Source organism: Artibeus jamaicensis, unplaced genomic scaffold, assembly GCF_021234435.1.
Source record: "Artibeus jamaicensis isolate MK-2021 breed Jamaican fruit bat unplaced genomic scaffold, CSHL_Jam_final contig_452, whole genome shotgun sequence".
NCBI lineage: Eukaryota > Metazoa > Chordata > Mammalia > Chiroptera > Phyllostomidae > Artibeus > Artibeus jamaicensis.
Window position 1 is genome coordinate 16,409,658 of NW_026521837.1, and position 288,358 is coordinate 16,698,015.

General features: G+C 38.5%; 4 protein-coding genes and 1 non-coding gene across 10 annotated transcripts; 2 read left to right on the forward strand and 3 right to left on the reverse strand.

Moving 5' to 3' along the window:
- Nucleotides 1–87,537: 87,537 nt before the first annotated feature.
- DAPP1 (dual adaptor of phosphotyrosine and 3-phosphoinositides 1) lies at nucleotides 87,538–139,968 on the forward strand. Its single transcript, XM_037151928.2, has 9 exons — nucleotides 87,538–87,794; nucleotides 102,093–102,215; nucleotides 106,544–106,677; nucleotides 118,491–118,621; nucleotides 132,576–132,623; nucleotides 133,968–134,030; nucleotides 134,667–134,752; nucleotides 136,876–136,963; nucleotides 138,298–139,968. Exons 1-9 carry the CDS (start codon nucleotides 87,694–87,696, stop codon nucleotides 138,364–138,366), a joined length of 843 nt encoding a protein of 280 aa, XP_037007823.2. The 5' UTR covers nucleotides 87,538–87,693; the 3' UTR covers nucleotides 138,367–139,968.
- Nucleotides 109,268–109,407, forward strand: LOC119054100 (small nucleolar RNA SNORA42/SNORA80 family). The gene has a single exon (XR_005083447.2). It is a non-coding gene; the product is annotated as a small nucleolar RNA SNORA42/SNORA80 family (small nucleolar RNA).
- A 10,928-nt stretch (nucleotides 139,969–150,896) lies between the features above and the next one.
- On the reverse strand, nucleotides 150,897–170,568 carry LAMTOR3 (late endosomal/lysosomal adaptor, MAPK and MTOR activator 3). 2 transcript variants are annotated; one of them, XM_037151925.2, is made up of 7 exons: nucleotides 170,373–170,568; nucleotides 170,034–170,079; nucleotides 167,104–167,138; nucleotides 158,170–158,228; nucleotides 154,385–154,518; nucleotides 153,270–153,333; nucleotides 150,897–151,733 (listed from the first exon to the last, which is right to left on the reverse strand). In XM_037151925.2, exons 2-7 carry the CDS (start codon nucleotides 170,040–170,042, stop codon nucleotides 151,660–151,662), a joined length of 375 nt encoding a protein of 124 aa, XP_037007820.1. In that variant the 5' UTR covers nucleotides 170,043–170,079; nucleotides 170,373–170,568; the 3' UTR covers nucleotides 150,897–151,659. The 2 variants fall into 2 exon arrangements, with proteins under 2 accessions (XP_037007820.1, XP_037007819.1); XM_037151924.2 differs by having other exon boundaries at nucleotides 170,365–170,567.
- A 12,242-nt stretch (nucleotides 170,569–182,810) lies between these two features.
- On the reverse strand, nucleotides 182,811–238,767 carry DNAJB14 (DnaJ heat shock protein family (Hsp40) member B14). Of its 5 annotated transcripts, XM_037151919.2 has the most exons (9): nucleotides 238,216–238,751; nucleotides 215,808–215,979; nucleotides 207,923–208,068; nucleotides 193,997–194,182; nucleotides 192,359–192,453; nucleotides 191,515–191,624; nucleotides 190,509–190,681; nucleotides 187,586–187,713; nucleotides 182,811–186,671 (listed from the first exon to the last, which is right to left on the reverse strand). In XM_037151919.2, the coding sequence occupies exons 1-8, from the start codon at nucleotides 238,346–238,348 to the stop codon at nucleotides 187,589–187,591; spliced, it is 1,140 nt and encodes a 379-aa protein (XP_037007814.2). In that variant the 5' UTR covers nucleotides 238,349–238,751; the 3' UTR covers nucleotides 182,811–186,671; nucleotides 187,586–187,588. The 5 variants fall into 5 exon arrangements, with proteins under 5 accessions (XP_037007814.2, XP_037007813.2, XP_037007816.1 ...); XM_037151918.2 differs by having other exon boundaries at nucleotides 182,811–187,713; nucleotides 238,216–238,750; XM_037151921.2 differs by lacking the exon at nucleotides 215,808–215,979 and having other exon boundaries at nucleotides 182,811–187,713; nucleotides 238,216–238,319.
- Nucleotides 238,768–239,872: 1,105 nt separating this feature from the next.
- Nucleotides 239,873–242,121, reverse strand: LOC119054095 (histone H2A.Z). The gene is made up of 5 exons (XM_037151933.2): nucleotides 241,993–242,121; nucleotides 241,464–241,541; nucleotides 241,070–241,183; nucleotides 240,586–240,715; nucleotides 239,873–240,311 (listed from the first exon to the last, which is right to left on the reverse strand). Exons 1-5 carry the CDS (start codon nucleotides 241,993–241,995, stop codon nucleotides 240,250–240,252), a joined length of 387 nt encoding a protein of 128 aa, XP_037007828.1. The 5' UTR covers nucleotides 241,996–242,121; the 3' UTR covers nucleotides 239,873–240,249.
- Nucleotides 242,122–288,358: the final 46,237 nt, after the last annotated feature.

Below are 288,358 nucleotides of genomic sequence, written 5' to 3' on the forward strand. Positions count from 1 at the left end.
TCCACCTAGAATGACGAGTGCTTGAAAACTGCTGAGAAGCAAACATCTGATGCTTCTCACTGGTCTCTGACCTCTTTGGCCCTTCTTCCCTGAGAGCCATTGTCTCAGGCCAGATGTGTTTTACCCATATTGAAATATGGATATTTTCTTCTTATAGCATTTGAAATCACATCCTGTGTACTGTTCTGCAACTTGTTTTCGGCGACTTACTTTTTAAGTTATACCATAGTGTACAACTCTATGTATTTACTAAAGATTATTTAGCTAGCTAGCTCACATTTTACTTTGGGAATATGGGCATAATGGGGGAAAACATTGAAACAATGCAGATGGATATAATACTTTTTTAAAACCTGATGAAAATCTCTGGGAGATACAAGAGATACTCTGAGGGGTGGATAGGGGCTGGCACCTGAGGATTCGCAGTTTGAGAGCAGAAATAGGCCTGCTGGCGATGGGCCTTGCTTTCTTCTGTGAAATTCAGCACTGACCTCAGGCTTAGTGAGAATTTGTTAATTCCCCTGGATGCAGTCTGTAGAACAGAGCTTGAGTAATATCAGGAAATTTCCTCCAACATTGTCACTATCCCTAACCAATCTCTGCTAGTTTATATATAGTACCTCAACTGAGGTACTAATTAAGTAGGAATCAAATTTTCAAAAGCTGGTCTTTCAGATGAAAGTCAAGTCATTATAAGTCTTTAGTCGCTTGATAAACATTTTTCCTTTCACCCAGGACTGTGCTTAGTTCTTTGGGGGGGAAGCTAAGTGAGCTCAATGGAGTCTCCCAAACTGAAAGTACCAAGTAGAGGACAGTTCTCAAGAGGATAGAGTTGTGATCCTCAGCTGACATCAGTGGGGAGGGGTTTATTCATAAAGTCCTTCAAGAAGGGTATTGGCTTTGGGGTCTGACCATGCGCTTGGGTTCAAATCCATGGCCTACTATAGACTAGCCATCTCACCTAGACATGACTTAACCCTCCAAGCCTCTACTTCCTCATGTGTAAGATGAAATATATTAGTCCCTTTACTATAGGGTTACTAGGAGAAGTAAATAAAGTAATATGTGTACTCAGAGCCAGGTCCCTAAGTGACCCTATGGGTCAGGCACTGTGCTGCATTTCCAAAGGCTGGACACATGTGGAGCACATGGCAGGCAGTCATTACAGATGGATGAAAACTATTCATGATTTTTTGGGGGGAAAAGTTTCTCTGATTTCCTCTATTTTCAATACTAGTCAGGGTATAAAACAATTTGTAGAGGTTGGTTTACTTTGTTTAAATTAATATAAAATTATAAATATGTTCTTATGACAGGTAAATAACTATGGAAAATATTTCATACTTGTATGAACTATTTAATAACAGTTCTATAAGGATGATACTGTTATTATCCTCAAAGCTTTTAATGGTAAAACACTTGCCTGTGGCCCAGGAATAACTATAGTAATATTCTCCAACTAGGACTATTTACTCTCTCTCTCCCTCTCTCTCTCTCTCTCTCTCTTTAAATTTTCTGCAATGAACATGGGCTAATTTTACAACAAATAATAATTAATTTAAAAATATATGTAAATATTTAAAATAACAAAACATTTTCTTTATGTAGCATTGTCAAATACCAGTAAGATAAATTTTTATACTGTGTAATTTCAATTGCTTTCTAAAAGAAAGAATATAATGGAAAGAAATTGCTATAAATATTTAAGTGAGTCTATGTTCTCTGTATGCAGGCAGTTTTGCATTTCCAAAATATCTTTCAATTACCTTGTATTTGCCTTTATTATTGAGCAATTTTCCCAAGTTGCCTACTGCAGAGCAGTTAGCATTGAGACACTTTAATTTCAGACCAAATCTTCAGAGTATCTGAGGCAGTTTCAACTCTTGGCCCAAGTGGCAGGTGAAAGAGATTTTTAAAATTGTTCTCTATAAAAAAAAATTTTGTTTCAAATCTTTACTTTTCAAGAATGGAAAAATCTTGTTCTCATTACATTTCACTCCCCCTTCTTTCCGAGCCCACCTCCACCTTCATCTACTTCCTGTGGAGTCAGCCACAGTGTTCCGCCGCACCTCGACATACCAGGGGAAAAGCCACGTGTGTTAGTATTTTGGAATATTATTCTTCCTCACATCAGTAGCACTGAAACCATCAGACTCCAAACCAAAGTAACCTGGATTCCCCCGCCTGAGCGGTCAACTCTCTGGCCTTTGCGAGATGGGACTAAGTTATAAAACTTCCACCTCCTGTGACTTAGCCAGGCCCTCATGACCTCTCTTTCATCAGGTTGAGGATTTATTGTCAAATGGAGATAGAATCCTCTTTACCTAGAAAGGGTGGTCACATCAGGTCATCCTGGAGGGAACAAAAAGAGTTCATTGGAGCCTAAGCTGGCAGCTGCTTTTGCCTACTAAGTAGCCCTTCTACTCTAGAGCAGATGGCATTGGCAGTGCCACATAAGTCACCCTGCACACACAAACATATTTAAAAGCTGGCTTTGACTTTCCACATCATTGATATGCGTGTGTGCATTATAACTTCACTAGCATTTTTATATAATATTTACTTTGCAGGCTGGTCTGTCAGTGTATTTTCAATATATACTTCACCCAGTGTTGGTGGTATGCCAGGGACAGCCACAGCAGAGAGTCAGCCTCAAATTCAGTTTATCTCATGAGGCGGGAGAGCTTCAGGTACAAAGGCACTTCCTAGGTAGCCAAGACCGGGCAGATGTTCACAGGTAGGGAGGCAGTAACTCCTCATGGTGGCTACAGAGTGACAGGGGTTTTCTGAACCTGGAGTTGAGGCAGCCAAGAATCCAAATGCAAAAAAAAAATTATGAGTTTGGAAACTCAGTGCCTGGTGACAACCTGTTTCCATTACCAATGTCATGATCATTAACTTTGCAATTACATTTATTTGAACATCTACACGTAAGGAACTATGCCAAGTACTTTGTTTCTGATCCTTACAACTCCCCTGAAAGGTATTGTATCTCCATGTTACAAATGAGAAAATGAGCCCCAGAGAGGCTGAAAAACTTTCTCAGGACTCCCACCCAGCTAAGGAAAGTCTTTTCTTCTCAGCTCAGAAATTCATGAACTACTCCCCATTACCTAAGATTGCCATTCATATCTATGTTTCACAGAGCCATGGGGGCGCCACAGAGCAGCCTCAGTAGCCCTTGGAATATCAGTCAGGTGGCAAGTTCCAGGATTCCTCCCAGCAGCAGATATTTTGATGAAGTTTCTCTGATTTCCTCTATTTTCAACACCAGTCAGCCATGTAAGGTTTAATTTGATTTCTTTAAGGGTTTACTCTGATACCGGGGGGAAAAATAAGAGAAAGAAAGGAAAAGATTGAAATAGGAAGGGAAGAAGGGAGGGAAAACATTAAAAACAATTGGCCTAAAGAAGAAAAACTGAACTTCATAAATCTGGCATTGCTGAACCTTCGGAAACGTGTCTTAAACAGGCGTAAAAACTAAGTAAAATATCATAAAAGATAGAAAGAAAAAAGTAAAACCATCATTATTCTCAGATGACATGATTGTTAATGCAGAAAATCCCAAGGAATCTAAAAGTACTACTAAGACTAATAAGTGAATTTATAAAGGTCATACAATATGAAATCAATACACCAAAATTTGTTATTTTTATGTATTGCAGAAAACAATTAGGAAATAAATTTTAAATCATAAATGTTTCAGAATAAACATAACATAAGACATACAACATTTCACTTACATTGAAAACTACAAACATTACTGAAAGAAATTTAAAAGTCATAAGTAAATAGAAAGATATAGAATGTATATGGATCAGCAGACACAATATTTTTATAATGTCAATTTTCCCAAACTCATCTATATGTTAAATATAATTCTAATCAAACACTAACTTTTTTAGAAATTGACTCCAATATGAATCCAGCATTATTTCACAAAAAAATGTGAACTCATAAGTTTTAAGGTGATTTTAAGACATTATAAAGCTACAGTACTCAACATAATGTGGAATTCTTATAAGTATAAACAAATAAATTGATAGAAGAGACACATAAATATAGTCAATTGATTTTCTGCAAAAGTGTCAAAACAATTCAATAGGTAAAGAAAAGTGTTTTAAGCAAATAGAGCTGGGAAAATTAGAATAAATATATGGAAAAAATGAACTCAATCTCTCCCCCATACCTTGCATAAAAATTAATTTAAGGTGGATTATAGAGCTCAATGCAAAGACTCAAATTATAAAGCTTCTAGAAGAAAGCATAGAAGAATCTTTTTGGCAACTTGGAAGGCAAAGATTTTTTAGAGGTGATACAAAAAGCACTAGTTATATAAGACATGTTGAGCAGTTGATTAAGTTGATGTTATGAGTTATCTCTACTTGAAGTTTATTCTTTTGTATTTGTATTCAATAAACATTTTGTGGAAAGGTATCTTGTTGCTATGTAAACATCCCATTTTTCATCAAACTTGCCTCCATTAAAGTTACTTGCCTGAATTATTACTATATGTCTGCTAATGAATGATATTTTAATTTCATCATTGATTAGGTGTCATGTTATTATAGACAACACTGGAAGAATTTTTCTCTTCTCTTAATTTATTTATTCGTTTATTTATTTATGTTAGTATGGACTTACGGATTTCAATTTAAATCAGTAGGCTGTAATTCATTACTATTATTATTTATTGGATGCTTAAATTGTTTCATATTTGGCCAAGAGGAGACCCTTCAAGCCAGCTTCTTTGTCTTTTTCACATGCTTTTATCATTTATTGAGTTCTTCCTTACTTCCCAATGGGATTAACGTAGTTCCCCTGAGCCAGTACTGGAATCAGTTATTTCTCCAATAATCCTATTTTTTTTAAATGGCGAGTGGTATTTATAAACTAAGATGTGCATACTGGGTGTGCTTGTTGCTATTGGAGAAATAAATATACAAGGGTCTGTCTGGAAAAAGTCCAGCCATTGTTAATGTAACAAGAATGGTTTGCACGACATCAATGTAACTTGGCAGCTTGGGAGAATGGACTGGAATGCGCATGTGTGAACAATGACAGCTTCACTGTACTAGTCTGTGGGGGCAGTAGATGCTGCTGAGTGAACATGTGTACTGTGCGGCCATCACATTCAAAATGACTGAGTGAGTAGAGCAACAAGTCTGCATCAAATTTTGCATTAAGCTTGAACATCCTCTGCAGAAACTATTTAGATGATTCAGAATGTCGCAGCTATGGGCAACTGGTGATTGACAGCTTTATCACCACAACATACCTATTCATGCATCACCTCTTGTGCAGAGTTTTTTTGTGAAACATCAGATCACCCAAGTGACTCAGCCCCCCTGCAGCCCAGATTTTGGTGCTCTGCAACTTCTGGCTTTTCCCAAAACTAAAATCACCTTTGAAAGGGAAGACGTTTCAGACCATTGATGAGATTTAGGAAAATGCAATGGATAGGGCAGCTGGTGGCAATTCCAACACAGGATTTTGCAGAGTGTTTTGAACAGTGGGAGAGATACTGGGAGAACTTTGTGAAGTTCTCCCAAGGTGCCTACTCTGAGGGGAACTGAGGCATCATTGTCCTAGTGTTTCTTGTATCTTGTATCTTCTTCAGTAAATGTCTATTTTTCCTAGTAAATAGCTGCATACTTTCTGGACAGACCTTGTACGCATGCATAGAGAGAGAGAGAGAGATGCACATACCCACATGCACACATATACACATCCTTATTTTTACTGTCTTCATTTCATATTGCAAACTACTAGGCTTATTTTAGCTGTCTCCCTTTCCATAGTTGTAACTTCTTTCTCCAATTTTGAAAAATCTGGCTCCGGTTACCCTTGAAATACTTATCTATATGGTCAGTCCTCATATGAAATCAATCTTCTGATCTTGCCTGGCTGTCACACAACTAGGTAACCAGGTGTGCCTTTCTCAGGAGAAACCCCAACACATTTCTGAGAGGCTACCACCTTCTCAAGACAGACATTCTTATCTCAGGCTTCTGTTTCTGCCAACTTTGGGGATGCATTAGTGTGGAAGGAAGGGATGGATGGAAGGGGACCAGAAGGGTGGGAGGAAGGGAGGGAAGGAGGAAAAGTTCTTGTATTTAGTGTAGTTGAATTTATCAGTATTTTCCTTCATGGTTTGGATTTCTTTTATCTAAGAAATTCTTCCCTGTTTCAACTTTATAAAAATATTATAATATATATCATTCTAAAAATGTTATCATTTTTCTTCCTCATTTAACTCTTTAGTCTACTTGGTGTTGACTTTTGTGGTATAGAGTAGGCATTTACTATCCTTTCTTCTTTTCTTCTCTTTTTTAAAAAATATTTTATTTATTTGTTTTTAGTGAGGGAGGGAAGGAGGAAGGGAGGAGAGGAGAGAAACATCAATGATGTGCAAGAGAAACATCTATGGGTTTTCTTTTGCATTGACTCTCACAAACCTCCAACAGGGTACCTGGCCTGCAACCCAGGCACGTGCCCTGACTGGGAATCAAACCAATGACCTTTCCATTTGCAGGCCAGCGCTCAATCCACTGGATCACAACAGCCAGGGCTCTCTTCTTTTTCTTCTTCTTATTTTATGACATGGAAAAGAGTTTTCCCAATACTACCTATTGAAATATATTGCTTCCTCAAGAAACATAATTTTTTAAATTGTAAAGAGAAAATAATAAGTTTAAAAAAGAACAGAAGAAAGAGAATTTAAACTATGTGCCATGCCTCAGCTTTAACAGAACATATACCTTTCTCTTCAATTACAATCATTTTGGTTTATATCACGTTTTTGAAGAAAATTCAAATGCTAAACCAAGATAGGCAGTAAACTGAAAGGATTATCACTACTATTTTCTTTAGTAAAACTAAAGGATTATTCTGATCATATTGCCAATCAGCTATAATATATTGTAGGAAAAATAAATGTCATATAACATGTCATTGAAAGGCATACCCTAGCCCTTCGTATGCCACACATTTTCTTTGATTAATATTATGCCCATAAACGCTCATGGTTGTCCTTTGACATGACAGTGTCATGACTGACAGTGATGGACACAGAATTCTTTCTGACTGGCCAGCTGGCTATGCTGATTTATGAATCCTCTAATTTTTCTTAAGAAAATAATATAACAATACAGAATGTTCTTTGGTTAAAACAACTCCAAACACAAAAGAAATTGTGGAAATAAGTTTTCCAATGAAATACATCTAAGAAGTATATAGAGTGCTTATGGGTGAATTAAAACCCTGTAGACTGAATCAGGCACAACGCCTGTCTAACTGATGCCTACAGTGTGTGCCAGAGGTCTGGCCTATTCTGGTGTAACTTCTTACTTTTCCTGAATCGTGATGTGATGACTTTAATTGCTCAAATTACCTGAGCTACATAAATATTACGTGTAGTCAATAATTTTTAAAACTCCTTATGGAGGCCCACTCTACTCATGTGTTTTGTGGAACAAGAAGGTCACTTTCAAAATTGAGACTGTGGGCTCTTTCCAATATTAACCTTAGGAGTAACTGACACTTCAGAATCATCCATTACTAATTCTTTTTTCCCCTTGACAGAGACCATATCTGTTGCATTTATAGTCAGTAAAAAATAGTTTTGCTGTTGTAAAACAAATGGGAGGTATGGGGTTCCAGAAAATGGCATCTTAGAGTTTCCTAATGGATGAGTCACTGAGTGGAGCTTGTACAGAGTTAGTAAGCTGCTTACATGAGTCTGGTTACTCACTAAGGGCCTCTCCATTCTGCAGATGAGCTAATACTTTAAGGTCTCTTTCAGAGAGGAACTCAGTGGGAGACCCAAATGAAAATGGATACTTTCCAAAAGAAAAGACCGAGATTCTCTTTCTCATAGTTAGAAGTAATGGATAGAGATTAGAAATGGGGAGAGATGGGATCTGTCATCAAAGACAAATAAATGATGATAGGATTAAACTCTGATGCTAAGTTGAAATAGTAGGTAAGGAAGCTAAGCTTATTTTGAGGTTGAAATGAACCTTAGTATCTAGGTAGCTAGTGAACATGTGTCAAGTAAATCATACAAGTTGGACAGAAATGGATAAGGGCTTAAGGCTGAACATGCAGGGCCCCAATGTCAGAGAGCCCTCCAGGAATGGAGTTAATGAAATGGTGACGGCTCAAAATAGAAAGACTGAGGACACACAGACACATTGAGAAATGGCTTTCTCCCTAGGGGCCAGTGAGGGGGGCAGAACTCAGGACACAGTGACTGAGCAGCCTGGAGCCCAGATTTGGAGATGATATTTAGAATCTATTTTGGGTGAGCCTGTTACCGTATTTTTTAACAGTGCTCATTCAACTCTCCTTAGTTTACTCCAGAAAACACAGAGTAGGATCACAAACAAGGAACCAAGGTGGGTTGTTCTGTTAAGATGCAGGTGATTAGGTTGAGTCAGATTAGGTGAAGAAATATGTGCTTTTTGTGCCAGCCAATTCTATGCCGGAGTCAAAGACTAACCCTGCCTCAGGCGAACTAAGAGATGAAGTAATTTTCTTAACTTGGTGACAATGAGGATAGGGTGACTATCCTGTACTCCATAGGGCCTGACTCTGTGGTTGTTGAGACTGTTTTCCTATATTTTCTGCTTCTGTTTCTAAAACTGTGATTGTCTCCATTTTAACACAAAAACTCCCGTATCCTGAGACAGCCCTCAGTTCCAGGCAAAGCATATGTATGTATTTATGTATGTGTGTGTGTACACACACATATACACACATGTATCTATACATACATATATGTGTGTATATATGTATATATCCTTTCAATAGTCTTAATTAGCTGAGTTAACAAGAAAAGCATTGATGGTTATTAAGATCTAATTATGTTAAATATTCTTCATCCCTTGACAAGTAAACCTGCTGATTCAACACAAGGTAAAATGATGCCCTCATTTTTAATAAGCAAAGTAGGGAAAATGACATTTGTATAATATCATTTGCACACTCGTGCAGTAGAATGCTGTCCTGGGGGCTAGGCAGGCTGCATGTGCTGCCCACAGCCCGTGACCTTGGGTGGGCTGCAGAAGAGCACAGAGGGAGCGTGCACTTTCTGAAGGCCATTTACAGTCCTGGTTTTGACAACTTGTTCTCTAGAACCTTGGGAAAGTTACCTAATTTTTGAGTCCAAATTTTCTCACTTGTAAAATAAAGATTCTAATAATCTAGCTTTTAGTATAGTTACATGAAATATATGAAATAATGTATGTGAAATTATTATCCTACTGCTGGTATATAATATGCTTCATTAAATTTATACACTCTGACAATATATTTTTCTTGCTGAACCTTCTGTTATGGATTGAATTGGGCCTGTTACCCCCCTGCTCCCCACAAATATGGTGAAGTGCCATCCCTCAGTGCCTTAGGATGGGTATTTGAAGACGAGGCCTTTAAAGAGGTGATTAAGTTAAAATGAGGTCATCAGAGTGGCACTTTATTTAGTGTGAGTGGTGTTCTATAAAAAGAGGAAAGTAACACACACAAGTACAGAGGGAAGATGACGTGAGGATCCAGGGACCAGATGGCCGTCTACCAGTCAAGGAGAGAGGCCTTGGAAGACAACCACCTTGCCAACATCCTCATTCCAGAGTCCGAGTCTCCACAATCTTGGGAAAATTTCTGTTGTTTAAGCCATTAGTCTGTGGCACATTTTTATAACACCCTAAGCAATCTAGTATTCCATCTTAAGATGATAAGATCCTCATTTAAGAAAATAAATTGTGATAGAGTAGTAATATATTACCAACTGCTAATTAGTTAATGTTTGATTTAATCTACATCTGATTCTCATACATAAATAAGAAAATATCATGCAAAATGTCTCTATTCAAGAGATCTGCTCTGTAGCAACAAAATGCTTAAATGGTTCAGATTAGTGGGTTTCTAAAGATGTGACTGAAATTACATTTTTGAGCTATATAAATCCTAAAATCACCTACTCGAAACAGATTCATATTTTTTCATGAACACTTGTTTTTTAAAGTCAACAAATACAAAAACAAGTGTTTCAGAGAGCTGTCTACACACACCGTGAGGAAATGCTGGCATAGCCAGCCAAGCAGTAAAGTGCCTCTTAGAGAAAACAGCTCTTGTCAAGGATTCCCTCTTGCCCACCCATCGTCCTCAGTTCTGGGTCCATACCCCAGCTGCTGGGACGATTGGGGATCTCCTGGTGCTGATGAGGTCCAGGGCTTCAATGTCCACACAGTGGGGTCCTCCATCCAGGGAACCACTGCAGAGGGCCAGGGAGGCCATGTCCTGAATCTGTCATGCCTGCGATAGGGTAGCTTGTAGTAAAAGCACCCAGTGAAGCGAGGGCCATCGAAAGAAAAGGACTTCATAGTGTAATGAGTTGACGTTGTAGCCTTGACCTTTTGACTGGAATCACGGAAATGTCCTGCCCTCCTTAACAGATACAGAGTCTCTGCCAGCGCCTGGCTGCTTTCGAAAGAGACCGAGGTTTCTCCATTTCCTATATTCCCAGAGTGAACCGACTCTCACTCAGGTACCAATTATCAGCCTGCTTAGGTGTAATTTCCTTCCAAAAGACAGGAGAGGTATAAAATAAAATAATAAAATAAAATAGCAATCTTGTCAGGCTAAGTTACAACCACAACGGAAACAAAATAACACCTCAGCAAATAGGCTGTAAGCCAATGGAAACACCCTCTCTCCAGAAAAAGTCGTGATAACTTTGGATGCCTCTCATGTGAAACAGAGAGCTTTGAAAGACAAAAACTTAAGACATCCTGGCTTACAGAGCTTTTAAAAACCCAGGGAAAAAAACCTCAGCAACACGGAGGATCTAGAAAGAAACAAAATGCTATTTAACTAGTGTCTACACTGTGGCAAAACCTTGCATCAATGTTACCACTTTAGGAACCAATGTAGTCAGTCATATACCCCGCCCCCGCTTGTAACATCTCCTAGAACATCAACCTCCGTGGGATCTCTGAGCTCCACTCTCTTCTGCTCCCCTGAGGTCAGCCAGGGAAAGGGATGAGAGTGGAATTGGAGGGGGCAAGAATTGCTTCTCGGGCTGTCAAAGAAGCAGCTGTTTCCTCCTGGAAGGGCCTGAATTTTAGCCTGAAAATTTTCAACACAATGCTTTTTACCTCCTTTTGAAGCATGTCTTAATTTTAGGACTTGAGCATATCTTGTCCTAATATTTTCGGACCTTGTTCAACAAATGATGTATAATTCACAGTGTTACATGCTGAAACTGTAGCAGTCACAACTGGTTTTCTATCCAAGTCTGAATCCCTGACCCCCACCACTATCACTACCTTATTAATTTTGTTCACGATAACAATGTGCTAAGCTACAAATCTCAACTTCCTAGACTCTCTCAGTGTTGGAAGTGGCAAAGAGACACCCCTGGGGACAACGAAATACAAAACAAGGGCTTTTCAGAAATCTTTCTTATGAGCGTAAGCCATTCTTGAAACGGTGCTCTGTTACAGCTGGATGAATCTCTGACAATACAGCAAAAGGCAAACCCAGGTACCATTGAAATTCAGCAGTGATCTGCCAGAGGAATGACGGGGCTTAAATGTCCTGAACTTTTTATTTCCATACCAACCTGAAATTTTCTCAGTGGGTGGATGAATGAGAAGAACGGAGGAAACACACCTTCCCTTGTATAAGGAAGATTACAGACCCAGGTTATCACCGTTAGGCCTCAGATACAGTGGGTCTGGGTTGTAAGGTAGCACGCACGCTAATGAATCCCTTCGGAGTGTGTAGAGGGGTAAAAAAGCAAAGCTGTAGAAGAAGTGAAGGATCCACTCCCACAGGCTATCAAAGTCCTCCTGGGCATCCATCTGGCCATTCCCAGGGAGGCAGATGATCATGATAGGAAGGCACAGAAGGCTTTTTCTGTTCTGTAAATTCAGGTTTCCTTACAGCCACTGCCATTTTATGCCCTTGAAGAGAAGTCAGTCCAGGACAAGAATTTCGTTACTACCAAACAAATTGTGACAAAAAGCCAAAGCAAATAGCAGAAAGCCAAAGCCAATGTTTGGTTTGGTGAGAAGGGGTGATGCTAAATGAGTCGAAATGGAGACGTTACTGCATTTCCTGCCCCTCTTTCAGAGTCACCTCAGTCCTCAGATCATCTTTGGTAGTAATCATTCGCCCCTATTGGCCTTGGGTAAATACATATAGTAAGACAGTCAAAATGCAACGCCTTTGAGAAGCTGGGCTCCCGCACAGGCAGCAGCCTCATCTCGAGAACAAAGAGGTAATAAAGGGACCTCCGGCTGGCCTGATGGGTGTTCTGGGACTCAAACAGCTGCTTCCGGACGTATCATTCCCACCTTTCTCAGCCTTTCAGCGGAAATATTTACTGCCTCACTCATAGAATAGAAACTCTTTCCAATTAAGCAAGTTGGTATAAAGTCACGAAGGCAGAGAGCTGGCGAAGTTTCTTCCTGGATCCCACCTCAAATGTCAGCCTGCGTCCAGCTGAGTCCATGGTGGTTCTGTGAACAAGTTTCCTTTAGTCACAGACATAGACAGGATGGGTGCCTAGCATGGGTCCTTCTCATTTATTTGTATTATCATTTCTGGTGCTAGGTTCTTTAGTTTCTCCAACCCATAACCGTAAGTACTTCCCAGGCAGCCATAAGTGTGTGTGTGTGTGTGTGTGTGTGTGTGTGTGCATCCACATGCCTGCATATGTTTGCAAAGAAGGGAAATTTAGAGGGATGAAAGAGCATCCTCCCCCCGTAGACTAAGATATTTGCAATTACTTAAGACATTTAAAGTAAATATATTTGCAGTACTGTGTGAGTGGCTCAAATACAAGAAATGTGGAATAGAAGGAATTGGACTAAATCAAAAAGTGAGTCTTAGAAAAGGGACTTGCTATTGAGTTTGAAGAACAGGTTTTTTCTCCCCCTATCACCTGCCTGCAAGGTCCCAGCCAACTCATCCTGCCAAGGCCAGTGACTCAGCAAAGCATGCATCCAGCAGCCACCGAGTGACACACTCAGAGCACTTCCTGTGGGTTTCTCCACCCTATGAGCACACATGGTGACCAACGAGGCATTATATCTTTGCTCTTGCTGTTTCCATGTTGAAATGCATGCCTGTCACTGTGCATTTTCTGCGTTCCTTCAGTATTATAAAGTCATGCAGTAAAGGGCTGCTAGAAAAGCCTCCTGCAGTCTTCAGTCTCAAGCCTGCAATTTTCTTATCTGACTTGGCATTTAGAACAGCTGGATGGCTCCAACCCCTGCCAAATACTCCTTGGATCCACACACTTGGGATGTGTTGCTTTGTGATTTGATTAAGTGAAAGCACACACTTTTCGCTTCATTGACTTTCTCTGTGCCCAGGACTGAAATCAATCCGATCAGTAAAATCCTGCTGATAAACCCAAGGGCTTACTTCTGTTACTGAGAAAAGCTCAAACTCAGCTCCCTGGAGACCCCTGGGAGAATTTACCCTTTACCTGGACACCACGAATTCCTTCCCTTTTGAAAAGCATGGAATTACCATTAGATGGAGCTCAATAAAAGAAAGAATAGAGAATGGGCCTTTTCTGGATTAGAAAGAGGTTTCTCCTGGAAAGTCTATTGGAACTTTAAAGGGGCAAGTTTATGTGATTTTACAGAGTAAGCCTCCATATAGATGCAGCAGACATCCTGCTGACATTCCTATTATCCGTGCAAACCCCTAAGCATGAACATCAGAGAGGAACCTGGCAAGTGTGAAATATAGGAAGGCCCTAGGAAATGATACCAAAATCAAATAGAATAATCTAATATATAGCATGTTAGAATTTAGAGTACACAAAGTGAATGCAGATTCCCTCATAATTTTTGAAGTAAGATCTATCTTGTTTCCATTTCTCTGTTCCTGAATTATCCCCACCACCAGATTTTTTGCTGTTCATACATAGAGGAAGAGATGAATGGCCTGGGAAGAAAAGGGCAAGTTACTGTTTATGGTCCAAAGAAAGTGTCCGGTCTGGCTTTGGGTGATGAGGGTGTGATGGCCAAGCCAACTGCTACAGCCAGACAAGATTATTGTCTTGTTTGCTTATGGGTAAGGTCAAATGAGAACATGCATGGCCCTGTATAATGGGTGGAAATGTATGTGTCATGGGAAAAATGCAACTTTTCTGAGAGTCATGGGGAAGAAAAAATTGAAATTCTTTTTGTTAACACCAGCAATAGTATCATTTAATTGTATAAAAATATAACCATTTAAGCTCCATTGAGTAACACTAGGAATCTAGTGTCACTAGGAGAATATTTCATTAAGAACTTCTGCATGCCGAGGTCTATATATTACCATACATCTCAAAACATCAAGGAAAAGAAAAGAAAAATAAATCATTTATCTGTATTAATTTATACCCACATTAAACCACAGTGTGAGATTTGTATGCTATAAGCAATGAAAAGACTATGGATTTAAAAAGTAAATTCAGTTCCAGTAAATGATCTGCACCAATCAAATTTTGAAAAAATTGATTTTCCCTCTCTTTTCTAATTGTACCTGTACAATTCTTCCATCAATGCAGCGATTGCAATTTGTCTTTTCCTCTCTACCCCATGTACATTATTTGACACAGAAGAAATGTGCCTCCAAAACATGTTTGTAAATCAAAATATGTTTTAATTTCATTGAGAGAGTCTTTGTTACAGTATTAGGAATAATTTCAAAAACAAAACATCTTTTAGAGAGTAAATTTTTAAACCACAGGAAATCTTTTTTTATATAAGTAGGATTTCATATGCAAAGTGTGCATAATGCAAAATACCCCACACAAAGTAGTAAATTGTGGTACTAACTACACACATGCTGGGTGTTCTCAGTTTGGCCAATTAGCTCATGCTTTCCAGAAAGTTGTCCCAAGGGTACTCAGAGAGTCTGAAGACCTGAGCTCCTCTACTAGATTTCAGCTGATGACCTCACACACCTTTGGCTTGTGTCCTAATTTCCATTCTGAAAATGACTGTTCACCTAGTCTTGAGTCTCTTTATTTCCAAAACAAAGGCAGTAAGGTATCAAGAAACAATGGACTTCTTACTGAGTCTCCAGGAATAAGGGGAAAAATCTTGAGGGGTAAGAGGGCAAGAGGCAATAAAAGGTAGAGGACAACATCACATAATTAAACAGTATTGTGACATCAATCTGTGACTCATCAGTGAGTGCATAGGTGGAATATTAATTTAAATTTCTTTTTGTTTTTTTAAAGTATATTTTATTGATTATGCTATTACAGTTGTCCCAGTATTTTTCTCTCCTTTATCCCCCTCCTCCCTGCCCCACCCCCCCAACTGCCAGCATACTGCCCCCACAGTTCATGTCCATGGGTTGTACATATAAGTTCTTTCGCTTCTCCATTTCCTACACTATTCTTAACCTTCCCCTGTCTATTCTGTTCCTACCTATTATGCTTCAAATTCCCTGTACCTTTTCTCCCCATTTTTCTTCTCCCCCTCCCCACTGATAACCCTTCATGTGGTCTCCATTTCTGTGATTCTCTTCCTGCTCTACTTGTTTGCTTAGTTTTTGTTTTTTAGGTTTAGTTGTTCATAGTTGTAAGTTTGTTGTAATTTTACTGTTCACAGTTTCGATCTTCTATTTCTTAGATAAGTCCTTTTAACATTTCATATAATAAGGGCTTGGTGATAATAAAGCCCTTTAACTTTACCTTATCTGGGAAGCACTTTATCTGCCCTTCCATTCTAAATGAAAGCTTTGCCGGATAGAGTAATATAGGACACAAGTCCTTGCCTTTTTTCCCCCATGATTTTGAATACTCTTTCCAGCCCCTTCTTACCTGCAAGGTTTCTTTTGAGAAATCAGCTGATAGCCTGATGGGAACTCCTTTGTAGGTAATTTTTCTCCTGCTGCTTTTAAGATTCTCTCCTTATCTTTGATCTTGGGTAATGTAATTATCATGTGCCTTGGTGTGTTGCTCCTTGGGTCCAACTTCTTTGGGACCCTCTGAGCTTCCTGGACTTCCTGGAAGTCCATCTCCTTTGCCAGATTGGGGAAGTTTTCCTTCATTATTTATTCAAATATATTTTCAATATCTTGCTCTTCCTCTTCTCCTACTGCCACCCCTATGATTCAAATGCTGGAACATTTAAAGTTGTCCCAGAGGTTCCTAAACTTCTCCTCATTATTTTGCATACTTGTTTCTTCATTTTGTTCTGATTGGGTGCTTATTTCTTCCTTTTGTTCCAAATCACTGATGTGAGTCTCAGTTTCCTTCCCTTCACTATTGGTTCTACTGTTGGTTTAGTTTTATTTCACTTTGTGTAGCCTTCATTTCTCCTTCATTTTGTGACCAAGCTCAATCAATTATGTGAGCATCCTGATTACCAGTGTTTTGAACTCTGCATCAGATAGGTTGTGTATCTTCTTGCTGCTTAGCTCTTTTTCTGGAGTTTTATTCTCTTCTTTCATTTGGGGCATATTTCTTTGTCTTGGTGCACCTGTTAAGTGGTAAGGGGAGAAGCCTTAGGTATTTGCCAGGACAGGGCAACTCTCTTTGCTGCATTGTGGTACTGTCTGTGAGAGAGGTGTCAGAGAGGGAATGATGCCACTTGCTCCACTCCTGTGTCACTTTCCGCCACTTCCCTTGCTTCCCACAAGCAAGCAGATTGTGCCCTTTCAGGTGTTGATTTGCAGGGTGGGTTTGTGTACATTTTAGGACCCTGTGGGTCTCTCCAATGAATTGTTCTGTGAGGCTGGGAGTTTCTCCCTCCACCACAACCCCACAAAGGGGGGTTTTACAGTGGTCTGTCTCACTCCCCCAATGTTCTTCCTGGTTTTTCTGCACATGAATGTGGGATCTCCCACATGTTCTGCTGTTCCACTTCCTTGCCTGTCCTCTCTGCTCCTCCTACCATCTGGATGAATGTTTCTTTAACTCCTTTGCTGTTGGACTTCTGTGCAAATGTTTTGTTCTGGCAGTTCTGGTCATTCTTTGTTTTTAAATTGGTTGTTATCCTTCTTTTGATTGTGCTAGGGAGCAGAGCATTTCTGCCTGTGCCTCCATCTTGGCCAGAACTCCCTAATTTAAATTTCTATTCCTGCATTTATCCCCTTTAGAAAAGAAAAAAAACTGTAGATTCCCCAGTGACTGATTGGAAGAGAGGGAAAGAAAAGGATCAAGGAGGATGTTGTGTTCTTGACTTTGATCACTGGTGGGTGATAGTGTTGTTTACTGAGATGAGGGTGGATACTTCTACAATAAGTTCATTGCCAGGTTGATGGATGCAGAACACATCTGTCTGTATTTTGTGAAAGACAGTGTTATAATGAAGGCCAACACTATATTTATTTTTATATTTATATGATATGTTATAGTTCTCAAAGTATTTTCAAAAAATTTCCAAAAAATTTTCACAATTTCCTTCAATACTCATGGCATCCCAATAAAATATATAGATTAATTATTATTAACCATGTTTTAGAGATAATGAAACTGAGGCCCCAAGTGCTGAAGTGATTTTCCAAAGGTCACAGGGGAAATAGGTAGCAGGGTGGGGCTTGAACTTTGGTTTTCTGACTCTAAATCATTAGACCACTAAGTTTAGTACTTACTTTTTCTAATTTCATGAGCATTGGTTATGATACAGTTTTGTGATTAGAGTATATAATCCCTGAAGAAGAAGATGGTGGTATATATTTAGTACCAGTGTATTCAACCCTAGTATTATTGACCTTTTGGGCTGGGGGTTATCCTGTGCATTGTGGGGTGTTTAGTAGCACTCCTGGCCTCTACCCACCAAGTGCCAGTAGTATGCCCCAAGTTATGACAGATAAATATGCTTTCAGTCTTTTCCAATTATCCCCTGAAAAACAAAACTGACTCTGGTTGAAAATCACTGATTTAGTTACTTCATCATCTTGGGAACATAGAAACTCAATAAATTCTTGGTGATTAATTGAAAACTAATATATGTTCTAAAGTGATTCAAATAGAAACTCATCAAAAGATGAATTTAAGTTTGAGTATGAGGTCTAGGACTTTGCCTTTTTAGTGTTTGAAATGGTGTATAACAGACTGAGGAGACTGGGATTATGGCTGTCCTCATGCTGATCAGCAAGATGGTTTTATAAGGATCATTTAGGGACAAGAAAAGGGACACTGTTTCTTTCAAAAATAGATATGTGCACAGTTTTGTGTCTCCTTCCACACCGAAACAGTGAATCTTGCATAAAGGACACAGTCAAGTCCATTTTACTTCTTTAGAAGCTCCAGCCACTGGATAGAGCTCATTATAGGCTGTACGTAGAAGAAGCCCAGGAACTGAGCACCTGGGGACTGCAGTCTATTTCTATCTCTGCTACTAACCTAGTAGTAAGACCTTTGGCAGCTCACTGCACCTTTCTGGCCTCAGCGTCCTCATTCATAAAACAAGGAGGTTGCAATACACATATTATTTCTTAAGTATCTTCCAACTTGAACATTTATTTATGATTCTATGATACCGATGCTCAATCCTCCATTCAAAAGCCTTGAGACTGCACATATTACAAACATCATACTTTTTACATTCTTTCTAAAGTAATAAAGTACATAAACTATTTTTTACAACACTTCCAATGGGGCTGAGCCAACACCCCCAAATCAAACACATTAATATTTCTGCAGTAAGATGTGTGGCTGTTCACACTCAGCAAAGTAAATAAAGTTAATCAACAGCCTTGCATCAGTTCTGGTTAGATTTTGTGGCCATTTGAGTTTGCTACACAACAAATAAACAAAAATGCTTCTGGTTTTCAGACTACTTTAAACTGCATAGTTGTGGATATGCAATGTGTATGTGCACTCGATTCAGTTATTGGTAATTCATTTATAAATCTTGTTACAAATAAGTAAGGTTTGCTAAATAAGCCTAGGGTGTATTTTTTAACTCTTCGGAGATGGTGTCATTAAAAATATAAAAAGTCTTTCATAATATTTATTCTCTTAGTTTCCAAATTTCAAGGCTAACACAATAAACTGTGTCTCAGACCTTGACTTATATTCTAATATTTCACCTTTATGCAAAAAATTATGATTCCAAGTAATGCATGTGTATGTGGTGGGGGGAATACAAATGAAAATAAAAATTAAATGAATTATTTATCTTAATATAAAAACATATCATACATTTCAGGGAATAGTAACTTATTTAAAACTTATCAAAATAAATATAACACAAAACAATTTAACAAATAAAGTATTATTTTTATTTTCTTTTACATTACTTAGGGTCATGTTGACCTGTAGTTTGATTAAATAAAAAGGGGGGCAAATTCAGTAAATATCATTTATAGAGCAGTGCTACCCCACAGCTGTGGTCATTCCTGACTAGCATAGGCATCAAGTTCTTGGGCTGGACTTGAGTCCTACTCCTGCAGATCTCAGTTTCCCAAGTTGCTATTAATAGTGCTGCCAACCACAGCACTTTTCTTCACTCCCTCAGTACTTTCTGTCATGCATTAATAATACTCCTCAACAGAAAAATGCCATTAAGCTAAATATGCTAAAACCAAATAGAAAATGCATGCTCACCACACTGAAAAGAAATCTAAGGGAACTAGTGAGCCAGCAGTTAAAGTCAGGAGCTAAGGTCAAAATACAATTGTTTTACAGTGTGTGAGCCCCAAAGTATATTTAAAGCCATAGAGGAATCAAGAAAGAAGGGGTTGGGAGAGGGATGGAATGAGGAAAGAAAAGACCTCAGAGGGGAAAGTTTGTGAAATGGTATAAGTCATGGAAATTTTTTATGTAACATCCAGCAGTTCAGTTGTCCATTTTGTCTCATTTCAATGATAATGAAGAACAAGAAGAAAATAATAATGTCAGTCGCTGTGCTAGGTATTGTGAAACAATGATGTAAAAAACATTTGAAACCGATAGATGAGAAATATAATCAGACAATAAACAAGTAAGGAAATAAATGCAATTGCAGACAATGAAACATGCTGTGAAGGAAAGCAACCATGTCATCAAATGACAAGTAGTTTGTGTAGAAAACTTCTAATGAGACTGTCAGTGAAGCCCTTTCTAGGAGGTGAGAGTTAGACTGCCACCTGAAGGAGGAGAATGAGTCAGCCATGGGAAACACTCCCAGAGCCAAAGCCAGAGTCAGGAAGGGGCTTGGAAGTCCTCCGGTAGAGATAGGACACGGGTCCTTGCCTTTCACCTTGTGTAAGGAATGACTCAGGAATGACATGAGAGAAGAGGCAGGATCCAGGGACAAGGGCTGTTGAATCCTAGTAAGAAGGTTGTACTTTATGGCAAGGATGATGAGAAGCCCCCAAGGCCTTAAGCAAAAGAGCAATAATCTGTTTTATATTTTAAACCAAACATGACAACGGCCTGTGGAGAATGGATTGGGAAAGGGTGCATGCGAAAGTGAGAACACTAGTTAGAAGGCTGATGTTGATGAAGCTATTGCAAGAATTTTAAGAATGCCTTGACACACTAAGACTAAGGGCTAGTTAATGAGAGGTTAGGATATTACCTTTTCATGGCATCTTTGAAGTGTATGATGTTCCTAAGTTTTACACATATCTGTTTATAGTTCAACCTATAACATCTACATGATTTAAAAAGTGTGTCTGTTTCCTGGTTTGGACACCTTTTTTTATAACCCAAATATAGACCAAACATCCAAGAAGACCAAAGCATTCATGCTGACATCAGATGAACAAGTCCTCTTCAACTTGACCACATCCTGTAGGATATTAGAGACTTAAATTATATTTCCTTTCAACCGTTGTCTTCCTAGGTTGAAAATATCTGTCTCACGTAATGCCCCTTGATTGTTGTACCTAATTTAGGTCCTCCTACTGCTCTTTGTTCCATGTTGACCAGTGGATTTTTTTGTCATGTAGAATTAGCACTACACCTGAAGACCCAAACATAAATACTGTGTTTTACTTTGTTTCTTTTAGAGCAACATCATTTTTTTGGACATCTGTTTTATGTTTAAATGGATGAGCAATTTGTTTTAACTAAAAATTATAAATTAAAGGGATTTGGACCCTGTTGTTGTTGTGTTCTTGTGTGTGTGTGCGTGTGTGTGTGTGTGCTGCCTTTCATTAACATATCGTCAAACTTTTAGCCAGGTTTTCAAATATCTGTATCAACTTTTGTCATTCTGTTAAGACTGCTTTCATGGTAGGCTGAGTAGTCTCAATGGTCTCACTGGTGAAGGAGGTCAGATAACATTTCATTAGTTACCTGTTTCTGTATAACAAATTTCCCAATGATAACAATAATAAATATATATTATCTCACAGTTTCTATAGTACAGAAAATCGGGAGCATCTTAGCAGGTTTGTTCCAGCTCAGGATCTCTTATGAAGTTGTAATTAAATGTCTGTTAGGGCCACGGTCATCTCAAAGCCTGAATAGAGCTAAAAGGTCAGCTTCCAAGATGGCTTGTTCCCATGCTCACAAATCAAAGCTGGCTCTTGGCAGGAGGCCTCAGTTCCTTCACTGGGATGACTTAATGTCCTCATGACATGGCAGCTGACTCGCCCCAGAACCAGGAATCCAAGCAAGAATGAGGTAAAGCCACAACCTTGGAACTTATATTCCATCATTTCTGCAACATCCTATTGGTTACACAGTTCAGCTCTATTCCGTGTATACCCAGGTGTGAATACCAGGGTGTACCAGGAGGACACATTCAGAGCCATCACGGAGGCTTCCTTTTCCAGGATGGGAATTGGAACAGGGAGGGACAGATTGGGAAGGAGAAGACCATGGAAACAGACACACACCATGACAAGGAGACCAACTGTTTTTCCTCTGGGGAAGTCCCACTGGCCAGATGCAGTAAATAAAAACCTAGCAAAAAATGCCACCGTTGGAAGGTGGGCCAAGCAAAGTTTACAAGGGTGTATGTAGCTCAAGCATCAGAACACAGCATTGACTCATATGAGAGCAGGAGGTATTCTGATTCAGTTACTCAGACAGCATCTGGAAAAATGTTTGTTTGTTTTTAATATATGTATTATTTAATTACATTAATTGCAATTGCATTTAATTACATTATTTAATTGCATTTTTTCTTACCATTTATTCCGCCATAAGCTCTTTCACTGACACCTTCCCCTGACTCTGACCCAAGACCCCTCTCATCACCACACTGTTGTCCATGGCCATGAATTCTTTCTCTTCTTTTTTCCCTTCTTGCCTTGATCCCACCACCCTCTCCTAAGTCCCCCAGAGGAAAGACAATCTGCTCTCTAACTATGAGTCTGCCTGTATTTTCCTTCTTAGTTCAGTTCGATCATAGATTCCACACATGAGTAAATCATATGGTAATTGTCTATCTCTGACTGGCTTACTTCACTTAACATAATGTTCTCCAGGTCCATCCATGCTGTTACAAAGGGTGAAATTTTCTTCTTTTTTATGGATAAGTAGTACGCCCTTGTGTAAATGTACCATAGCTGTTTTATTCACTTATCTACTTGATGGACACTTGGGCTGCATCGAAATCCTGACAATTGTAAATAATGCTACAGTGAACATATGGGTACATATATTCTTCCAAACTAATGTTTTAGGTTTCTTCATATAAATTGTCAGAAGTGTAATTGGTGGGTCATAAGGCAAATCTATTTTTAAAGTTTTGAGGCATCTCCATACTGCTTTCCACAGTGACAGCACCAGTCTGCATTCCCACCAAGAGTACAGAGGGTTTTCCTTTCTCCACATCCTTGCCAATATGTATTGTTTGTTAATTTATTTATGATAGCCATTCTGACAAGTGTGAAAAGATATCTCACTGAGGTTTTAATTTGCATTTTTCTGATGATTAATGATATTGAGCATCTTTTCATATGTTTATTGGCCATCTGTATGTCCTCTTTGGAAAAGTATCCAGGTCCTTTGCCCATTTTTTAATTGGACTTTTTGGGGAGGTTTTGGTGTTGAGCTTTCAAAGTTCTTTATAAATTTGCATATTAACCCCTTATCAGATGTATTGGCAAATACATTCTCTCATTCAGCAGGTTGTCTTTTCATTTTGTGATGCTTTTTCTCCTGTGTAAAAACTTTTTAGTTTGATGTAGTCCCATTTGTTTATATTTTCATTTGTTTCCCTTGCCCAACAAGCTATATCAGAAAAAATGTTGCTACAAAAAACATTCAAGGTTTTACTGCCTGTTCTTTTCCAGAATGTTTATAGTTTCAGGTATAACATTTAAATCTTTAATCCATTTTGAGTTTATTTTTGTGTGTGGCATAAGAAAGTAGTCTATTTTTATTTTTGTATGTATCTGTCCAATTTTCCCAACATCATTTATTGAATAGACTATCTTTAGCCACCTGTATGTTTTTGCCTCCTTTTTCAAATATTAATTGATTATAAAAATATAGATTTCTGGGATATTTCTTCTATTCTATTGACCTTTGTGTCTGGTTTTATGCCAGTACCATGCTGTTTTGATTACTATGGCCTTATAGTATAGTTAGATATTAGGTACCATGATTCCTCCAACTTTATTCTTTCTCAAGAATGCTGTTGCTATTTGAGGTCTTTTTTGCTTCCATATAAAATATTGGTATATTTGTTTTAGTTCTATGAAATATGCCATTGAAATCATGATAGTAATTGCATTGAATCTATAGATTGCTTTGGATAGTATGAACATTTTAATGATGTTAACTCTTCCTATCCATGAACACAGTATACGCTTCCACTTACTTGCATCTTCTTTAATGTCTTACATTTGTCCAAGTACAGATCTTTTACATTTTTGGTTAAATTTATCTCTAGGTACTTTACTCTTTTTGAAGCAATTGTGAATGGGATTGTTTTCTTAATTTCTATTTCTGATAGTTCATAATTGGCATATAAAAATGCAACTGATTTTTGGATATTAATTTTTTATCCTGCTAATTTACTGAATTCACATATCAGTTCTAGCAGTTTTTAGTGAAATTTTTAGGGTGCTCTTTATGCAGCACCATGTCATCTTGCAACAATAACAATTTTACTTCTTTTCCAATTTGGATGCCTTTTATTTCCTTCTTTTCTGATTGGTGCAGCTAAGACATTCACCACTATTTTGAATAAGCATGATGAGAGCAAACATCCTGGTCTTGTTTTTAATCTTAAGGTGAGTGCTTGTAGTTTTTGCCATTGAGTATGATGTTGGTTGTTGGTTTGTCATATATATCCTTCATTACATTGAGGTGTGTTCCCTCTATTCCCGCTTTGCCATGCATTTTTAACATAAATGAGTGCTAGATTTTATCACATGCTTTTTCCTTCATCTATTGATATGATCATGTGGTTTTTATCCTTTATTGTACATGGTCTGTCATGTTTATTGATTTGTGGATATTGTACCAACATTGCATCCCCAGAATAAATCCCACTTGATCATGGTGTACGATCTTTTTGAAGTATTGCTGTATTCAGTTTGCTAATATTTCATTGAGGATTTTAACTTTTATGTTCATCAGATATATTGGCTTATAATTTTCTTTTTTTTATAATATCTTTATCTGGTTTTGAATTAGAAAATGCTGGCCTCATAAAATGATTTCTGGAATCTTCCTCTGTCTTAAATTTTTGGAATAGTTTGAGAAAGAGAAGTGTTAGGTCTTCACTGAATGTTTGGCAAAATTCACATGTGCAGCCATCCAGTCCAGGGCATTTGCTTCTTAGGAGTTTGTATGTTTGTTTGTTACTATTTCACTAGTTTGCTTCAATTTCACTAGTTGTAGTTTGTCTATTTAGATTCCCAATCCTTCCTGATTTAGTTTTAGAAGATTGTATGTTTCTAGGAATTTACCCATTTTGTCTAGATAGTACAATTTACTGGCATATAATTGCTTGTAATGTTTTCTTACAATCCTTTGTATTTCTTTGGTGTCAGTTGTTACTTCTCTTTTATTTCTGATTCTGTTTATTTGGGTCCTCTTTTTTTCTTGATGAGTCTGGTAAAGATTTGTCTATCTTTATCTTTTTAAAGAACAAGATCTTGAATCCATTTATATTTTGTTTATTTCTGCTTTATTATTTCCTTCCTTATACTCACTTTGGGCTTGTTTTTGTTGTTCCTTTGCAAGCTCCTTTAAGTGTAAAGTTAGATTGTGTAAGGTTTTTCTTGTCTCTTGAAGTAGGCCTGTGAACCTATGGATTACCCAATTAAGACTGCTTTTCTTGTGTCCCACAGATTTTGCATTGCTGCATTCTAATTTTTATTTGCTTCAAAGTATTTTTAGTTTCTCTCTTGATCTCGTTAGTAACCAATTCATTATTAGTACCATGGTATTCAGCCCCCATGTCTTTACATGGTTTTCAGTTTTTTTCTCTCATAGATGATTTCTAGTTTTATACTATTATGATCAAAGAAGATGCTTGATATAATTTTAATATTCTTAAATTCAGTGGGACTTGTTTAGTGTCCTAACATGTGGTCTTTCTATCCTAGAAAATATTCCATGTGCCCTTGAAAAGAATGTATAGTCTGCTACTTTAGAGTGAAATGTTCTGAAGATTTCAATTAAATCCATTTGATATAGTGTGTCATTTAAGGCTGTCATCTTGCTAATTTTCTGTTTTGGAGATCTATCCATTTATGTCACTGAGGTGTTAAAATCCTCTAATATGACTCTATTTCTGTTGATCTCTCCCTTTAAGTCAACAAGATTTGCTTTACATATTTTGGTGCTCCTATGTTGGGTGCATACATGGTTACTAGGGTTATATCTTCTTGTTCAATGTTCATTTTTTCATTATGTAGTGTCCTTCATCTCTTACTATCGGCTTGGTTTTAAAGTCTATTTTGTTAAATATAAGTATTGATATCCCAACTTTTTTTCTTTTCCATTTCTAAGAAATATGTTTTTCTAACCCTTTACTTTTAGTCTGTGTGTATCTTGTGTTCTGAGGTGGGTCTCTTATAGACAGCATGTATATGAATCTTATTTCCTTATCCATTCAGCTACCCTGCATTTAAGCCATTTCTATTTAAAGTGAATATTGATAGTACATATTTATTGCCATTTTTAACTATATTCCTCTTTTTTTCCTTCTCCTTCTTCAAGTAAACCCTTTAACATTTGTTATAATACTGGTTTGGTAGTAATAAACTTTTTTAGCTTTACTGGTCTAGGAAGCTCTTTATTTCTCCTTCAATTTTAAATGATATCATTGCTGGGTAAAGTGGCCTTGGTTGTAGTTCCTTGCTTTTCATCTTTTTGAATATTTTATGCCAATCTCTTTTGGGCTGAATTTTTCTGTTGAGGAATCAGATGACAGTCTTATGGCAGCTCCCTTGTAGTTAACTAACTGCCTTTCTCTTGTGGCTTTTAAGACTCTCTCCTTGTCTTTAAGCTTTGCTGTTTAATTATGATGTGTTTTGATGTGGGCCTCTTTGGGTACATCTTGTTTGGGGCTGTCTGTGCTGTTTGGATCTGTGACTCTTTTTTCTTCACCAAGTTAGTGAAGCTTTTGGTCATTATTTCCTCAAATAGCTTCTTGATCCCTTGCTCTATCTCTTTTTCTTCTGCTATCCTTATGATGCAGATGTTTTCATATTTCATTTTGTTCCAAAGTTAACTTTAACTATCCTCATTTATTTTTTTGCTGCTGCCCTTCTCTGATGTTTTTTCCTATTCTGTCTTCCTAATTGCTTATTTGATCCTGTGCTTCATTTAATCTACTCTTTACTCCTTCCAGCGTATTATTTATTTCAGATATTGAATTGTTTATTTCTGACTGGTTCTTCTTGTTTTAGGTGTTAAGAAGATTTGCAAAAACTCTGGTGCATGCTTATGTCAGATACTGCCTGTGACTGGCCCTGGGCAAACTGTTAGGAGCTATCAGTGATCCACAGCTTGTGCTCTCTCTACCAGGCCTGGGTGCATGTAGAAAGGACCAAGCTATGCACTAACACCAGCTTTTAGCAGCTCTGGTCCTGGGGCACATCAGCAAAAGTCTCAAAGCACCTAGAGAACCATGTTAGCCTGCAGGCTGCCTGTTAGGCTTAGTCACTGAAAGAGCCTCTGGATTTACTCACCAGCAGTGTTTAAGCTTCACAAGGTGTGGTGGGAGGGATTCCTGTGAGGTAGGGCTATTACTTAACTCCAGGTTGATGCTGCATGGAGGAGAGTGCTCTGCCAGAGAAAGATGGCTTCTACAGTATGGTGGATGACTGAGCACAGGGACCCTAGCAGCTGACTCTTCAGTTCTCTCCCCAGAGCCACCTACCCCAGACTCTCCTCATGTGGCTCCAGTCCACTCTCCGCTACCTGCACTGGAGTCCGGGGTAAGTGGCTACAAACAAAATTTTGTGTGTTGACCATTTAAGAGGATGGCTTCATCTCTAGCCATCTCTCCCTGGCAGACAGAATTTTCACAGGTGGATATTTTGTGGGTGCCTTTTTTGGTTCTGGTGCTCTAGGCTGGGAAGCCTGGCTTGGAGTCAGGCACCACACTTTGGTTCAGACACCACACTTCTCATGGGAACCCCTCCTCCCAAAGCTATGATACGCCTTTGGAAATCAGCTGCTGCCTGTAGAGAGGCCCAACCGGCCCTTTAATACCTCTACACTTTCTACTAGTCTCAATTTGGCTTCTTCTGTAAGTCCTTGGTTATAAGGCTTCTCTCCAGCTAGTCTTCAGTTGATTATTCAGGCTGATTTTTCTATAATTTAATTGTAATTCCAGTTTGATCCTGGGAGGAGGTTAGTGAAGCTTCCACCTGATCCACCACCACCTTGAATCCTCCTTATTATTCACCTATTTAGTAAATGTTTACTGAGCAACTACAGTGCACTCAACACTAAAGATACAGTAGAAAGGGACTGCCTGTCATCATGAAGCTCAGAATCTAGGAGGGATTGTGTGTAAATAAAAAGTTAATGATGGTATAATGTGATGAGTTTTGACAGGAAAAGTGTGGGATGGTAGGGATTTCATAAGAGGAATATTTGACCAAGAATTGAAAGGTCAATGGAGGCTCAAGGAGGAAGTGATATTGGAACCAAGTTTAAAAAGGAATTGGTAGGGGAAAGACAGGGAGACAGAGAGTATTCTTGACTAACAGAATAGCACATGGAACAAGAATAACCCTGGAGCAAGATAAAACACGTTCCCCCATAGCAACTAAAAGAGTGTCTAGAGATAAGCATGCAACACTGAGGATAGCAAAAAGTAAGACTGGAGTGGCAATCCAGTAGCAGGACCTAAGATAAGATTAAGGAGCAGGACCACAATCTCAGAAGGGAGGGGAAACTCATGGCCCAGCCCCGGAGCCCCAGAGATTCTTGGGAGTTTTCACTATAGGAATTGTGAGGCTGAAACAGTTATCTGGTGGGAGAATGTACCGACTCAGGCAGTATCAAATATGGAAGGTCTCTTATGATTGTTCACATCAGAAGTAGTCACCCTCATGAAAGTGCTGGGACAAGGAGGACTGGGAGAGTATCAGGGAGGCAGGATGGCACATGAACTGAAAGGATGAGGCTATAGATACACACAGGAGTCCTCAAAAAAGAATGTCAAGAAAATAATGTAGAAATGAATATAGAGCAGATAAAGTGTAAGAGTTAAACCCACAAACTTTGACCTCTGCTGAGCCATCAGTGTCTTGCTAGAAGAAGAGTAGCTCCTTAGAAAGCTATCTGAGACCAGACAAGATGAGTAAGGGAAAACTAAAACCCAGCAATACCGGGTATTCAGCATACCCACTTTGCATTGACACTTAAGTAGTAGACACAATGACAATGCCCCAACCTCTGCACAGCTATAGGAAAGACAAGGATGATGGCAACTGCTGCCTCTATAATTCTGAGCCATTTCATCTGTAGGAATGCAAGGTAGACAATTTTGCCCAATTTTTATGAATGAGGAAGTTGGAGCCCCAAAAGTTTACATGGCTAGTGAAAAAGTCATGACTCAAACCCAGGTCTTCATATGTAGGAGAATTGTTTGTGGGTTTTTGGTTTTTGTTTGTTTGTTTGTTTTTACCCTACTACACTGCCTTTCTATACAATAAAAGGAAAGGCTACAAAAAATAACATCTAGCTAGATATTGGAGTAGGACTCAAAAAAAGAGACAGAAAGAAAATAATACACCAATTATGCACACAAGGAATAATAAGCTAGTGACATCCAAGTCTAAATGCTTAGGTACCCTCATTTGGGTAATTTGTGTGACACATTTATAAACTATACATATTGAAACTTCCAGTCAAGATGGCAGCATAGGTAAATATGGCTCAGAATATGGTAAATATGGCTCTTTGCACAACCACATCAAAATTACAACTAAAATATAGAACAACCATCACTCAGAACCATCAGAAAATGAGTTGAGTGGAAGTCTGACAACTACAGAATTAAAGAAACCACATCCATTGAGACAGGTGGAAGGGTGCAGACATGGAATGGGCTGGTCTGTCACCCATGTATGACAGATAAGGATTCGGGAGGGATATTTCAGGATTAAGGAGTCCCAACACCACAGTATGCCACCTAGCCCAGGGTTCCAATGCCAGAAACATAAGTCCTCATAACTTCTGGCTGCAAAATTCATGGGGATTGAGTTGGTAGGACAAACTAGTGGATCCCGAAGCAGTCCCTCTTAAAGAACCCACACATGGACTCTCCTACTCAGACTCACTCCCTCTGGGCCCCAGCACCAGGGTGGCAATTGAAGGGCACCCGTGGCATACTGGGAGAGGCTGAGGTGTCTGACACTGGAGTAAGCAGAGGCCATTGTCCCTTTTCTGAGCCTTCTCCACACAGAGCCATGGAGTCAGCAGGTCTTTGACATATTTGAGACTTCATCAACCTGGCCCACACTATTTGATCTGCCTTGGAGATCCCGAGAGACTCTACCCCACCCACTTTATGGGCCTGTCCAACCTGCTTTCCCATACAAATAGCTAGTCTTGGCTGCTGCTTCAAACTTCCTAATCCTATCAAACAAGGAACAGCTGGCTTCAGTGAGCTTCAGGCCCAGCACTAGCAGCAGCCAGGTTAGTTTCACAACTTGGCTTCACCTGGGAAGCCTACATTTTGCTCCAAGCCCAGCAAAAGTAGCAGCCATCTTAGATTGCTTTATAACTCAGGAAGGGTGACCCCAGGCAAAACACATGTTTTGACCTTGGCCTGAAGAACCTAGGATACCCCAGGGCTAATGCACCCAGTGGACAGCTACAGACCACTTTGGAGCACCTCCATCCTGCTCTGGCACAATTCATCCTCCAAGGTGGGCAGAGGTTGGCCGTCAGTGGTCACAGCCAATCCTTGCAGCTGACAGGCCTGGGTAAATCCCTCCCATTGATCTGCCAACAGCAGCGAAAACTCAACTACAAGAGGAGGGTGTACTCTGTTCACACAAAGGGTGCACCTTGAATACCCAGCTTGGGTGATAGAAGAGGCTATGTCACTGGACCTTACCAGGACACCTACTATTTTAGGGCACACTACAAAGACACAGAGCCAATGCAGGTGTACCTAATATATAGAAACAAAAACAGGGAGACTGCCAAAACGAGGAAACAAAGAAACATGGCCCAAATGAAAGAACAGATCAAAGCTCCAGAAAAAGAGCTAAACAGAATGGAGATAAGCAATCTATCAGATGCAGAGGTCAAAACACTGGTTATAAGGATACTGAAGGAATTTAGTGAGGACCTTAGCAGCATGAAAAAGATTCAGTCGGAAACAAAGGATACACTAACTGAAATAAATAACAATTTGCAGGGAAAAAACAGTAGAGTGGATGAAGCTGAGAATCAAATCAATGATTTGGACATAAGGAAGGAAACAACAACCAATCAGAACAACAAGGAGAAAAAAGAATCCAAAAAATGAGGGTAGTGTAAGCAGCCTCTGGGACAACATCAAGAGATCCAACATTCATATCATGGGGTGCCAGAAGGAGAAGAGCAAGAGCAAGATATTGGAGATCTATTTGAAAAAAGAACGAGAGAAAACTTGCCTAATTTGGCAAAGGAAATAAACATGTAAGTCCGGGAAGCACAGAGAGCCCCAATCAAGTTGGAGCCAAAGAGGACCATACCAAGACACATCATAATTAAATTGCCAAAAGTTAAAGAAAAAGAGAGAATTTTACAGGCAGCAAGAGAAAAGAGAGAATTGCCTACAAAGAAGTTCTGTTAAGACTGTCAGCTGATTTCTCAAAAGAAACTTTGAAGGCAGGAAGGGTCTAGCAAGAAATATTTAAAGTGATAAAAAGCGAGGACCTACAACCAAGATGACTCTGTTCAGCAAAGCCATCGCTTAGAACTGAAGGGCAGATAAAGTGCTTCCCAGACAAGGTAAAGCTAAAGGAGTTTACCAAGCCATTATTACATGAAATGTTAAAGGAACTTATTGAAGAAAAAGAAAATAAAAATTATGAACATTGAAATGACAACAAACTCATAGTTATCAATAACAGAATCTAAAAAATAAAAACAAAAACAATAACAAACTAAGCAACCAACCAGTACAGGAACAGAATCATAGGTATTGGGATCATTTGGAGGGTTATCAACTGGTAGGGGAAAGGGAAGAAAGGGGGGAAGGCTGTAGAGACCAAGAAGCATAATTGGTAGGAACAAAATAGACAGGGGGTATTAAGAATAGCATAGAAAAGGGAGAAGCCAAAAAACTTACACGCATGACCCAGGGACATGAACAAGGGGGGACTTGCTGGAGGGAAGGGGGTACTAAGTGGAGGGGCACAAAGGGAAAAAAATGGAATCACTGTAACAGCATAATCAATAAAATATACTTGATAAAAGAGAAAAAGACCTATACATCTACAACCTATACATCTAAAATGACTTTCGGTTGTACAGATAAGCAGAAGGAAACTTTGTGCAGTTATGGAAGTTAACAGAGTAACATGCTATATATGGGTTATTAAATGGTTGTAAGAAGATGCTATAAAGAGTATTTTTATATCTGCTTTTCAGACTATGCAGGAGAATCATACTCAGTATTATGTGTTGAACACCTACTCTGTACTAAGAATTTTAGAGATTATCTCATGTAGCTCTGAAAAAATCCCAGAGAGGTAGAAATTGGCTCCCATATTATCCAAAAAATAACTGAGAGTTAGAGTAAGTTGTTCATTGGGGCAGGACTTGTAAGTGATCAAGAGTCTGTCTGACTCCAGTCCACATGTTCTTGCTCCTAAACAAGAGGCTCACCTGATTCTTTAATGCTGAGTCTGTTAAATCTACCTCTGTTAATTGACATTTCTCTCAAATCTGCTTCTCTTCATCTGTTTTCTCTCTGTAACCACCTAGCAATCGTCTCAATCAGCCAGGCTTGCTGCCTTTCTTCTGTTCATCATCATTCCCTCCCGTTCAATCTGTCTAAAGGTCCTGGCAGTTCTCATTCTCTCTTTGTTTTCAACATCATTCCTCTATCTCTGCCAGACAGGAACCACCTACTAGAGTGTCTCACTACTTCTAGATTTCTAGGCTGAAATAACCTCCAACATGTCTCCTGATGGTCCTGCCCATAAATATTTGCACCTTTGAGTAATCTTCTCCCCTTGCAAGTAGACTGGGTTTGGCAACTCACTTTGAATGAATACACTTTAAGGCACAATGAATAGAATACTGCATATGGGATGGGCTATTACTTCTGAGATTAGGTTACAAGAGGACTGGTTTCCATCTTGGTTGCCCTTTCTTATCTCTCACCTGCTGGTTCTGATGGAAGCCAACTGCCACGTTATGAGCTGCCCTAGAGAAAGGCTTACCTTCTGAGGAAGTGAGGGAAGTCTCTGACTAATGGCCACGAAGGAATGAGGTTAACAAGTTAATAGCCCATGAAGAGCTGAATCCTGTCAATACCTACACCGACATTTCTGACATACAGAAACTGTGCATTAATAAATGCTTGTTGTTTTAAACTACTACACTTTGGGATTATTTATTATGTAGCAATAGATAATTAATAAACTTTTTAATGGTTATTTCCAAATCCAGGAATAGCATTGTTATTTTTCTGTTGCCAATTAAACATCTAGAAATGTACTTCTGATTATGTCATTCCTATATTCAAAAACTTTCAATGACTTCTAATTTGCCTTTAGAAAATATCTAAGCTTCTCAGCTTGGCAATGATGATACTTTATCCCTGAGTTCCAGAATACAGTGAATAAGTAATTAAGGATTATTTCATAGGTGAAGGCAATAATGTGTACGAGTGAGTCCAATCTGTCCCTTATAGGCTAAATAAGATTGGCTGTAACCACCATGACACATTTCATGGAAAATACACTGCTCCATACATTTCCATGAATTCCTGGTGGGTTTGTGTTCTTATAATCACCTCTGGGTTTCGTGGGGGGTTGTGCTTTTGCTAAATTAATCCAGCGTATGGATTCTCTCTCCGTGCCACACAAGTTACTCCTTCTTCCACATCATGTCAACCTAGATGTGGAACGCAGTGTTGTTCCTTAGCACACACATATACACTTTATACAAGTCTGTGTGAAACAGATTTACTAAATGTTGAAGAGTTGTCTCACACCTCAGTGAAATTGAAAGTTGGAATCACTATTGAAATATTTTTGGAAGGTGGAAAACAAAAGTACAAATTAAGTTTGGTTTATATTTGCATAAACATGCAAAAGATACATAGAAACTAAAAAGAAGTTATTTGGGATTGGAAGAGGGGTGACTGGGACAAAAGTTGAACTGTGAGTTTCACTCTATTCCTCTAGGTTATTTTTATTTAAAAAGCATGTATTTTTTTCAGAAAATTAAAAATTAAATTTAAGAATCACTTAGACCCTCTAAATTGGGAATCTCTCAGTAGCTGTGCCATCCTGCTGGATTCGGTATCCTCTGCTCCCCTCGCATTTCTCCCGAGTCCTTTCCTGCTCTAGCCTACATTTTTCTCACTCCCAATTCAATTAAACTGTGTTTGGTCCCTACTCTCCAATTCTGCTCACTTTCTAATTAGGGCAACAGGGATAAGGCAGAAGAGCTACCTCTATCTGTCTCATGTTGGCCTTCTGTCCCTCTCTGGCCTCCTGGGTATAACAGATGCAAAAGAAAGGCTTTACACAGTTATAGCTGAGAACCATCTCCTGGGAAAGTTCAGTTAACTTTCATTAGCTGCTAACTATCTTTTGCAGGTTGTTTTTAAATTAGTTTCTGTAGTTTAGTGGCTTTTTGTCTTTCCGTGCGTGAAGAAGACTTCTTGCTCTTGTGAGTAGTTTAAGGAAGTCATCACCATAATGATCCATGTGGGGGCAAGAGCTAAACTCAAGACTGAGGGGTTTTTAGGATAATAGATTTTGTATTTGCATGTGTGTGTCATTTCTGGTTAGGAATGTAACATAATGAAGTAGAATGTTGGTCAATAAAATGCTCCAACAAGAGCCTTTACAAAATGATTTACAAGAGAAGACAGGTATGTCTGTTGTATCTGTAAGGAAATTCTGATACTTGGCTGTCACCATAAAGACCAGGGAGGTAAACTGAGAAACTCCTTCTCTGTTTCTCTCAGATTACACTATATCTAGAAAGATAAGTGTCAGACCTTTTGTTCCAGGTGAAGTTTCTTTGATTCATAGCAGAACTTAATCTTTCTGTTAATCATAGACATATTGCCAAGGATTAAGAAGAATATGTAGTCAGATGTTTTGCTGAATTTGTAAAAAGACACCTCAGTTCTGAGTTCAGCCTTACTGGAAAGCAATCCAAAAATATGTATGTATTCAAAGTTTTAACACGTGCCTGTTTTTTAACCAATAAATTGCACTTCTAGGAATTTAACCTAAAAAAGACACTTACAAATTTGTTCCAAATATGTACCTCTAAGAATATTTATGTGGGAACTATGTGTAACAGGGAGAAAACAGAAATAACCTAAGTGCTGAGCAACAGAGAATTGGTTATTCAACTAAGGCCCCATCATGTGCTTCAGTACTATTCAATTCTTTAGAGTAATGTTTTAGGGAAAGTATCTATTGAAATAAAAATGTGTTCACTGTACATATTTACCTTAAAAATAATATGTAAGTTATACCACATTTTAAAAAAACTTAAAAGCAAAAATGTGCTGAATATTCACTAAGGGCTAACATTTACACACATCTTTGTATTTCATTCTAAAACAGTTCTATGAAGTATTACTATTACCTTCATTTTACAAATGATGAATATTTCCAAGGTCATATGTGTAGTAAATGTCAGGACCATAGAAAAGATTGAGAGAAAGAGAAATTGGGAAATGGAGATAGATGTCCCAGGTAAGGAAATTACAGTAAAAAAGTTCTGCTATTATAACAGCTAAAAAGCTGTGATCTCTGGTTTTTGGGATTGTATTGTTATTTTCTTCTTGTTGTGTGTATATTGTACTATTTTCTATAATGAGCCTGAGTTGGTTTCATACTTAGAATTGCTTAGTCTCTCAAATACCTTTTCTTCTTATTAATATTTTTCAAGATAGCCTCAGATATTGAATATATGGGATAGAACTCTGGATCCCATAACCTCGAGATTGGGAGAATGGTGGGGAAGACGTGAATCCATGCAGAGCTCTCTAGATTTTGCCAATCTCTGCTGCAGAGAGGCTGGTCTTAGCTGATCCTTGGACTGGTGATTTCACTGCCAGTGACCACATGGTGTTTGGTCATTAGGATCCCCATTCTCCAAATTCTCCTTTTCCCACCTCAGGCTTTACAGACCAATGATGCTCTAAGAACCGCTGTACTGCTGTAAGTCAGCACCTGGGCACATCTGCACTCCATGAATACTCTGTGCAAACTGAGGTGTAGACTTTTTTATTGTGCTAAGAATAGATCACATGAGATCTCATGTTAATTTTTAAGTGTACATATTATTAACTACAAACACAATGTCATGCAGCAGATTTCTAGAACTTATTCATCTCACATAGCTGAAACTTCACACTCATTGAATAGGAATGGCCCATTTTCTCCTCTTCCTAAACCCTGGCAACCACCATTCTGCATTCTATTTCTATTAAGATTGACTATTTTAGATAAGAGGTATGATCTTTTAAGCTCATGCCTGTTGATACCTCACCACCATCTCTTCGAATCTTATTAGAAGTGCTCACAAGTCTGGCTTCTCTTAGAGCTTCACAGTCATTCTTTGGCACACGTGGGCAAGTAGAGTCCCTCTGGATGGTTCTTCCCTGTCACCATCTGAAGTCTCCCTTCTCCCCCATGGTCCATCCCCATTAGAGGGAGAAAGACTTTCCTCCCTTATTCTTTCTGTCAGATCAGTACTTTCCTTAAACCAGTCTTTAAGAGTAAGTGCCACAGTCCTGGTCCTTAATAAGCTAAAGGTGAGGATAAAGGGATATTATAATTTTCTCTCTCCAAAATGCCTTGCTTTGAAAACTATCATTGCAAAATCATATTGTGCAGAAGAGGAATATTAACCCTTTATTTCTTATATTCTTGCCACCAACAATTCAAAACCCTCCCTAGTGAATCAGTCAGAGGAATCAAAAGCAATCCTTTGGAAGGCATAGGGAAGGTCAGTTCAAGACAAATTCAAAAATGCATACTCTGGTTTCTCTTCAGATCTCATAAATCTTTTGCCTTTTACAAAAATGTAACATTTATATTTTCTTAGTACATTACTATAGAAAAGATTAAAATTTGGCATAAAGATTGTGTAATCAGGGAACAGGAAAAATTGTAAGGGCTCTCACAGTTACAGAAAAGATCTAAATTAGCAAGGGCTTGAGAAAAATGATGAGAGATATTTTGTTTTTCTATAAAGCTCGGGGAAAATATTCTGAGAACATTCTCTGAGAATGCTAGGCAGTGGTGTCCTGTAAATGTAAGTTGGAACAGAATGGCAAATATGGAAATGGCCACACAAAAGTACTAACGGAACAGGCAAGTACTTTGAAAGACGAGTCGGCGAAGCCATCTCAGAAGAGGACCTAAAAGACATGCCATGGGCGAACCACATGTGACCACTTGCAGCAAAAGTTGTCAGGTAGAAGGAGCCCATGCTTTGGGGCCAAGCAGAACACAAATCAAATGCAGCATTGCTAGTTACAGACTATATGACAACTGGAAGTGACCAAACACCTCTCTCACAATCAGTTTGTTTTCCCCTAAAAGATGGAGGTGATAATACCTAACTCAATGAGTTACACAGAATGAAACGTCAGATAGTGAGTAAATTACAGTATATAAATAACATTTGTAAGTTCCTCACAGTAGTTCGTGGCTTTTAAAAGATGTTCAGTAAACAGTGGTTAAACAAAGCATGTTGTCATCTTCATCTTCCTCATCACTACGAAAGGCAGAATGAGTTTGAAAAACAATTAGATAAGAGCTCATGGTCCAGGCCTTGAGGAAGCCATTAGAGATCCTCACAAGAATGTGAAGTTAGAGAGAGGAAAAAAAAAGATGGGGAAGGGACAGCAGACACTGAGTGAAGGCGAAAGGAAGCTGGGGATGTATATGGGTTCCTCACAAATCTGGAACCAGGTGGGGTGGCAAACTCGGACTCCATGCAACTGAGTTTAGGGAAGTCAGCCTGCTTCCTGTGATGAATCACACAACTCGGAAACAGGAGGGAAAGAGGGGAAGTAGAAGGGGGAGTTGTACCCTGATCTTGATAAAAGCTGTGAAATTTTGTACACACCCTTCGCACACAAAGCTTCCATATCCAAGGCACAAAGCCCTTTCTGAACGCAGGATACGTGGCAACCTGGGTGTTCACATGTAGCTTTGGCACACAGCATCATTTGCCCCTTTGTCCTTATTTCCCCTCTCTGTGGGCAAGAAAAATTAAACTATAGCAGACCACCCCACTTTCACGTTTTGCCTTCTGCAGTTTCAGTTACCCACGGGCAACAGCAGTCTGGAAATATTGAATGCAAATTTCCAGAAGTAAGCAATTCATCAATAGTGTGCCATTCTGAGTAATGTGATGAAATCCCATGCCATCTGCTCCTTGTTGCCGGGGACATGAATCGTTGCTTTGCCCAGTGTATCTGCACTGCATACGCTCCTCACCCACTAGGCACTTACTAGCCTTCTCAGTTATCAGCTTGACTGTCAAGGTATCACGGTGCTGTTGTTTAACTAACTCTTGTTTTACTTATAATGACCCCCAAAGGGCTAGACTAGTGTTGGTGGCAATTGAGAAGCACTAGAGTGCTTCATTTAAGTGAAAAGTTGAATATCACACAATAAGATATTTTGAGAGTAAGCAACCACATACATATAACTTTATTATGGTATATGGTTACAATTGTATTCTATTTTATTATTGGTTATTGTTGTTAATCTCTTAGTGTGTCTAATTTATAAATTAAACTTTATTATAGGTGCATATAGAAAAAACATAGTATATATAGGGTTTGGTACTGTTTAGAGTTTCAGACATCCATGGGGGTCTGGGTATGTGTCTCTAGGGAATAAGGGAGGGCCACTCTATCAAAAACTCTTTACTAATTGTTATGCCTGGTGATGTGCTAGGGACAAGGCTCCTGACACATATGGATAAGGAAGATGGCTTAATGCTTGGGATTAACATTTTAAGAAAAGGGGAGGATGCTACAGTGAAGCTTTCTCAGTGAGAGCCTTTGGGCACAGCACCCAGGAGAGGTGTTCAATGCGTGCTCCCTGCTCAAGGCTTCTATTTTTATTGCTGTTGTTGTTTTACTAAAGTCCCTCGAGTCTGTGGAGTTGTCGCCGGGTTCCAGCCCACGATGTGGCAGGCTCTGGCTCCCAGGATGAATGTGCTGCTGAATTGCCACCTTCCTCTTGGGGCTCTCTGCTCTCTGAGAGCCACGTGACTATGTGACCAATGAGCACAGGCTGTCTGCTGGCTGGTGTGTTGTCTGCATCTCCTCCAGGCAGGAGCTTTATTTGGAAACATTCTATCGTGGCACAAATCAAAGTTTGTTTACCTCCCCACCGTGCCAACAGCCTGATATATAAGCATGTTCCCATACCACATATAGCTTCACAGCTGGGTTGCTATAATTATGATGGAGAATTATTTTTTATCTAAGCTACTGTTTGTCTGCAATCTTCTCAGTAGGAGTGGGGTGCTGACATATGTCATTTTCATCTGTACAGATCTGTTTGTAAAAAGGAGATTCAGGAAAAGCAATTTTGTGCATTCAGATAACTTAGAAATGAAAGTTTGCATAATTCATACTATAAAAACTCTTTTGTCACAATAGAACTCCATAAATCCTTTATATGAATCATTATCTGTGATATAAACATTGTGGCTAAAAGTACTAGTTTTGGCTTATTCTGCTCTTTAATATTTAAAGCAATTTTTAAATTAAATTAACACTTTATGCCCCCAAACAGATGAAAATGCTACTTGGGCTCAAATTCTCAAAAGACTTCTGAACCTCAAACACAACTATGAAACACAAAGTCAGTTAGTTTCATAGATTAGTGATCATTACTTGCTAAGAACCTGCTGGTTTTGTTCCATTCTATTCAGTTTAGTTCAATTAAAAAATAATTCACCAAGCCAGGCAGCAGGGGCCAAGTGGCCTCAGACCCTCAAAAGTGTCTCAGGGGCTACAGCGGAAGCTGGTAGCTGGGTAATGTCAGCCCAACACCTAGGTGCTCTGGCCGGCCGTGGCTGTGGTTGCACTGGAAACACAGAGAGGACACGTTTTACCAGTTGGCAGTTTGGAGACATTTGGAGGAAATGTCCACCGGCATTAAGAAGGGTCAAACGTATAGAAATTGGTAAGGCCAATGAGAAGATGGACGGACATCTGTGCTGTAGCAAAGGATTTACCCCGTGTGAAGTGTGAGTGAGGGAATGGCAGTAGGGGAGGCCAGTGACATTTAGGTCAGCCAGACATTACTGTATTAACCACTTTGACCTAAGAAAACAAATGGTTTTACAGTGAGGGTCAGTTACAAACAACATTATATTATGTAATTCCAAGTTGGAGAATTTGTTCTTTATCTTGTACAGGGTAAGAAACTAAGTAAGAATTTAAACTAGATGAGTTTCTAGCTCTGAGCATATAGATGGAACATTCTCGCAGGTGAACAGTGGCCAATCCCAGTTTATCCCTCATCTCCAGTTTCTCTCTCACATTTTCTCTCATCTGGTATTAGCCCAGACGAGAGCTACTGGAGGCCCACGGTAGGACAGGGGTACTAATCCAGGAGGAAAGACTGAATCCACTGGTGTGGTGATTGTGGTGGGGAGGGGGGAGGTGCAGGTGGAAGGGGGTAGAAGGGGGTAGAAGGAAAATAAATGGTAATGGAAAAAATACAATTCAAATAAAAAGATAAAATCTGTCTGACCCTGTGAGTGATTGTCAGTGGAGATGAGAAGAGAAAGTCTCATCTCTAGTTTGTGCCACTAGAGGGAATTTGGAGTTATTGTAGTAACTCAAATGAAAAAAAAGAGAACAGAAGCAGTTTGGGAGGTAAAAGTAATGAGTTGCATTTTGGATAGATTGGCTATGACGCACCTATAGAACATTCCAGCAGAGATGGTTACCCAGAAAGAAACTGAATATAGGAATCTCATTCAGGGAGGATCCTGAACTTGAAATGAAGATCTAGAAATCATCAAATCATCAGGGCAGTGGCAGGGAGGGGGCGCGAGGAGTTGGAGGAGAGAATGAGGGAGGGGCTGGTGCTCCAAAGCTTAAGAGTAGTTGATATAACTTAGAAGCATACAATTTTCAAGGAGTCCTTAGATATCTAGTATTTTCTTTACATGCTTTTTAACTGAAGAAAATAATTTTTAACTTTAAAAATAATGGTATTTTGGAGTCCCAAATATAAAAATGAGTTGCTCTGGCTGAAACGAAGGTAAGAGCTGCAGAACTTGACTTGCTCAGGCTCTCTACTCCTTTTTCTTACCTGAAGGCAACCCCAGACATCTCTGAAGAACCATTGGGAAGTGAGTAGTTCTATACCAGCTGTCAGAAAACTATAGCTGGTGAGCCAAATCTGGCCCACCACCTGTTTTTGTAAATAAAGTTTTATTGGAACACAGCTACACATATTCCTTTTCCTGTTGTCTGTCTACGTTCATGCTATAGCAGCAGAGTTGCATTGTGACAGGGACTGTGTAGACCATGAAATGTAGGTTTAATATGTTTACTCTCTAGTTTAAGAAGAAGTTGGCCAACCACTGATCTAGACTAAACCTTTTACTTCACAAATGAGAAAGTTTAGGTACAGAGTAGTTAAATAACATCAGGGAAACCACTCAGGCTAGACAGAACCCCAGTCTTGGGATGTAGCTCTCACTGAGCTTCTTTTCCAAAGGAGAATTGGCAATCAGTTTGCCAAAGAAGGAGCTGGACATGTTGCCCACCCACAATCATTCCCATAAGACCAGCTAACTAATAGCTCTGAATGAATGTACTTTTACTGTGAAAAAAATAAAGATTTTAGTACTTTGTTGTTGCTCTTATCTCTGAAATAAAACTTTATCCTATATTATTAATTATTTTATTATTAGTAGTCTTCCTTAATTCAACAACCAACTTTATGTTAGCTTGTGCAGTACTGTGTATCCTCTTTCCTATAGTGAGTAATGTGGGTTGAAAAATCAGTTCTCTGAAGTAGAGTCACTATCATGGTTCACGGATGTGTCACATCTGCTATTCCAGGTCATGTGGTACACACTCTCATCATACCATTCAGCCCGCAGCTCTCACCTCTTCCCTTATTGGGCTCCCTTCACACATTGCTCCTATTAGTAAACACTGGGTAAGAACTAGGGTCAGAAATGGTCAGGGGAAGATGAGTACAAAGCCTGCATGGCTGGAGAGCGGAACGTGAGCAGTGAGGGGCAGGGAAGGACGCAAAGGGACCTGCCATTCCAACAGGTGCACGCGCCACAGCCCTGTGTCTGCCCCTCCATTCAATCCAACTTTTCCACATTTGGGCAGAGAAAAGAAGCACAAGGCAAGAGGCACACATTGCACAGTGCTAAATGTAGTTCATGCAGCACCAACTGGGAAGGGAGAAATTTCCCAGGGCTCATCAGAAGGATTCTAATGTAGTGAACTCGAGATGTGGAGTGGAAGAGACACAAATCTGGTCCTGGTCCATCGGCCAACAAAGCAATTAATAAAAACACATACACCCCATTTTCTTCAATCCATATCCTTTTCTTTTCCTAGAGCAATAAAGTGTATAAAGACACATGAATGACAAACAATTTGTCACATTTCTCTTGAGGGTGGTAAGGGTGTTTTTAATCAGTCACAAACGAAAAGGAAAAGGTTATTTTTATAGGTAGATAAGAGCTAAGTTGTTTTAAATAGTCAGAATAAAATTCCATAGTGTTTAGTTATGGCTTTTCAGATCATGTAAAGCAAGGAAGAGAAGTGTGAAAGGAAAGCATTGAATAAAGAATATCTTTATAAAAATGGAGTACTTAATTTTTTTCTTTTTAAAATTATGTTATTGTTGTTCAATTACAGTTGTCTGCATTTATCCCCCACCACTGCCCCCCCACCATTCCTACCATTCTCCCCTGATTCCAACCCCATAATTTTGTCCTTGCGTCCTTTATAGTTGCTCCTGAAAATCCTCTCCCCCATCATCTCCTCCCAACTCTCCTTTAGTTACTGTCAGTTTGTCCTTAATTTCAATGACGCTGGTTATATTTTGCTTGATTGTTTGTTTTGTTGATTAGGTTCCACTTAAAGGTGAGATCATCTGGTATCTGTCCCTCACACCCGGCTTATTTCACTCAGCATAATGCTCTCCAGTTCTATTCATGCAGTACCCAAAAGTAGGAGCTCCTTCTTTCTTTCTGCTGCATAGTATTCCATTGTTAATCTTGTAAAAAAAGAAATGTACTAACCCACTTAACATACCCATCTCCACTGGTTTTGTAAATCATTAGTTTCATTTCATATCATTAGCCATGTTAATGTTAACTATAATGAAGGAAAGCATGTGTAAGATTAAATTCAGACCTTGAGGGTTGGTGTTTTAGTATCATGCATTGATTTATCAAGCATTTATATAGTTGCATATATAGGCCAGGAACTGTTTTAAGAGCCTCATAAATATTAACTCTTTTTTGAGTAGTTATGTAGTACATCTGAGAAAGAATACAACACTAAATTATGAAAGTTGGTACAGGAGAAAAAAAGCAAAACATTATTAGAAGCAAGACTTAGGTGGTAAAATGCAAGCAATATGTTTGACAACTGGTACTTTCTTTTACTCTATCTTGCTCCTACAGAATTTCTCCTGAACATTTCATTGCTTTACTTTTTCCTGTGAAAAAAGAATCCCATTCCTAATGGCTCTGCTGGCAAGGGCACCTCATCTTCGCCAAAGGATGCACAAATTAATTATTGATTTTACTCGCTGCTGGGATTTAAAAGAAAAAATTCACTAACATTTATAAAATGCCTTTTTTTATTGTTCAAATACAGTTGTCTCCGCTTTCCCCCCACCACACCAACCCTCACCTTCTACCCTCAATCCTACCTCCCTTTGGCTTTGTCCATGTGTCCTTTATACATGTTCCTTGATGACCCTTCTGCTTCTTTCCCTTGTTACCTCCCTCCTACCTCCTCTCTGGTTACTGTCAGTTTGTTCTTTATTTTAATGTCTGTGGTTATATTTTGCTTGCTTATTTGTTTTGTTGATTAGGTCTCACTTATAGCTGAAGTCATATGGTATTTGTCTTTCACCTCCTGGCTTATCTCACTTAGCATAATGCTCTCCAGTTCTATCCAGACTGTTGTGAAGGGTAGGAGCTCCTTTCTTTCTGCTGTGTATTATTCCATTGTGTAATCATACCACAGTTTTTTTTGTGTCCACTCACTTACTGATGGACACTTAGGTTGCTTCTAGCACTTGGCTATTGTAAATTGTGCTGCTATGAACATTGGGGTGCACAGGTTCTTGTGAATTGGTGTTTCAGGGTTCTTAGGGTATAACCCTGGCAGTGGAATTGCCAGGTTAAAAGGCAGGTCCACTTTTAGTTTTTTGAGGAAATTCCATACTGTTTTCCACAGTCACTGCATCAGTTTGCATTCCCACCAAGAGTGCACTAGGGTTTCTTTTTCTCCACATCCTCTCCAGCACTTGTTGTTTATTGATTTGTTTATGATGGCCATTCTGATCAGTGCAAAGTGGTATCTCAAAGTGTTTTTAATTTGCCTGTCTCTGATGGCTAATGATGCTCAGCAGCCTTTCAGATGTCTCCGGGCCCTCTGTATGTCCTTGGAGAAATGTCCATTCAAGTCCTTTGCCCACTTTTTAACTGGATTGTTTATCTTCCTGGAGTGGAGTCATGTGAGTTCTTTACATATTTTGGAGATCAAACCTCTGTCCAAGGTATCATTGGCAAGAATATTTTCCCATACAGTTGGCTCCCTTTTCATTTTGTCAATGCTTTCTTTAGCTGCGCAATGCTTTTAAAGTTATTCTATGCATACCATTTCATAGATTTCTATTAAAATTGGTATTTAAATATGTACATTTTAATACCCCAAGTTCTATTTCATTACAATATTTATACATTTCCCAATTACCAAAAATTTTCCATAGCTATATGATAGCCATTTCCTATAACTGTAATATCCTCAAGTTTTCATTCTTTTCCTTTTATATATTAGAATCTTCTCTTTTCAAGAATGTGAGCTATCCTTCCATTGGTTCTGCTTCTGGGTCTTTTATGTCTCCGACATGTATTTCTGCCAGATCGGTAACTTCATCCACACAAATGTGATTCTGTGTGTTTCCTTTTTTTCTTTAAGTTGCCCATACCTAACCAATTTTTATTCAAAGAACTCAGAGATCCAGTATTGTTGTCCTTCTCCAGTCTCCTCTGTCTTTTGGTAAGTGCGCTATTGGCCCCAAATACCTCACTGCTTATAGCCCATGGTGGGCTGAGCTCTCTCCATGTACCACTGCTGTCTGAGCCTGTCTGTTGCCTGAGCTCATGCCTCATCCTCACATGCTTTCCTATCTAAAACTCTCCTTTATACCATATAAAACAGGTGTGTGGATCTCCAGTCACCCATTCCCCTGACAGATGCTGTGTTTGTTGAGTTTCTAGTTTGTGCCAGGGGCAGGTGTGTTACCATTACCTCACCAATGATGAACTAAACAGACAACACCCCAGTTCTCATAGAACAACAAGGAAGTAGACAAATGTTGCTCAATTGTGCTAAGGAAAGAAAAAACAAAGGTCTCTGAGGAGAGTGAAAGAGCAGACTACTTAGAATAGTTGAGAAAGGGTTCTTTAGTAAAGTGTGATTATTGCTGTGATATTACATATTTTTTATGATATATTTCCCCAATTTTTCTTTTTGGAGACTTTTGCCCTTACCTTTCAGCCACCTCCAAGCATCCCTTTATGGAGGTGATTTTCTCTGTTAGCATAACACCCAGATTAACACACCCTTCCTTGTACCTTTATTCAGAACTAGAAAAACTTGCTTTTGTTGTGGTCATCCCTAGCCTCAGAAATAAAAGAGCTCTAGCTCCTGGCATCCTGTACATGGGCCATGAGCCATCAACTATGCTTCGGTACAGGATCAAAATAAGGTCCCCTCAATACGTGGCTATCCGCACCACCCAGCCACACTTGGCCACTGGGAGAGAGATTTGGCATCAGGGGCCATATGACCAATTTTATCTTGAGGACTTTTTAAATCCAGTCTCTACCTATCCCAAGATAGTTTTTCCACATTTTATTTTTTATTTCTCATTTTTCTCTTGCCTTCATCTATTCTGAGTGGTACATCAAGGTTCTCTAAACTGCCCTCCACTCTTACATCATTAATGGATTCATTAATGATGAATCTTGGGACCAATCTCTCCATTGGTCTTGCCTCATATAGCTGTACTAGCTTACACTTATATGGCACTCATGATGCTCCAGGCACTGTTCTAAATATTTAACATATATTAAGCTAACTAATTTACTATACATGACCATCTAATGAGATAGCTACTTTCATTATAACCACTTTAAGGATGGAAAAGAGGAAACTGAGGCATAGATGGGTTTAGTAACTCACCTCAGACCATGCAGTTAGTAAAAGATAGAGCTGAAATTCAAACACCAGAATGTATACTCTTAAGTATTTTGTTATATTGCCACTTTTATATTTTTACATCTTCTTTTCAAACAGTTTTCTTTATTTACAATTTTTATCTCTCATTCCCTCTACTTAAATTACCATTTTTTGAGAAACTACTTTCTTCTTTTAGCATAGCAGGACAAGAAAGGAAAGTATAGCATCTCTCAATCTTTATTCTTCCAAGCACATAAATGCCAAGAATTTTATTGGTGGTTACTCTTATCTTTTCTTTGTTTCTTCTTTTTTTTTTTTTTTGAAGAATATACCTGTTTTCTTTTCTCTATATCGTACTGGGATCTTGGCTCCAACTTCTGTTGGAGAATCTGTTATTCTTATGTTCTTTAATCATTCTCTTCACAAATTTCTCTAAACTGGAGTAAATTCAAATGCCTACCTAGGACCCAAGCAGATAACAAAATGGAGAGAGAAAACCATGAGTCAGAAATATAATGGTGTGAGCTAAATGGCAGGCAACTGGTCCTAGACTTCAAGGTCCCAAAGATAGACCTCACTGAGAGGCTGTGTCCATGCACAAATGAGGGTTAAGAAACCCAGGATGGAGGGGTGACTGAGACTGGCTGTCTGAGGGCTCAGGGGCTGGGGAGCCCCAGCACATTTTTGTGAGGGAACACCAAGTCACGTTCTAGGTCTTCAGATGTTTCCAGATATGGCAGAAAGTTTTATTTTAAAATTACAGGTTTCCCTATTTCGATGAGGACCACTAATTCAGCTCTTCCCTCTGCAGCCTTCAGTGCAGCACTGCTGCTCTAAGTGACCTCATGGTCCACCCAGGTCACTTTACTTCCCCTCTTCCCTTGTAATTTCATGGAATTTCTTTTCCTGATGTTCTGTGATGACTTTTTAGACAAATATTTCATTTCTACCTTTACCTTAAAGGTGATATTTTCATACTACCTTTATCACACAGGAAGAAGACTGTGATCTGCAAGCTAAGGAGAGAAGCTTCCAACAGACTCTTTCATCACAGCCTTCGGAAGGAACCAACCATGCTGCCACCTTAGTTTCAGACTTCTAACCTCTGGAACTGTGAGAAATTAAATTCCTGCCCTTCAGGGCACCCATTCTGTGGTACACGGTTCCAGCAGCCTGAGCGACCCTGACAACACCTGAGTCAAATCATACACATTCTCTGTTAGAACCCCCCCAAAGCCAAAGTCCTTTCACGAACTCTCAGCGATCTGCCCTCCCCTGCTCTTATCTCTGTGCTGTCCTGCAGCTCTGCCCTCACTCCCTCCAGCTCTAGCCCCACCAGCCTGCCGGCTGTCCCGCCACTACCAGACACTGGCTCCTGCCTCTGGGTGCTTGCCCTGCCGGGCCTTCTGCCAGGAACCATCTTCCCAGGACACTCACCTGGTTCTCTCTCCTCCCTTCCTTCAGGCCTTTGCTCAGGCACAGCTGTTTCAGTGAGGACTTTCCTGGTCATTTTATCTAAAATGATAATGCCCACAACCTACTTTCTATCCGCCCCCCTTGATTGCATGTTTATTCTCCTTAGCCCACAGTACTATCTAATGTAGGATATAGTTTATTTATTGCTTCTATTATCCTGGCAGAATATAAATCCCACTGAGGACAAGGATTTTTGACTTTTATTTACTCCTTTAGCTACAGTGCCTGACACACAATTGATGCTCAATAAATAGTTCTTGAATGAATAAATAAATTGCTGAATGGAGAAATTCTTATATCAGTTAGAACTCTTTCTTCTTCCTCAATGAAAAACCTTGGCAATATTAAATTTACACAAGCTTACAACATGTTGTAATATAAAAACTTTTCTGGTTGTTTTTCTGGTGTTGTTAATTTATCACACCATATTTAATCATGACATAATATTAAAGCCCCTAATTAGTTTCAGAGGAGAGTTGGAAGCCTTTTTTCTTCATAATTGCCAATGACTCTTTTAATCCTCCTTTTCCCTGGTGAAATAAATCTAATAAATCTTAAATAAATCTAATTTCTGTGTGGTCCAGAGCTCCCCTCACACCCACTCACAAGGATTCTCCTCTGTCATTTCATACCCTTATTTTTATAGTATGTGAATTGCTGAAACCATATTGCTTGGATTTATCTGTACAGAATTCATAATTTAAAGTCTCAGAGCCTTGCTGTAACAAATGTACCATGTCTGCTTTCCTAAGAAAGCTATAGATTCATGCTTCCTATATGAAAAAGAAATTCCAAATAATACTAAAACTACTGTAGCTTTAATAGGATGCTAAAGATAAATAGTAATAAATTATTAATTTCCAAACGTTAAATCATTTTCTAGACTTGAAAAGAAGGAATGAGAACTAGAAACCCGGTGTTTTTAGAAATATGGCCTGGAAAAGTCTCAGAATGATGTTTACTACCCAGTGCACCACAGTTTCCAGTGTCTTCTGTCTCAACATGTAAGCCTTAAGCTAATCCTGTTCTTTTGCAAAGGACTTCCCTGACTGCTGCCTTCCTCCTCACCATGTGACTTGCAAGATTAAAAACCATGCCTTCCCTAATTTCCCTTCCACTCTGTGAATATTATTCATGCTGGGCAAGGGATGACTCACAAATTGTTTAAGCTGTGATCAGGGTAAGATTCCTTGTTGGAATATTTTTGGTCTTTAGGGAAATATGTTTTCAAGCAGCCGTTCACTCTGCTTTTTTAGCAGGTTACTGAAGGAGTGTCCCAGCAGTTGAGGCTTCAGTTACATTGTATTCTTCAACTTGATCTCAATGGCTTCCAAGAAGCATTTGTCAAACGAGGCCACAGTGGGAAGCAAAAGAGATGCATAATTTCAGCCTTAAAACTGCTTGCATTCTGGCAAGAAAGATTAAATTAACATCTTTCAAACAGGCAGAGGCCAAAAATGCAAAATGGGTGATCAAAAGTGCTGGAGGGATTCAGAGAAAGGGGAGAAATGTGGTCTGAATATGCAGGTAAGGCCTCAAGGAGAGAGGGCAGTGTCCTACCTGAAACTCAAGGGTGAGCAAGATGAGGGCTGATAGGGTAAAGAGGAGGACATGGCAGTCAAGAGAAACAGCAGGGGCAAAAGCATGGGCATCTTTCCTGAGGAATTCTAAATGGAGGGTAAAAATCTTCAGCCTCCATCCTTTCCTCCCTTCTGCAAAAATGCACGGTGGCCTGGCCCCAGGAGGTTCTGAACGCACCCCCAGACTGAAGCCCATGTGTATCAGGTGAGAAAACATGTGGAAGTTTATCCCTGGAATAGTAATGAGCAGTCTCTTACTCTCTCCACCATAGTTTGAGGAAAATGAATAAGCAAATGTCAGATTCAAATAGATGCCTCAAGAAGGATAATTTTAGTTGACTGTTTGGGACTGGAAGCCTGTCTGGGCACGTACAAGTACACAGCTATCAGTTACCTTCAGTTACTGAGGAGGAGCAGGTGTCTAAACAAAGCCGCTGCTAGCCAAACCAATTTCAAATGACACTGTGCTCCTCCACAGCCACAGGGATTAGTGAGCATGCAGCAGGCCCAAGATCACCTTCTTTACAGATGGCTTTTGAGGACACCTGTACTTAATTAACTGTCATGGGCAATGGCTACATCTGAGCCTGACATTTTGTCCCCAAAGTATCATGAAGTTATGATACTATAATATTGTCGAAGCTTAGAACCTGGAGAGAGTGCCCCCCTACTCTCTGTCCCAGGTTCAGTGACTTCTGGTCCCCCTGAGCTCCCATTTAACTCTAAGTTAGGCACAGTTGCAACATGCACAAAGCTCACTGCCAAATGTTTGGGGGAAGAAGAGAAACACAAAGTTGAATAAGGCATTTTATGCCTTCGAATAGTATAAAATTGTCTCTGCTACCTAAATAGCATTGAGAAAAACTGAGGCTATAAAAGATACAGAATATGCCCAGGGGAGGCTGTGCGTAGGGTGATTAAGTTTGAGAAAAGGTTTCTGTGATGACCTTGAGAGGTAACTCTGTCATGTTCTGAAGAACAGACACAATTAGGATTGGGAAGAGAAATGTTCCATGATGACAGAAGAGCATAGGCAAAGACGCATAATAATATGAAAATGCATGATGTGTGTGGAAAATAACCAGGGTCCCCATGTGGCTAGAGGGGAGATGATGAAAAATATGTTTTAAAGGGTAGGTTGAAGCTAGATGATGGGGAAGTTGAATGCCAGGCTAAGAAGGTATAATTTTTCTCTGTATACAGATAATAGTTACTCAACGTTTTGAGCAGAAGAATATAGCATGACCACATGAATGTATTAGTACGTGGAGGGTGGCAGAATAAGCCACCCCAAAATATGCCACTTTGGCCTATCAATTATTTTGAGCAGAAAGGAATTGAGAAGCAGCAGATAGAAGAAAAACACGTTGCCTTCCCCTGTTTGCCTTAAAACAAAGACATAATTTGTAAAGGCATCTCCCTTCCCCTTTCTACCCGAAAGGACAGAAGTGAGTCACTGAAGTTCGATCGCCTTCTTGGGTCAGAGATGCTACCAAAGGAGTCTGCATAACAAATCCCATCTTTTTCTAAAACTAACCCTTAGGTATCATTTGTTTCTTTATTGATTTGCCTTCCCACCGTTTGCTCCCCGGAAGCTCAGTCCCTTTCCTCTGTCTTGTCACTTCTCTAAAAGTTTATTGTTTTTTTCTAAGATGCACTGAAAGCCCAAGTTCTAATCAACCCTCTGAGCTGCTCACTGCTGAATACGCACTCCCATATTGATGCACAATACGCTGGTCAGTAAACTTCTGCTTGTTTTTCTCTCGTTAGTCTGTCTTCTGTCAGCCCAATATACAGGATCCCAGACAAAAACCTAAGATGGGAAGGAGGAACATAATTATTACCCCCTCTCTATATGTTGCCAGAAATGTGACTGATGGGCTGGAGATTTTTTAAGGCCACTTAGGACCAGCCAAGCACCACATTCCTAGAGGAAGATGATGGAGGCCTGGCCTGGTCAGAGAGAGTGAAAAGGGAGGGCCAAAAAGAGATAAGTTTCAAATTGAGCCAAGATATAGTGATGAGCAGATGGCTCCACAATTTCCGTTTTGAGTTAGTGCTTGTCTGCCATCTTCCACCACATTGTCCACGAGCCTCTGTTTTGGGGAATAGGATGTCAACCCATTTCTAGATGTTCTACATCTTCACAGACCACAGTGAGCCGTTCATAGATTAAAACTGGCAAAGGATCTGAATTCACATCCAGTAAGTGGAGGACAGAGATGCTTTCAAATGAGGAAGAGGAAACAGCGAGAGACCGTTCATGAAGGAAGGACTGTGGGGGCACATTTGCTGCTCAGCTGCTGGTGGCCATCAGTGTGGGAGGGCGGACGGCAGCCAGGAAGGCTCTCTCATGGCATTTGACAGAGGTGATGGCTGCTGTTTTGGGTGTTTGCAAACGTTTGTTTGTGTTCACTCGTTTGTTTGGAAAGTTATCTATTGGGAAAACATAAGCTTGAGTTCCTGTGAATCTTCCAAACTGAAGACAAGAAGACGGAAAATATTCCCAGAAATCAAACTCCTTCTAGAAAACCTCACTGGAGTGTCAAGGCAAACATTACAGGAAGCCTAGTTACAGAGCTAAGAAGGCCATTGTTGTTTGTCTTTTTACGGGGAGACCAGGCCTTCAGTCTGATGACACAGGATGAAGTTCATTTGCTCTAATTTCATTTACTAAGGCTGGCATTTGCATAAGCAATTAATTGCTTTTGGCCCTACTGTCATGGGTTATGTCTCCTTTGAATCCAATCCAGAACTTCCTCTTTCCCAAAGATTCTGAGGTCAGGAACTTCACTTGTGATTTTGGGGGCCAGCTAGTGGCCTCTCGGGCTGAACCCGAGACCACTTCTCCCCAGGGCAGCCTGCGTTCCTTGCCTCAAGAACAGGAAGGCAGCCTGTTCAAGAGTAACTGGAAGTAAAAGAGTCAAATGGAAAATGTGAAATGTTTCAAATTCTCCGCAAAGAAAAGCTAATGTCCTTGTGTGCTTCCTGAATAATTATTAAAATTTACACTTGTTGAAAAGTTTAAAAAGATTCAGATTGTTGGGATTAATATCTTGAAGTGATCTTGCTTAGCATCTAGATAATCATCTGGAACAATTTCAGTAATTGCTTTTACTGCTTCTAAAACACTTTTGTAAAACATGGTTTTTAAAAATACATTTTTGAATGGCAAAAACAGAACTATAAAGCAACTTGGGTACCACAGGCATGGTGGTTTTGATAAGTTCATTCATGGTTATGCTTAAGCCATATGCTGAACCAACTGACATTTTATATGTTACCTGAAAAGGAGTAGTCCCAGCCTAGGATTCTGAGCAATTATGAGCATGCGTGTACACACAAGTGGGTGTACATGTTTGTGTGTGCTTGTGGTTTGCCTCTACTTAACAGCAGAAAAATTGCATAAATTTGCCATGTGGGAGGCAATCTTTAACCAACAAGAGATCTTGATTCCTGTATTATATCCTCACCTTACAGGGTAAGGAAGATGAAAACATCATCTAAAAGAACAAATATGCTTAGGAAATCCACTATGCCTCTGATTTTTAGGTGGTTTCCACAAAGCTGACATGGGGTTGTGTGTGTGTATGTGTGTGTGTGTGTGGCTATTACTCTTACAAAATAAATAAACAAACCCATAACAAAGAAGATGTTTTAATAGGACTGTTTTGCCCCTGTGTTTGGTCCTAAAACTAAATATTTTCAAGATAAAAAACTTCTAAACCAAGGAGAAATAGACAAAAGCATTCTTTGTAAAAACGCCTTCTTGCCACTAATGAGAATGCTTTCAGGTAATTTTAGCTCACCGTGACGCAAGTTCTCACGGTGCAGGGTCAGTGCAGCATTAGGAGTGGACCATATAGACCCTTTCTCAGGGCCTTGGACATCACCTCGAATTAACTTCTCCGTGTCTAGGCCTCCTTCTTCTTGTCCCCAACCAGTGGCCCCTCAGGCCGAACCTTGTCCAAATCCAACAGCTCCACCGGGTCCTGCAATCGGTGGAAAAACACCACCTGCACATGCTATCTCCCACCCCGCCACACACACCGGTGAGACCCTGGTGACACGCAGGACTCCAGATGCCCACAGTCCTCCCGGTAATTAACTGTTTCTCATGGCCCGTGTCCACGAATCACTCCACCCTATAAATGGCATGCCGATGGTTGACTTGCCCTCCGAAACTCCTTAACAGGGCAAAGGCAGAGAAGGCAGAGCCAAGTTCGGAAAGGGGGCCTCCGAAGAAATGGGTCACCCCACATGTGAAGTCAGGAAATGAAAATATGGCCTCCGTCTCAACTGCACGGGAGAATTTTTTTAGTCAGCTAAATATAGTGGCCCAAACTGGAAGACAGCCAAGCGCAGGGGCCAGCTCCAGGGGCCGACACAAGAGCACTCGAGGATCCCTGATTGCCACAGGCAGAGTATATAGTCTGTGAAATCTCTCCTAAAAATAAACGTTTGATGAGTCTCACTCCAGGTGCTGATTGCCTTGTCATTTTAAAACTCAGGATGAAAAGAGGTGGTGGTGAGAAGGAAGAAGAGGTGCTTATTCTTGGGGAATCGGATGTACACTCCATGAGTTGCTGGGGGCTGACTTTGAAAGTGGGCTTTCTCTCTACTGCTTAAAATTTCCAACAGACACCCATGTAATTTGTTCTTTACAGTATTCGCTTTTTTTTGGTAAAAGTCTGAGAAATGTATTTGGCAACCTGTAATTCCTCGCTGCCCCAGTCTCTAGCCTGGAGGTGCCAGCCACACACGGGGTCAAGGGTCAAGCCCAACATAAAGGCCAGCAAGGTCCCTTCTCTGCTCCCCATGGGGCCCACCGCCCTTGGGTGCAGTGAGGGAGGTGTGATAAGACCCAGTGGGTATGAGCAAGGGCTTTGGAACCAGAGAGCCCCACAGTGTGAATCAGGATCTCATTCTTTACTGCCATTTCCATATGCAAGCTTTGGATCATGTTTCCACCTCAGCAGTAATAATGCCAAACCCTCTTTTATCTGTGTGATCAGCTGAGGGGTTATCAACGGGCCTAGCATGTGATACCATCCAAACACCCTAGGGGAGCTGACTTGACTACTTAATAACTATCATGAACAATTTAGGTAACTGCAGTTGCTTTGACTGTACCTTGGCAGCTTTTATAAAACATGACTTGGTATTGGGTGTAGAGTACTGGGTACAGTAGTCAGTTTTACCAGTGGCAGTGGTTCCATGGGATATTTCACAGAGAATAATTTTGTGGCTACCAGAAATGTAGAGGGAAGACTCTGTTCTTCACTGGCATTTCTAACGTCCCTTGATTTTTCAATGTGATTCCTGACTTAAAGTCACTAGAGTGCAGTAAGGTGGTATTCCATCACCAGAGCCCAGCTACGACAAGTGGACTCCTGTTCATACGTTTTCCATTACTGGTCTACCATTCTTTCATAGTGTGCATGTTCCCTTTCCTCAAAAGTACATCAGCACCTCTCATTTGCTGCTCCCCCAGTCTAGTAACTCTCTAGTATTTGGTGAACTCATAGTCAATTAACTGTCAGGCACATGTGGAACCTTTTACTGCTGGAGATTTCTCCAGAGACACAACCTACCTGCCGAGTTCCCCAGCTCATCAGAGCCACTCTCTTCACCCAAACTCCTGCATTTAAATAGAGCCCTCAACAAATAGCTGTTCTTTTTGCCATCAGTTTGCCCTGTTTTGTTTGACTGCTTTTGTTCTAATCCAAATCTGCTCATTTGTGTTTTTTTCCTACAAACTCTCTTTTTGTTTTTAGTGGTTTTTATCTGAGACTTTTGGCTTTCTGCAGCTGGGCAGGTAGACTTGTGTGGCTTGAATTTTGTTTATGTGCTTTTAAAATTCTAATTATAACTCTTTGGGGAGCTGCTCTGCAAAAGAAGAGCTGGATGGGTGGACTGACACGCTGGCAGGGATTAAATACACATGTCACTTTGAGGCTGGGTGCAGCTGCCACAGTTAATAATGCCACTGCAAACTCCCTGCGAGAGAGTTTGCTGTGGTACTTGGTTATGTTTTCCTGGGTGCTTAGAAGACCTGGTTAATGGAAAGAGAATTCAGTGCTGCCTCTCCAGGCTGATTTAGGGGTACTGAGAGATCCCCTGAAATAATCCCCCTACCTCATTCTCTGCCAACAGCCCGAATCTGTCTGGCTGAAAAGTCAAGGGTGTAGTCCAACAAGCCCCGCTCGAGTTGTGGTGAGCAGCTTTTGTATAGAAGGGACAGTCACTGAGAAGTGAGGGGCAGCAGTAAGGAGACAATGTGAAGTGGTGCTCCTGCCTGAGAAGAAGCTTTGGCATAGGAAATCTATTTACATACCCTGTTTATAAAAGATCTTCTTGTTTAAGGATACCTGCTAAGGAACCTTGGGATTGCCACTCCCCTCCCCTCTCCCCACCCCACTCCGGCATAGAGCCTACAGTCTCCTATGCCCCTGCAGCCTTTGGGGCTAAGAATTGTCTTTTCCCCTGAGTAACTATTGTTTATCATTGTTGGCAGATGTAGGGGCTGGGGGAAGGTGAGGAGAACATCAGGTGGCTTATACCTGTGCTCCTCAAGGTGCAGCCAGGACCAGCAGCAGCATCGCCTGGGCCCCAGCCCGGACCTACTGAATGGCAGCCCAGCATATTCTCACAAGTTCCCCAGAGGATGTGTGTGAACACTAAAGTGTAAGAGGCACTGAATCACAACTTCGTGTAGGTTGATATATTTTGGGTGCGTGTGTTTGAAAGGCAATGCATTGCTTTGGGATGCGGCAAGAAGGTATGTGGACACCAGAGAATGTTCCCCATTTTATGCCTTGGCAGATTTACTTGAATGTCCTCAAGGCCCATCAGCTTGTCAGTTCCTGTGTATGTAGGATCAACACCCTCCACCTGCCAGTGGCCAAGTCTCAGTCATTCTCCATTCTTATGTCTGTCTAGAGGTTCCCAGCCAAGAGGGAGGTAGTTCACTTACACTCAGGTCACTGCAGCTCTGGCCTCTTCTGCTCCAGCTGTTGCCCTGCTTGAGGGCAGCCTCTGACTTAGGTCTCTGAAGCTTGAAAGATGCTATAGACATGGTCTTCAACTGCCCACAGAGAAAGGGGACACATTCCAGACCTCCAAGGCCCAGACCAGCTGCACGAGAATCCTGTCACCTGAAGGTCTTTGCCATCTGCTCAGTGGTCTCTAATACTCACTGATCCTTCAGATGAGACCATTTCCCTTTAAGTGGCCACCACATTTCTGGAGAGAGAGCCAGGGATTGAGAAGGTTGGGAGAAGGAAGGGGCCCACACAAGGTGGCTGGAATCAGTGGCCAGCAGAGAAACATGGAGATGTTGAAAAAATTCAGCATAAACAGTCTACTATTCAAAGTGAAATTTTTTTGTTTGGGTTTTTTTTTTAATGTGTTGTGCTATAGTACAAGCTTCCTCCATTTCTCCGAGCAAGTCTTTAGTGAAGTCTGCTGTCTCCCACCTTTTGGCAAGACAGCCGAGGTCAGAGGGACTATGTGTAGCCTGAAGTCAGGTGGTGTGGCGAGAGGTGCTATCACCTCATCTTAGAAGGCACACCAGCTGGCTAAGTGACCTAGATTTCAGCAGACGGAAGAAGTTGGGGAGAACAGTGTCTGTGAGAGTGTAAGCCCCAGAATTCATAGAAGTCTTGGGGAAATCACTGGATTTGCCAGAGAATATGGGATGAGGCAGCCCGAAGTGATTTTTTAAAGTAAAGGAATGTGCGCCCCAGAAGGCTGAAGGGACTTGGATCACCTAGGAAATGATGATACCACTGAGTCCAATTGTGCCCTTCCCACCAGGACACAAGGACACTGAAGACTAAGAGAGGTGGGCTGGGCTGAGGTTAAGAACAGCCACTGCCATCAGACTGTTCTTGCCCTGAGGGCCCCATTGTCATCCCCTCAAGTCCAGCTTCCATCCCTCTCTCCCCTCTGCCCCTGTCAGCTGCGTGTGTCTGAACCCTAAATCTGGATAAAGTTGAAGTTCCCTCCGAAGGGCCCCAGGGCCTCCGAATCATCAGAGATGTTTAGCAGCCTAAGAGAGCTTTGTCTGCTGAGTGCACTTGGAGGATCTCCAGGGGAAGCCACTAAGTCATGACACCAGCATAGCTGTGACAAAGAGACACAGGGGCAAGAGGACTGGAGTTCACTTAGCTGTAGCCACACAAGCATGAGAAGGTCCTGGCCTTTCTCAATCCTCAGAGCTTTTCTTTCTCCCCCTACCCAGCCCACTGCCTGCCAGACACACACAGTTAATTGAAGGGAGTGACTGAACCTTATTTTACGCAGGAGTGTTGACTGGTGCAAACCTGCGTAGCTGGTCAGCAGACGCTTGGTTTTCTTGACTCAGACTCATAGCACTCATCGTTTACTCCAAAGTCTGAAAACCCATCACCATCTTGGCCTGCATTTTCTTTCACTGTCTCCGATGGCCCTCAACCTTTGGAAGCATGAGAATCACCTGGAGTGACTGCCGGGCCAGCCTGGCTGCGATTTTGAGGCTGGGGTCTGCAGACCATGCTACAGGGAAAACCGCGTGCCAGGACTTGGCCTTCGGTTTCCCATTGTGCTCACTCCACGCTCCCCCTCCCTGTGTCTTTTTGCTTCTGCGTGGCCTACAGCTCCTTAAATTCCTTTCAGGGGTAGTTTATCCTTTTTGCCTCTGGTATATTATTGTTTAGACAGTCACCTATTTCACCAGCTTAGCCAGGACCCTCTTTTTTTCAGTTTCCCTGATCCCTTCACATTTTGTTCCCTAAAACCCTCTTCTAATTCTTCATAATTCTGCCCATCTTCCTGATTCCTCTCTTCACTTAACATTCTGGAAGAAAAAAAATCACCTTTGTAATGGCCCCTTTTACACAGACCAAAAAAAACACCAAAAAACAAAAACATAAAACGAACAAACCAACACACACTTACTTTTAAGGAGAACTTCTCTTTACTATCATTAAAATATTCTTTTTAAGATTTTATTTATTTAGCTTTAGAGGGGAAGGGAAGGAGAGAGGGGGAGAAACATCAATGTACGGTTGCCTTTCATGCATCCCCTGCTGGGAACTGGCCTGCAGGGAACCAGCCTGCAACCCAGGCATGTGGCCTGACTGGGAATCGAACCGCAACTGTCTGGTTCGCAGGCCCGCGCTCAAACCACTGAGCTACACTTCAAAGTTGTCGCTGCAGCTGGACCGAGTTCTTTAACTGTTCTCAAACTGTGTTTATCATGAGACCAGCAGCGCTGAAGAAATTGTTTTCACTGTTCCCAGTTGCCATGACAATGAAGGACTCTACTGTTGTAGTTAATAATCAGTATATTCCTTACTTCAAATGAAAAATGAAATGCTTTGGAGGTTTACATGTACTAAATGGAGAGGGAATGGGCATGCTTAAAACATTTTGTAATTGCAGGAACAAAAAATCATTTTTTAGGTATAAAGCTGAAGTTTTACACCCAACTCATTTTTTACTCATTCAAAATTCTTTTTTTGCTAAAAGTCCTAAAGATTTGAAGAGAAAGGAAAAAGGAATTAAAAACTGAAGTTTTTAAAACTCCTCAAGTCCTGGCTGGTGTAGCTCAGTGGATTGAGCGCGGGCCTGCGAACCACTCTATCCTGGTTCAATTCCCAGTCAGGGCACATGCCTGGGTTGCAGGCCAGTTCCCAGCAGGGGACTCACAGAGGCAACCGCACATTGATATTTCTCTCCCTCTCTCCTTCCCTTCCTCTCTAAAGATAAGTAAATAAAATCTTTATAAAAAATAAATAAAATGTTGAATGTTAAAAACAACAACAAAAAAATCCTGGAGGCATGTCATTAATGATGTATAAATCACCCCAATATTTTGGTTTTTAATGTACCTTTCATAAACGTGGTGTTTAGTTACATTGTTTAAATTTGGTTCCATTAGTAGAGCGCTATACTTACAGATCGAAGAAAAAAAGCAATGGATCTAATTTTAAGTCCATGTAAAACAGTTGGGGCCGCTAAACCAATGCGGTATGACTGCCACCTAGTGGCAGCGTATCCTCATCACAGAAGTCTCGCCTAGTGGACGTGGAGGAGGAGACGGTGCGGCAGCCACTGGACTGTAGGGCTAATCTGCACACTGAAACCATCGCGGACTCAAGTGTTTTCTATCAGGTCGACTCACAGCTTCTAGGCTAATTTACAAAATATATGTGTTGATGTAATTTCAAAGAGAGTTATATATGGACGTATTAAACTACAGTTTTCACTCTTACGAAGTTGATCTTTATTTCACAGAGGCTCCAAATGGACAAATCATCTATATGCAAGGTTCAAATTTCCTATTAATTCATTTGTTCAGAAAATACTTTGTGATTTTATCTCTTTTGTTTGTTTCTTTTTCTTTAATTTATCAGGGTGAAACTGATTAATAAAATTATATAGGTTTTAGCTCTACAGTCATCTGTATATTGTATTCTGTGTTCACATCTTCAAGTCTCCTTCCATCGCTTTTTATCTTCTCATACCCTCTTCTACCTCCTGGCACCCCTATTTCCCTCTGGTAATCACCATACTGTTGTCTCTGTCTATGAGGGTTTTTTTTCTTTTTGCTTAATTCCTTCATGTTTCTTATCCAGCCCTCCAACACCCCACCCTCAGACTGAAATTAGTCTGTTCTGTATCCACGAGTCTACTTCTATTTCGTTGGTTAGTTTATTTTGTTCATTAGATTCACCTATTAGTGAAATCCTATGGTACTGTTCTTACTCTATCTGGCTAATTGAAGTTAATATAACACATTCTAGTTTCACCCATGCTGTCCCAAAAGGTGAGAATGGCCAAGTAGTATTCATTTCTTTGGGTAAAAGTACCACAGCTTTTATTTTTATTTTTTCTTTTTTTAATATATCTTATTAATTATGCCATTATAGTTATTCTATTTCCCCCTTCATTCCCCTCCACCCTGCACACCCCCTCCCCCACCATTCCCCCCTTTAGTTTACGACCACGTGTCTCAAGTTCTTTAGATCCTATATTTCCCATACTATTCTTGCCCTCCCCATCTATTTTCTATCTACTGTCTATGCTACTTATTTTCTGTACCTTCTCCCCCCTTCTCCTTCTCCCACTCCCCTGTTGCTAACCCTCCATGTGATCTTCATTTCTATGGTTCTGCTCCTGATCTAGCTGTCCTCTCAGTTTGCTTTTGTTTTAGGTGTGGTTCTTAATAACTGAGTTTGCTGTCCTTTCACTGTTCATCTTTTTTATCTTCTTTTTCTTAGGTAAGTCCCTTTAACATTTCATATAATAAGGGCTTGGTGATGATGAACTTCTTGAATTTGATCTTATCTGAGAAGCACTTTATCTGCCCTTCCATTCTAAATGAAAGCTTTGCTGGATAGATCAATCTTGGATGTAGGTCTTTGGATTTCATGACCTAGAATACTTCTTTCCAGCCCCTTCTTGCCTATAAGGTCTCTTTTGAGAAATCAGCTGACAGTCTGATGGGGACTCCTTTGTAGGTGACTGTCCCCTTAGCTCTTGCTGCTTCTAGGATTCTCTCCTTCATTTTAATCTTGGCTAATGTAATCATGATGTGCCTTAGTGTGTTCCTTCTTGAATCCAACTTCTTTGGGACTCTGTGAGCTTCCTGGATTTCCTGGAAGTCTATTGCCTTTGCCAGATTGGGGAAATTCTCCTTTATTATTTGTTCAAGTAAGTTTTCCACTCATGGCTGTTCCTCTTCCCTTTCTGGTACCTCTATAATTCAGGTGTTGGAACGTTTAAAGATGTCCTGAAGGTTCCTAAGCCTCTCCTCCTTTCTTTAAATTCTTGTTTCTTCATCCTTTTCTGTTTGATTATTTTTTTCCCCTTTCTGGTCCACTCCTTTGATTCGAGTCCCAGTTTCCTTTCCATTACGATTGGTTTCCTGTGTATTTCCATTCATTTCAATTAGTTTAGCCTTCATGTGTTCCTCTAATTTGTGGCTAAAATCAACCAGTTCTGTGAGCATCCTAATCACCAGTGTTTCGAACTGTGCATCTGAAAGTTTGGCTATTTGTTCATCACTTAGATTTATTGGCTCTGGGGCTCTGAGTTGTTCTTGAGCCATGTTTTGATCTGTTCACGCCCATTAATTATGAGGAGCGGAGCCTTAGTTGTTCACCAGAGCAGGGCCACCCAGGTTGCTGGTTGGTGATGCTGTATGTGGGGGCAGAGTCAGAGAGGGACAATGGTGGTTCCCTCTGCCGCTTCCTGCCGCTGGGGCCTGCGTGGTCCGTCTCACTGCTAGCTCCTTCACGGGTTTATCTGCACGCTAATATGTGACTGTGATCAGCCCTCAGTGGGTCCGCCTGTTTCTCCATACCTGGGATCCGTCCACAGCTGCTGGCACACCTGGGTCGCAAGCCTGGTTTGGTCCGCTGGATCTTTCCTGCCTGACCTTGCTCTGCTGCTGGCTCTGCCCCTCTTACCAGTTTGGCTGAAGGGTTCATTGTTGTCAGACATCCATGTAGTTCAATTTTCTGTGGTTTGGCTGTGTTTTTGTTGCTAAAACTTTGTTGTTTTTAAACTTAGTTGTTCGAGAAGACGCAGTGCTTCCACCTATGCCTCCATCTTGGTGGAAGTCCTCACCACAGCTTTTATATCCACTCATCTACTGATGTGCACTTGGACTGCTTCCAAACCTGGGCTATTGTAAATAATGCTGCAATTAACATAAGCACCTATCCTTTCAAATTAGTGTTTTGGGTTTCTTTGGATATAGGAGTGAAATTGCTGGGTCATAAGTCAGTTCCATTTTTAATTTTTTGAGGTATCTTCATACTGCTTTCCATAGTGGCTACACCAGTCTGCATTTCCACCTAGAATGTTCAAAGGTTGCCCTTTCTCCACATCCTTGGCAACGCTTGTTCTTTATTGATTTATTGATGATGGCCATTCTGACAGGTATGAGGTGATATCTCATTGTGGCTTTAATTTACATTTCACTAATGACTAGTGACATTGAGCATCTTTTTATATGTCTATTGGCCATATGTATATCCTCTTTGGATAAATGTCTTTTCAGGTCCTCTGCCCATTTTTAAAATTGACTTGTTTATTTTTCTGGTGTTTAGTGTGTAAGTTCTTTATAAATTTGGAACATTAACCCCTTAACAGATGTATCATTGGTGAGTATGTTTTCCCATTCATAGGTTATATTTTCTTTTTGTTGATGGTTTTTCTTGCTGTGCAAAAACTTTTTAGTTTGATATAGTCTCACTTGATTTTTGTTGTTGTTGTTTTGTTTCCCTTGCCTGGGGATGGATATATATATATATTTTGTGAGATATATATTATATATATAATATATATATTATATATCTCACAGAAAATACTGCAACAAGAAATACCAGAGTTTATTTCCTATGATTTATTCTAGAATTTTTGTGGTTTTGAGTCTAACATTCAAGTATTTAATTCATTTTGAGTTTATTCTTGTGTATGGTATAAAAAGATGGTCTAGTTTCACTTTTTCACACAGATCTATGTGATTTTCCCAACATCATTTATTGAATAGACTATCTTTACCCCATTGTATGTTCTTGCCTCTTTTGTCAAATATTAATCAACTATAAAATTGTGGGTTTATTTCTGGGCTTTCTATTCTGTTCCATTGTTCCATGTCTTGTTTTATGCCAGTACCATGCTCTTTTGATTACTATGACCTTCCAGTATTGTTTGATATAAGGTTGCATGATTCCTTCAATTTTGTTCGTATTTCTTAAGATTGCTGTGGCTATTCAGTATCCTTTGTGGTTTCATATAAATTTTTGGAATATTTGTTCTAGTCCTCTGAAATATACCATTGGTATCTCGATAGGAATAGTAATGAATTCATAGATTACTTTGGATGTTATGAACATTTTAATGATGTTAACTCTTCCTGTTCATGAACGTGGCATATACTTCCACTGATTTGTATCTTCTTCAGCCTTTCTTCAGTGTATTATAGTTTTCTGAGTACAGGTTTTTACCTCCTTTGTTACATTTATTCCTAGGTATTTTATTTGTTTTTATGCATTTGTAAATGGAATTGCCTTCTTAGTTTCCCTTTCTGATAGTTCATTATTGGTGTATAAAAGTGCAACTGATTTCTGGATTGCTTTTTGTATCTGCTTCCTCATTGAATTCACTTATCAGTTCTATTTTTGTTGTTGTTATTGTTATTTGGGTGGAATCTTTAAGGTTCTCTCTATATAGTATCATGTCATCTGCAAATAATGGCTTTTTTACTTATTCCTTTTCCATTTGGATGCCTTTTATTTCTTCTTCTTGTCTGATTGTTGTGGCTAGGACTTTCAGTACTATGTTGAATAAGAGAAGTGAAAGCTTACATCCCTGTCTTGTTCCCAATCTTAAGGGAAATGCTTGTAGTTTTTACCCATTGATGGCAGTGGGTTTGTCATATATGACATTTATTATGTTTAAGTATCTTCCCTCTATTCCCAATTGCTGAGTGTTTTTATCATAAATGGGTGCTAGATTTTATCAAATGCTTTTTCTGTATTTATCGATATGATCATGTGATTTTTATCCTTCATTTTTTTATGTGACAAATCACATTTATTGATGTGTGGATATTGTACCAACCTTGCATCCCTGAAATAAATTTCACTTGATCATGTGATCTTTTCAATGTATTGCTGGATCTGGTTTGCTAATATTTTGTTGAGGATTTCTGCCTCTATGTTCATCTGGGATATTAGCCTATAATTTTTTGGTAGTGTCTTTACTGATTTTGGGATTAGAATAATGCTGGTCTCATAAAATAAGCTTAGAAGTCTTTCTTCCTTTTGAATTTTTTGGAATAGTTTAGGAAGGATAGGTGTTAGTTCTTCTTTGAATGTTTGATAATATTCACCTGGGAAGCTGTCTGGTCCAGGAGGTTTGTTTGCTGGGAGGTTTGGTTTTTTTTTTACTGCTTTAATTTCATTAGTTGTAATATATCCATTCAGATTTTCTGATTCTTCCTGATTCAGTTTTAGAAGACTGTATGTTTCTAGGAACTTATCCATTTCATCCAGGTTGTCCAGTTTGTTGGCATATTTTCTTACAATTCTTTTTATTTCTTTGGTGTTCTTTGTTACTTCACCACTTTCCTTTCTGTTTTATTTATTTGGATCCTCTCTCTTTTTTCCCTGACACATCTGGTTAAAGTTTTGTTAATCTGCTAATGTTTTCAAAGAACTAGCTCTTGATTTTATTGAACGTTTGCATTTTTTAGAGTCTATTTCATTAATTTCTGCTTTGATCTTTATTATTTCCTTTTATATATACTTTGGCCCTGTTTGTTGTTCTTTTTGTAGTTTCTTTAAGTGTGAAGTTAGATTGTTTATTTGAGATTTTCTTGTTTCTTGAGGTAGGCTTGTAATGCTTTGAACGTCCACCTCCAGACTGCTCGCTCTGTGTCCCACAGAGTTTGGGTTGCTTGTCCTCATTTCCATTTGTTTCAAGGTATCTTTTGATTTCTTCCTTGATCTCATGGTTCACCATTCATTATTTACTTACATGTTACTTAGCCTCCATGTTTTTGTGTGTTTTTCAGTTTTTTCTTGTGACTGATTTCTAGTTTGAATCAAACTTCTAGTTTGATTATGGTCTGAAAAGACACTTGATATGATTTCAATCTTCTTAAATTTTTGGAGCCTTGTTCAGTTTGTGAATTTAAAAGAGCATTAAAGTGCTGATTTTTGTATCACTGGAATTAGTAACACAAAGCAATGGGCTAAGTCAGATCTCAGCTCCACCACTGACTACATGCAGGACCTTAGGCAAGTACTTTATTATTATCCAACCCATTTGCCTAGCCCGTTAAACAGAGGGGTTGAAATTTCTGTCTACATACTGCTCATGAAAAGTGTGAAAGCCTTTCCAGTTTCATAATATCCACCCTAAAGTAGACCAAGATGTGTTGAAACTTTAGCTGCACTGCTTTCTTCACTCAGCCGGCTTCACTCTGGCCCCATCCCCAGCCCAATTATGGGGATTTCAAGGGTGACCCATTTTCATAGCCTGATTCTACCCTGGCACCTCCTGGGAAGCTAGAATATCTGAGAAATATATTAGCTGGCTCATTAATCAAATCATTTTTGCACTTTGTCATTTGCACATATTGGTTAGTACAACAATCTTTTCAAATGAAGTCAGACTGAAAATACAAGAGGGATTTGAATAAGGCCCACATGATCCAAAAACAAGAAACCACACTTTCTCTTTGTTGAATTAGCGGCTACTATTGGAAACTTAAAAACAAGCTGGTATGTTTGAGTTTTCATTTCAGTCTGTGCTTTTGTTATTCAGAAATTAGTGCCAAGACAATTAAGTATGACCTTCCCATGCAGATGGTGCCTCTCTTCACCAGTGCAATTGTACCTGTCACACTAACCCTCAAACACAGATGTTTGTGTGTTTTAAGATACAGTGACTTAAAATGGCAAAGTGAGTGCTTAAGTAAAGGCTTTGCCGAAGGGACAATAATATCACTTAGTCTGTTTGGATTACTTCATAGGAAAGCTATACTGCAACTCTGGAAAATTAGGGGACATGTCAAACAAAGCACTCTTCTTAAACAACAAGTACATGTGCTTTCTTAAAATGATTGGGATAATGTGCCAACACTGCTCTATCTGAAGGGGCTGTGATAAGAGGTGGTTTGTTAAATGCAAGTAGTCCCGAGGTTCAATGCAAAACATAATGTGCACAATGCGTGGGTAGGTAGTTTCCACAACACTGCATGATGGTTTCCAAAAGGTCACAACATCTCAAAGTTAAAAGGAATCCTCAAAATGATTTTCTCCAAATATAAGAATACTATTATCAGCAGCTATAAAGGTGAGTGAAGGAGGGTTGGGAGCAACTGAACCCCAAGAATAACCAAGAAGAATTGAGAAACAATAATAAACTCCATAAAAATGAGAAGTCAGTCTGCTTTTATTATCACCAGACACCAGCAATTCAGAGCAATGTCAACACTGCTACTCTTCCAGAGGGCCAGACCACCCTCACTCACCTACCCCTAACCACCCACCTCATTCACAACCCGCTTCCTCCACTATCTGGCTTCTAGTTTAATATTACATTACTAAGAGCATACTCCATTCTGGCTCTTAACAGGTTCTTTGTTTCATAATTATCAGAGTGATGATTTATAACTTAGAAGATATAGAAACAGATTGTAGAGATCCAAGATGGCAGAGGGGTGAGTGGAAGTCATACCAACCTCCTCCCAGGGCCTATCTGGAATTACAGCTAAATTGTAGAGAAGTCATCTATAACAAACAACTGAATAATATCAAGAGAGAAGACTTACAACCATGGACAGACAGAATAAACAGCTTCAACACGATGTGACTAGTGGGGAATGTGGAGGAGACTCAAGAGGGCTGGTTGGGCACCCACAGGCAGCAGCTGAAGCGCCGGAGGGCTATTTAAGTGACTGGCTGGATCCCCCTGAGAAGTATGGGGTCTAAACCCTAAGCAGGGATCCCCAGCCTAGAGACCAGAGCCCCAAAAGTCACAGGTAACATCCAGCTGCAAAAAGTGTCACGGTTTCTCTCTTCCAGAGACAAATGGCTAGAGACACAAAGAGCCATTTATAAAGCCAATGCATAAATTTTCATTTGTAGCCACTTATCCTGTGCTCCAGCAGAGTGGACTGAAGACATCTGGGGAGAGGCTGGGGATGGAGGTTATAGGGAGAGAACTGAGAAAGTAACCTTAAGGATACCAGTGCTGGGTCATCCCCCATGTAGCTGTAACCATCTTGCTCAGGCAGACTACTCTCCACCAAGTGGCAGCAGCCTAAGGGAAGCAATAGCCCTGCCTCCAGGAGGGATTCGGTCCCACCCCATTGTGCTTAAGCCTGATGGCTGAGGGCAGAGTGACCAGATTAACAACTGAAGGAGTCAGCCAAAGACAGTATGTAAAGCTGGCTGCCTAAGGCCAGACAGGATCAGTATCTGACATCACCAGAGGCAGATCCAGCAAGTAAAAACAGTGGTAAATACTAGATGCTACTGAGACAAAATCCACCATGGTCTTTTCCTTAATATGTGATATTTTCTTTCCTGCATAGCCTTTTAACATTCATTTCTTGTCCTTCAAGCTTGTATGTATTAAATCCCTAGATTTTTTTAATTTAATTATTGTTCAAGTACAGTTTTCTGTCTTTTACTCCTATCCCAGCCCACCCTCCAGTGCTCCCCACCTCCCTCCCATTTCCACCCCTCTTAGTTGTTGTCCAGGTGTCCTTTATACTAGTTCCTGTAAATCCTTCCCCTTTTCCCACTGAAATTCCCTTCCCTTCCCCTCTGGTCACTGTCCCCGTGTTCTCTCTTTCAGTGTCTTTGGTTATATTTTGCTTGCTTGTTTGTTTTGCTGTTTAGCTTCCTGTTAAAGGTGAGATCATATGGTATTTGTCTTTCAACGCCTGGCTTATTTCACTTAACGCTTTCCAGTTTCATCCATGCTGTTGCAAAGGGTAGGAGCTCCTTTTTTCTTTCTGCTGCATAGAATTCCACTGTGTATATGTAAAGATCTTTTAGAATGTTAAAAACAACCTAAAATTAGATTGTGACAATAGTTATATATCTCTGTAAATAATTGAATTGTACATTAAGGAAATGAACATTACAGTATGTAAATTACAACTCAATACACCTCTTAAATGCACAGTTAGCGCATCACAGGCACTGAAGAATCAAAACAGACACTGGTACTAGAACGGGGCCCTGAGGCTCTTTCCTTTAATGGAGCATGGAAAGGTCTCAGGTGTCTGGGGGACATGGGTGTCCAAGACGACAGGAAGATGCCTATGGGTTTGGACAGTGTCTATTCACAAACTTGTATGGAAATATCTTACTATTTTAACAAACAAGCTGAGCCTTTTGAAACAATAAGTCAGAGTGAGGAAATAGGAATGACAGGCCTGGGGCAGAAGGAGAAGCATTTCAGATGTGTGGTGGTTAGGGAAATCTTTCTGAGAAGGTGACCTTTGAACAGAACACTCAGTGGAGCATTTTCTCTGACCACAATGCTATGAAATTAGAAATCAGTCATGACAACACCAAAAAACACATAAAGACATGGAAGCTAAAAAAATCTTATTAAACAATGAATGGGTAAATAACAAGATCAAGGAAGAAATCAAAAGATAACTTGAAACAAATTAAAATGAGAACACAACAATCTGAAATCTGTAGGACACTGGAAAGCAATTCTAAGAGGGAAAGTGAAAGTATTACAAGTGTATAAAAAAACTGGAAATTTTTCAAATAAACAATTTAACTTTATACTTAAAGGAACTTGAAAAAGAAGAACAAACAAAGCCTAAAGTGAGTAGAAGGAAGAAAATAATAAAGATTAGAGCAGAAATAAATGAAATAGAGTCAAAAAGCAGTACAAAACATCAATGAATCCAAGAGCTAGTTCTCTGAAAGTATAAACAATATTGACAAACTTTTAAACACACTCATCAAGAAAAAAAGAGAAAAGACCCAAATAAATAAAATCAGAAACAAAAGAGAAAAACTAACAAATGATACCAAAGAAATACAAAGGACTGTAAGAAAATATTATGAATAACTATATGTCAACAAACTGGACAACCTGGGTGAAATGAATAAATTCCTAGAAACATACAATCTTCCAAAACTAAATCAGGAGGAATCAGAGAATCTGAATAGACAGATTATACTTAGTAAAACTGAATTAGTCACTTAAAAAACTCCAAAAAAACAAAAACATCATATCCAATGGTTTTACAGCAAAACTTTACCAAACATTCTGGGAAAAACTAATACCTCTCTTTCTCAAACCATTTCATAAACTTCAAGAGGAGGGAAGTCTGCCAAACTGACTTTACAAGGCCAGGATTCTCTTAATACCAAAACCAGTTAAAGACACTGCAAAGAAAGAAAATTATAAGCCAATATACCTGATGAACATAGAACTAAAATCCTCAACAAAATATTAGCAAACTGAATACAGCAATACATCAAAAAGATCATACATCATGATCAAGTGTGGTTTATTCAAGAAAATGATACAACATTCACAAATCAATGAATATGATACAACACAGAAACAAAATGAGGGCTAAAAATAGATCTTATGTGATCTTATCAATAGAGGCAGAAAAAGCATTTGATAAAATCTAGCACCCATTTATGATAAAAACTCAGCAAAGTGGGGATGGAGAGAACAAACTTAAACATAATAAAAACCATATATGACAAACCAACTGCCAGCATCATACTTAATAGGGAAAACTACAAATGATCCCCTTAAAATCAACACAAGAGGGGGATGTCTGCTTTCCTCTCTTTTATTCAACATGCAAGGAGTACTGGAAGTCCTACACATAGCAATTTGACAAGAAGAAATAAAAGGTAGCCAAACTAGAAAGAAAAAAGTGAAACTCTCTTTATTTGCAGATGGCATATTACACAGAGAACCCCAAATATTCCACCAAGAAGCAAGTAGAACTGATGAATGAATTCAGCAAAGTAGCAGAATACAAAATTAATATCCAGAAATCAGTGGTATTTTTATATGTCAATAATGAACTAACAGAAAGGGAAATTAAGAAAATAATCCCATTCACAATTGCTACAAAAAGAATAAAACACCTAGGAATAACCTATAATAAAACCTAACCAAGGATGTAAAAGACCTGTACTTAGAAAATTATAAGACACTGTAGAAAGAAATTGAAGAAGATACAAATAAATGGAAGCACATACCATGTTCATGGATAGGAAGAATTATTATCAATAAAATGTTCAAGCTACCCAAAGTAATCTACAGATTCAATGTAATTCTTATCAAGATTCCAATGTCATATTTCACAGAACTAAAACAAATATTCCAAAAATTTACATGGAAATATAGAATGCCCCACATAACAACAGTGATCTTGAGAAAGAAGAACAAAGTTGGAAGAATCATGCTACCTAATATCAAACTCTACTATAAGGCCATAATAATCAAAACAGCATGGTACTGTCATTAAAAAAATATGTCAGTGGAACAGAACAGAGAGCCAAGAAATAAACCCACAACTGTATAGCCAATTAATACTCAATGGAAGATGTAAGCACATACCATGGGCTGAAGATAGCTTATGCAATAAATGGTGTTGAGAAAATTGGACAGATATGTTAAAAAAAATGGAACTAGACCACCTTCTTACATCACAGGCAAGGGAAACAAATAAAACATAAAAAAATGTGACTACATCAAACCAAAATATTTTGCACAGTAAATGAAACCATCAACAACAACAAAACTACCCATGGAATGGGAGGACATATTTGTTGATACATCTGATAAGGGGTTAATATAAAAAGATTTGTAAAGAACTCACAAAAACCAACACCAAAAGCCCCCAACCAATTCTATTAAAAAATGGGCAAAGGACCTGAATAGACGCTTCTCCGAAGAGGACATACAGACGGTTAATAAACATGAAGACATGCTCAACATTACTAATAATCAGTGAAATGCAAATTGGAACTCCAGTGAGATATCACCTCACACCTGTCAGAATGGTTATCATCAATAAATCAACAAACAAACACTGGTGAGGATGTGGAGAAAAGGTAACCCTCTTGCATGGTTGATGGGTATGCAAACTGGTGCAACTACAATGGAAAGCAGGATGGAGATACCTCGAAACATTAAAAATGGACCTGCCTTTTGACCTAGAAATTCACCTTCTGGGAATGTACCCAAAGAAATGCAGAACACTAATTTGAAAGAACATAAGAACCCCTGTTTGTTGCAGCATTATTTGCAATTGCCAGCATATGGAAACAACCTAAGTGTCCATCAATAATGAGTGGGTAAAACAACTATGAGACATTTACACAATGGGATACTACTCAGCCATAAAATTAAGAAAGTTTTACTCTTTGTGACAACATGAATGGACCTGGAGAATATTATGCTAAGTAAAATAAGCCAGCCAGGGAAAGATAAATACCATATGATTTCACTCATGTGTGGAATCTAATGAACAAACTGAACTAACAAGCAAAATAAAGACTCATAGATGAAAGCAGGATAACAACTAATGGTGGGGGGGCAGTTAGGGCTGAAGGGGTCAAGGAAAAAGGACTCATGGACAAGGACAACAGTGTGGTGATTGCAGGGGAGGGAGATAAGTGTGTTAAATGGTAATGGAAAAACATAATAAAAAAACCAAAATGCAAAATTTTGGAAGGAAAAAAACAAACATCCAATGAAGTGTAAGAAGGAACCAGGTGAGATCTGGATGTAGAGACAGCCAGGAAGAGAGAAAAGCAATTACAAAGGCCTGAGGAAAAAGTGAGTCAAGTTCAAGGAGGAGCAAGAATGAGGAAGGAGCAAGGAGGAAGGAAGAGCTAATTTGGACAGTGCTAGCATGTATTTGGTTTTTATAATCTAAGGAGATAACCTGTCACTAGTTCAATAACAAAGCAACTGAACATACTGATACAAAATGAAATAGAGTCCACAGAAGCCATGAACTTGATCCTTGACTTTCCATTCTCATGGCCCTGATGAAGTGTGTGAGCTTTGCTCCACTGTGAAATCACAGTGGATGAAGGACACATATGGCCCTCAGGAAAGGTTGAGGGAATGGAGCTTTTTCTGAGATTTCCTGGGAAATCTCACAGTGAGATTTCTAGGGAACCTCAGTGAAAAACAAGAATTTTCCCCTACTACAGAGAATTCTTGATTTTCCACCTTTCTCGAAAGGGCTTAGTAAACTACACAGCTGCATTTCTGTAAAACCTTTAAATACTTGAAGATGATATATGAAGGAATTAAACCGAGTGGTTGGTTTAGTGAATGGAACAAATATTTCAAATTAAATAAAGAAAAATGAGAATGGAGTTCAAGATTGAATACTGAAAATTAAAAATGTGAAAACAGTAGGGGAGAAAGAAGAAAGATTGGAAAGATTTCTGCTGGATGTACGCTTCTGGCAGATATCCGATTTGTCTGGAGACGGAATTGGTAAGCTAGAGTACCTGGACCCTGGGAGCCAAGACTAGAGAAAGCCATGGTCAGTTGTTACTTAGCTTTTCTTCTAGAGGAGATCTGGGGTCTGGGACATTGGGACATGCTCACTGCAGTCTTTTAGCTGCTCCAAAGCTAGCATTTTGTCATAATTATTTGATAAAAAGGAATAGAGGTGTGAATAAAAAAGGGGGGTTCTAAAAAAAGTAATCTCAGGGTGATCAGATTATAGATTCCTAACTGAGCAGGTCGTGGTGAGTAGTCAGGCGTCAGGCATATAACTTTTTAGCAAAACATTTGTCTTTGCCTTTAGCAAACCCTGCCAATTGTTTCTGTGTGTCTAGGTTAACATACACTTGAAATAAGCCAAAACCGCATTCAAGAAAGCACATAAACTATCCTGTAATCCAGTCCTCACTACACTATCTCCAACCTTCCTTAGATCTAATCCTCAATTTCAAAGGCATAAAAAAAAAAGCTGCAAAATAGTTAATTTTTGAAGCATTTGAGATCTTGCTCCCCAGAATATGTTTCAGTTTGGCTGAAACAAACTCTTACAAAACTTCTCTACAGTTTTGCATGTTTGTTATGTCAACAGAGGGAACATAACTTTTATATTCAAGCCCTCCTGTGGCAGCTATGGGAGCCCACCCATGGCTCTCTCTTCAGAAAGAACCTACTGTTAAGACCATGACAACAAGGGTACTAAAGATGGACTATTCATGCCCTATGTAAACTTCTCTAGTGGGCAATCTTTGTTCCGGGGCTGTCTGTTCCCCTGAGGGAGAATTTCTTAGAACTGAGGCTCTCTGTACTCAACTCCCCTTCTTCTTCCTCTTTCTCTCCCTTCACATGGGTTAATGTATACTGAACTGAGTGGTGTCCCTCCAAAATTCATGTCCACCTAGAACTTCAAAATGTGGTTTTACTAGCAAACAGATTCTTTACAGACATAAGTAGTTAAGATAAGGTCGTGCTGGGCTAAGGGTGGTCCTGAATTCCAATAACTAGTGTCCTCACAAGAAGACCATTAGAAGATGTGGTGGGAAGGCAGGGTGAAGAGGCAAAGATTGAAGAGATGCATCTATAAGCCAAGGAACACTAAAGGCTCACCAGCAACCACCAGAAGCTAGAGGAGGAGCATGGAACAGATTCTCTGGCAGAGCTTCCAGAAGAAACCAATGCTGCCAACACCTAGATTTCGACTTATGACCTCCCAAACTGAGGAAGAATACATTTCTATTTATAGATACCCAGTGTATGGTACTTTCTTATGGCAGCTCTCAAACCTAGCACACAGCTCCACATTGTTGTCTGAAGCTCTCCTGGTCTTCTCCTCTTCTCCCCTCATCCATTCTTTACAGGCATCTCCACCTAAGACATTTCTTGCACTTCTAGTTCCATCTTGGCATCTGCTACTGGAAATTCAAACTGACACAATGGGCCCCCCCAAAAAAAAGTTCTCCCAATTGTCATATTTTTTCTCAAAGTCTTCAGAAAGGCTCTTTACCATCTACTGAAGAATCGTCAAGCTGCTACTATCCCCCGGGTACTGTGCTGAGTGGAAGGGGTATAAAAATGAATGAGACATGAGCTTTCCTCTTATGGGAACAGTTGCGTGTCAAGGCTCAGCAGAAAATGAACAGGGTGTGACCAGTCTTGAACCATAGAGCTCATATGGGGAGAACCGAAATGCCTTCTCACCACCCCATGGACATCCATCTGCCTAGCTGAGATATCTATTTGGCCATCATTGTCATTTTTCAATGACCAAATTTACCTTTATAAAATATTTCCTGAGCCTCTGGAAGCTCACACCATAGCTCTACCAGGCTTAATGTTTCAGAATTTTAAATCACCCAAGAAATGAATGTACTGGGCAAGTAAAATCCAAAGTGTTTATATCTTCCCTTTAAACTTCTGTGGAAACTCCTTCTATCTCTGTTTCCACTTTCCCACTCCCCTGAAGGAGGAAGAGGCTGGAGTGAATTTTACACCTTGAACTTGATGAATTATAGCCATATCTAGACAGCCTTATTCAACAAGGAAGGTAGGAGACTTATATGGACAAGAGAAGAAAATAAAATAGGGTCCCAATTAGTTTGAGAAAACCAGTTGCCTTAGCCTTTGCTACTGTATTAAGTGATCACATAACTGTGGCAGAGAACATAGAGGTAGTTGCTCAAAGTAAAATTCCAATATTTTTCAAAGCAATTTTCTTTTAAAAGCAAATGTTTATTTATTTATTTTTTTAAGATTCCTTTTGTAGAGATCATTTACTTTTTAAAAAAAATTTTTTTAAATTTATCTTTAGAGGGGAAGGGAAGGAGAGAGCGAGAGAAACATCAATGTATGGTTGCGTTTCATGTGTCCCCTGCTGGGAACTGGCCTTCAGGGAACTGGCCTGCAACCCAGGAATGTGCCCTGACTGGGAATCGAACCGCGATTGTCTGGTTTGCAGGCCCGCGCTCAATCCACTGAGCTACACCAGCCAGGGCTAAAAGCAAATTTTTTAAAAGGGAGCTCTCAGCTTGCCACACAATTGTGAGGAGAGATGAAAGCCCTCCTTTTGGAGAGCTGAACTTCAGCTAAAAAGCAATATCCATTCTTTCTTTGTCTGCTGTTCCTCCGTTCCGATTTAACATGAAATAGTAATTTTTTTATTTTTCATGGGTAAGAAGAACAGACAGTGAGAAACAGAGATGTGCTTCATCAACCCCAAGCTATTGTAACCTCAGTCCATGGTAATTCCAAGCCTTGGTTTCCCTTTCAAGAATGTATCCTTTATTTCCCACCCATGTAAATGATGGAAAAGAACAAAGAGTACTTGTTCAACAGTCAGTCAGTAACACAGGAAGCCCGTAGAACTATTCCTGCTGTGGAGGGCATCAGTAGAATTGCCATTGCTGGATGACTGGTTGAAAACCAGACATGGTGATATATGAGATTTCTGTGGAGATAAATAAATTAGAAAAAGATCAAAAAGAATCTTCAACAAAATGGAATAATTTCTATTAAAAAGTTCTCCTTAGGAGAGAAGATGGTAGAAGCTGAGTCTACTTAGTCTTGTCCCCAACTTGGATACTTGGATGATTTTTTTTTTGAAAAATAGACTGATCATTCAATATAATCTCAGCTGATATGAAGTTTGGAAGCCAAGGAGTACAGAAGACACTTCACGGCAGGCAGTAAGGAGATCTTACAGGTTGAAAGAGAAATACCCGAGGAGTGGTGCCTGCAGACACAGAGAACCCAGTCAGAAATCACAGCTCTGAGGCTCCTTCCCCTCCCAGGGCAGAGAACCCCCCAGACTCAAGATGGGAGTGACTTGGATACACAAAGTTGGGGAGACCCAGACTACACACACACACACACACAGAACAGCACACCTATTGCTGCAATGGCAAACACCAACCAGGAGAATGCTAGAGAGAGAGAGGGATTCCATCTGCACCTGGATCAGGTGGAGACAGTCCATGGCCAGCCATGACTGTGAGAGACTTTTGGATTTTTGAAGGAGTGGTGTGTGAGGAAAACCGGACAACTCAGTGCTGCAGTGGGAGTGCTCAGAGTGACTGTTTAAAAGTGGACCTGAGGCATGCTAGGCAGAGACCCTGTGTGCAGCTGCCCTGACAGCAAGGGGAAAGAATTGAGGGTGTGGTTTGCTCTCAATGAGTGCAGCTGGCAGAAAGATCAGAAAGGTGCACACCCAGGGGATTTCTCAGCCGCAGCCCAGCACAGCTGGCAGGCCAGAGGCTGCAGAGAGTGGGAAGCCAGGAACTGTGTCTGCTGTGAAGGCAGTGGGCTGGGAACTAGTCAGGCAGGAGTTGAGCACATGAGATTATTTACAGCCAGACAGAGCCCCCTTCCCAAGAGGACGCACCCAGCCCCTGCCTCCTGCAGGTTTGCAAGCCACCACCAACAGGGAAGCTCTGCAAAACAGGCAGGACAGGCTCAAAAACCCACTGTGGGTGCATATCCACAAAAGAAAGACAGAAAGAAAAACAGCTAACTGGCCCATTTTGAACTTCTCTCAGAGAGACAAAATACACTGAACTAATTTCTAGGGCCCTATTCCACTGAGGCCAGTAAACTAGGCAGATCGGAAATTGGTGCAGCAAGGAAAAATCAGGGCTCTGCTCAGCCTCAGCTCGCACACAGAGGTGCCATTAGCACCAAGCAAAAAACAGTTGACCCTCTTACACAGATTGGCCCCTCTCTTAAAACAGAGCTAATTCAGCAGAAACTACACATTATTGAAAATAAGCTGGGACAGACCAATACAGGTGGTGTGGGGGAAAAGAAAACCAACCCACAACTTTCCCAGAAGAATGAATAATGCCTCCCAAGGGAGACCCAGGTGTCCCACTCTCTGTATCACAATAGAAGCCCCCTCTAGAGGCAGGTTAAGGTAATAGAGGAAGTGCTGCCAGAAGTTGGATGACCCAGCCTGGGACCTTGACCTGATAAAAAGCCAGAGGTGGATCCATAAATAGAAGACAGAAGGAAAACAAAACATCCAGCTCTGCTGAGAAGAATCCCACCTCATTCTTCTTCAGAATTTCTGTTATTTTTTCTTTCACATAGCCTTTAAATATTTCTTTTTTGTCAGTTGTATTCCAACTAATTCACTATCCTTCATCTGTTATTTTTATCTTTTTATTTATATTCTTATATTATTTTTATTTAAAATCTCATATTGTACCCTTCCCTTGTTTTACTTCATTTTGCCTCCTTCCTGCCCTTTCTTATTTTTGCTGTAAATTTTATTTTCCCCTATTCTTACTCTTACTCTTACTCTTACTCTTGTTCCTATTCTTACTCTTACTATTTTTCCTCCCTCTATTCTCTCAAAATCATTCTTTCTTCCTTTAGTCGGTTCACATTATTTTCCCCCTTCTTATAATATTCTTATTTTCTTTCCACCTTTATAAATTGTGGCTTATTTGGCATGGATATTATGGTTATTGCTAATAGTGCTTCCTCAACTATTCCTATTTGTTTACTATTTTTTATTTCAAATATCATAGGTTATCAAACATCATGAGATTATCTACAGCCAGACAGATTCCATTCCCCTGTCTTATTCCATTTTGCCTTCTTCCTGCTCATGCTTATTTGAGTTAGGAATTTTTTTCCCCATGATTCTATTCCTGACTCTTATTATCTTGCCTCCTTCTATCCTCTCAAAATCATTTTTCCTTACTGTAGACATTACATATTCTCTTTTTTCTTGTGTACTATTGTTTGTCTCTTTCTACTTTCATTAATTTTTCTCATCTGTCATTGTTATTGATCCTGTTGTACTTTTACTGCAATTTGGTTCTCTTTGGTTAACTACTTTTTAAATTTTATTTCAAACTTTATATTACACTATTCCCTTTTCTTGCTCCATTTTGCCATGACCATTCCCTGTTTTACTTACATTTCAAATTGTATTTTCTCCCTTTCTTTGCCTTGTTTCTATTCCCTACTCTTATTATTTCTCCTTCCTCTTCCCACTCAAAACCATTTTTCTCTCCTTTAGTCATATCATATTCCATTTTTCCTACCTCATAATATTTTTAAAGATTTTATTTATTTATCTTTAGAGGGGAAGGGAAGGAGAGAGGGAGAGAAACATCAATGTATGGTTGCCTTTCATGTGTCCCCTGCTGGGAACTGGCCTGCAACCCCAGTATGTGCCCTGACTGGGAATCGAACCGCGATTGTCTAGTTCGCAGGCCCGCGCTCAATCCACTGAGCTACACCAGCCAGGGCCCTACCTTATAATATTTTTAATCTCTCTCTACCTTTATTCATATTTTCTCAATTGCTGTTGACATTGCTCACGTGGAAAGAATATTTTTGCTGGCATGAATTTGGTTTCTGCATAGTATTGCTTTGTTAACCAGCACCCGTACAACAGCATACAAGACTAGGTGGGGGTTATGACTCTCAGTCAGCCAGCTAGAGGGGAGAATCCACCAACGAATGAGCCATCAAAAATCAAAGCCCGAGTACAACAAGAGAGCCCAAATAAACCAAATGAAAAGCAACCCTAGAGCATACAGATCAGGAGATCAAAGAGACTGCACCACTGGGTCCCGCAGAACTCTTACTGCAGAATCCTACACCACAAAGAGTGGCAGGCAAAGCAGAGCCACTTGGGATGCAGAAACAAACAAAAAGAGTCTCCTAAAATGTGGAGACAAAGAAATAACCCCCATCAAAAGGAAAGGAGGAATCCCTGGAGAAAGAGTTGAATGAAATTGAGGCAACCAATCTGTCAGACATAGAATTCAAAATAATGTTTATAAGGATGCTGAAGGAACTCAGTGAGAACTACAAGGAACTTTATGGGAGCTATAAGAAACTTACTGGGAACTATACCAGCATAAAAAAGGATAGAGAAACTATAAATAAGAACAAGGAGGAAATGAAGAATAAAATATCTGAAATGAAAAATACACTAGAAGGAATTAAAAGCAGGCTGTATGAAGCAGAGGACCAAATCACCTAGCTAGAAGACAAGATAGGAATACCCAATCAGAACAACAAAACAAAAAAAGACTAAAAAAAAAAAAAAAAACAAGGATAATTTAAGGGAGCTTCAGGATAATATGAAACACAACAATATTCACATCATAGGAATATCAGAATGAGAGAAAAGGAGCAAGGGATAGAAAATCTGTTTGAAAAAAAATAATGGCAGAAAATTTCCCTAACTAGGTAGGGGAAAAAGTAATACAAGTTCAGGAATCACAGAGGGTCCCAATTAAGATGACATAGAAAACACTACAATCTCCACCAAAAAAACTACTCAACCTAGTAAGTGAATTGGGCAAAACAGCGGGATACAAAGTCACTATTCAGAAATTGATGGCATTTTTGTACACCAACAATGAAATATCAGAAACAGAAACTAGGGGAAAAATTATATTTGCTATAGCAACAAGAAAAATAAAGTACCTAGGGAGGAATTTAACCAAAGAAGTAAAAGACCTGTACTTGGAAAACCACAGAACACTAAAGAAAGATACAAATAATTGGAAGCATATGCAGTGTTCATGAATTGGAGGAATTACCATCATTAAAATATCCATACTATCCAAAGCAATCTATAGATTCAACACAATCCCTATTAAATTACCAATGTAATGTTTCACAGATCTAGAACAAATATTTCAAAATTTTATATGGAACCATAAATGACCATGAATAGCCTCAGTAATCTTGAGAAAGAAGAACAAAGTAGGAGGGATTACAAAATCAGTCTGGTACTGGCATAAGAACAGACACATAGACCAATGGAACAAAATAAAGAGTCCAGAAATAAACCTATGTCTCTATGGTCAATTAATATTTGACAAAGGAAGCATGAACATACAATGGAGTAAAAATAGCCTCTTCAACCAATGGTGTTGGGAGAACTAAACTGGTATGTGCAAAAATAAATAAATAAATAAAACTAGACTGCCAACTTACACCATGCACTGGAATAAACTCAAAATGGATAAAAGACTTGACTGTAACTCATGACACCATAAAAGTCCTAGAGGAATATGTAGTCAGGGAATTTTCATATATCCCATGGGGCAATATTTTGGTTATTATATATCCTAGGGCAAAGAAAAGAAAAGAATAAACAAATGGGACTGCATCAAATTAAAAAGTTTCTGCACAGCCAAATAAACCATCATCATAATGAAAAGGGAACAGACCACGTGGGAGAACATATCTGCCAATGATACATTGGGAATGGGAACAATCTCCCAAATGTATAAAGAACTCATATGACTCAACACCAGAAAGATAAACAGTCCAATTAAAAAATGGGCAAATAACCTGAACAGAACTTCTCCAAGGACCTACAGAGGGACCATGGACATATGAAAAGATGCTCTACATCACTAGCCATCAGAGATACACAGTTAAAACCTTATGAAATTACACCTCACAGTGGTCTGATGGCCATCATTAAAAAAATCAACAAACAACAAATTGTGGCAAGGATGAGAAGAAAAGGGAACCCTAGTGCACCATTGGTGAAAATTCAGATTAGTGCAACCACTATTGAAAATGGTATGGAATTTCCTCAAAAAATTAAAAATGGAAATGCCTTTGACCTGGAAAATCCACTGCTGGGAATATACCCTAAGAATCCCGAATCACCTATTCAAAGAACATATGCACCTTTATGTTCACAGCAGTGCTATCTATATACAATAGGCAAGTGCAAAGTGCCCATCAGTAAATGAGTATATCAAAAACTATGGTACACAGCAGGAAAAAAGAAGGTACTTCTTCTACATTTTTGATGACTTGGATGAAATTGAGAGTATTATGCTAAGTGAAAAAAGCCAGGTAGTGAAAGACAAATACCACACGATCTCACCTGTAAGAGGAATCTAATGAACAAAATAAACTAACGAACAAAATAGAACCACAGGCATGAAAACATGAAACAAACTGACAGTGACCATAGGGGAGTGTGGAGGGTGATAAGGGTGGAAAGAAGCAGAAGGGACTAGACAAAGAACATGTATGAATGACCCACAAACATGAATGACAGTGTGGGACTTGACTGTGGGAGTAAGGGTGGTGGGATGGGTGGAAGAAGGCCAAGGGGGAAAGATTGGGACAACTGTAATAGAACAATAATTTTAAAAATTATTTTAAACAATTCTTAGAGGAGTCCCACATGTTAGCTCCTTCTTCTAACAAAGAAATTCCAATCTGGACAATACAGCTCCCTTCAAATTCCCTACATGAGAAAATTGATGATTTGAGTGTGATTGCCATCCCAAAAAAGCCTAACATTTTTGATAAATAATGTATTTTCCAACAAAGAATAAGATGTTCCAAAATTGTGAAAACAAGGTGAATTGCTTTTGTCTATTTTTGTGTCCAGTGTGAGTATGGAAGGAATTAGGTGCTATGAACCAGCACCATTGAAGAGTTATTAAAATAAATAAGTAAAGTGTGTGTGTTTTTAAAAACATACCTTGTACTTTTTGAAAAGATGTTTAGAAGCAAAAGTTATGACTTATTTAATAAAAGAATTATAAAATCCAAAGAATTTGATGTAAAATATTTAACTGTTACTGAACGGACTTGTGGAAGAGAGACAATATATTATTACTGAATGGACCCCCCTTCTCCTGGGGACCCCTTCTACTAGGTTCACCCTGCCCATCATCAGGGCATTATAGCTCTCAATGTCAGAGATTGGTGAAAAGGAAAGGAATTATTTATTCAAAAGTTACACAGACTTAAGAGAATGGCTTAAATTAAAACCCCAAGTCCCTTAAAACACCCACAAACACACACAGTCCTTCCTTCCCCAGCTTTTCCCAGTCCAGGTTACTGTATCTCAGGAAAAGAAATAGAAGTCCATGGTTCAGGTAACCCCTGGTTCTTCCCAGTAATCTGTGCTGGGCTGTCAGGCCTCTCACAGTTCCCAGCACCATCAGCTATGTTACCAGGATCTCTGGTCCTTAATCCAAACCCACGTGGCACCTTCCCCTGGACCACTAGCAAAAGTCCTTTCACTCCTTTCCTTCCCAATGCATCTCTCCTGCATTCTTCCAAACTGCTAGAAGAGAGCTCTGCATTGCTGCAACATCTTGCTTTCTACCTTCCTAAGCTACGTGGCAAAGAGAGCCCCAAAGCCGCATGGTTCCCTCTGAGTGGCTGCTGTGCCTGGGTTTAAAACCCAGTGCCAATCTCCCTCTGCACCCCCATTTCTGACTCCTCCCATAATCAGGTACCTGCCAGCATTCCCATATTTTTCAAGCTTTTCTGGGCTGCCATAGTGAGTATGGGCAGGCATGGCCCCATGGAGTGAAGCTAATCATCTCCAAGCTATCACACAGGCACTGCAACCAGGGGGATTTGCGTCCCAGTTACATTCTGGATGGAAGTCTCCCATCTCCCTGACTCAAGGCAAAGCCATAATCACTTAACATACCCATGAAACCAGTCAAAAGTTATAGATATATTAAATGACTGCTCTAGAGGTTATTCGAAAAACTGCTGATATGTAAATTAACTCAATGGTCCTGCTCCAGGTGTTCCATCCCCTAGTTCAGACTTGTGCAGATGAGGACATCCTATATTTTTCATATTTTTTGGACACCCTGAGTTCTGGATCCCATTACAAATCCCTCTTTGTGGGGAGCAGGGCCAGCTGCACCCTATTACATTACCACAGTGATTTTCCACTTGTGTACTGCAAGAATTTTAAAAATATGCAATACCTGACTATTTATTCATGGGCACTGAACTTTTTTCCTGTAGATTATTAAATAAAAAATGACAACAGCCAAATTTTGAGAGAGATGACAGCAGCAAGGTAGGTGGGACCAAAGCCCACTTCCCCCTGAGCACAGGTGGAATACCCAGTTGATCTGAGGAACAGAGTGAACAACCAATAAAATTCCAGCTTATATAAAGGTCAGAGGGCAAAAATTGTAGAGGACATTAAAAACAGATGATAAAGAAACTGCGTTGGGATGGTAAGGTCCCTGGGAACAGCTCAGGGAACAGGGCCGCTGCAGCCCAGTCCCAGCATATGACACAGTACTCTTGGACAAGAGCCAAGTCAACAGCTCCCTCTCTGCCAAACAGGGAGCTTAGAGCAGCACCAGGATGGACCTGCAATGCTTAAAGTTGCTGTGGGATATAAAGACAAAGTGGGAGACGCACAGGAGCAGTGTTCACTCGCTGGGACTGTAGGTACCAGTTAGGTCATTACCAGAGAAATTGGGGAGCTGAGAAACACCTGGAGAAGGGAGAAGAGTTGGGCCATGATGAACCCTGACCCAGATAGTCACTGGTCTGGTTGGAGAGTGAGGCTGTGTGAGAAGCCTGGCGCTTGTTGAGAGTGGCGGGCTTAAACATGGGGATTTCATTTTAAAGAAGGCTCTTGGTTGCTGTTTGGGAACTCTTGCACAGCAGCCACCACCCACCCACCTCCTCGCACAGCCTCCTTCGTTGTACCTGAGCCGCTGCTGAGGCCAGCCTTTGCAACATTGCATGGCGGGCTCACTAAGAGGAAACAGGAGCCGCCTCACAGAGGAGAGCAGCAGGGCTCAGGGAGTTAGCAGTCCCCGGAGAGACTTAACTCAGTGGGGGAGTTGAACTACCCTGAAGAGACTTTTGAGAGTACTCAGCACCTAGTACAGCAAAGAGAGAGCAGGTGATATGTGAGTTGCCCCAATTAGTGCACCTCAAGGAAAGCGCAGCTGGTGGATTAAAGATGCCAGCCTGGTGCAGATGGACAGTGGGGCCCTTGGGCTGGAGCCAGGGCAACTATGAATATTGCCATCCAAACCTGGCCCCCATCCTCACAAGACCCTAGGAAGGGAGAAAAGCAGAGCCTAACCCGCCTCAGCCTGTGGCATCCAGGAAGACCAGCAGAACTTGATTGGCGGGTTTAAAGTCAGCAGGAGGCTTTAAAGTAGGTAAAAGACCTGTACTCAGAAAACTACACAACACTGAAGAAAGAAATTAAGGATGACACAAACAAATGGAAGGTTGTACCAAGTTCGTGGATTGGAAGAATTAACATCATAAAAATGTCCATACTACCCAAAACAATTTATAGATTCAATGTAATCCCTATTAAATACCAATGGCATATTTCACAGATATAGAACAAACATTTCAAAAATTTGTATAGAACCATAGAAGACCCCAAATAATTGCAGCAATTTTGAGAAAGAAGAATAAAGTAGGAGGGATCACAATACCTGATATCAAACTGTATTACAAAGCCGCTGTGATCAAAACAGCCTGGTACTGGCATAAGGACAGATTCATAGACCAATGGAAGTAAATAGAAAACCCAGAAATAACCCACGTCTCTATGGTCAATTAATTTTTGATAAAGGGGGAAGAAGTATAAAATGAAGTAAAAATAGCCTCTTCAACAAATGGTGTTGGGAGAACTGGACAGCTATGTGCAAAAAAATGAAACTTGAGCACTGACTTACACCATACACCAAAATAAATTCAAGGTGGATAAAAGACTTAAATATAAGCCGTGATACCATTAAAGTCCTAGAGGAGAACATTGGCAGGAAAATCTCAGATATTTCATGCAGCAACATTTTTACTGATATGTTCCCTAGAGCAAGGAATATAAAGGAAAGAATAAACAAATGGGATCTCATCAAAATAAAAAGCTTCTGTGTGGCTGAAGAAAACAGTATTAAAATAAAAAGAGAATCAACTGTATGGGAAAACATATTTGCCAATGATACCTCAGACAAAGGTTTAATCTCCAAAATATACAAAGAACTTACACAACTCCACTCTAAGAAGACAACCAACCCAATTAAAAAATGGGAAAAGGACTTGAATAGACACTTGTCCAAGGAGGACATACAGAGGATCCAGAGACACGTGAAAAGATGCTCAATATTGCTAGCTATCAGAGAGATGCAAATTAAAACCACAATGAGATACCAGTTTCCACTGGTCAGAATGGCCATCATAAACAAAGCAACAAACAACAAATGTTGGAGAGGTTGTGGGGAAAAGGGGACCCTAGTTCACTGTTGGTGGGATTGCAGACTGGTACAACCATTATGGAAAACAGTATGGACTTTTCTCAGAAAACTAAAAATGGACCTGCCTTTTGATCCAGCAATTCCACTGCTGGGATTATATCCTAAGAACCCTAAAACACCAATCTTAAAGAACCTATGCACCACAATGTTCATAGCAGCACAATTTACAATAGCCAAGAGTTGGAAGCAACCTAGGTGCCCATCAGTAAATGAATGGATCAAAAAAATTATGGTACGTATACACAATGGAATTCTATGCAGCAGAGAGAAAGAAGGAGCTCCTACCCTTTGCAACAGCATGGATGGAACTGGAAAGCATTATGCTGAGTGAAATAGGCCAGGCATTGAAGGACAAATACCATATGATCTCACCTTTAACAGGAAGCTAAACAACAAAACAAACAAACAAGCAAAATAAAAACAAAGACACTGAAATAGAGAACAGGGGGACAGCGACCAGAGGGGAGAGGAGAGGGAATTTAGGGGAAAAAAGGAGAGGGATTTGGAGGAACAAGTATAAAGGACACAGGGACAATAACTAAGGGGGTGGAAATGGGAGGGAGGTGGGGAGCACGGGGCAGGGTGGGCTGGGATGGGAGTAATAGACAGAAAACTGTACTTGAAAAATAATTAAATAAAATAATAAAAATTTAAAAAAACAAAGGGGGGTGGATCAGGGGTGGGAGGTGGGGATGTCTGGGGTGGGGGAGAGTGGGGGGGAACGGAGACTGCTGTACTTGAACAACAATAAAAAATATATTTAAAAATTTTTTAAATGACAACGGCCAACACAACAATTGGTATTTAGTGTGAATGATTCAAAATTATACTCATTTTTGTCACATTGGTGAAAAACGTAATGTATTTTTGGTGTGTGCAGAATTCTAGTAATTAGTTCATATGTGCTGTGAGATAAAAGAGGTTGAAAACTGCTGTATTTCCAGATAGTTTTATGAATATCTGGTAACTTTGTTGAAGCCGCTCCTAATGCTGCGGCACTGGTTCTGCTACAACGCTGACCTCATACTTAGTGGAACAGAAGGTTAAAGGGGAAGGGAGGGATCTGGGAGAAAATGGAATAAGTGACAAAATGAAAGAATGTCACCTTTCAGTTTGGAGAAAACAACAGATAAAATAGCAAAATGAGAAAAGGAGAGTGGCAGGAAGATTGAGAAAAGGAAAAAGGGTCACCTTAGTAAACTCTGCCACTTTACTGAAAAGAAAAGCTAAAACATAGAAAAAAAACAGAATTTGCTAAAACAGGAACAAAATAGATACAAAACCACTAAACAAAGGGCTATAGTAAGTGAACAGGAAATTTGCCACCAGCTGGTCCCCTATCTCTGCGCAGGCACATTCGGCACCTTCCTGGCCAGGACTGGACACTGTTGCAAATGGATCTTGCATTTCTCTGAAAACAAACGGTAGCTGAAAGAATTTTAAATGCTTGCATTCAATCAGTGTGTGTTATTAGAGCCTAGTCTCCTCCAGGCTGTCTCTAGAAACTCAGGAATTTCACTCTGGCAATCAGAAGAAGCCAGGGTTTCACAAATGGCAGACATGTGCAGAAATAATAGTGAAGGACCTTAAGGAAGGGTAGAATGATGCTAGGTGCAGGCCAGCCTCTACTTTAGGAACAGCTCTGTCTTGGTACCCTATAAAAGTAGTCTCCTCAAACTTTAATGTGTAGGGAGTCACTTTGGGAATCTGGTTCTAAGGCAGATGCTGGTTCAGAAGGGTTGAAATGAACCCGAAATTCTCTGTTCTCATAAGCTCCAAGTGATGCCAATGGTGATGGTCCTTGAATGACACAGGGAGAAGCAAGTTATTGAGCACTTTGGTGAACCTTGAGTCAGGGAGAGAGAGAGAGAATATGAATGGGACCAGCCAGGTGGCTTAGCTGGTTGGAGTGTCAGCCTGTACACCAAAAGGTTGTGGGTTCAATCCCCTGTCGGGGTACATACCTAGGTTGTGGGTCCCATCCCTGGTCAGGGCACATACAGGAGGCAACTGATCGATGTTTTTATCTCACACTGATGTTTCTTTTTCTCCTTTCCTCTCTCTAAAATCAATAAACATATCCTTGGGTGGGGATTAAGAAAATAAAAAAAGAAAGGAGAAAAGAAAAGAAAAGACAAAACCAGAAACACATTCAGAGAGAAGGCAGGAAGCAATGCATGTTTTTTTTTTTTAATCCATTTATTGCTGGGTTTTTTCCAGTTCCCCAGAATTCAGAGTTACTGCAGTTTCCCGTTAGGACTTTCAGGCAGATGAAATTCTCCACCCATGAATGTGGGCACAAATTGATACCAGCTATTAAGCTCAGCAAAGGTAGTGTGATAAGGGGGGCGGCATTCTAACACCCCTAGTATTTGGCACCCACCTGGCCCCCTCCAACTTTTTCTACCTTGTTCTCAACTTACCTTTTTTCCACCAAGGAAATAATCGTCTCTGAATCATGCCTCAGAAACTTGGATAAGTGAAGCAGAAATATTGAGAAAGTGTTAAAAACCAGACTTCAGGATTGATTTGACTCTGATTTGTTTTACCGCTGTATTGATGCTCCTGAAATAGAAGCTTCCTCCGTGTCCTGTGTGTTTGTATGTGAGACAGAAGGTGTGGTGAATGAGTGTATGCACCCCCTCTACAAACTAAAGAAGACCAAGGAGGAGTTGTGGTCTGGCCTCACGAGAGGAGTGTGAACTCATGGTCCAGTCTTAATTGGAGTGCTGTCATATTTATCTCATTGGACAGAAACCAGGTTGCGTGATGCAGAGTGTGTCCTCAGAGGTAGCTAGCTAAGTTTGCATACTTCCTGACTGACAGAACACTCCTGCCAGTGCCTCGGGCCAGGGCGGTAAGTGTAAATGTCGGTGGGAGGAGTAACCAAGTTTCACTTCCTTGAAGGTTGGAGACTCACAGCTGGCTTCTCTCAGCGGAGAGTGTGAGGAGCAGCAGAGCCCATTGCTTCTTCCCTCGGCACCTGCAGGGGCTTCACAGACGTGAGAAGCGCGAATGGGCAGAGCAGAGTCTGTAGAAGGGAAGATGAGCACCCAGGATCCTTCAGACCTGTGGAGCAGATCCGATGGAGAAGCTGAGCTGCTGCAGGAGTTGGGGTAAGAGAGAAGATCCAGTTTTCAAAGCGCTTCTTGAGCGAGCATTAACTCCCCGCTCCCCAACGCTCACTTTGATTAATGATTACCTTTAGCACTCTGCCGCCCCCATTTGCCATCCCTTCCACTTGACTCATTTGTGTCTGTTAGGTGTCTTCCTGCTTGGAGCTAACTGCATTGTACAAGCACATATTATTTTCTCAGATGTGAAAGTAGGTAGAGGCGGGCTGTGGGACAAAATTCAAATGCTAGACAGACTCTGAGAGTAGGGACAGAATTGAAATGTGTAAGTTGATGTTACTTGGTTTCCTTCATATTGATCTGGTTTATAAATAAATGTGCTGCTAAATTTTTTAGCTCTATTAAGCTGTTGCTGGTAAAATAAACAGAAAGCCTACCCTACTGTACAGGAGAGGGACTTTTTCAGAAGAGAAAGGAGGAAGTGTCTGCAGCAGTGTCCACATGCCTTTCTTTTTCCTGACACTGCTTTTGTGAACTCGTTTATGTAGGTACATCTGCAGGGGCAACTTGGAGCCTCTTAAATACTAGCAAGTCAGAAAGAGGAGACAGTTTCTGCCTCAAACAGGTAATGAATTTGTGTAGGCGGAGTCATCATAGTCCTGTCTCTAAGAAGGGACCAGATGAGACAACCCATCAGGATATTTAATCAGAGGAAAAAAATAGTACATAAGAGAGGAGTAGAGGATTTCCTAGAGATGCTGAAGCTTTGCCCTAAAACACCAAGAACAGCCTGGTGAGGCTGGTTTTGACACCTGTGCTTCACCAGAGGCAAGACCTGCACCTCCTCTCTTAGTAAACAGCTCAGATCTTCACAACAACCCAACGACATAGGAACTGTTATCATCCCCATCTTACAAAGGAAGAAAATGAGCACCAAAAGTGTTGAATAACTCATCAATGTCACACATCAATTAAATGGCAGAGCTGGGATTCCAGTCTGCCAAAGCCTGTTCCTCCAGAGAAACTGTGAGGCAGGGAAAAAATCTCTGCACTAACGTGTCAGGGATTGTGTCTTTTGTGTTGTATTGGTGTAAAAGTTCTCAATAAGTCCTATCCGTATATTTTAAATTTGAGGTTTCAAAATCAAACTCTACCTTCAGAAGGTAAATCAGATGTAACAGCTAGAATTTTCTATAAAGAAAACTCTTTTATTGGAAATTCAGAGTTCCAGGACATCACCAACCTAGATTTCCCCAAAGAGAAAAGGTAAAATGCCCCTGAGCACCAAAAGCAGGTGTCACAGATCTGGGCACTAAAGCTGGGTGCTTGGGCTCTCAGAGCCTTATTAAATTGTTAAACCGTAATTCTTTAGTACATGCTTCCTTATCTATATTCCCACCCATGGTCAGTAGGAAGCCTCCAAAGAGAAAGGAGCCAAAGATATTCAACTCTGGCCCTTTAATTCAATAATTCTGGAGCCTAAACTGTGCTTTAGCACCTTGGCACTCATTTAGATGACAAGATGAGCTATATGATGTCCCTTCTCCCCACCTTAACATCCATGGCAGGAAGCAAGTACAGGTGAAACCCACAAAGAAACAAATCTGTGTCTTCTCTCCATGTGCAAAGAATACACAGTCAATACAATCCAGAAACACCCCAAAATGTGCATTTATGTCCAGACTTCTTTATTTCAGAAGGCCTGGTAATTTATTAAGCACCTGAGGATGGTTTCTGAAACAACAAGCAAGCTACAATTATCTGGAGAGATTGCTCCATACTTGTGGTTCTAAACCTTGGTGGCACACTGGAATCACCCTAGAAGTTTTAAGAAAACTTCCTCCCAGGCCACAGACCAGACTGATGACATCAGTGTTGTGGGAGTGTTTCTTATTAAACTTTCCAAGTGATTCCAGAGTGAGACCAAGGTTGAGGGATCACTACATAGAATTTAAGTTCCTCAGAAGTGCTGAGTCATGTGGCTTCACCTTTCATTTATGGGGTATGTACCTGAATCTTAAAGCCATTAATACATGCTGACATTTTGTTCGTAAATTTGGGGGCATTTTGTTGAATAATTTTGTCGAGGTATATTTTAGAGATCATAAAACTCACTCATTTCAAGAGTATACAATTCAATAATTTTTAGTAACTTTAAAGAGTGGTACAACCATCACCACAATTCGACTTCAGAACATTTTGACCCCCACCCCAATAAGACTCAGAAGAGCCCGGTTGATTTAAATATACTCAATGGCATGCTGATAAGCCATATAGACAAAGGCAGACCCTGATCTCCAGAGTCTGCCTGTCTTCCTGGTACAAATGCTCCTACCTTGGACGATACCAAACCACCAAAGATTTCACAGCCAGCTTGCAAAATTCCTGAAAATGTACTAATTGACCTGAGTCAGTACTTGCCTCTCCCGGACATCACTGATACACCTTTTACAGGAAATAATTCCTGAGAAACCTTGAAAATAACCTCTTGCCTCTGGCAGAATTCTGAATATAAAAGAAGGTTTTTTCCCCAACCATTAAGTCACTGATTAGGTATGACTTATGCCAAAACTTCTGGTTAATTCAGATTTTAAAAGCTCCTGGGAAGCAAAAAATGGCTAGAGTACTTGATAGATTAAAATAGCTAGTTTTAAAATTATCTTTAATAGGTCATTTGATTAAGTAGGTAGATTTTTACATTTGCATTTCTGATCCACATAGACATAATATGATGATTAAATTAGACAGATTACGTCTTTGTCTCTGGTCCCTGGTTTTCTTCAGACTCTGGAATATGGAGGCTCTGTAAATGAAACCCTGCACTGCAGCAAATCCATCAGTTGCCTGCCTCGGACACACATGACTCGCTCAGAGCACAGGCTCAGTCCTTCCACAGCACTTACATCAAGTAATTCAGATGGATTTCTGCCTCATGTATAGTGTCAGTCAAAAAACATTCATTTTCTTTCATCTTAAAGGTGTTATTTCCTCTTGCAAGAGGAAATAAAACAATCTGTGGTTGTCACTCAGCCTCGCTGGTACCTTGGTGGTGTGGGATTCGGGGAGGAGTGGGTAGTGGCGGAAGAAAGAGCAGGAGGGTGAAGAATGGCCCTTGAGAAGCTAGAGGTGAGCTGGGAATGGTCAGGCTGTATGCTGCTTTCAAAATGAAGCAATGGGGGAATGAAACCAATAATGAATATTAGAGTCATCACCTAAGTAACAAACTGGTGTAGAATTGCTAGTCAGTTAATAATCTAAAATTCCAGAAATTCTTTGACTGCCATAAAGTTTCCTATGAGATAATGTAGGAAAGTTTCCTAAAGGTATAAAGGCTTACCCCTTTATAAATTGCATAACTACAGACACAAAAGGAATACTGAGAAATGCAGATATTTTAGGGTATTTTAAAATTAGATATTTGGATTATCTAGTCACACATATTCCCTCAAATGATAAATATAATAACTATCCCCCTTTTCATATAATTTCCCAAATCTTAAATTTTATAAGAAGTGTCAGTGTTTGGCTGACCAGTGTCAAGAAACTAGACTCTAAGCTATGGATATTTAAGTAAATAAGTCAAAAAACCTCTCATTTCTCTACCCCTTATCTTCTGCATATAAGAGAAGGTTAGAATAGATCAGGGATCAGTAAAATTTTTTAATAAAGAGCCAGGTAATAAATACTTTAGGCTTTGAAGGCCTTATGATCTCCACCAGAACGTCTCGCATCTGCCATTGTGGTGAGAGAATAGCCTGGATAACGGAAGCCATGACCATGATGCTGTTCAAACAAAAAGTTACTTTTGGACACTGAAATGTGAATTTTATATAATTTTCACAAGTCACAAAATCTTCTTTTTTTCCTCTCCCAACCATTTAAAAACATAAAACCATTCTTGGCTTTCAGTCCGTACAAAACACATGCTCTGGCAGGAACTGGCCCTCAGGCAATGGTTTGCTAACCCGAGGAATAAATAACCCAAATGAGTTCTTATTATTAGGTAGACATTTTGCACACACCAGCTCCGGTCTTTAATAGGTACTGGTATTCCAACTTTACATGCAAAGAGACCCATTAGCAGAAAAATCAGGCTGCCTGAGTCCAGCAAATCTGGGTCCCCAGCCCATGTGTAGTCCACCAAGCCAGCATCCGTCATGTCATGATAGTTATTCTTCACTGAGCCCCTACTCCTTGCCTGTACCATGCCATTCACATTCATGGTGTCATTTAGCTTTCACAGTAACACTTTCAATGATACTCCTATGAAATGCACCTTGTGTGTTTCATAGATGCACAAGGTGACATCAAATAAGTGCAGTGAACTGTCCAGGTCACTGACCTCCTAGGTGGGACTGCTGAGTGACATGCCTAGGAGATTACCCCAAAGCTGATGCTCTTTCTACTGATCCAAGAAGGCGAACGTTGTCATTGTGGCAGTCAGGACTTACTGGATGCTCGCTATGTGCCAGGCACTATTGTAAGACCTTTGCCTGCATGACTTTTAAATTCACACATCACTCTATATAGATACCACCGCTAATGTCATTCCCATTCACAAATGACAAAAGTGAAGGACAGAGCATTGATCACATGTCAAGTTTACATGCTCAGAAACCTTCAAATTCAGTTTTGCTCCAGAGTCCATGTGCCTGTCAACCAATGCAACTTCCTAATTTACATCAGACTTCTTTCTTATTACACTAGCACTATATGCAAGTGCTAGTGTGAACTGAGAGAAATAAAAAAGTTCTGTGAGTACTACAACCAATACATTTTATTACTAAAAGACATTAATTATTCTTTCACATGATTCACATTATACATATACATGAGCATGACAAAACCAAGTTAATGTCCTAAACAATAAAATCTTTATTGAATTTTGTATAGATTTCATTTTGAGGTCTAGACAAATTGACAAAGCTAAGAAGAATAGAAAAGTTAAAGCTTTATAGAAACCTGTTTACAAATCTGTGATACCAAATAGAGCAATAACACTCGTTCCTCTTCTGTGCACAATTCTGTAATCCTGGAGTCTAAAAAGGGAAGGTGAGTCTCTTATGGTGGTAGGAGAATATGTAACTAGTGTACAGTTTTCTCTCTCTTTGAGTCAAGTGAATTTCCTCTTCAGTTGTTGTGTTTTCTGTTCCTCTATGGCTGATGGTGTCTTCCTTCTACTTACATGTGGAGAGCTGTCCACCCAGGTTCTCCCCACTGACTGGGGTCACTTTGCTTCATTCATTCACTTTTATGTTCATTCATAGATCCGCCTGTTGTTCAAATTAAGGAAAAAATGGCTGTCCCCTTCAGGAGTGTACAGTACAGAGGACAGCGAAGGCCCCTGTGCATAGTTAGAGGATTCAGGGTGAGAGGACTGAGGGCCATAACAGCATCTGCATAGAGCATAGCTCATATGGCAGGAAGGAAGGAGATCTCTGGAGAAGATGGTCTTGGAACTGACAGGATTTTTGTCAGCTGAAGACAGAAAAAGAAGACATTTGCTGAACAGGAAATGGCATGAGTAAAGTGGTGAAAGCGGCTAAAGTTGTGACTATTCAGAAAATTAAAAGAGCCTTCTTGGACTCCACCTTCCCAGTCTCTGGCATCCAGCAGTTAGTCAGCAGTCAGTCTGGTTTTGGTCTTTACCTCTCAGAGTTCCTTCCTGTGGCCACATTCTATGAGAAAACTTCCATCTGGCTTTCTTCTTCTGGTTTTCTAGTGTCTTTATGATACCTTTCACTATAAAAAAATTATTGATTTGGGAGATAGAAAAGGAAGAGACAAACATCAATTTGCTGTTCAGTGACAATGCTGTCTAAGGACAATTACACTGAAGCAACCTTTTAAAGGCACAGGCTGCGAGAGCACCCAGAGTAAGTGCAGAGTCGAGCTACTCAGAGATGAGTCCTCCTGACAGAATCTCTGGCTCTGGGTTTCTGTGCAGCCATTCTAGTCCTTCTCAAGTTCTTATTTTTTCTAGTCAGTTTTCAAGCTTTGGGTTCCCGTCCAAATCATACATTCCCTGGCCCCAACCACTGGGTGAGCAGTGACATTTTATAGCCATTCCTGCACCATGCAGGCTGACCAGGGGACTGGACAGGAGGACCTCTGCTGGAACGAAATGCAATTTGCCACCCTCCGTCCAGTCTCTCCAAGTCTGACAGCACGAGTATGTTTACCCACGTTTGAGTCAGGCCCTGTAGGTCTCTCTTTATGTGTCTATGTCCTTTCTGTTTGGCCCCTGGCCTGTCTTGCAGACCACCTCAGACTCTGTCTGAGTCATATTTGCTTGTCAGTCACTGTCCTGTATGCTTCTGACTACCTGTGGGAGCTGGTGTGCCTTTCTCTAGCTCCACATTTTAGTCTCTATCTTTCTGTCTACAGCTCTTAACTTGTGTCTCTGACTCTTTGTGTCACTCTATCTCTGAATCTCTGAGTCCCTGTCTTTCTCTCTGTGTTTTCATCCTTCAGAACTTCTTGCCTCATTCCTCAGACTCATTCAAGAACAGGTTTATCCTGGTCTCCAAGTCCCACAGAATTCTTGTCTTCCTCTCAGTCCTCTTTCCCTTTAACTGAGCCTCGACTTCCACCAAAACAACTTGGGGCCCGCCTTCAGTTCATTGTTTGACCAGATCCTCACACGTCTACCTCTGTCATCACTCAGGTATGCTTTTGAAAGCCTGGGGCAACTGGCCTCACAATTTAGCTCAGCTATTAGCACATGTGAATTTAGAATGGCAACATGGAAAGCCACAGACAAGCTGGGTCCATCCCAGAAACCTCCTTATTGGAAAGATTGCAGTGAGTCTTTTTCTTTTTTCAGTCTCTCCTATGTCACACTTTGCCTACCTGAGGCCTCATTAGAACTTTTGGAATCCTAGGCAAAGCCTTTGCTTGATTCTCTGTACCTTGACAGGGCCCATAGCTATGATCAATGGAAAGATAAGCCCAAATTTGTGAATATGGGGGTTAATGTTCATATATATAGACAATATCATCTTGCCCTAAATATTTCACAGCCTGACTATAATGCGAATTGCAGCATGGATAGTTCTTGAACCAAATAAGACATTTCCAAATAAGACATTTCCAAAACCATGATTTCTGATGGTGTAGAGGCTAAAAGCTTTATTTTTCACAAAATCAAGGGACCTAGCAATAACTCAATAAACAAATGAACATGAAGGAAATCAGCAACTAAGCAATCCCATGGACTAACTCAAGAGCTAAGGACATGCTAACCCAAGTCAAGACTGCTCACAGTGGATTCCCTAATAGATTCACCTCATGGTCAATCCCTACTCTGTTCAGAAAGATTCTGAGGCCAAATATTGGCTTAGCAAGAAAGAAGACAGATTGACGAGCCTTATCTATGGCCTTAGAAACAAGGAGTAGCATCATATGCTATGCATTTGTCATCTTTGGCCTAGAGAGTTCACAAAGTGTGCCAGTGTCACTCGAAAGTGAGAATAATTTTGCAAATGAAGAAAAATTCTCTGGACAACAGAGCTTTTGTTGACTGTCCAACTCCAGGACCTTTCACCTGCTTTCACAATCAAGGGTCGAATCTGCTGTTGTGGGTTGAAATGTATATTCTTATATTTTAAAATGTATGTCTTATTATACTTCTAATGGGGCAGAATGTAGGTTCTATGTTACTTCTCTTTGCCAGGAAGGAGAAAATATGCCATTAAATATATGAATAATCCGTAGACATGGGTTACTGAGGAATTTTATCACCAGCAAATACATAATAATCTAATGGATTATTTAACATGCACAGCCCATGTGTTAAAGTGAAAGGTCACTGTCTGTGGCCGCTGTTCTTCTAGCTTCCTTTTGCATTCCTCCTCAGTGTCGACCTTCTGTCCCAGCTTGTGACCCTCCTCCTCCATGGAGACCTCCCTGATCATCCTACCTTCTGGGAAGCCCCCTTCTGTCTTATCTACTGTCCATCTCACTAAAGTGCCAGCTATTTGTGATTTCCCAACAACACGGCCTGCGAATCCTTCTCATTCCCCCACACTGGTACTGCAGAGCCACTTAGTGTTGTGCTTTGACCTCTTTTTCTTCCTCTTCAGATGCCACAGTCTATGAAGGCAAACCATCAGAGTTGTAGAAATGAATTAAAGTTTTTTAGGACCAAGAGTTTTTCACCTCTGTGATTTTCAAAGTATAAACTGCATATCAATCACAGGAGGCTGTTGCTAGATAGAGATTATAACTCAGCAGGTGTAGGGGGTCTGATAATGTGAGTTTCTAACAATCTCAGGGCACTAAGTAGCAAGGCTTTGCAGTGTTTTCAAACCCCAGGTGCAACCCATTAGTGTTCCCAAAGTCAGTTTAGGGAATCACAATCAATATCTATTAAAAAGAAATAGAAGAGAAAAAATAGTAAATAGCATATAGAATAGTGTTTTCTCCTATAAATTTTTTTGGCTTTTTGTGTATGTATGTAATATATGTCTGTGTGTGTGAGTGTGTATATAGAGAGAGAGATACAAAATGTGTTTTATATCATAGGCCAGTTCAAAAAGTTTGAAAGCCTCTGCTTTAAAGAACAGTGCAAAATGAGATAAAAACTTCTTTCAGCAAAGTAAGGCAGCAAAACCCAATGGGATAAGAATTTATAGAGGCTCCAAAATGCTGGGGCCATTCCCCAGAAGGTTCTAACATGAAGGGGCCCTGGAGAGAAAGAAGAGGCTGAACATGGGAACCAGTTTTCTGGATCTAGCTTGTCTTTTTCTCTGTGGTTGGGTTTGTTTCCTGTACCTTGCTGAGAGGCAGCTATGAAAATTCTTTAGTGGATGGGTGTTTCCTAATTTGTTACTGTATCACGGAAAAGGATAATACCACTGTTTCCTTCAAGGTCAACTGCTGGTTTTGATAATCTCAAAAACACAGCACAAATACTCTTTTAAGGCCTGAGAAGCCTCCGCTCTGTTGCCTCTATCAGCCTGCGAGACACAGGAATGGCAGCGTGTGGGCCTGGGGGAAAAGTAGACTATATGACATTGCTTTGAGTGTGTTGTTAGAAACAGCAGTTCCTTGTGCTTTTTAACTTCTTCGGGGAAAATGAAACCAACATTTTTTTGTAAGTTTTAGGAAAACAAACTTTATTCCTAACTATTCCCAGCACCTATCACAATGTCTGGCATATTCATAACATGCTGTATAATGAGTAAATCTTGTGTTCTGTTCTCTTCTACAAAAGTTAAGGAAGCATATAAAAAATGTATAAAAGAAGACTTCCAACATATGAAAATAAGAGGGTTTTCTTTCCAGGCATTATTATTAGTCACCTTGACAGACGAGAGGAAACTGAGGTTGCTACTCGAGAGGGGTCACACTGCTAATCAGAAGTCATTGATGTGGATAGACTAGCTGGGAAAATGACTAGCAACAAAGGCATTGTCTATTTTCCCCAAAATTCTCACTGTCACTGCATGGATGTTCCAGATGTATGTGGCTGCCTATTAGCATTCATTTTCGCTTAGCATTTTCCAGGAATAAAAATGTTTCTTCTAGCACTTACCTTCGAAAGACGTCACCCTTCAAATGTAGCTGGAGGAAGCGTGACAGCGCAGCAGAGAAAAATGACCTACTTGGGAGATTTAATCAATAGGACGTTTAGTGTGAATCAGCAGCGTGATGCAATTGTCAAGAAACTAACGCAATCTTGGGTTTCTGTAAGGCAGACAGCAGCTAGAATAAGGGAGACTTGTGAGGCTTTGTTTTGCATGTCAGACCTTAGCATTAAGTTGATTATAAGAATTTGGAAAGTAGTCAAAGGAGGTAAGTTTCTGGTCAGTAAGGTCCCTGGGTGCTAAAGGGATTGACAGACTGTCATAAAAGAAGTTGAAGGTGATGGAAAGGGAAGAGGATACATTCTAAATGCTTTAAATTAGTGTTTAACACAATGCTACTTTTTATTACAAAATATTTTATTACAAACTCATAAGCATGCAATTCTGTAACAAAACATTATCACACTCAAGCACACCATATGATATTTTAGATGAAATGTGCAAATTAAAACTGTAAATTATTATACCTATTTTATCACTCTACCAACCACATTCAAGCAGGTGTTACTTCTGCCAGACCCTGTATTTGTTTAAGTTGTCATTTTTTTTAAGTTTAACACCAAAAAGTAGCTCTTGGGCCATCTGTTGAATGCAGGGGGTAGCAATTCCTGGAAATAATCATGGAAGCACTGAAGTACAGAGTGAGCTTACTTAGGAAATAGTGAGCTTCCCTGCATTGGTAATATGTAGGCAAAGGTTGGATGACAGTCATGTTAGGGTTTAGATTTTATTCACACACTATTCAAAATTTTAAAAGAATTTTAATCAATCTGATGGTTGCAACAGGAGATTATATCTGACTTCTGTTTATTAGGGTAAACATTTAAATTGCTTAATTAAAAAATAAAAGTCCTATACGGCTTTTATAATCACCAGAGATGAGTTGACTGTGAAGACAATGAAGTTGCAACCTCAGGGAGCCTGCTTGGCGTGGACACTGGCCGTGTGGTTAATAAGCAGTGTCACACCGAAGCGTATTTAATGTTAGTCCCTGTGTATAACATTTCAAATGCCCTGGAATCTGACAACTTATATTTGAGAGAAATTTAATGGGAGTTCCCAAATTTGCCAACAATCTGAAAAACTTTATTACAAATATAGCTGAAAATAACTTTTCTACACTACCAACAATTTTAAAAATTATTCTAGGTGAGAGACTGAATTACTGTTCCAGTCTCTCTCTAAAGTATTAGATTTTAAAATTGTTACTATATGAAGAAATAATCAATGATAATACAGCCAAAAAAGGGGGAGTATGGACATAAGTTAAACAATAAATAAAAATTAGTTATTTTTCTCAGATTTGTGATGTTTGTGATATTCATCAGCTTTTTAAATTTGAGTTTTTTGTGGTTTCTTATTCTAAATAATTATTTTCTTATTTTTTGTAGCTTTATATTAAATATCTTAATGAGATGTCCAAATTTTACAAGTTTAAGTTTCTTAAAATCTGACTCTTCCCTCTAAAAATCATAACAGCGAAATAAAAGAAAACCTTTTAAACACAGTTCCAGTTACAGGAAATTTAGGTCCATGCAATTAGGACTCTGTGTAATGAACTGTTGGATGTGCAGTTTAAGCCATAAAAGCTCCATCAGTAAAGCCTGCGTAATAGTGACCAAGGACCTGTGGGTATCCAGTGGCGAGCACAGCGCAGCATCAGTCTCCTCCCAGCTTCATCTCGCCACTCATGACCACTGCCCTTTGACACTCATCCTGAATCAGACACGCCACCGTGCAGGGCTCTGATCCTGTGCACAGCTAGCATTCCGTTGCCTCTAGGCCTTGGCTCTGGTTATTCCCTTCCACCCCCACCCCACCCTCCGTCCAAGTGCTGGGCCAATTCCAACATTTAATAAACAGTAGATGAATAAATTAAAAATAAAACATATTATTAACAGGGTTATCTTTGGAGGTTGGATTATGGAAAAAATAACTGTCTTATTTTCAATTTTTAATTACCCAGTAAATATATGAATCTATTTTTTATTAGAACAAGCTATAAGAAAAAATTGATCAAGCTAAAGTCTACTTTAACAATACCCTCAATCTTGTTCCTTTTGTTAAGGAAACCATACTTATGACTTTGGTGTATACTTTTATTTTGTGCACTTGCCTGTCATTATATGTACACATATATGTGTTGGATAGTTTAGGGAGAGAATGGGTGATTTTATACAACTAGTGGTGTCATTCTGTACTTACCACTAATTCCTCTAATTTAGTACTATGTTTTGAGAGCAATCAACTTACAATGTGCGTGTACAACACCCCCAGTGTTTCTCAGTGCGGGGTGTAACTGGTGTTCTGAGCAGGAAAATTCTTGTTTGCTCAGAACTCATCATTCTTAGTAAGATGTGAAGCATTCCTGGCAGCCCACCTGACCAAGGGCTGACAGCACCCAACCCCCTACCCTCATCATTTGACAACCAAAAATGTGCTCACATATTTTCAAACACTTTTGGTTAACTTTTTACATAATGTCATCCATGAGCACTCAACCCTGTCATATCACTATTACTGGGTATTTACAATGGCTCCAAATGTTTACTCTCACAAAGATGTCTGCAACAAACACCTGTGTTCATCTTTCCTCTGCTCACATGTGAGTTCTGCTAGGCAGACACAAGAAGTGGAGTCTCTAGTTACCTGTGCATGTCCTGTTACACTGGACAACCATGGACAATAATATCCATCTCCCCCAAATTCTCTAATAGCTAATAATATCTAACTCTTCAATTTTACTCAATCTAATTGATAAAGAAAATGGCACATTTTTATTTTAATGTGCATATCTCTGTTTGGTACTGAAATTTTATTTAAAAACATAATTCCTCTTCTGTGAAAAACTTTTACTTTGTCTTCTCTGTGTGTATATATTTTAATTTTCACTACATAAACTTTATAATAAAAAAATTATACACACTAAAAAATAACCTGCGTGTCCTTGAAGGCCTTAACTTTGATATTGGCTCATTGGGGAATGGTCTTAATTTTTCTTCCTGAAACCTCTGTTGGGTGCTTCACTCTGTAGTATACAGTTTGCAAAGTATTTGTCTCATCCTTCTGACTAGATTTAATGGTTTCTTGAAGTTCAGACCTGGGCTTTTCCATTTTTGTTCTCTTGACCTGCCCGGTACAGTGCCTTGCACGATGCTTTGCACAGATTTAAAGCTTAATAAATAAAGACTTACAAAGTTGCCAGTCAGGGCACATTGCCTAAGTTGCAGGCCAGTTCCCAGCAGGGGACACACAAGAGGCAACCATACATTGATGTTTCTCTCCCCTCTAAAGATAAATAAAATCTTCAAAAAAAGTAATACTAGTAATTACCTACTCTTTTTGCTCTAAAGTGACTTTTTAAAAATCAGTGCTTACCCTGTACATAAAGATGTATGTACCAATTTGGTACCAAGAATTAACTGATCAGACACAACCATATTATGCAACATGACCAATAAGATGCAACTCCTATATATTCATGGTTCAAGTCAGGACATTCACACCAGTTGGCTATTGTTGTGTTGGCTATTGTCATTTTTCTATCTGATGATCTAAAGAAAAAGAGGTTAGCGCCCCTGACTAAGTAGTAAGAAATTGCATGTTTTAAAAACTCGGGTGACTCACCAGTGTGCTTCTTGCAGCACACCGGCTGAAAATCACTGCTGTGGATGTATAGGACATCTCTTAGGAGGAACCCCAAGAAAATGGTTAGCACTGGTGTCCCTAGGGAAAGGAACAAGGGAACTGAGGATTAAGGATGAAAAGAAAGCTTTTTTGTTTTCACTATGTCTTCTTTTGGAGAGCATTTGGAATTGTTTTCTTCTCTCATGGATATCTGTTACCTTTTCTAAACCCCTTTTTTTCCCTAACCCATAGATCTATTTGAATATCCTCAGGAACCTCCTCAGCTCTACAGATATTTGTCAGTTTGAAACAGTATTCAGTGTGACTTGCATCTCGTATAAAACATCTGAATTCCTCATGACAATGGACTCTAGTATTAAATACCTCAGTGGTTTCCACACTGCAAAAGGTGGTGCCACACTTGCAAGAGAGATTGTGAAAGAGAGAACAAATGAAAGAAAGAAAATTGGCCAAAGCCAATTCTTAGTTATTTTTGACTTGGACTTTTAAAGATTTCCTGTTTACAAAGTAATTTTATATGCTTGTCTGCTAGGGCTGCCAGGACAAAAATATCACAAAATGGGCGGCTTAAACAGAAGAAATTTCTTGTCTCACAGTTCTGGAGGATAGAAGCCTGAAATCAAGGTGTCAATGGGTTTGGTTCCTTCTGAGGGTTGTGAGAGAGGGTCTGTTAGAACCTGTTAGAGGGTTGTCTTCACATTTACGTGGCACTCTCTCTATTTGCAAGTCTATCTCCAAATGTCCCCTTTTTACAAGAGGACACCAGTACCTATTGATTAGGGCCCATGCTAATGGCCTCATAACTTCCTGAAGACCTTATCTCCAAATAAGGTCACATTCTGAGGTTCCAGGGCTTAGGTCTTCAACCTATGAATTTTCAGAACACAATTCAACCCATAACACTGTTGGTAGCCAACTCTCTCTGCTCTTCCCTTTAGTCAAGCCCAGTGATTTCCTTGTGCTGTTGTGTCGGCTGAGAGCTTGGTCTCTGGGCCACCTATATGGGGAGGATTGCCGAGGTGATGTTTGAGAGGAAAAGTCAGTAAAAGAAGAGTCGCCCTGCAGTTTGCCCTGAGTGAAAGCACTGTTCTCTCCTTCCTAGGTGGTATCACGGCAACCTAACGCGCCACGCGGCCGAGGCTCTCCTCCTCTCAAATGGATGTGATGGTAGCTACCTTCTGAGGGACAGCAATGAAAGGACCGGGCTGTACTCTCTCTCCGTAAGGTAGGATGCATAGTCACTCTATGAATTCAACATGGTCCCATTTCTTAACTTAGAGGGCCACTGACTTTATTATCACAATCAAATAGTCAGATAACAAAATCTTCTTGGCTCCTGGTAGACCAGCCAGTCTAAGAATTGCAAGCTCTGAGCAGTGAGACTGTAAAACACATTCTTGCTCCTTCCATTAGCCAGTAAAAAATGTAAGAGCTGAAGGAGAGTTTATGAACTGTTTAATCCAAACCTCTGGCTTGACTGATGAAGAAACTGAAACCTGAAGTAGTAAACTGCCTTGCACCTAATCAACCAGTGATACAAAGAGCACCAGAATGCACATCCCTGAATACAGGCCCTGAGTGTCCTTGCTTCCTCTGGAAACTGAGAGTGATTTGTGTCTGTGCAACTCTCACTACCACAACTTCAGGCAGGCGTTAATGCAACTTTTACTTTTTCTTTTCTGTGAATGGACTGACCTTCTTTCTCAAGGTTTCATTTCCGCTGAAGGTTAACAAAGTTAATCTAGACCCTCCTAGGTATCAAAAACAGTAACTGTCCAGTCCTACCAGGGTCTCTCTCCTCCCTTTCCCTGCGTGGCTTTCCTATCAGAGAAGTTGGCCTTGCCATGAGATAAGCAGTGGGAGTCGATGGTTCTCAATCAGCATCTGTCACTTTCCCTTCTGTTGGCAAGTAGCAAGTCTTTGTGGGTTTGTGGGCATTTGCCCCAGCTTAGACTAGGCATGCAAGGACTCCATTAAACTGCCTTCAGCCACCTGCCCATTAACCTCAAAGTATTACTATTTTATTACTGCTCTGGTGGTACCGCCACATAGCCTTGAAAGAAAGCAATAGGTTCCCTCCCTGTTGGAGTCCCTCACGTTGATCACTGATCCCTCATTAAAAGGTTTTCTCTTTTTTTTTGCTGCTCCACATGGTCCAGGCCTCCTTGTCACTATCTCAGTGGCAACCTCTACATGCCTCTCTCTGAATCCTCATTTCTATCCAGCTCAGCAATATATTTTTAAATCTCCTCTCCCTCTGATAGGGGGAAAAATGGCTATAAACAGATTTCCTTAAATAATTAATGGCAGGCTGCTATGAGTGCAAAAGCCAAGAATTCATGTATTTTCTTATCTTCTATTTGGACTTGGGGCCTTCCATATTTCTGTACTACAAAAATGTAGTATAGAAAATGTAGAATAAGAAATTATCCTACATCTTAGTGGTTTAATACAACATAAACTTATTATCTCACAGTTTCTGCCTATCAGAAGTCCAAGCATGATATGGTTAGATTCTGTGCTCAGTCTCTTACCAGGGTGAAATATAGGCGTTGGCGAAGGCTGTGGCTCCTCTGGGGCTCAGTCTCCTCTTCCTTCACTCTCTCCTTTCTTCTTCATTTATGTCCTTGCTGCTGTAGGACTGAGCTCACCATTTTCCATATAGCTGTAAACCAGGGACCACTCTCCGCTCCTAGAGGCCACTCGCAGTTCCTTGCCAAGTGACCCCATAGGCAGTTCACATGGACGTTTGCTATTTCCTAGACCATAAGAGCATACATCTCTGATTTCCTCTTCTGTGACCAGTCAAAGAAAACTGTTTTTACCAAAACTCTTACATGATTAGTTCAGGCCCACCCAATCTCCTTATTTTAAGGTCAGCTGATTTGGGACCTTAATTATCAGAAAAAAATGCCTCCACAGCAGCATTTACATTGGTGCTGTATTGGGTAAGTGGGGAAAAGTGTGTGTACTCCGGGCACTGAGAACTTTGGGGCTGTGCTTGGGTGCTGCCCGCCTTCCATTCCCTGGCTCACTGGAAGTCTTCAGGCTACTTGAAGGGAAGTGGGAAAATAGGTGGGAAGGTGGTGGGGTAAATAAGAGGGTCACAGAAAAAAAGCATTAACATTTTTATATTACTCAGCTGTATTTTCTTTACAAATTTTCTAAACATTTTGGGGAAAACTATTAGTAAAAAATAGAATTCTGTTTAGGTGGAAGCATGAACTGTGCTTTCTGGATCAACAACAAATGTTAAAATTCATCAAGTGATTATACTATGGATCCTTTACTCTATGTGTCTCCCCAAAATCTCAAACAAACCTGTGGAATTATGGGATCAAAGCATGTTAACTTCTCACCTATATGTTTCATCTGAACAAATGGATTATTATCTCCTTACAAATAGATGGCATATATATTACATCTATATAAAACTTTAACTATAAACAATTCATTTCCATGATAAGTACTTGTAAATGCTTTCAAACACACACACACATAGCAGATGTGACAGGAATCATAGATCAGCTCAGGATAATAAATAAATATTTAAGAGTATCCACTTTGTGCCAACCATTTTGACAAGTCTTATAGAAGATTCAAAGAATTTGCCCTTAGGAACTATAGTCTTACATGAGTAATAAGATATTTCCATATACCTCACTATGAGGTAGAGTGCAGTAAATAACGTGAAAGACAGCAAAATAAGTGCTTGGATTTTTAGAAGAGCAAAAGTAACTCAAGCTAGATGAATCTTGCAATATTTGTCAGAGTAGGTGGTATTTGAATAGATGCTTTGTCAGAAACCAAGGGGAAAAAGTTGCAAGTGAAGGGAACTATATGAGCTAAGGGGCAAAGTGAAAAGTCCTAGGAGAAATGTAGGTCCAGCTGGACTAGAGCAGCAGTTCTCAAGGCGTGGTCCCCAGATCAGTAACATCACCTGAGAATGTGGTAGGAATGTAATTCTCAGGCCCCACCCTGGACGTACTGAATCAGGAATTCAGGCAGTAGGGCCCCAAAATCAAGGTTTTAACAAGCCCTCCAAGTGATTCTGAGTTTTTATCAATTTGAGAGACAGAGAGAGACATCAATTTGTTGTTCTACTTATTTATTCATTCATTAGATAATTCTCGTATGTGCTCTGACCAGGGATCAAACCCAAAACCTTAGCATAGTCAGGATAATGCTCTAACGAACTGAGCTACTCTGCCAGAGCTGATTCTGGTTTCTGATACATGTGACAGCTAGAGCCTGCCTGCACAGAGAGGAGAGTAGTGGGATTCAAATAAAATATACATAGTGTGTCCAGAAGGTATCCAGCCATGTAGTATGAAAAATAAAGGCATTTATTAAACAAGATACAAGATACAAGAAACACTGTACATAGAACAATGATGCATCAGTCCCCTTCAAAGTAAGTGACTTGGAGCCTCACACATTTCTCCCAATTGCCATCAGCTGCCCCATCATACTTTCCTGAATCTTACTGATGGTCTGAAATTTCTTCCCTTTCAAAGGTGCTTTTAGTTTTGGGAAAAGCCAGAACTCACATGGTGCCAAACCTGGGCTGTAGGGGGTCTTAGTCAATGGGGTGATTTGATATTTCCCAAAAAACACTACATGAGGCACGATGAATGAGTGAGTGTGTTGCGATGATGAAGCTGCCAATCACCAGTTGCCCATAGCTATAGCCTTCTGAATCATTTGAATAACTTTTGCAGAAGAACATTTAAGCTTAACACAAAATCTGATGCAGATTCACTGCTCTACTCATTCAGTCATTTTGAATACGATGGCAACACAGTACATGTTCTCGCTCAATGGTGTCTACCACCCCCATTTACTAGTACAGTGAAGTTGTCATTGTTCATGCATACACATTCCAGTCCACTCTCTTTGGCTGCCAAGTTACATCGATGTTGCACAACCCATTCTCATTGTATTAACAATGGCTGGACTTTTTCTAGGCAGATCTCATATATATTATATATAATTTATAATTTGTTTAGTACTCTGCCTTATTCCAAAAATGAAGTGGAAAGTTAAATGTAGGAAATTTGATATTTTAGTCAGTAGGCAGTGAAACTGGCATGGGAGGAAAAGGGCTGGACTCAGATAACTAATTCAGTGACAGATGTAAAATTCAGACTGACTGCCAAACAAGTAAGGAAGTTAGGCCAAGGACAGAGGAGAATGTGGGGAAGATGTGACCTGTCATTTCCATCATCTCTTTTCCCTGCCCTTCTTAAACTCATGCTCCTTGGGGAGGTTAATGTGCAAGGACTCTTTCGACAAGTGACAGAATGCACAGGTACCATTGTCTCTTATCTTCTACTGGAGTGAAAAATTGTTAAGAGCACAGTTTGCCAAAACAAACAAACAACAACAAAAAACTGTGCTGCAATCACTGAAATGCCAATGATTTCAATGATTGTGTCATAATTCTGTTTTTAGGGGGGTTTAATGGTTATACAAATACCTAAGGTTACTACTTTCCTTCAAAAATGATACTAATTTGTTAAATAACATTAAGCATTTCTTTTTCCCTTTCAGAGCCAAAGACTCCGTCAAACACTTTCATGTTGAATACACTGGATATTCATTTAAATTTGGCTTTAATGAATTTCCATCTTTGAAGGATTTTGTCAAGCATTTTGCAAATCAGCCTTTGATTGGAAGTGAGACAGGTAAGCTCTGAACAGAGACACTTGATGTATAAGACATTGCTTCAGGATGGAGGAGCAACAGGTGGATCTCAATTAAACACTTGCCACTTCTATTGAATTAGGTGCATATGACATGCAATTGGATATATGTTTAGAAACTTCTTTCCAATAACTGCCTCATGTGCTACATTAATAAATTATATATGTATAAATTTATATTTACATGTATTTAAGTATTATTTTTAGGAGGAAACAAAGTGCTTTGCACAAAGTAGAAACTTTTTGTCAGAATGTTATTTAAAGGATTTGATTAGAAATGCACAATTTCTTTAAATTGACCTGTTCAATTTATAATAGTATATACAGTAAACAAAAAAAGAACACAGTAAGAACAACTTTTTGATTCCTTATAATTTTAGGTATGGGTAGCTTGCATATTGAGGAGGCCCATAACAGATAATTCTGTTCTTAAAAAATAAAATTCATATTTAAATTCCCACAAAGATAATTGAATATTGAAAATATTGACTAGCAATTGCTCTTCTGAGCAGTTCCTACATTTCATCATAACACTCTGGTTCTCTTGTCTTGGTTTCTCATACATTTTTAAATTGGATTTACATATGGCTTAAAAAAAGTTAAATTTACCTATTTTAGTTGTTAGAGTCAAACCATAATCTGCAAATTAAAAAAACAAACAAAAAACACTATTTTAGTATTTGAATCATCAAATTTTTTTGTCCATACTATTTAAATAAAGTAAAAGATTGTCCCTATATTTGTGATATAAAGTCACAATTTTATATGTAATGGTAACTAAATAGTAACTCTCAGTTAATCAAGAGTTGGGCAAGTCCAAGAACCTGTGGCACAGAGGAACTCAAGACTTAGTAACTCACCTGGTTACTGTGAATTCATACCTGCTGTTTTCTTGGTAAACATGGCCATGGGGGTTTTTGTTAACTGCATTGTGGTGGGAAGAGATGCCATTATGGCTTTTTCTTTTGTGCTATTTTTGTGGTCTGGATAGACCCTACTATAAATCACACAGTGCAGAGTATAGATGAAAAGCACAGTGGAAACCATGAAATATTTGCCTTACTTAATATTGACCACACAAGGCCTATCACAGAATATTCCAAACTACAAAATTAAAGCCGTAATATTTTTCTGATGGAAATCTCTCCATCAGCCCTGAAAATTACTTCACCACTTAGCCAGAAGTAGTTCTCAAAAGCAAATGGTGGGTAGGGTTGTATTTATTTCCACTGCTACTGCGGCTTTGGCAAGCATTTCAGTTTCTCAAATCCCTTCACTTCAGACTTATTTCCTGCTTGTGCCCAATCTACACTCAATTTTGTTCAAATCTTGGTCATTGGCAATGAAGAGATTTTTTAAACCAAAGACTTGTTCTGTCTACCTCTATTTTTGTGCTTCTGCATGTCCCTCAGCGCATGGCACTTTGGGTGAATGAATGAATGGGTGGATGACTATGAATGGGAAATCTTTGAAGCCTTCAAAGCCATTATAATTGGTACTTCCAGCCTATTCTTCTTTCTCCATGCAAAGTCAGCTCCCTTCTTTTAAATTCTTCTCCTAGACCCTATTTTCAACCCCTTTGATCATTCTCTGTACTCTTTCCCGGACTTTCTTGAAGTTAGGAAAAAGATTTCCATTTTGCCTACCAACATATTTCAAAACATTTTAAGATTAAAGTGAATGCAGAGATTTTTAGTTGAACCTTTCTGGCACTTATCCAATCACCAGTTAAGGGTATCACCTCTAACTGCCCTAAAGTAAAGGTTTTCTGACATTGAATTTGGGACACTGTTAAACTTCCCAGTAAATAAATTAATCTAGCTAAAGAAGGTTTATGATTACTGCATTAGGGATTATAAGAATTTGTAATCCAGACTCCTACAGTATTCTCCAAAGCTAAAGCTTGCTCTACCATTATCATTACCATCTCCTCTGTTCTATTCATTATCTAGTAAGGAATTTGCTGCTATTTAAATCCCTGCTACAGGATTGTGGTGCTGATGGACATACACTTGACTTACTGGGATCTAGCTCTTGAGTTAGATTCTATGAAATATGTCTTGACTTACTGGTATCTAGCTCTTGAGTTAGATTCTATGAAATATTTCGTATTCTATGAAATATGTCTTTTATCCACTCCATCCAGATGAAGGCAAAGCTACTAAGGCTGGAAACAAGGGGCAAAAACCAATGACAAATAGGTGTTTCAATTTTGCCCCTCTGGGAAAAATAGACTTCAGGAAATTAGATAAGGCACTGAAGTCATGATGACTCGAGCCTAGAAGTTCCTCAGAAGCCACAGAGCCATCACCGTGACCTATGAAGAATGGTGAATGGAAACTGGGATGCCACCTCCTGACATAGGTGTCTTCTTGTTCATTAAGAGTTGGCTTCTGTCCTGGCCAGGTGGCTCAGTTGGTTGGAGCATCATCCCATACACCTAAAAGTTGCTGGTTTGATCCCAGTTTGGGGTACATATGGGAGGCAACTGATCAATGTTTCTCTTTCTCTCAAATCAATTCTTTAAAAAAAATTTTCAAGTGAGAATTTTTAAAAAGTATTGGCTTCTGGAGCATGGTAATGGATTTATGGCAGGCCCTTGTCTATGGTGAGCCTCTCATAGTGTACCCATGCCAGAGTAAATTGCAACCTTGAACCATTGCCCAGCCTTTTTACCTGTGGGCTGTGAGCACTGAAGGGGGTTGTACAATGTTAAGAAAAGAAAAGAAGAAGAATAAAGAATTGGCTTCTGGTGTTGGCTCCCTTTGATCAACAGACCTCCAGGTTGATGATTCCTTGAGCACCATTAGAAAAAGTGCAAATTCCTCTTCAAGTTTTTGTTGTATAAAAGATCACCAAGGGAAGGAAGCATTTGCCTGCACAATGGAGGATCTCACTTCCAGATCCTCAGAAAGGGAAGGACTACACTTAGGTATTTCAAGCCTTTCCTCTCAGCCCAGACCCCATTCAGGCCAGCCTCACATTGCAGAGTCTGGAGAGTGAGTTTATTTAAGAGAGACTTTCTCCCACTCATCCACTGGAAGGGATGGAATCACATCTGAGGACAATGGAGAAGATCTTCAAATAGCCAACGACCTTACACTTTTGCCTTGCACTTATATTTATGTCTTCAGTAGAGTGAAACCAAGAACACTTGGTTCTGGGTCACAAGAAAATATTTGTGCTCAGGATAGGTGACAGTATTAATCTAAAGTGATGAATACTATTTCAAAATATCTTTCTTTCCATTCTATTTCTACTCTCTATTCTTTAAACTCTAGGAATTTCTGTCTCCTACTCCAAAGAATGAATTTCCTAAACAAGATCTAATCCTCCTGACAATCTTAAGATTCTATTGTTACAATTTTCCCTTTCCTTTGCTATAATCTGCATTTAAATCTCTCTAATGTCCACTAACATTTCTGTTCACTCTAATTTCTCCTTATTAATACCCCCAAACACTTTAAAACTATTTCCAGTATTCAAAACCCAATCATATACCCTCTTGCTTTACCCTTTTGTCTTTGAACATATTTATCACTCACTTTTAAAATCTTTGCTGTAGTATGTATCCTCTGTGAGAAGAAGGATTTTTGTCAGTTTTGTTCCATAGTACGTCCCAACACATAAAAGAGTTAAATTACCCACACATTTCATGTGTGGTATCCATCCCATTACCGACGCCTGCACTGCATCTTAAGTGGCAACACCACAACCAGCAGACCCCTGATGATTAACATTAACTTCCAAAGTTTATACAGAGAATAATTTGAAGTGATGTCATGTGTGAATGTATGCCAATAATGGTTAAATTCAGAATTTTCCTTTCATTTGTAATAACAAGATGTTACATAAAACATCTTTTCATATTATACATAGCTTCAAAATTCAACTCAAATAGGCTTGAAAATTTGAGACTTTTTATATATTTTTAGTCCCTTATTAATTTTTATTGTATATTCTTGTAATTGGCCATTTCCTATATATTCTTGAAAATATAGATAACTGTGTGGGCAACTTTGCCTGTTCCCCCATCCGCCATGGATGAAAGTAACTCTACCAAGACATGATCTGCCTGGGGAGGAGAGGTGGCCAATCTCTCAGAGGAGAAAGGCCAAGAGCCCCTTCCTCAATGGCTTTTATTGTGTTGTAATACACAGGCATATAGGGGGCAAGGATCAAACAGTAGATAACATTTCAAAGAAATCTGAGGGCTTAGTCTGAGTCAGTGTCTGTCAGGAAAGGGGGGTGCAGAAACTTTGGGAGACATACTCATTTCCTTCTCGGACCCTTAACATATGAATGAAAGCACTCTTAGCAAAGGAGGCTTCATAGGACTTTTAGGAATTCTTTCTTATGCTCAATCACCCCGGATCCTGCTCTAGCAGCCAAGAGGCTGCGCCACCTCCCCCAACACAGGTTTTCACGCTTAAGCGGATTACAGCCAGGAAGCACTTCTCCCAGAGGAGGAGAATGGGACCCTGGCTATGTCAGAATAGCTGGGGGTGAGGGTCCATCACTCCCTCTTGTTGCAGCTCCCAGAGTCCTTCCATGATGGCCTCTCAAGTGATCATGTCTGGCTTAGGTTGCCCCCCCTCTGAGGGGTCTTACCTGTCATTGACTATGCAACCGTGCATTGGGGGCTGGGGGATGAAGCAGAAGCAGCGTTTGCCACCAGAGACAAGCTTTGTCTCCTTAGTGGTTCCCATTCCAGAGGTTGCTCACTCAGCCTTAGCCATGGGGGGCAGTTACAATTCCTGAAACCAGTCAGAGCAGTTCCCAACAGACAACAATTCTCCTTGTGTTAAGTTCTAAATATTATTACAGCAAAAATTACCTTTCCAATTACCTTTTGTTTCTATTGCAATACTTATGTATGTAAAATTGTCATATATGATTCATGGTAGGAATCGCTGTGTTATGACTTTAATCACCTAACAGCATGCAAAACTATCGTATTAGTCAAGGGCGTTGTTTGTGCTTACCCTTTATAGTAATTGGTTCTTGGTTTTGAAGATCCTATCTGGTTCTTTCTCAAATGTCAAATTTCCACTTCTCTTTTTGTTTTGTTGTGGGGATTCCCAACCTCTTGATAACTTCTACAGTTGTCATTATTTTATTTTTTGACACCAGCCATTTACCCAGGTACTATTTTTAAATAATTAAGTTAAAATTATCTTTAATTTGAGAATTGGGTGACATTTCTGAAAATAATTGCTGACAAGTTGAAATTTTGCCAAACTATTACCAGGAATCACTTCTTTTAGTTTGTGTTTGCCAAAAATATGTATTTTCTCAGTTTGTAATGTGGTGTGTTTGAAAAAGGAAAAAGCAAGCCAGGAAGAGAGTGAAACCAACATTTGTGGAGTATTTACTAAGTTCTAGGCATTCCATTAGATGTTGTGACAAATATCAAATCATTCAATCTTCCAAACCACCCACAATAATGTGTGAAGTAGTGCCATTTTCAAATGAGGAAATCAAAATTCAGAAATTGTAAGTTATTGTATTTCCCCAAGTTTGCACAGCTGGTAAACATCAGAGCCGAGGTTGGAATGCAGACTAACCTACCTAGTTCTAAGTGTACACACATTCCATTCCCATTGCTCCCTCCTACACTGCTTTCAGTGACACTGGATTATGTCTAGTATTGCCACAGCACAGCATGGCTTTAAATGGGTTTGGATGGGAAGAATCTCTACCACAGCATATAATAGGATGTTTATAGGATATGGCTGGGCTGCAATACACATTTCAGTCCTATCCCTCTGTCTCTAAAGTCTATAATAATATTTTTTGGTTTGTGATGTAAATCCATTATTCTAAAGAGTGCAAATCAACTCGAACATCTATCTTTCTATTTATTGCCATTTGAGAAATTACACATATACTAGAGGAAATCTTAAAACATTAAAAGACTGAGTAGAAAACATCCCCCAAATACTTTGGCCCATCTCACTCCTGTCTCTCCAGAAAGGATATAAAACAACCTATAAGAAGGCAAAATAAAATTTAAACTTTGATGGAGAAAGATAAAGATGGGATGCAAGGATGAAATGACATCAGGAAAAAAGCATTTTAAATGAAAATTGTACATCTGTGGGAAACAGGACACCCATTTATTTACAAAGCACTCTAACATTTCTTCCCCTCAATGAGGCCTGTGTGTCTAACTAAGTTTACAGATGTTAGAATGGGCAGGGATCTCAGAGGGCATTTAATTTCTTCTGTACAAATGAAAAAACTGAGCCCTGGTGAGAAATGTTGAGGCAAAAACTCACATCCTTTTTTTTCCTGAAGCCTTCTCTTAAAGAATCCATTTCTTTGAATTTTGACTTAGACATATGCTCTCTTGTCCACATCAGATAAAGTACAACTCACACACCATAGACAGTATTCCTGGTGGTGACCGCACCAAGGCTGAGAACAATGCAGAGTATAATGAGGACACGTGAATTCCCAGTTCAGCTACATCTCTGTTGTTTACCAACCTGTGTTCTTCTGCAAGTTATGTAACCTCTCTGAACTTCAGTTTCATCATGTTATAAAATTGAGCTGATGACATAATAGTTCATACCTTAAAAGTTCATGACTTGCTGTGAAGATTGAATGAAATTACCCATGAAAAACATTTATGCATAGCATGGCATAAATACTCAGTCATCATTATTGTTATAATGAAGTCCTTTGGGGGTAATTCATTTCATATTATACACAAGAGCTATACATTCTTTGGTACGTAATGAAGAGTTAGTTTAGGGACAGCTGAATTTATATTTATCAAATGTTTATAATATTTTTCAAATCTTAAGTCCCTTCCTTTATAAATGAGTGTGGTTTAACTAGCACCATTTCATGATGAGTTAAAGTCCACTTACGCAGCAGGTTGCAAAGAAGAAAGGAGGGAAATCTTGAATATTTCTAAACCCACCCCCTGACTCCACCAGAAAGCCACTTCCCACTGGCAGGAAGAGACAGAGGAGCCCATCATGCATAAGCCAGTTGCAAAGCTTGTTTTCTGAGCCTGAGGTCAATAGTGAAACCTGAGTGATCTTATGTTAATATAATTCATCAAATAGACATTGAGCACCAACTATAAACTAGGTACTGTTAGCCACTGACAATTTGGTGATGAGTCAGATATCATCCTTGCCCTCAAACACCTGACAGTCCAGCTGGAGATCCTGATGATTAAAGCACTAGATTTAGTATGTAAAAGAAATATCCTAAAATTTTCCTTTCAGGGGTGATGTGTGCTCTTGCACTATACTATATGTCAGATATCACACTGATACCTGGAGCCTGAGACTGTTCCAACTCTTCTTCCTGCTGGAATACAAGATGAGTTCTTCCAATGCAGCCTCATAGTATTATATACAGAGTAGGTATCCTGTAAGTTACAGTTTAGTCAAAGCAAATTGAAATGCCTACCTCAGTCCCGCTCTCATCACCTCAAAAATGGACCTCCACTGAGCATTTCTGAAACCAAGCTTCAGTCAAAGGCAGGAAACAGCAGTCTCCTTCATGTAGCACAGAACTGATGTGAAGCTAGCAGCCAGATTTCCAAGACCTGTGGTTGCTAATTCTCCTCTCTCTTCTTCTTCCACCAGCCCTGCCTCCAGTTGACTTTTATCTCAATCTTCCAACCAAGTCCTGGAGTTAATCTGTTTGGGATATCATTAACCCTGAGTTCTTCTCCTATAGAACCAAGGCACTATCTCGAACCTTGAGTGGAAATTATAGTGAGTCTATAGTGGCTTAATCATATAAGTTTCTTTCGATTAAAAATCACAGAAACCAATCCTAACAAGCTGACTTAAAAAAAATTAGAAGAAGGACACAGGGAGAGAAACAGAATTTTTTGGAAGGATATTAGTATTTCCTCCAAGAATATAAGGACAAGCTGAACAACAATAAGGAACCAGCCCAGTGATTACGACAGCTCAGAAAGCTTTCAGAAAATTGAAATGCCTGCCTTGGTCCTGCTCTGATCACTTCAAAAATGTACCTCCACCGTGTGTTTCTGAAACCAGGTTTTATGTTAAAGGCAGGAAATAACAGTTTCTTTCATGTATGTATATACTTGAGAAACTGAAGTTAATGGACCTTCTTGCTACAGAAGTAACAAAACAGATCCCCAGAAGTGAGTCCAGTGAGTGCAGTCCAGATGAGGTGTTTACGGGAGAACCAGGGTCTGGGATCTACTTCTGTATTGGGATGTGATAGTCTCTTTAGAAGGGGAAATCATTGTAAGCCTAACAGCCATACTAAGAAGTCTGTATATTGGCCCAGCCTTGTGCAAAATGGTCAACTCAGGAGACCTGTCTTATAGGACACCAAATTTTTATCAGGGGAAGTTACCATTTTTTAAGTAGTGTATCATTTTCTTCATGCCATCATTCAATCTAGCCTCATTCATGGTTTTACTAGTTAAAATTAATTTATAGTCAATTCTACTTTCCTGGTTGACTCAATATCATTTCCTTCAGTTTAGCCTTTATTGGTTAAACTTGAGAAGAGGAATTCAACATAGAATTTGGGTCTCGCACTTGAAGTTGTCCAGTCTGTGCCCTGCGTCAAGATGGTTGTGGACCTTGGAGGCTGGTCCATCCCAGTCTCTTTTCTACCTTACACGTGAATTACTGTGACATTCATTCATTCATTCATTCATTCACTCACTCACTCACCAAGACTTCATTATGTCAGAAACTCTATCAAGAGGAGGGTATACAAAGATAAATTTGGAACCATACCTGCTCTGAGGAGCTCATAAGGTTTGAAAATGTGTCTGTTGTAAAGGCAATAGCTTTATAATACCAAGTGGTTACTGCACTGCAGTTTCCAGGAGCAACTCTAGCCCAGAGATCCTTACACAGCAGTGCAACTGCTCCTATAGCTATGCTCTTCCAAGGCTGATACTGTGGTGGGCAGGATAACAGCACTCCCCAAAGACACCCACATCTCTACCTGGATCTGTGAATAAGTTATGTTAAATGGTAAGAGGGAATTAAGCTTGCAGATTAATTAACCCTACTAATCAGCGGCCATTGAGATAGGGAGATGATTCTGAATTGTCCAGCATCCTTATAAGTGAAAGACAAAGGCAGAATAGGGACAACCAGAGACATGGCCACATGAGAAGACTTGGCCTGCTATTGTTGGCTTAGAAGGTAGAGAAATGTGGCCGCTAGTCAAGGAATGTGGGCAGCCTCTGGAAGCTGGAAAGGCAAAGGAATGGATTGTCCTCTAGATCTTCCAGAAGGAAGTCAGCTCTGTCAATTCTGTGATTCTAGATTAGTGAGACTCATTTCAGATTTCCAACCTCTAGAGTTGTAAGATAATAAACTTCAGTTATCTTAAGTCACCACACTTGTGGTGATTTGTTATAGCAGCAATAAGAAAATAGAATCAATGGGAATATGCCTGGGATATGTATGCCTGGTTACATGCAGAAAGAAGATGGACTAGATGCATTTTTCTAGAGCATCATTTAAAAAAAGAATTTTCATATGGAGCAGGATAAAAATTTAGCATCAACTCTGAAGATAAAGTACAAGATTTCACATTCCTCCTAACTTGTGAGCTGCTTTGACCCCTGTGCTCCAGTTCCCCGTACTCCACTGTCATACAGAGGTGTTTAAGAGGCACTGATATGTCTTACCTCTGCAGTCAGTGACTACCAGGCGACTGTCATTGTTATTCTTAGCAGAATGTTGCACATCGGTCCTTTTAATTTTAACATTCTAAAATTCATGTTCCCAAAGATGAGGACATTGGACTTTCTTTTAAGGTTTTAAAAACACTGTAAATCAAAGTATAAGAGCTAACATTTTTATAATCCTTTCACAATTACTACGTCTTTATTGGTGCTTAAAATAATCTTGTGAAGAAAGGGTTAATTATTCTCACTTGCCAGAGGAGGAAACAAATGCTAGAATGGTTGTACAAGGTCAACAGACACTGAGTGGCAGTGTTGGCTCTTTCCATGTCACCAGGGTGACTGACGGCAGGTGCATTGCTGGAGGGTTTGGTAGGCCAAACTCGTAGGGGCCAAACCCGTAGGGGCCAACCTGAAACCCATCAGGTATCAGTCATGTTATAACTGTGTTCAAACAGCCCAGAGCCTGCACAACAACGGCTGCTCTTCATTTAGGTGTCGTTGCTTTCATTATGACTGTCAAACTGTAACCAGACCCAAGTCCTGGTATGACTAGCTCTGTTCTGATGAAAGGATCACATTGACAAAAGAGGCACAGAGTGTGCGAGAGCAGGGCTGGGACTTCTGATTAACTGCAAAAGGCCATTTTCATTGTGATCCCCATGCTACCACGATGAACTTGATGCAAAAAGAGGAGGAGACATGAGTCTCCCGTTCTTCACTGGAGCCAGAATTAGAAACGATCCTTTGGCCTTTCCCATTGCTCCTTCTCATTCTCAGCAGTGCATTGTCTGGGTCCACATCTTAGAAGCCCCAGTTGTGTTTGTGTAGTGAGTGCATTTGTGTGTATTCAAGCACCACAGAAATGTTTAATTTTGTTTGCAGGTTTATCATTATTAATAAGGGTTTTATAACTACACAGGAGGTATTTCATCATGGCCTTTCTCTTACTCCACTTTAAGGTCTCTACTTTCAATAATACCTCAAATCATCTTTTCAAAGGAGTCTTTCAGACCATCATATAAATATTATCCTTGCCCAACACTATGCTTTTTGGTCTCTATTCCTTTACCTTGCTCTATTAGTTTGTACAAAAACAGTTTTCTCACATGGTATATTACTTTTTTCATATTTTTTCTGTCTCCCCTGAGAGAAAGCAGATGCTATATCTCCTTTGTTTGCTGTTGTATGTAGACAAGTGCCTGGCACATAGTAGAGCTCAGCAAACATTTGTGAATGAATTGCTGAATTCTTTAATCTCCCTCAGTGTCTAGTGTAATCCTGCCATATGAGAGACCCCAGTAAAATAAAAAGGAAGCCCTACCTAAGGGAAAAAAACTCTAAATTTACTTATCTGTAGTCAAAGTTTCTAGTTTCCGATTGACTGGTTGGGGGAAGGGAAGGGTCAGAAGGGAGAACCTTTGGACTTCTGGGCGGAAGTACAGAGTCAGAACCGTTCTCAGCCTCTGAATGATGTAAACAATCCCCCCAAACCTGGTCCCTCCTTCAGATAGAAATGAGGATTCACGGTGCGTTTTCTTAAGGCACACAGAGGCTTTGGTTAGCCTAAGTGGTAGGAGATAGTAGAGAGAAGCTGTGAGTCCAATTTTTTGAGATCCACTGACTTGGTACAAGTTTGTTCTGAAACTAGGAAGAAGTAAGAGCAGTGAAATAAATCCTCCTATATCCCAGTGCATGTGTTGAGTTTGTTTTTATGGGTTTTGCAAAGTCTACTTGGAAGATTTTCAGTCATTACTTAAGGTATAGATCAATGTCGCCTCTTCTAGAGGGACCGGTTCTTCAGGGCCTCTGGGAGCCACCAGTGTGCTCTGTTCATGTGGCTGACATTGGTCTCTTACCCTGTTCATTTCAATGACTATCTGTTAAGTAATAGCCATTGATAGTCCTCTCTGAGCACTAGGAGGCCAGAAATAATCTCGCAATGCTTCATATCTCCAGTGAGCTGCTTGAGTGCTCGGTACATAGCTGATACTTGAAAAATGTTGAGAAAATAGACAAGTGAATGAATGAAGAACCAAGGGACTATAGTCCAAACACAATTATCCAGTTGTTAACATTTGCACCTTCTTTCTGGGGAAATTATTTGATTATGGTTTCTCTCTTTTCCTTCATTCAGGCACTCTGATTGTTCTGAAACACCCCTACCCAAGAGAAGTGGAAGAACCTTCCATTTATGAGTCCGTCCGGGTTCACACAGCAATGCAGACGGGAAGAACAGAAAACGACCTGGTGCCCACTGCACCTTCTGTAAGTGGCCATGAATCCAAGCCAGCTCTCTCACTGTCTAAGAGCAAAAGTGCAACAGAATAATATAATTTTCAAAGTATGTTTGTTTACATAAAAATTCTAACTTGGGATATGAAACCCGGAAAGGAACATAAGGTTTGGAGCCTATGACTCAGCTCATCCGGTTCAGCATAAATCATGTTTTTTAAAAAAAATATTCAATGCAATTAGTGAGGAGATCTTACACACTTAGAAAATGACACAAATTTCTATCCTTACTTAGCCAAACTAGTTCATACTAGAATGGATGAGAGCTGTTTAAGTTCACATAGTTAGCTGAACTAACTATTATTCTTCAACAGATTTCTAAAATGAAGAAAAAATATGTTCTTTTACCTTTGAAGTGTAATGGAAGAAAAATATTTTTGAGAAATATTTTACTGTAAACCCTTGGGATGTTATTTTCCTAGCCTTTTTTTCCCTGTATTGAATGAAGGGCACAGACAGAAAACATGTGCACATCTCCGCAACACGTGCCATTGCACAGGTGCTGTGTGCCCAGGTCGCTCATTGTTATTTTGAGAGTCCGCTTCTTTCTGTTCTGTGAGCTGTGAGCTGCAGAGAGTCTTCGCTACTCCTCTGCCCTGCATTATGCTCAGAGCTCACCTATTCTTTTTCTCTTTGTTTGCTGAACATTCCTGGTATAAAACATCTGGATTTGTGTAGTTGACAAAGAAGACAACACTGTGATGAAATATCAAGAACTAATTCTAGACAGTAACCATCACACTTGAAAAATGATCACCTGGAGATAGTTATATTAAAACATTAAATTATACTAAAATATGTGTGACCTTTCTGTCGCAGCAGTACTTTTTGTACTCTGCCACCAGAGACATCTTTCTTAAAACATAGATTCACTGCATGACCTTCCTACTTAACACCCATGGTCCTCTCATCACCCTGAACCCTGCTTACCCCTCTGGCCTCGCCACATGCTATTCTCACACTCATGCTGTGGAACATGCCCCCCTTAGCAACATTCATTTCTGGTTGTGCTCCTCCTCCCCATCCAACATCTGAAGTGCCACCAACACCACACTGCCCTCTCATTTTTCAAGTCTTCCATCAGAGATCAGTATCTTTCAGGAAGAGACTTCCTAGCTCCTGCTGGTTTCCTGTAAAATGCCTCTCTTCTGTGCTCCAAAGCACCCTCTGTTGCCTTTATTCTGAACTCATCATACTGGAAGCTAATTACCTGCACATGTGCCTGCCCTTCTCAGCAGCCTGACACTTCTGAGGAAAGGAATCATAGCTCATCTTTGTAGCTTTATAGCCTAGCCAGGTTCATAACATATATTACCTTCCTGTCACTTCTTGCAAATACTCAAAAATTAAAATATTGGACATTGGTTGAGAAAGATATTTTAGCTTTGTTAGAGTTGGAAGAAGCATCAGATCTCACAACTGAAGAAATTTAGGGAAACAGAAATTGTCACCAGACCAAGAACCAATCAAGACCTACCTCCTAATCTTTGTTTTCCAGTTGATGCACTCATTCCTAATTTTTCTCTCTTCTTTATCCATCCTTACGCCACCACCAATCACTTCAACATGTCTTTCATTTGTACCCTCAGTTTAACTTCACTATCTCCTCTTTTACCCTTTTCCTAAAGATCTCCATTTAAAATCAATCATATCATACCCTGCTGTGTATGTGTGTGTGTCCTTTATCAACACTAAAATGCAAGGGGGAAGAGTTGGTATGAGCATGAGATGCAGTATACTTAGGTAAAACTAGACCACTCTAGCCCTGACTGGTGTGGCTCAGTGGATTGGGTTCTGGCCTGTGAACCAAAAGGTTTGATATCCAGTCAGGGCACATGCCTGGGTTCTGGGCCAGGTCCCTAGTAGGGGGTCCTTTAGAGTCAACTGATTGATGTATCTCTCACATATCAATTTATCTCTCACACATCGATATTTCTTCCTTCCTCCCTTCCTCTCTCTCTAAAAATAAATAAATAAAGTCTTAAAAAATATGTTAAAAAAAATAAAGAAGTGGACCGCTATAGACCAAATCCTGGAAGCCTTATTATTAAATATCTTTGCTCACTCCACGTATCAGATGATTTACCTGCCCAAATATCTAAATATGATCACACATAAAAGGTTCTGTATAATGGAGCCTTCTAAACAGTTGTGAGTGAATGGTTGAGAATGACTGCATTCACACTATCTAATAAAAGTCCATGAAGTTTGCTGTGCACTAATATAGACAGAAAACTATAAAGGGTCCCTAAGGGAAGTGAAATGTCTCTTATTATTCCTCCCTAAGAAACAATTGATCACTAAACCAGCCAACTGGGGAAACAGCTCTAATCACATCAGATGCCCTTGTCCCTTACTGAACATAAGCGTCCTCAGCCTTCGTTGTTACCCTAAAGGCCAACATGATGCTGTACCTCCATCTTCGATGAGACAGCTCTGAGGCTTTCCAGACTTCTCTTTTTTTTCCTAAGGATGCCAGTCTTGTACAAGCTCTGGCATTGGAGGAAGAAAATTAAGTTCTATTTACAGAAAAAGGAACTTGCTTAAAGTGAAAATGAAAACAGATGTCCTATTGCCCAGAAATGTAAATGCTTATGTAACACTCTTTAATAACCTTTGGCAACTGCATTTGGAGAAATTACTCTTTATATATTTTATAAACAACATAAGATTTGGTTCCTGAGACAGGATGAAATTGAACTAATTTAGTTATTTAAATTTTTTAAATTGAATTTATTGGGGGAAATATTGTTAATAAATATGGATTTCGATGTACAATTCTATTACACATCATCTGTGTATTGCACTGTGTTCACCATCCAAAGTCAAGTGTCCTTCTCTCACCACTTATTCTTCCTTTACACTCTTCCACCTTCCTTGACACATCCCCTTCCCTCTAACAATCACCATGCTGTTGTCTATGAGGTTTTTTTCTTTGCTTAATCCCTTCACCTTTTTCACCCAGCCCTAAAACCTTTCCCTTTTGACAGCTGTCAGTCTGTTCAATATCTATGAGTCTGTTTCTGTTTTGTTAGTTCATTAGATTCCACAAATAAGTGAAATCACATGGCATTTATCTTTCTCTGACTGGCTGAGTTTACTTAGCATAATGCTCTCCAGATCCATCCATGCTGTCACAAAAGATAAGATTTTCGTTTTTTTTTATGGCCAAGTAGTATTCCATTGTGTAAATGTACCACAGCTTTTTAATCCACTCATCCACAGATGGACACTTAGGCTGCTTCCAAATCTTGGCTATTGTAAATAATGCTGTGAACATAGGGGTTCATATATTCTTTCAAATTAGTTCTTTTGGTTATTATGAATATATTCTCAGAAATGGAATTGCTGCATCATAATGCAGTTCCATTTTTAATTTTTTGAGGTAATTCCACACTGTTTTCCACAGTGGCTGCATTCCCACCAGCAGTGCAAGAGAGTTCCCTTTCTTTACATTTTGCTAACACTTGTTTGTTGATTTATCGATGATAGCCATTATAACAGGTGTGAAGTGATATCTCATTGCAGTTTAAATTTGCATCTCTATAATGGCTAGTGATGTTGAACATCTTTTCTTTCATATGTCTGTTGGTCATCTGTATGTTCTCTTCAGAGAAGTGTATTCAGGTCCTTTGCCATTTTTAAATTGGCTTGTTTGTTTTTCTGGTGTTGAGTTATACAAGTTCTTTATAAATTTCTAATATTAACCCCTTATCAAATGTATCATTGGCAAGTATGTTCTCCCATTCAGTGGGTTCTCTTTTCATTTTGTTGATGGTTTCCTTTGCTCTGCAAAAACTTGTTAATTTGTTTATTTTTTTTCTTTTGTTTCCCTTGCCTGGGGAGATGTATAACACACATAAAAAATGCTACAAGAAATACCTGAGATTTCACCTCTTATGATTTATTCTAGAATTTTTATGGTTTTTGAGTCTAACATTTAAGTCTTTAATTCATTTTGAGTTTATTCGTGTGTATGGTATAAAAACGTGGTCTACTTTCCCTTTTTTCACATATTTGTGCAACTTTCCCAACACCATTTATTAATAGACTATCTTCACCCCATTGTATGTTCTAATCTCCTTTGTCAAATATTAACTGACCATAAAGGCATAAGTTCATTTCTAAACTCTCTATTCTCTTCCATCGATCTATATGTCTATTTTTATGCCAGTTCCATGCTGGTTTGATTACTATGGCCTTGTGGTATAGTTTGATATCAGCTAGTGTGATTCTTCCAACTTTGTTCTTCTTTCTTAAGATTACTGTGATTATTTGGTGTCTTTTGTAGTTCCATATAAAATTTTGGAACATTTGTTCTAGTTCTGTGAAATATGCCAGTGGTATCTTGGTAGGGGTTGTGTTGAATCTATAGATTAGTTTGGATACTGTGGACATTTTGATGATGTTAATTCTTCCTATCCATGAAGACAGTATATGCGTCCACTTACTTGTATCTTTTTCCATTTCTTTTCAGTATCTGAGTGTAGATCCTTTACATCTTTGGTTAAATTTAATTCTTGGTATTTTATTTTTTGAAGCAATTTTGATTATCTATTTTTAATTTTCTTCTCTGCTAGTTCATTATTGGTGCATAAAAATGCAACTGAATTCTGGTTATTTATTTTGTATCCTATTTATGCTGTGAGTTCACTTCCAAATTGTAGTAGGTATTGTCTTTTTCTTCCTTTTTAATGTTATTACTGCCTTTAATTTCAATGAAATGTTGAAGTGTGTAGTACCCTATTCTTAAAAATGATACTGCTTCTGTCTGCATTAGTGATTTAACTCATAGTTCTGTGAACTTTTGTTCTTCGTCTCCAGTAGAGTAAACTCCTCGAGTATTTCCTTCAAAGGACGGTCTTCTGGAACTAAATTTCCTCAGCTTCTGTATGTCTGGAAAAGTCTTTATTTCTTCTTTACATCTAAAAATTAATTTTGCTGGATATAATTATTCCTATCACATAATTTTTGTTTTTCAGAAGTTTCACTATTTGATTCCACTTTCTCCTAGCTCGTAGGGTTTCTGCTGAGAAATCCAATGATAATCTAATGGGATTTCTTTTATCAGTTACTATGTTCTTTTCCCTGGCTGCCTTGAGAATTCTTTCTTCCTTGTTAATTTTTGACAGTTTTGATACAGTGTGCCTTGGCAAACACCTTTTTTGGGTAGAGATAATTAGGTGCTCTGTTTGCTCTTTGGACTTGAGGATCTAGCTCTTCCTGTAGGTTTGGGATGTTCTTTTCAACTATTTGTTTGAATAGAATCTCTTTCCTTCTCCCTCTCTTCTTCTTCTGGTATGCCTATTATTCTTATATTACTCCTTCTTACAGAGTCAGCTAGTTCTCGTAGAAGTTTTTCATTGTTTTATGTTTAAGTCTCTTTCTTCTTTCATTGTGTCACTTCTAGATTTCTATCTTTGATATCACTAATTCTTTCTTCCATTTGGTCAGCTCTGTTCCCTGTACTTGGTAGTTCATTATCTCTCTTATTGAGTTCTTCATCTCCAGAATTGCTATTTGGTTTTTTTTTTTTTAAGTTTCAGTCTTTTTGGTAAAGTACTTGTTTTGTTCATTGAAATTATTTCTGAGTTTATTAAACTGACTACCTGTGTTTTCTTGTAACTCATTGAGTTCTTTTCAGAATTGCAGTCTTGAATTCTCTGTCATTTAAATCACATATCCCCATTTCTTTACTTATTTTCTGGAGATTTTTTTCATTTTCTTTCTGAGATGCCTTGTTACCTTGATGGATTATTTTTCTGTTTAGGCACATATGTGTGAGTGGCACTTCTCTAGTAGATTGATAAGAAGTCTTTCTATGGTTTTCCAATAGGTGGAGCTGTGGGCCGGAAGATGTCCTGTGTTACCTGGGAAAGTGGGCATCCCCTCCGTGTTCAGGTCACCTCAGTCTCTGGGCATCAACCTCCCAGGGGAAACGTGGTGGACAATGGGCTTCCAAACCCGTAAAATCATAGTGCTGAGCCCTGCAGCCAGATGCTGCCACAGTGCAGCCTCAATGGGTGGGGGTGGGGTGAGCTGGGGGAGGCTGACCAGTGTCTCTGTTACTTTGTTCTCTCAGTAATGGTGACTGACAGACCTCAGCAACCTCCTTTCCTTATCTCCCCCAACCCTGGGATTAGTCACAGAGTGTGCCTGTGGCTCAGAGAACAAATGTTTCTGTTTTACCAGTTTTCAGGATTGTAGATAATGGGCTCTGCAACCCAGCATTCACTGCTACAGCTGCTTCTGGGGCCTGCTGCTAGCTCTGGGAAGGGAAGGGAAGGCAGCCGGGCTCTGTGACTTTGTTCTGTGTCTGGAATGCTGATTTCCAGACAACTGTGGCCACATCTCTGTGCTTCCTTCCTGCACAGGTCACTGGGCTCAGCAGCAGCATACTGATTACTCCTGCAGGAATGCTCTTTGTATTCCTCTGTTTATCTGATCTTAGCGAGTGCCAGCGGCCAACTGATTCCTCCCTTCTCTGGGCTGAGCCCTGCAGTAAGCTCTAGGCTGTGAGCTCCAGGCTGCACATCTCCAGTATCATCTCAGCTCTTCTCCCTTCCCACCTCCCTGCTTCACTCCCACTTGCTCACCTTCAGATGTGTCAGATGTGTGTTGAGCAGGGAATCATCTTTTGAATTATAGCTGTTCAAATGGTTGAAACTTCAAGGGGAGAGAGCAAGGGGACCTCTCACGCTGTCATTCCTCCGACATCCTCTAAACTTTTGTTTAAGTGCCTACAATACACCCAGTTTTAAGCCCTGGTGATTTGGCAAAGTACATTAGACAAAGGGCTCTCCCCTCACTGAGCCCACATTTCAGGGGAGGGATCACAGGCACTAACCAATGTAACAATATAAAACCAATAGTAATACATCATAAAAAAGGGAAAGCAGGATGAAGGGAGAAGAGAGATGCAGGGGAGGCTTCTTTGAGGAGGGGACATATGAACAGAGGCTTTTCTGAAGGAAAGGGAAGACTCATGACAACAAGTGAGAGAGTTGCAGGTGGAGAGAACAGCACAAAAGCCCTATGGTGGGAACCACATTGGGATGTTTTAAAGTTTAGCAGGAAGATGAGAACGACGGGTGTGGAGCGAGCTGCAGGGAAGGTGGCAGGAGATGAACTTGTTGAGGTAGTGAGGGGTCAGATTATGAAAGGCAGTGGCACTCTCAAGAGGAAGTTCTGTTCAGGTAAGTGTTTGGAGATTTTTTTAGAATGTTTTAGTTGTCACCGTGCTTTGGGGCACTACTAGCATTAGCGAGTGTCAAGAACTGTGAGGAATCCAAGACTACCCTACCTGCAAGCTAACAAATTAGCCTGCCGCAGCTTCGCGTGCTGGTGCACGGCGCCACGCTTCTGGTTGTCTGCCCGTTCCTCCGGAGGAAGACACCTTCTATCTTCGAGGGCTGTTTGCTATAAAAATATGCTTTAAAATTTGGTCTAGGAAAAACAGCTGTTACTGCCTTGCTCATAAGATGTACAGAAACAGGAGAGGCCCCTGGAGAACTGTTTCCCCGTGATGAGCAGCGGTCGTGGAGGCCACACACGCTTCCACGCGTAGGGAAGACGCGTCTGCCCACAACGCCAGTGCTTCCTCTTTACGCAACACAAAAAAGTCATTCAGGACCGTATAGCGTTTATTTTTGTCCTAAGCACTCATGAGAAACTTTAATATTTTTGAGTAACATAATTTGTTTTTAAGTTTGGGGGGAAAGGGACATTATTATTACTAAGTGCAAAATGGAGCGGGGGCAAAGGTAGAGGCAAGGAGACCAGGGGGAGACTATGAACAGCAGACCGGGTAAAAGGTGGTGGTCGTTGAAACCGGGGAGAGGGGATAAGAATGGGTACTAAGAACAGGAGGAAGGGATCACGGGTCAGTTTTAGAATGTGTGTTGAATGTAGCAGAGACAAGACTTACTGTTGGGTTGAATGCACTCTGTGAAAGAAGGAGCAACAGGGTCAACGCTTCACTTACCGAGATGGCCAAGGCTTCAGGAGGAATGGGTTTGGGGGTACGGGAACGAGGAGCTCTGTTTTGAACCTGGGAAACGTGAGATACAAATTAGTTGTGTTGATAGAGGTTACGTGAGATAATATATTTTAAGTACCTGACACAGAGTAAGTCCTATCTAAAATTAGCTTCTTTAGCTTTCCTTTTGTGGTATTTGACATTTTTAACAACTTCCTTCTAAAATTTTATCTCCTTTTGCTTCTGTGACATTTTCCTCTCTTCTGTTGTCTCTTTAACACAGTTTATACTTCCTTTTCATGGACACTCCCCTCGTATGTTTGCCATTTTTTAGGATGCTGTCATTGAATCTCTCTCAGTTAACACTTCAGTGTCTATCTTTCTGGCCTTTCTCTTGAATAAAGATGATATATTATATATATATATATGTATATATATATATATATATATATCATGCCTATTATATATAATGAGCTCTTTTTTAAATACACTTTATTTATTTTTTAAAGATTTTATTTATTTATCTTTAGAGGGGAAGGGAAGGAGAGAGGGAGAGAAACATCAATGTAAGGTTGCCATTCATGCATCCCCTGCTGGGAAGTGGCCTGCAGGGAACTGGCCTGCAACCCAGGCATGTGCCCTGACTGGGAATCAAACCTCAATTGTCTGGTTCGCAGGCCCGCGCTCAATCCACTGAGCTACACCAGCCAGGGCTATAATGAGCTCTTTATCGTAAATAAAGTTACAATGTGCTTGTGAATATCTTCCATATCACTACATAGTTTTCTAAAATGTCATTAAAACAAATTCCTAAATATTCTGATATTTAGATATACCATAATTTATTAAGTTAATCCTCTATTATGTTTTGTATTCTATTTTTGGTGGTTGTTCAAAGTTTGTTAAAATATACAAGCTATTTATTGTTTTAAATAATTTCAAACTGACAAGGAAAAATTGCAAGAATAGTACAAAGATTACACCATACACAAGAATAAACTCCAATGGATTGAAGATTTAAATATTTGACTTGAAACCATAAAAATCCTAGAAGAAAATATAGGCAGTAAAACCTCAGACATTTCTCATAGCAATATTTTTTCTGATATATTGTCTCAAGCAAAGGAAACAAAAGAAAAAAACAAATGAATGGGACTACATGCTGAAAACTTTTTGTACAGCAAAGGCAACCATCAACAAAATGAAAAAGAAATCCCACTGAATGAAAGAACATTCACCTGTGGTATATCTGATGGAGTTAATATTCAAAATTTATAAAGAACTCAATACCAAAAAAACAAATAAGCCAATTAAAAATGGGCATAGGCCTTGACTGTTGTGGCTCAGTGGATTTAATGCCGACCTGTATACCAAAGAGTCACTGGTTTGATTTTTAGTTAGGGCACATGCCTGTGTTGCAGGCCAGGTTCCCAGTGGGGGGCGCACAAGAGGCAACCATACATTGATGTTTCTCTCCTCATTCTCCCTCCCTTCTCCTCTCTCTAAAAATAAATTTAAAGAATATTTTAAAAAACTGGGCAAGGGACTTGAATAGACGCTTCTCTAAAGAGGACATACAGATGACCAATAGATATAGGAAAAGCTATTCAATGTTACTAATCACCTGAGAAATACAAATTAAAACTGCCATGAGATATCACCTCACACTTGTCAGAATGACTATCATCAATATATTAACTGGCATCAACAAACAACTAGCGTTGGCAAGATGTGGAGAAAAGGGAGCACTCATGCACTGCGGGAATGCAGATTGGTGCAGCCACCATGGAAGGCAGTATGGAGTTACCTCAAAAAATATAAATGAAACTGCCTTATGACACAGCAATTCCACTTCTGGGAATATATTCGAAGAAGTCTAAAACACTAATCTGAAAGAATATATGAATCCCTATGTTCATTGCAGCATTATTTACAGTAGCCAAGATTTAGAAGAAGCCCAAATGCCCATCAGTAGATGAGTGGATAAAAAAGCCGTGGTGCATTTACACAATGGAATACTGCTTGGCCATAAAAAACCAAGGAAATCTTACCTTTTCTGACAGCATGGATGGAACTGGAGAGCATTATGCTAAGTGACATAAGCCAGTCAGAAAAAGACAAATACTGTATGATTTCACTCATATGAGGAATCTAATGAAAAACAAACAAACAATGTAGAAACAGACTCATAAATAAAGAGAACAGACTGACAGCTGTCCGAGGGGAGGAGGGTTGGGTGGGCAGGTGAAAAAGGTGAAGGGATGAAGCAAAGAAAGAAAAGAAACTCATTGACACAGAACAGTATAGTGATCAGCAGAGGGAAAGGGGAGTAGGGGAGGAAGAGGAGGGTAAATAGGGGATAAATGGTGATGGAAGGAGACTTCACTTGGAGTGGTAGACACACAATACAATATACAGATGATATATCATAGAATTATATGCCTGAAACCTATGTAATTCTATTAACCAATGTCACCCCAATAAATTCAGTAAAAAAATTCTAAAGAATAGAACAAGGAATGTGTTTGCCCCTGAGCCATTTGGTACTAAATTAGCCACATGGTACCTTATTGACCCAGTACTTCAATATGTATTTCCTACACACAGGCACAATGGTCTACCTGACCACATGGAGCCATTCCAATTAGGAAACTAACAATGCATGCCGCCCCTTCCGCAGATCTCATTCAGAATTCACCAGTTTTCCCAATAAGTTTCTGTAGAACAAAAGGGTTCAGTCCACAATAACAAGTGGTATTTATTTTTCCCCACCTCTTGAGTATTCTTCACTCTGGAACACTTCCTCCGTTTTTCCTTGATTTCATGACTTTAACACTTCTGAAAATTAAAGGCCGGTTACTTTGGGAGCTGTTACCCAACTTTGATTTGTCTGATGTTGCCTTAAAACCAGATTCAGGTTTTGCAGTTTTGGCAGAAATGCCACAGAGGTGGTACTTGCCCTTCTCAGTGCGTCCTCTCAGGAGAAACGTACTTTCGATCTGTCTCAGTAAAGAGTGTTTGATTGCTTGATTTTGTGGTGTCTGCCAGGTTTCTTCACTCTAAAATCACTTTGTTCCCTTCTTTGTTATTAATGTTCTGGGTGAAAGTTGAGACTAAGTAAATATCCTGTCCCTCATTAAACTTTTATCCATCAGTTTCAGCATCCATTGATATTTCTTGACTATTTAATTATTGCTATATTGTTACCAAATGGAGCTTCCATGATTCTATTTTTTATTTTACATTTATCAGCTGTCATTCTACTATAAGAAACAGCATTTTATTTTCTGAAGTTCTGCACTTATTTATTTTTATATCATTGGGCTATAATCATGATTACTATTATTTATTTTGACACTTTAAATTTTCCCAGGTTAGCCATTAAGAACTCATTCAAGGTGACTTCCATGTTATTATAACCTCATAGTTCTTTGAGAATTTTTTTTACTTCCTCGTATAGCAAAATGTTCTAGGATTATCTTATACATTCCTTGCATCCATTTCTAGAATCAGCTACTTCTCTAAGAAATTCTGTTCTTTATTTTCTGGAGCGTGTGGTACTTTAGAAGCCGAGATCTGCATGCTATATGTTTATGGTTATTAGGATGTCTCTGTCTCAGCCCACTCTGAGAGCAGAGCTAGTAAAAGTATGTATGCATATACATATGTGCACACACCTGTATTGATATCTATATTCAATTCTACTTCTACCTACATTTGTCTATCTACCTCTGTCTATATCTCTATATCAATACCTCTCTATCCATCATCTATGTATGGGGTCATGTCACTACCTCCAATCCTAATCCAAAACCAAAAGGCTCATTCTAGTATTTTCACTTCTCATATTTGTAACTCCCTTCTCCCACAGTGAAGAATGTGGATTTTGTTATCTTCAGTACACTTACTTATATGTGATCAATCAAATGCAAGCAATCTCCTATTGCCCAGGGACAACTGCCTGGCCACTGCTACTCTTATTCCCACTGCCGATGCCCACCTACCCTGACTTGGCTCTATCACTGTGCCCTGTCTGCTACTTCCATTTCTTCAGTCAGAAGCATCCCCCCGCCCCCGCACCTTCCAGGCTTCAATACCTCACTCCAAGCCACTGCAGCCACCGTTGTCAACACAAATGCTCTGTGTACCCTGCTGTGTTCACCCTGTACTAACGTGGAATGCCCTGCACACACTCACACTGATGCCCACCTTGCTTCACCTCACCCAGTGACTTTTGACTAAATTTAAGGCAGGCAGGCATCCAAGCAGATAGAAAGGATGATAGAAAGACTAATCCTTTCTTTTTAAACATTTAAGGGGTTTCCAATTTGAGACTCTTATAAATAGCTTTCCTGTTATAGATCATAATTTTTTTAAAAAGATAAATCTGCTATATAATTATTTCCCTCCTTACTTCCTGAGACCATGAATAAAATTAATATGCTCGGCTCTTCCCTCCCAGCCTTCCAGCTATCTACCAAAATCTTAGAAAAAGATTAGACTTATAGTATATTTCTATATACTATAGAAGGTAAGGAGGTAAGATGGAGTGAGCAGCATCATTCATTGGCTTGATTTCAACCAGCAATTCTATCAGGGTCTTCTATGTAGCAATTTACCCATAATTATTTTGCCTCAGCAAACTTTAACCTGCAACAACCCAAAGTCTTAGTCTTTGCCATTTCCATAATAACTAAACAAAATTCAGTCACTTTGATTTATTTTAATGTGAAAATAAGTCGAGTGATTACACTAAATTAAACCCCCCAATATTGTTTATGATCATTTCAATGAACACTTGAGAAGTTCGTCCTTACTTTAATGCCATAAGAATTGTAAAAGAAGTGGTTATATATTATTTCTTACTTTACTCTTTTTACTATGATGGTTATTGTTCCTCTTTTTATTTGGTGGGGAGAATTTACCTCAGGGAAAAAATACTCTGGAAACTCCCATAAAAAGAACCTTGACGTCAACTAAGTTATTTCCCAATTTTTATTCACTTTTTCCTTATTAAGATAAGATATATTATACCATATCACAACAAAATATCCACCAGGAGTTCAATTTCTGTAGAAATCTATAAAGTTATAAATTTCTTTATCTTATGGTCCTTATTTTATGCAAATTTCTATTAACACAGCGCCCTACCATTTGTTCCATTTTCTAGTTGCTAGGGAAGTGTCTTGTTACCTTTGCATTGATGATGTGTGAGTTAAAAGAAATGATTCATTCTCACTTCCAATTCCTTTTGGATAAATCAAGTATAAGTAAATCTGCATTCCTGTAACTCTGTCCCATGGAATATAGGTCTCAGCTGATGGCATATGAAAAACTAAAGAGGGGCTTGGTGGAGGATTATGCGATAAAAATCAATATTGGAATGGCATTGCTAATGTGCCCTCTTAAAAATTCACAAAGCACATTCGCATAATGCAGACAGACTCTGGGAAACACGGAAGTAATAAATCCCTTTACTTGCTCAGTCCAGACTTTCCCAAATTTGCTGACCTGGTATCAACGTGTGTGTGTGTGTGTGTGTGTGTGTGTGTGTGTGTGTGTGTGTGGGTTTATGTGCCTAATACCACAGTGACAATCCAAGCAGGTGAGTTTTATGTGCCACACTTTGCCTAACACTAACTTTTATAAGTGGCAATATGTGGCTTATTGTTTGCAAATAGGAAATTGCAAAATTTGCAAAATTTTGCAAATTGCAAGAAGGGGAGAATCTCAGTTGCCGCCATTTGCTACAGAATTAGACGAGACCATCCAGTCTGACAGTCTCTAAACACAGGAAGGATTTTTCCAGTGCCTAGGTGAAACATAAACGCTGATTATTTCAAGACCAATGGCAAATTTGTGTTTTATTTAAAGTCAGGACAGAAGCAGAAAGACAAAGATCATGTTGTGATAGTTCTGGGCTTCACCTGGTGCTTCTTTCTGTTTCAGCTGGGCACCAAAGAAGGCTACCTCACCAAACAAGGGGGCCTGGTCAAGGTAAGGAGGCATGTGTTGGCTACTGCTCATCACAAAGGGAGGAAACTTTCATGCACACTCAGTTCTCACTTTGACACTTACTTAAACATACCTGCCTGCCTGTTTCGACCCAGGTATAACATTTACCTGTTTCTGGAGTTCATTTTTATGGCTGTTAGTTAAAATTCTGGGAATTTACTTGCCTATTCTTTAGCAAAGTCAAATGCATTGGAGTAGCCTACAGTTAATACCCCCCCAAAAATACAACCTTTTTTAATGGCATAATGGAGGGTGAAAGTAGCAAGTTAACTCTAGGATATTCCTTTAAAATTTTTTTTAACAAAGAAGTTAAATTTTATAAAATGTTACCTAAAAGTAAGCAAAAAAAAAAAAATCACTGGCATTAACGTAACTATGTTAAAAAATTTCCAAAGAAAACACAATTTAGAACTTTACTAGTCTAGAAGTCCAACTGTCCCTCAATTTGTGTGATGGTGTTTTTAAAGTTGCTCTGTTTCATTTATTTGTGCCAAGAAGACCTTCATGAAGTATCTCTATTTTAAGAGTCAGGTCACTTAATACCTCTCAAAGGTACTTTCCTGCTTGAGCTGGACCTGTAGGTTTAGTTATTTGTGTCCCTCCTAGATGGGGTGCTCCCTAAGGACACAAAGTATTTGTATCCAGAGCAGATTTGCTTTTAAATCCATTGCTGCTACTTTTAACCAGGCACGCTGGCATTCAGGGTAAGGAGTAAAGGATGGTGGAGAACCACAGTTTTTGTCATCAATGTTGTGGAATTCTTAGGTAAGGTTTAGAGTTTCACATTGTTAGCAGTTCCTGTCCTCACATTTTTACAAAATAAGGACAGTATTTGGCATTATAGAGGGAAGAGAGGTGGAGGTGGGAAAAGGGTGGGAAATGGGGAGATCTGTAATAGGGTCAACAATAAAAATGAAGAAAAGGTATTTGGCATTGTATGAGGATTGGCTATAACATACAGAAACATCCAAGGGTAGTATGTAGCCCACATCAACCACTCAAAAAATGATACCTATCTTTATTACAGAGTTCGTTAAATGGCAACTTCAGGGTTTGTCATAAAACACCTTGAATACTTTTGATTGGCTCTTTCTTTTTATATGTTTAAATATGCAGACGATATCCCTGCCTTTACTATTAGCTTAATGCACAAAATCACTTTTATTTTTGTAGATATTTTGAAACTTTTTTCCAAAAATGACACCTATGACAAGAATACTTTATTGTATCTAATGTTTTAGATATTTTTAAAACAAAAGGGAACGATCTCATTCAAGTATTGAATTTCTGTTTTCAAAACCTACGCATTCTGATTATTTTCCTCAGACCTGGAAAACAAGATGGTTCACTCTGCACAGGAATGAACTGAAATACTTCAAAGACCAGATGGTGAGAAACATGATAATACATTTTTCCTTTAAAAAACAGCTCTCTAGATGAAAGGAACATCTGCCTTTAAAATCCTAAAATTTTCCTTGTGAGCACCTGAAACACCTGCTAAATGAGTGGAGGTGTGAGTTCTTGATTCCTGATGTGACCCAAGTTCTTTTGCAAAGGCGAGATGTGTGTCCCAGAAACTGCTCTCTGGGACAAGCTAAACTGCATTAACTTTTGCAGCAATTTCCTCCTTTGTTAAAAGCATGTCCATTTCCCATGTCCCTTTTATTAAGCCAATTTAAATTTATTTTGTTTCCTCTAACTTTCCCTAGACAAAGTTTCTGAGAAAGTTGAAGTTTAAAGACATAAGAGAAAAATGACGCCCTTCCATGTGTTAAAATCAATCTCCATCAAATTAAAATAGATAAATCCATGTCTTCTTAGTGCCCAGTTTCATGAAAAACCGACTTCCAAACCAAGGATGCCTTACTTCCCTTAGTAGATTTTCTATTATCTGTCCCCAGGGAGAAAAGAAAATGGACAGTTGGACATAGTAGAAGATTCATTAGGGGAATAAATGATGGACAGAAATGATGTAGATTTGGGTGTTTTTTTATAATGACAGGCTGTTGTCTTTTTTTTTTTAAGTCCCCAGAACCAATTCGGATCCTGGACTTAACAGAATGTTCAGCTGTACAATTTGATTACTCACAAGAAAGGGTAAACTGTTTTTGGTAAGTTGTTTCATAAAGAAAATATTTGTAAAAGTCTTCTTGCCACTTATTTTAGTCGAGGAACAAAACCTGTGTGGCTTCATGTGCACAGTTGCTTTGGTCTGAGTGATGTGAATTCAGCCATCACACCGGGCGCTCATGGTGGGATCACACATCTGCTGGTGCGATTGATTAGCTGTACACTGACCACGTATGATACGCTTAAGAGGACCCCATTCACATCTTAAACAGTTTTATTCCTTTGGAGTTTTCCCCTCCATGAAAACTTTGTTGACTCCGGTGACGGGGGATTTGTATTGTTATGACAGTTTCTGGAAAATGGTGCCAAGTGTTTTGCTCTAACATACTCAGCATAGCGTGACAATTTTCTAACTGGGAAAAGTAAAGTATCCTGAGGAAGAGGTGTCTTATTTGCCACCAATTTTTATTTTAAAGTTTTCAAGCATATGAAGAAGGTTGATAGACACAGATCCATAAACCCCTCACCCAGATGCATCCGTTGTTAACATTTTCCATATGTGCTTTCTCTCTGTTCACGTTCTTTTTCCTGAATCAACGGACAGTGAGGTGCACACTTCATGGCACTCGACCCTTGAACACATCAATATGCATCTCCCCAGAGTAAAAATGTCACTTAGGGAACTGCAATACTATTATCACACCTAGGAAAATTAACATTAATTCTATAGTATTAACCAAGAGTGGATATCTTTTAAAATTTGCATAAAGAAACTATATGAGCTAGCAGGGGTTTATCGTGTTCATATAACAAAATGTAGGAAGACAGGCAGCTGTCCTGACAACGTCAGGTCCTGTGTCTCTACAGGCTTGCTGGTCTTTTTCTCCTGCTCGCTGCTGTGGGGTTTATGTAAGTCATGACTAAGTCATGACAGAAGGTGTAGGGAGGGCATCAGCCACGTCGGCCCATTTTTATCAGGAAAACAGACATTCTCCCAGAAAGACTCTGATCAGATGTCGCCTCTCATCTCATTGGCCTGGACTGGGCCCTGTGGCCATGGCCAGAAGCAGAGGAAGATAAAAAGGGAACTAACATGATTATAATTGGCTTCAACTAATTGTAGTATATCACCTGGAGTACTGTTGGTAAAAAGAAAGGAAAATGTAGTCTGTATTAATAGTCAGTCAATGATATCTCCCACGGGGATTGCCAAACAGTGACAATTCCAGAAGCCAGTTTTGTACAGTGTGTGCACAGCAGCACTCCCTACCCCCTCCCTGCACACACGCACACTGTCCACTCAGCCTCGACGGGACCTCACATCAAGGTGTTCCTTCTGTTCCTGGGGGCTGACCTCTCATCGACTCGACATGCATTACTGGTACAAACAAAATACGCCGCAAGGATTTGGGATATAGAAACCTTTCTGAATTTCAGCTCAGGGCTTTTTTATTAATCATAAAAGGGAAAAAGATTTTTGGCATATTGCATCTCACTGGTAAGGACAGAAAGCACGGGCAAGATGTAAGCTGCCTTTTCAGTCAAATGATTTTGTCTCTCCAGCCAAAGAGACAATCAAATGAGCTACTGTGTTCCTAGAACAAGTCTTTGGTACTAGTAGGAAAGTTCATCTTCCCTCCAGCAGAGACTGACTAACTCATGGCCAGAGCGGGAGGAATGACTAACTGGCTACGGAGTTTCCTCGTCTGTGTCTCCTGCCCTCCACATCTAACTCTGCCGACATCCACAGCGGGCAGTGTTGTCCTCACTGAAGCAAGCTCCCAAGCTCCTTCATCAAGCTTTCTTTTTTGTCTTGCTTATTCTTTGAAATGTGGCACAGATTTTGAGTCATTTTACAGATAAGCTGAATAAATATGAAAGTGTTGTATTCAGTCTAAGACAAAAGGATATGGGGGTGTCCTGGACATTTGTTTCTCTTCTTTAAATTCTAATTAGAAAATACAAATCTGGCCCACAATGATAGTATGAATATTCAGCATCCTTGACATTTGGCAGAAATAGCTCTGTATACACCAGTTCTCAGATTGCCTCCCCAGGCCTTTTGTCTATTCTTGTTTTCTTGGAATACTGTAATTAGTGTTCAACTAATGTATATTCAGCTAACCGCCTGGAGCATCTTACCCTCTTTCTTTTGTTTTATCAGCTTAGTATTTCCATTCAGGACATTTTATCTCTGTGCAAAGACAGGAGTGGAAGCTGATGAGTGGATCAAGATACTACGTTGGAAATTGGTGAGTTATACAAGTTTTCTGGGTGGATGCCTAGTACTCAGAAGTAGCATGGTGATGATTTGAGACATATTTCTGTTGAAAGAGTCAGGGTATCCCCGAGAATCACTGGGATGTGTACTTGCAGGCTTGTGGAGTAGTTCATTCTCCTGGGACATGGAAGGGCTGTAGAAAGGGGTAGAGAAAGGATGGATCTGCACCGAGGTCTCTGCTCCAGACCCTTAGCCTTGCACCTGGGTGTCTATCAGCCTTCCTTTAAGTGTGCAAGCTTGTCCAATTTTGCCTGGAGGAGGACAAGTGGGACTGGAAGGTCAGAGAGAGGAAAGCTGACATATTTCTACAGTAGAAAGCCCTTTTAAATTGCCAGAGAAGAAAGCTTGCCACAGGAACTTAGCTTAATTTCCAATGTAAGCATTATTTTTTACAGGTCAAGGACAAAAGTTAATTTATTTTGTCTGCTTCCTATGTACCTCCCAGGGGGAACATGGAGTGCTGATAAAAATTTATCAGTCTCATATATTTTTCGTATGTGTTTGTAAGTCAATGAACTGTTTGCCCAGAACTTGTCCTTAAAGCTTTCTAAAATGTCCTGTAGACATATTATCTTGAAACCCATAAGGATTTTAAACACACATAATTTTTCCTAATTAATTTGTTATGAAATTAGCTGATATATTGAATCTTGTTGAATCTTCTTTTCTATATACTGGGACTTTTGCTTTGGTTATCTTTTCAGTTTGAAATCCAAATAAATATACCACTCATTTTAAGATAGCTCCAGTATATTTGATATTCAGTGAAAAATTTTTTGCCATATGAAAACTCTGCTGATAAATGAGTCATTTTTATTCTTCCTATTTTATAAACATGCAAGCAATATAATCATTATAGAAAAATTAAGATTAAAAATACATCAAATGCACATACTTTCAGACTTTTCCCTCTGCCAATAAATAATTTAAAAGAAAATTTTATTATTCTTAAGTGTTCTTTACCTGTTCACTCACTCCGCCTAATAATATATTATGAACATCTTTCCTTATCAATAAATTTAGTTCTATGTCTTCTTTTGATTCATTTAATAGTATTGCATTTTATGAATTAGTGAATTAGGCCAAATTCCAATTTGCACAAGTTTTAGCAATCACTTTACTATATTTCTCTAGAAAAAATACAAAAAAAAGTTAAAACTTAGGAAGGGGGCACATGATTATTAACTTATTGTTGCATGGTTTTCTTACTAATCAGCATGTCTTATTTAATATTTGTTATGGCCAGAGGTAATTATCTTAAAATTGCTTAATAATACATACACACATATGTGTGTTTTATTACAGTCTCAAATAAGAAAACAGCTGGACCAAAGGGAAGGCACAATCAGATCCCGGTCCTTCATCTTTAAATAGACTTCTCCGGACTGATGCCCTGGCCGGAGCAGGGTGGCGTGCTCTCTGACGCTGTGACCCATAGCAGGCTGCAGCTGACTGCGGATTTTTCTCTAAAAACAAATCAGAAGCAGATGCTGATTTGGATCTTTCCAAACACACCACATTTGCTGATGCATGGGGAACTGCTGCCCTTCAGGATGTTCTCGTCTCCTGCAGAACACTGAGTAGTCACCCTTCGGATGGAGACCGATGCAGCCGCCACACTCAGTGTGCTCATTCCTAGAACTCACAGTAGAAGATAAAGGGTTTGTATTTTCCCTCATCGTCGTCCCCAGCCTTATGGACATTATTTGTCCAGAGTCCAGCTCTGTGTCCTCATCAGCTTCTCTGACATCCACGTTGAGCTATTAACGAGGCACGAAACAGCTATGTACTTTGAGGCTTTCTGCCTCTTTTGAAAGTATATTGAGATAGCAAATGTCAAAGACTGGGTTGGGGAAGGAACAGAGTTATTCTGCTTTTTTTCCCCTTTATACAAAAACAAAACAATTTTTAAAACTATAATGGAAAATATTTGCAGTATTTATTTTCTCTTTGTAAAAGGCTCGGAAATCTGGTAGGTTCTTCCTTCCCTTCAAATGGTAAACCTGTGAAAAGTAAATGCCATAGGGTTGACTAGGTAGGATGATAAAGGAAGGTATAATCTAAAAAAAGAAACATCTTTTAATCATTTGAAGAAACATGTTTTAAAGAAGGAGAAAACATAAATTGAGGAAGGATAATAAAATATAGATGATGTAGTTTAATGATAATATTATACATATTATTATAACAATGATAGAGCATGTATAAGCACTAAGTTATTTTCACCCAACATTTCTCCAAACGGACTGAAAGAGCCAAGTCAACAAGAGTGTGTTACAACAACCCCTCCCCCAGAGTAAACTGTAGGTATAGCCCAAGAGAAGTAAGAATCACCTGGCACTGAGATGGCTGAGCACCTTGCACCTTATTCAAGAGCAACTTCTGTTGTCCACTGAGGGAGCAATACCCAATCCTCATGCAGAGTATAAGGGTGTGTTTGTTACTCGGCATTTTCAAAGTAGAATAAGGGGATTGAAATAGGAGAAGACACTGTCATCCAGAGCTCATGAGTAGATTCTATTATCTTTATTAATACTTCTTTGTTTTAGATAGAAGTTTGAAGGGAGAGAAAGTGGAGGAGGAACACCAAAATATAAAGATTATGGTGCAAAACTGTGACGCGACACTGCTCTTGCAATCCAAAGAAATACCTTGTTAAATACGTTTTTCTGTTAATTTAAATATCTAGGTTTCGGAAATTACATTAAATTTTTGTATATTTCAGAAAGATGCTTACTGTATTTTGCTATGTTTTTAATCATGTGAGGTAAAGCAAATGTCAAGTTCAAATGTATGAAGTTCTCAAAGTAAGGAGATACCAATGAATCCTTATTGAAATGCACTGTTTTGTGTTTTGTTTTCTTAGACCAAGAGAGTTACTTTGTGTAGGCAATACTGTTCTTACCTTTTGTAAAATATGTCATGTTTATTTATAGTTTTGGGTTACATTTATTAAAAAGAGCATGATTTTCTGTTCCTGAAGTGTTTGCTATTAAAATATATTTTTCCTATCTGTAATTTAAAAGAAATTTAACTTCCTGACATCACAAACAGTAATGAAGAATCCGCATCAGTTAGACTATGAGCTACGAAGGATTCAGAGTTGAAGAAGTAGCCTGGGTCCCAGAGGATTTTATTTGAATATAGAAAAGATAATTAATACATGGTAATGTATAGACGGTAAATACCGCAGGCGAGGCACATAAAGTGATATGCTGGAGAGTGTGCCACAGTGGTGATAAAGCCATTTTCTTGAGGGTTAGACAAGAAAAAGGCGAACTAACTTATATCTACTATGTCATTAGTACTATGCTAGATCTTGACCTGCTGTAAGCAGCCCTGAGAAATGGTCATGATGTCACTCCCTGAGAGGAGGCCCACAGCTCTTTCTGCAAGTGCAAGGTGAGGGAGAATGTTTCATGCCAAGGGCAGATCTGAGTGGGGTTGTCGGGGAGAAGAGCCAGTGGTGTACCTGCTAACAGGTATGTGCTTATCATAAAGGCAGTACTTCTTAGGACACAGCCCAAGTACAGTAGTTGCAGTAGTTCCCCCCCCCCTACTGTGGGGAATAGGACCCTAGACCCCCATGGATGTCTGAAACTGCAGATAGTACCAACCCTGTAAATACTGTTGTTTTTCTCTATACATATATACCTATGGTAAAGATTAATTTCCAAATTAGGCATAGCAAAAATTAACAATAACTAGTAAGAAAATAGAACAATTATAATGATATACTGTAACAAAAATTATATATCTCTCTCTCAAAATATCTGGCTTTTCCATTTAATATTTTCAGACCATGGTTGAATACTACTGTGTTCTCACAATTCCCCGGAGGAATAGCTTCCCCCACAGAAGCGCCGTTCCCGCTGGATTAGGAGAATCACCCCCGTGGGGGGATGGCTAGTCCTGCTTCTGAACCCTGCCCCTCTAGTCCAGAGCCACTGGACATCAGAACACGCAGCAGGCTAGAGCTGTTCCCTTCCCACCCACGCGGCATGTGAGTGAGTGGGCTCCTAAATCCTCGCCTGGGCAAGGACAGTATTCAGTAGACTTCAGGGCTCGAGTCTACTCAGCTCACAGCGGATTCAGGCTGTCGGAGCATGTCAATCAGAGTTTCTTAAATCACCTGTGGTGAGGGATCAGCTTTTCTTTTTCTTTTTAATTTCAGGCAGAAATTTTGTAAAATCCAATAAAAATAAATTATTAGAAAAGTATAGTAAAAGCATAAATATCCAATCCCATTTTTTATTATCAGATTCTACAATCAAAAATCACTATGTCAAATTGCTGTAAGATTTCATAGCTTGTGATTTCTGTACTCACCACCTACTGGCAACAGCCCAGTTTGCAGACCACATTTGAAGGAGCCCTCGACCAGTGGGCTGGCAGGTAAAAGGAACCAAAAGCCTTCTTGAAAAAGGATTCACCTGCAGGCAGAGAGGGTTGAGGTGTGCATGCATGTTTTATTCATGAGTTATGGGTACCTGTAATACAGTGATTCTGAGCACATTCTTGTCTATTGCTCTGATGCTCCACAAAACCTAAAGAAGTTTTTTCACTAGAGTCTCAAGGGACAGACACTGATAATTGTGTCACATCTATAGCTGCGAAGATGGTACTCTTAGCCTTCAGCAGCCTCTAGGCACCCCTGTCAGTAGCTGCACCGATGGCCGGGGTTGGGGTACATGTAGAGCTCTTCTGGAGAATAGAAAAAGAGCAAATGAAATTGGCCGGTGCCATGTGGCATCTGCAAAAATTGGTTTCAAGAGTACATGTAAAAGCTTTATGGGGAAATATCTGGAAGGCCTTTGAGAAGTGCTGGATTTTCCACAGAAGCAGCAAGAATAGAACCAGAGAAGTGGTCCAGTGACCTCTAGGACCTGTGGCCATTGCCCCAGTTTCTGAAAGCAATGTTGGTATAGACATATGCAGTCACTGGCAAAATAGCCACATTGGTTTTCTGACCACTGGCCTGAGGGCTGTTATGGTAAGAAAGGACAAGTGTAAACCACTGGAACTGCCCCTTCCTAAGAAGATAGTAAACAGAAAGCAATGGTGAGATTTCAGAGGTTTTAGTGCCTCCGTCAGACTGAAAGGATCAAGGTGCGTGTTTCCTTCCACATCCTCAATCGGTCCACTTATTTGGCCTGTGCAGAAAATAAATGACTCCTGGAAAATGACAGTGGATCCTCACGGACTTAACCAGGGATGACTCCAGTTGCCGCTACTGGCCCAGATGTGATTCCATTGCTTGAACCAATTAACACACCCCCTAAGACCTGGTATACAGCTATGGATCTGGCAAGTGTTTTGTTTGTTTTTTTTTTTTTTTTAATACTTATTAGTAAAGAGCACCAGAAACAGTTTATCTGTAATGGCCAGCAATATACCTTACACTCTCCTCCCTCAGATGTACATCAGTTCTCCATCCCTGCGGTATAATTTAGTCCACAGACACCTTGACCACCCTTCTCTACACAAGACATTCTCACACTGGTCCACTGCGCTGATGATATACTGATTGGACATAGTTGGCAAGAAGTAGCAACTACTTTAGACTTATTTGTAAGACATCTGTGTGCCTGAGAGTGGGAAATAACTCCAGCAAAAAATTAAGGCCTCCTACCTCACTGAAACTCCGGGGGTCCGGTGGTGTGGGATGGATCCTGGTATCTTTTGTAAGGTAAAGGTTAACTTGATGCACCTGACTTCTCCCACGACTCAAAAAGAGGCACAGTACCTCGTGGGCCTCTTTGGAATTGGAGATAATATAGTTCTTATTTGCTTATGGAATTCGTTAGTCTTATTCCATTCCCCATTATCCTGGAGCAGTGGGCCTGACAGGATGGGGTAATGGCCTTTTGAGGACTCAGGTGTCATCGCACTACCTGGACAGCAGGCAGCACCTTGCAGGGTGGGAACGTGCCCGGAAGCTTTACGTGCCCTAAGTCAGCATGCAACACATGGTGCCTCTTCCTCCCATAGGTCCAAGAATCAATGGATGAAAATGTACATGGCACCACCCCTGTTAACCCTAGTGACCTTTTGGGCTGTCCCCACATTCTTAGTTTGTGCTGGTGTAGAGGTTTTGTTACAAAAGGACAAATTCCTCCTTGAGCGGACACAGAAATTCCATTAATCTGGACATTAAGGCTGCTACTTGGTTACTTTGGGCTCCTCCTGCCTCTGAATCAACAAGCAAAGGGAATTACTGTCCTGGCTGGGGTGATTTATCCTGACTGCCAAGGGGAATGCTACTGCAGAGTGGAGGTAAGGAAGGGCACGCCTAAAGCACAGATCTCCTAGGGAATCTTTGTAGCTCCAAGCCCTGTAACTAAAGTCAATGGAAAGCTACAAAATTCAATCAGGGAGGACACCTAATGGCTCAAATTCTTCAGAAATGGAGGTTTGCATTACCCTACCAGGCAAACAGCCACGACCAGCTGCTGAGGGCAGAGGGAATATGGAATTAGTAATGGAAGGTACTTATAAAACCCAGCTACAACCGCACACCCAGACGGGAAACAAGGACTGTGATTATTACTTTTCCTCATTTTATGTTTGTATGTACATGTATCAAATGTATATTTTATAATATATATTTATAATGTATATAACACACATACATATATTAAGCAATGTCTGTTTTCTTTCCTCTCACCTACATAAGATATATTGAAACCACCTAACTGTCCATCATAATATTTATGCTAAAGTATATATATCATTACTCAAGCCTACACCCTCTTCCAGGGAAAGGAATAATATATTCTCAGTTGTACACTGAATAGTTGTATCACGTTAGACAGAGGTATGACTTGGATATTTTCATTATTTGGAGTTAAATGGAATTTACAGCTGCCAAGCTGCTGAGGATAAACAGTGAAGGCTGTGGGTCACTTGGCTAGGCTACCCATTTGCTCAGTAGAACAGGAATCTAGATGCTGCTATAAAGGTATTTCGTAGATGTGCTTGACATCTACAGTCCACCGAATTTAAATAAAAGAGATTATCTTCTATAACGTGGGTCACCTCCTCCAATCAGCTGAAAGGCCAGTTTTGCTCAGAGCAAAACTGAGCTTTCCAAGGGGAAGAATTTCTGACAAGACTGCAGGCTGAGCTCCTGCCTAAAATTTCCCAGGCTTCTGGCCTGCCTTACCGATTTTGGACTTGCCACTTCCCACAGTCATCTAAACCAGGTCCTGGAAATAAATCTCACACATAACATCCCACGGTTGTTTCTTTGACAGACCCTGACTGACACAGTGTTATAGACCGCTCTGCCTAGTTTTAGAAATTGTATCTCTACCCCTTGTAGCTAAGGGCAAGAGACGACCTCTGGAATGCCAGCCACAGGAGACAAAGCCTGTCTCTGGTAGCAAACACTGACTCAGTTTCTCTCCCTGCCCCCAGAGCTTGGTTGGAAGTCAATGACGGGTAAGACCCCCTCACAGTGGGGGGCAACCTAAGACAGACTAGATCACCTGGGAGGCCTTAATGGAAGGACTCAGGGGGCTGCAACAAAAAGCAATAGACTCTTGCCCCCCCACTGGACTTTGACATAGCCCAAGTCCCCATGTTCTCTGGGAGAAGCGCTTCCTGGCTCTGATCCCCTTAAGCCTGAATACCTGATGGGGAGAGGTGCAGCTCTTTGCCTGGCCAGAGCATGCCCTGGGGAAAAATTTGGCACCGCAAAGACTTGCTGATAAACCTGTGAAATCTGCTCTGCTAAGAGTGCTTTCATTCATATGATAAGGGTCCAAGAGGAAATGAGTATGTCTCCCAAAGTTTCTGCAACTCTCTTCCTGACAGACACTGACTCATAGTAAGCCCTCAGATCTCTTTGAAATGTTATCTACTGTTTGATCCTTGCCGCCCTGTACTCCTGTGTATTACAACCCAATAAAAGGCTATGGAAGAGGGTGCTCGGGGCCTTTTTCTCCTCGGAGAAACTGGCCACTGCTGGCCTCTTTCTCCCCAGAGAAACTGGCCATAGCCCACTCCTCCTCCCCAAACAGATCTCATCTTGTCTCCGCCATATTTATTCTCTCACGTGTGTCCATGGCACCGGGGGGACCTCGAGAAAGTAGTCGCCCCCACAACACAGCATTCTGCCCCTAACACCTTATCACCATTTTATTTTCATGTTTGTGGTTCAATAAGATATTTTATTATTTTTGAATGGTTAACAATTTTTAATTCAATAAAGCTTACAGTGAAAGGCTCAGGTCTGGGATATCGGCACCCAGGTACCTAGTCTGCTCCTTGGGGGTTACCACTATGACCAGGTTGTGTATCTGATACAGGGTGCAGCCAAGGGGGGGGCCAAAAAAAGATTTGGAATGGTGTCCAGAATTCAAAGTGTATTAAGAATATTGGAGAGACATATAAGATGTCCTCACCGCCCCCAGGGGGAAGAAACGAGTGGAGCCAGGCCATTGAGAGCTGTTTTGCATAGCAATGGTCTTGCAGCTAACCTCTGGAATGATTCTTTAACATATCTTTAACCTTTAACTGGTTTCATAGATATGTTAAATAGCAGCGGCCAAGTTTGGAGCCAGGGAGAAGGGAGTAGCTGGGACTGAGGATGGAACTGGGGGACTCAGGATGGAAACTAGGGTCTGCTCTCCGGAGTGAGAAGGGCTTGGACTCAAGATGGAACTAGGGCCTGCGCCCCTGAGTGGAAGCGCCTGTGTGGGAGCTTGGAAAAGACTGGCTCCGGGACAGAATGGAGATCCCTGCAGCCAGGTGGAGAGAGAGCCACGCGGTTTCAGCAGAGTGAGGACCCCCTCTTGGTGAGGTGAAAGAGGGAGCCACGTGGTTTTGGCAGAGTGCGGACCCCCCTCTTTCCCAGGTGAAAGGGAAAAACCACGCAGCTTTGCCAGAATGGAGATCCCTGCAGCCAGGTGAAGAAGAAAGCCACATGCTTTTGTTGGTGGAGTGCAGACTCCTGCAGCTTTGTAAGAGCCGGGCTTTGGGGTGCCCCCCTTTGGCTACGGGGCCTGAAAAGCAACAGAGACTTTGACTGGAACTGGGTACAAAGGACTCTTGCCAGTGGACCATGAGAGGGTACCACAGTACTTTGGATTAACTCGAGATCCTGCACAGTGACACAGCTGACGGTGCCAGCAGCCTGAAACACAGACGTGTGCTCTTTTCCTGATTTACGGTACCCGGAGTTGGGACAGTGGGAGAAGGGAGCGCTGTGTGGGTGTAGGTGTACAACCCGAAGGACTTTGATATTTTAGTGGAGGCATTAGGCCTGAATAGCATTAAATAAACATTTTGTTTCCTTTTCACAAATCTCTGGCTTTAAGAGATGTCTTTCCAATTGGCGGCGGACAGAAGAGCCCAGTAGATATTAGTATTTTGTTTTTGGGAGGGGCCCCTGTTGTATAGCAGTTTTGGGCATCCTTAAGTGGGCCAAATATTGTATTGCCCCTCCCTCAGACCTCTTGTTCGGTAACATATCTACAGAGATGCCCTATCACATAGGAGCGAATATAAACACACGCATCTTCCCTTCCTGTAGCATGCCACGGGCAGTTTCACACCGTGCTGTTTTCCAACCGACATTGGGTCTTAGATCATTCCATCCCAGTTCTGACACAGAGAGATCGGATCAGATCACGTTGGAGGAAGGAGGGACCATAGGAGGAGGTTGCCCGAGGCAATGGTAAACAGACTGGGTAGAGATTAGTTTAGAAGCTGATGCCTCTAGAGTGCATGGAATTATGGGCCAGAAGATTCAAAATAAAAAGAGGGCAGAGACTGGCTCTCCAGGTCTTTTTTCTGGAGGATACCTGGATGATTGTGCAGCAGCTGCCTGTGTTTCCCAAAGGACGGTATGGTAGATGGAAAAGAACTCGGGGCACAGCCTGGGGCTGGGCTGGACTGGCGGGGGAGGGGGGGTGGGGAGTGGCAGGCTTATTCTTTTCTGAGTGTTTAGGAGGAGATGGGCTCTGAGGCAGAAGCCTGCCATCCTCCCAAAATTGTGTAGCTTTGGTATCTTACGTTGTTTTAGTTTGTAAACTAACCCTATAGAAATAAGATAATTAAACACTAACAAGAACAATAGGGGAACTCAGGAGTTGAAGATTTTAGCCTTAATTGATAGGCTTAGGCAATTAAAGCTGTAACTAAAGTTAATGAGTTTAGCCTTAATTAATAGGCTTAAGTGACTAATGCAAGTGGAAAGCTGTTATTCCCAAACTGTGTAGCCTTTGAATAAAGACTCCTTTCCTCTGTCATCAAAACTTTGCCTCTGGAATTTGCCTAGAGGGTGGTGGCAGGCAGCAGGGCCCCGCTTGCTGTTCAGGAACAGCGACTCTGGTGGGAATCAGGCAGCCTGTGGCTGGTGGACCCCGAGAGTGGGACTGGGGTTTCCCAGTCTCCGGGAGTTTTTCTGCACATCTGCTCAATGCACTGGCCACCTGAACAGGCCTGGCTGGTGAAAAGGAAATGGGTCTAGGAAAAGGTTGTGAAACAAGGTCTAGTTGAGGGCTGCTCTGGGGAAGCCATTGTGTGGGAACCAGGATTTGTGAAATTGGTTGGCAGATTTGCTTGTGAGTACTCTTTAGAATAATGGAGTTGAATACCTCTTTTGTTTATATGTTCTCAGGTTTCTTGGATTTTTCTTGTTATAGCTTTTTGCCTCTATGTCTGGGCCAATAAGGGCGGTTTTATGTTGGCTCCTGGAGGGAACCCACAGGGCAGGATTTTGGCAGACTGGAGCACGTACTGCTGTTTGTTACCCAGTGTCCAGGGAGGTATTGATTTGTTATTGCAACACTGTGTGGCCTACCTAAGTTTTGGCTTGTGAGCAAAGGTGGCCCCTGCGTGGCTCCCTAGGTTATTGTTCCGCCATGAATTTGAAACAGTATTGCCAACAGTTAGAGAGAATGAAATTCCTTTTGTCAATGCATTTATGTCATTGAATAAAAAGATTTTGCCAGGAACAGAGAATCGCTTGACAGTACAGAGAAGGGAAGAGTACCCAAAACCTCTTCCCTATAGTAAGACTCAGGGAGAAAAGGAGACTGAGGAGGTAAACCTCGTCCAGGTTCTGAACCCAGGGAACCCTGAGTTCATGGCAGGAGGAGCTTTTGCACCACCGCCGCCTTCTCGAGCTGCCCCTGTAGTAGAGACCACAGAGCCAAGCGCTCCACCCTCGTATGGTGAGGGATGGGTCTCCCCCTCAAAGACCCATCAGAGCACCCAGTTTGGCAAGGGAGCTTCCCTGTCTAGAGCAAGCCAGCTTCCTTTGAGGCAGTGTCCTACAGGTGGAGTATATTGGGGGAGACCAGCCTGCTGGCTATTGTTGGGCCCATGCTTCATTCTCCACTTCAAACTTACTGAATTGGAAAAATTCCAACCCTTCATATAGGGATGATCTTCAGAGAATCACAGATCTTATTGCCTCCATTTTTGCCACTCATCATCCAAACTGGGCAGATGTATCAGCTCGCCTCAGTATCTTGGCTGTGGATGACAGATGGCTGGTTATTAATAGGGCTAATGAAGAGGTCTCCACCAGGAGAATCCCAGTGGGACCTCCAACCCAGCCGTGGCAATTCCCTGGACATCCTGACTGGTACCCAAATGGTGGGAGCCTAGCCTTCCTGGAACATTACAGAAAGTGCATATTGGAAGGGCTTAAGGAGGGGCCCAAGTAAGAGTCTAAATATGATACAAGCCCTTCAGCAAAAGCCCAGTGAGGATCCTTCTGAATTTTCAGAGAGGCCGTATCAGGTCTCTAGGAAGCACACTGATGCTGACCCACAGGCAGCAGAGATTGTGCGGATGGTGAACATGATCGTTACCGGGCAAAGTACCCTGGATATCAGAAACAAACTCCAGCATTTAGATGAGACCTTGGGAATGAATCCCTCTCAGCTGGTGGACAGAGCATTGAAAGCAAGGAAGATAAAACAGGCCACGGTGTTCGTAGAAGCAGGGAAGGGAGGCCAAAGGGGGACGCAGGATCCCTCTTGCTGTTCGCTGACAGTACCTATTGTCTTCTTTATTCTTTTTTTCCATTGGACAAATGTAGCCATTATTTAACTAATCCTCTATAATTAGGGTGACCACGTCATTTCTTACGTAAAATGGGACACTTGAGAGTTGAAAGCACTCATAGTTATACTCTGAAATGTTTAAACTGGTACTGTTAAAAAAAAAAAAACACCAGAACACATGGTCACCCTATCTGATAGGTATCTAGGTTTCCAATTTTTTTGGTGTTAACCGAATTGAAGTGAATAGACCTGAAAATATCTAATTTTGCACATGGTCGTATGCATCAGTAGGATAAATATCTACAAGTGGAATTGCTGGCTATAATGGTTAATTTGGTGTCCACTTGACTGGTCGTGAGGTACCCAGTTTAAGTATTTTGCGTCTCTTGGTGCTGCTTCCCTGTAGAATGCTAGTATTTCAAAGTTTGGTAGAGAAAGCCCAATTGTCCCTCATAAAGGGGCATAACAATGTTCACTTTCATCGGCAGAGCATAAAAAATGCACGCTCTACTGGTTATCAAATAATCCTCTCCCTATTGATTTACGTAATTTTTGTCTTAAGTCCTCATATGTACGTACTAAAACCTGTTCTTGGATTAGTTCGTTCTGTTCATCTGTCTAGCTGTGTACTTAGTTTCATACTACCTTTTCAAAAACTTTTTGTTTTTGACATAGGGTTAGGACTAGGGCTAGATGCAGGGCTAGCAATAAAATGAGAGTCCAGGATAACACTGGGGCTATGGTTACAAATGTTTAGGGCTGGGGCAGGTCTAGGTCTAGGGTCAGGTTTAGCATTCGCTTCTTCAAAACTTAAGGGATTTTCACCTTATTTTTCCAGATGAACTACAGAATTTATTATACCCCCTCAAAGAGACATTTTAATAGGAGTAGTATTTGCCATGCAAAGGTTAAGTACCTCCATTTAATAATTTTCTTTCCTGAAACTTTTAGATATATAATTATTACCTGCAATTAAAATTTTGGTCGACTCATTTACAAAAGACTTTGTTCTATGAAGCACTGCCCTAGAAGAAAATTTCAGGGCACTACTAAATAATAATCCAGACAATGGGAGCTCTCATTTGAATGGGTGCACGTTTCATTAGGTTGTACGATGCCTTACAGATAAAACCTATCTCTTCTGCCTACTCCTTTGTAAAGGCTGTTGTTCTTGCCCAATTTAAATGCCCCCTATTCTCTCAAAATGAAGCAAAACCTAATTCTAAAAAAATAAATCGATCGATGCCCTTATTCTGTCTCTACAGCAGTCTTTATCATAGCATTTCATATACCTGTCTCATTTACTGAACTTTAAATTCTTTAAAGGTGGGTACCACAATTTAGTCTCCTTTTTGTATAGGAGGAAAAGAGGGAGTGAGGGAAAGCAGCAAGCAGGCGCAGTGCCTGGCCCACTGCCCCCTCCACAGCTACAGGGACCACATTTACACACATTGCATGGAAAATGCACCCCCGGAGCATGGAAGCGGGATGTGAACTGTGCTCCCTAGACTTCTCCAATGCGGCAGTGCTGGTGAATGGCACACAGGTGCTCAGTGCACGCATACTGAACTGTATGTACCAGAACAAACTCTGACTGTCAAAGAATCCAGGAGGAAATTAACCATCTCGAATGATGGACTGCATTCCTGAATATAAAGGGCATATTCTATTAGTGTGATACCAATTTCATAGAGATTAAATTAGGCTCATGGATATTTAGTCTCCAAACTGACAGTTTATGCGAGGTAAAACCATCTCCCGGGCAATATCCACAAGAAACTCACTACTTATTTGTGTGGTTGAAAAGAATGAATGTAGTAATTATATTCTTTAAGCTTTTGAAAGTCTCGTGGGGAAAAAAACTATACAATGCTCAAACTATACTTTTAAAAATACTATTTTATTTATACTTATGTACTGAAAAAAATTGTTCTAGTATCATGTTTACATACATATCAATATTGGAAACAGTTCAATAATGAATTACACTTAAATTTTATAAAGAACACACAAACATTAAAACACTGATTGGTTATAGAAAGCAGAGAGGGGGAAACCATCAGCTATCATTTTCATTAAATAGCAGCACCCTCTGGAGACAATCAAATCAATTAGTAATATTCATCTATACTGCAAAATAATATATACAAAGGAAAGTTAGTGATTGTACTGATTTTATTACTTTACTATGCCATTTTATCTCCCCCATACTCAATGCAAAGAAATAAAACAATATGAAAAAAATATGTCTTCATTATTATTCACAATAAAAAGGATCTGCTTCATTCTGCAGGCCTGGCAGAATGTGTAAGAGGGAGCACTGCGTGGTTCAAGTGGATCAGAGTAACGTTTTGATTCTGAGCCACTGAACAGAATCGCATGCAGATTTGGTGACTGGACTAACTCCACGGGAGCTGCGATAGACTGAACCCTTTCTGTGGTACCCCCAGGTCTCAGTAAATACGATCTATACAAGAAAAGATAGCAATTGATCTGTCTCTGTAGACTCTTTCTTTAGTGTAAGGTAGAAAAGGGGCCCTTTGTTGAGTACATGGATACAAACATTGTTGTGGTCTCAAGATGCTAAGTTGATATTGTTTGTGTCTGTTATACTGAAGATAAGGTAGACATTAAAACCATCAGATTAAGAAACTTCTACAACTTGTCTCAATTCTTCAAATAATGGAGCCAGTTCCTTTTCTAGGCTGACAATTAGTCCTAAAACAAAGAGATTAAGAAAATTAGAACATTAGAAAAAAGTGTTCCTACAATGTTTTTGACTTAAATTTGCTTTTGTTGTAAATTAGTTACTAAAAAATAAATGAGACATAGTTTATTCTGTCTAAAACATTCTAAGTAACCAAAACACTTATATTCATTATGAAGTTTACATATAATTCCATGTTTAAAGGAAATTTAATGATGAATCTGAAGACAACCTAGTCTAGAAATTAGTAGATCTAGCTTCTTAGTTTACCAGAGTGAAAGGCTATATATTTTAGACACTACTTGTTCTATGTTCAAATAAATATCTTCCTCTATCTCAAAGAATATTAAAAGCATTGGAATTATCAAGGAAATGTTTTAAGCACTAAAATATAATTCTGTATATAATCATAATGTGCACAGAATATAATTTATGTACAGAATACAATTCTGTACATAAATTATCATAATTATAACAATTAATGCCTTAGTATGTGATGGTGACTTATCACAACCGAGGTTCAATGTACTTAAAATTGACACCACTAATATCCTATATAAGGGTGGGCAAAAGTAGGTTTATAGCTGTAAGTTCACAAAACACACAGTTTATTCTTTTATTTTAATATTTATTTGTATTATAATTGTAAAGCTACTTTTGTACACCTCTGTGTAAATTATCAAGAGTTTTCACATATATATTTTATAGCTTCAAAAGATTTAGAAAAGGAAAAGACCTATTAGATCATCAAATCTAAACTCTTCATTTTAAAGATCGGAAATCTAGCAACTGGCTTTAGCGACACAGATAGAAATAGAACTTGCTCAAACAGCTTGGAAATAAAAAAAACAGAAAATGAATGTGTAACAGTTCTAAATAGCAGTCAAATCTGAAGGAGACAGAACTTTTAAAAAATCCCACTTCAGGAAAGGGAGTAAAAAAATGCAATTGAACTGAATAGTATTACTTTACACATAAATACCTAGTGAAGGCCACTGGACATGATGAGATCTTACTACCCTCTACAGAAAGAACAGCTTCCTAGTGTTTGTTCTCAGTTCTTCGACCCTCAAGAAGAACGTGGTTTTTTCATCCTGTCTTGCTCTTCATATTCACTCTTCACATTCATATTCCTCAACTAGTTCCAGATTTAAAAAATTCTCATAGATTGGTCTACATAAAATTTAACTCATCCTTGACCATTATATTCTGTTTTCTTTGGTTCTCTACTCCCTTTTTGTTTTAAGCTGTTTTAATGTGAGCAAAATGTGCCCTTCAAGAAGATAACATTTTATTTTCTGTGTTAAAGGATTACTTACACACATTGACTCATCTAAACTACAAAGTAACCTCACAAGATCGTGAAAGCAGATTATTAGTTTCATTACACAGACATGGAAAACAGAGCAAGGACTAGACTGTCGACCTAAACTACAAATTCAGTTTTTTTTATTTTTACCCTAAAACTACTACTCCTGTCATATCAGACTGCTCAGATATAGCACTATAAGAAATTAAAAGCTCTACTTAGGGTAATTAGAACATACCTGTATTGGCATTGCTGCTGGCTATGAAACTCACCACCAAAGGTAAACGATTAAATTGAACCACCTAAAAAGAAAAATAAGATCTAAATAATATGTTGTATTATGAAAAGGTAGTATAATTCAGTGAACTATCTTAATCTTTCAAAAAACTTGTAAATGGTAAATGTGCAAGATACCAGCACAACATCATGGCACTACATCATCATCATGAAATATGAAAGCTGAAAAGAAATATTTCCACAAAACAAAGTTGATTATTTCTTAGAGACATTACCATTTAGCCTGGAAAGTTTTAAGGTGGGACTGTGTCTTCATCTTTTTATCTCTAGTAGACCAGCAGACTATCAATTACATAGTAAGAGCTCGATAAAAATTTAATCATTTAATGGCTAAAGGAAGTATTTCTCAGTCATTCAAGTAGTTGTATCCTCATGATATTTTTGCTTCTTATGTACCACTATAATTTAAACAAATTTAAATTAACTTCAAATCAACTATCAACTTAGCTTCAATCTAATCCTTATCAGTAAAGTTAAAGGTGAGATGGGTTTCGCCCCATACACATTAACAAATATAACTTTTAAAATGAAAGACGTTACTTGTATATTATCAGTAGTACATAAGTCATACTTTGGTAAGCATCACTAAAACACAAGTGATTAATTTATTCTAAAGAAAATGCAGCTGGACACTTATATATATATATAATATTTATATTATTTACCAAATGAAAGAATTAGGTGAAATAACACATTGAAAAAACTTATCATTTGACTTTCAAGAGACATTTTTTCCTATCACTACAAACCAGTCACTTGAGATACCAGTTGTTAAGCTGAGGGCACCATCTACTGGAGGTAATAGTGACCTGACTTCCCCTTTCCAGGGTAACATGTACTTTATTACCTTTTTTACTGCTTTCCCACAATAACTAATTCCTGGTGTAAAATGTGAAGAAAATCACTATAGTTTAACATAACCAATTTGACTGCCAAAATTTTAAAATTCTACCCCCTTCAAAACTCAAATTTAGAATGATAACACAAGCTATGTTATATAGAAAACATAACAGTAATAGCTGAAATGAGCAAACCAATCAAAAGTTATGAACTTACCTGGTAGGTATTATAATAACAGATGATACTTTTATTTTTTGAAAGGCCAAGTTTGCTCCCCTGGTCTGTTGCAAGGGCAAAAGTAGATAAGAAACCGGGTCTCAGAGCATGCTCTGGAGCATTATCATTGGCCACTGGAAACAAATGAATTCAGTAAAAGTTAAGCAGTGGACGTGGTAAAAATAAGACTTACAAAAAATTTTAAACATGTATCTATAAAAATATCAAGCATAGGGTTCTGCTTCCAGTATTTAAAATCATATCACTGACTGGTGGATCTCATCAATTTAGGCGTGAAAAACTGCTCAGAAGTTGAGTGATCACAACTAAGGGAAGAAATGATGATTCTCACAATGTTTTTTTAATTTTTAAAAATACACTAAATGTTTATATTTCCTGAATATTTACCTGTCTTAAAACAGATTAATCAGTACATTTAATAAATTGTCAGCCAACCTAAGTAAAAAAAGCTCAGAAACCTTTGCTCTCATAAAACCCACAGTTGTATCACGTATAGATATTACTAATCTTGCAGCTGGCCAGCTATTTTCCTTCACACATTAATGTCATGGAGTTAGCTGTGCAAGCTTAAGGCATTAACACGGAGATCCTCAGATAGAACATTAAAGCTGGAAAATCTCTAAGATTATTTTGTTGAAAGTTTTCATTACAGAACTCAAAAGCCAAGTGACTTGCCCATAGCCACCTGTTTTATGGTGGGACAGAAAGCACACCACATGTCAGGAGATGGTGGGTTCTGATATTTTTGTCACTGACTCACAACGCCATTTTGGAATGACAATGTACTCTTTGCAACTGATTTCTAAATTTCCTTTCAACTCCAAATTTAAAATTACCTGACATATATGATAACCTCAGGTAGAAAATAAACCGGCAACAAAATGTACAGAACGATTAAAGCCATTACGGTGTCCCAGTAAACATCCAATCTGGTGATACCAGACAGAAGTATTAGTAATGGTCTTACTATATGACTTTGATATCATATACACTTAAAAAAAAAGGCTGAAATCAGGTAAAAAAATTTTTTTTCAGCCCTCGCTGGTGTGGCTCAGTGAATTGAGTGCTGGCCTGTGAATCGAAGGATCACTTATTCAATTCCCAGTCAGGGCACATGCCTGGGCTGTGGGCCAGGTCCTTAGGTCCTTAGTGGCGCGGGGGGGGGGAACATGAGGCAACCACACATTGATATTTCTCTCCCTTTCCCTCCCTAAAATAAAATCTTTAAAATCTTTTCCAGTTATCAAGCTTTTCTTTTTTGTATGTTATCTTTTAAATTCTTTTTAAAAAGTATATTTTATTGATTATGCTATTACAGTTATCCCTTTGTTTCCCTTGTATTTTCCCTTTTGACCCCTCTGCTCGGTACCCCCTTCCCTCCAGCAGTTCATGTCCATGGGTTGTACACGTAAGTTCTTTGGCCTCTCTATGTCCTATACTGTTCTTAACTTTCCCCTGTCTATTTTATACCTACCATTTATGCTTATTTCCCTGTACATTTTCCCCCTTTCTACCCCTTCCCCCTCTCAGCTGGTAATCCTCCATTTCTGTAATTCTGTTCCTGTTCTAGTTGTTTGCTTAGTTTGTTTTTGTTTGGATTCAGTTGTTGATAGCTGTTCCTTTGTTGTCATTTTACTGTTCATACATTTGATCTTTTTCTTAAATAAGTCCCTTTAACATTTCATGTAATAAGAATTTGGTGATGATCAACTCCTTTAACTTGAAAAGGAAGTGTTTCTCCTTTTCTCTGGCTCTGTGAACCACTTTATCTGCCCTTCCATTCTAAATGATAGCTTTGCTGGATAGAGTAATCTTGATTATAGGTCTTTGCTTTTCATCATTTTGAATACTTCTTGCCAGTCCCTTCTTGCCTGGAAGGTTTCTTTTGAGAAATCAGCTGATAGTCTTATGGGAACTCCTTTGTAGGTAACTCTCTCCTCTTGCTGCTTCTAAGATTCCCTCTTTATCTTAAACCTTTGACATTTTAATTAAGATGTGTCTTGGCATGGTCCTCTTTAGGTCCAACTTGTTTGGGACTCTCTGCGCTTCCTTGTATATCCATCTCCTTAACCAAATTAGGGAAGTTTTCTTCCATTATTTTTTCAAATAAATTTTCAATTTCCTGTTATTCCTCTTCTTCTGGCATCCTATGGTTTGGATGTTGGCCCTTTTGGAGACGCCCCAGAATCGTCTTAGTCTCTCCTCATTTTTTTAAGTTCTTGTTTCTCCATTTTGTACTGGTTGATTCTTTCTTTCTTATGTTCCAAATTGTTGACTTGAACCCCAACCTCCTTCCTTTCACTGTTGGTTCCGTGTGGATTTTCCTTTACTTCACTTAGTGTAGCCTTTATTTCTTCTCTTATGTGTTTGCCGTAATCAATGAGTTCTTTGAGCATCCTTATCATCAGTGTTTTGAACTCTGCATCTGATAGGTTGGCCATCTCCATTTCACTTAATTCTTTTTCTGGAGAGTTTCGATCTGTTCTTTCATTTGGGCCATATTTCTTTGTCTCCTCAATCTGGCAGCCTCCCTGTGTTGGTTTCTGTGTTAGGTGTAGCTGCTTTGACTCCCTGTAAAAGGTACACTTCATGTTGTAAGGGTCAGAGCCTTAGAAATTCTCCACGGCAGGGCAACCTGCTTTGCCACTTTGTGGTACTGTATGTGGAGAGGGTTTGGAGAGGAAATAATGCTGCTTGCTAGGCTCTCGCCCTATTTCCAGTCACTTGTTCACTTCCAGTATTCAACTGGCACCCCTCTAGCTGTTGCCCTGGTGGTGGTTCCCAGAGTGGGTGGATTTGCATATGCTCTGGGACCATGGAAGCCCTTTGAAGAGACTCTCCTGAGACCAGCAGTTTCTTCCACCATCCCAACCCCCACTGGTTTTTACAGCCAGAAATTTGAGGCTTTATTTTCCCATTGCTGAAACCCTGGGCTGTGTGGTCTGGGCTGGGGCTGGGATCACTCACTTCTGAGGTGTCCCTCCAGTTTTTATCAGCCACACATAAATGTGGGATCATCCATTGTTCTAGCTGCCACCACATCCTCTCAACCCCAGTTCCCTGTCTCCACCCCTCCTACCCCTATAGGTGAATATTTCCTCCTTAAAACCTCAGTTGTTGGACTTCTATACAGTTTGATTTTCTGGCAGGTCTGGCTGATTTTTAATTTGAAGTTAGTTGTGACCCATCTTATGGCTGGCTCTACAAGAGGCAAAGTGACTTCTTTGTCTGGAAGTCAGCAGATCTTCATTAGGTGAAAACTTCTTGTTAGGTTCTAGCTAACTAAAGTAATTATTTTTAAGATCTTATATCCAGTAAAGTAGTAAAAAATCAAGAAAGATTAAATAAAACAATCAATATGTATTGATTCAAATGTATGAATGTTTATCCTAAAACTACTGAAGTACTAATAATATACATGGTGGGGGAGTCTTGTGCATAATATATCTAGGTTGCACACATTCCCAGCTTTATCACTTAGATTTACTAATGGTTTTATATTATATCATAAAATATCTTTAATGGGAAACTGGGCCTGTGACAAATCCATGCTCTGAATAGGAATAAGATACATTTAACATATAATATGTTGTAAGTTTCAACACAGTCTTCAACATACAAAGGCAAACATTTCCCCCAAATTAAAACTATCTCCTGAATTTATTAAAACGGGTTTCATATGCTTGCTTCTGCACTACTCAAATATCAGTGCATTTTCATTCTAAAGCAAACATGACACTATCATGTTAAGTACTCAGTTTTACCTTTAATAACAGGCACTCCGTCTCTGTCTGACACAACAATAGCATGGAGCCCCTCAACACTAGAAAGGAAAAAAGGTAAAATACTGTAACACGTTTCACTTTCTGAAAATATGTACATCAATGTCATAACGGTAATTTTCATGTATATATTTCTGGGAAAAAATTGAAATTATTGACAGCAGAAGCTCCAATGTGTGCCAAAACTTTTCCAGAAACTGAACGAATGTATATTATTAACATGTTTATAATCTTTACTATTTTATGTGGCTTATTGATAAAGATCTAAACATAGCTAGTTCTCCATTAAAACTGGTAATTATTCTACAGTTTACAAAACTATGACAAGTTATCAGCAATGGTAACAATGAAAAAGACTTTCTCTTTCATTCATTCTAGTAACAAATGCCCACTATTTGTGGCACTGAATATTTGTAATACCATGCTAAGCAAAAACAAACACACTGCCTTCACAAAACATGAAATTATAATGGGGCTGGGAGGCTGACTTAGACAGGTGGGTCAGGGAAGGCCTCCTGAGGAAGTAATAGCTCAGCTTAAATATATGGGTCTGATTAATAGAAGGGCGAAAAGATCTCTAAGCTGAAGTAACTGGATGAGAAGAATGAAGGTCCTGCAGCAATCCCTTCAGCCATGACTATGTAAGGAGCACTAAGCAGAATGGTCAAGACTGCATTTCTGAAATAGAGACCTGGGTTCCATCTAGGTTCTCCTGCTTACTATTTATGCTACCGTGGGCCAGTTTTAAAACCTCTCTAAGCCTCAGTTAACAATCTAAAAATGAAGATAAGTGTATTTTTTGGATATTGTGAAATTTAGTAAAATCATACATGTAGTTGGTAGTTTACATTTAAAATATTAGTTATTAATAAAAGGGTATCATCTGTGCTCCCTGAAATGATACAATTTATCACTGCAATTTAGGTATTAAATTATTAGTGAGAATTCCTAGAACACAAAAGGATAGTGTTAAAAATTATAATGAGGAAACAAACTTGCAATACTTATACAAAACCTAGAGCCTTGTACTATCTTATAACACATGGCGATTACAATTCAGAAATATGCTCAGTGTTCCTACTATATAGCCCAGAATTATCCACTCCTTATGGTGTTAACCTTAATATTTTAACTTAGGATAAAGAATATTCATATTAATTTAGGATACTGAAATTAGATTTTTAAAAATCCCAATGCCAAAAATGTTTAAGTCAAAGAAGTGTTATTGCCATTTGAGGAGAAAATGTTACAAACAAAGCCATTTATCTACTTCACATTAAAAATAAAAATGAAACAATGTATATAAATATTTACTAGTATTTTCTATTATCATTCAATGCTAAAATGAGTGGTAGATTAAAACATTCCCTATGTAATTAATACATAAAACAAATATATTCTTCTAAGTTAAAAACTAGGTTATATAAAAATATATCCAGCAGATACTTGGACAACCATACAGTACTTTGAGCAGTTCTCAACAGCACCATCTCTCAAAATATTCCAACAGAAAAAGATTGGAAACCTAACTATCCATCAAGAAGAACAAGTTAGATTTCCAGCCAAGATGGAGGCGTAGGTAGACACACTGTGCCTCCTCGTACAACCAAAATTAAAGACAACAAAAATTTAGAAACAAAAAAACAACAAGAACTGACAGAAATTGAACTGTACGGAAGTCCAACAACCATTCATCCAGACTGGTAAGAGGGGTGGAGTCAGCAGCCAGCAGAGGGGTTGCAGCAAGAAAAAGTGGTGGCTGGCGGACCAACCTGGGGGCACAGGTGGTGCTTGGTAGATCCCGGGCTTGGGGTGGCAACGGGCAGACCCAATGAGTAGCGCAAGGTGGCTGCTGGCTGACTGTGGGCACACATTCACGTGCAGATAAACCAGACGAAAATGGGCAGCGAGATAGACCATGCAACCCAGGGCCCCATCTCTAGGAAATAAGGCCTAAAAGCACCGACTGAAAACACTTGTGGGGGTTGAGGTGCCAGGAGAGACTCCTATCCTCACAGGAGAGTTTGTTGGAGAGACACACAGGGTCCTAGAATGTACACAAGCCCACCCACCCGGGAACCAATACCAGAAGGGCCCAATTTTCTTGTGAGAAGCAGCAGAAGGAACTGAAATCCGAGAGAGCAGAGCAAGCACCGTTGTTCCCTCTCTGACCCTGCCCCCACATACAGCGTCACACCCCAGCAAATGGGTTGACCTGCCCTGGTGAACACCTAAGGCTCCGCCCCTCACTACATAAACGGCATGACCAGACCAAAAAAAAATGGCTCAAAGCCCCAGAGCCAATATATCTAAGCAACCAAGAGATAGCCAACCTATCAGATGCACAGTTCAAAGCACTGGTGATCAGGATGCTCACAGAACTGGTTAATTTTGGTCGCAAATTAAATGAAAAAATGAAGGCTACGATAAGTGAAATGAAGGAAAATGCACAGGGAACCAATACTGATGGGAAGAAAACTGGGACTCCAATCAATGGAGTGGAGCAGAAGGAAGGAAGAAACAACCAAACAGAAAAGAATGAAGAAACAAGAATTCAAAAAAATGAGGAGAGGCTTAGGAACCTCCAGGACATCTTTGAACATTCCAACATCCGAATTATAGGGGTGCCAGAAGGGGACGAGGAAGAGCAACAAGTGGAAAAATCATCTGAACAAATAATAAAGGAGAACTTCCCCAATCTGGCAAAGGAAATAGACTTCCAGGAAGTCCAGGAAGCTCAGAGAGTCCCAAAGAACTTGGACCCAAGGAGGAACACACCAAGGCACATCACAATTACATTAGCCGAGATTAAACATAAAGAGAGATTCCTAGAAGCAGCAAGAGATAAGGGGACAGTCACCTACAAAGGAGTTCCCATCAGCCTGTCAGCTGATTTCTCAAAAGAGACCTTACAGGCAAGAAGGGGCTAGAAAGAAGTATTCCAAGTCATGAAAGGCAGGGACCTACATCCAAGATTGATCTATCCAGCAAAACCTTCATTTAGAATAGAAGGGCAGATAAAGCGCTTCTCAGATAAGGTCAAGTTTAAGGAGTTCATCATCACAAAGCCCTATATGAAATATATGAAATGTTAAAGGGATTTATCTAAGAAAAAGAAGATAAAAAAACAAGAACAGTAAAAAGACAGCGAACTCATAGATATTAACAATCATGTCTAAAACAAAAGCAAACTAAGCAAACAACTAGAACAGGAACAGATCCACAGAAATGGAGATCGCATGGAGGGTTAGCAACAGGGGAGTGGGAGGAGGAGAGAGAGGGGAAAAGGTACAGAGAATAAGTAGCATAGTTGGTAGCTGGAAAATAGGGGGAGGGCAAGAATAGTACGAGAAATACAGAATCTAAAGTACTTGTGACATATGGACATAAACTAAAGGGGGGGGTAATGATGGGGGAGGGTGTTCAGGATGGAGAGGAATGAAGGGGGAATGGGACAACTGTAATGGCATAATCAATCAAATATATTAAAAAAACAAGTTAAGTTATGACACACACATGCAATGGAATACTCTGCAGACATAAAAAACAAAGAAGCAGCTCTTTAAGTACTGGGAAGGACTGACCTCAGTTATAGATGTTATGTGAAAAAACAGACGGTTTTGAATAGTGTGTACAAGAAGCAACTTATTAATATAACAACACATGTAGGTATATGTGTGTGTATGATCTAATAGATTAAATGTGTCACCTCAAAAATTTGTATGTTAAAACCCTAATCCCAATGTGATGGTATTGGGGGGGTGGGGCCTTTGGGATGTATTAGGCCACAAGGGTGGGGCCCTCATGAATGCTCTTAGTGTCCTCCTAAGAGACTAGAACGCTAGCTAGCTTCCTTCCCTTTGTGACAATATGAGAAGCCTGCAGGCTGCAACTCAGAAGAGGGCCTTCACCGGAACTCAACCATGTTGATACCGATTTCAGACTTCCAGCCTCCAGGAGTAGGAGAAATAAATTTTGGTCATTTGTAAGAAATATTCAATCTATAGCACCTTGTTATAGCAGTCTAAACTGGGACCTCTGTGTATACGTGTAAATATGTGTTTATACATGTTTGCCTGTATGTAACAGTGGGTGCCTAGGAGAGGGGCATTCTTACTGAAGGGCAGTGATAAGAAACTTCTCATTCTATGTCCTTTGATTAACTTTTGAATACTAAACTTTATGAATGTATTGCCTACTCAAAAATAAGCAAATTAAAAAATGGGTAAGAGAGTACTACAAAAACATTCAAAAAACCTGTGTCACCTTAGGTAGCTTCTTTTTTTCTTTATGTGTTAATTTAAATGCCAACTAATGCACCAAAAGAGGAGACAAATAAAAAGATGTTCTTTTTAATAGACTTCAAATTCACAGAGATAAATGTAAAACAAAGTAGAAAAATTACTCACATACTTAGAGTAACCACTCAAAGAAATCAGGCTACAAATATAAAAGGCATTTCAATTATACACATAGACAACAAAGAACAACATGAATAGATTTTTACTAATAACCGAAAATACCTATGATACACTGATAGGCACCCTACTATGCTTTTAGGATGGATTACATTTTATGAAATATTCTGCAGAAATCTAAACCTTACACTTACTAAACATTTTTTATTCAAAAAAAAGCAAATGTTACATTAGTAATGAAAGACATCATACTTAGTTTTATTCATATAATGATGAAACATCTGCTTATTTTAAAATACAAGGTTGTGACTATTTAAGCCTGAGACTGCTTGTGTCACAACTAGATTTCAAAGTATAAATCCAAGAACTGTATTTAACAGAGAATTTTTAAAAAGCAACAAACCCATATTCGATTAATATCTGTAGGTGTCTGACTTGGGCTCGTGAGAGGAACAGCAGTACATTTAAAAGCCTGGACCCACAGCTCCGAAGCCAGGCTGCCTGCATCCAACCCCTTAACTTTTACGAACATCTAGCCACAAATCAAAGTGTGTATTCTAATATTTTACGTGTAGGTGTTCAATATTACTATTTTTCCTTCTTCTGGCTCTTGGGATGCAATATGCCTAACTTTCAAGAAGAAATGGTCAAATATAAATCACAATGGCCTCAGTCATCATGGAAAAAAACCCACCACCTGGTGCTAACCCTTTTTCTTCCACTACAAAACAATTTTCATTATGTTTTTATGAATATCAACTATGCTTCCTTTTCTGTATTTTTTCATCAGTGTGACACTGCCCCCGTTCCCCCATATCATCATCACCAATTTTATCAACCTTTCGATATGGTAAGTCTCTAAGAAGCCAAATACAAATAAATACAGAAAGCCCTCATTTTTTAAAGTCCCAATGTGGAAACATTTTAATTATCAGTTTAGTTAAATGACACCATTCGCTTTCAACACCATGAGTCAAATTTCAGTAAGTATGGTATATTAACAGAATTAACTGCATGAAGTACAAACTTCGCTAATGCTTTAGTTCATAAATCACTATGTAAATAACTGCAAATAACAGATACTTGTGATCAATAACCAGTCACATTGCCTTTTTCAAAGTGTGTTGGTGATTGGCCACTGAGCAACTGTTGTGCAGAAAACAAAGCATGTACTTTAATCTCATCCAATGATATTAAAAAATAACAGCAGTAAGTCCAATAAAGATGAAATAAAGCAAAGAAATTAAAAGTGATAATGGTGGAAATGAAACCAGAATAGAAAGTAAGTGGAGTTAAAAAAAGAAATAGCTGGCTGAGAGAAGGATGAGATTATCTTTGTTCTGCACAGAATGTGCAGCCAGAGGAACTTAGTAAAGTGGACTTATTGACATAAATGAGAAAGTGGTTGGGATGAAAAGGATAAAAATGTCCCAGCGGAAGTGACACTGGCAAAAAAACCCTTCACATTAAAGAATTCTCCATGAGATATTTCACAACAGTGAAAGCACAAAGGATACAATGTTGAAAGCTGATCCAAACTTGGGAGTATGGCTATTTGCTGTGGCACAGAAAAGCTGCCTGTCCCTTATCTTAAGGATGTAGCATCCATAAGTTTTTTTTACAAAGAAATAAATATACTCCAAATTCTCGATGTTTATACTATGCAAAGCTAGGACTGTCTGTATTGCTAGTCATTAGGTTGAGAACAGAATCAGCAGCCAGTACCGAGAAAGTAATAATTAATTTAAGTATTGCATTAACATAAAATCAGTGGTAACAAACAACTATTTAACACATCCAAGAGTGTCTTCTTCCTGAGTATGTAAGAAAAATATACATGAAACCAGAAAATGATATCATTAATTTTTAGTGGTCTATAATTGGAGTAAAGCACCAGTAAATAGGCAGGTCACACCAAACAATTCAAGAAAAAAACCCCAACAAGGGTTTTCTTCCCCTACTTATGGAAATAAAAGGACCTCTAAAACCTTTTTAACTGCAAACAGATTTGGAGGATAGAAAATTTATTTTAATTAAAAAAAAAATTGCCCTGGCTGGTGTAGCTCAGTGGATTGAGCATGGACCTGCGAACCAGAGGATTGCAGTTCGATTCCCAGTCAGGGCACATGCCTGGGTTGCAGGCCAGTTCCCAGCAGGGGACCCACAAGACGCAGCCATACATTGATATTCTCCCCCTCTCTCCTTCCCTTCCCCTCTAAAGATAAATAAAAAAAAATTTTTTTAATTAAAAAATAACATATCCTGCTATATTATCTCAAGGGTTATTCGGTTATTCTGGAATATGAGAATGAATGTCTCAGGTTATATTCTTCTCTCTCACGTCCTTAACTTTAAGGTATCATTTTACATAAAACTAAATGCAAATTTTAAATGAACTAAAGTGATAAAGTCATTTCAATCAGTAAAATTTCTAAAATGAAATTTCCTGTCCTCAACACAAGAGCCTAGTTTTGAAATGGCACTCTAGGAAGACAAACTACCCAATTAATAAGTGGGTAAAGGACCTGAACAGACACTTCTTCAAGGAGGACATACAGATGGTCCAGAGATATATACAAGGATTTGCAGCATTGCTAGCCATCAGAGATATGCAAATCAAAACTATAATGAGATCCACTTCACACCGGTCAGAATGGCCACCATAAACAAATCAACAAACAAGTGCTGGAGAGGATGCGGAGAAAAGGCAACCCTAGTGCACTGTTGGTGGGAATGCAGACTGGTGCTGCCACAGTGGAAAACAGCATAAAATTTCCTCAAAAAACTAATAATGGAACTGCCTTTTAACCAAGCAATACCACTGCTGAGATTATATCCTAAGAACCCTGAAACAGCAACCCAAAAGAACTTATGCACCCCAATGTTAATGGCAGCACAATTTACAATAGCCAAGTAATGGAAGCAACCTACGTGGCCATCAGTAAATGAGTGGATCAAAAAAAAAAAAACCAGTGGTACATTTACAAAATGGAATACTGTATGTGTAACAGGGTGCAGCCAAGAGGGGGGGCCCAAATAGGGATTTGGAATGGGGTCCAGAACTCAAAATGTCCAGGAAATATTCGAAAGATATGTAAGATGTCCTCACCCCTTCCCCCCAGAGGTGTGAGTTGGGGTACAGGAGTGCTGGCACGTGTAGCCGATTGTGGGAGGAGTTGGAAATGGGGCTGCAGAGGACGACTGGTGTGCGGATTTAAACTGAGATGCGGCAGCCATGAAGAGGAGAGCCATGCGGTTTTGGCAGAGTGGAGACCCCCCTGCAGCTTAGCCAAGGAGAACCAGGTGGCTTGATCCTGGCCAACGACACAGCTGATGGTGTTGGGAGCCTGAATCGACTTCTTTTCCTGAGATATGGTTCCCCAGTTTAGGGCAGAGGGAGAAGGAAGCACTGTGTGCACTGTGGGTATCCAAAAGGACTTCGATATTTTAATGAAGACATCAGGTCACTAACTTTAAGTCTGTATAGCTTTAGATAAACATTTCCTTTCCTTTTCACAAATCTCTGGCATCAAGAGATGTCTTTCCTCTGATGGCGGACAGTGTGAACCTAGTGGGGATCCTTTTGGTAATAGTATAGCATACCCACTTTGGCCCTGTTCTGTAATAATACTACGCAGCAGAAAGAAAGGAGCTCCTACTCTTTGCAACAGCATAGATGGAACTGGAGAGTATTATGCTGAGTGAAATAGGCCAGGTGGTGAAAGATAAATACCATATGAGCTCACCTTTAAGTGGAACCTAATCAACAAAACAAACAAGGGAGCAAAATATAACCAGAGACACTGAAATAAAGAATAAACTGAAAGTAACCAGAGGGGAGTGGGGAGAGGGAAAATAGGGGAAGTGCCATCAGAACATGTATAAAGGACACACCGACAAAGGTAAAAGGAGTAGGTTCTAGGGTGGGAGGTGGGGATAGGTGGGGCAGGTATCATGGTTGGGTGAAAATGGATTCAACTGTAATTGAACAACAATGAAAATATAAAATGGTACATCACGTGGACTGTGTGCAGGCTAAAGAAAGCCTTGTTGAGTATTCAAGCATAAGGTGCTACCTAGGTATAGCATTTTGGATTATGTGTAGACTTGACAGTTAGCTATTAAAAGCAATATTAAAAGTAAAGACAAGTTCTTAGTTCTTTCCCCTTAAAATTACTCTAATGACTTCAAACTATAATCCAGTAAACTGCTATGACAGTATATTTGAAAGAGCTCTAATGTGGCAAGAAATGAGTTTTAGCCCTCCAGTAACCATGAGCAGTTTACCCTTTAAGTGTTTTAACCTCTCAATGCCCTGTTATTTAGCTGCAATTCAAAGGACATCATTTATGCTACCTAGGGATATACTAGGTAATTACAATGCAAAACAATAGCATAACAGACACACAATATTAGTATAAAATAATAAGAAACTAACACTATATAAAAATAACAGGTTATGCAGAATTTCTTTAATGACAAATTAATAATTTTTTACCTTGGTAACTTTTTATACAGGAATCGCTTTAGGTCCTGAAAGAGGAGAGTAAAGAAATCATATAACATGTCTTGCACTAGTTCCCTAGATTCTGTCCCATTCACATTCCAGGTACCCTAAGTTAACATTCATGACCTTTCTTGCTTATGTTTTCTTTCTCTTTCTGATTTTGACACATTAGTTGTGTAACTTGAAGCAAGTTAACTCTTTTCTCTAAACCTCAGTTTCAGTATTTGTTGGGTAGGAACAATAGCAGAACCTATGTCATAAAATAGTTTTAGAAGTTTACTAAAAAAGTGATTAACTATCTGGAAATGGAAAACACAAATATATATTAACTATAAAATTAGGTCAAACTTTTCATATTATTTTATATCCTGTTGCTACTGGAGTCTTCATTTGAGAATATATTATGAACATCTTTCCACATCTCTATATAAACTTTGTTACATCACGTTAACAATCTTGGGTAAGTTGAATTCTCTAAAATTCAATTACTCACATGACTAAATATATGACAATGTATGTCAAGTGTTTAACATGGAACATAAGACGAAATATAAGACTATTTTACTTGTCTTATTACACACTCTCATCTGGGGAATTTCACTGACAATCAGATATCAATTATGAGCTCTGCATGGATAAATCAGGTATCTGTTGTTTTAAACCTTTAAACCCTACAATTCTCCAAACCTGAATGTTCATTTGTTACCACCAGTTTATCTTTGCTCTCATTTTAAACATACACACAAAAAAATCTCAACTCATCACAGTTCATATAAAATCCAAATTTCCTCATTTCGTTCCTACTAATGGTACTTACCAACACCATTATTCAGGTTTGAAACTAAAAGTAATATTTAACCCTAACCTCAAATTTGTCACTTTTAAATTACTTGTGAAGTCAAATGTTTTTATACTGATCTTCTTTTCAACTCACATAAGTTTACTTTCATTTTATTACTTACGACTTGCATTAACATCCCAATTGTTATGCCAATCTCATGTTTCTATCCCATTCAGTTCTACAGTGAGAAGAGTCATATTTTCCACTCTAAAGCCATAATGGCAGTGGTTCTCAACTTTGGCTATGGATAACATATGATGAGCATTCAACACACACACACACACTGATGCCCGGATTGGAGGTGCTCCCCAGATGATTCCCTGTGCAACCAAGGTTGAGAACCAATGTTTGAATGGTTCTTAACTATCTATTTATACAACTAAGTATGTATAAATTCTTTGGACGTTTGAGACTAAAATATGGCCTATGGCTAAGTTATAGCCCTGCTTTTTAACACCTCCTTATACACATCCTTAGCTCCCACTAAACTGGACTATTCACAATTCTTCCATATATACCTCTCCCTTACTTATCTCTGTAACTGCTTAGGCTATTCCTCCTTTTAATAATATTCTTTCTCTCTTACTTCTTAAAAAATTGCTACTCTTCATTTAGAGCTAATCAACCACCAAATCCTCCAATCAAGTTTTCCTGACAGACATAAATTAGAGGTAATCCCTCTCCCCTTTGAGTTTTCACACAAATCTATGATTACTTGCATACTATTTTTTTAAACTGTAAAGCCCTGAAGGAGAGGAATTATACCTTAACCATTATTTCAGCTACAACCCTTATTACCAAAACCTTTGCAAAGCAGATGCTCAATAGATACTTAGTAATTTGATTATGCTTGACTAATAGGGTTTCAGAAATACAAGGTCCAGCACAAATAACACCCCCTTTTTATTATAAAGTCTTTCATTACAAAATCGTAAGCATGTAATTCTGTGACACAGCATCGCACTCAAGCATACCATATGACATTTCAGGTGAAATGTTCAAATTAAAAATATAAATTATCCCCTAGCTGGTGTGGCTCAGTGGATTGAGTGTCAGCCTGCGAACCAGAGGGTTGCAGGATCGATTACTAGTCAGGGCACATGCCTGGCCAGGTGCCCAGTAGGGTAGGTGTGAGGCAACTACACATTAATGTTTCTCTCTCTCTCGTTCCCTTCCCTTCTCTCTAAATATAAATACATTCTTTTAAAAGCCTATAAATTATTACACCCATAATTACCCTACCAACCACACTCAGGCAGGCATTACTTCTGCCAGACCCTGTATAATGGAAGACACCCAAAAATTGAGTTGCTTAATGTTGAAATGCATAATCTTGCAACCTAAAAAAAAGCATATTCATATTAATGCTGAATGACTATTTAATGCAATGGTCAAACTGTCAAACTGCCTGAGTTGGTATCTTGACTCCACAAGTAGTAGCTGTGTAATTTGAAGCAAGTTACTTGATCAACCTGTGCCTCATCATTCTCATTCATAACACAGGGATGATAGTGCCTACCTCCTAAAATGAGTAAGTGTTCAATATTTAGAACACTCAGCATATATATATATATATATGTAAAGTAACAGGACTCAAAATATAAACAATAGTATGAGTACTAATTTCTTGCTGTTTCTAGTAACTATCACAATTAAGCTGACTAAACTTTGAATTTGACTTTTACTGATGTGCTAGAGACATCGGCTGGAAACAACTAAAATTGCTACAAAAACCTAGAAATACAACCATGACCACTTGCTGAAAAAAAGGATTCCAAACATTCCAAACAGAAAACTACTTTAGAAATTCAAAATGGTAAATGTTCAGAGCCTCCCTTATGCACGCAGGATTTGGGGAGTGGAAACGGCACCTTGGTGTCCTCCATCCTCATTCCAAGCCCCACTCGGGACCCAAGCAAACCTGTTCATGGGTCTCTCACTCCACAGCCTAGAGAAAATAATTAAGGGGCAGGGGTGCAAAAGGAGACAAATTTCTACACGGGAAGCGCTACTTCTCCCCGCCCAGTAGCCTCCAAACTCTCCACCCTCTCCTTACTCTTGTGCTGGGGTGTTAACTCACATCCGCCATGATGAACCCTTTTCTCACGTACGTTCAAAAGCCCCACCTGAAAAAGAAATTGCTGGTGACTCTCCCGTCAAGGCTACCTCACCCTTCCCACCCTCACCCCAATAAGCAAGGTGAGCCAGCACCAGGGTCTGGCAAGAATCCGAGCCTCTGGGACTCGCGGACACCGGAGGGAGTTGGAGTTCCCAGATACCGATATAGATGGCCGGTTGCCTTAGCCGACTCCACATCCATCCCGAGCCCCCAGGATGTAAGTCCAAACAACATGGGTAGGGGCGCCCGGTGCTCTTTCAGCTTAACGCCCGCGCCACCTGCAGGACCAGACCTGAACACCGGGCAAGGTGGCTCCAACTGCCTGGCTTTCTGGGTTGCCTGGTTCTCCGTTGCGCAGGGTTCGTGGCTGTCGGCTGTCACTTCGGGGACAGCTTCAAAAACAACTCCCTCAGAACACCGCCATCACATGATTACTGCCCTCCTCCGTGCTCCAGGAAGCACTCTAAGTGCCTTGGCCGCGGGTTGACACAGGATTTCCGGGGTGGTGCCGTCGACCCGGAGACCAAGCAGCAAGCGCGTCTAGCCCCGCCCCGCCCCTCTTGGGCCTCACTGGGCTGCGGCCACTGGCGCCTACTCCTGCGCCTGCGCAGATGCCGGGACGTGGGACAATTGCGACGGCGGCAGTTGGCGAGAGTATTCGTGTGAGATCGCTACCTCTAACCCCACATAGAAGAAAGCATAACAAAGGTCATTGCAGTGCGGGGAATATATGATTTTCATTAGTTTTTAGGGGACAGGTATCTTAAAACCTTTTTTTTCCCACTGAGAAAATTTGAGGGGATTGTGTTGCAAGCTGAACAGCAAGCCCCAGATTGCCTTTTATTAGAAATCCGAAAATCAGTCCCCAGTTTTCTAGTCTTGGGCTTTCTCCTGGTTTGCTAGCCACAGCTCCTTACTCATGGTCTTATGTAGATTGAATTGAGGAGCCATGGGCTGTCTGGAGGTCTCACCGTTTTATTTGCACCTCAGCATATGCAGATGTTGGACAGCCTTTCGCTGGCTCTTGAATTCAAAGACCAGGCACGCGAGGAGTGCCCATATTACTTTTTTGTTTGGTGCTTTGATTGTTTGTGCGTTTAACAAAAATCTACAGTAGATAGCAGCAAAAAGAGGTCTATGGGAATGTATTTACGATTGAGCTCCAACTCCAATCCCTGGTAAGAGTACAAAAAGAATTAACCCTAGCCCAAGATGTGCAGAAAAGAATTGGATACTAATTTCCTGGTTATTCCTGAGATGAAATGGTAAACTACAAAGCTCCCAGATGTTACAAATGACTCTTAATTATTACAAGTGAATTTAACAATTCCATAGCGACTGTCATTGAAAATCACTTCCTTTTCCTTATTTAAACCTTTTGGATTTCTTAACATCTGAGACATAGCTACATTTATTTTTATGTCCTCACTCTAGTTGCTTAACTCTTAATTGATGCTTGTCTTTGGTTTCTCAGCTATGTTTTCCTCTTTCTACACTATCCTAAGAGTGTGAGTGTTAAATGTGCACCGTTTATCTGAATTTAGGTTCATATTTACAGCTGCTTGTTGATGGATATTTCTACATACACGTCTTACTGTCAGCTCGAACTCAAAAACTTGAAAAGGTTTCCAATAAATCTGTTTCTCCTTATCTATCGCTGTATTGGTTTTGTGATTCTATCAGTTAGGTATCATGTTTGCACTCTTCCTTGTGTCCTCTTCCCTAACAATGTTTATATCTATATATTTTTTCAATTCTTCCTTCAAACCATTGTTCTATTCAGCAAGACTATATCAGCGGCCACTTAATAATGACCAGATAAGCCCTCCTAAAACAATGCACATCACTGCTGCTCAAAAATTTTAGTGATATACCTTTTTCAGACGATGGTAAAGTCGCCAGTCTGGCATTAACATATCCTTCTATTTTACTTCTGAACTCATTGTAACATGAATCCTATACAGATTACCTCACTGTTCCAGCAACATGACTTTTATTTTTTTTTTCCACTGGTTCTGGAGGTTCTTTTCATCTGGAATGATTTCTTCTCTTGTAGGGGAGGAAAAACTTCCTTCTATGCACTTGGGTTTTGTGTCTGGGCCTAAGAATTAATCCGACATCGATAGCAGGAGGAAAATCACACAAAGTTATGTATTTTTACATGTAAATGGGAATTCCCAGAAAGAAAATGAAGATTCAAAGAAGCCATTAAGTGCAAAAGTTTATATACCTTTTTACGCACAAAAAATGACAAGTTGTGGGGATGTGAATAAGACAAAGGGGCTTAGGCTAGGAGCAGTAGTTGTGGGACAGTGAATTAAATATACGAGGCAAAATAATGGGAAATAAGGGTTATTTTAGTAGGTTTGTACAGGTCCATTTCAGCATCAATCCCCAGTATACAGTGTTGGGAATGTTCTCTTCCTAGCAGGAGGAAGGAACCTTTCTCATTGGGAATTGTTCAAACCTGATTTTAAGTAGAAACCGGAGGTCAGAGAGCCCTCACTGCATTGTCTGTTTCGTAGTGCTTTAGGTTCAAAATAGTCAATATGCCAAAATGGTGTATTTTGGGGTGGCATATTCTGAACACCTTAACTCTCTACCTTAGTTATTTAAATCTTGTTTCCCTGTAACACCTCCTCATCCATAACATTCTCTCTGTTTAATGTTTTTCTATATCAGTTGACATACAATAGTAAGTGTACAACATAGTGATTAGATACACTACTTATGAAGTGGTCAGCCCAATAAGACCAATACCCATCTAACATGATACAGAGTTATTACAACATCATTGACTATATTCCTTATGCCATATTTTACTTCCCCACAACTGTTTTTATAACTGTCAATTTGCACTTAATTCCTTCTCTTTTTTAACTAATCACCCCACCCCCCTCCCATCTGGCAACCTCCAATTTGTTCTTTGCATCTGTGTGTGCTCATTTATTGTTTTTTTTAATATTACACATATAAGTGAAGTCATATAGCATTTGTCTTTCTCTTACTGACTTCACTGAGCATAATATTCTCTAGGTCCATCCACACTGTTACAAATGACAAGATTTCATTCTTTTTTATGGCTGAGTAATACTCCATTATACATATGAACTACATTTTAATCTGTTCATCTGTTGATGGATTACTTAGAGGCATATGCCTTTTCGAATTAATATTTTGGATTTCTTCAGGTAAATTGCTGGCTCCTATGGTAGTTCTGCTGTTGTTTTTTTCCAGAACCTCCATACTGTTTTCTGTAATGGCTGCACCAATTTACAATTCCATCAACAGTGCATGAGGGTTCCCTTTTCTCCATATCCTGGCCAGCACTCGTTTGTTGATTTATTGATGATAGCCACTCTGACGGGTGTGAAGTGATGTCTCATTGTTGTTTTGATTTGCATTTTCCTGATGATTTTGAACATTTTTCCATATGTCTATTGGCTATATGTATGTTCTCTTTGGAGAAATGTCTATTCAGGTCCTCTGACCATTTTTAATGGAATTCTTTCTTTCTTTGATATTAAGTTGCATGTGTTCTTTATATATTTGGGATATTAATCCCTTATTGGAGGTATCGTTGACATGAATATTTTCTCTTTTTCAATAGTTGTCTTTTTGTTTCATTGATGGCACTCTTCACTGTGCAAAAACTCTTTAGTTTGATTTGTCCCATTTGTTTTTCTTTTGTTCCCCTTGCCCAAGGAGACATATGAAATTTATATATACATATATATGTGTATATACATATATATAACTACAAACAATGTTAGTTTACTGCTTATTGTTTTCTTCTATGAGTTTTATGGTTTAGGACCTTACATTTATGTTTTTAATTCACTTTGAATTTATTGTATATGTAAGGAAGCAATAGTTTTATTTTTGCATGTGTCTGTCCAGTTTTTCCAACACCACTTATTGAAAGTCTGGCTTTAACCTATTGCATATTATTGCTTCCTTTGTCTTATATTAATTGACTACATAGGCCTGGGTTTATTTATAGATTGTGTATTCTATTTGAAAAATATCTATGTCTGTTCTTATGTGAGTACCATGCTGTTTTTTTACTGTAACCTTACAGAATAGTTTGATATCAGGTAGCATGACACCTCCAACTATGTTATTCTCATGTCTGCTTTGGCTATTTGGAGTCTTTTGTTGGTTCCATTTACATTTTAGGATTATAAAATGTGAAAAAATGTCATTGGTGTTTTGGTAGGGATTACATTGAATCTATAGATTAATTACTTTGGGTAGTATAAACGTTAAGTTATATGCTTCTATTCATTTGCATCTTCTTTATTTCTTTATTGCCTTATAGTTTTCCAAGTACAGGTTTTTTACCCGTTGGTTAAATTTATTCCTTAGAATTTTATTATTTTTGATACAATTATAAATGGGATTGTTTTCTTAGTTTCCCTTTCTGATAATGTGTTATTAGTGTATAAAAATATAACCTATTTTTAAAAATTACTGATTTTTAGAGAGAGAGGGGAAGGGAGAGAGAGACAGAGAAAGAGAGAAACATTGATTTGTTGTTCCACTTATTTATACATTCATTGGTTGTTTCTTGTATGTGCTCTGACCAGGCGTTGAACCTACAATCTTGGTGTATTGGGGTGATGCTCTAACCAACTCAGCTACCTGGCCAGGGTACAACCAATTTCTGAATGTCAAATTTGTACTATGCTTCTTTCCTAAATTTACTCACTATAATAATCATTATTTTTGATTTTGGAGGATTATTTAGGCTTCTTTTTGTATAGTATCATGTCTTCTGCAAAGAATGACAGTTTTACTTCTTCCTTTGCAACTTGGGTGCCTTTTATTTCCTTTTCTTGTCTGATTGCTGTGGCCAGGACTTGCAATACTGTGTTGAATTTAAGTGGTAACAGTTGACATCTTCGTCTTCTTGATCTTAAAAAAAAAACTTTCAGGTTTTCACCATTGAGTATGATAGCTGTGGGTTTGTCATATATGCCCTTTGTTATATTGAGGTATATTCCCTCTATCCCCACTTTGCTGAGAATTTTTATCATAATTGAATGTTGTATGTTGTAAAATGCTTTTCTACATTTATCGATATGATCATATGATTTTTATCCTTCATTTTGTTTATGTGGTGTATCAGTTTAATTGATTTCCTGATATTGATCCAGACTTGCATCTCAGGAATAAGATCATGACATATGATCTTTTAAATGTGTTGTTGAATTTGGTTTGCTAATATTTTGTTAAGGACTTTTACACCTGTGTTCATCAGGAATATTGGCCTATAACAATTTTGTAGTGTTTTTGGTTTAAGTATTAGGGAAATTCTGACCCTGTAAGATGAGTTTGGGAGGCATCCTTCCACTGTAATATTTTGGAATACTTTGAGAAGGATAGATATAATTTTTTTGAATATTTGGTAAAATTTACCCATGAAGCCATTCGGTTTAGGGCTTTTGTATGCTGAGTTTTTTGATTACTGATTTGATTTTCTTGGTAGTTATCTTTCTGTTCAGATTTTGTTTCTTCTTGATTTAATCTTGAAGATTGTATGTTTCTAGGAATTTATCTATTTCTTTTAGTTTGTCCAATTTGTTGGTACATAATTATTCATTGTATTTCCTTATACTCTTTTGTCAGTTCTCACTTCTCTTTCATGTCTGATTTTATTTATTTGGCCCTTCTCTCTTTTTTTCTTGATGAGTAAAGGTTTATCAGTTTTGTTTATCTTTTCAAAGAACCAGCTCAAGGTTTTAGTAACCATTTCTATTGTTTTTTTTTAGACTCTAATTCATTTATTTCCACTTTGGTCTTTATTATTTTCTTCCTTCTACTCCGGGCTCTGTTCCCCTGTTTCTAGTTCCTTTAGGTGTAAGGTTAGATTGTTTCAGGTATCTCTTATTTCTTGCGGTAGACCTATACTGCCATGAATTTCCTTCTTAGAACTGCTTTCACTGTGTCCCATAAATTTTTAAGTCATTGTGTTTTCATTTTCTTATGTCCTAAGGTATCTTTTGATTTCTTCCTTGATCTCATAGTTAACACATTCATTGTTTAGTTATGTTATTTAGCTTCCATGTGTTTGCATGTTTTTCAGTTAAAAAAATTTTTTTTAATGTTTACCTGAGGACTTTTTTTTCATTGGTTTCTGAGAGAGAGGACGGGAGAGAGAGAAACATCAGTGTGAGAGAAGCATCAGTTGGTTGCCTCCCATGTGTGTCTGGACAGGGGATCGTTCGTGCGTGGACCAAGGATCAAACCCACAATCTAGGTATGTGCCCTGACCTGGAAGTGAACCCATGACTTTTTGGCTATGGGACAACACTACAACCAACTGAACTACATCAGCCAGGGCTTCAGTTTTCTTCTTATAGTTGATATCTAGCTTCATACCATTGTGATTGGAAATGCTAGCTAGGATTACTATCTTCTTAAATTTATTGAGAGTTGTTTTATGGCCTAACACACTTTCTATCCTGGAAAATGTTCCATGTGCACTTGAAAAAAACGTATGTTTAGCTGCGTTTGGGTGAAATGTTCTAAAAATATCAATTAACTCCATGTGATCTACTGCATTATTTAAAGGCACTATTTCCTTGTTGATTTTCTGTCTGGGTGATCTACCCATTGATAACAATGAGATGTTAACATCTGCTACTATTATTATACTATTGTCAATATCTCCCTTTGTGTCTTAATATTTGCTTTATATATTTAGTTGCTATTACATTGAGTTTACAGATGTTTATGACAGTTATGTTCTCTTGTTGGATCCCTCCCATTATCGTTAGGAAGTGACCATCTTTGTCTCATTAATCCCTTGGATTTAAAGTCTATTTCCTCTAAGTATTGCTTTCCCATATTTTTTTCATTTCCATTTGCATGACGTATTTTTATCCATTCCTTTACTTTCTTGATCTGAACAAGGTCTCTTGTAGACAACATATGTATGGGTCTTCTTTTATTCATTCAGACACTGTATGTCTTTTGTATGGGATATTTAGTCCATTTACAGTTAATGTAAGTATTGATAAATATGTAGTATTGACATATTATTAATGCTTTCTGATGATTTTTGTAGTTATTCTTTTCTTATTCTCTTGCTCTCTTTATGTTGATGACTTTCTCTAATGTTGGCCTTGGATTCCTCTCTCCTTATTTCTTGTGGATTTTTGGATTGTAGTTATTATGTGCTTCCTATATGCCAAACCATGTTTAGAATAGTCACTACAATTTTTGCTCTCCCCTCCACATTCATCCATTTGTCATTATTTTTAGTTCTTTTGGGTGTGTTTATGTGTATCCCTTAATTTATTGTAATTACACATGATCTTCATACTTTTGCCTTTTAACTTTTGTGCAAGCTTTATTTGGTTGAGCCATTGCTTTTCTTATGTATTTGCCTTTGATCTTGAGATTTTTTGTTTCCTTTTTCTTCATATTTTTGACCTTTTCTTAAAGAAGTTCCTTTAATATTTCTTATGATAGTGGTTTAGTGGTGATTAACCCTGTTAGTTTTTTTTATTGTATGAGCAACTCTTTATCTGTCCTGATTCTAAATGATAGCTTTGTTGGGTACTCTTGGTTGTATGTAGGTCTTTGCTTTTCACCACCCTGAATATTTATTTTGTGGCAATCCTTTCTGGCCTGCAAAGTTTCCTTTGAGAAATCAGCTGATGGTTTTATGGGAGCTCCCTTATAGGTAATGTATTTCTCTGATTTTAAGGTTCTCTTTTTGTTTTCGACCTTTTAATTATGAAGTGTCTTGGTGTGGGTCTCCTTAGGTTCATCTTGATTGGGACTCTGTACTCCTGGACTTGTATGTCTACTTGCTTTGCAAGGTTAGGGAAGTTTTTGGGCTTTTTTTTTTGGTCACTATTTTTTCAAACAGGTTTCTATTCCTTGCTCCCCCTCCCCTTTCTTTCTTGTACACCTATGATGCAAACATCAGCACACTTGATGTAAGGCCCTTAAACTTATTGCCACTTTTTTTTTTTTGCTGTTTCAAATAGGTGTTTTCTACTACCTTGTTCCAGACTGCTGGTTTGATCCTGTTTCATGTGCTCTGTTGATTACCTCTAATGCATTATTATTCATTTCAGTTAATGTGCTCTTTAATTATAACTGTCTTTTGTTTTCTGTCTCCATTTTTTATATTTTCTATCACTTTGTTAAAATTCTTAATGAGTGCATTTTTCTTCCCCTAAGTTCATTGAAATCCTTATAACCAGTGTTGTGAACTCGGCATCTGATAGAATGCTTGTCTTCATTTTGTTAAGTTCTTTTTCTGGAACTTTTATCATATTGTTTCATTTGGGACATGTTTGTTTCCTTATTTTGGCTGACTCTGTTTCTGTGTTAGGTAGATCTGCTACCTCTCCTGGTTTGGCAGAGTGGCTTTAAATACTATGTGTGCTTTGTGCCCAGTGGCACAGTCTCCCTGGTTACTTGAGCTGGCTACTCCAGGGGTGTTCTTTGTGTGGGTTGTATGTGTCCTGCTGTTTGAGCTTTGATTGCTTTTGCCTTATCAGTGGCTGGGATTGAACCCTTAGATTGACTGGCTGTGAGCAATGGTTGTAACTACAGTAGATAAGCTTTTGTGGGGGCTGAACCCTTGTAGTGGGGTTCACTTTAGCAAGGTTCTGGTACCTGCTGAATATACCCCTGAGGTACATCATTTGTGGAGCTGGTTGGTTGGTATTATAGTATGGTCTGAACCTGCCCACTGGGTGTATTTATTCTGGGTCCTTTTGGGGGGGGGCTCTGTTGCAGACTAAGGTCAGGTGCTGTCTGTGTTGAACTGGTGCTACCTGGTAGGAGTTATAAAGTGATCTGTGTTTGGTTGCCACCTGCGCTGGGCGTGGAGGCAGCAGGGAGGACTAGGCCATGAACCAAGGCTGGCTGCCACTACTGCTTGATTTGCTGTTGCTTAGCAAGAGATACTGGGCACACGGAGGCCAGCTGCTGCTTGTTTGGGTTTGTGAACCTTTGAAACATTTTCCCCCCCAGCATGGGCCAAGTGAGGCTGCTTGTATGGAGGATACACTGGAAGAGGTTTGAGCTGGTACATTGATTAGGTATGTCAAGGTCTCAGAGAATTATCAGGTGGGCTGAATGGTGTTAAGCCAAGTTAATGGAGAGCTCAGATTTGGCCCCTGTCTGCACATACCAGCTCTGGCCGGGGGGGTGGTCAACAAAGCAACAGTGGTGTTGTCAGCACTTCTATCCCTAGAGAGCTGCCCTGACCCCTGCCCCTCCAGCTGTTGCTCTGAAGCTTGTCAATTCAGCTCTTCACCATGTCTCTGGTGATCTTTGAACTCCCAGCACAGGGGGGCAGAGCAAGTGAGTTTGTGAGTCTGTGCCTAATGCCTTTCTAGCAGTGCCTCAGTGTCTAGCAGCCTTCAGTATTAGCTGCAATTCCCACTGGTTTTCACAGCCAGTTACGAGGACTTCGAGGCACTGGAACACTATGTTGAGGATCCTGGTGTGGGGCTGGGACCCCTTGCTCCTCAGGGGGCAGGCCTCAGCGAGCAACCAAGATATATCCCGCCTATTTCCTAACCATCACACTACGGGTTTGGGAACCACCCATTCTGTATCTTTTTCTTTGCCCCGCCAGTCTCAAATTAGCTTCTTCTTTATATCCTTAGTTATAGGAATTCTATTTAGCTAAGCCTCCAGGTGGTTCTCAGTGACAGCTCCTCTGTAATTTAGTTGTAATTTTTTAAAAGATTTTATTTATCCATCTTTAGAGGGGAAGGGAAGGAGAGAGGGAGAGAAATATGAATGTATGGTTGCATCCCCTGCCGGGAACTGGCCTGCAACCCAGGCATGTGCCCTGATTGGGAATCGAACCTCGATCCTTTGATTCACAGCCCCGCACTCAATCCACTGAGCTACAGCAGCCAGGGCTATTTAGTTGTAATTTTGATGTGGTCATGGGAAGAGACAAGCACAGCATTTACGTACTTTGCCTTTTTGACTGGAAGCCCACCCATCACATGCTTTTGAATGCTATCCATATTACCAAGAATAATTGATATATTTTTGTGCATAATTATGTCACAGTTCTAGTTTGTTTCCCTAATGCGACCATAATAAGGTCTAGAGGGTTGAGTCATTTTATTTATTTTTGTTTCTTTTGGTTCTTGCACTCAGCAGAACCTCATTCAATATCTGTGGCCTAAAAGTGATCAAAGAAACCACTGATACTGGCCCTAAGATTCCTCTATCACCATTCCTACCACCCAAGTTTAGGTGCAACTAAAAATACAAACTCCAGCAAAAACTTTTAATTTCTGGAAGGGCTTTTTATCTTAACAAAACTTTCCACATTAATGATCACAATAAAGGGAAGTTGACCTGGGAAATATTGCTAATTTTTTTCCTTTTGAGTGACAAAAAGGAAGACCATAGTTTCCCCAAATCCCCAAATACCACTATGTCCTCAAATTTAAAGAACTAATGAGATTTCTAATTTCCAAGTGTGGTGGTTTCTGAATTACAGCATGTTAATGGGAGAGTTGCTGTGTACTCAGATTGATCTGCTTGCATTTACTCACTAATACTAATTAATACCACTGCTGTTAGTTTAGGACTAGTGGAAATATTTACTGGCCTAAAAGATGCCAGCACTCCATACCAGTTTCCCAAAGTGGGGTGGACCAGATGACTCCTGATGTTCAGGAATCAAGTAGTGGAAATTGTACACATACACTCACATTTTTATCTCATCATCCAAATATTCTATTATGTACACAGCTTATAGGTATATTTTATAGTTAATAAACACACAAGTTAAAGTTTAAACTTTATTGGTTATATCATAGTCTTTGTTTCTGCTTCTCTTTAGCTTAAATTTCTCTTAGCTGTCGTGTATAGCAGAGGTCTCTTAAGTTTTTAAATTTTTCTTTCCAGTCAAAAAACTATTTGGATTTTGTTGTGTGGCAAATTTTAGGTGGTTCTCAAACTCATATGAGAAGAGTCTTGTTGATTCTCCAACATACAAAAATGAAAATTTTATCACGTAGACCCCAGTTGGATGTCTTACTAATTTTGATTCTGGCTGTTGTTTGGGATACAGCCCACTGAGAATAAAATGACAAGGTGGGAGGCAATAACTTTCTCTTCCACGCTACCGCCAGCACACCCAGGGCTTAGTGACCTCGGAAATCACTAATCCAGTCTCTAGCTTACTTACGTCTAAAGTTCACTCAGAGGAATCACTTACTTGTTCACATTTTAAACTCCCCTACCACCTTTAGTGCCTGAACCCCAAATTTGAATAAATTAGTATTCTCCATGCTTTTGGCCCTATGCTACAGAAAATATACAGATTGTAAATTCTGTTACCAACCTGAGACCCACAAAAATCCCACTTATTTGCTAGTCATCTGACTCAGTGAAAATGACTTCTTAAATTGTCTTCCTTCTAAGCGTCTTTTTATCATTCTTCCCTCTCCCCCCACTTTAACAAACTATTTCATCAAGAAAGTGCAAGCCATACCATTATCCCACCAACACTACATATCTACCTGCATTCGTAGCCATCCTCTGCATTCCCTTCTGAAAGAATGCTGGTGGTGTCTCTTAAAAGTAATTTTTCCACCTTGACAGTGGGTCCTATATCCTCTGGGCATATCAGGTATTTAATGCTATTATCCCTTTTTCCCTATCTTCACTCTTTCATTTTCTACTTGCCCCTTTATACTAGAATAAAATAGTTCAGATGTTCTCCCATGTAGAGTAGTAAGGTCTTATGTAATAAATAATTGAAAAAAAAAGAGAAAAGCCTTCTTTAGAAAGTACATTCTCTCCCAGCTACTACCCTTTTTCTCTATTCCCTCTATAGCCAAAATTTTGAAAAGTTTTAATTGCTGCTTCCATTTATCCAAAATCCAATCAAGCAAATAATTCCCTTGATTCTAACTTCTGAGTATCTCTCGAAATCATTTACTGATCTATCTATATTCCTACTCTGGTCCAAGCCATGATCATCTCTCCTTTGACAATTTCCTGTCCCTCTTACATTCACTTTTGCCCTCTACTCTTCTCTATACAGCAACTAAAATGATACTTTAAAAACCCAAATCTCAAAATTCCTTCCTTAAAAACCACAAAGGTTTTCTGCTGACTTAGGATAAAGTCCAGTGATCACCATCATGGTTTATACATGGTCTTATGGAGTCTGGCCCCTATCTTATTTTAATTCTCTAACTTTCCCTGGCTTCCTTATGCTATACTCATACAAATTTGTTTTCAATGCCGTAAAGTTTCTATGATTTCATCAATTTAACACACTTTGCCCCAAACATTTCTCTAGAATTCATCTCACTACTACTCTCATCTTTTGGGTGTCAGTCTTCTGACTGATACTCACTTTGTCAGAGAAATCTTCCTTGGTCCTCCCAAAGTGGGCGAACTCTTCTAGATATACGCTGTCACCTATACCTTGTAATTTTCTTTATAGCATTCATAATTATAATTAGTTATTTACTTGACATTTACCTTCCTTGCTAGACATTTACCTTCCTTGCTAGATACAAACTTCATAAGGTTTTTTTGTCTTGTTCAATGATTAATTACTTAGCTCCCTGCCTGGGATATAGCAGGCATTCATACATTTATTGAATGGTTGACTGTGACAATCAATTGAGATAACTTACTACCTTCAGACTAACCTGAATGGTTGAAAGAAAAAAAAGAACTTAATAAGAATATAAAACATGATAACAAGTCTGGTAGAGTGAGAACAGACCCTTTTATTCATATATTGAGATAAACTGCAGAGACTGAAAGACAAGAAAATTATAAATTACTCAGAACATTCATTAAAAATCAAATTCATTTTCTTTAAGAGTTCTCACACAGAAAATTTTATATAAGTCTGATATAACATTAAGTATTTTACAAATCATACATTTCCTTTTTAAATCTAATTGTATATAGAATGCACTACAAAGTTCAGATTTCCTATACCAGTTTCACTTCATTTAACTAATACAAGGCTTCCATTAAAATTCCATCACACCTTGAAAATGACCTGCAGCTTTTAAACGCACATGACTTAAATGGAAAGTCTATGTAGCAATACATAAACAAAAACACAAACAAATATGTAAGAAGCATTTCTTAATATAAATAAGTTACAAAATATCATTTATGTGTGAGTTTCCTCTCCTTGGCATAGTTATCCAACTCAAAAAAAATTCATTCTGAAATTGACGCTTAAAATACTCCAATGTCACGGAAAAACTCCCAGCATTTTAGTGGTGCTCTTAAATAGCAAAGTAGGATATTAGACTGGAATGTCCCGATTCCTGTGCCGAAGTGAAGGAGACTCACTCACATTCATGCCGGTGTCATCTGCAATGCAGTTACTAGACAGCTTGGCAACCAGTAATCCCAATTTTCAATAATAAATTAAACTAAGACATTTCAAGGAATACTTCTTACCACCTAAGTATTTCCAGATTGCTAGATACAGGGAGATATAATTATATTAAAGTATGGGCCTTACAACAGGAATGTTTTAAAATGTGAAAAATGTCAACAGAAAGAATTCACACCAATGAAATTCTGTGGGCTGACTTTCAAAGTTAGAAATAGGAATAGCCGCTGCTAATGGAAGCCCTGCTCTGTGCAAACGTAGTGTGGTATGAAATAATCACATATTTGAGGTATTAGCGGGAAAAAATATTATATACAACTATACACGGACACATCCACAGAATATTCACAAATCTATTGGCCCCCAAACCAGCAGATAATAAATAAGGAATCACGTACCAAAAGGAAAAAGTTACACATGGAATTTACAAAAAAAAATGGGGTTACAAAATCCTTAATATAAGGAGTATGTTTTGAATTAACCTTTGAGGGAAAATGTTTTTCGTTTATATGAAAATACCTATTTAAATAGTAGTCAAACCAAAAGGAAAGCCTGAATTCTAGGACTGTGTTGCCTCCCAGATTATTAAAGGGATATGCAAGAATTCCTTGAAGATCCTCATCTACCCACTTTTTGTTTGGAAGTTGTTATCAGATGACTCTTTTCTTTCTCACTGGTTTATAGAAAAGTTTATGGATTTTTACTAGGTGTAGTCCAATGTGGCCAACAGACAAGGCTTTTTAGCTATTTGGTAAGGATTAAAATTCTGATTTATTGTTCATTTTCAGAAGTACTTCTCTTTCGAGAAGATTATGAATGCCCTTTTAGTTCGCATCACTTAGTATGAAGATGGTCATATGGGTAATACTAAAGCCAAACTTCATATATGGAAGCTAAACAAATGTACAAATTATCTTTTTGATCCATTTATTTCTTTAATGTAATACTTACTGAACTGGAAAAATGGCTCATTTGGTCCTCAGGCCAACATCAAGAAATATTTCACTGCTTTAACAAAGGTGGGAGATTTATTTATTTTTAAAGAGTATGTAGGAATACATTAGTAAGTAATATTAGCATGTCATGTATATTATATTAACAGCTGAATTTTAAAGTGCTGCAAATCAACAAAGGGACATGAACATGTTAATCAGTTTTCTTGGTTATTATTTTATATACTAGTGTAGCTGAAGATTTAACAGGAAGAAATGTAAGCATAAAAGTGCAATTAAAGTAAAGGACTGGAATTTCATATTCCTGTTCCTGTGAATACCTGAGCTGACAAAAAAGCAGAGTGCTGTAATGCCTTGGTATATACATAAGAAAGGACTTTCTTTTCTCTACCAAATCTTTGTAAATCATAAATAAGCATGTAATGATTATGAAACAAATACCTATTTCAGCATTCAAATGTAATGTTTCCAAAATATATTGTTTTCACTCACTAGATGGACTATAATTTGAAATTTTTCATTGTTGAGAAATAAATTCTCAGATTTCATTAAAATAAATTCTAAAACTTACAAATGAGTAGCATCTACTTAAGAACCAAGGGATCAAAAACAGTAGAAGAAAAGGTATTATTTATTCCCCCTAAATCCTCACAAGGACAATGATGTTTGTATATATGTGTAGAAGGGATAAACATATAAAGCATTAATAAGTATAATTGATGCAAAACTTCTAAAATACAGTTAGAAAAGCTAGTAAAGCAACAGTTAAAAAATGAGGGCTTTTAGACAATGATTAAAATAAATAGTACAAATTTTCAAATGAAATTGCAAAGCTCATATAGATAAAACTAAGATGACAAAATGCTGGGATTTTTAAAAGTAGCAAAAAAATGAAAATCTCACATGTTAAGATAGCTAAAAAGTTTTCTTATTTTGTAGAATTAACCCCGAAATTCTAACACACTTAGTTGGGCTTTCACACCATAATATAGTACCTATATTATGGACTTAATCTTTACTTGCATATTTTATATGTAGCTTAAATTGTGAGGCACTCAGTCATTTCTCAAAATTGTTTGAAAATATTATCAAACACACTTCCCCCAACATTTTATGAAATGTAATGGAATGCAGCAATGTAAGTGAAATACAATATAATAATACTGTCCAAAGCCAAGTATGACTTCTTAATATATAATTTCACCTATCACCTTATTTTGATAATTTCATCTATCACCTTAAAGCCAGGATTAAAGGAAAAAGAACCAGTCAACAAGAGTCAATTCACATAAGCATCAACCACAGTCATGTAAATACCCCAATAAATGGAAAAATAAATAGATGAAATTTTTCATTTGTAACTTTTCTGATGCATACAAACTTTCACAATCAGAATGTTGTGATTTTCTTTTTAAAAATTCATTCTACAAGCTCAAGAAAATATTTAAAATTGTATTTTCTTTTAAGCACTCCTATTTTTTAAAGGTGGCATTTCTAAAAGAAAGTTGGTTAAGCTGTTCAGTTTTCCTAGGACAATGTGTAGTTTAGTTTAACCTACTAACTCAATTAGGTATTTCTATTGATTCATCCAGAAAAGGGACACAAGAGAACATTTTTTAAAAGAACGGTCATTTTAACAGTTTCAACAGATACTATAAATTAACTACATTCAGAAAAAAAAAATCTTTCAACAAAGGAATACAGCTACTTTAACTAGCATTCTCTCATATAAAAAAAACTATCAAAGATGTATTCATGTTCCATTAACTGAGTATGAAACAAAGCTATTAAAATATTACAATGTTAAATACAAGACTAGAAATCAACTAGTTTCATATCCAATACAGGCACTAAATACTTCAATTTCCAGCTGATTTTTCAAATTTATATTACGGATTTAACTACAACGAGCTTATTCCTACAGGATTAAATGAATTACTCAATGGTGAGTAGATTTTAGCTCAGAATTTCATATGGACAGCTCGCTATAAATCACTATTCTACCTGCTGCTGTGTTTCTGCTCACTGTTGCAGGTAGCCAGACAGATCATGTACTGATCAAATAAGTGTGCTGTGATCTGCTTACATGTTTAAAAGTGGCAATAAGGTTAAAAGGCACAAAGCAAAGTAGTAATTTTTCCTATTACTTATTTGTAGAAGAATCTACTTACTTTTGGGTTCTGTTTAAATGATCACTAAGAAGAAATTGCAAATTTCCACGCTGGTGAGGGGGAACAGGTAGGTCCTCTTCATAAATTTAGCAGCCTTCAAAGACATATACAGGGGTTGGCAAAAGTAGGTTTATAGTTGTGAGTACATGAAACAGAGTTTATTCTTGAATCATTATCCACTAATTATTGTTTATTTGTACTACAACTGTAAACCTATTTTTGCCCTCCTCCCCTTTACAGAAACATTTGGGGGCATTTTAATAATTGAAAATGCAAACGGACAAACTGCCATTTACTGTTAAAAGACCCTTTTTGTTTAATATCTATATAACCATTTCCTCATATTTTCTTTAAAATCTATCAGTATAGCATTTCATTTTTATGCATGGCTTTGCAATTAATAAAACTAAATAAGTAGCAAACTGATATTCTACACCAGTTCATTTATCTCAATATATATTTTGAAATATAATGGCAATATTAAAATAGGTAATAATGCTATAAGATTTTACATGAAGTTAAACAGCTTTTTTTTTGAAAAAGTTTCATTGTTTAAACTCTATACATTTGACATCTGACAAGGAACATGTAATTTTGCCGTAGAATATTTATTCCATCAGTTTAAACTGAAGTGTCTCATGGAGCTAACCACTAAAAGAATTTACATTAAAAAAAGGCAATAACCTGTATATACACAAAATTATCATTCCATATTTACATAAGGGAAAAAATGGAGAATCACTAAAACTGGAAACTGCTATAGGTGTGACAATCCTTTCTTTAGACATTTTTAGTTAGTAATCAGATAAGCTTACAGAAGCATAACTAAAATATTTTGGTTTTCAGTTTCTTATTATTTCAAGGAGTCAGTACATTATAAACAGCCCAAGAGTTCAGGGACCAACTAATTTAGTTTAGTTTTTACCATCAAATCTTCTTTAGCTCTCATGATGAAACTAAATTCACAGAAAAAATAAATAGTATGCTAAAAGATATAAATAAAATTACAGTTCATCCTCCTTTATAAATGCTGGTCAGCCGCTCCAATTCTTTACAGTTATCCATGCTCAAGGCTTCTGCCTTTCTTCGAAGTCGCTCATCTCGGTACACTTTTGCTGCATATTGCATATCTGTTTCTGTTAACAAACAAAAATATTTTGCTAAGTAAATAATTTAGATCACTGAGTTGTTTGAACATAAATGATGTTTCATAGATAGAAACCCTTCAAATACTTCTGTTAACTGACTTTTTAAAAACAGAAAAAAATCTAACTGCTACTCTCCAAAGCCATTTGGAAACCTAGCACATACAAAACACACAGAGCTGTTAGGAAAAGCAGCAAGGATAGAATCCCACCAACCTTTTCCCTCCACTCCTGTCCCCAATGGTTTAAGAACTGCTCTAAAGATCATCTTGATTCCTTACCCTAAAGACATCATATGCTATTCAATTCTGCCACTGTTTGTTTTTGCTATGACCTTTCATTAAGGTTTCATATTAATTAAGCCAAGACTTACAAGTAGAAAATCTTGAAATCTTTTTCTGAGTTTGCTTGAATTAAAACACACACACACAACCTTACTGAAGGAACACAAATGAGAAAAAAAGCTTACACTATAATCATAGTAGTGATATTAAGCAAATAAGTACTTTGTAGGCTGCCTTCAGTACGTGGAATGCATTTTTTACTAAAGAAAAGTAAATGAACTAGAAATCAAACATTCTTCAGGGAAGTTGTCTCTTACTTTCCTGTTATTCTCAGCCATTTCACTGTTTGTTAAGACTTTTAAAGGGTGGCAGTGCTTAGAGAGGATGTAACAAAAAAAGGAAAAAATGGAAAACGGTGACTAAAGTAGAGAAAATTAGCCAGAACTACAAATAAGATACTCAAAAGTAAGAGTGTTATCTATTTTTAAAGATCTTAAAAAATGATCTTTATTCAATCAAATCAGGCTTGGATTTTTTAATTAAAAAAATTTATTATTGTGCTATTGTGCAATTTTTAAAATTTTATTTAATTATTAAATTTTAAAAAATTATTCAATTATTATTTTACTCTCATCCTAGCCCACCCCCCCATCCCAGTGCTCCCCACCTCCCTCCCATTTCCACCCCTGTTTAGTTTTTGTCCATGTGTCCTTTATACTTGTTCCTCTGAATCCTTCCACTTTACCCTTGAAATCCCCTCCCCTCTCTCCTCTCTGGTCCCTGTCAGCCTGTTCTCTATTTCAGTGTCTTTGGTTATATTTTGCTTGCTTCTTTGTTTTATTGTTTAGGTTCCTGTTAAAGGTGAGATCATATGGTATTTGTCTTTCACTGCCTGGCTTATTATATTCATTCAACATAATGCTTTCCAGTTCCATCCATGTTGCTGCAAAGGGTAGTAGCTCCTTCTTTCTTTCTGTTGCATAGAATTCCATTGTGTAAATGTACCATAGTTTTTTTATCCATTTATTTACTGATGGGCACCTAGGTTGCTTCCAACTCTTGGCTATTGTAAATTGTGCTGCTGTGAACATTGGGGTGCATAGGTTCTTTTGGATTGGTGTTTCAGGGTTCTTAGGATATACTCCTAGCAGTGGAATTGCTGGGTCAAAAGGCATATTCATTTTTAGTTTTCTTAGAAAATTCCATACTGTTTTCCATAATGGTTGTACCAGTCTGCAATCCCACCAACAGTGAACTAGGGTCCCCTTTTCCCCACAACCTCTCCAGCACTTGTTTGTTGCTTTGTTTATGATGGCCATTCTGACCAGTGTAAAGTGGTATCTCATTGTGGTTTTAATTTGCATCTCTCTGATAGCTATTGATATTGAGCATCTTTTCTTGTGTCTCTGGATCCTCTGTATGTCCTCCTTGGAGAAGTATCTGTTCAAGTCCTTTGCCCATTTTTTAATTTTAACAACTAAATAGAAATCAGTCCACCCTTTTTATTTATAAATGAGGCACTTAAAAAATCCATTTGCAGCTGATTCTTCCCAAATGAGGTAAATTAATCCAAAGTTCAGAGGGCTAGTATATGGTAGAATCTAGATTCCAATCCAAATCTCCCACTCCTAGTCTAATATTCTTTACATTACCTCAAATTATTGTATTTTATAAAATACCTATTTTACCAATCTAGGCATTACAAAGTGTTGGAAGTGACTCTAAAACAGAAAAACCCTGGCCAAAAAATATAAATTGGCAAATTTATAAAACCCTGGAAAAAATAACAATAATCTTTTTGATATTAATTTATAAAACAATAAATTAATTATTGTCTTAAGTGAATCTCATCTTAACAAGTGAAACATTAAATCAATAGATTAATGTTATACTGAGTCCCTCCCCATTTCCATCTTCATTTAAAACCACTAACATAGATGTGCTGAACTTGAATTTTATTTTGAAAATTTTAAACCTACACAAGAATGCTACAACACCCTAAAACCCTTTACCTTGATTAATTCTTCACATTTTGTCAAATTTGCTTTAGCTATATCTACAATAAACCTGTTGTTATTGTTGTGGTGATTATTATAACTTTGTAGAACCATTTGAGAATCAGTTAGAGATATTATGACCTTTCATTCCTAATTACTTCAGCATGTTTTTAAGAACAATTGCTTTCTCTTATATAACCACAATACAATTTTCAAAATCAGAAATTTAACAATGATACAGTACTATTATCTAATATATAGTCCATATTCAAACTTCAAAAATATTACTGATGACAAAAATCCCCATAAATACCATTTAAATCCTTGCTATATGCATAATACTGTTACAGGCCAAATGTATATTAAAACATTCTGTCTTATTTAAGTACTGAGCCCTGATTATGTACTAGGCAATTCCAGACTAGTCCTTGAATAGGGAAACCTGCGTTATCAACTCCCAAGACTATGAATAAGTTTTTAAATGTTAAGCATTTGATAAACTTACTCTGTTGTCTTTCTTTCCAGCAATTATTTCGAATATTAGTCACATAATCTTCTTCCACACTTTTTTCGACCTTCTGTAATAACACTCCTTTATATTCATTTTTAAAGTCCTTGTTGACATAATAAACGACACCCAAGTTTTCTGTCTGCATTTTAATAGTTTGCCCTGATCCACTGTAAAAGAAAATGCTTGCTCATTATTTTTAATTTAAACTGTACATTCTGATCTGCTAGTATAACCCAAGTTAACAAAATACTGAAAAATGATTAAAAAGTCATTACTGGTAATCATTTATTTATATTACTTTAAATCACCAACCACTACCATTCATATCATAAAAAAGTAATCATACTTCATTTTTTAACATAATCATTATGACACAGTATTTTCTTATAAGTTCTCTCAATTTTTAGTTAATATAAATCTTACTTGGAAGAAATAAAAAGTTATTTCTTATTTTTAGACCAATGTTTTTAATGCTGTAAAATCACTGGCAGTATGATTTTACAAAGTCTCCTATAGGTTCATGGTATTATACTGATGTTTATAGAATAGATATATTAAATTTCTTTTATATACTGGCATTAAATATAAAGTACTTTATGGAAAAATACTTCATGCAAAAGAAATATTTTTTATTTCATCAATATTTTACAAACAGAAGAGTGAAATCAATTTCCCCTTAGTAACAAAAACTCATGTAAGGTTAATAGCAATTCTATTTTTGTCTTTAATGTCAACATATTACTTATTACATTACATTGCTATTAAATATAAATACTATAGCACTTCAGTCTTTATCCACAATGGAACAGATGTAAACTAACAACATAATGTTTTATCACTTGAGTAACTATTTTAAAAATTAGGCAATGTAAAATCTGATACATGTACAGTGATAGAAGATATGGCACTTAAAAGCTCAAAAAAGCACAAGGCCTTTTAAGGAAAGCCAGGTAAGAAACAATTGCAATTCTTTTTTGTAAAACGTCACTTAGCTACTTACGATCTGGGATGTAAGGAATAAGGAGGATTAGAGACCATCAATTGACTTAGTAATGACACGAGGATCAATACAATAATGGGCATCAGCTGAATAAACACAGAAAAACCTCCCTATAAAGAAATCATCAAAGAAGAAAAAACTAATATAACTATAGTTGTCAATAATCCAGCTGTCATGCATTTTTAGCGGCAGAAATGGTATTTGAGATCTGATTCAGTGTTTTCAAATCTATCTGAACATACCAACTTCCTAACTTGATTCTTAAAATACAGCTTTCCAGGTGCTTCATCTAGTGATCCTGATTTGGAAAACACTAACACAACCTGATCTTATTTTACAGACCAGAAGCTCTCTCTCTCACACACACAGACCTCACCAATATGCAGCAGGTACACTTTTTCTTTGGATTTGAGGGTAGAATGGAAGCTGATGAGTGGCAGAGTGAGGGCCCAGGCCTTTTAATTTACAGTCTAGTGCTCTTTCCACTTACCGTTCTACTTCATGTGATTTAACTGCTGTATGCAATTAAGTATAACTGCATTAAAACAAGGAAAGTTATATCCAATTTAAATATTTCAGTGTAAATTCTAAAATTCTTTAGGACCAACAATAAGACATAACCTTCAAAATATGCATACTGCAGGTTACCTTCACTAGAATCACAGAAAAGCACATTTAAAGGTGTCATATTGCCCAATCATCCTCCAGCCTGACTTCTACACATGCTCCCCTAACACCTCCAAGGGACATTGTAGTCAGTACTCGCTCTTTTCAGACAGCTCTAGTTGCTTTTTCTGAATTGAAATTTGCCATTTTATAAATTGTAATCATATCATAAACATACATCTCCTCTTTCTTCTTCTCTTTCATGTCCACTATGTCGATGCTGATGTTGTTGGCTATAACCAGCTCGCCCGTTTGAAAACGAGTGTACGCTACCTAGAAAAATTAAAAGCAAGGTTAAATTAGGGAGAGCAATTATGATAAAAAGTTATATTTTCTTTTACAAAGAACTTATTTTTAATTTTTATTTATATTCTGAACATTTAATTTTTAAAAATTACTAAAATAATGCATTATTGAATAGTGAATGCTTATTGTCTTGTGAATGAAGGGTGAACAGAAACAGGAATGATTCTTCCCAGACTCTGCTTCCTTTAAAGATTAATTCTTTTTTTAATGAAAACTTGAATACAAGTTCCTCCCTAATATGTATACACAGAGAACTTTTGTTGTGGTTGGCTGTTTTTACAAACCTTAGATCATTACTCTGAAACTCTGCTTTCTGCATTTATCAACTCATCACAAATATCTCTGAAAATTAACAGACAGTGATCTAATTCATTTTTGAAAAAAAATAGCTGTAGAGGTGGACCAGAATTTATTCAAATATTCTCCTTCTGATGGACATTCAAGTTATTTTCAAATAAGGTGACCAACCAGAAATGACTACAACTGACAGAGTAAGCTATGTTAAAAAAGCAAAAGAACTATGAAAAAACTATTAGAAAATTCACTATTACCTGAAAGATTTTTGATTGTTCCCAACATATTTTTAGTCAGAATTATTATTCTGAATATTTTTTGAGAGATAATCATATATCTTAATATTTCACAATACAGGTTATATTTTTCAGTCATTAATTTGTATTTACACATCTTCCCTACCAGGATTTTTTACAAAATGTCTGTCAATGACCATCACCTTTCTCAGTAATATTAGGACAGGGCCACCAGACCAAAATACATTGCTAAAAATTCTCTTAGCTTTGAATAAGATGTTTAACTTTAAACCTTAAGGAAATGTTGTAAAAAAAAGACTGGGGCTTTAATTTTGAACACCTTAGAGGAGCTGCTCTTAAAGAAAATTAATTTCCATGCAACAACTCACAGTAAATATAAGCAGAGTTTAATACTACTTATGCTATTATAAAATCTATTCATTTAGTAGTACCTCTATATTTTATTTTGATAGCCTGCAGTAATTATTTCTATCTTACCATAATTTTTAAAACCTACTTACTTTTTTTATATAACCTACAAATCAGATATTTTGATGGTATGCCAATGGAAAACACATTTATCCAAATTAGCAATGGACACAGTATTATAATAAAATATCTACAAAGATCCCCAAGGAACCAATGTCAAATAGTCGTCCACAGTCATAATAGCACTTAACTAAGACATTGCCACTGGATTACCTACTTACATAGCCTTTCTTTAGCTTTACATAAAATACAGAATATCTGTACTCTTCATTTCTTTGTATTTTCAATTAAAATATGTCCTAGGAAAAAGGCAGATTTATAGTAAATGTAATGAGTCTAACATTTTCTTCTACCTTCATGAAAAACCATCACAGGATAATAATATTGTTAGAAATGTAGGGAAGAAGGTAGATAAATATCTAAGTAGCCTATATAGAGGTAAGAATCTCTAGCTTCATAAAATATAATATTTATAATTAACATTAAAATACCTGAAGGAAATCCACCACCAAAAAATATATTAAACAAGTCTTCTGGAGTTATATCAGCTTCACAACCTCTATGGAAATTAAATCTACCATTGTTTTGGTGATTACACGCTTGTTCTTCATTGCCTGTGAGGTCATATTGTTTTCGTTTTTCTGGATTGCTTAAAATAGCATAAGCATTTCCAATCTCTGCAAAAGTAATGAGTAAAAGTTGATAAGCAAAGTTTTTACATATTAAGACTACCCTATATTAAACAAACTCATATTAACAACAAAAACTACTTGAGGCTAATTAATAAAATAGTAAAACAGTAACAATTTCTTTTAAAGGTATTATACTTACTTGCAATTACACATATTACCTCCCAATAAAATTTTTTATACTACATAGGCAAGTCTCCCTACTACCTTAAATATAAAGGAATGTCGATCTTATGTTCTTACTATTGTGCTCCATATTCTAATATCCTGCTTCTTCATTTTTGAGTATCCTAATCTAGTCAATTCGTTAGTATCATTCAAACCTATAATAATAGCAGTAGCTAGCTACCAACTGCTGGGGTCTGAACCCAACCCATGGGCCCCAAACCTTATTATATTATCCATTACTATACCCACTGTACAGATGAGTTGCCTAAGGTTCACAAAGATTAGGAAACTTGTTCAAGGTCAATTTTTTTAGCACAGCAAGTATACTGTATGCAACCTACATCATAAATCTTATTTTGCATCTTGCAGCTATTCTGCATTCTATTCCTGAAAAATTTATTCCTCTTAAACTCCATGAGAGTAAGGACTGTGTCTATGTTTTCACTGCATTATTCCCATGGTTCAACATAAAGTCCAACTTTGTTTTTGAATGAATCCAGATGGTCTTTAGTTTTACCATCTCACTTTGTTACTTTCATGATATTTATTTATAAAGAATTCAGCCTCCCATCTCATACTCCTGAAACCAAAACAGGCAATGGTACAGGTGGTGATCATTTTGTAGTTATATAAATGTATAATCACTATATTGCATACCTGAAACCAACATAATATGGAATGTCAACTGTAATTGAAGAATTTTAAAAATTATTTTAAAAAGAGGCAATGGTACACTGGTTATCAAAATGTCTTCCTGAGGTACTTTATAAAAGTGTAATGCTTTCATCTAAAAGCAGAACTACCCTATTATCATTCTGACATTTCTAATACTTAATCATTTCATAAGTATAGCTTCTTAAACTCACATAAGCCTCTTGCAGTATGAGATATTTTAAAAATACTCTTTTAATCCCATGTGATTGCTGCCATAGGTACTGTGAAGCAAATAGACACTCATTAGGTAGTTGTTTTGGGCTGATCACATATACTGAAATTAATTAAATACAGATACTCTGGAACTTTCTTCTGAAACCTGGATTTCAGAGATAGGTCTCAGTGGGACCAAATGCATGAAAAATTAGGTGAATGATCCATTTATTTGAGGAGATAGTCCAAAACTTTCTTTACATTCTCAAATAGATCTGACTTAAAAACGTAGCCATCATTTATAAAGTTGCTTCAATGGGAAAGTATAAGCAGAGAGCCCAACAACATACTTGCAAACACCACCAAAGTATTAACCTATAACCTAAAAAAAAAAAAATAAAACATGTCTATCAATATCTGCCAAAGTGGTACTTTGAGTAATAATGTCAGCTTTAGAGTTTAACCTCTATTCACTAAATGGACTAATTTCATAATGTTTTTACTTTTTAAAGTAATAGTATATTGTTAACCCAATTTTATTTTTAAGGCTTTGCATTTTTTTAAAAAAATTCCAGGAATGGGTGTAATTGGAAGAGGATAAAGAGGGATAAATGGTAATGAAAAAATATAATTAAAAAGTATTATGAAAAAAATTCTAAACATTAAGATATTTTATAAGATACTTGTGAAATACTTTTATAATACATAATCAGAGACATGTAAGAGAATGTATTCCATCTAATATGACTAATTTTCTATTAATTTACTTTGTGCTATACCATAATCAGAATTTTTTCAGTTCCTTATTATCTAAAGAATTAAATTCAAAATTTATTTCCGTATTCTACTGCATTTCTACTGCAGGGTCAGTTACATCACAAAAAGACATTTTCCCTTTATTTACTTTTTTTAATTAAACTTTTTAATTTTGAAATAACTTTATATTCACATAAAGTTGTAAGAAATGAGTAATACAGACAGATCCCTGTACCTGTTCTAATTTTTCCCAATGGTAATATCTAGTAAAATTATACTACAGTATGATATAGGGTAATGACATTGGTACAATCAGGATATAGAATATTTCCATCACCACCCTCACATTGCCATTTTATCGCCCTATCCACCTCCTACCCCCACCCCCTCTTTGACAACTCCTGACAACCTCTAATCTAGTCCTTATTTCTACAATTTCAGCATCTGAAGAATGTTACATAAGTGAAATAATACAGGATATAAGTCACATAAAATATTTTAAGGTGTGCTTTTTTCAACTAGCATAATTCTTTGGGGATTGATCCAGGTTGCTATGTAAAACAATATAGTTCATTGCTTTTTATTCCACAGTATGGGTATATATATCACTGTTTTATCACTCACCCACTAAATAGCATCTGAAGTTTCTAGTTTTGGGTACAGGTTTATGTATAAACATTAATTTTTACTTATTTGTGATAAGTGCCCAGGAATGCAATTGCTGGGCTGCATGGTATCTGAATACTTAGTTCTTATGAGAAGTTGTCAAAATGTTGAACAGAGTGACTGTCACTTTACATCCCATCAACAATGTATGAGTGATACAGTTTCTCTGTATCTATAGAAGTAGTTGGTATTGTCACTATTTTTTATTTCAGCCATTCTGACAGGTGTGTAATGACATCTCATTCTGGTTTTTGTATTATTTCTAATGGCTAATGAAAGGATGTTAAGAATATTTTCATATGCTTACTTGACATTTGTTTATCATCTTTAGTGGAATGTCTTTTCTCCTATCTTACCTATTTTCTAACCAAACTGTCAATTTTTAAAATTTGAGTTTAGAGAGTTCTTTACATATTCCAGATATTAGTCCTTTGTCAGATATGTGTTTGGCATTTTTTTCTCCCTTCCTGCTGTTTGTCTTTTCATCTTTCTCATGGAGGCTTGGCAAAGCAAACTTTAAAAAGTTTTAATGAAACCCAACTTACCAACTTTACCGTCTGTATAAATCATTGCCTAGCCCAAGATCCTAAGGAAAAAATCCTATGTTTTTTTGCTGACACTTCAAAAGTGTTCTAAATATACATTCACAATTCATTTTGAGTTCATTCTTGTATTAAGCATGAGATTTAGGTGAAGGTTAATTTATTCACTTATTTATTATTTCACCTATGAATATCCAATTACTCCAAAACCATTTGCTGAAAAGGCTGTCTTTCCTCTATTAAACTGCTTTTGCACCACTGTAAAAAAGCAATTGGGTAAATTTGTATGGATCTACATCTGGGGTCCCTATACTGAAGTCTATCACTCTCAATACCACACTGTTTTAATAACTGTAGCTATAAAGTAAATGCTCAAATCGGGTATACTGATTATTCCTACTCTATTCCTTTAATAAACTGTTTTTTTTTTTAGATTCTTTGCCTTTCCATATGAGTTTTAGAATAAACTTGATTTTATTTATAAAAAAGTCTTGCTAGGTAGGATTCTAACAGGCACTGTGTTAAGTATATGTATCAATTTATAGAGACTTGACATTTTTACTTTTTTGAGTCTTCCAATCAATGAACAAATTAATCATTACATTTACTTAGATCTTCTCTGATTTCTTTCATTAGTATTGTATAGCTTTCAGCATACAAATCCTATACAAGTTTTGTTAAACATCAAACTGAAAACTTTTTGCATAGCAAAGGTAGCCATCAAAGAAATGAAGAGACAACCTACTAAATGGGAGAACATATTCACCAATGAGGTATCTAATAAAAAGTTAATATTCAAAATTTATAAAGAACTCATACTACTTCAAACCAAACCAAACTAAACAATTCAATTTAAAAATGGGTAAAAGCCTGAATAAGACACTTTTCCAAAGAAGACATAGAGAAGGCGATGGACATATAAAAGGGTGCTCAATTTTGTCACTAAGGTTACTAATTTTGAGAAAAATGCAACTTAAAACCACAATGAAATATTACCTCATGTCTGTCAGAATGGCTATCACAAGAAATCCACAAATGACAAGTGCTAGTAAGGATGTGGAGAAAAGGGAACCTTTGTGCACTGTTGGTAGGTAGGCAGATTGGTGTAGCCACTGTGGAAAACAGTATGGAGGTTTCTCAAAAAACTGAAAGTGAAACTGCCTTATGACTCAATGATTCCACTTCTGGGAACTTAATGGAAGAAGCCCCAAACATTAATTCAAAGGACTATACATAGCCCTACATTCACTGCAGCATTATTACAATAGCCAAGCTATGGAAGCAAACCAAGTGCTCAACAGACAAGAAGATAAGAAAGATGTGGTACATAAACACAATGACCTATTGCTTGCCCATAAGAAAGTAGGAAATCTTACTATTTGCTACAGCATGTATGAACCTAGAGGGTATTATGCTAAGTGAAATAAGTCAGCCAGAGAAAGACAGATATATGATTTCACTTATATGTGGGATCTAAAGAACAAAACAAACAAAAGTGAAACAGACTCACAGATACAGAGAGAGAATTGTATTGGGTGAGAGAATTGGGGCACTGGGTGAAAGAGGTGAAGAGAATAAGAAGCAGTTAAAAATAGTTAAGGGAAGTAAGTAAAGCATAGGAAATATAGCCAATAATACGGCAATAACTATGTATGGTGCCATTTGGGGTACTGGAAAGATCAAGAGGAACACTATATCAAGTATATGATTATCTAACCACTAAGCTGTCTACCTGAAACCAATACAAAATTTAAAAAAAAATTTAATTTATACCTAAGTCTGTTATGTGTATGACTGTAAATGGTAATATATTTTTAATTCCAGGTCTATATATGTCCTGCTAGTATATAGAAATATATTACTTTTAAATGTAGAAATTGATTTTTGTGTATTTATCTCATATCCTAAAACACTGCAGAATTCACTTATTAGTTTTAGGATTTGGGAGGTATATATTCCTTGGGATTTGATACATAATCATGTCATTTGCAAATAGGCAGATGGTTTGCACTCTTCCCTTTCAGTCTGTGACTGGTAGTATTTAGTTCATCTATATCCTTGCCGATTTTGTCTAGTTATTCTACCAACTGGTGAGCAAGAGGTGTTCAAGTTTCCAACTATAATTGTGAATTTGTCTATTTTGCCTTCTGGTTCTATCAGTTTTTGTTGATTTACATATTGCCCATCTCTGTTTTTTGGTGCATACACAGTTATACTGATATGTTACCTTGAGGAATTGATCCTTTTATCATAACATAATGTCCATCTCTGGTAATTTTTTAAATACAAAGTCTATTTAATCTAATATTAACATAGCCACTCCTTTCTTTTGATGGTTTGCATAATGTGTATTTTCCTATCTCTTTACTTTCAGCCTGTTTATACCACCATAAATGAAATGATTTTCTTGTAGATAATATACAGTCCTTTTTAAATTCATTCTGTCAATCTGTCTTTTAAACTGATATATTTATATTTTACTTTCACTCATATTTAATGTAATTAATGATAAGTTAGGGCTTATGTCTGCCACTTTATTTTTTGTTTTCTTTTTACTTTCTGTGAGTTATTTGAATTTTTTAGTTGCAGTCCATTTAACTTAATGTCTCTGTACAGCTTTTTGGTGGTTGCTCCAGGTATTACATTATATATACATGACTTATCCTAGCCCACTAGCATCATCATTTTACCAGTTCAATTATGCTGTGTAATCCTTACTTCTCTTTATCTCCCTTTATCCTTTCCCATTTATAATTGCCTTATATATGTTTCTCTGTACACATTTAGAACTATCAATGTTAAATTTTTGCATCAAATGTCAAACATAATTCAGAAATTCAAAAGAAGCAATGTATATTCCACTTACTAGTACTTTTCTGTGTTCTTTCCTCTTGCTATATTAAGATTCCTTCTTTTACTGTTCTTTTTGTTTAGAGAACTTCCTTTAGCTATTCTTTTAGGGTATGTCTGCTGATGACAAACTCTTATTTTATTCCTTTAGCTGAAAATGCCTTAATTTCACCTTCTTTACTGAAGAATATTTTTGCGGAGTATAAAATTGTGAGTTAACAGTTCTTTTTCAGTATTTGAAAAACATGCCATTTCCTTCTTGCCTGCATGACTTCTGGTAAGAAAGTCAATGTCATTTGAATTGCTTTTCTTTTGTCATATAGGTAAGATGTCATTTCTGTTTTGTGGCTTTCAAGACTCTTTCTTTGTTTTCAGTTTTTAGACTTTGACTATGATGTTGTATGGATTTCTCTGGGTTTATCTGTTTGGAATTCATTTAACTTCTCAAATTATATAATATAAACTTCTATCTCTTGGCAAATATGGGAAGTTTTAACCCTTTAAAATTTTTTTTAGAACTTTTTCAGGTATGCCCTCTTTCTCTTTTCCTTTCAGGACCTCAAGGATATGAATGTCAAATCTTTTGTTGTTATAGTGCCACTGGTCACTGAAGCTCTCCTGCCTCCTTCCCTTCTATTTTCTCTTCTGTTCAGACTGCAGAATATCTATGCAGTCTGAACAGAATACTGCATAGACATTTTTCCATTTTCCAGTTTACTGGTTCTTTCCTCTGCCATTCTGCTGTTTAGTCCATTCATTGCTAGTTTTTATTTCAGTTTTTATATTTTAAGCTGTAAAATCTCAATTTGATTACTTTTTAAAGTTTATTTGTTCAGACTTTCTTTGCTGAGACTTATTTTCTAAATTTGTTTCAAGCACAGTTGCACTTGCTCATTGAAGCATTTTTATGAAGAATGCTTTCTTAGGCAAATCTAACTTCTCTGTGATCTGCATATGGGTATGTACTGATTGACTTTAAATTCAGTTTGAGGTTTTCCTGGTTCTTATTATGACATTTGGTTTTTGATTGAAATATAATCATTTGAGGTTTTACCTTATGAGACTCTGGAACTTATGAGACCTTATCTAAAACTTTTGTTTTACCTGTCTTTTTCTGACAGTTTTCTAGTATGGGAAGAGTGGATACCATCTTGTTATTCCCAGGTGGGAGCGGCAGTCCAGGTTTCCCCCTTGGCCTCTGATGACATCTGAAAGGAGGGGCTCCTCATTACTGCCAGGCAGGGATAGGATTTCTAGTTCTCCATCAAGCCTCCACTGATATTTCTTTGGCTGGAAATAATAGGGGTGCCTCACTACTGTTCCCCAGGTGTCTTCACCACGAGAATATGGCTTCCTTGCCTCTGGATGGTGGTAAAGTCCTGACTCTACACTGGGTCACTTATAACACTACCGCAGTGGGGTGGTGGGGGGAGGGTCACCTTGTTATTGCCAGGTAAAATTGGGAGTTTATCAGCTCCTATTCGATCTTCTTTTTTACCACCCTGGGCAGGATGGGCGGAGGGGATAGGCAAAGCATCTCATTATAGCCTGCAGAAGGTGGAAGTCTAGGTTCTCGACTCAGCCTTTGCTGGCGTGGGTATGAGTGGGGCCACAGTTTTGTTTCTACACTATTCGGCTTCAGGAGAATGGCTATTGCTTATAAGTTTTTTGTCTGGCTGGGTTGCCCCTTTATTGTTCATTTGGCTACTTTAGAAATGAGGCTTTTCTCGGGAATTGTGCTCATTGATGTTTCTGGGTTGTCTGCTTTGCCAGCACTCAGTCTGATATAAAAGGCAAAATGAAGGGAACTCAACCAAGTCACTGCCATACTGTTCTTTCAGTCCCAAGGTCCCCAGCCATTCTACCCCCTCTCTTCCTTTCAGAGTTTTCTTATGTTTGTTTTGTTTTATATATAGTATTCGGTTGGACTTAGGGCAAGGAACAACAGGTAAGAGTACATATGCTCCAATTTTTGAAGTGTTAAGTTCTCACTAATTTTTAAATCAGTTGCTTCATTCTCATACCCAAGTTTCTGCCATCGTCTCTCTAACCATAGAAATCATATTCATTTGACAAAACTCTTAATTCTCACTTATTATATGAAGATTTCTCTAATTTTTTTCAGACCATACTACTACTTCATCTTTCTTCTTTAGCCATCTTTATTCTGTTTTTATATCTAGTTATATTCAGTCTTCTGGGAGATCCTGGGCAAATCAGTTAATCTCTCTGACCCTCAATTTTCTTATTTGTAAAAGGAGGATGACACTGGTCCCCTGACTATTTCATAAGACATTAAGCATTAAATGAAAAACTATAAAATGCTTGTCAAATGTTAGGTATTATTATTATTCCAAAATTTCTGTGTAAGACTTGACTTTCCTTTGTAATGACTTCTTTGTGTTTAGAGTACACTCTAGATGTTAAGAATATTGAACAGATCTAACACAGGCAACAGCATCTGATCCATTATTATTTATCAAATAAACACATATACAGCAAATCCACGTCCCTTGTTATTACATTCATGTATATGTCAACAAACAGACACTATTCAAATAGTTTCTGGGACTTCCAGTCAAGATGATGGCATAGGTAAAAACAGCTTGCTTCCTTGCACTTGTACATCAAAATTATAACTCAATTATAGAACAATATCACTCAGAACTGTCAGATCGAGTTGAATAAAGTCTGATGACTAGGGAATTAAAGAAACGACATCCATCCATCCAGACTGGTAGGAGGGGCAAGACACAGAATGGGCAGGTCCCCCAATCATGTGGTTGATAAAAATTCAGGAGAGCTGTATCAGGAGCAAAGATTCCCAGTCCCACACTAGGCTTCCCAACCCAGGGTTCCAGTGCCAAGAAGAATTAAGTCTCCATAGCTTCTGGCTAAAAATTTTTAAAAAAAAAAAATAGGGACTGAGTTAGTGGAAAAAACTTCTAGAGTCCCAAGCAGTTCCCCTTAAAGAACCCAAAAAGGACTTACTCAGACTCATTTCTTCTGAGTTCCAGCATCGGGGTAGCAGCTTGAAAGGTGCCAGTAGCATACAAGAAGAATTGAAGTATCTGGCATCAAGGTAAAAACTGGGGGGCAGCTTTTCCGACAGAAAGGTAGGCAGAGGCCATTGTTTCTTTTCTGAACCCTACCCCATAGAGCCACAGAGCCAGCAGGCATGTGCCATATCTGAAACTCCTTCAACCTGGCTAACAATGTTCACCCCACCCTGGAGATTTCCTGAGACTCCATCCCACCCAAGCTGTTACCAGAACTTTTCCATATGAATGGCTGGTCCTGGCTCATGCATCACAACTTCCTAAAACCTCTCAAACAAGCAACCTCTTAGCAAAGCTGGCCTCAGTGAGTCCCCAATCCCCCTAACCTCTTGCTGGGTGGCACCAGGCCCAGCACTAGCAGCAGTCAGCCTAGATTCACAGCTTTTCTTCACCTGGGAACCTCCAAGCACAGTAAAAGTAGTAGCCATCCGAGACTGCTTTATAACCCAGGCAGGGTGGCCCTGGGCAAACACAGGTAGGGGCTGACCTTGGCCTGCATCACCCAGGGAACTCCAGAGCCTGTGCATCTAGGAGACAGCCACAAAACACACTGACGCACCACCACCCTGCCCCTGCACAGTTGGCCCTCCCCAGAGGGCAGAGGTTGGTGGTAAGTGCGCATGACCAGACCCTGTAACTGACTAGCCTGGGTAAATCCCTCCCACTGACCTGTCAACAGCCATCAAGGTTCAACTATGAGAAGAGGGTGTACTCAGCCCACAGAGGGCACACCCTAGAGTACCCAGCTTGGGTTACAAGTGAAGCTGTGTCACTGGACCTTATAGAACACCTACTACATTAAGCCACACTACTAAGATAGAAAGTCATAGCAATCCTGCCTAATACATAGAAATAAACACAGGGAGGCTGCCAAAATGAGGAGACAAAGAAACACGGCCTAGATGAAAGCACAGATCAAAACTCTAGAAAAAACTAAACAAAATGGAGATAAGCAATCTATTAGATGCAGAGTTCAAAACACTGGTCTTAAGGATGCTCAGGGAACTTAGTGAGAACCTCAACAGCATAAAAAGATCCAGTCAGAAACAAAAGATTCACTAATTGAAGTAAAGAACAATTTACTGGGAATCAACAGTAGAGCTGATGAAGGCAAGAAATGAATCCATGATTTGTAATATAAGGAAGCAAAAATAACCAATCAAAACAACAAGAAGAAAAAAGAATACAAAACAAAGAAAATAAGGATACTGTCTGTAATCAGCCACTGGAACAACTTTAAGAGTTCCAACATTTCCATCATAGGAGTGCCAGAAGAACAGAAAGAGCAAGATACTGGAAATTACTTTAAAAAGTAATGAAAGAAAACTTCTCTAAGTTTTCTATTTGGTGTCTATTTGGTGAAGGAAATAGACATACAAATCCAGGAAGCACAGCGAATCTCAAACAAGATAGATCCAAAGAGGCCCACTCCTAGACACTTTGTAATTAAAATGCCAAATGTTAAAGATAAAGAGAGAATCTTAAAAGCATCAAGAGAAAAGCAGTTAGTTACCTACAGGGTAGTTCCCATAAAACTGTCAGCTTATTTCCCAAAAGAAACTTTGCAAGCTAGAAAGGACTGGCAAGAAATATTCAAAGTCATGGAAAGCAGGGACCCATATCCCAGACTGCTGTACCCAGCAAAAATATCATTTAGAATTGAAGGGCAGATAAAGAGCTTCCAGATAAGAAAAAACTAAAGGAGTTTATCATCACCAAATCATTATATGAAATGTTAAAGAGACTTGTTTAAGAAAAAGAGTATCAAAACTATGAACAATAAAATGGCAATAAATACATATCAATAATTGAGTCTAAGAAAACAAACCAAGCAAACAAGAACAAAGGCAAATTCATGGATACGGTGAACATTCTTATGGTTGTCCAAGGGAAAGGGGTTGTGGTGGTATGGGTGAGGAGGTGAGGAGATTAAAACGTACAAATAGGTAGGTACAGAATAGTCATGGGGATGTAAAGTACAGTATAGGAAACTGAGTAGCCAAAGAACTTATACACATGACCCATGGACCCCATGGACATGAACAGTGGTGTGGGGATTGCCTGAGGGAGTTGGGGGTGCTGGGTGGAGGGGAGTAAAGGGGGAAAAACTGAGTCAACTGCAACAGCATAATCAATAAATTATAATTTGAAGAAAAACAAATAGTGTCTTAAATACTTATGACTCTCTGAAGACAATGTAAACTGTTATGAAAACATCCGTGGCAGACAGAAGGGAAGTTACCTATTTCAGTCAAGTATTTTTTTAAAGTATGGTTACATATACAATGCAAGTTACTCTCAAAATATAGATAAAATATTTCCTGCTTTGAGAAACTTAACAATACTAACTGTAAAGGACAAATAGCCACATGAACTTAAGAGATCATTTAGTCCACATCCTTGATAACAACCTTTTACTTTTGAAGCTTTACAAAACACACAAATGAAAATCTCTCTTCTATTTAATTTAATTCCCGAAACCAATTTCAACCTCTTTTTCTATGAGGAAATTAAAAGCAAGTGGTTTCCATGGTCTGCAAGAATGCTTTGGTAATTATTGAGCAATCTACCTATACTTACCTTTTATACAAAAGAAAAAAATACAGTCTTTGCTTAAAATAAAATGCTTTGTATCCCCTTCAAATGCTTTGAAGATCAATTGGTTAAAATTAAAGATGACCCAGAAGGTAATGAAAATATCCTGTGTACTGAATGAATTCAACCTGTCATTTCTGTATGATGACACGAGACATAATATTTTCTAATTAACTGCCTTTACTCACCAAGCATCCTTGGGTTACAACCTGGGTTTTCTATGTAGCTTTCACTCAATAAAAAATGGGCTCATCAACCACTCCCTATTCCTAACCTCTTTGGGGTTAACTGGCATTCTGATTTATAGATAATCTCCTGTGTATTGAACAATGTAAGTCTCTCCTCTAGAGATAAATCACCTCTTAGCATGTTTATAAACAGTTTCTAGTTTTGTAAAGGACATCATTAAAATCGAAAATATACTAGAGCAAAGTACAATCACCTTTGTTAAACCCTTTCTGGGTATCCAGCTGGGGTGCACATTTATGCTGTTCACCACTTCAAAATACAATACAGGCTGTAAAAATACTGGTCAACCTACTGACTGTTATTCCAAAACCAATAATGCTAACAACTTCAATGTAGATATGGGAGAAAAAAGCAGTTTAACATTCTTAACATTAATGAAGAATTAATATTGACATCACCAAGCAGATTACAAACATGCAAATAACTCACTATCACCTGTTTTTAAAAAACAACAAAAATTAAATTATTTTAATTCATAATGTGGAAATTTTCCTTTAACTTTTGGGGGAATATATGCTGATGTTAATATTTTTCAGTAAAGAAAAATTTCCTGTAATATCAAGACACCACTTTTAATTTTACAAAACAACTGAGAAGGTTCTGTCCCGGTGATATTTTACTTTTACCAGTACCACTCTGGTGGCCACTTTTACTGGAATATATTAACAATCCCCAAATGTATTTTGCTTGGCAACTTCTTTTCAGAAATAAAACCATTTAGAAACTGTTCTGTGTAAAAGACCAACCAAGTCATCTATCCTTTAGGAATATTTTAAAAATGAGTATTGTGCCCTGGCTGGTGTAGCTCAGTGGACTGAGTGTGGGCCTGTGAACCAAAGGATCGAGGTTTGATTCCCAGTCAGGGCACATGCCTGGGTTGCAGGCCAGTTCCCAGCAGGGGATTCACGAGAGGCAACCATACATTGGTATTTCTCTCCTTCCCTTCCTCTCTAAAGATTAATAAATAAAATCTTTAAAAAAAAATGAGTATTGTCCTGGCTGGCGTAGCTCAGTGGATTGAGCACTGGCTGAGAACCAAAGGGTCACCGGTTCGATTCCCAGTCAAGGCACAGGCCTGGGTTGCAGGTCAGATCTCCAGTAGAGGCCACATGAGAGGCAACCACACACTGATGTTTCTTTCCCTCTCTTTCTCCCTCCCTTCCCCTCTCTAAAAATAAATAAATAAAATCTAAAAAAAAAAAAAAAAAAAAAAAGTATCTCTTTCCTGGTATTCCAAGATCCCAGCATTTATTTCTCTGTAAGCACTACAGTTGGCTCTGTAAATGCCAAATTCATAAGAACAATTACAAATGTAACCATTTTCCTATGAATTAGAATTTAACTATTACAAATAATTATATGAACAAAATATGAAATTACAAAATCAGTTATTTTACATTTATTTGCTAAATTGGCAAAAACTGAAAAAAATATTGTGAAAGAAATGAAGACAGATGAAGAGTAGTCAAGAGAAATGAAACAATTATGAAAAAAGAAAAAAGTCACATTAGTTAGAATCACATATAAAAAATGTAAAATATGGCCAGAGTTAACAGAAATCTAAGAATATTGGACAGATAGCAATTCCAAGTAACTTCCCAACTTTAGTATATTAATATCTTAAAAACTCTCAAAAGTTGTATTTTGCTTATGTCCCTTAGAACCATATGGTATAATATGCTACAGGGTTAGGCGTAATCACCACATCACTTGTTCACGGTAAACTAGAGAGCATGCATGGGTATCTACAAGTTACTTCGGACTTCACCCAAACTGGCATGTTGTTTTCATGATGGCAACTGCATTTGTTTGGCTCTTGGTATAAGAAGTCAATAGTGAAATTTTAAAGGATTCTGAAAACCCCTGCTTATGCCAGATCCTATGCACCAGTCTAAAGGCAGAATTTAATATTCTGAAAACACTATAAGTGGATTCTAAAAAGAGCTTAGTAAAATTGCTTAAAAGGTTTACATTACTTTTAAAAGCATCTGTTGCTCCAGGTGCATGGTTTTTGTCTGGATGAAACTTCAAAGCAAGCTTTCTATAAGCTTTTTTCAAATCTTCATCACCAGCATCTTTGGTAACTCCAAGTACTTCATAGTAATTTTTACATTTGTTTATGCTGTGAACAAGAGAGTGTGTTATAATGAAAATTTCAAGGAAGAAGTTCATATAATACTGTAATGCCTTATTTATTAGAATAGTATAAAGAACTGTCTGTGGACTATTTTCTCAGTATCAGATGATAGTTGATCATGTTAAGGGTTAATACTTTATTCTGTTTTTCAACCACAGACTATTCCTCCAGCCTCTTCCCAGTCTAAGAGGAACTGACCATGAGTATGTCCTTGGTGTAATTTGTCACAACTATAGAACAGTAAAGCAAAGTCCATAACAATTGTGGATGAAGGACGGAGCACAGAACTGTAACTGAAATGAGAGAAAAAGAACACGTTTACTGTATTTTTAAGGTCATAAAGAAATTCAAGCCCTGGCTAGTATGGCTCAGTGGATTTAGTGTAAGCCTGTGAATCGAGAGGTCATGGGTTTAATACCCAGCTGGGGCACATGCCTGGGTTGCATGCCAAGTCCTCAGCTGGGGGAGTGCGAGAGGCAACTGATCAATGTATCTCTCACATGTTGATGTTTCTCTCCCTCTCTTTTTCTCTCCCTTCCACTCTCTCTAAAAATAAATAAAATCTTTTTTTAAAAAAAGGAATTCAATAATCCTCACAGGTTATGTTGCAGCTAAGGAATAGTATCCATTACACTCCAAGAATTTTACTGTTCCATAATATATATCTAACCAACTATCAAATCAACAGTTCTAGTGCATGTAAAACAATTACAGCACACTATGGTTGAAATGTCAAGGCAAGTTAATTCAGCTCGGCCACGCTAAAGAGAATTAATCATCTGTGAAAGACAAAAGCTCTTAATAAAATATATCATGGGACCCCAAAATGTTTGTTAACCCCAGTTTCATCATGAAGAGCATACTCTTTAAAATTACAGTTAAGTCCTCACCTGATGTTGTTATTAGGTTCTGTGATTCCAATTTTACCAGAGGCTAGTTGACACAAACAAGAGTTAAGTTCCTATAGCATCTCACCAACAGTATGAAACAATGTTGAATGAATCATTATTATTCAATGACCTACTGTATGCATAGTTTATAACCCTGAAGATGTAACCAATTTGAATCTGGTATCTTTAATGTGTATTATGAAAAGAAATACTCGGAACAGAGAACATTAATACTTTTGGATGCTAACATTCTCCCACAACCTCATAATTTTTCTTCACTAAAATCCAGGTATATTTTATATATTTTTTGTGCCATACTTGGTGATTTTAGATGTGTTCCAATGTGAGTGGCTTGATGACAGAAGTAGTAACAGGTAAAAGGATCTGAGGCACAGTTGTTCACTGGCAGCTGAACCACTGTGCCTTGGAGTATCTAAAGTATTGCAAACACTGACTCACAGTTTTCAAAGAAAAGAGTCAGGATTGGTCTTTTTTTTTTTTTTAACTGCTAAACATATTAATCATTACACTACTTGGTACAGGAATAGGTTCTCAGTAAGTATTTCTGGAATAAATGGTCTCAGCTGTTCTTTTATAATGAAAGCATTCATTTGGTATATAAAACAGCAAGAGAAAAAACTGTAAGATTATAGAAGTTTGTCTATATCACATCGACAAAAATTTGTTACACAGTCTTTCTAGTAACAATAATTAAAATTGGATTTTTCTACTTTAGATATTTAATATTAACACAAGTTAATTTTATTTCGTGAATGTGACATTCCTTTTATTTAGGCAACAGTATTTACTGAGTACCAACTATGTCCCAAACAGTGTTCAGGGACCTGAGATATATTAGTCAAGAAAACAGAGAACGATCCTGCCGTGGCAGAGACTCACTCCCCTAAATAAGATGAGAAACTATGTAGTAGAAAAAAAGGAAAGGACTCATTTGTAGAACACCTACTGTTTGTCAGGCACAGGTCCACAATCCCATACCCATGTTCTAATATTCATTAAGTCCTGAAAACTGTGAAATTATTCCATCACTAATCTGACTGCAAAAACCTGACTTGAACTTTTTTAAAGGTAAAATTGAACCTAAATGAATGTGAAATTGCTACAGTTTGCATTTATTCCATTTAAGTGTGAATAGTTGTATGTTTTGTTGCAGAAATATTATCATTAGTGTCCAAGTTGCTTACCAGTTATATGATGTATAATGAATGTATGCTCCTTACTAGCTTTCTAAAATACAACAAATTCTGACTACAAGCTACATTTGGTCCATGAGGTTTTCACATAGAGAATTATAGAATCTTATTATCCCATTATTTTACACAAATTATCTCATTACATCTCATTAAGTTGATATTATTCTTATTTAACCAATGAGGAAATCAAAGCTTTGAGTGGTTAAGTATATTGCCAAAAGTCATATAACCAAATAATAGATGGGAACCAGGATTTATATCTTCAAGAAAAATTTACTGAACATCTACTTTCTGCTAAATACTGTTTCAAATATTATAGTGGTGAATAAAATGTCAAAAAACAATTCCTGCTCTTATTAAATTTACAATTAGGACAGGAGCAAGCAATGAACAAATATGTAAGTAAAATATAAAGAGCATCATATGGTGATAAATATTTAGAGAAAAATAAAGTGGCAACGGGGAACAGAGACTGGAAGGGGAGGCTTGTTAGGGTGATTAGGAAAGGGATCACAAGTAAGGACTCACAACTCACTTGTACGACTTGAAAATCCTGTTCAGAACCTGAATAAAAAAGGTGCCTCCTCAGACTCCAGAATAACCATCTTCTTCCTTCCAATTTGTTTTTTCCAATCAGTGTTTAGACAGACTTTCTTACCTTCTAGATATTTTCAAAGGTTGGTTTTGGTGCCCAGAACATGCGTTCTCTGCCTCTTTTCTTGCTAAGTTTCCATCACTTCTTCAGACCTCAGCTTAGCTGTTTCTCTTCTCCAAAACACAAGTTCCTCAAGACTGGGTTTGGTGACCCTCTTATAGCCTCTCAAAGCTTGAAGAACTTAGCCCTATGCCAGCAATTACCACACCATACTACAATTACTGTTTACTTGTCCGAGTTCTTTTTTTACAGGCCCCTTGAAGGTAGACACTGTCTTGTTCACTGTATGTGTTGACAGATGGATGGATGACTGATTCAATTTGAGGGCAGAAATGGTGAGGTTCCAAAAGTAACTTTTGGACTAAAGGTAGTAAGTGCTATAATGAAAATGTAGTTGGCATCAAAACTCAATTTGGAACAGAGGAGAACTACAAAATAAGGAACAGAGCCAAGAATATGACACACACTGCCTGAATGTAGAAAACAAAAGATAGTAAACGAAACACTGAACAATACTCAGATCATTTCTATTTGGTTTGACTAAGATGTTTAATTATGGACCACATTAACCCTCTAAATTTGTTCTGTTGATAAATTTTGAGCACAAATGGCTAAGCAATAGAAAAAGGCAGCTCAGGAAGGGGCTGCTGGATAGTACAGAGAAATTAGGTTGGAATTTACAATCCTCTAGAGATGGGTCAAAAAGGTAAAAGAATTGCCACAATGAGAAAAAAAAGTAGGAAAAACAATTAATTCATTAATTCTTAGCTGTATCTAGCTCTGTCATATCTTCCTTGAACTAAATTTTTCATCATATCTTAAAGGAGAAATCTTTGAGAAACCAGCAGAGAGGTACGAAGCTGATGCCACCAATGGAAAGCTGAAGGCTGTCTATGTATATCAAGTTAATACTCCAAATACACTCATTTTCCTAATTTTTCACACCTGACTGAGAAAACACCATTCATATACTTATTTTAATTAATATTTTTGTTCATCATGCTCCTTTTTACTAGCTAAAATGTATTGTCACACTTTTAACAGTTTGCTCCTTACTGAAAGATTCAAACCTTTTTCTCCATCCTCACCAAAGAATTTTTTAAAAAGGGAAGAAAGAAAAAAAGAAAATAAATTAAAAAGAGGTAACCCGTTACCTACCCTGGAAGGAAATATTGTGAAATATTTCACAAGGCACAAAGATCTGTCTGGGGGTTCAATGATGGAGAAGTATGTCTGGCTCAGGCTTCATATCTTTATATGTATGAAAGCACAGTGGGCAGGGGAGGACAGTCTTCTTTCAGTTCTTTTTCAAAACATGTTATAGCTGATTATTTAAATAAATTCCATGTATAATTGGTGTTTAGGGAAATACTTGTTTATGCTTGGAGGCAAAGGATTATTATATAAGTTTAACAAGATAACTTCATTTAAAGAACTTAAATCAAATACTAATAAAATCCCCCTAATTCACATGACTGAATAGCTGTACAGATGTGTTCTGAATTGATAAATATAATGATGACCCAATTAATGATATTGCACTGATCTTGCAAATGTTAAAATTAAAGATGGGCTCTTTTTAATGAGATATGAAAAACCTTTTCAAGTTAGATTGATGATTGACCTTTTTCTCAGTAATTTTTCAATGCCACTCAAAGACAATAAATAGTGCTTAGTTTCGTAGAATGTTATTTTTACAAAGTTGCATGCTTTGTCTTCCCTGTTACTGTAAGCTAGCTTACTTATGCAATGGATGCAGTATTATTGCATGGCTTCTCCCACTGAGCCAAATTGTTACCGAGCAACTTGTTTGCATAACTGTGCTAACCAACAAGATAATACGGCTTTCTTCAGAAAAATCCCATGTTTGGGTTAAAAAAAAACCCCTGAAAAAAACCCCCAAAACATACCACACATAAATGTTTGCTGGTGATCTGCTACCTTATTAAGGCAACATTTAGGAAGGCTAATGTAATGAATAAGTGTTCCATGACTGAGCTAAGCAAATCTTATAAAAGTATTAATGGAAATATTTTGGATAAGTTAGGGATTCTATTAAAGAATGTCCCAATCATATTTAGTCCCCCAAGGAAAACTAAATTACATTTATTTAATGAAAAATGTATAATAAAATTACTGACCAAAGAAATAATCTCTAATATGGGTATATTAATATTTCTACCTGATAAGAATTCATGGTCTCAAAACATAGCTGGGTCCCAAAAATGCTAAACAGCAATGTTTCCATTCCCTTTGCTTTTTCCCTCTACAAATATTTCATACTTTCACTACTCTCCTCAAGCTTTCAATCTCATCTCTTTTCTTATAGTTCTCAAAGGATAACCTCCTCTTCAACTCCACAGAAAATACAGAAGACAACCAACAGAAACTCCCTCAACATTCTGTTTACACCTAGCCAACTCTACTGTATACGAAGTGTATCTGCACCTACCACCATCTCTCATTCATGTAATGCCCCCTAAATACTAAAACAGAGATAGAAAAACGAAGAGCTGCTCTCCCTACCTCACTTCTACCACACCTTGAATTACTCCTCTCTCCCTTTCAAGGCTAGGGCACCGGAAATTAAGGAAAAAAAATTTAAAAAAAAATAACACCAGATTTAGGAATATTCCTGTTTTCCAAAAGTTTCAACTATATTTTTAAATGATATTTTCAAATACATTAGTGATTCTATAGTCTTTCTTTAAAAAAAAATCACAATGATTCTAAATAAAAATCACGTGTATACAGTTTATTTAGGTCTTTCATTGAGAATATGTTCTCCCCCTAAAAGTAATTTCGGCAAGAAAATACAATTTGTTTTCAGTTACATGGGGTTTCATGGAATGTCATTCAACACACTGTTTAATTAAAGCTTTTTCTTTTAAAAAATCAAAAATAAGCATCATGTATGCATGTAATTCGCTTACTCAACCTTCTCTGACATAATACTACAATTTTAAAAGTGTTTAGCAATATTACTTATATTCTAAAAGTACTTCACTACCACTCATGCAAATCAAACACCCTTTACCACAGCTTTACAATGATCGGGGATTCTTTTAAATTAAGCTTTAGCATCTACACATATAGGAAAAAAGCAAAATATAAATGATTGCTATTTGATTTGAAATTATTTTAATTTCAAATTAAGGTGAGTAAAAATGAACTAAAAAGCAAGAATGGAAAAAAAAGGGTAAGGAAAGAAGAATGAAAGAAATAACAGGGCAAAAGAGAGAAAGAATCTAAATTCTTTTACCTACTCTTCCCTTGAGCTAGTTCACGGTATTATAATTCAGTCTACTGTATGAATTATCTGCTTAATCACTCACTGTTCAGAGTCCTTCATCCTTACACTTTGTTTCCCTAGCGAGCAGCATTAATACATCAATTCAGCTTTCTAAAGCTGTAGCAGGAATTACCAGTATTTTCTCTAGTTTCAAAATCAGAGGTTCATCTTATTTCCAGAATTTTTTAAAAATTATAAAATTAGTAAAGTCAAATCTCTAAAACCTAGTTCATAATTTTTTAACTCTACCTAATTCTTCTGCTTTAAGTGGAAGTGTACCATGAGGTAAAACTAAAACACTGAGACAAAATAGTCAGGGAAAAAAAAAGAAAGAAAAAAAAAGAAGTAGGGTGTTGGGGAGGCTGGGTAAAAAAGGGATTAAGCAAAGGGGGAAAAAACCCCAAAAAACCTCACAGACACTGACAACAGTATGGTGATTACCAGAAGAAAAAGGGGTGGAGGTAAGTAGAAGAGGGTAAAAGGGAAGTAAATGGTGACAGAAGACTTGACTTTGCTGATGAATGCACTAATACTGTGTATTAGTTCTCTAATACACAGTAAAGATATAAACAGGAAAAAAGACTATCCTTCATTAATTTAAGTAGGAAATTTAAAATGCTGTTACTATTGTCCTCAGTTTTTCTCTCACATAAAATTTCTTCTGCTTTCATGTATAATGAAGTCACTCCAGAAAAAGCCTAGCCATTGTTAATGTAACAAGAATGGTTTGTGTAACATCAATGTAACCTGGCAGCCAAGAAGAGTGGACTGGAATGCACATATGTGAACAACGATGACCTCACCACTGTACTAGTCAGTGGGGGCAGTAGATGCCATTGAGTGAGCATGTGTACTGTTTGGCCGTCACATTTAAGATATCTGAGGGAGTAGAGCAACAAATCTTTGTCAAATTTTGTATCAGGCTTGAACATTCCTTTACAGACACTATTTGGATGATTTAGAAGGCTGCAGCTATGCGCAACTGGTGAATGGCAGCTTCTCCACTACAATGCACCAGCTCATGCATCACGTCTCATGCAGAGTTTTTAGGCGAAACATAAATCACCCAGCTGCCTCAGACCCTCTACAGCACAGCTTTGGCACCCTGCAACTTCTGGCTTTTCCCAAAACAAAAATCACCTTTGAAAGGGAAGAGATTTCAGACCGTCAATGAGATTTAGAAAAATATGACAGGGCAGCTGATGGTGACTAGAAGAATGTGTGAGGCCCCAAGGTCCCTACTTTTTATGGGACTGAGGTGTCATTGTCCTATGTGCAGTGTTTCTTGTATCTTTTTCAAAATGTCTCTATTTTTCATAGTACATGGCTGGATACCTTCAGGAAAGACCTCATATATATAACAAAATAATTCTATTCTCTTTCAATGTTTTATCTAAATACTACACTATGTCAAAAAGTTGAAATAATTTTCCTCAAAAATAATCATCCAGAAGTACTCACACAAAAAAAAAAGATGAAACATTCCATAGAGATGGTATTTAATAGTCTGATTTTATAAAGAATATAAAACATAACACAACCAGAGTTGAATTCCTTGATGTCTATTCTTCTACTGAATTATAATTCAAACACTTTCTTTTTAAGGTACTATAGCATTTAAAAATTGCATTAGCAGCAAATGTCACTGAGAAATAAGTCACAGTTAGTCCTACCTGAGAACTCCATCTACTTGATCTTTGGTGTATCCTTTTCCACCATCGCCACTACCAGATGAGCTGTCCTTTGTGCAGTTAGGCTTCCTTTGATCGGCACTACCTGATGGTTTTCGGCAATGAGGGCTATTTCCAGCGGTGCTTCCATTTTTCATCATTATTTCCAATAGTGCTGTAGAAAAATACAGAAAGCATACTATGCCTGTTCACATTAAGGTACATATACATGATCTTGAGAAGAACAAAAGAACTCCAAAATTACCAATAGGGATTTTCTATATAGCACAGCAGGCAAAATTGATAAAAGTGATAAAAAGGACTGGGTTTTGCTTGTTACAATAGCAAGTGGGTTCATAATAAGCTCTGAAGGGCAGACTCTCAAAACTAATCAGTCACGGATCTCTTCCAGAACAAAGCCATATCAAGGAGAAACTACTGGGAACAGTACTCAAACTGAAGAGGGCAGGGGCAATAGAAAAAAAGGAAAGAAAAACTCCAGATAAATGGGAAAAGAGAAAGGAGTGAGATCTTATATAGCAAGGTGATACACAGGGTCCAGCACAAATAATGCCCCCTTTTTTATGAGCTGGTAATCTATACCAAATCTATTAAAAATCATAAGCATGTATTTCTGTAACATAACCATATCTCACACTCAAGCACACCATATGACATTTTAGTGAAATGTTCCCACTGCTGTTCATCTTGTGTGAGACATTCACATACCCTACCAACCATGTTCAATGGCATTACTTCTACCAGAGCCTATATTTTCAACCGTTATACAAAAAATGAAGAGTCTCTGTGTATTTTGAAGGGCTAATTACACGCAAAAATGTGTGAAAGAAAATGAGAGAAGTGAAAGCTGATACAAAGTTATTATAAGAAAAAAGAGAATAGGAATAAATCTCTGAACAAAATAAATACACACCACAAAGACCTGCTGACAAAACAGGTAAACAATATAACCTACTACTCCAAGCCACACTGAAAAAACTTTAAGAAATTACACATTATACAAAGTAATAGCATAAATTAGAACTAGGACAATCCCCAAAAGTATTTATCCATAAGAGATAAAAAATCAATGAAAAATGACTAAATTAGAAGAAACAAGGAGTTACCGAACACAACAGATGTTGTCTATGTCAAAGAGAATATATAGAAAGTAAAAATATTTTAAATGACAAAGACAAAAAATTAGAATGAAAACGGCAAATATTAAAGATAGTAAAAGATGATCCAACATACATACACTAGGAGTCCTAATGGGAGAAAGAAACCTTAAGAATATTGACCCAGATTAATGAACATCAAACTATAATCTAATAAAATTAACTGGGCTTTTATGCAAAAAGATAAAATGACTTATGAGGGAAAGAAAAACAGATTGTTATCAGCCTTTGCCCATCAACAGTAAATACTTGTCCAAAACAATGGAATAACATGCTTAGATAGCCAAAGGGAAAAAAAAAACGGAGCCAAGGATTTCATATCCACCTAACTTTAAGCATTAAAACCACAGATCAACTGTTTTTAATATTCCAGAACTTACTGAGCATAGTTCCCATAGGCTCTTCCTAGAAATCCAACAAGCGTCAGGAATCCAAAGTATTTAGATTTACACAAGGACTGATGGGGACCATTATATATCTAGTGACCTACAGAGATTAGGCTGAATGATTTAAAAAGAGAGTATACAGTAAGTAATATGTTCTGATAGTCTAAACAGGTTGAAATATTTTTTTCTTAATAGTGAGCTTACTCAGTCTTTTTACTTGAAAAAATATATACATTGACCTTCTCTTCTCTTCCTTTTAGCAGTTTAGGCCTGGAAGGTTATTGAGACCAAGGTAGCAGTCACAGCCAAAAATAAGGCTAAGTTTGATGCAGCCTGCACCAATGGGGTCAAGGAGGAACTCATTATGTATAGGGGGAATTGATTAAATAAACTGAAGATAATAGGAGTAACGTTTTTCACTGTTGGAGAATGGAATTATAAATATGAAAATGCGCAAGGCTCGAATGAACTCTGTGGTAGATTTTAAAGAGAGGTTTGTGACTTTCATGCAGATACCAAAATGAACATAGATTAAATCACTATAGATGTGTATAGTCCCACATACGAACACATATAACACACAGATATACACACACATAAACAGACATACATGCATTCATACATACATATATTTTCCTAGCTCTGTCTCCTAAAGAGGCCTAGGGGCAATGACATCCCTGTTGCAATGAGTTTATCTAGTATTTATATGTTTCCAAGTAAAAACAATTAGGGCTTCTTAGAGGAACAACTGATTCCCAGGGTAGAAAACAAAAAGTGGGCTTAAAAAAGTTTTTGTGCTATAAAGTAGAGATGCTTGAAAAATAATGAGGACATGTCAAAAAGACAGAGGGTTCCTGCTGACTAAATCTGAGGAAACCTGAACCTCAAAATAAATTATAGTAGTGGATTAAATAGGAATCCTTAAATCCATACTAATAAATTGAATAGGTTGAATGCCAACTAATAAATCGCAGAATGAATAACAGAATTAGAAAATTACCATTTGATGATGGAGACATAGGTGGAAACACTGTACCTTCTCACACAACCAAGTTTAAAGACAATAAAGTTTTAGTAACAAAAAACACAGTCAAAACACAGAAAACTGAACTATATGGAAGTCCGAACAACGAACCCTTCAGCCAGACCGGTAAGAGGGGCGGAGCCAGCAACTGGTGGAGCGAGGTTTCGCAGGAAAAATCCTCCGGACCTACCCAGGTGCTCGGGTGGTGGTTGGCAGATCCCAGGTATAGGGTGGCACCAGGCAGACCCAGTGAGGGCGCAAGGCGGCAGGCTGACCACGGTCACACATTCACATGCAGATAAACCAGGCGAAGGAGCGAGCAGTGAGGCAGACTGCACAGACTCCAGCAGTGGGAAGCAGCAGAGGGGACCACTATTGACCCTCTCTGACCCCGCCCCCACATACAGTGTCACAAACTAGCGACCTGAGCGGCCCCACCCTGGTAAACAACTAAGGCTCCGCTCCTCACATGTAACAGGCACAAACAGATCAAAACATGGCTCAAGAACAACTCAGAGCCCCAGAGCCCATAACTCTAAGCAACCAAGAAATAGCCAAACTTTCAGATGCACAGTTCAAAACACTGGTGATCAGGATGCTCACAGAACTGGTTGATTTTAGTCACAAATTAGAGGAACAAATGAAGGCTAAACTAATTGAAATGAAGGGAAATGCACAGGAAACCAATTGTAATGGAAAGGAAACTGAGACTGAAATCAAGGGAGTGGACCAGAAGGAAGAAAAAAATGACCAAACAGAAAAATAGGAAGAAACAAGAATTCAAAAAAATGAGGAGAGGCTTAGGAACCTCCAGGACATCTTTAAACACTCCAACAACCGAATTATAGAGGTACCAGAAGGGGAAGAAGAACAGCCATGAGTGGAAAACTTATTTGAACAAATAATAAAGGAGAATTTCCCCAATCTGGCAAAGGCAATAGACTTCCAGGAAATCCAGGAAGCTCAGAGAGTCCCAAAGAAGTTGGAACCAAGAAGGAACACACCAAGGCACATCATAATTACATTAGCCAAGATTCAAATGAAGGAGAGAATTCTAGAAGCAGTAAGAGATAAGAGGACAGTCACCTACAAAGGAGTTCCCATCAGACTGTCAGTGGATTTCTCAAAAGAGACCTTATAGGCAAGAAGGGGCTGGAAAGAGGTATTCCAAGTCATGAAATCCAAAGACCCACATCCAAGATTGCTCTAGCCAGCAAAGCTTTCATTTAGAATGGAAGGGCAGATAAAGTGCTTCTCAGATAAGATGAAATTTGAGGAGTTCATCATCACCAAGCCCTTGTTATATGAAATGTTAAAGGAGCTTATCTAAAAAAAAGAAGATTAAAAAGATGAACAGTGAAAGGACAGCAAACTCACAGTTATTAACAACCACACCTAAAACAAAAGCAAACTAAGAGGACAGCTAGATCAGGAGCAGAACCATAGAAATGGAGATCACATGGAGGGTTAGCAACAGGGGAGTGGGAGGAGGAGAAGGGGGGAAAAGGTACAGAAAATAAGTAGCACAGACAGTAGGTAGAAAACAGACAGGGGGAAGGGCAAGAATAATATAGGAAATATAGAATCTAAAGAACTTGAGACACGTGGTCATAAACTAAAGGGGGGAAATGGTGGGGGAGGGGGTGTGCAGGGTGGAGGGGAATGAAGGGAGGAAACAGAACAACTGTGATGGCATAATCAATAAAAAAAATCTTAAATGTTAGTACACCTATGAAAAAGCTCAACTTTCAAAAAAAAAATTACCATTTGAGTCCTGGCTGGAGTGGCTCAGTGGATTGAGTGCTGGCCTGTGAACCAAAGGGTCACTGATTTGATTCCCTAGTGGGCCGGGTACCCACTAGGGGACATTCCAGAGGCACGTACACATTGATAGTTTTCTTCCTTCTTTCCCTCCTTTTCCCTCTCTAAAAATACATAAATCTTAAAAAAAAAATTGCCAGTTGACGAGTATCAGAAATTTAACCATGAAAAAATCATCAATGAATGCTAAAAGGTGTTGGTGAAAGTACGTTATGTAACAGAACATTTACATAGTCTCAAAGTATTCCCCCACAAACTATTTATTAATTATAAAGTAAAAAAATAAGTAAGTTTTTAGAGTGGAGAAACCTGGCATCACCAACTTAATCAAGTGATCAAAGTTAACCTCACAAATAAGGACCAAATCAACATAATGTGTCTCCTAATATGTTATACTAAGAAAATATCACTTCTATGGTACTTTTGCCCCAAATTTCTATGTGGAAATGTCAAAACCAAACTGAGGGAAATTGTATAAAATGAGTGGCCTGTATTTATCAAGAAAGCAAAGTAAAGAAGAGAAAAGCTGTATATGGAAAATAAAATATGTCCATAAGTGCAACTTGTATTCTCTTTGCTACCAAAGATACAATGGGAAGGACTGGCAGAATTTGAATGAAGTACATGTATTAACTTCATGATTTGATGGTTATATTGTGGTTATGTTTGGAGAATAGCCTTGTCTTAGAAAACATACAATGAGTTATTTAAGGGTAATGGGACATCATGCCTACAACCTACTCTTAATTAGTTCAGAAAAAAATATAGCAAGAACATATTGTGTGTGCTTGGTGGTAGGGTTGGAGGAAGAAGGTACAGGATATAGGGAGGGAGGGCATGATTAAGCAATTGTGGCAAACTTTTATCCAAATGGAAGGCTGAGAAAATATACATGGGAAGTTTGCATTACTCTGTGACTTTTCTCTAAGTTTGAAATTATCTCAAAATTTTAAAAAAATATTAAGATGGGGAGGGAACTGGAGAGTATATACAAAGACAATTGAACTGTTTTCAGTAACTATGTTAGTGGGTAGTGTTGGTAACATTACTCTGAAACTTTTACGTATATGATGTAGCATAAAGCAAATAAACAATCATGTCATATCTATTACTTATTATAGCCTTGAGAAACAATTACGACTATGGAAGGAATTGTTTCTGTACACTGAAAAGGTCCAGAAAAAATGAATAATCTAGTATCCACAGCATCCTTAATGCCAGACTGTGATGCTGAAACACCATTTTCCACTAAAAGAAACTGCGGCTCTTATTGGAAATATGCTTGATTTCAGGTCTAGTACAGGAAATGTACAAGAGGAATTTGAAACAATGTTATACCAAAAAGGAAGGTGTCTAAGGCTGCCAGAGTAATCTAATATAGAGTCCCACTGCTTTCAGAGAAAGGAACCAACTCCTTTTCTTGAAAACTGAACAAAGCAATCAAGAACTTATTCAGCCTTTCCTATTTGAATTGTACCACTGTGTAACCCTAAGATAGGTGAAGGGGAAGTGTCTCTTTATAGAAATATTTTACCTAATTAATAATTTTTTTAAATTGTAGAAACAGATAAGGAAGTGGTTAGTATTTACAGGTGGCCACAATGTCCCCATGATGCTAGTTAGAAGTTATCTGTTTATTCCCTTTCATTTTTAGCACAAACATGTTCTCCCAGTGTTTTTCTGGACATCTTCTATATACTGAATATTGTGCTAAAGCGGTATTATATAGTTGTTTTAGGTTTTTAACAGGTATTACGATACTGAAAATTTTTCTAAAATTCCATATATAAGGGTCCTGCTTAACAATGACTGTGTGTATACATGTGCTCACACCAAACACTTGTTCCAAAGAGTTAAAATGTGCACAGGCTCCATTACTTCGGGTCTCTATATCCAGTTTTGTCATCTCACAAATGGAATCAGCAAGATTTTCTGTATTAGTAGTTACTGGAACCAATGTCTGAGAAGGCAGTATGATTCAGTTCAAATACTGCCAGAATTTAGAACACACTGGATCTTCCTGATTTATTAAGTCTTTGCTATCACATGAGTTCTCATTTAAAATAATGTACAGTAATATAAACATTAGTTGGGCAGATACAGTAATTATGAACCAGATCACATTTATTTTTGGTTTTAGAACTATCCAACCTCACTTTTTTGCATTTACTTTCCAGACATACTGCTTTGCCTGGGGTTTTAACATACTCTGCACTTTTAACAACCAGTAAAAAGTACCATATTTTGCCATGTATAATGTGCACCAAAGTCTTTGGCCCAAATGTTCAGGGGAAAAAAAAATCTTTCCTTTTAATTTTTAAATCCAATTATTTATTTATTTATTGAGACAAAGCTGATTATTGTGTTCCAGGGTATTATTTTGCATACTGATATCATTATTGCTTCCAGAGTTATACTTTAAAATATGTAAAATTTTTTATTTTAAAAACTCAATAAAAGAATTAAAAACATTTATATAGATACAGATTTAGTACCACCCACATATAATGCTCATCCTTCTCTTTCCCTCAAAAATTTGGGCTAAATAAGTACACATTATACACAACAAAATATGGTAAATATAATATTAAAAATGTTTATGTGGATAATCCAGAACTGAAGAAACAAGGTCTGTTTTTATTTTATAAGGTTCTGCCACACGCCTATTATATATAATGGCCATCATTAGCATAGTCTAAAATAAGAACACATGATTTGAAAAACAAATAGATTTTTCCCTCTCTTCTTCACAAATCTAGAAATAGCTTTTAATTGTGCGATTACAAAAGTAGTGTTGCTCATCTCATTTAAAAAAGAAAATATAACACAGTAAAAAAATCACATATAATTCTACACAAGAAAAAAAATCAGGTTCTAGCCAAAATGGAGGCAGAGATAGAAACACTTCACTTCCTCACAGAACCTAAAGAAGGAAAACAACCATTTTAAAAAGTAAAAACAACCAGAACCACCAGAAAACTGACCTGCATGCAAGTCAGACAACCAAGGAGTTAAAGAAGAAACATTCGTCCAAACTGGTAAGAGGGGCAGAGATGCACAGCTGGGTGGAAAGGATGAGCTGCAAAGCAGCAGCTGGAGGACCAGGGGTCCCACATTTGAGTGCAGACAAGCAGGGAGGAACAACTGGGGAGTGAGACAAACTGCCCAACCCAGGGTTCCAGTGTGGGGAAATAAAGCCTTAAAAACTCTGGCTGTAAAAACCTGTGGGGGTTGTGGCAGCAGAAGAAACTCCCAGTCTCAGAGAAGGGTCTGTGCAGAGTCCCAGGAGGTCCCAGAACATACATAAACTCACCTACCTGGGAACCAGCACCTGAAAGGGCACACTCCACTTGTGGGAAGCCAGGGAAGTGATGGAAAGTAGGCCGAGTGCCCAGCAAGCTAGAAAGCGGCATTGTTTCCTCTGATCCCTTCCCCACAGACAGTGCCAGAAAGCGAGATCTGGGTTGCCCCACCCGGCAAAGAGCCAAGGCTCCGACCTTACAACATAACAGGTGCACCAAGACAAAGAACTATGGCCCAAATAAAAGAATAGATCAGAACTCCAGAAAAAGAACTAAACGAGGAGGAAATAGTCATCCTATCAGATACGGAGATCAAAACACTGGTTATCAGGATGCTCACAGAAATGATTGAGTTGCAAAATGAAAGAACAAATGAAGAATACCCATAGTGAAATAAAGCAAAATATTCAGGGAACCAACAGTGACAGGAACAAAACCAACACTCAAAGCAACAATTTGGAACAAAAGGAAGAAATAAACATCCAAGCAGAACGGAATGAAGAAACAAACATTCAAAAAAATGAAGAGAGGCTTAGGAACCTCTGAGACAACTATAAATGTTCCAATATCTGAATTATAGGGATTCCAGAGGAGAAGAGGAAGAGCAAGACAGCAACAAATTGAAAACTTATTTGAACTAATGAAGGAAAACTTCCCCAATCTGGTGAACGAACTAGATATGCAACACTAAGAAGCTCAGAGTCTCAAAGGAGTTGGATTCAAGAAGAAACACACCAAGACACATAAGGGGAGAATCTTAAAAGCAGCAAGAGAAAAAGAAACAGTTACCTACCAAGGAGTTGCCATAATACTATCAGCTGATTTCTCAAAAGAAACCTTGCAGGCAAGAAAGGGCTGGAAAGAAGTATTTAAAGACACAAAAGGCAAGGACCTACATCCAAGATTACACAATCCAGCAAAGCTATCATTTAGAATGGAAGGGCAGATAAAGTGCTTCTCAGATAAGAAGTTAAAGCAGTTCATCATCACCAAGCCCTATTATATGAAATGTCAAAGACATACCTAAGAAAAAGAAAATGATCAAAACTACGAACAGTAAAATGACAAAAAACTCACAATGACCAACAACTGAACCTAAAAACAAAAACAAACTAAACAAACAACTAGAACAGGAAGAGAATCACAGAAATGTAGATCACATGAAAGGTTATCAGCAGGGAGGGGGGAAATACAGGAAAAAGTACAGAGAATAAGAAGCATAATTGGTAAGCACAAAATAGGCAGGGGGAGGATAATAATAATATAGGAAATGGAGAAGCCAAAGAACATACATGTATGACCCATGGACATGAACTAAGGGTGGAGGTGTGGGGGAATGCTGGAGGGTGGGGTGGTGCAGGGCAGAGGGGGATACGGGGGAGAAAAAAATGGGACAACTGTAATAGCATTATCAACAAAATATACTTATGAAAAATCACACATTCATTATGGATATTTAACTATAGTTATTCTAGTTAGCTAGTGGTCTAGCAGCTTAGATATTGTTAAGCAAAATTAGAATAATCTACACTATGTTTGTAGCCTACCTTTATTTAGTTCATAACACATTATGTGTGTCATTTTACAGCAATAAATATAGTTCACATGATCCTTTTTTTATGAAGACCTTATTTGGGACTGTTTAATAGGGGGGAGAGAGAGAGATGAGGCTCAACTCAGAATTCAGCAAAGACAGTTGGGGATTTATAGCCAATAAGCAGAGTGAGGGGGTCAATGGATGGAAAATTACTGAGACGCATCATCTTTTTTAACAGGTACACAGTACATGAATGCAATGCAATTTATTGATCAATTCCCACTGTTGAATATTTACGAGTATATTCTTTTCAAATTTTTGCTACAGTGACACCTTTATATATAGGACCCGGCACAAATAACGCCCCTTCTATCTTCTTTTCCTTAGATAAGTCTCTTTAACATTTCATATAATAAGGGCTTGGTGATGATGAATTCCTTTAACTTGACCTTATCTGAGAAGCACTTTATCTGCCCTTCCATTCTAAATGAAAGCTTTGCTGGATAGAGCAATCTTGGATGTAGGTCCTTGCCTTTCATGACTTGGAATACTTCTTTCCAGCTTCTTCTTACCTGTAAGGTCTCTTTTGAGAAATCAGCTGACAGGCTGATGGGAACTCCTTTGTAGGTTAACTGTCTCCTTTTCTCTTGCTGCTTCTAGGATTCTCTCCTTAATTTTAATCTTGAGTAATGTAATTATGATGTGGTTTCTCCTTGGGTCCAACTTCTTTGGGACTCTCTGAGCTTCTAGGACTTCCTGAAAGTCTATTTCCTTTGACAGATTGGGGAAGTTCTCCTTTATTATTTGTTCAAATAGATTTTCAATTTGTTGCTCTTCCTCTTCTTCTGGCACCCCTAAAATTAGGATGTTGGATCGTTTAAAGATGTCCTGGAGGTTCCTAAGCCTCTCCTCATTTTTTTGAATTTTTGTTTCCTCATTTTTTTTCTGGTTGAATGTTTCTTTCTTCCTTCTGGTCCACTCCATTGATTTGACGACCAGTTTCCTTCCCAACACTCTTGGTTCCCTGTACATGTTCCTTTATTTGACTTAATGTAACCTTCATTTTTCCATCTAATTTGTGACCAAGTTCAACCAGTTCTGTGAGCATCTTGATTACCAGTGTTTTCAACTGTGCATCTGATAGGGTGGCTATCTTTTTGTTGCTTAGTTTTATTTTTTCTGGAGCTTTGATCTGTTCTTTCATTTGGGCCATTTTTTTTTGTCCTGACGCAACTGTTACGACACAGTGAGGGGTGAAGCCTTGCTGTGTTGTGACGCTGTATGTGGGGACATGTCCGAGAGAGAACAATGGCACTTGTTTCACTCTCTGCCAGATTTCAGTCCCATCTGCCACTTCCCACAAACAAATCGGGCCCTTCTGGTGCTGACTGCCATGTGGGTAGGTTTGCATATGTTCTAGGATCCTGTGGGTCTCTCCAATGAACTTAGGGCCCTGGGTTGCACAGTCTGTCCTGCTCCCCAGTTGCTCCTGCCAGTTCATCTGTGTGGGACTGTGGGACCGCCTGCTATACTAGCTGCTACCTTGCCATGGGTCCTCTCCACCTGGCTGTCGGTCTCTGCCCCTCCTACAGGTCTGGATGAGTATGTCTTCAACTCCTTGCTTGTTGGACTTCCATCCAGTTTGATTTTCTGTCACTTCTGGTTGATTTTTGTTTTTTAAATTGTTGCTGTCCTTTTGGTTGTGTGAGAAGGTGCGGTGTGTCTACCTACTCCTCTATCTTGGCTGGAAGTCATCATATTATATTTTAATTTTTCTTTTTTCACTTCACTTGTGTTTCAATAACACACTACTCTTAACTGTGTACTTTCCATTCTTGTTATCCAAAGTATATATTTCTTGTCATATTATTGTTGTTCTAGTACTACTGTAAAAATTGCTGTTCCATACAATGGTAAATACTACACAGTACCCCTCTCTGATTTTAGCCCAGTTCACTTTATTCTTGGGCATTATTATTGTTGTGGTTAATTCTACTTTCTCACACACTATGCCTACTTTCTATCCTTTAACCTCACTATATCTCATCATCTAACCTTGCACAAGTGCTCTGTTTTCTAGATTCAGCTCACAATCCTCTGCTTTAACATGAGTCTTATCTCCCTTTCATTTTTTATAAAAAGTGGCTAGTTGGGTGAAATATTGCAGTTAACACTATACTTTTCCAAAGAATCTCCTATCTCTTCTCTACTTGCTGGTGCTTTAAATCTCATAGAATGCTCTTCCGCTGTCTTAATCTATTTTGCCTAACCCCTGCCACTGATCACATATAAGAATAGGCAGGAGCTGCAAACATCAATATACCCACTGGAGGAGAGAACCCACCAACAAAGGAACCACCAAAAGGTAAAAACCCAAGTACAGGAGAGCCCATGCAAACAGAAGGGCAAACCTCAAAGCATCCATACAAGAAGATCAGAGGCCACACCACTGAATCACACAGAATTCCTACCATACAAAGACATCCACCCTACAAAGATACCTAGCAAAGTGAAACATCAGGATGTATAGAAACAGAAAGTCACATAATATGCAGACAAAGAAAGAACCTGCAATCCAAAGGAAAGGAAGACTCCTCACTAAAAGAGCTAAATGAAATGGAGGTAAGAAACTATCAGATATAGAATTCAAAATAATAGATATAAAAATTCTCACGAAACTCACAGACAATGACAAGGAACTGAGTGAGAACAACAACAGTATGAAAAAGGAAACAAACTATAAACAAAAACCAGGAAGAAATGAACAATAAAATTTTGGATATAAAAAACACACTAGAAGGAATTATGATCAGGCTGGATGAAGCAGAGGACCGAGTTAGTAAACTGGAAGACAAGGTGGAAAGAAACACCCAAATAGAGCAGCTGCATGAAAAAAGACTAAAGAAATACGAAGATAGCTTAACGGAACTCCAAGATAATATGAAATGCAAGAACATTAAAATCATAGGAATACCAGAAGGAGAAGAAAAGGAACAAGGGACAGAAATCCTGTTTGAAAAAACAATGACAGAAAACTTTCCAAACCTGGAGAGGGAAAAACCATGTAAGTTCAGGAAGTAAGGAGAGTCCAAATTAAGATGAACCCAAAGAAGCCAATTCCAAGACATATCACAATTAAAATGCGAAGTATTAAAGACAAAGAGAGAATCTTAAAAGCAGCAAGGGAGAAAAAAGAAGTAATATAAAAAGGGGCTCCAATAAGGTTAACAGCTGATTACCCAACAGAAACACTTCAATCCAGGAAAGAATGGCAAAGGATATTCCAAGTAATGAAAAACAAAGGCCTGCACCCAAGATTACCCAGAAAAGCTCTCAATTAAAATAGAAGATGAAATAAGGATTTTCCCAGACAAAAGAAGGTTGAAAAAATACATCTCCACTAAACCAGCCCTACCAGATTTACTAAAGGGACTACTATAAGAAGAGAAAGGAAAAGGAATAAAAGAGAGAGAAACACAGGTACTAAGGGAGAAAAAAATGAACAAATACCTATGAAAAATAACCTTAAATGTTAATGAATTAAATGCTCCAATCAAAAGATATAGAATAGCCGAATGGATAAGTAAACATGACCCACACATACACTGCCTATAAGAGACCAACTTAAAACAAAAGACCTACAAAGACCGAAAGTGAAGAGAGTTGGAAAAAAATATTCCAAGCAAATGGATAGGAAAGAAAAGCTGGGTTAGCAATATTCATATCAGACAAAATAGATTTCGAAACAAGGGCCATAAAAGAGACCCAGAAAGACACTTCCTAACACTCAAGGGAAGATTCCATCAAGAAGACATAAACATTATAAACATATGCACCCAATATAGGAGCACCCAAATACATAAGAAAAATCTTGGAGAACTTCAAGTAAGATACTGACAGCAACACAATTGCAACAGGGGATTTTAACATCCCACTGTCAAAAATAGATAGATCTTCCAAAGAAAATATCAACAAAGATATTGTGGCACTGGACAATGTCCTATATGAAATGGATTTAACTGATATATGGAGAACCTTTCATCCAAAAGAAGCACAATACACATTCTTTTCCAATGCACATGAAACATTTTCAAAGATAGACCACGTGATAGGACACAAAACAAGGCTCAACAAATTCAAGAAAATTGAAATAATATCAAGCATTTTCTCTGACCTCAAAGGACTAAAACTAGGAACCAACCTCAAAGAAAAAAATCCAAAACACTAAAAATCATGGAGATTGAATAGCATGCTATTAAACAATGAATGGATCAAGAATGAAATTAGGGAAGAAGTAAAAAAGTTTCTGGAAACAAATTCATATGAACTCACAACAACCCAAAACTTATGGGACACAGGGAAGGCAGTCATGAGAGGAAAGTTCATAGCAATACAACCCTACCTAAAAAAAGATAGAAACATTTTAAATAAACAACCTAACCCTACACCTACAAGAACTGGAGGAACAGCAACAAAGACAATACAGGCAAGGAGAACGAAGGAAATAACGAAGATCAGACAGAATTAAATGACACAAAGATTAAAAGCACAGTTCAAAGGATCAATAAATCCAGGAGCTGGTTCTTTAAAAAGACAAACAAACCCGACAAGCCTTTAATCAGATTCATCAAGAGAAGAAGAGAAAGGACCCAAGTAAACAAAACCAGAAATGAAAGAGGAGAGATTACAACTGATACCACAAAAATACAAAGGATTCTAAGAAATTAACTACAAACAACTATATAACAAGAAATCTGAAAACCTGGGTGAAATGACACATTCCTAGAAAATTATAATCTTCCAAAACTTAACCAAGAAGAAGCAGAAAGCCTGTGTTTAAACAGACTGATAACAGTTGGTGAAATTGAATCAGTAATCAAAAAACCCCCATCATACAAAATCTCTGCACTGGCTGGCTTCACAGGAGAATTTTATAAAACATTTAAGGAAGAACTAAACCCTAACTTCTCAGACTCTTTTTCTCAAAAATCCAAGAAGAGGGAAGACTACTGAACTCTTTTTATGAGGCCCCCATCATCCTAATCCAAAACCAGACAAAGGCACAACAAAGAAAGAAAACTACAGGTCTGTATCACTGATGAATGTAGATGATAAAATCCTCAACAAAGTACTGGCAAACTGCATCTTGCTAAATATATCATATCTAGCAAAAATATCATACACCATGATCAAGTGGGATTCATCCTAGGGATGCAAGGATGGTACAGTATTCACAAATCAATAAATGTAATACATCACACAAACAAAAGACAAAAATCATATGATCATAACAATAGACGAGGAAAAAGCATTTGATAAAGTAAAGCACCCATTTATGATAAAAACACTCAGCAGACTGGGACTAGAGGAAGCATACCTCAACGTAATTAAGGTCACATATGAAAAACCTATACCCAACATCATATTCAATGGAAAAAATCAAAAAGCTTTCCCATTAAGATCAGGAACAAAACGGGGATGTGTGCTTCCACCACTTCTGTTCAACATAGTATTGGAAGTCCTAGCCAGAGCAATCAGACAAGAAGAAGGAAAAAAAGGCATACAAATTGGAAAACAGGAAGTAAAACTGGCATGGTTTGCAGATGATATGATAGTATACATAAAAAACCCTATAGATTCCACAAAAAACTACTTGACCTAATTAGTGAATATGGCAAAACAGTGGGATACAAAGTCAATATTCAGAAATCAAAGGCATTTTTGTACACCAACAACAAAATATCAGAAACAAATCAGGAAAAAAAATCCCATTTGCTATAGCAATAAGAAAAATAAAATACCTAGGAATAAACCTAACAAAGGAGGTAAAAGACCTATATGCAGAAAACTAAATAACACTGAAGAAAGAAATTAAGGAAGACACAAACAAATGGAAGTATATTCCGTGTTTATGGATTGGAAGAATTAACATCATCAAAATGTCCATACTACCCAAAGCAATTTACAGATTCAATGCAATACCTATTGGAGTACCAATGACATATTTCACAGATATAGAACAAATACTTCAAAAATTTATATGGAATCATAAACGACCCTGAATAGCTGCAGCAATTTTGAGAAAGAAGAACAAAGTAGGAGGGATCACAATACCTGATATCAAACTGTATTATTACAAGGCCACTGTAATCAAAACAGCCTGGCATAAAAACAGACACATAGACCAATGGGACAAAATAGAGAGCCCAGAAATAAAGTCAAGTCTCTAAGATCAACTAATATTTGACAAAGGGGGCAGCAACATAAAATGTAGTAAAAATAGCCTATTCAACAAATGGTGTTGGGAAAGCTGAACAGCTACGTGCAAAAAAAAATGAAACTTGATCACCAACTTACCCCATACATAAAAATAAATTCGAGGTGGATGAAAGACTTATAAATATAAGTCCTGACACCATAAAAGTGTCCTGCAGAACAACACAGGCAGGAAAATCTCAGATATTCTATGCGGCAATAGTTTCGTTGATATGTCCCCTAAAGCAAGGGACATAAAGGAAAGAATAAACAAATGGGATCACATCAAAATTAAAAGCTTCTGCACAACTAAAGAAAACAGTAGTAAAGTGAAAAGAGAACCAACTATAAGGGAAAACATATTTGCCTCAGACAAGGGTCTGATCTCCAAAATATATAAAGAACTCACACGTCTCCACTCCAGGAAGACAAGAAACCCAATTAAAAAATGGGCAAAGGACTTGAACAGACAATTCTCCAAGGAGGACATAGAAAGGGTCCAGAGACATATGAAAAGATGTTCAATACTGCTAGCCATCATAGATGCAAATTAAAACCACAATGAGATACTACTTCACACTGGTCAGAATGGCCGTCATAAACAAAACAACAAACAAGTGTTGAAACAGATGTGGATAAAAGGGAACCCTAGTGCACTGCTGGTGGGATTGCAGACTGGTGCAGCCACTATGTGAAACAGTACAGAATTTCCTCAGAAAAGTAAAAATGGAACTGCCTTTGGGCCCAGCAATTCCACTGCTAGGACTATATTCTAAAAACCCTGAAGCACCAATCCAAAAGAATCCATGCAGGCACCAATGTTCATAGCAGTACAATTTATAATAGCCAAGAGGCAAAAGCAACCTAAGTGCCCATCAGTAAATGAATGGATCAGAAAAACTGTGATACATATACACAATGGAATTCTATGCAGCAGAGAGAAAGAAGGAGCTACTACCCTTTGTGCAACAGCATGGATGGAACTGGAGAGCATTATGCTAAGTGAAATAGGCCAGGCAGTGAAAGGCAAATACCATATGATCTCACCTTTAAGTGGAACCTAATCTATAATACAATCAAACAAGCAAAATATAACCAGAGAAATTGAAATTACAATCAAATGAACAGTAACCAGAAGGGAGATGGGAGGGGACAGTGGGGGGGAAAGGGGAAAGGTTAAAGGGTTTTTAGGAACAATTATAAAGGACACATGGACAAAAACAAAGAGGGGTATATTCAGGGGAGAGAGGTGGGGATGGCGGTGGGGGGGGCAGTGTGAAGTAGGTGGAAAAAGGAGACAACTGTACTTGAACAACAATAAAACAGAAAAAATAAAAAATAAAACTATAAATTATTATAACCATATTATTAACCTACCAATCACATTCAAGTAGGCGTTACTTCTGCTGGACCCTGAATTACACATTTGTACACTTGTTAGATTATAGTAAAGCTTCACTAAAAAAAAAATCAGTGTGAAAAGTCTTACAGTTATAAATCCTTCTTTGTTTAACAAGTCATCTTAACTAAAGGGAATAAAATTATATAAAGATATTTTTCTGGGAAATCCAGGCTTATAAATGCCACAAGTATATGCAAAACAGTGAGGCAACATGAAACTAACAAGATGGTTGACCTGGCTGTTGTAGCTCAGTGGATTGAGCGTGGGCCTGCGAACCAGACAACCGCGGTTTGAATCCCAGTCAGGGCACATGCCTGGATTGCAGACCAGTTCCCTGCGGGCCAGTTCCCAGCAGGGCACAGATGAAAGGCAACCATACATTGATGTTTCTCTCCTTCTCTCCTTCCCTTCCCCTCTAAAGATAAATAAAATAATAATAATAATAAAAAAAGATGGTTGAAATTAAAATGGTCCCTAATGGCAAGGGAGTTTTTAATCTAAGACAGGGATAGCTAGCTATATGCACAGACAATACAAAGAATGATAGCGGCAAGGTAGGGAGGACTAACATATCAAGTAAGCGTGAAATGAGTAGTTTAATACAAATGGATATTAATGCTAACTTAAAGCAATTATTTTGTGCCCAAACAGGTAACTAAAAAAATGACAGAAAAGAGATAAATATTATACTGTTAACTCCAAGGCCCTAACCAAATACTTTTGCCATAGTAATTATGCACAACATTCTTAGAGCACTTGAATTGAGCCATTACTATGTCCAGCAGAAACTATATTTCATTCCTCTAAAATATAAGCTCCAAGAGGACAATGATGTTCTTACTGTTCACTGACTCCTTAGTTCCCAGAACCATATGGCTCAAAAATGTGTAAATTCAGTAAATATCTGTTCAATAACTAGCTTCCCATCATACAACAGAGAAAATTGAGGCTCAGAAAGATAATTATATATGCAAGGCTGCACAACCAGTAAATTAAGGTTCAAAACCAAATTTCAGTATTTTTTCTTCAACTATATCTGAAATCATTTGGCTATTAGTTGAAATCACTTTATAACACTTCATGCTAGCAAAATAATTGTCCTGAATGTATGATTTGTATTTGTCGCTAAATTTTAATTAAGTCAGAAATAGAAAAAAAATAAAATTGTCTAAAAGGAATAGGTTGCATAATACTTCAGATGTGTAATGACAGTTCAAAAACTTTAACCATTTTAAGTGAGACAAGTGGACAGAAAGTTGAATTTTTTATTAGATTTCAATTTTAAAATAATATAGCAAAAAAAGAAAAATCTACACACATTTCTCACGTGAAAGAAAAAATAAAAATAAGACTAACTGCTATTATGCACATAGATGCTACAGATTATACATAGGCTATCCATTCATTAAAGCAGACAAGGGATGATGGCCTTGAAGCTGAAAGCCTCCAACTGGTCAAATTACTATGAAATTCCTGAACAATCAAAATGCTTTTCTCTGAAAAAAATTATATCTCAAATTGGTCCCCCAATTAGTATGAAACACTAAAGTATTAAAATAGCAACATAAAGCACTAAAACAGTGAGATGGTATCCTTCTGTGAGTCTAAAATATATCAATAATTCAATAAACATAGTTGAAGAAACTAAAATATAATTAAATTTCAGCCTGCTGACAATATTTCTCTAGAATATTTATATTTCCTCAGTAGTAGCTACTCACGTATATCAATCCTTTCAAACATAAACTAAACTCATAGTATGAAAATATTTGAAAGCTGTAAAATTCACTTCACTTAGAAGTTCAGTTCCATAACTAAACTGTAAAATAATATTCTCAACTAAACACACAGAAGAACTAATATCCTAGGGTCATTTGAAGATCTGAGTTTTTCCACAAGGAAAACTCTTACCAATATTTAAAAGCATTCAATTAATCAGACTTTTCACCTGGCAAGATAAAATGTAAAGCGGACAAAAATTCTGGAATTTAGCTTCAAATCCTTCCATTGACTATATGTATAAGAATAGGAAGATTAAAATGCAATGTTTTCTTTTGCCTATCTTAGTATGAAAACACATCCACAGGAACATACAGTCAAAACTGAGTTATAAGAGTTTGACAGTAGTCTAGAATAGGTAAAATTTAGGGGTAAACATGTAAAATTTCATTTTACCAATAGCTTCAATTTCATTGTACACTAAACATTTCACCAGGAGCTTACAAAAATGTTCCAGACTTTTCCCTCCTCTGAATTCTTACATTATTCCAATAAACATCTGAAAACATTTAATGTAAAATATACTTTGCTAAATGTTTGTCCCTAACTTTATTTCAGCTAATAAAGATTACATCAATTCTGTGATGTAATCTGAATTTTACACATAACTAAACAAAACTTAGAGAAGCTAAGTAACTTGTCTCTGGTTACAAAGCTGTCAGAGGCAAAGTCTGCATCTCAATTACAGTTTTCAGACTATACCACAACTGTATGTCATCACTTTATTTGGCAATCACATTCTGCTGCCTTATTATACACTGTACTACTTTCACTTCATATTGCTTCATTTTTCCCACGTACATTTTAGAGCAACAATTGTGTTGTGCTTTAATTTCTTATACTATCCTTTCGGTATACTGATTCAAGTTGTTTGTATGACAGACTGCCAGACTACAAGGTTAAATATTCTGAGCCTCACATTCGTAAAATAAAAATGACACCAAACTGAGGGCTTACTGTGAATTCTTTCCATGAATTAACTCATTTAATCCTCACAACAGCCTTATGAAATCAGTACATTATTGTCCCATTTTGCAGATGAAAGATCTAAAGGTTAGAGAGGTTCTCTAATTTGCCCAAATATAGGTTATAAATTAGTAGGTGGAGGAGGTAGTTTTTAAGGCCGTGGTATTCTGTCTCAAGTGGTTACTTGCTTAATGTTCAAACTGTCCATCTAGGACTAGTGCCTGAATGAACTCATGTATTTATACAGTAGGGAGATTCAAAAAATTTTAACTCTGGGCACCAATTTCTTAGATGGAACACCAAAAACACAAGCAATAAAAGCAAAAAATAGATAAATGAAGTTTTAGTCAAACTTAAAAACTTCCATGCATCAAAGCACACAATCAACAGAATGAAACAACCTACAGAATGGGAGAAAAAATGCAAACCACCTATCTAATAAGGGGTTAATATCCAAAATGTATGAAAAACTCCTATAACTTTTGTTTTTTTAATAATCCAATTTAAAAAATGGGCAAAGGACTTAAACAGACATTTCTCCAAAGATGATATACAAATAGACAACAAGCAAATAAAAAAAAACACACAATGAGATATCACTTTACACTTGTGAGGATGACTATTATCAAAAAAAATCAAAAATCAAACAACAACAAAACCAAGCAAAGAGAAAATAACAAGTATTTGTGAAGAGGTGGAGAAAAATGGAACGCTGGCACACTGTTGGTAGTAAAATGGTAGAAATGTTATGGAAAACAGTATAGTAGTTTTCCCAAAAAGTAAAAATAGTTCAGCACCAATATAATTCAGCAATTCCATTTCTGCATATAGTATACATATATGTACGTATATATAGACATATATACGTACATATATGTATCTATCCAAAAGAACTGAAAGCAGAATCACAGAGATATTTACAAACCCATAGTCATAGCAGCATTATTCACAATAGCCAAAATATAAAAACGATCTACATGTCTACTGATAGATGAATGGATAATGAAAATGTGGTATATAAATGCAATGGAATATTGTGCAGCTTTAAAAAAGGAAATCCTACATGCTACAGCACAGGTGTACTTCAAGGACATCATGCCAAGTGAAATAAGCCAGGTAAAAAAGGTCCTTGAATAACACTGCTTCATTCAATCTCATTTTGTTACAAGGTTGATGAGAGGCCACATTTTTGTTTACATTAATTAGCCTATGGCATGTTTGGTTTCATTATATGTCATTTTGCCTAAAGTCACAGAAACTATAGACTATGTTAGGTGGGAAATTGCTGTATATGATCCTACTTAGGTAATGTATCTAAGTGGTCAAATTTTAAGAGAAAGTAAAATGGTGGTTGCTAGGGGCTAGTGGCTAGAGGAAGTGGGAAGTTGTCTAACTTGGTAGAGCTTCAGTTCTGTAAGATGAAAAATTCTGGAGATCCGTTGCACAACAATGTGAAAATAGTTAACATTACTAAACTGCCAATGAAAAATGATTAAACTAGTAAACTTCAAGTGTTTTCTGTGACAGTTTAAAAAATTATTAATTTTTCTTTCACTTCCCTTTCCTTTCCTCTCTGATACAGGATTCAAAAGTGATTTAATGAAGGAATAGAAGCAAACAAAAGAACATAAGAGTTTCAACAATGTAGAAACAAATTTAAAAAACAATAAAACAGGTAACCCCATATCCTTATCAATAATTTTTTTTCTTAACTTGGAAACACCTTGAATCTCCCAGTACACCACTACCCTATTAGCAAGGCAGTATAATGGTTAAAGGCCTTTTGGAGCAGGAAAGCTCAAGTACTGCTCTGACTTGGCTACTAAATTACTGTGTAGCCTTCTATTAAGATATTATTATTCATCCAATCCATCCATCCATCCATCCCTCCACCCATGCAAAAGACAGTCTGTTTCCATATGGGTACACTTGTTCAAATGAATCCTGTACCTCTACACAGGATTTTTCTGAGGAGTAAGTGAAGTATAAAACACTAGACACATGGTCTAGCACTCTAAGTGCTCAATAAATGTTGGCCAATATAATTATTTTAAAGTCTAGAGAGCATGACTTGAAAGCCTAGGTAGGACGTGAACAGGATGAATTCAACCAAAAGATATCCAGGACTGTTCCTTAGAGATCTGCCTAATCTGTCGATAATTATGGTGTTATCAACTCAGATACTATTTAGCATATCATTATCACTCTTGCCAAATTTGTGCTCCCCTTTGCTAAATAAACTCCCTCCCAGATAAAAACAATGTCATCTCAGGTATTAGAAAATGTTTGCTTTGGGAACAATGTTCTGTCCCCAGAGATGGTGGGTCCTAAGATCTGTACATTCTCGACTAGACTTCCAAGTTCCTTTCACTTCGTTAGGAACCTAGGCCTTATTTGGGGATGAGGATGGGGAGAGAGAGGGCCGCACAACGGAACACCCAGTTATAAAGCCCACTCAGGTAAGGCTAAGACGGGACCGGACAAATCTCCAATGGACAGTCTCCGAAAACGGAGCAGGGAAAGAAGCAACGACCCTCGCCTGTCAGTTGAGAGCCGGCATCTCGCAGGGCAGGCTGGTGGTGCATAGGGAGTCTCGGGTGGCCCATCCCAAGCCCACCGGGCCAGGACGTATCCCGCAGAGTGGTCGGCTTGATTCGGGGTTCTGCCGTCTCCCGAACGGGCGATTTGGGGGGTGGGGAGGGGAGGGCTGCGCGGCGGTCGAGGGACCGGATAGGCAGGGAAGGGACACGGAGGGCCTCACCGCGGGCCGAGGGCAGTGGGTAGAGCTTCTCGGCCTTCTGCAGGAAGCGCTGGGCCTTCTCGCGGTCGCCAGCGTTCAGGGCCTCCCTGGCGATCTCGACACATTTCTCTGCCTCATCCCGGTTCCCCTCCATGGCTTGGCTTGCGCCTTCTTCCGTTTCCTCCGGGAGCTCTGCTACCAGGGGGCGGAAGCCGCCACCGCCGCCGCCGAGGAGGCGAGGCACGCCGGGGTTGGGGCGTGCGGACGCGAGCGGGCGGAGCGTAGAGATCCAGGCGGCGGAGGCCGAGGCTGACTGGCCGCCTCGAGGCTCCGCCTCCTCACGCCCCGCCCCCACCGTGGGCCTCTAAGGAGCGAGCCGCATCTCCAGGCCTCCAAACCCCGGGGTACGAGCCCACTCAGTGGTCTCAGCGCGGCGCCAAAAGGTTCAAAGCAGATCAACCCGAGGGGACTGGTGGGTGGACACCAGCCCGGCGGCGCCGGGGTAAGTCCCGCCAAGGCTGGGACTGCCGCCCTCACTGGCAGCGCCACCTTTACCGCTGACAGCCGCGCGCAGCCCGCCTTCCCGGCGGCCGGAGCGCTGGTTGGGAGGTGGGGACGCCGGTTTTCAGGAAAATTCCCAGATACCGGAGACCCCGCCTCCAAGCGACAGTGGCCTGGGGAGGATTTGGTCAGATGACCGCTCTGTCACTCCCTAAGGCAGCGCTTCCGGCACAGGTGTTGAACACAGTAGTAGAGCATGGTTAGACCCCAGCTCTAGAGCTTTTTTTTTTGTTGTTAAAGCTACGCACCATTTTCCTGACCCAGATTCATGGTTTCATACCACTGAGGTTCAAAGCAGATCGTTTACAATTATTCTGGCCTTAACCCCAACCTTTATGACCAAAACAGGGCAGGAACCAGCTTTCTGGGAATTCATTACCATCAGAGGTAAACTACTTGATTTTTCTTCAATACCATTTTCCTGACATTGCCACTGTAAAATGTTGGGGGCTGGGGGGGGGGTACTTACTGCTTGGGAATGTTATTCAGATTATTAAAAATTAAGACATTTGCCAGAAAACAAATGTAAAGATAATCCCCTCAATCCAGTCACAAAATAACCATTGTTTTCACTCAAGCATTTGTTAGCCAGTTGGAAATACCAAAACTCAAGGGCTTCCAAGGATTTTTTTTATCCTGAATCTCTTCTATGAAATGTATTATCCCACACCAAGATGTAAATGAGTATTAATAATCTAATTCAGAAATTTCAAAACTATTTAGCTAACAAAACAAAAAACACTATTACTTTAAGTGTGAACTGAAAGTTCTGTCTGGGGAGGTGGTAGATACAGGACTTGCCTACCTGCTCCCCCCAAGTCCACCACAGCAGTACTCTACCAGTGTAGTGCTATCACATACATAAACTCTGACCAAGACACAAACTGAGATGGCAACTAGCCTATAAAACTTGCCCCATTTCCAGTTCCTGCCAAAGTTTTAAAATCTTAGTAGTTAATAACATACTAAAAAATTACAGTTGGGCCACCTAACTATTTGATCTAGAAAACTAAGTTGAATTCCTCAAGAATAAATGTGCTTAATTTATTATTGCTGGATGATGCCTATTCAAAAAAAAAGATGTTTCTATTACAATCAAGCAAATTTAAAACACAACTAGTTTGGGATATGACCTTTATTGAGCTTATCCACCGAAGTGGAAATAATGTCTGTACAAAACCAAATGTTTGTTACTATAACTTCTGCATCACAATTAAAATCCAAACAGTTTTTTAAAAACAGTCAACTCAATCAAAACCCACTACTTCAGAATCAATAGCTTCTTTGAAGCCACAGTAACACTTAAATATGGTTAAGACTCGAATGCAGAAATTTGGTTGGTTGGAATGCTAATTAAACTTCCAACTTGCTCAAATAGAATTACAAAAAGGCAAAATTGTGTTTTTCACAGAGATACAGTCCACTGGAATCACCAACACTGGACAGCTGTTAGAGTATTTAGAGTCCTGAGATAATAAGAAATCCCGGCATTCTTTAGACAGTCTTCTGTTGTCCTTTTTTCCCAATCAGAGATTTGTGGATGTGTGGAATGACACCTAGGAGAGAAACAGAGATAAACTTTACTTTTTAGTACACATTTTATAATACACTATATTTAACCCAGAACGGTTTACTGTTTGTTCATCTTGGAAGTCTTTAAATGTGAAAGAATCAACCCATAAATCATATTTCATGATACAATCATACTGTATGTCAGTGAAACATATACTCAAGTGCCCTCTTTTAAAAATTATCAATGGTAATTTTTTAAAAAAGCAAACACCTATTTTCTCTAAGGAAACTTAAAGTGAAATTTTAGTATTTACATACCACCACCAGCGATTGTAGCCTTGATGAGAGAGTCCAATTCTTCATCTCCACGAATAGCAAGTTGCAAATGACGAGGGGTAATTCGCTTTACCTTTAAGTCTTTTGATGCATTTCCTGCCAATTCAAGTACCTAGAAGGCAGGGGCTAACCAATCAGTCTGTTTCCAACTCTTGTTTAGGCCAAGATCCAAAGAACCGAACCTTCTTGAAAGTAAATCTACCAATTGTCTCCCTTCCGCCTCTACTAACTGAATGTCAAGACAGCATAAACTATAAAGGGGGCACGCAATTTTATTTCCAAGAGCTGCTCAAGCTCAGTATGATCCCTTAATAGTCACCAGCTCCCTCTAGCGTTCCCAGAGCCTTCTCGCCGCGTTTAGGGCCTGGGAGTTTTCTTGCATCACTTTCCTCCTTCCCTTTCACCACCTACACCCGCCCCCCCCCCCCCCCAAACCTTTTCAGATTATAGGCGTACACCCATTTACCTCTGCGGTGAGATACTCCAGAATGGCTGCGCTGTACACAGCAGCAGTCGCACCCACACGTCCATGACTGGTTGTCCTAGATTTCAGGTGCCGATGAATACGGCCCACCGGAAACTTAATTTAAAGCACAAACAAATGAACAAAAATATGAATCAAAGATGATAAAAATTATACGCAAACCAAAGTAAGGGGCAAGGACACTAGTGCAGCAACGCTCACCCGTATCGACACACGTGATCTTCCCCCCTCCCCGGTATTTATCGTGTGGGCAAAACAAGTCGCGACACCGCAGCACCCACGCAAAGACGAAACGCCCATTTAGAGCGATGATAAACAAGAAAGGAGGAGAAAAGAAAAACGTCACGATTCCCAGACTGTACCGAACCACACAGACCTGCAAACCGGCTCTCTGCGAGCGGGAAACCGCCTTTGTCTTGGCCTTTCCGGAGTCTTTCCCAGCCTTACCGCCAGCCTACGGCGCGCACACGCCCGCGAGGAAGAAGGAACGGAGAATATAGGATTACCACGGCGGCGCGCCCCTCCCCCACCGCGGCGCGGCTCGGGCGCGAGCGCGCCCCCGAGCTCCGCCGGGGTCTCCGGCCCGCCGCACGCCGCAAGGGCAACCCCGCCTGCACGCCCCCCGCTGCGCGCCAGTCGCGGCCGCGCGCCCTCGTCCGCCCGTTGGCCGCCTGTTGGCCGCCCGCTGGCCCCCAGCGGCACTGCGCGCGCCACCCAACCGTCGCCGCCTGCTGCGAGATCGGAGGCGGCTGCGCTCGCCACCGACAAATCACCTCCCCCGCTCTTCCAAATCCTATCTCCGCGCGTTTCCAACCGTCGCCAGTTCACCCTCATCTCCGTGTGTAACGGGTTTTTCTCTGCAGGCAAAAACCCGCGGAGCCTTCAAGAGCCTCTGAGAAGTTTACCATTTCCAATTCTGCTGAAGCTCAAACAAGCAAGGCAGAGAAAGGACTAGTCAGACACCCAGCGAGATCCCACCACCTACTCCGTCGCACCGCGATTCAAACTGCGCTGTCTCCCGCCTTCCCCGCTCCCTTTATACTGCAGAATGTTCCCTCATCCGGGAACTCGGATTGCTCATCCCACCAATGGCTGCCACCCGCCCTGGGGACGCGTCCTTGGAGCTTCAGCCAATGAGCAAACGCAGAAAGAGGAGGAGGGGCGGGCGCTACGTAGCTCGAACCGCTATTGGGACGTGAAGTGGGGGAGGAGGGAGAGGGCGGAGGGAAAGGAACCGGAGAGAAGAAGGGCACAGCGGCGGGAGGAAAGGAACTGTGCAAGCTACACTGCGGGAACGAGGACACTCACAGCTAGTGATCACGTGTATGGGAGGAGGGGCTGAGAGACTTTGGGGCGGAGCACGCAGTAGCGCCCCCAGGTTTCCTAGCCGGGTCCTGGTGACCACGTGAAGTCGCCTCCGGTTCTAGCGCTCCCTCCTTCCTGTTTCCCCCACCCCACGTACACATCTCATCGCCTAACGGGCGGAGACCGGCTTCAGACACCCTTCTTCCCGAGCATCCTCCTCCTCGCCCTACTATTTATCCCTTGGGTTTGACAGTGGCGCGAATGCGTCTTGTGAGAGGGGAATCCACACTACTCCGTAGAGGTTTTGTGTTACTACACCCTAGGCGAGTTCCCAGCCACGGTCTGATCAGGACCGTGTGCCCCCACTTTTCCAGGGGTGGCTCCCACCTCTTCCGTTTCACTACTTTTGAAACTCCCGACGGGACAATTACACGGGGACAAACAGCGTAGCAAAGTCACCCTGCTGGACACAAAAGACCTTTTGGTCTCCGCACAGAAGTCTTGGGGTGAGGCGTTACTGTTTTCCTTAATCAAATCGTAAACTAGATTTTCCTGGAGACTACCCATCAGTGTGTTGCACCCATACCCTGGTGTCTAAAGTTGATTTAGTAAACCTTGAAGCTATTATGTGACCTTTTTTTATACTAAACATTTTGCTACATGACAAATGACTATTGTTAACGTGTGGTTGGGTAACTCCTAATGTGATTCACAGGCAGTTACAGATGGTCCATGTAATCAATTGCAAATAGTGGGCTTAAAAATTAGCACTGTACACACAGTACTAGCATAATGCCAGTTATTTAGTCTTCCAACTAACACCTGTGTACATCTCTAGCTGCTTGGAGACAGTAGTGATCTAAATCTTTCATGTTTGTAGTGTTTATTAGTTTAGTACACTTAATGTTTCCGATGTGATGACATTTTTTAAATATGTACTCTGAAGTACTTTGGATTGAGTTTCAATTCGAAAGCTTTTATTAAATTAGAAAACCTCTCTATTTCAAGGAATTTAATATATATTAAATCCCCAATCTCTTTTGGGACAGCCTAATTTTGACACAGCCTTCTTATTTCTTCCCCTTGGAGCTGAGGAATTCTTACGATGTCATCAATAGTAAGAGTTACTGAATTGATGTAATGACAATAAAAAGCAATGAAACCTAATGTAATAGTTAACCTGAGCTCCACTATGGCTTCCTGATATATAAGTCACAAGCCAGCATTAATACCTTTTCCAGTTTAGAGAATATGTGCTTTATTTACTATGAAGTTCAACTAAAGAAAATCAGTTTCCTCCCTGAATAGTGGATAAGAGAATGAGCTCAGGAACAGGTAGATGTAAATTCTGTTCTGCTTCCTTTCCATTGTCATCTTAATAACCTTTTGGAGCTTTGAGTTCCTCTTCTGTGAAAGGAGTATAGGAACACCTATTTTCATGTAGTTGTTGAAAGATTAAAGAAGAGGTATTCATTGTACACTCCAGCATGCATTTGTCACATAATAATCACGCTATGAAAATTACTGTTATCTTCTTTATTGGATACTGGGAAGGGATTAAAATAAAGTATCTGATTCATAAATCTTTTTTTGGATGTACTACATTGTCTTCCTCCACCATGAAAGTAGCCTGAAACCTGCCCAAAGTAAACATAAGCACGTCATTCAACATACAAAATAAAATCCAAAATTGGTTTAATACATTCAGTAGTTTTCCTCCTCCTTTGAAGAACAGGACTGTTTCAGTCTCCACTTTTCACAGCAGTTGTATAAAGATTTCTTGTTCTCTTTGCTTCTCTGTAAAGGTATGGGGAAAATATGTTAGTATTCTTGGCTTATCTCTCCTGTGCTTGTGTTTATGTCAATACATGTACAGAGCCGGAGCTATGTAATTCTTATTGTTCAGTGTCATACCAAATTAACTACTTAATACAGTCATATGCTGCTTAACCACAAGGATGTGTTCTAAGAAATGCATCGTTGGGGAGTTCATCATTTTGCAAACATATGGTGCACTTGCACAAATCTGGATAGTATAGCCTGCTACATTGGTAGGCTATGTGGTGTAGACTATTGCCCCTAGGCTACAAGCCTGTACAGCATGTTATTGTACTAAACAACAGAAGAGTAAATCAAGCACTAGAGAAAATGTTGTGATTAAGAGGTGGCATTAAATATGAGATGTATAAGGCTGCTGTGGGTGTAACATGACATACTGTTTGACAGCAGGCTTTTTTTTAATAAGTAAAAAGAGTACACTACAAAATAATGATAAAATGTATAATGTATTCAATACATAAAATATTATCAAGTATTATGTACTGTACATAATTGATGTTTTATACTGTTATACTGACTAGCTGAGAGCATTAGACAAAAGAAAAATTTAAACAATGCTTCAATCATTAAGGCCACATTAATAAGGGCTATTATAAAATAAGTACCTAATTGACCACCAAGTTGACTGTTCCTCTAGTTTAAAGGGCAAGGACAACTGTGGGTTGCAGTGTTTTGGAGAGTTTATGTTTAAATGAACAAGGCGAGAGTTTGTCAAGAATAGCAGGTTGGTGTAAGGAAGTAGCTGCTAGAAGGTAAGGTGTGCAAGAGATTCCTGGTTATAACCTTATTTCTATTTTCCTATCTCCCTCAGTAATTAAACATCCAATTTATAGTGGGACACTTGGTCATCAGGATGTAAGTGCAATTGGCCATGGTAATAAGTGTTGGCCAAAGGGTGTAAGCAGCAGTGGTAGGTACTTACCAACTGGAATGAAGACAGAGTTGGAAAGCTATTTGGGGCCATGAAATGACATTGGGAATGAAGGCACCCATAAAGGAATAATGACATAAGGATCAAGGTCTTTGATACTATAGAGTATCAAGCCTGCTCTAGATCTCTCTGAATGATTACATCTATTTTCTTTGAGTCACTTTTATTTTGGATTATCTGTCACTTGCAATGGAACCCAATTTTAACCATCACAGTAAGTCGATACCCTAAATATTGGGTTGGCCAAAATATTTGTTCAATTTTTAAGTAAAAATAAAAGACATGTTTTTATTTTTACCAATAACTTTATTGAACAACATATTCACTGTCTTGTTCCACTACCTTCTGTCATCTTGCAGGCAATCTCATAACTCCATCTTTCCAAAACTTTTTATCTTTTTGAGCAAAGAACTGTTCCAGGTGCCTTTTGCAGTCTTCCAGGGAATTGAATTTTTTCCATTAAGAGAATTTTGTAAAGACTGAAATAAAAGGAAATCCAAAGGTGTAATGTCTGCTGAATACAGCAGATGAATCAGAACTTCCAGCCAAGCTGTAACAGTTTTTTTGCCTGGTCATCAAAGAAACATGCAGTCTTGTATTATTTTGATAGAAGATTATGCATTTTCTGTTGACTAATTTTGGATGCTTTTTGTCAAGTGCTGCTTTCATATTGGGAACAGTACTTGTTGAAATTAGTATTTTGGTATTCTGGAAAAAGCTCATAACAGAGAACTCCCTTCCAATCCTACCATATACACCACGTTACCTTCTTTGGATGAAGACCAGCCTTTGGTATGGTTGGAGGTGGTTCATTTTGCTTGCTCCACAATCTCTCACATTCTATATTAGATTAAAGTATCCATTTTTTATTGCTCTCCCAATTTGTTTTAAGAACAAAATGTTTTCATTACATTTAAGTAGAGAATTGCATGCAAAAATACAGTCAGGAAGGATTTTTTTGGTTTAACTTACGTGGAACCCAAACGTAAAGCTGGGCACCCATGAGCAGAAGCTGAAGTGCTTTCAATGGAGAAAGATTTCAATGGCTGGGAGGTTCCCCCTGAAAAGTGTGGAACCTCCCAGGCTGGTCTCCCTAGCCCATAGCACCAGAGCTAGAAAGGAGCCCAGATAACATCCAGCTGTGAAAAGTAGTAAGGGTTTTGTTTGCTAATAATGTATGTCATTTGGCTATAAAGCCTGAAACCAGTGTAAAGCTAAAACTAAGAGAATGATGTTAAACATCTTGAAGGAAGAATCACTGATATTTAATAACTGACTGGGTGTGACATTTAGGAAGGCAAAGGGGATGAACATGGGTAAGTGAAAGACTGAATCGAAGAAAAGAGCCAGGTATTTTAAATTCCTGATCTACGGTATAAAGTATCTATAGAAATAGGAAAGCCATAGGGTAGTTAAGTGTAGATAGATTGGGGGCAGGAGAAAGAGAAAAAGGAAAGTTATGAAATATTTACTTTCATTTGGCATTAAAGAAATCCAAGTGAAATTTTCAGTAGCTACATTGGCAATAAGGCCAGGAGTTTAAAAAAGGAAAACATTTCAAAGATATATCACAAGGAGAATTTTAACAAAAACATTAGGTGAGGATGTCAGAATTATTAAAAAATAAATTGAGGCATATTAAAATTTTTAAGAGTTTCTTTGAGCAAAAACTAATCCAACTGGGCAACACCAAATTGGAAGTGTTTTGGACTGCTGATGGGAGCTGGGGAAAGATTTATAAAGACACTGTGGAAGTGAAGCAAGCAAATTATTTGATTGGTTATAAGCTTAAAGCCTACTTGGCATTGGTCATCAATTTGGTTTTGATTTTGTAACCTTAAGTTTTGGTTTGCTTCCATGGGCCACCACAACATTAGGACCACCTCAGTCTAATGGCCTCCTTGTTTAGTAACACCATGGATAAGAATTCTAAGGAAAAGAGTGAATAGAGCTGAAAGCTGAAGAGCAGGTAAAGAAAAAGACCCAAAGAAGTACAGTGTGGTGTCTCACTAGGCATAATGATTTCATACCAAACCAGAAAACTTCATGTAATTCTAACATCTAACAAGGTGATGTTGAAAACATTTCCACATGTGTATTGCTAGCTCTGGGTAAGGAATCTTAATCTATTTTTTATCTTTTCTATTGTCTTTTGTTTATCAAAGATGATATGTTGCCATAGATTCTGTGACTACATCTGATTTTTATCAACACTCTTCATTATTATATAAATCAGTATTACAAGAGAATAACTAAGAAAAGCCTGGTGGCTAAATTCTGTAAGTTTGAAATTCTGTGGAGCTTTCTTTGTAGTAGAGGGATTCCAAGTGCCACCATCATCCTAAAGAGAAAAGGGAGGCACCACAAAAAAGATAAGAATCTAAAACCATACAACAGATGCTCACACTCCTGCACAGAATCAGCCCCAGGGCAAAAACCACATAAGAGATGTGACTACCACACCTATTGCTACAACCTGTACAGATAACTGTGAATCCCCTGTCCTCTTGATAGCTGAAAAATGGCTCAGAAAAGAATCCAAAGGCTTTTCCACCACCTTAGAATTTTCCAATTTCATTTTGTGTGTGGTATCCTATGTGTCTGGATGGGGTGGGTAGTTTGGAACTATTGGCTAGAACAGAATAACCTACTCAGCCAACAACAAATCTGACAGTCATCTCAGATTCCTACCAATTCCTTAGTAGGAATTATAATTACTATAAACAGTTTTTTCCAGTTTGTTATAGAATGAATTATTGATATTTAATATTGTCAGGGCCCAGGCAGAGAATGAAAGAGCTGTGCTTTTGCTCATAAGAGTAGATAGATGGTTATCAGGTAATGTTTCATGAGTCAGTAAGTTTAGGATATTTGAGACATGATATTAAGCAAGATCAATTGCTCAAAACTGTTTCCTAATGATACTTTACATTCATATGGCATTTTATGAATTTTCCATGAAATTTGACCCTTTTCAAACTAAACTTGTCTGAAGTAGACATGAGCATGGCTTATCTTCATTTTAAGAGATGAAGAAACAGACTTTTAGAGAACATGCAGGAATCCGAAGAACAGATATAGGTTCTTCATGCTCTTCCTATAGCTTTGTACTTGTGAATTAAAAACATCACAGAAGAGGTTTTAAGGAGGGCCTTTGTCATAGGCCCGACAACCATACATGCCTGTGATTTTTCTGTCTTAAGTTAAATATATAAACTCTCTAACTGAACAACTTTTAAGACATCAATGCAATGTCATTCTTTCTAGATAGATACTATTTTCATTGTCTTCTAGTGGCTTGATGTTTCATAAAAATAGTCATTATTTTCCTCAGTAAGAGGTCTCTGCTAGCTCAGAATCTCAGCAGGAAACAGTCTGAGAGGATCTCTTCCTCCATTAATAGATCAGTCCAACAACTCTAGTCAAGAGCTGTCCAGTCGTTTACCATATTTCACCACAGGATATGGAAATTTACATTCGGTCTCTTTGTTTAGATTTTTATTCCCTGTTTTAAAATTAGAACAGTGTATTCATCTTTATTCTAAAAAATGAAATAAGTTACTTTTTCTCCAAACTAAGTGATAATTCAGGAATTTTACAAAATCTGTAAAGAGAGGGAAAAGTCTAGCAAATCAGTGTTATTGTATATGACAATAATGTGGAAGTACTTGTTTCACATCACTGATTTTTGTAAGCCTCACCTGAGGATACATTTATTGATTTTAGAGAGAGGGGAAGGAAGAGAGAGAGAAACATTGCCATGAGAGAAAAACATCTGTTTGCTCCCTGACTGGGGATCAAACCACAACCTAAGTATGTGCCCTGACCAGGAATGGAACCTGTGATGTTTCAGTGATGGGATGATGCTCCAACCAATCCATCTACACCAACAGGGCTCATATCACTGATTTTTTTAAATTTATTTTTCTTTTTAGAATTCTTCTAGGACTTTCAGCCAAGATAGAAGTATAGGTAGATACACTTTACCTCCTTGCACAACCAAAAGAAGGGCAACAACAAATTTAAAAACAAAAATTAATCAGAACTGCCAGAAAACTGAACTGTATGGAAGTTTGACAACCAGGAATTAAAGAAGAAACATCCATCCAGACTGGTAGAAGGAGTGGAGATAGGCAGCTGGAGCAGAGAGGACATGAGGCAAGGCAGAGCAAGGCAGCAGCTGGAGGCCCAGGTGGTCCCACATTTGCATGCAGATAAACCAGGAGGAACAACTAGGGAGTGAGACAGACCACACAACCCAGGGTTTCAGCATGGGGAAATAAAGCCTCAGCGCCTCTGACTTAAAAAACCTGTGGGGGTTGTGACAGCAAGAGAAACTCCCAGCCTCACAGGAAAGTTCATTAGAGAGACCTACAGGGTTCTAGAATGTACATAAACCCATCCACCTGGGAATCAGCACCAGAAGGGCCCAATTTGCTTGTATGCAGCAGGGGATGTGAGGTGGGTTGCCCTGCCCTGGTGAATACCTAAGACTCCAAACCTTGCAATGTAACAGCTCCTCCCAGACAAAACAATCATGGCCTAAATGAAAGAACAGATCAAAGCTCAAAAAACAGAACTAAGCATCAAAGAGATAGCCTACTTATTAGATACAGAGTTCAAAACACTGGTAATCAGGATGCTCACAGATGTGATTTAGTACAGTTGAAAAACAGAGGAAAGAATGAAGGCTATGAAAAGTGAAATAAAGAAAAACATACAGGGAACCAACAGTGAAGGGAAGGAAACTGAGACTCAAATCAATGATTTGGAGCAGAAAGAAGAAATCAACAAATTCAACAGAACAGAATAAAGAAACAAGGATTCAAAACAATGAGGAAAGGCTTAGGAACCTCCGGGTCATCTTTAAACACTCTAACGTCAAAATCATGGGGGTGCCAGAAAGAGAAGAGGAAGAGTAAGAAATTGAAAACTTATTTGAAAAATCATGAAGGAGAACTTCCCCATTCTGATAAAGGAAATAGACTTCTAGGAAGTCCAGGAAGCTCAGAGAGTCCCAAAGAAGTTGGACCCAAGGAGGAACACACCAAGGCACATTATAATTACGTTAGTCAAGATTAAACACAAGGAGAGAATCTTCAAAGCAGCAAGCAAAAAGGAGACAGTTACCTACAAAGGAGTTCCCATAAGACTATCAGCTGATTTCTCAAAAGAAACTTTGTGGGCAAGAAGAGGCTGGAAAGAAGTATTTGAAGTCATGAAAGGCAAGGACCTACACCCAAGATGACTCTATCCAGCAAAACTATCATTTAGAATGGAAGGGCATATGAAGTGCTTTCCAGATGAGGTCAAGTTAAAGGAGTTCATCATCACCAAGCTCTTATTATATGAAACATTAAAGGGACTTATCCAAGAAAAAGAAGATAAAAAATATGAACAGTAATATGACCACAAAGTCATAACTATCAACAACAGAATCTAAAAACAAAAGGCAGAACAAACTAAGCAAACAACTAGAACAGGAACAGAATCATAGAAATGGAGATTGCATGGAGGGTTACCAGCAGGGAGGTGGTGAGGGAGAATGAGGGAAAAGGTACAGGGACTAAGAAGCATAAATGGTAGGTACAAAATAGACAGGGAGAAGTTAAGAATAGTATAAGAAATGGAGAAGCCAAAGAACTTATGTGTATTACCCATGAACATGAACTGGGGGTGGGGAGAATGCTGGTGAGAGATAGGGTACAGGGTGCAGGAATAAAAGAAAAAAATGGGACAACTGTGATAGCATAATCAATAAAATATATTAAAATAAAAATTTTATTTATCTTTTTACAATTAAATTTATTAGTGTGATATTGATTAATAGGATTATACAGGCTTCAAGTGTACTATTCTATGGTACATCACTTGTATATTACATTGTATGTCCAGCATCCAAAGTCAAATCTTCTATCACCATATATTTGAGCCTCTTTATCCTTTACTATCCTACCCTCATCTTCCTTTCCCCTGGTAACCACCATACTGTTGTTGTCTGTGTCCATGTTTTTTTTGTTTATTCATTTGTTGTTTTCAGTTTATATCCCATGTATGAGTAAAATCATATAGTTCTTAATTATTTCTGTCTGACATTTTACTTAGCATGATATTTTCAAGGTCCATCTATGTCATCACAAATGGCAGTATTTCATCTTTTTATGGGTGAGTAGTATTCCATTGCATATATGTACCACATCTTTACCCAATCAGCTAGTGAAGAACACTTTGTTTCCATGTCTTAGCCACCATGAATAATACTACAATGAATATAGGGGTGCATATATCTTTACAAGAAATGTCTTTAATTTTGGGGGGCAGATATCCAGAATAGGGATTGCTGGGTCACATGGTTACTCTATTTTTAATTTTTTGAGGAGCTTCCATACTGTTTTCCATAGTTGCTGTACCTGTTTACATTCCCACCAGCAGTGAATGAGGGTTCCTTTTCCTCCACAAACTCTCCATCATTTATTACTTGTCATGTTGATTACAGCTGTTCTATCAGGAGTGAGGTGGTATCTCATTGTATTTTTGATTTGAATTTCCCTAATAGCTAGTGAAGTTGAGCATCTTTTCATATATGTGTTGGCCATTTGTGTCTTCTTGGGAGAAATGTCAAGGTCCTCTGCCCATTTTTAAAAATTGGATTGTTTGTTTGTTTGGTGTTGAGTTGTTTGACTTCTTTTTATATTTTGGATATTACCCCCTTGTCAGAGCTGTTGTTTGCAAATAGCTCTCCCATTTAGTTGTTTGCCTTTTTATTTTGTTTGCAGTTTCTTTTGCTGTGAAGAAGCTTTTGAGTTTGATATGGTCCCATTAATTCATTTTCATGTTTATTCCCCTTGCCTTTGGGTTCAAAATCATAAAATATTTCCTAAGACCAAGATCCATAAGTTTAGTACCTATGTTTTAGTCTATGTAATTTATTTATTTATTTTTTAGACATTAAGGGTTTTTATTTTATTTTATTTTTTTAGATTTTATTTATTTATTTTTAGAGGGGAAGGGAAGGAGAGAGGGAGAGAAACATCAATGTACGGTTGCCTTTCGTGCGTCCCCTGCTGGGAACTGGCCTGCAGGGAACCAGCCTGCAACCCCGGTATGTGCCTTGACTGGGAATCGAACCGCGATTGTCTGGTTCTCAGGCCCGCGCTCAATCCACTGAGCTACACCAGCCAGGGCCTAGTCTATGTAATTTATTGTTCCAGGTCTTATACTTAGGTCTGTGATCCATTTTCAGTTTTTTATATGCGGTCACACAATAGTCTAGTTTTATGCTTTGGCATATGGCCTTCCATTTTTCCCAGCACTATTTATTGAAGAAGTTTTCTTTTCTCCATTGTATGTTTTGGCTTTTTTGTTGAACATTATTTGCCCATATACATGTGGATTTATGTCTGAGCTCTCAATCCATTCCATTGGTCTGTGTGTCTGGCTTTCTGCCAATACCATGCAGTGTTGATTATTGTTGCTTTGTAGTATAATTTGAAGTCAAGGAGTGTGATGCTTCTGGCTTCATTCTTTTTCCTCAGGATTACTTTGGCTATTTGGGTTTTTTTGTGGTTCCTTACAAATATGATTTTTTTGGTCCTATTTCTTTAAAAATATGTCATTGGATGGATTCAGCACATGCCTGCAAACCAAAGAATCGCAGTTCCATTCTCAGTCAGGGCACATGCCTGGGTTGCAGGTCAGTTCCTCCCAGGGGATGCACAAGAGGCAACCATACACTGATATTTCTCTCCCTCTCTCCTTCTCTTCCCCTCTAAAGATAAATAAAATCTTTTTAAAAATATGTCATTGGAATTTTGATGGGGATTGCATTAAATCTGTGTATCCTAAACAAAATTTTACAAAATTGAATTGATGTATTTAAAAAGTACATCACAATCAAATAATACACGATGGGTTTATTATGGGGGCAGAAGGATGGTTTAACATATGCAAATTGATCAATATACTACACCATATTAACAAAATAAAGGATAAAAATCAAATGATCATAGCAGTAAATGTAGAAAAAGCATTTGATAATCTACAACATCCATTTATGGTTAAAACACTCAATAAAATGGGTATAGAATAAAGTACCTCAACATAGTAAATGTCATATATTGATATTAGAAACCATCAGCTAATATCACTCTCAGTGGTGAAAAACTGAAAGCTTTTCCCTTAAGATCAGGGATAAGACAAGGATGTACACTCTTACCAATCTTATTTGACATAGTACTAAAAGGTCTAGACAGAGCAACCAGGCAAGACAAAGAAGTAAAAGAAAGAAAGAAATTTAGAGTATCATCCAATTGAGAATGAAGAAGTAAAATTGTTACTTTTTGCAGATGAAGTGATTCTTTATACACAAAATACTAGACTCCACTAAAAAAAAAACTATGAGAAACAATAAACAAATACAGTAACGTTGCAAGATACAAAATTAATGTACAAAAATTTGCTGCATTCCTATACACTGACAGTGAAATTTCAGAAAAATAAATGAAAAAAAAACAGTTCCTTTTAAAATTGAAACAAAAGAAATAAAATACCTAGGAATACATTTAAAGGATGTAAAGGACCTATACACTGAAGTATACAAAGTATTATTAAAAGAGATTGAAAAATACACAAAGAAAAAGAAGATATTTTGTGTTCATGGATTGAAGGAATCAACATAGTTAAAATATGTATATTACAAAAAGCAATATACAGATTTAATGCAATTCTCATCAACATCACACCACTGATTTTTAATGTAGCAAAATTTTACTAACTTGAAAAAGCTTGTTCAAATTGATGACTATCATGAATTTTAGAGCACTTGAAGATAAATAAAATATCTTGAAGATAAATATATATGATAGGTATAAATATAAATATGTGACAAGTTTATAATACTTTAATATATGATATACATAAAACTACAAGTCACTGTTAAACAGTATTGCCAAGAATACTACATTTGCTTTAAAAAAAAAACCCCAATTTATAATAGCACTAATTGTAATGCAATTGTCAAAGTTAAGAACTATTAAAGTATACATTTGAAATTTTCTATATTTTGTATTCTCTAAGTTAGCCTATAAACATTTTTTGTGGATAATTAAAACTATACTTCAATTTCTAGTGACATATTGAAAATCTATGAGTAAAATCTGAAATATTGAGGCTTTACTCTTGATTGTCTGTGGCAATCTGATTGGTCTCAAAGACTGAGAGGCATGACTTGAAATTGCATTCACAAAGCATCACATTTTTATTCAGACTGCATATTATGGATGTGGCCAGATCTCTCAATCCACCCCTAGGTGCCAAATGTTTGCCTTGATTGATAGCTCATGTAAAAATACAGACATTTATAAGAGTGCACCTGTTGTAAGCTCCCTCCATTTACTTCACACATTTCCAAAGGCTCTTTTGAAAGAGGGCTATAGCCCCATTTCACTAACATGATCTTTAGGTTGGTTATAGATTTGTATATAAACATTGGCATAAATATACTGAAGAATAAAGCAGGCAATCAGAGCCCTGATGGGCCCAGACTGGCCCGCTGTTCACCAAACCCATTTCCCCTTCCTGAACTTCCACTAGAACTTCTGCTCCCTCAGGAGGGTGGCCATCTGATGGGTTCTCGTCAAGGTGTGTGGAAATGGCATGTGTCACTTCTACATCAAGGCTTTTAAAAAAATAGATGTGCCTTCTCCACCCTTTTTCTATAATTGAGGGTTGTACACAAAGCAGGAGATTCCAAAGCAAGACAGATCAGATCCTCGAGATCCATCACTCAAAAGGCCAACTGCCAACCAGTAATAGGACCAACACTTTTGATTGTGCCAACTCACTACAATTTAGTTGTGTGTTTGTTACAGTAGTTAGCCTTCCCTGACTAATACACCTAGTTACATCCACTGTCTAATCCACTGTTTTTAGGATGCTACTCTCATTTGCTAATACTGTACAAGAGAAGGCAACTTTTTGGGAAGCATTTCCCACTAAAGAATTATTGTTTTTATTATTCTCTACTTTTAAAAAAGCTTTTCTTTGCAAATAAACAAAATAATAGACACAGGTTATTTATTGTGGCGGTATTTGTAAAGGCAAAAGATTGGACATAACCAGATGATCATGAACAGAGATCTTTTTAATAATTTATGGTATATGAGGGGGACCCCTCAAAATCCCAGAATTTATTTATTAAAAATTGTGTATTTATTCTTATGTGTTTAAACTTCAGTTACTTTCAAAGTACTCTCCATTTGATGCATTATACCTATCAAAACATTTTTCCACGGCTCAAAACAGTCTTTGAATTTGTTGATTTTGATACCTTTTAGTGCTTCTGCCATATTTTTGTTTCACTTCTTCCATATTGGCAAAACTTTTCCCTTTGATGGCTTTTTTCATCTGGGGAAATGAAAAAAAGTCACTTTGGATGAGATCAGGTGAATAGGGAAAGTGGGGCATGGGGACCATGGCTTTTTTTGTCAGAAAACTTCTGAACACTCAGCATGCTATGAGCAGGTGTTTATAAATCACCCATTGTGAAATGGGCAAGTGTGTCAAAAGAGTCTTCAAAAAAAAAAATCACTGAAGGCAAACACAGCTTCTTATAATTAAGCCAGCTGGTACACCGATACAGATGGGCTCCTAGAACACTCACCTAGTGGGAGAAGCCTGTACTACAAGGGCCTGCCCTTCAGAGGATAATTCTGGGTTTTGGGGGTCTCCCCTCATATATGGCATATTAATATGTTATATTAATAGAGAACTTATCAATAAACTATGATATATCAACATAAAGAAGAGCTACAAAAAAGAATGAGGAAAATCTGTACACACTGGTATATAGTCATCTTCAGAATAAATTTAAGTAAATAAAGTACAGAATAAAGTATCTAATATGTTATGTTTTGTGTAAGAATTTGCATATTTGTACATATTTTAAAAAAACAAGAGTGGATTGCTAAACAAAAATAATAAAAATTATTATAGCAAGAGGGAGGATAGAAAAAATAGAGATGAAAGAAAAACTTCTTGCTTTTAATTGTTTTACTTTTGTATATTGTGAAAGCTTTTATGTAGTTAAAAAATTTAATAAGGAATCTGTAAATATTGAATGCAAGAGGAATTAAATAAATTTAAATGGGTATTTGGTTGATGCTATGTATTCTAACAGAGAAAAGAATTTTTCCATGTACCAGCCAAGATGGAGGCATAAGTAGACACACTGTGCTTCCTCAAACAACCAAAAGGACAACAACAAATTTAAAAACAAAAACCAATCAGAACTGCCAGAAACTTGGACTGTATGAAAGTCTGACAACCAAGGAGTTAAAGGAAAAACGTTCATCCAGACCAGTTGGAGGGGTGTTGACGGGCAGTCGGGTGGAGAGGACTCACAGCAAGGCAGCAGCTGGTAGACAGGGTGACGTGGTGGCTTGCAGACTGGGCGGTCCCACATTTGCCTGCAGATAAACCAGGAGGAACAAATAGGGAGTGAGGCAGACCCTGCAACCCAAGGTTCCAGCACGGGGAAATAAAGCCTCAAAATCTCTGACTGAAAACACCTGTGGGGGTTGAGGTGCTGGGAGAAACTCTCAGCCTCACAGGAGAGTTCACTGGAGAGACCCACAGGGTCTAGGAACATACACAAGCCCACTCACCGAGGAATCAGCACCAGAAGGGCCCAATTTGCTTGTGGGTAGCAGGGGAAGTGACTGAAAACTGACAGAGAGCATAGCACGTGGCACTGTTCCCTCTGGGCCCCCTTCCCCACATACAGCGTGACAATGCAGCACGTGGGTTGCCCCACCCTGGTGAACACCTAAGGCTCCGCCCCTTATTACACAACAGGTGTGTCCCCCCAAAAAAATGCCCAAATGAAACAACAGTTCAAAGTTTCAGAAAAAATACAATTAAGTGACAAAGAGATAGACAACCTATCAGATGCACAGTTCAAAATACTGGTGATCGGGGTGCTCCAGGAACTCACTGGGTACTTCAACAGCATAAAAATGACTAAGGCAGCAATGAAGGTTGCATTATGTTAAATAGAGAAAAGTCTACAGTGAACCTACAGTAATGGGAAGGAAATCGGGACTCAAATCAATGGTTTGGAGCAGAAGGAAGGAAGAAAGAAATATTCAACCAGAACAGAATGAAGAAACAAGAATTCAAAAGAATGAAGAGAGGTTTAGGAACCTCCAGGACATCTTTAAACACTCCAACATCCAAATCATAAGGGTGCCAGGAGAAGAGGAAGACCAAGAAATTGAAAACTTATTTGAAAAAATAATGAAGGAGAACTTCTCCATTCTGGCAAAGGAAATAAACTTTCAGGAAGTCCGGGAAGCTCAGAGAGTCCCAAAGAAGTTGGACCCAAGGAGGAACATACTAAGGCACATCATAATTATATTAGCCACAATTAAATACAAAGAGAGAATCTTCAAAGCAGCAAGCAAAAAGGAGACAGTTACCTACAAAGGAGTTCCCATAATACTATCAGCTGATTTCTCAAAAAAAAAAACAAAAAAAAAACACCAAAACACCAAAAAAACCAAACTTGCAGGCAAGAAGAGGCTGGAAAGAAGTATTTGAAGTCATGAGAGGCAAGGACCTAGATCCAAAATTACTCTATCCAGCAAAGCTATCATTTAGAATGGAAGGGCAGATAAAGTGTTTCTCAGGTATGGCCAAGTTAAAGGAGTTCATCATCACCAAGCCCTTATTATATGAAATATTAAAGGGACTTATCTGAGAAAAAGAAAATGAGCAAAACTATGAACAGTAAAATGACAACAAACTCACAGCTATTAACAACCAAATCTAAAAAACAAACAAAGCAAACAACTAGAACAGGAACAGAATCATAGAAATGGACCTCACATGGAGGGTTTTCAGTGAGGAGGGGGAGTGAGGGGAAAAAGGTATAAAGAATAAGTAGCATAAATGGGTGGCAGAAAATAGACAGGGGGAGGTTAAGAATAGTATAGGAAATGTAGAAGCCAAAGAACTTATATGTATGACCCATGGACATGAACTAAAGAGGGGAATGTAGGTGGGAGGGGGTGCATGGCAGAGGGGAATAAAGGGAGGAAATGGGACAAATGTGATAGCATAATTAATAAAATATATTTACAAAAAAGAATTATTCCATGTAAACTTGGAAATAGTATTACTCTCAATCTTCGATGGGAAATACTACAAAGTCTAAAAGAGCTACTAAGACTTACACTTCATTCAATAATCAGTGTTGAAAATAATATCAGTATTGTTATTTTATAAATTATATGTATGTTATAGGATAAAGCAAATTATTAAGTATGTTAATTTTCTTAAGTATCAACAATTTAGTATAAAAAAGAGATATAAATATAAAATTTTGAAAGTTAAGACTCTGTAGTCTTTTATCAGTGAGAACATATAATTTATTCTCTTCTCTTTCAAAAGCATATATTGTAGCTTTGTCTGAACAAAAGCCTTGGAAGCAATGACAAGCCAAATACCCCTAATACCCAAGATCCTGTTCTCTAAATACCATTTCTTACTAAAAGGAATTTCTGAAGAAGTGGCTGACTCCAGGACTTGGGCAGAAAATGTATATGATGAGTTTGTGACATTCTATTGTCCCAGAAAGTAAGGACACTGTTGAATGCTGAAGAGTCTTGCTAAAAGATCACAGTAAAAAGCTTGAAAAATCTCTCAGTGGCCCAACTTGGAGAGAAAGAGAGAAGACCAAGAGAAGAGGGAAAGGGACAAAGGGAAGAATAGGAGGAAGGAAGGAGAAAAGAAAATTTATTGGATGCCATTGGAAGTATCCACAGTGGCAACTCATTACTTCAATAAGTGATAATTAACAGTGAAGATACACTATTTATCTTGTCTCTCTACTATGAACTTTATTTTGGTTTATACTAAACTAATTGGTAATGAAAAATTCTTCCAAAACAAAGAGTTCCAGCTAATACAGTAGAAATAATAAATTTAGAAAAAAAATTCCCATTTACAACCTTTATGTGAATCATTTAAAGGCCATCAATCTATTGTAAAACCATCTTTTCTTTATAATATATTCCAACGATAGTAATACCATCTCAGTTTACTTGGAAAAACATGTTAAAGAGTATTTCATAAATGGGGCTGCACAGTTCAAAGGACACCAAACAGACAATGCAAGGGAGCAATAGTAACATGTAGAATGTGGGAAATAGACTGGTTTTCTCAAGGAAATAGCATTCAGAAGAGAGAAAGGTTTGTGTGTGGAGAGAGAGAGAGAGAGAGGAAGCTGTTTTGGATTAAGAGATGTTTAAAAAGAGTTAAAGGACAGAACACCCAATGAAATGTGTGAATCTTGTTTGGAAGTTAATGTTTTTGAATCTTCAGTATTTTTAAAAGTTTTTAGATAATTAGGGAAATTCGAATATGAACTTAGCATTAGGTAATATCAAGGAATTATTGTTAATATTATTAAGTGAAATAATGACATTTGGTTACATAAGAAATTCTGTATTTTATTATTTTTAAAGATGAGCACTAAAATATTTAGGGGAAAGATGAAATTACTTTCTGGAATTTGCTCTAAAATGTTCCATGCAAAAAGAAATTTCGTTAAGTGCAGGAGAGATAAACAACATAGCAAAATACTAATGATGGTTGAAATTGGGTATTTACATTTTGAAAATTTCAGGAAAAGTTAAAATGAATTCTTTAAAAGGTATTGAACTGGGGAGAAAAGACAGAGGAGGAATAAATGGAAGTCATACTAACCTCATCCCAGAGCCAATCTGGAATTACAACTCAATTGTGGAGAAGACACCAGGAACCAACAACTGAGCAATAGTCAGAGAGAAGCTGTATAACCTCAGACAGACAGAAGTATCAGCTTTGGCACAACCTGTTTGGTAAGGAGTGCCGCATAGAGTTAAGAGGGCTGGCTGGGCACCCACAGGCAGCAGTGCCAGAGGAATAATCGAGTGGCCAGTTGGATCCCTCTGAGAAGGATGGGGTCTAAACTCTAAGCTAGGACTCCCAGACTAGAAGACCAGGACCCAGAAAGTACACAGATAGCCCTGGCTGGTGTGGCTCAGTGGGTTGAGTGTTGGCCTATGAACTAAAGGGTCACTGATTCGATTCCTAGTTAGGGCACTTGCCTGACTAGGCATGTTTTGGGCCAGATCCCTGGTAGGGGTGCGTGAGAGGCAACCACACAATGATGTTTCTTTTTCTCTTTCTCCCTCGCTCCCCCTCTCTCTAAAAATAAGTAAATAAAAGTTTAAAAAAGTACACAAATAACCACTCACAGCGAAAAGCAACCGGGTTGCTCTGCCAGAGATAGATGGCTGGAGACACCAGAGCCATTTAAAGGGCCAGCACACAAATGTTCGTTTGCAGCCACTTATCCTGCGCTCTGGCAAAGATGGGGGCAGAGTGTTGGGGGCTGATGCCTGAGGAAAGACTAAGGACTGAAGCTTTGAGAAGAGAACTGAGAGAGTAGCCCACCAGCATCCTGGTGCTGAGTCATCTTCCATATGGCATCAGCCATTGTGCTCAGGTAGACGACTCCCCTCCAAGCAACAGCAGCCTGAGGGGACACAATAGTTCCAACCCCAGAAGGGTCTCTACCCTGGCACTGGGGTGCTTAAGCCTGGCTTCTGAGTACTGATTGACTAGATTATCAACCGAAGGAGCTAGCCACAACAATATATCTCTGGCAAAAGGAGGGCAGAGTGGACTAGAGAGACTTGAGGAGAGAATGGGGATGGAGGCTTTGTGGAGAGAACTGAGAGAGTAGCTGCTGGGATCCCTGTACTCATCCAACCCCCATATGCAGTAACCATCCTGCTCAGGCAGACTACTCCCCTCTGAGTGGCAGTAGCCTGAGGAGAGACAACAGCCTCAAGCCCAGGAGGGGTTTGGACTCACCCCATTGTGCTTTAACCTGACTGCTCAGTGCAGAGTGACCAGGTGAACAATTGAAGGAGGCAGCCAGTGGCAGCAGATCACTGGAAGTATGGAACAGGCTGCCTAAGGTCAACATTTGACATCACCAGAGGCAGATCCAGAAAGAAAAAAAAAAAGTGGTAAATATAAGAGGCTACTGAGACAAAAACAATTGTTGTCTTTTCCATTATTTACAATATTTTCTTTCCTGCATAGCTTTTTAACATTCATTTCTTGTCCAGCAGACAAGAAATGTACATATTAAGTCACTAGATTTTATATTATAGTGTATTTCAGTTCTCATATTTTGCCCCACCCTCCTCTTAGCCCATTTTAACTTCCTCTTTTCTCACATTATTTTCATTTCAAATTTTGTTTTCTCGCTAGCTAAAACTTGTTTTCATTCCTCCCTCTTACTATTTCTCCCCTGTCCAGACATACAAAACCAATTTTCTTATCAAGGGTCATTTCACATTCTTTTGCTGTGCTCTTAAAATACCTGCATTCTCTCTCCACCTTTAATAATCTTTGCTAGTTAGTTGTGGGTAGGGTAGTTGTTGTTGCACTATTTTTTTTTCAATTTTATATCTAGAACTTCACTAATTCTGTATTTCAAATATCATATTTTACTGGTCCCCTCTTCTACTCTTTTTTTTATCTCAAATTTTAATTTTGCCACCTTAGCCTATTTTTTCTTTTTTGCCTTTCTTCTATTTCTCTTTCATCCTGCCCTTTTATTTTTCTTTATTCTCCTTTTTGCTTTTTCTTTATATCCCAAATATTAATTTTGCCATCTTGGCCTGGCGTTGGTTCCTCATTCTTAGTACTCCTTCTCCCTCTATAATTTCAAAGTCACTTCCCATTCCTCTAAACATCTCTTAGACTTGTATTTGTTTCTTTTTCCCTTCTTATTCCCATACCACCTATATTAATTTTAGCTTGTATGTTGTTGTTAGTACTGTGGTGGACCTTTCTCTCCAATTTGGCTCCTATATTTTTGTTAATTATTTACTATTTTCCCTTCCTTTTTCTTTCTCTCTCTCGCTTTATTTTATTTTATATTATTTTAATTTCTGTTAACCCCAGTACTATATGCTTCCCTTCTTGTACTCCATTCTACATTCTTCATTCCCTTTTTTATTCATGATGTAAATTTTACCTTCTCTCTTTCCATTCCTTTAACGCCAAACTCTTATTAGTGCTTCTCCCTACACCCTCTCAAAATTATATTTCTTTCAGTAGGTCATCTCATATCCACTCTCCTTTCTTTCAATAGCCTTAATTTCTTTACACCCTTATTCATACTGGTTCATTTGCTGTTGATGGTGGAATTATGGGGGAGAGTTACTTTTGTGGCTATCGGTTTGTGTCCTGGGCTTTGTGGTTTTGTTTTGATAGTACTCGCAAAACAGCACACAAGATGTGGTGGGTGGAGTGACCCTCAGTCAACCAGCTGCAGGGAGGAACCCACCAAAGAAAGACCAAGTGAAAATCAGAACCTAATTACATCCAGAGAACCAGCATAAGTGGCATAAAGGGCATCTCATGATCATCAAGTTCAGGTGATCAAGGAGACTGCTCCACTGAATATCACAGGTCTCCTACCATAGAAGTTCATGTCACAAAGTCAGAAAGTCAAAACAGATTGATGTAAGAAACAGAAGCAAACAAGAAGAATCTCACAAATAATGGGAAGACAAAGAAACAACCCCTAGTCAAAAGGAAAGGAGGAATCTTCAGAAAGAGTGCTAAATGAAATAGAGGCAAGTCAGCTATCAGATACTGAGTTCAAAACAATGGTTATAAAAAAGCTCAATCAGCTCACTGAGAATTACCAAAAACTACAAAGAAACTATGAGGTACTATACTGCAAACTATATCAACATGAGCAAGGACATAGAAACTATCAACAAGGGCCAAGAAGAAATGAAGAATATAATTTCTGAATTGAAGAGCACAGTAGAAGGAATTGAAAGCAGGCTAGATGAATCAGAGGATCAAATCAGAGAGCTTGAGAACAAGATAGAGAACAGCTTCCCAAAAGAGCAAGAAAAGGGAAAAAAGACTAAAAAAGAATGAAGAGGCCTTGAGGGAAATGTAGGACAACATGAAATGTAATAATATCTGTATAATATGGATACCAGAGGAGAAGAGGAGCAGGTCATAGAAAACCTGTTTGAAAAAGTAATGATGTAAAGCTTCCCTAATTTGATGAGATAAAAAGTCACACAAGCCCAGGAAGCAGAGAGGGTCCCAATCAAGAGAAACCCAAAGAGGTCTACTGACACATCTTAATTAAGATGGCAAAATTCCAAGACAAAGAGAGAATCTTTTTTTTTTTTTTAGATTTTATTTATTTATCTTTAGAAAGGAAGGGAAGGAGAGAAGGAGAGAAATATCAATATATGGTTGCCTCTAATGAGTTCCCTACTGGGAACTGGCCTGTAACCCAGACATGTGCCCTGACTGGGAATCAAAGCATTATCCTTTGGTTTGCAGGCCCATGCTCAGTCCACTGAGCTACACCATCCAGGTCTCAAAGAGAGAATCTTAAAGGCAACAAGGAAGAAAGAGGAAGTAACATATAAGGGAGCCCAGATAATGCTAGCAGCTGACTCCTAAACAAAAACATTATAACCCAGAAGAGAATTGCAAGAAATATTTCAAGTAATGAAAATCAAAGGCCTGTAACCAAGACTACTCTATCCAGCCAGGCTCTCCATTAAAATACAAGGCCAAATAAGGAGCTTCCTGGACTAAAAAAAAAAAAAAAGGCTAAGAGAATACACCTCCATCAAACCAGCATTGCAAGGTATGCTAAAGGGACTGCTTTAAGAAGAGGAAGAAAAACAGTGAGAGAGACAGGAACACAGGTACAAAGGCAGTAAAATGACAATGAATAAGTACCTATCAATAATAACCTTAAATATAAATGTAAATGGATTAAATATTCCAATCAAAAGATACAGAATAGCTGAATAGATAAGGAAACATGACCCACACATATGCTGCCTATAAGAGACCCACCTCAGAAGAAAAGACTTAACACAGATCGAAAGTGAAGAGTTGGAAAAAAATATTCCAAGCAAATGGATAGGAAAGAAAAGCCGGGTTTGCAATATTCATATCAGACAAAATAGATTTCGAAACAAGGGGCATAAAAGAGACCCAGAAAGACACTTCCTAATACTCAAGGGAAGATTCCATCAAGAAGACATAAACATTGTAAACATATATGTACCCAACATAGGAGCAGCCAAATATATAAGGAAACTCTTGGAGGACTTTAAGAAAGATATAGACAGCAACACAATTATTGTAGGGAATTTTAACACCCCACTGTCAACAATTGATAAATCTTCCAAACAAAATATCAATAAGGATATTATGGAATTGAACAATGTCCTAGATCAAACAGATTTAACTGATATATTGAACCTTTCATCTCAAAGAAGCAAAAATACACATTCTTTTCCAACGCACATGGAACATTTTCAAAGCTAGACCACATGATAGGATGCAAAATAAGCCTCAACACATTCAAGAAAATTGAAATCATATCAAGTAATTTCTTAGACTACAGGGGCTTGAAATTAGAAACCAACCTCAAGGAAACAATTCAAAAATATTCAAACTTATGGACACTAAATAGCATGCTATTAAACAATGAATAGAATAATAATGAGATCAAGGAAGAAATCAAAAAGTTTCTGGAAACAAATTAATGTGAACTCACAACAATCCAAAACTTATGGGACTCAGGGAAGGCAGTCCTGAGAGGGAAGTTCATAGCAATATAACCCTACCTAAAAAAGATAGAAACATTTAAAATAAACAACCCAACCCCACGCTTACAATAACTCGAGGAACAGCAACAAAGACAATACAGGCAAGTAGAAGGAAGGTAATAACCAAGGTCAGAATTAAATGACATAGAGACTAAAAGCACAATTCTAAGAATCAATGAATCCAGGAGCTGGTTCCTTGAAAAGATAAACAAAATTGACAAGCCCTTAACAGACTCATCAAGAAAAAAGGAGTGAGGAACCAAATAAACAAAACCAGAAATGAAAGACGAGATATTACAACTGATACCACAGAAATACAAAGGATTCTAAGAAATTAACTACCAACAACTATATGACAAGAAATTTGAAAACCTGGGTGAAATGACACATTCCTAGAAAAATATAATCTTCCAAAACTTAACCAAGAAGAAGCAGAAAGCCTGTGTTTAAACAGACTGATAACAGCTGGTGAAATTGAATCAGTAATAAAAAAAACTCCCATCATACAAAAGCCCTGCACTGGCTGGCTTCACAGGAGAATTTTATAAAACACTTAAGGAAGAACTAAACCCTAACTTCTCAGACTCTTCTCAGACTCTTCTTCTCAAAAAATCCAAGAAGAGGGAAGACTACCAGACTCTTTTTATGAGGCCCCCATCATTCCTAATCCAAAACCAGACAAAGACACAACAAGGAAAGGAAACTATAGGTCTGTATCACTGATGAATGTAGATGCTAAAATCCTCAACAAAGCACTGGCAAACTGCATCTAGATAAATATATCATATCTAGCAAAAATATCATACACCATGATCAAGTGGGATTCATCCCAGGGATGCAAGGATGGTACAGTATTCACAAATCAATAAATGTAATACATCACACAAAAGACAAAAATCACACGATCATAACAATAGATGAGGAAAAAGCATTTGATTAAGCACAGCACCCATTTATGATAAAAACACTCAGCAGACTGGGACTAGAGGAAGCATACCTCAACATAATTAAGGTCACATATGAGAAATCTACACCCAACATCATATTCAATGGAAAAAATAAAAAAGCTTTCCCATTAAGATCAGGAAAAAAACGGGGATGTGTGCTTTCACCACTTCTGTTCAACATAGTATTGGAAGTCCTAGCCAGAGCAATCAGACAAGAAGAAGAAAAAAAGGCATACAAATTGAAAAACAGGAAGTAAAACTGTCATGATTTGCAGATGAGATGATAGTGTACATAGAAAACCCTACAGATTCCACCAAAAAACTACTTGACCTAATTAGTGAATATGGCAAAACAGTGGGATACAAAGTCAATATCCAGAAATCAAAGGCATTTTTGTATACCAAAAATGAAATATCAGAAACAGAAACCAGGAGAAAAAATCTAATTTGCTATAGCAACAAGAAAAATAAAGTACCTAGGAATAAACCTAACCAAGGAGGTAAAAGATCTATAGTCGGAAAACTACACAACACTGAAGAAAGAAATTACAGAGGACACAAACAAATGGAAGCATATACTGTGTTCATGGACTGGAAGAATTAACATCATCAAAATGTCCATACTACCCAAAGCAATCTATAGAGTCTATGCAGTCCCTATTAAAATACCAGTGACATATTTCACAGATATAGAACAAACATTTCAAAAATTTCTGTGGAACAATAAACAACCCTGAATAGCTGCAGCAGTTTTGAGAAAAAAGAACAGAGTAGAAGGGATCATCATACCTGACATCGAACTATATTACAAGGCCACTGTAATCAAAACAGTCTGGTACTGGCATAAGAACAGACACATAGATCAATGGAACAGAATAGAGAGCCCAGAAATAAACCAAGGCTATATGGTTAATTAATATTTAACAAAGGAGGCAGAAGCATAAAATAGAGTAAAAACGGCCTCTTCAAAAGATGGTGTCGGGATATCTGGTCAGCTAACATGCAAAAAAATGAAACTCGGCCACCAACTTACACCATATAGAAAAATAAACTCAAGATAGTAAAAAACTTAAATATAAATCATGATGCCATAAAAATCCTGGAGAAGAACATAGAACAATTTCCACACACCAATATTTTTACTGATATTTTCCTTTATGTTCCTAGAGCAAGGGACATAAAGGAAAGAATAAAGAAATGGGACTTCATCAAAATAAAAAGCTTGTGCATGGCTAAAGAATATATTAGCAAAATGAAAAGGGAACCAACTGTATGAGAAAATATATGTGCCAATGATATCTTGGACAAGGGTTTGATCTCCAAAATATATAAAGAACTCACATGACTTCACTCCAGGAGGACAAACAACCCAATTCAAAAATGAGCAAATGACCTGAACAGTCACTTTTTCAAGGAGGACATAGAGAGGACCCAGAGACATATGAAAGGATGCTCAGCATCACTAGCCATCAGAGAGCTGCAAATTAAAATTATAATGAGATACCACTTCACAGTGGTAAGAATGGACATCATAAACGAATCAACAAACAGTAAGTGCTGGCAAGGTTGTGGATAAAACAGAACCCTAGTACATTGTTGGTGGGAATGAAGACTGGCGCAACCACTATGGAAAACAGTATGGAATTTCTGCAGAAAACTAAAAATGGAACTGCCTTTTGACCCAGCAATTCCACTGCTGGGATTATACCCTAAGAATCCTGAAACATCAATTCAAAAGAACCTTTGTACCCCAAAGTTCATAGGAGCATTATTTATAATATCCAAGTGCTGGAAACAGCCCAAGTAAATGAGTGGATCAAAAACTATGGTACATTTACACCATGGAATACTATACAGAAGAAAGAAAGGAGCTCTTACCCTTCGTGACGGTGTGGATAACTGGAGAGAATTATGCTAAGTGAAATAAGCCAGAAGGTGAAAGACAAATACCATATGATCTCACCTGTAAGTGGAACCTAATCAACAAAGAAACAAGCGAGCAAAATATAACCAGAGACATTGAAGTAAAAAACAAACTGACAGTAACCAGAGGGGAGAGGGAGGGAAATAATGGGGGGAAAGAAGGGAAAGGTTAATCAAAAAACATGTATAAAGGACCCATGGACAAAGCCAAAGGGGTGTAGTACTGAGGGTGGGAAGTGGGGGTGGGTGGGGAGGGAGAAAGTGGTGGTGGGAAAATGGTGGCAACTGTATTTGAACAATAAAAAAGGATTTTTAAAAAAAGTGATGAAACTATTACAAATGGTATCTTTGTGTAAGAAAGGAAAGAAATTGTAAACTTTGCTTTGTAGTCACGCAGTTTGCTGGTTGTTTGGTGCCAAAACTATGCTTTGGTCTATCATAGTTTGCCCTCTATTTATCCCATAGATAGACAGAGTCTGCCCCTGCTATCTTATTTGAATGAGTCAGGTTGCCTTCTCAGGCGCTCTGGTTTCACCAGGTAAAGTATACTTTATTGTTTCAGATTGTGCTTAGCTGTCTTTAACAGATACATTTATATAAATGTATCTATATAAATGTATCTGTTATTAATTTTGTTTGCTTTTGTTATAGTAAAATAACATGCAAGAACTTGTATAAGAATTCTCCGTTACCAATGTGGACCACGAAAGATAAGGGGCAATGAGGCAATAGTGGGAAAAAATAGGAAAATTGAATTCAGACAACATGAATTTGACGTTGATACTTCTCAGCTAAGGGACACTGGTCAAATCAACTTCTGGGAATATTACATTCCTCTTGGGCAGCATGGGGATGGTAACAGGACTATTGCAAAGGCTACATGAGCTGTGAGGTGCTTTGTCCACTTTAAAACACTGCACCAAGAGAAACGTTACCAGCATGAAGAATGAATACTGGCAATATTGCATATGACTATTTTCACCATACAAAAGTGAAAAATTATCTAAATTGATTTTTGAAAAAACACACCAAATAAACACCAAATTTTTCTATTAAAAGATACCAGAGTAAAGAACTAATAATTTTATGATACAGATAATTGCCTCAGTATTACTGTTTTATGCCCTACCTTTAATATATCAAGATTTTTATATGTGTTTATTTTAATTTAGGCACCTGATAAATCTCACCTCTTCAAGAACTCATAGGTAAATTTAGTACCATACTAAGGAACAACAGGTAATATTAACTGTGACTTAGGTTGTTTTCAGGGAATTATAATTTCAGTTTGCAGTCAGTACTCAGGTTGTTATTCTTGTTATGCCCTTGAACACAGTTCTTCTTTAAATTGTTCAAGACACTTAAGCATTCTGCATTAATGAAAAGTCATTCTTACAATATAATTGTCAAAGTAACCTTTTCCTCTACCTTCTTTTTAGAAAAAAAAGTCACATGAAAGAAAGAACACGACTATCTCTTTAAAGTAATCAATGACTTAAGAGCTACAAAGTACTTTATAAAGAAAGAAAAAGACTCCCCCTCCACAATAAATAGCAATAAGAAACATTTCATCTGACCCTACTTCCATCAGTAGAAGGATGAGATCAGCTCAAGAAACACACAGTTCCACACTGGTTTTTCGCTTTATGCTTGCTACACCTCATTTCACTACAGTGATTAGGCCCTATTGAATTAAATTATTATTTGGTCTCTTCAGGTGAAATGATAGAGAAAACAGATTATATGGCTTAGCACTCTCAACCCCTTCATCAACTAACTTTTCCATAAATCTTCATCCTCACTTTTTACTTTTCTTAACTGTCTTTCAACCCAGATTGGCATTTTTCCTTTAAAAATTATTACTTATTTTTAAAAGAGGCTAATGTCTACATGTTTTAATATTTAAAGGGTTTAAAATGGGTATATAGTAAAAATTCTCTCTCTCACCCCTGTCTGTCAGTTACCTAGAAATATGCTTTCCCCACATTTTCCTTGGTCATCTGCTTGTGTTTATATTGCTATCCCTATCTGAAATGCCCTTCAGACATCTTTCAATTATTGCCCTTCACATCTTCAAAATGTAGGTAACACTCTCTTTTAATGAGCTCTTACTGAACCCATCATCTCTAAAATTGATCCCTGATTCTGTATGATCGAATGTGGCTTGTATCCTGCTTTCTTTAATATGCTTACACTTATTAATGCTCCTAAATCATTTTCATATTTCCTGAACAGATTTTAGATTTTCAAACAGCTTACTGAGTTGTAGGCTTCTTGAAAGCAAGAAATGACTCATTTTTTTTGTTGTTGTTCTCCAAATAGGAGGTAGTCTGGTCCTACACAAATAGCTGAGGCCTCATACCTCCTCTATCCTCAGAAAACCTTACCTGGTAATTCTCAAAATTTGCTGTGAAAATCACCTGCAGAGGCCTGGGAACTCAGAATGCCCGTGCTTCACACCACACCAATTAGATAAAAACCTGGGGGTGGAGATCTAAGTGCGAATACTACTTAAAACTCTCCAACCTGCAGCTAAGTTTGAGAATCAGGAACCTAACCACTTCCATGCACTCTATCTCCACTGATTATCTCATTTCACGGAAGCACGCTCTTCCTACCAATGTCGTACATGATTTTTTCTGCTTTGCTCCCCTCTAGCTCAGATAGAGTTCCTGTTCCTTCCACAGGCTTTCTTCCAATAGCCACCTTTTCTTTGCTCTTCTTCCTTGAAAACCTTCTCATGAGGTTTTGATACACAGATGGTCATCATTTCTTTTACCTCCAAGCATCTCTTCATCCAGCTTATATCTGGCTTTCATTCCCATCAAGACTCCAAAAATGTTCTTGTCATTTTGCCATATCCAAGGGTCAGTTTTCTGCCTTCTACCTCACAGTCACATCACCACTCTCAGCTTCAAACACTGTCTTTTCTGGATTCCCAGGATACCACATGGCTGGTCCTTCTCCCCCTCTATTGCCTTCTCCCCTTTTATTGTCTCTTCACTGTCTGACTTCGAGGTGGCAGCTTCCCAGAACTTGATCCTGAGTCCTCTGTTTCTGCTACCCATTTCCATGGATAACGTGTATAAAAAGACAATTTCAGAGAGTAAATAGTTGAAAATTTTTACCTTAATAGATAAATATTTCTTTTCAGTTATACTAGAAAAGACTATATCTTACAAATCAAACTCACTTTAAGGCTATAAAGTGAAAGGGGGGTGAGTTTAAGTAGAAAATCATATAGCAAACCATATAGCATCCTTTATATATCCCTCTTCTTTCTTTAAATTTCTTCATATCACAGCTATCTTCACTTTTTTCCAAATCCTCCATCAACTGCCAGGTCTCCCTATTTCTTAAGCTTCCCTGCTAAAACATACTCTTTAGCTTCCTTTCTCCATTCTTTCCCCTCCCTATTCACCCCCGGTGGAAACCCATCTTGCTGATGATACACCCTATATGAAAACTGCCTGTATTATTGAGAGGTTATGGTTTACCTACAGAAAAGTCTTCAAACTAAGCAATATATGAGGTCTGTCGAGAATGTATCCAGCCATGTAGTATGAAAAAAAAGAGATATTTATTGAAGAAGATAAAAAGATAAGAAACACTGTACACAGGACAATGATGCCTCAGTCACCTGTGAAGTAGGCACCTTGGGACCTCACTCAGTTCTCTCAATTGCCATCAGCTGCCCCATCATATTTTCCTGAATCTCATCGATGGTCTGAAGTCTCTTCCTTTTCAAAGGTGATTTTAGTTTTGGAAAAAGCCAGAAGTCACAGGACACCAAGTCGGAGTTGTAGGGGGACTGAGACACTTGGGTGATTTGATATTTTACCAAATAACTCTGCACAAGACCTGATGCATGAGTGGGTGCATTGCCATGTTGAAGCTGCCAATCAGCAGTTACCCATAGCTGTGGCCTTCTGAATCATCCAAGTAGTTTCTGCAGAGGAATGTTCAAGCTTAACACAAAATTTGATGCAGATTCATTGCTCTATTTGCTCAGTCATTTTGAATGTGATAACCGCATAGTACTCATGCTTACCCAATGGCACCTACCATCCCCACTAACTAGTACAGTGAAGTCATCATTGTTCACACATGTGCATTCCAGTCCACTCTCCTTGGTTGCTGGGTTACATCAGTGTCATGCAAACTGTTTTTGTCATATTAATAATGGCTGAACTTTTTCTGGATAGACCTTGTATATATTGCAAGGAAGCCATAGAAAATTTACTCGATACAGAAGAAAGAAGCTGGGGAAGAAAGGGATGTGGCAATAAAGCTTTATAACAATGTATTTCAATAACATCTGTGTCCAGTATGTTTTTATTATCTAAGAATATGGAATAATTCACATTTAGAAATGTTGGTATACTTTAGGAACTTGGGAGTCTCAAAAGCATCTAGGGTCCACATCAAAGCTGTCTTCTTTTACCACCAACTTATTTAAATATTTAATAGGACTAAGCATTGCCAACACATGAGTCTATTTAATTCTTAAATTTGCATTTCTAAGATTTTAACATAATTATTATCATACAGTAAATCTATTATTCTCTAGTAGTCTCTTAGAATCTTTTTAACTCTGACATAATAATAAGGTTTGATATGGTATGGTCATTTCAGCTAATAATTCTATTAGTATCTATAGGTTATATCTATTAGATTATAATAAAGTTCCAAGAAATGTACTGTTTCTGTAGGACAGGAAATAAAACAATACAGATGTTAATAACTTACTGAGTAACTGATTTTTATTATTATCTTATTGCATCATTTTAGCTTTGTTCTGCAGTCTTCAATGGTCATGTCTTTTCAGCATCACAAACTATATCCGCTGATAAACTGTAAATGAGGCAGGTAAATAAGACATAAATCATCAATTTCTTGAGAATGAAACAATACCTACTTTATACATTTATATAATGACTTTTAATAAATTAGCCCTAGCATTTGTGGAGGCTTATTTGCTATATTCCTGAATATTTACATTTAAAAAATTATAAAGCTAACATTGTTGAATAAAATATGCATTATCCCCCTACATTGAAAAGTTACATTTACAATGACAAAAATAGAAAAATGTGAAGAGCTATGTTATTTTTTATAACTCCAACTTAGAAAATATAAGGGGTGACTGATTTTTTAAAAAAGATTTTATTTATTTTTAGAGAGAGGGGAAGGGAAAGCAAAAGAGAGGGAGAGAAATATCAATGTGTGGTTGCCTCCCACATGCCCCCTACTGGGGACCTGGCCTGCAAACTAGGCATGTGCCCTGACTGGAAAATGAACTGGTGACCCTTTGGTTCACAGCCCACACTCAATTCACTGATCTACACCAGCAGGGCAGGATGTCTGATTTTAATTATGGTTGGCATGTCTGGCCTTCTGTTTGGATAGTATAAAGATATATATAATTAATAAATTATTATATATTTACTCCATAATAATTGTTTTTCTTGCTTTCATTTTAGAAAAATAATGTTATGATCAAGGTTTTCATTTAATTTCTGTCGACAATATGACAAATTAGATATTTTTTGACCCATCAAAACTTTTTGGTAGTTTTAAAAATTAATTTTAATGAGGCAAAGCTTCACTCTGCTGAAACAATACATCTGGAATTTCAATAGGGAATCCTTAAAACAATACTTAGATTTGGCAAGAAATCATGAATTTTACATATCACCTTTAAGTGTTGTACTGGGTACTCATATAATAATTATTGGTACCCCATAAGATTTTACAAAATACTTAAAATTTCATTGCCATTACCTATCCTGCTGTTTATCCTGTCTTTTAAAGCAACATTTAAATCTGTACAGTAACACACAGAATTGACTTATGCTCTATCCAGACTTACCTATTAAATCATTATACTAATTACATAATGTTGAAAATTGTTCCTCAGTTACCATGTGCACCTGTGGTGATTATCATTATCAGCTAGTTGGTGAGTATTTCTGGAACCCAAAATGAAAACACACAAAAAAAGCAAAAGAGTGGACACTGGGTATTACTGTGGAACTGTATTTTGTTATGCAAGAAACCACTGCATTGCTCTAGTTTAGACTTGCCTTGTAGGTACTAGAAGCAGTATTCACTGTTGCCAGCATGTAGACCTAGATCTTAGCAAAGAAGTATATTTCTAGGACATAAGAAACAAAGCCAAATCTCTATTTTGTTAGTTATATGGTTGAGAGAAAATACAGATATTTTGAAATGTCACAGATATTTGAGATAAGGAATCAAAAATACTTATTTACTCAGCAATAAATTTTAAAGTTTTTATAAATTATTATTATTTTTTAATTTTTATGAGTATTTGAGCTAAACTGATGACATATGTTAGGGAGGACTATTCTGCAGTATAACAGTTTTGCAAAGACATTTTTTAACCTCTAGAAACATTTTTTCATAGACCTAAAAATCAATTATTAACATGAATTTACTTAGTAAAACTCAGGCAAAATGAAGATATGTCTGTTTTACTTAAACCAACAAACTTAAGCCAGCTTTCATTCGCTAAGAATTAATCTTAGATTATGTGAATTTTAAAAGCATTTGAATTAGTTTCTGTATTTTCAAGAATTTTAGAATACCCAATCCTCATAAGCACTTGCCTTTAAATTAAGTTTAATAATACCGTTATTAAATTACCTCACATTTACAATATATAGGGATTGGCAAAAGTAGATTTACAGTTGTGAGTATGCAAAACAGAGTTTATTCTTGCATTATTTTTATTAATTATTATATTATTTTCCATAGGAACAACTGTAAAGCTATTTTTGCCCATCTTGTACACATAGATAGAGAAAAACAGAGCTCTTTCAGCCATGGGAAAAAAATCACTATCTCATAAGAGAATGATTGGATCCAAATTTTGCCCTGGAAGCATTTAAAATTTATGTCAAGTTCCAAATGACTTTTCTCTCTTTTAAAATAAGGACAGCCATTTTTAATACCTCAAAGAATTGGGTTGACACCTAAATGGCTTTACAAGTTGATCCATTTGTATGAATATCCATATCTAAACCCTCTTTCTGAAGCATTGAGAGACGGATTCTTTCTGTTCTTTCTGCTTAATTTTATAGATTTTACTAAGTGCGAATGCAACAATTAATTTAGAATTATCAAAGGATCCTCATTTCTGCCATTTTAGTATTAATGGGAAGCTGGCTGTGGTGGCCCTTGTTGCCCTCAAAGGCACAATTTTCCATATTAATTTTGAGACCTGTAGAATCTGAACAAATTGCTAGGGAAAACCAGCATTTTCACGTGGGCCAAATGTCATGGATATCCTTATACGATGGCTTTATGCCCTGAGTGAAATTTTTCCTCAGGGAACCCCACAAAGACTCTCAGTCACCTGTGAATATCTGAGCAGCTTTCCAGACACTGCCGGACTGTGACACTTTCCAAGGCACAGGTCCCAGTCTTCGGGTGCATCTATTTCAGGGCACCTTGCCCTTCTTCCTGGGGTTCTTGCCAGCTTCTCTGGGCTCTGTAACATTATCCTACTGTACAACTCCCAGCACCCATCTCTGCCACTCCAAATTTGGGGACTGGAACAACTATTAGCACCCCATTGGCTATTCAGACTGGGGAAGCCACCGTCCTTTCTCTTTTGGAACTAATGAGAATTCAGTCTCTCATTTAATCAAAAAAAATTTTTTTGTTCAGACTATCATTAAGCAACCCAATTAAAAGCTGAAATTTAAAGCAGCAACCCATTTCCCCCCCTGGATTTTCTCAATCTTCATCTACCTCAAGGATTTTCTAAGAACAGTTCAAATAAAGGTATGACCTATTATTTAAAGCAAGGAGGCCCAGAATTCTAAGAAAGATTCACCCAAGTTCACTAGATGAGAAGCAGAGAGCTGGTGGAACACCATGGTCCTGGGTGGGCTTCTTCAGAATCCTGCCGACTATGCCAAATAAATGTTGACATAAGAAATGTCCACTCCTATAGAGAATTTCTATCACAGTTTATTTGAGCCAAACTCGAATAAAACCATGATAACATGCTGGGGAGCAAGGTCTCAAATGCTCCCCATAAATTATTGATGTTAACTTGTAATTATGTGATAATTTTTAGAATGACTTTACTCAAAGTAGTTTAAATATGCATAATGGTGCTAGATTTTTATGACTCAAAAATATATTCAATAGCCATTTTCTATACAAGTAAAATTCATAAATATTGCAAAGGCAAAAATTTTGATTTAATGAAGAGTGGTATTTGGAATATTGAGAATTAATTGAGTATTCAGGAAGTATATATATCAACAACTATGTGGTAAAATCTGAATATGAGCAAGATATGTATGATTTCTAAAAACATTTTCATTTTTTATGTTATTGTGGGAAGAACTTAACCCCCTTTTTACCCCTTTTACAAATTTTTAAGTGTACAACATAATATTGTTAACTATAAACACAATGTTGTACAGCAGATCTCTAGAACTTATCTTGCATGACTAAAAGTTTATACATATTATTTAGCAAATCCCTGTTTCCCATTCTCCCTGCCCTAGGCAGGCATTGCTCTGCTCTCTGCTTCTGTAATTTTGATAATTTTAGGTCCCTCACATAAGGGGAATCATGCAGTATTTATCCTTTTGTGACTGGCTTATTTCACTTAGCATAATATCTTCAAAATTCATCCATGTTGTCACATATTGCAGGATTTCCTTCTTTTTTAAGGTTGAATAGTATTCCACTGTGTGAATATACTATATTTTCTTTATTTTGTTTTATTTTTTGTTATTCTATTGTCTTGTCTTCATTCCATAGTTACGACACTTTGGGACTTATTGCTTAAATCTAGATCTGCCCTCAATATCTATTGAGCCTAAGGTAGAGATTCTCAAAATACTGGCCTCATGCTCTGCTAGATACCAAGATGTGCTTTGCATATGCAATTGTTTCCTTAATCCTTGAATTATTGCACTCTAATCCCAGTGTTCAGTGTCAGATTATGCCAGATTTTCTTTATCCATTTACCCATTAATGTACAAAATAGGCATGATTTTCAAATGTAAAGTTTTATCTCATCATATGTAAATATGTGAGATGTGGCAATATATCTCACATATTGCCATAAATATGTGTCCTATATTTTATTACAAACTTGTAATATTTATCTTGTTGCTTTATTTATATTTATTTATATACTTTTGGAATTTTTTAAATTAGAGGTTGGAATGAGGGACCTGAATTCTGAGGATCCTTAGCCCCCTGTCTTATTTAACAAACTCTTAGAGCTCAACTCAGTAGAACAAAATGCCTTCCGGGTTTTTGATGGCCAAAGAGCCACCAATTTGGAGCAAAAATAGAATCTGTTCCTGAGCAACCAACTGCATTCAGTAGCTTAATGAATGTTAAACCCCTGATATACCAGCCACTGTGCTACACACCAGTTTACAACAGTGAACAAAAACAGAGTCTTGCCTTCAAGACGCTTGCATTTTAGTAATAGGATGGACTGTAGGTGGGGACACAGATCAAAAAACAAACAAGTAAATTATATAGAATGAGGATAAGTACTATGAAGAAAACAAATGGAGGACTGGGAATACTGACCTAAGGTTGGAGATTTAATGAGATTGTCATGAAGATTTTACTGAGAAAGTGATAGCTGAATCCTGAAAGAAGTAACTATTAAAACACACACACTTTAAAAAAAAACTTACAGAAATGTTACAAGTGTTATATCCACCAGACGCGAGAATAATTTTCGAAGACCTTTCAGGGTTTTGACCTTATTTTATTGGCCAAGCTTAACCTGCGCAGGGGCGAACTCACGGGGGTGTCCGGAGACACAGTGCCCAAAAGGGCTGCAGATGAGAGACGCTCTGAGCGCTTACAGCTAAGTCCTTATATAGGGACGAGCAAGCAAGCATTGAACAGAAGCAGACGTGGCAGTTAGCTATTTGCTGACAGAGACCGCGCGAGGGGGAACAGGGTGGGGTTTCAGAATTCAAAACTAAACAGATTACGATCAGCCTGTTTTGCTGTGGTCAGGCTATGTCCTCAATTTCCCAGATCTCAACACAAGCACAGTACAAAGAACTGTTTTCCTCCCTAAACCATTAGATAGTAAGAAGCTGATCGGATACCCATCACCTCCAAATATTTGGGGGTATATTCTTTGCAAACAAGGACATCCTCCTACATAACCACAGTGTTGCCACCAAACCCAGGAAATTACCATTCCTACATTGCTACTGTCAAATCCACATCAAGTTCACAGACCTCAGTCAAGTTTCTTCATTTGTCTTGATATATCCTTTGTTGCAAACAGATCTAGTTCAGAATCACAGATTGCATTTAGTTGCCAAGTCTTTTTCATCTCAGTCTGAAACAGTCCTTTAGTTTATCATTGAATTTTAGCATCATGACACTTTTTAAGATTGCAGACCACTTATTTTTGTAAAATGCCTCTCAATTCAGATTTGTTTGATGTTTCCCCATAATTACATTCGGATTTTGCCTTCTTAGTAGAAATAGTACAGAAATTATGTTTTGTTCTTCTCATTACATTCTATTGCATGATTTCAATTTGTTCCATTTTTAATGCTATTAACCTGGATCACCTGATGAAGGGATAGTTTGGCGTTTCTCCACTGGAAAGTTATCTTTTTTTTGTAATGAACGCTTTGTGAAGAGGTACTTTGAAACTTTGTTTCTCACCCTATTTTCATCAAACTTTATGTTTATCTACCTATCTATATAGTTAAATCTATTATTTTTTGTCTTATTCAATGTATTTTAACTTTTACTACCATTATCTACTGCCATCCTCAATGGTCCCAGATTGGGCTTGTAGGAGCCCTTTAAAGATGCTGGAGTGTTTTTACATGTCCCTATCATTCTGGGCCACTTCCTTGTTTGGGTGCACAAGATACCCAGGTGTAGGAGACCGTTCTGCATGGTGTGGGCCGAGCTCCCACTCAGAGATGCACAGGACCCACACCCATGGATAGGTTCTCCTGTGGGGAATCAGGCCTGCAATGTGCCTAGGCCACTTTGAGTCTTGCTTTTTGCTAAAAACTCCCTTACCCGGATTTGTGGCAAACATTTACTACAAAATAACTTCCTAAATCTTCCAATAACCAGTATAACCGGTTCAACCACTTTTGCCTTTTCATTTGCAAATATCCCTCTTCTGTGATGTGATTAGCAGCATTGGCTCCTTTGTAAAAGGTAACCACCTAAAGCAACCTGTGCATAGTAAATGAGGACCATCCTGTAACGTGAAGAGAAACCCAATAAAGGCCAGTCACAGCAAGGGCCGAGGCTTTTGCTTCCCTTGAGAGAAAAGCCATGCTGTTCTTTTTCCTCCACCGGACTCCGTAGTCCATGTGAATGTCTCACTTCATGCATAATGATGCAGACACTGCGGGCTGGTGTCCCCATCACCCAGACTCATTTTGTACTTTGTCAATTCTATCCTTGAAATCAGTCATTTCTTCAAGAGGTCCTTGCTCCTTCTCCTCTCCTCTCCTTTCTTTCTTTTCTTATTTTCTTGGAAGCTGATATATAAGCCATGATCTGGGTGCTTGGTGTGTTCATTGTTATTGGAGGCAGGGATGAGATTGAGGGTGGTCATTGCTCTAAGGCAATGTATGTCAGTAATGTATGTATATACACACATACATGTGCACACACATATGTATATATGCACATGTTTACAATTGCATTAATTTCCCATTTTTGAAATTCATGAGTTCACATTGTTACTTTCAATTCCAATTGAACAATACTGGATTCATTCTTGTTCTCTCCCTTTTCATATTTATTTGGCCAGTCTATTGCAGCTTTTCTCAATGTGGAAACTCCATACCCAGCCCCATGATCAGGCTTTGATTCCCTGCACTGGACTACTTTCCAGCCCACTGCATATATACCTTCCTCACTCAGGCTCTTATAATACCACTCCAGGTCAAGTTCCCTGCATAGACCTCCTGACTTCCCCTGGATTTCGATACCCTGCACTGAGCCTTTCCTTATGTGGATGGACTCTTTATCCTGCATGAATACTAGCACCTCAAGCTGGGCCTTCTTTCCATGTGGACTCCCTCTTCAACCCATTCCTGCTCTGAAACCCCATACCAAGTTGTCCCCATGCAGCGACACCCTCCTCAGATTCTGACTTCCTGTATTGGCTGCCTTGCCAGTTTGATGTCCTCTAGGCTCTGTTACCCCGCCCCATGTAGTTCCCTTGTGTAACTCCTTCCTTACTCTAGTGAGGCTCTAACAACCTCCCTCCAGCCCCACCCCATTTGATAACCCTTCTCCTCTTGCTTTGGCTCCGACCCTGATGTCAGGCTGCCCTCCCTCAAGCATGTCACCCTCATTCTTTTGGGCTCAAGTCCCCTCACTTGGGGGACTTTCCTCACTCCATTTGGAAACAGCTTCTCCTTCCAGGCCCCTCATCCTTCATGGATGATCCCCTCATTCTTCTCACATTCTGACATTAAAAGTAAACTCTCTCTCTCCCAATGTGGATGCCTTTTTCATTCCTTGTGGGCTCTGACACCTGATGTATGTCAGCCCCATTATGTGAATTCCTGCCCTGCTCTGCTTCACCTAATTGTCTTAGGATTCAATTGTTTAGAAAGAGGAAGGATAAGAGAAGGGAAAGGGTAAATGGAGGGAAGAAGAGAGAGGAGGAAAAAACTAAGCATTTTTAATAAACAAAAATATGTATGTCACAGTACTATGTTATTTTAGTCCATTCAGGTCACTATAACCAAATACCACAAACATTCATTCTACACAGTTGTGGAGGTTGGAAGTAAGTCTGAGACCAGGGTGCCCATGTGGTTAAGTTCTGGTGAAAGCCCTGTGCCAGGCTGCAGACTGCTGGCTTCTTGCTGTGTCTTCTTCATGTAGTAGAAGGGGGCAAGGGATCTCTCTGGAATTTCTTATGTAAGGACACTGGTCTCATTTATCAGGATTCTGCCCTCATGGCCTGATCATCTTCCAGAATCTCCACCACATAATATTATCATCTTGGGGACTAAGATTTCAACATATGAATTTGGGAGGGACACAATCATTCAGCCCATAGCACATACCAGTCTGAAATTTGCCTTCACTTTTAATTAGATTCCCACTTTTGTTAGGTCCCTGAGGAAAAGAGTAGTCATGAACCTCAATCTCCTGCTCTAAAAAAGAGGATTAAAGTCACCCTCAGGCCCCAAGGACTAACATTTTGTGTGTATAAAATCAAGCTCAGTGATTTAGAAAGCCTGAGACTGCACATCTGAAGAAGTGTGAGAGTGGGTGGGGAATCTCTGGCCATTGAAAAGTAATATTTACTAATGGGTGAAGAATATGACAGTAAAAGTATAGGGCCAATCCATCAACAGATATTTATGGAGTTTCTACTACAATACAGAAGAATCACTATTGATCGAGTGTTCATATTTCAATAGCTTCTTAGTATTTCCTTATATAATTACACAGCAATTAATGCCCATAATGCTGAATGAATAATCTGTAAAAGGCAAGGTGAGGTTCCATTTACTTTGTTTTCAAAGGCAGAAAAGTATAAAGTACACACAAAGTATAGATTTCAAAAAATGGCTGACATTATTTAGTGCTTAAATTGAAAAATAAAGTGCTCTTGTTCGTATTAGAGCCAAGCCAAACTCAAAGTCCTACACTGTCATTGCCTCCAGCCTGCTGTTGGACCAGGGGTAGTTGTCAGACCACTTTGGACCTTCAGCTTCCTCACCTATAAAATAAGAGAGTTGGTCTGTGTCAACTCAGAGATAATTGCCAACTCTAAAATCCTACATCTTTAGGCCATTTAAGATATGGGCTTTTCTTCTTCTAAAAAAAGCTTAAAATGTGTACAAGCCATAAAAAGATAAAGTATTTTGCCCTGGCTGGTGTGGCTTAGTGTATTGAGCACTGGCCTGTGAAACAGAGTCACCAGTTTGATTCCCAGTCAGGGCACATGCCTGGGTTGTGGGCGGAGTCCCCAGTGTTGGGTGCATGAGAAGCAACAACACATTGACATTTCTCTTCCTGTTTCTCTCTCCCTTCCCCTCTGTCTAAAAATAAATAAATAAATAAAATATTTATAAAAATACATTCAAGGCACTTAATATGCAAAAAAACCCACACACCCCCAAAAAAAAACTTTAAAGAAAGATAAAGTATTTTGTGTTGGGAATTGCCCAAGGGGAAAAAAAAACCAGATTAGAAATGAAATCTTTACTCACAAGACACCCACACAAATCTAAGAGTAAGGTGTGGTTTTCTCTCAACTGGTAGAAAATTTGAATAATAGAGTATGGAGTCCAGAACTAATCACCACTTGACACTTACATTAAAGACCAGTTGCTGGGATTTCCCAGAAGGTAATTTCCCATCACAGTCTATCTTTCCCTACTGCACACACCGGTTAGGACGCTCCCTAGACTACAAATCAGAATACTTGATTTGTATGGTGCTTCCACTATAGGTACCTCTAACCCCAATTTCCTCCCTTTTTCTCAAAGTCCATATCCTCAGTCTGTCTGCTCAAGGACATAGTTTTAAGGTCTTTGTTTGGGTGTACGTTTTCCTGACTTAGATCAATAACATTTCATCACTTGGGATGTTGAACCAGGAAATATTGAAACTGATTCAGATATAAGTAGAAATTTGAAAAGAAAGACTAGATCACAATAGACAAGGGGTAGAGGTGGAAAGTGACAGGCATGTGCCGGCATGAGCTCTCAGGCACAGCTCAATTTAAAAGATTGAGGAGAGAAGAGGAAGGAGAAAGGGAATGAGCCTGGAAAAGCAAAGACAGATATATTATTTTAGTTTACTTTCACAGCTACTGTGAGGTGGTGTCATATTATTATCACCAGCTACAATTCATAAATTAAAAGACTAATACTCAGAGTGGTAAATGACTTATTTTCCAAAGGCTAGTTACTTTGGCTAATTACTGCTATAGTTATGTTTAAACCTCAATCTTTTGACCTAACCACCCCCATTTTAGGGTTATTTTAATGCTACATAAATAAACATCTTATTACATTTTATATTTCATAAAAGGACACGTAATGATTTCGTACAATTTCAGTCTTATTGTACAAAAGTGCTGTAAACTTTAAATGAGAACATATGTGAAAGCAGATGCACTGTACTTAGCACATGTGTCTACTTCACATACTACTTTCCATCAGAAGTACTGAAATTCTTGAGATTTTAATTAAGATTTAATGGTGGTTCCTTGAGACATTTCAAACATATTCCATAGCCTCTGATAATGTGTATAATTAAACAAGTCATAACAAGAATTTTATATCCGAAAATGTCCAACTTCTTCAGAAGCTCAGGGCCATTAATAATAGTCTACCATAACTTACAACATTCATCTATACATCCACCACATTTTTTAGCCCCAGGCCTAAGTGAATTCTTTCTCCATGTAGGCCTGTTTGGAGGTTCTACCAATGGTCATTTCTATGCCTTGACACATTCAGTTTCCCCATTGTAGAATATACCATATTTATTGTCTAGCCTTCTAGGTAGAGTCTACATTTATGACTTTGTTCCCTAATTGTTTTTAGTCCTTATTGTGCATTGTATGAGTCGGCAAACTATGATCCACAATCTGCTTTTGTAAATAAAATTTTATTGGACTCACCTGTGACAGGCTACAAATGCAGAGTAGTTACAGCAGAGACCATATGGCACATGAAGTCTGAAATATTTACTATCTGGACCTCTAGAGAACGTTTGCTAACCCCTGGTCTAGAAATTTTACTTACCCATGAAAAACCTGAATCTGGTATGAGGGAAACAACACATTTCCCCCCTGAAGTAATTTTTTACTGTAAATATTGAAAACATTAAAATTAGAGTAGTATGTTGAGTACATATTTTATTGATATCCTTTAAAACACAATTTAAAATTTTTATTAAAGGATGAAAATAGGCAGCTCTGGCCAAGATGGAGGCGTAGGTAGAAACCCTTTGCTTCCTTGCACAATCAAAAGGAGGATAACAACCAATCTAAAATCAATAAACAACCAGAAGTGCGAGAAAATTAAACTGCACGAACTCTGACAACCAAGGAATTAAAGAAAAAATCAACCAGAACAATCAGACCAGTAATGGGGTGGACGGAGAGAAGCCACAGTAAGGCGGGCCATGGGGGTGGGGCTGGCTGCAGTGAGGCGGTGGGCTGTGCAGCTGGGGCTGACTTAAGGGGAAACCGAGACTCAGAGGTGGCTGTGGACTGCTACCACAGTAGGTGCTGTGGGAGAAACTCCCAATCTCACACAGAGTCTTTTGAGAAGTGGGCTAGAGACGAGCAGGGGGCTGCATTGTTCCCTCTCTGGCTCCTCCCCCACAGGCAGCACGGCAAGGAGGGTTGCCCTGCCCTGATGAATACCCAAGGCCCTGCCCCCTTACAATTTACCAGGTGCACCAAGACAAAAAAAAAAATAGGGCCCAAATGAAAGAACAGAGCAAAACTGTCAGGATGTGACCAGCAGCCATCCCTTGACATCCCCTGACACAGTCGGGACAGATGAGAAGCATCTGCACAGCAGAGGCAAATGTGGCTGGATTTCCTGTCTATCTCTCCTTGCATGTTTGTTTTTGTGATTAATTAGGCGGTGGGATTTTTAGACACCTGCATTTCAGGGTGAATGATCCGAATAATTCCAATGAAGTTATACAAAATAATTTATTGGCCACAGAGCAAAGCCCCCCTAATAAAGTGGCCCCTGAATATCTAAAAGTTGTTAAGAGTAACAGCCCCTCCTCTACCTTGGACAGGAATATGTATCAAGTAGAGTTAGACAGATAAAAAAAGCAGGACATCAAAAGCTTTATTCATACAGCTAGCTCTAATTGTCTGACTAATGACTCTCCTGGTCAAAATAACCTTTGTTTAACATAATTTCATGCCATGCACCTGCTCCTTTAATGTTATGTATCCATCTCTATAAAAATAAAGCTTAAGTCAAACTCTGGAAGTTCGGTCACAGCCACAGAGGCTGGCTGTTCTCCGGCATCCAACTGGGTGTCTGACTCTTCATCCGTTGCCTGTGACATCCATCCTTTGGGGACTCTGAACCCTGCGGAGGCTGGACCCCAGCACAGAATCTCAGAAAGAGAGATAAGCAAGGAGGAGATAGTCAACCTCTCTGATGGAGAATTTAAAGCCCTGGTCATCAAAAATGCTCACAGAACTGATTGAGATTGGTCAAAAAATGAAAGAACAAGTGAAAGATACCCAAAATAAAATAAAGCAAAATATTCAAGGGAACCAACAGTGACAGGAAAAAAAAACAGGATTCAAATAAACAATTTGGAACAAAAGGAAGGAGTAAACATCCAACTGGAACAGAATGAAGAAACAAGAATTCAAAAAAGTGAAGAGAGACTTACAAACCTCTGGGATAAACTGAAATGTTCCAACATCCAAATTATAGGGGTGCCAGAAGGAGAAAAACAACAGGAAGAAATTGAAAACTTCTTTGAACAAATCATGAAGAAAAACTTCCCCAATCTGGCAAAGAAGATAGACTTCCAGGAAATCCAGGAAGCTCAGAGCATTACAAAGAAGTTGGACCCAAAGAAGAACACACCAAGGCATCAGTAAGTTACCCAAGATTAAAGACAAAGAGAGAATTTTAAAAGCAGGAAGAGGGAAGGAAAGAGTTACCTTTACCTACAAAGGAATGCCCCTAAGACTATCAGCTGATTTCTCAAAAGAAACCTTGTAGGCAAGAAGAGGCTGAAAGAAGAATTCGAAGTCATGAAAGGTAAGGACCTACATCCAAGATGAATCTATCCAGCAAAGCTTTCATTTAGAATGGAAGGACAGATGAAATGCTTCCCAGGTAAGGTCAAGTCAAAGGAGTTCATCATCACCAAGCCCTTATTATATGAAATGTTAAAGGGACATATCTAAGAAAAAGAACATCAAAAATATGAACAGTAAAATGACAACAAATTCACAACTATCAACAAATGAACCTAAAAAAATAAAACAAGAAAAACAAGAACTAAGCAAGCAAGTAAAACAGGAACAGAATCAGAGAAATGGACATCACATGGAGGGATTTCAGTGAGGAGGGGGAGGGGAGGAATAGAGGGGGAAAAGGCACAGGGAAGAAGAAGCATAATTGGTAGGCATAGAATAGACAGGGAGAGGTCAAAAATGGTACAAGAAACAGAGAACTCAGAGAACTTATACGTACAACCCATGGACAGGAACTGAGGGGGAGGGGAATGCTGTAGGGTTTCGGGGGCAGGGTAGAGGGTGGATAAAGGGGGAAAATTGGGAAAACTGCAATAGCATAATCAACAAAATAGGATTTTAAAAAAGTAACTTGAAATTAAAAAATGAAGGATACACACACAAAAAAGAGATCTGATCCGATCACTGGTGAGGAGTAGGGAGGGACTATAGGGGGAGGTTGCCTGAGGCCATGGTAAACAGCCCAGGACAGGATTGGCTGAGAAGCTGAATGCCTGCTGAGTGCCTAGAATTATGTGCTAGAAGATTTGAAATTAAAAAAAAAAAAGGGCTCTTGGGCTCTCAGGCTGGCTTGCTGGCTTTCTGGTTCTCTCTCTTCCTTGGGAATGTCTGAGTGATGGTGCTGCAGCTGCCTGCATTTTCACGCAGATGGTATTTTGGATGGGAAGGAACTCTGGGCGCAGCTCAGGACCGGGCTGGCCTGACAGAGGGTGACGTGGTGTTCTTCTTTGGATGTTCTATAGGGAATGTGCTCTGGGCAGAAGCCTGCCATTCTTCCAAAATTGTGTAACTTTTGTATCTTATGTTGTTTTAGTTTTTAAACTAACCCTATAGAAAGAAGATAAAAACTAACGGAGGGAATGATAGGAGAATTCAGGTGTTAAAGAGCTTAGCTTTAATTGACAGGTTTAAGTGACTAAGGCACGTGGAAAGCTGTTAATCCAAAATTGTGAAGCTTTTGAATAAAGACTTCTTTCCTTATCACCAAAAAATGTCAATTGTAATAACAATAGGTGGCTAAGATAATGGGGGTGTTAAAATTTGCATTGAATGGGAAGAACTAAATCTTGTTTGAACATTATTCTCATTTGCTAGGATATTCGGCAAGTCATTTTGCTTCTTTAAATCTGTTTCCTTAGGATGGTAATATCTACCTTGCAGACAGCTTTCATGAATGAAATAAAATAGTTCACCTAGAGGCATTTTGTGAACTCAAACACTATACCAATATAAGGGGTTAAAAAATTGCTATCTTGTGACCATGTCCAATAACATTTGATAACTACAAAGAAGTGCCAAAATTTCCCAATATTCTGCTATTTACTAAAGAACATAGTCATAGTTGTATAAATTTTCCCTAATGGAACTCAGGAAGTCCATTTTGAATTAAAATAATGTGTCTTACAAATACTGTTAAAATTTCTGTATTTCTTTCATGGTGCCTAGAATTGAGTACAGTATTTCAGATGTGGTATCAATAATGCAGAAAAAAATCACTGTCTGTCTTTTAGGCCCTTTACTTCTATTAAACTGTCCTGAGATTATATTAACGTATTTAGCTAAAACCTTGAAGCTTTTTTACAAAAGCTGATGGTTGAGCCATGTTTCACCCATCCCATTTTCCTGTAATGGCTTTAAGATTCAGTTGCAGGAATTTAATATATTCCTTTTAGATTTTGTCTTGTGAGAAGCAAAGGAGTATAGGAAATATTTTTTGTTCTCAACTTCCTATTTCAAATGAAACCTGTCACTTCTGCCCTTGGATTACGTTAAATCCAAGAACAGTGCTCCTCACTCCCCTGGATTGGCTTTTCTTTTACTTGAACTAATTAGAATGGGGTTCTGAAATCTACACTAAAAACAGCTTTGGCTAGAGCACAGCATGAACCAAACTAGGGCTCACTTGCTCCATCCTTAGTCTGTAGGACTGGAGGCCAGCCTAAGAAGCTGGCTCCAAGTAGAAAGGTCAAGAATTGTAGTGGCCTTCACCACATGGCTGCCACTACAGGAGGAAAGCACTCCTCTATATTTTATCTCTCTGGTACTAAAATGGAAGAAGCAACTGTGTAAAATGATCATTAATGGGAAAGAAGGCAAAGAACATGCATACTGGAAAAAGCACCAGACTTGGAGTTAGGAAGCTTTGGTTGTTATCCTAATTCTGCCGCATTCAGAGTTTATGACTTTGGGCTAGTCACAGGCTTCTGAGGCTTCTGTTTCCCCATATGAAAAATTAAAGTGTGTGGATCATATATAATATCTCAGGTCTCTTTTAGCTTTAAGTGGTCCTCCGGCATTACGCATGCAGCACCACTTTGCCATCACCTCTAGCAGCCCTCTTTATCCTTTCTTTGCTTTCATGTTTAAAAGACATTTCTCCAAAGTTCTGGAGACAGCCAGGACTGTCACTTGTGTGCAGCCAGGGTAGTGGGATTAAAGACACTTCCTTTCCCTCTGTAACCTTCTCCCTCTTTGTTTCTTCCCTCAACATGTTAGCCTCCTTTCTCTTTGTTCCTCAGCTTTGGACAAGTCCATTTCTTCTGGGAGAAGTCAAATTGTCCCAGGCCTAAAGTGAAC

What these genes read in the sequence shown, in the direction of transcription:
- LAMTOR3 (XM_037151925.2), bottom strand. An exon ending in CGGAGTGCCTGTTATTAAAG is followed by an intron (nt 154,519 to 158,169) that starts GTAAAACTGAGT and finishes ATTTGTTTCCAG; the next exon opens with TGGCCAATGATAATGCTCCA. An exon ending in CAGCAGCAATGCCAATACAG is followed by an intron (nt 151,734 to 153,269) that starts GTATGTTCTAAT and finishes TCTTTGTTTTAG; the next exon opens with GACTAATTGTCAGCCTAGAA.
- LOC119054095 (XM_037151933.2), bottom strand. An exon ending in TGGAGTATCTCACCGCAGAG is followed by an intron (nt 240,716 to 241,069) that starts GTAAATGGGTGT and finishes CCTGCCTTCTAG; the next exon opens with GTACTTGAATTGGCAGGAAA. An exon ending in GGCTACAATCGCTGGTGGTG is followed by an intron (nt 240,312 to 240,585) that starts GTATGTAAATAC and finishes TTTCTCTCCTAG; the next exon opens with GTGTCATTCCACACATCCAC.
- DAPP1 (XM_037151928.2), top strand. Translation starts at nt 87,694, where the DNA reads ATGGGCAGAGCAGAGTCTGTAGAAGGGAAGATGAGCACCCAGGATCCT. An exon ending in CTGTACTCTCTCTCCGTAAG is followed by an intron (nt 102,216 to 106,543) that starts GTAGGATGCATA and finishes TTTCCCTTTCAG; the next exon opens with AGCCAAAGACTCCGTCAAAC. An exon ending in AGATACTACGTTGGAAATTG is followed by an intron (nt 136,964 to 138,297) that starts GTGAGTTATACA and finishes GTTTTATTACAG; the next exon opens with TCTCAAATAAGAAAACAGCT.
- DNAJB14 (XM_037151919.2), bottom strand. Translation starts at nt 238,348, where the DNA reads ATGGAGGGGAACCGGGATGAGGCAGAGAAATGTGTCGAGATCGCCAGG. An exon ending in CAAGTAGATGGAGTTCTCAG is followed by an intron (nt 208,069 to 215,807) that starts GTAGGACTAACT and finishes TCTTGTTCACAG; the next exon opens with CATAAACAAATGTAAAAATT. An exon ending in TGGTGGTGGATTTCCTTCAG is followed by an intron (nt 192,454 to 193,996) that starts GTATTTTAATGT and finishes TAATTTTTCTAG; the next exon opens with GTAGCGTACACTCGTTTTCA.